Source organism: Peromyscus eremicus, chromosome 4 (genome assembly GCF_949786415.1).
Source record: "Peromyscus eremicus chromosome 4, PerEre_H2_v1, whole genome shotgun sequence".
Lineage (NCBI taxonomy): Eukaryota > Metazoa > Chordata > Mammalia > Rodentia > Cricetidae > Peromyscus > Peromyscus eremicus.
In genome coordinates, this window is record NC_081419.1 from 129,928,911 (window position 1) to 130,177,508 (window position 248,598).

Consider the following 248,598-nt stretch of genomic DNA (forward strand, 5'->3'; position numbering starts at 1 on the left):
TATTGCCTCGTAGGTTAGGAGTCAAAGCAACCAATGACCCCCCACCTGCACCGGCGGCCAGTTAGTGGCCTTAGGCTCTGCCTGGCACTAAAAAGGCTGCTGGCTGGCCAGAAGGTCTTCAGATCTGTTTGTCTTTACGTGCTGTGGTTACTGTGGGCTACTGAGGCTGTTTGCAGTATGCTGTTTGCCCTTACGTTTTCTTTTTCTTTTTCTAATTTTTTTATTTTTTATCTATCTATCTATCTATCTATCTATCTATCTATCTATTTATTTATTTATTTATTTATTTATTTATTTTGGTTTTTCAAGACAGGGTTTCTCTGTGTAGCTTTGGTGCCTGTCCTGGAACTCAGTCTGTAGCCCAGGCTGGCCTCGAACTCACAGAGATCCACCTGGCTCTGCCTCCTGAATGCTGGGATTAAAGACATGCACTGCCCAGCTCCTTACATTTTCTAAATACCATTTTGGAGTTTGATTCCTGAATCTGAGGACTATTATTTTCTAGCACTTCTGAAAGTTCTCTCAATACTCCCTCTGCCTGATTCTCTCTAGTGTCTAGAGACATTAAATACACATTGTTAGACTTTTTCTGCCTATACACCATGCCCATTCAAAACCAATCACTCCCGCCTCGGTCTCTGTCCCTCTCCTTCCTCTTTCTCTGTCTTCCCCCCTCCCACTCCTCCCCTTCCCTCCCTTCCTCGCCCCTCTTTTCCATTCCATGTAATGTTGTTTTTTTTTCTCATGTTTCAGATCACGCTTTGCCGTTCACTAGAGGTTCACCTGCTGTTTAACCTTTCAGAGTATTGCATCCTCAGTTATATTTGTTATTCTGAAGCATGGCTTGCTCTTGGTGTGGTCCCCTGCTCCTTGCTCATTGTTGTATTATTTCTCTAGATAGACCGAATGTATTTATTTTCCATGCTGGATTCTCCAGGGCCAATACTGGAGTCTTGCAGAATCTGACCCTTTGTCTTGTGTTTCTCTATCTAGCTTTAGATGGCTTTTTTGTGTATGTATGTGTGGTGCTTTGAATTTAATTTTGCTTCCCAGCTAGACCTATACCTGTGGGAACTCACTGAAAACGGTGCTGGTATTTGGGGGAGAGTTGATTTTGCTTCTCTTGGGCACCTGGGGATATCATGAGCTTCATTTTCATATTTTCCACACTTACAACAATTGAACTGTATCTTACAAAAAGTTAAACCCATGGGTCTGGAGCTAAGGAGTCAGCTCAAGTCTTAGCTGGAGAGATAGAAACCTGGCACAACGTTTGCCCTGCAGAGTGAAGATCCACGTTTGATCTCTACACTGATACACTGCTACCCCAGCACCAACGAAGCAAAGACAGCTCACTGAGCAGTCAACCTAGCCTATTTGGAGAGACTCGGGTCCCAGGGAGAGACTCTGTCTCCAAAAACCAAACAAACCAAACAAACAAACACACCAAGAGGGGCCTAGGGAGATGTCTCGGTGGATGGGATCATTTGTCACCCAAAGGTAAGAACCTGAATTCGTATCTTCAGAACCCACGTCATGAGGGTGATCGTGCATGCCTATAATGCCTTCTACTGGGATGGTGGGGTGGAGACAAGAAGTAGCTGGGGTTTGCTGCCGGCCAGCCTACTCTAGGATCCGTGAGAGCCTGTCTCAAAGACCTAACGCCGAGAAAAATAGAGCAGGGCACTCAACCTTGTCTTCTGGCTTCTACACACACGAAATGTTAGACATATAGGACTGTGTGATATTGTATGTGTGTGTACATGTGTGTATGTGTGCATGCACCCCCACACACGTGTATACACCACACATGTATAACACACACACAAGTGAACGTCTCCTAAGGAATGACACACAGGTCAATCTCTGGCCTCCATATACCTGCACACATGCAAACTCATCCATATACATGAACACATAAACACATATATAATATATAAGACTTTAAGAGCACAGTCTGATGAATAGTTAGCAAAAGATTTAAATTTAGTATTATGGGAAACATACACGTAGTACGATAAATTAATAGTTTTCCCCAAAGGATCTCACTGTACAGCCCAGGTTGATCTTGAACCCAGTACTCGCCAGTCTTCTCCTTGTGAATGCTGGGGCTCCAGGTGTGCACCACCACACCTGGAAAAATGCATTAATTTTGAATATACATTATAATAGGCATACCTGTGTGTAACTCTCACCTGAATTAAGATAGAATTCTTAGCAGGCAAAGGAAATCTCCTCCATCCAGAGAGGAAACCACTGTTCTAATGGCTACCAACTCACTGATCTGTTACACAATTGCATACAAATAGGACTGGGTAGTATTGTGTATGTGTATTTGAGTGTGTACATGTGTGGATGTGTGAGCACATGTGCATATGCGTATGCGTGTGTATATATGTGTACGTGTGTACATACATGTGAGCACATGTGTGTATGTGACCTGGACCAGCAGGTCATTCTTCAGTGAGAGAGAGGACCAGCAGGTCATTCCTGAGAGAGAGAGAGAATCAGAGAAAGAGAAGATAGGAAAGCTGGGCTCAGGAGGTCTTGCCCATGCTGTGTCTATGCCAAGCATGTTCCTGGTTTAAGACAAGGGCCTGTGTTCCTTCTCCATACATCAGGCCCTCAAGGAAAGCCTCTGACCAGCCTGGTTCCCAACATGTGTTTATGTGGGTATTTGTGTATATGTGTATGTGTGTGTGTGTGTGTGTGTGTGTGTGTGTGTGTGTGTGTTTATGTTGTATTTGGATGTGCTTGCTTATGCAGCCAGAGGTCAGGGTCAGGTGTTTTCCTCAGTAGCTTCTCTACTTGGGTTTTTGAGACAAGGTCTTCCACTGAGCTTGGAGCTCACTGATTAAGGTAGACTGGCTGGCCAGCAAGCCCAAGGGATTGTCTCTGCTCCGCAGGGCTGGGGTTACAGGCACACATACCCTAGCCCCTCACGGGTGGTGGGAATCTGGACTCAGACCATCATGCTTGCACAGAAAGCGCTTGACCTGCTGAGCTATCTCCAGCCCACCGTATAGCATTCTTTATCCTGGTGTTTGTCTGTGAGACTCACTCATGCATCTTCCATGGTGATAATTTGGCCTCCTGGTCCGAGCACCATCCACCTGCATGAACACACCACAGTTCATTCATAGTCTCCTATTGATGGACATTTGGGGAGTTTCCAGTTCGTCCCTATTACAATAAAGCTCCCATGAAATTCTGGTAAAACAATTTCTGTGAACATAGGACTTCTTTTTCTTGGATAAAGACCCAGGAAATCACCTGGAAATGGAGTCCATGGATGCTGGCTGGGATGATGCTGCCAATATTTTCTCAGGTAGCTGTGACAAATTCCTGAGAATTTCAAGGGCTCTGTCTTGGCATGGCCAGTCTTTAATTCTTGCCATTCTGATTAGGCTGTAATGGGGTTTAATTGTGGTTGAAATTTGTATTTTCTGATAATTAATGACATGGAACTGTTTTTTACATAGGTTGGTGACACTGACCAATTTGATTTGTGTTCACATCTGTTCGCTTCCCCTTTCCCTGAATTTAGGATTAATTGGAATTCTCTGGAAAAGTAAAGTAGCTCCCTTTCCCATCTATGACTCTTCCAGCTTCGCTGGGACAGTGGTGTGCTTCTCAGGCAATTAGAAGGTCTACTGTGTGGCGTTGTCTCATTTCCAGAGCAGAAACTCCAACTGCAGCCAGTGCTGAGCCACTCAGTGAAGAGTTAAGAGCATCTGCAAACACTTACCAAATGGCTCCTGTGAGCCCAGAAGGGGCAGCTCCAGGACACCATTGAGTCTGGGGCAGAGCCTCTAATGAAACTAATTGATATTTCTGCAGCAAAACACGTAAATATTCACACTAATTGGCATAAAACAGTTTCATATCCATTGAGGTCAGATTTTTGCCCACAAATGAGTCAACCACCAATTAACTGCGAAAGAACCTTCTGTCTACAGGGATCCTTTGGTTTCGTGCTGCAGGAAAAGGATTGTGGGTCTGCGTCAGCTGCTTGTCCACTCTGCAGATTTGGGGTAACTTGGAAATCCTGTCAAAATTTTTGCGTAGCAGTGGTAATGATTTTGAACTAAATGGTTTCCACAGTCCCTTTGAGTTCTAGAAATCCATAGTCAAATTATCGAAAAGTAAACGAGGCGTGGTGATGAACCTCATGATCCCTGCACTGGGGGATGGGGGCGGGGCAGAGGCATGAGGATCAGAAGTTGAAGGCCAGCCTCAGCTACTTAGTGAGTTCAAGGTCAATCCAGGCCACATAAGACCCTGTCTTTTTTTTTTTAAGGTTTATTTATTTATTATGTATACAGTGTTCTGTCTGCACGCATGCCTGTAGGCCAGAAGAGCACACTAGATCTCATTATGGATGGTTGTGAGCCACCATGTGGTTGCTGGGAATCGATCTCAGAACTTCTGGAAGAGCAGCCAGTGCTCTTAACCTCTGAGCCATCCCTCCAGCTCCAAGACCCTGTCTTAAAGACAAAAAAAATTGACAGTTGCAAGTGGCCAAGGGAAGGGGTGTTACTTTCTTTAGTATGTGGTTACTGACAAGTTGCAAACTGAGGTCACTGAAGAAGTGGGGTTTCTGGTCCCTTCCTTGCTGCCGGTGGGGGTTTCGTCATACCCGGACCCTGTGTCCATATCTCTAAGCAGCCAGTAGTGGTTGATGCAGAGGAAGTTTGTAGTGGCCACCATGTGGTCCAAACCATTGCTCATCTAATCCCATCAGGTCACTGTGCCTGACTTCTAGAACTTTCAATGTTTTAGATCTATATTCACCATGAATTAACTTTTGTGTAGTAGTCAAGACTTTATTTTATTTTTTGTATGGATATCTAGTTTTGGAAGCTCTTACTCCCCTCCCCCATTTCAGAAGAGCCTCACTAGCCAGGCTGTGGGCTGGTCTGGGGCTCTGTTCTGCACCCCGATCTTTGGCTCTGTTTTTGGACAGTTACTTCACTAATCTACTTACTGTGATTGGTTTCCTGTGTGCAAATGTATGTGTAAGACACACATGTGTTTGCAGGTACACATGCTTGTGCCAGGGTGTGTAGAGGCCACAGGTCTATGTTAAGTGTTGACTTCTACTGCTCACCATCTTATTTTTTAAGACGGGGTCTCTCACTGAACCTGGAGCTCACTGAGTGGCTAGGCTGGCTGGCCATTGAGTCCTTTTCTCTGCCTCCCAGCACTGATATCACGGTGCTGTCTTCTGATGTGGATGTTGCAGACCCAGACCCAGACCCAGGTCCTCACATTCGCATGGCAGCACTTTCCCCTCAGAGCCGTCTCCCCAGCCATGACTGTATAGTGTGTTTGAATTTTAAATTTCATCTTGCAATGAGAGTAGATTGCATGTGAGCCGGGAGGAAAATACGGTGCTTCCACGTTTTCCTTACCAACTGGCTTCCTAACATCCCGCACACTTGCAGCATGGCGTCACACCCAGGATGGGGACAGAATGGGATCTATTGGCCTTACTCAGATCTCTCCAGCTTTACATGTACTAGTTTACACCCAGTCATGAGAGTGTGCTCCCTCCCGTTATCCCTCACCCCTGGTCATTACCAATCCATCCTTTGCTACATAAGTAGGAACATAACATAGAACTTTTGGGCATTGGTCTTTTTGAGATTGGCATAAATTCCCTTGAGAGTCACATGTGTAGTGAGTGTATCTGTGTTCCTTTTTTATTGCCAAGTAATATTTCTTTTTCATTTTGTTTTGCCTTTTTTTTTTTTTTTTTGAGTCAGGGTCTGATACTATAGCTCAGGTCAACTTGAACTTGTGGCAACTCTTCTCCCTCAGCCTCTTGAAAGCTGGGATTACAGACCCGAGGCATTATCTGGCCATATATCCTAGACTAGCCTCAATTGTATACTTTTTTTGGTTTTTCAAGACAGGGTTTCTCTGTATAACAGCCTTGACTGTCCCAGAACTCACAGAGATCCACCTGCCTCTGCCTCCTGACTGGTGGGATTAAAGGTGTGTGCCACCATGCCTGGCTTGCTTACTTATTTTTAAGAGACTTTTTTATGTATGTGTGTCTGATGCTAAGGATGGAGCCCAGAGTCTCTGCATGCCAGGTATGTTCTCAGACACTGAGCTGTAGCCCCAGTATAGGACTTTTGTGGGTTTATTTATTTTTTGTTTCTTTGTTTGTTTGTTTGTTTTTTAGAGCTGTTTCGGTTCATAGAGAAGTTGAGCCAAAGATACAGTGTTTCCAATATCCTGTCCTTCCCGTATGGATGGTCCCACTTGTTACAATCGGACACTGACGTTTAGTTGATACCCGGAATCCATGGTTTACCTGGGTTTCACTGCAGGTATGGTGCAGTCTCTGAATCTGACAGATTCCTAATGACCTACATCCGCCATTGTACTATCAAATGGAGACTTTTCACTGCCCTAAAAATACTCGGTGCTTGTCCAGCTCATCCCTCCCTTTCCCCCAACCTCTGGCCGCCACCAATCTTGTTCCTGTCTCTATGATTTTGCTTTCCCCCGATTGTCAGATGGTTAGAAACATACAGCGCAAAGCCTTCTCAGATGGCATGTTTTCACTCAGTTACATACATTGCAGATTCCACGGACTCTTGTTTTTATGGCTAGATCCTTCCCTTTTTGCACTGACTACTGTCCCACTGATGGGCTGTGCTGTGGCTTTCTTACTCATTCCCTCATTGAAAAACATCTTGTTTGCTTCCCACTTTTGGCAGTCATGGGCGGATCTGTAGTAAACATTCATGTACAGCTTCCTGCGTGGACATGTTCTTGTACCCGTGGGCTCATACCAAGGGCACAGTTGCTGGGCTACACGGGAAGACTGCGTTCTGTTTTGTGAGAAACCACCCAACTCTCTTCCCAAAGTGACTTACCGCTTCGTCTTCTTATCAGCTGCGGATGTTCCTGCGGCGTCCCGGCCCGGCCAGCATCTGGCAGCAGTGTTTTTGATTTCTGTCATTCTAATAGACATGTCTGTAGAGGGAGATGGCATTGTCATGTGGATTTGTAATCACCAAACAAATACAATACTGAACAGTTCTCAGGCACCTACTGCCTGCCATCTGTGTCTTTTGGTGGGGTAACTGTTAAGATCTTTTACCTAGTTAAAAACGTCAGGGGAGGGGCCAGAGTGGTACACCAGGCTTTAGTCCCAACACTTGGGAGGAAGAGGCAGGTGGATCTCTTAGAGTTCAAAGCCAGTCGGGTCTACATAGTTCGACACTGCACTGCCCCCCACCCCCAACGCTGTCCCTGCAAAAAAAGGTAGGGGAAACAGTGAGATGACTCGGTAGATAAAGGCACTTGCCCCAAGTCTGGTGCCTGCATTTGATCCTTGGAACCCGTGTGGTGAAATGAGCGAACCAGCTCTCTCAGGCGGTCTTCTGACCGCCACATGCTCGTAGTGGTACACATTAAATAAATGAATGTAATCTTAAAAAAATCAATCTGTGCTCAGCAAGGTGGCTCGTGGGTAAAAAGTACTCGATGTGAAAGCTCAGTGCCTCGATGGATCCCCAGAACCTCTTCCTGCTGACCTCTCTCTCCATCCCCTAAATTCACTTAAACTTTCGTATGTACAGATTATGTATGTGTGCTGCATATCTCATACACATGTATATATATGTCTCCGTGTGTGAATATTAATGTGTGAGTGTGGGCACACATGTGCCGTGGGACACGTGTGGAAGTCAGAGGATAACCTTGGGTATCAGTCCTCAGTCTTCCACCTTATTTGAGACAGGGTCTCTTGCTGTTCACTGACGCTGCTCTAGGGTAGTTGACACATGGGCTTCCAGGGAGTCCCCTGTCTCTGCCACCAGTTTTTGTCATAGGCGTCCTATGGTTACAGACCCATACTACCAAACCCACATCCGGCTTTCCATGGGTTCTAGGGATTCAAACTCTGGTCCTATGCTTGCATGACAAATACTTGATCTACTATGCCGTATCCCCAATTCCCTTTTTCCCCCCCCGGGTTTTCGAGGTAAGGTTTCTCTATGTGTAGTCCTGGAACTTGCTCTGTAGACCAGGCTGGCTGAGGGAGACCAGCTCCCTCTTCCCCCACCTCCCAGGATACTCTTGAGGAGGGAGAAGTGAGAAATACGTGGATAGAAGTATAGAGGAGAGAGACAGAAGAATAGGGTAGCTTGGGAGGGCCTGGATCCTAATCCACCGGCCCCTTCTGTCTCTATTAAAGGACTTTTTAAAGGAATACCAAAGGGTGGACCATAGACTTCCCCCCAGCACAGCCAAGTGTAGACCACCCCAGGCACCTGGTGACCATGCATATGGTCAAGTCATCCCCTAATGCAGCCCTGCTGTGTAAAGCAAGCTCAGATCTCACTAGAAAACCTTTGTGGGCTCCCACAGCTGACCTCGAACTCACAGAGATCCACCTGCCACCTGCTTCCCGAGTGCTGGGATTAAAGGCATGCACCACAACTGCCAGGCTCAATTCACTTTTTAATGCTAAAATATTTTGCCAACTCTTTAAGACTTTTCCACATGTACAATGCCATCCTTGAGAATTTGTATTTTTGCTTCTGTTCTAATGTGCACATTTTCTTGCCTTATTTCGTTGTCTATCACATAACACCGAATAAATACAGTGATGGCAGACTGTTAATCTAGAGGGAAAAACATTCCCACTGGTAAGTATGATGTGAGCTGTAGGGTTTCATAGATGCTCTTTATAAAATTCCTGATATGCTAACAATTTTTAAATTATTAATAAGTGTTGAATTTTACCAAATAAAAATTCCTGCCTTTCTTGAAACCATTACTTTTAAGCCATTCTGTTAAAATGGGGAAGAGGGATGACGAGATGGCTTGGTGGGCCGAGTATCAGCCTCCGAGCCTGACAACGCGGGGCCTACGTGATGGGAGGGAACCAGCTCCAGCAAGCTGTCCTCGGACTCCACGTGTGCTCAGTGGCACACCCCCTCCCCCGTGTCACATCCATAAATATAAGTGTAACTTAAAAAATTTTTAAGTGGGGGCTGGAGAGATGGCTCAGTGGTTAAGAGCACCGACTGCTCTTCCAGAGGTCCTGAGTTCAATTCCCAGCAACCACATGGTGGCTCACAACCATCTGTAATGAGATCTGGTGCCCTCTTCTGGCCTGCAGGGACACATGCAGGCAGAATACTGTATACATAATAAATAAAAATAAATCTTAAAAAAAAAATTTTTTTTAAGTGTGCTGGGCCTGGTGGTACAAACTTTAATCCCAGCACTCTGGAGGCAGAGAAAGGTAGATCTCTGAGTTCAAAGCTAACCTGATCTACAGATCAAGTTCTAGGACAGCCAGAATTACTCTAAGAAAAGAAAAGAGGGCTGGAGAGATGGCTCAGAGGGCTGGAGAGATGGCTCAGAGGTTAAGAGCACTGACTGTACTTCCAGAGGACCTGAGTTCAATTCCCAGCAACTAAACCTGAGTTCAATTCCCAGCAACCACATGGTGGCTCACAGCCATCTGTAATGAGATCTGGCGCCCTCTTCTGTATACATAATGAATAAATAAATTAAAAAAAAGAAAAGAATTAAAAATTAAAATAAAGAAATAAGTAAAATTAAAATAAGTTATATTTCTTTTTAAATGGCAGACAAGTTTTGCATTCATGGGATATATCACATTCAGTCGTTATGTATTGCCATTTTACTTATTGCTAGAATTGCTAATTAACATTTTCTTCAGTATTTTTGCATCTTAATTCATGGAAGTGCTAGTTTGTAATGTCCAGAACTCGATGACCGACTTGGGCTGGACTCAGACACTGAGTCAGGACGTATTTGCCCCTTTTCTTCTCCAGAGGAATTTGTGGATCGATACACTTTATTCTCTGAGGTCTGGGGAGCCTGGCCAGCGAGGCTTCCTGCTCTTAGTACTTCCTTCATGAGGAGGTTTTAACTCACAAGTTTAATTCCTTTACCAGATATAGGGCTATTTGATATTTAAATTTCTTTTTAAATCCATTTTAGTATGTCATGCTTTTTTAGGAATGTCTGTATCAATTAAACTATTCAATTTCTGGCATGAAGATGCTTGTGATCTTTCCTCACTATCTTTTAAATGTCTGTAGCAGCTGTAGTGATGTCTTTTTTTACTCATTAGGTTTATAACTTATATTAGAATTTGTATTCTCCTTCTCTCCCTCTCCTCCCCTCCCCTGCCCTCCTCTCCTCTCCCCTCCCTTCTCAGAACCACCTTTTGTGTATGTGAGTCAGGATTTCATCATGCAGCCCCAGTTAGCCTGGAACCCACTATGTAGGTCAGGCTAGCCTCCCCTGGGGAGCAATCCATGCTTCCAGAACCAACTTTAAATGTTCAGGTCCATTGCATTTTATTTTGTTTATTCTGTTTTTGTTTTCACTTTAAGTGGTAATTTTCAGTTTAAATGTTGTTTGTTTTGTTTTGAGACAAGGGTCTCTCTGTGTATCCCTGGCTGGCCTGGAACTCACTCTGTAGACCAGGCTGGCCTTGAACTCACAGAGATCCACCTGCCTCTGCCTCCTGAGTGCTGGGACTAAAGGCTAAGCTTGCCACTTCTTAATGATCTACCCAGTGATTTTCCAGCTCTTTCCAGGCCCTCTCCAGTAATCTTGCCCACTCCATGCCTTTAGTCATCCTCTCTCCAGGCCCTGCCTCTCTCCTCGTGCCCATTTTCCTGGCATTGTCTTACAAGGCCTTGGAGAGTGAGAAGACTCCTTGGGAACAGGAGAAAAGCCTTGGCCTTGAGATAGAATATCAGCCTCACATGACTGTGGGCCGAACCTTCTGAGGAAACCGATACCCTCTCACCCAGCCCTTGCAGGATCGAGGGAGGTTCCCAGGATATTGTGAGTAGTCCCTCTTTGTTACTCCGAGACATGGAGCCCCCAGGAGAATCAGCTGACAGGTGATCCCGACACCTCTCACAGAAGTCCTAGGTGGATTTTGAGGACCCCTTCCTGTGCCTAGACTTCCAACCCCCAAAAAACCAGAGCCTTGCCTTTGTCCTTCTCACTCACCTCCACACAGCACCAGCAGCAGCGACTGTGGAGGTGACTTCCTGGGCATCTCCCCAGCTTTGCCTTCCTCTCCCCACACCAGCCAGGTCTAGAACCTAGCAGCTCTCCTCACGATATTCTCCAGAGCCCTCCTCCCATGGCCTCACCCCTTCTCAAGAGCTTCACCCCATCTATGTGGCCTTCCTCCCCACAGCCTCACCCCCTCTCCATGGTCCCCTCCCCACAGCCTCACCCCCTCTCCATTGTCCCCTCCTCACAGCCTCACCCCCTCTCCATGGTCCCCTCCCCACAGCCTCCCCCCCCCCCCGTGGTCCCCTCCCCATAGCCCTCCCCACCCTCCACAGTTCTCCTCCATCCTAGCCTCTGAGAGATCTGGCAAAGCAGCGTCTGTTCACACCCTGTCTGTGTTCTAAGCCTCAGGCTGGCTCTGCTTTGGTTCTGAGATGGATGCAAAGCCCTTTGCCTGCAGCTGAGGGGCTTTCCTGAGCAAAACTCCTGCAGACACACTCAGACAGCGCCCTCCTTCCCCCTCTTCTATTTTTCATGCCAGCCCTGGCCAGATACCCTTTCCTTCTCTCTCTGCCTGCTGCTGCTGCAAACCCCACAGCAAGACCTATCCTGCAGAGTGTGGCCCACAGTCCTCCCGTGTAAAAGAATGGAAGCAGGTGTGATCTGAGCCCACACAGTGCACACCCGTGTGGGCGTGACTATGAAAATCTGTGAACTGACTCTGTCTTCTAGGCTTAGCTGCCTCTAAAACCAAGATGTGAAGTAATGGGACCGACCAGAGGGAGTGGCTCAGGATCCCCTCTGAGGACACACAGGTTAGGGTTGTGAGACACTCTGAGTGGGGCTCACAGGGTGCTCAAGCAGGTGGGAGCTGGGTGTCCCTCTGCAGATGTGTGTGTGTGTGTGTGTGTGTGTGTGTGTGTGTGTGTGTACACGCATGTATATTTCCCTGGTGACATTGACTTCAGGGCTAGCTTGAGAGTTTAGGGGCTAGAGAGGGCCTGTGGCATGTCTGTCCACACCCTTTTATTCCTCCATTTTCATGCAAGAGTTAATTGGTCTCCTGCACACCCCCACCCAAAAGCGTATAACCCGAGACATCCCCTGACTCTGCCACCCCCTCCCTGTATGAGTGAATTCACTTTTTTGGGCCTCAGTTTCCTACTTGGAAAATGGGGTTTGTAAATCCAGCTGGGGCATTGGGAGGAGCAACTAAAAAGCCTCTCTGAAGCCTTTCTTGCTATTCATGGGAAATAAATAAATAGGTCTTCATTCCTCCCACTCCCCAGCATGTGAGTATCTCAAGTCAGGTGACCTTTTTCTTCCTCTTTTTTTTTTTTTTTTTTAAAAAAAAAAGATTTATTTATTTACTTTTATATGCATTGGTGTTCTGCTTGCATGCGTGTCTATGTGAGGGTGCCAGATCCCCTGGAACTGGATTTACAGACAGGTGTGAGCTGCCATGTGGGTGCTGGGAATTGAACCTGGTCCTCTGGAAAGGTACCCAGTGCTGTTCACCACTGAGCCGTCTCTCCAGACCTGAATCTTTTTGTTTGTTTATTTCGTTTTCGAGACAGGGTTTCTCTGTGTTGCTTTGGCTGCTCTGGAACTCACTCTGTAGACCAGGCAGGCCTCCTTTCTCTTCCTGTCTAAGATAGGGTCTCATGTAGCCCAGGCTGAACTCAAACTCACTGATCTTCTGCCTCTGCCTCTTTAGTGATGGGATCATGGGTGTGCTGTACTAGTCCTAGTTCGTGTGCTGCTGGGGATTGAACCTAGGGCTTTGTGAGTGCAAGGCAAGCACTCTGCCAACTGAGCTGTTAACGGGTCTGCAGCCTGAGCAGGCCTAGTCTTATTTTAAACTGAGACACTCCTCCATGTCTACCAGCTCACATATCATCAGGCCCACAGAGGTGTTTGGAATTGCCTAACGGAAGGGAAGGAACTGGGGAGGCTGGCGTGTCCCGGCCAGGACATCAGGATTTGGGACGAGAACTCTCCTCATAGTCCCAAACACGTCTTTGCCTTTGGACACTGCAGATCCTAGGCCTGATTCATGTGTCTTGAGATGGAAACAGGTTTGGCAGGGCCACAAGGCTTGCTCCACCTGCCAGCAGGTCTGGCCCCTAGCTCAGAAAGTGTACGAAGGCCGGGCCAGTTCACAGTAGGTGCTCAGAGCACAGGACTCAACCTCTCCTTCTGCTTCCTTCTCTCCTCCCGGTTCCTTTTCTTCTGTGTGAGAGATGTCTCCAAGGAAACCGTAGGAATTATTTTAAGAAAAGAGCTGAGGGCTTGGGTGGGAGCAGATGGTGGCTTGGGCATCTGGGAGACAGAGGCAGGCTTCTCTGGCCCTCGGAGGAGGCAAGGAGTCCCAGATGCCTCCCCATCCCAGAAAGCACCAGGGCAGAGCCTGGAGGCACATCTGTATTGGAGGGCAGAGGCAGAAAATGTTTCTGGCAACCAGGAGACAAGAGACAATGTGTGGCCTTGACGGTGTGCTCGCCTCCCCGGGTGGCCCTGAAGAAGTGCCAGTGGCCTCTGAGTGAGTGTGAGTCTCTATCACAAGGGACGGAGCCGTAAGCAGGGTGGACTGAGGCTGAGTGCACAGAACAGCGGGTGCTCCTGTGCTGGCCAGAGTACACTCACTCGTTCACTCACTGGCTCATTCCTTCAGCTCACACCCCTCTGCCTCCCGGCACATGCTTTCAGAGCGTCCTTCTTGTGGGGTTTTTGTCCCGCTTTTGCTGATGAGGAAACTCAAGTATCAGGAGACAAAATGAACCCTGAAGATTACACACAAAATTTCTCCCCCGGGCCTGTCCTCGTTTTCTCTAGACCTTATCACCCAGAACAGAGGCCCTCCTACTCCTTGCAAGGACATGGAGTCTGTTATGATTCCTCCCCTGCCGACCTTTGCAGCTTCTCCTTTATCTCCATGAACGGTTGGCACCAGTCTCTGAACGTGACTTGGGGATGAAGAGTCCTCCCTGCCCTCCTCATGTGCCTCAGTTTACATCCTGCATGCACCACCCCCTGTTACATCTTCCCACATTGTGGGTGATGGGCTGGGGTCCCTCTGAGACAGCTGTGTTCTCTCTGGTCTCCTCCGAAGACCAAACATGCCCGAGGCACAGTCTGGAGGGGGATCCGTGAAAATGCCGAATGGGAGAGGAATGAGCGAGAGAGGAAATACCGAGGGATTTCCATCCCGAGCTTCAGTTTGTTCTCCAAACATTTCTCAGGCACCTCCTCCCTGCCAGGCCTACTGCCAGGCCCAGGGACAGTGACAGCTCAGCCTCAAGATCCACTTTGCAGTTTACCACGTGCCTTTGTTGTACGAGTAAGTTCTAACCCCTGCCATGCAGTTGTTTGTGCTCATGTCCACTTTCCACTCCTGGAAACAGAGGCCCAGTGAGGTTGGTTAAGGTCGTAGCCAGGTGTGCCATAACCAGGATTAGAATCCAGGTCTGTTCATACAGCCCACACTCCCTCCACAATGAGAAGACAGGACAAAACCAAGCAGAGGGATATGAGAGTATTGGGAAATATGGGCGAGGAACAGGAAGAGGACAGTGCCTGACGCCCCGGTGCTAGGAGAAATTACACTCGCAGTTTCAGAATCTCCGGTTTGCAGGCAGTTGAAGGTGCTCAGCAGCTAAAGTGCCTGCCACCCAGCCTGATGACCTCACTTCTTCCATCCTCAGAACCCACATGCTAGAGAGAACTGATTCCTGAAAGCTGTCCTCTGACCTCCACACACATGCTATGGCACACACACACACACACACACACACACACACACACACACACACATACACACACACCCTCAATTTAAGAAGAAAGAATCTCCTTGCTTTGGCTCCATCTGTGCGCATGAAATTACATAGACCCAGAGGTCTGATCATGGTGGGTACCAAGTCTGATGAACTCTTCAATTTGAGAAGAACTTGTAATCCTGAGCCTCAAGGAGCTACATCCAGACTCATGGATGTATGTCAGTCTGGGTCCCCCTAAGCAGACCTCAAACCAGACACTTGAGTGTGGGTAGTTATCTGGGAGGTGACGGAGGTGGCCTGAAAGAGTGAAGAGGATGGGAGAGTGCAGGAGAGGATATTAACAAAATGACACTAGGGAGCAGGTGACCGCTGTGGGCCATTGGCCCTTTTCCTGCATCTTCTGAGGAGTAGTGAAGAACGACCCAGAGCCATCTCTCCCAAAGACTGGAGGCTGAGTCTTTAGCTGTGACTTTCCTGTGAGCTTTCAAAGCTTCTCCTGGAGGTATCGAACCCCCTGCACTCCCAGCTGTCCTGGGCTTGACCTGAGCGATTCCAACCCTAGTCAACATGGCCAGGCAGAGAAGGGCAGTGATATTCGGTCAGGAGCCGTCCACTGCCGCTGAAGCTGGAATCCAGAGTCGATGTTCGCTACAGTGGTCCAGACACGTGTGTCTTTATTGTATTTTCCAGGTGAGACAGACGACCTCTGAGTGGATGATGCTGAAGCCGGGCCTTGAAAGGTGAGCACGTGATGGAGGAGGAGGTAAAGAAGCAGGCGTCTCAGAAAGAAGCTGCAGTCTAGACCTGAGTCATGAGATGGCAACCAGGACTGAGTGAGGGGAGCTATAAAAACTGCCGGGTGGAGGCTGTCAATCCTGGGTTCCAAAGTTCAAGCTCTACTCTGGGTGCAGGGAGCTAAGACTGGGTTTTCGGCAGGGAAGTCAGAGACGTGCCCAGAACACTTTCTTGGGCTGACATGAGGGATGGAAAGGGGAGCCTGGGACAGGAAGTCTGACAGGAGATTCCCTGCAGGATCCCTGGGTGCTCCTCTCTTCTCATGTGCCCTGAAGACTAGATGTTACCTGCTGCCAAGTGGACTCTCCATTAGGACTATTTCCAATCTGGGTCAGGCATCCTCCTCCAGGGTCCCTTCTGAAACCCACGGCTCTGGCACCTGTGCAATGGGAACTGGCCAGCTTGATGGCGGAAGTGGGGGTGATCTTGGGGGGCCAGGGGGCCACAGCCTCTTCTCTACCATGTTGGTTCCCTTCTGGTCTCTGGGCTGAGTCAGACAAATGTCTCCTCGTCTTGTAATTACTGACTGTCCTGGAACTCACTCTGTAGACCAGGCTGGCTTTGAACTCACAGAGATCCGCCTGGCTCTGCCTCCCGAGTGCTGGGATTAAAGGCGCCGCCGCCGCCCGGTCACACACACTTTTTACGTGGGTTCTGAAGATCTGAATTCAGGTCCCTATGTTACACAGCAGGTACTTTACCCACTGAGCCCTCCCCCCCCAGCTCGCTTTCTTCTTTAGTACATATCTCAGACACACATGGAGCTAACAGCCCTGCCTTCATGCTGTGCGGCCGCATTTGGTGCAGGCATGGATTTCATATGGTCTAGAACACACCGTAATAAATGAGCTTCTTTCCCCCCAACCCCGCCCAGCCTGTCCACCTCGTTTCCAGTCTCATTACGTGTATGAGTATCCAAATAATATGCCTTTGTTTTTACTTGCAAACTTTATGTTAACAGCTACCACATTGTGTAGGCTTTTGTCAAGTCAGGACTGTTGATGAAAATCTGTTTATTGTGTGTGATTTTGATTCCGTCCTTCTCCAGGCTGTGCGTGTCTACACCGCTCTTTATTTACTTATTGATTTACCCTCCCATTGGCTGCTAATTGGAGCGCATTCAGGTCTTCTGCATTGCATATGGTCTCTGTGCACCTTCCTGGGCATTTCCCACTTCCACTGAGTGTGGTGCAGGGAACTGCAGCTGTGGCTTCCCTGGGAACTCTTAGTCACACAGACTCTCAGGTCCTGCTGAGCAGAAACCTGCATTTTTGAAAGACCCCTGAAGGGTCATGTTTGAGAAGTGAGGGGATGTTGTGCTCATGGCCCCAGTGAAACCATTGGGTCCCCACGGGTGTTCCAGCTTCCCCTCCTTCCAATGGTATGTTAGAGCTGCCTCTGATCTTCATCCTCGCTAACTTTAGGGATTGTCTTAGTCATCTTTGCTGGTCCATGGGCAGCAACATCTTTTACCTCAGCCCTACAGAGGTAAAAATGTTCTAATCCACTTGCCATAATTTTCAGGAAATTTTTACATTTTTAAACAGCCTGAATTATTGATTAATATATAGAGAAAATGTGGAATATACACAGTGAGGTTTCATTCAGTCATATGAGAGTGAAATTACGTCCTTTGTAGGGAAATGGGGGTTATCATGGTAAGCAAAACAAGGCAGCCTTGGAGAGACAGACAGTCTTTTTTTTCCCCAAATATGTAGAATCTACATTCAAATGTATGCATATTATATGCATGTGATATGGAAGCCGAAAGGGAGAGAGGAGACCGGTGAGGTAGGGGGAGGGACGGGGGTGAGAGTACAGTGATGTAGTGTGTAAGATGTCATCGTGAGCCCATTATTTTGTATATTAACTAAAAATGAATTAAAAAATCAATTAAAATGTCTGAATTGCTGGTTTTCTCTCTGAAAAACTGGAAGATGTGGCCTCATGGGGACTTCTTTCCTACATGGTGACAACTGGCTGGTGTAGAGTGTAACAGACGCTGTAACTCACGCTCACACCCTGTCCAGGCCCTGTGGGCATCTAGGCTTGTGACCCCTGCCCAGGCAGAACTGGTTTCTTCTTCTCAGCCTCTCTCATCCTTCCCTTCTTCCCATAACCTTGTTCCACTCTTACTCAACGTCCCACCTCTGCCCTGCACATCCTCAGCAGCCTCTCTGGCTTTTTCTGCCTCTTCCAGTCACTGTCCATGTCATAACCCTGCTCAGGAACCAGCAACAACTCCCCATCCCCTTTCTAGACATTACTTGACTTTTAACAAGAAGCGTTATCACAGTATAAAAGAAATGGTTTACAAATAGCTGGCTAACTGCTTAACACACACTCATGTACTCACTCTTCAGAAACAAGTCATTTCAAGCACACTGAGGCCTCTATCACACTCCCGTCCTGTCCCTCAGGCTACCACTGCCAAAATTTGCTATTCATCACTCCAGTGGGTATTTTTATACTTGTATGACATATACATATGTCCCCAAATAATACATAGTATTGTGTTGCATGTTTTCCAACTATGTATCTGGCTCTTCCTGTCTGGAACTTGCTTTTTAAAAATCCAATAATATCTTTTAAAAAACATTTTTTTAAACGATTGTACTGAACTCAGGCGAAGCTGGCATTGTACAGCCCATCACTGAGTCTTCACAAGGCCAGTGTGGTTTTGTGATCCATCCTCACAGATGTGTTGAGGCTCATGGCGTGGGGACAGCCTTTTGTGGTCACTATTTGCCCAGGCTCCAGACAATGGCTGTTTAGGCTGTGTCCAGCTTTCCTTTTATAGACAGTGCTGCTGTGAGCATTGGTGAACAAACCTTTGGAGCTCCATTCGGAGGCCTAAACCTGCTCATTTTAGCCAACTACTACACAGCACAAGACTGCTGTCCAGCCCCATCAGAGGATCCCAAATCCATGGAGGTCTTCCTAGTTACCCAGGGGCCTTTGTTCTCTACTGACAGCAGCCTGAATCTACAGCCACCCCTCCACCTTCCTCCTCTAGGACTCCAAACCGACCTCTCCTCTGCCCACCTTTACCAGCATGGGTCACGGTGCGGCTCCTCTGAGTCCTTATCTGCAGTCGTTGAGAGTCCAAGTACCTCAGCACTCCCCCCGTCCCCGGGAGTGGGGGGAGAAAAGGTTGTTCTTGGGAAGGGAGGCATGGGTGGACCAGTAGTGTGAGAAGCTGGTACATGAAATTGCTCTGGGTCTTGAGGGATGAGTAGGAGTTTGTCAGTGAGGGATGGTGGGAGGGCATTGCAGGCTCAGGGAAAGGGGGAACAGTGGCTTCTGGGATAGAGATGTGAGGAGGGTGGGCAGGCAGGGGAAGAGAAGAAAGAGGACTGTGTGGAGCCTCGATTGCACACCTAGTATTCTCCAGGGATGGCTGTGTGGGAGCCAGGGGAGGAGGTGCATCCATTTGAGAGCCATGATCCAACAAGGAGCGCTTGCTTATACTCATTATTTCTTGGGTTTCTCAAGGAGATAGATGCTACGTTGTCCCCATTGTGCAGGCGGAAACACGGGCTCAGGGAGAGCCTCTCTAGTTGGTGATCGCAGAAACCCCCAGGAGAGGTAAGACAGGTGCCCGGCCACGAATTCCAGAGACGCGTTTAGCCAGGTACCGCTGCCCAAAACAGGGTTCTGCAGGAAGCGGGTCACCGGGAGGGGGCACCCGATCTTAGAGGCAGGAACCCTAGCGGGGAAACGGGCGGGGGGCGGGGGGGGGGTAGAACCCTGACTCCCGCGGCGCGACTTAGACCAGCCTCATCTTTTTTGAGCCTCAGTTTCCCTACCCTACAGGGAGCGCAGCTATGGCCAACACACGTTCCTGCCGACCCACTCAACAACCCGGGTTTCCAAGTTCGCGCGCCACCGCGGGCCCGCGCTGTGTAACCTCGCTCCGGTAGCCTGCCCTCTCTGGACGACCGGCCGCAGATTCCCAAGCGCTCTTTGAGCTACACACCCAGCGCTGGCAGCCGCGGCGTCCCTCCCCTCCCTCCCCCGGGCCGGCGGCGGGGGCGGCGCGCCGGGCCCCGAGCGGCCCCCGCGGTCCCCCGCAGCCCCGGGCCCCCGGCCGGATCCGCGCCTGGTTTTGGGCGCAGCCGCGCGGCCCCCTCCCCCGCGCGCGTCTCCCCGCCCCCCGCCCCCTCCCCGGCGCTCTCGGGGAGCCGGGGCCGCGCGGCTCCTCCTCCCGCAGCCGCATCTGGGGCGCCGCGCCGGCCGGAGGAGAGGCATGGGGCGCCCGCGGGCCGGGGCCGGGGCCGGGGCCTAGGCGAGCTACGCTACGAGCGAGCGAGCGAGCGGAGCGGAGCGGAGCGGGCGCAGCGCAGAGGCCGAGCGGACCGAGGCGGCCGAGCCGCGGGCACAGGTGAGCGCGCGGGGGTGGCACGCGTCAAGACCATCCTCCGAGGCTAGACCCCGGGCAGCCCCGGGCCGCGGCTAGCCCCGGGGACAGATGCGCGCAGCGGCGGGGTCTTCCGGATCCTCCGACGGGCCAGGGCGCAAGGGCCTGGAGCGCGATGCGGGCCGGCCCCTCCAATGCTGCTGGCCCTTTCCTGGCCGGGGTGCAGGAGCCGCTCCCGGCCCTCCATCCGCAGGCGGCCGGCCGCTGCAGCCCCCACCCGGCCGCGTGTCGGGGCGGTCCGGGCTCTCTTGCCTTCAGCCTGCCGCACGCTCGTGTCCCCTTCCCGGGCTCTCCCCGGGACCCGGCATCCAGGGAGGGGGCGGGCGACCCCGCGCCGCATCGCCCCCGGCGCTGTCGCCTGTCCGGGAGGGGCCGGGCGACCCTGGCACCTGGGCTGGGGGGGGCGCTCACATGGCCACCGGAGGCCCCCACGTGCGGCGCCCCGCGGGAAAGGGGGTTCGCGTGCAGAGCGGGTGGAGGGTAGACCAGGTGGCTGCAGAGGCCAGCTGGGTCCAGATGTGCTGGGCCTGCTGGGAGGGGACATGTGCTACCTGGGCAAGTGATAGTCCCCGGGCCTCTTTGGGCAGAACCTGCCTTGTCGGATTCCCCATCCAGCCCTTCATCCATCTCCTTTCTCGCGTTCTTCCACACTGCCTGTGTCGGGCTGTCACAGACTGTTGATGTTGTGGGGGGGGGGGTACGAAATGGGGGAAGGGTGGTGGGTAGGTGGGTGGGTGAAGGCCAGTTGTGACGGAGGATGGGGAACCCCACTCTTGGAGGGCTGTACGGATGGGGAGGGTTTCCCAGCACCTCCACCTGCTTGAAAGTAGAAATGACAGAGGGGGAGGGGGCTGCAGTCCCCAGCCGTAAGGAGGTTGGACTGCCCCGCCTCTACTCCTGGCACCTCCTGTGAGGTGGGGGAGGGTCGGGTCCTTCTGCCTCTGTGGCTTCACTTGGAGGAGGGCACTGTTTTCTGCAAGGCTAGAGGTGATGGTAAGAAGCTGTACAGGACCATGGCAGAATGCCTGTTGGAGGAGTCTGTAGAATTCTGTCCCTCAGGTGGCTACCTCTCTCTCTCTCCCCCTACTCCTCTGTATCGAGAACTGTGAGCTGCGTGGGCCAAGGGTGGCCCGAGGGGCCTGAGCCAGACTATTGACAACCGGACTGGGTGGGGCCGCAGAGCTCGTTTCCGGGCTGATGGCCGAGGCTCGAGTGTTAGGAACCACTGTTGGGGGCCACCCTCCCCCTCAGCTGGGCTTCAGCGGCTGCTCGACCAGCTCCGAGTATGTTCCCAGTAGCTTCTGAAGATGCTGTCTGTGTACGTGGGCCAGGCGTGTGTGCCCGTGTCTATTGGGGTAGGGGTGGGATAGAGTTCGTGGGTCCTCTTGGGGCTGGGGAATGCCCGGTGTGCCTGTGAGTGGTGTCCATGAAGCCCTGGTCCATTTAGGCCAGGTGGAGCTGGGCTGGGCATTGGAGAGGTGGGCAGGGCCCAGACTCAAGAGAAAGTGTCGGGTAGGCAGGGCCTGATGACTGAGTTACGGAACCGGGAACCCAGGAAGCATCCTGCTGGTGTCAGCCGGAGATGAGCTGCAGGTCTGAGGGCTGTGCCCCGGGGCGCAGGGCTGCTTGGCAGCCGAGGTTGCTGTTTTGAAGGAAGCACTCGGGAGCTGAGGGTGGAACGTGTACTTGGAGCTTCCAGAGGACTCAGTGACGTATCTTGTGTGTCGGGGCACCCACTGGCATCTTGTTGGGATTTTGTGGCTCACAGGCATCTGGCTTCATAGATGCCAGTGTGTCTACACACCGAGGGATGGTGTCCAGTGCACTTGATGTGGCAGAGAGCAGGTGGTCCCTCCCCTCCCATACAGCTGTGATTGATGGAGATTTATTTGAAAAAAAAAAAAAACATTTAAAAATAGCCCTCTCGGACTCCAGTGCACTTCGGTATTTCCATTTAAACATTCTGAAATGCGAATGAATAAAATCTGAATTCAGATGTTCCTTTTTGGGAAAGCATATAGTTGGTACCCAATAAATGCCCACAGCTCCCAGGATGAAGCCCAGCCTCCTTCCCACAGCAACTACTTCTCAGCTGTATCACCTCCTCTCTCACTCTGGCTCTGCTCTCCCTGGCCTGCTTTCAGATCCTGGAACACGTTCAAGCTGCCTTTAGCCTCAGGGTCTTTGAGCGTGCTGGGTTCTCTGCCTCCACCCCACCCCCCCACTTTACCTACTTAACGATGCTTATCAGCCTAGCTTCATCCTAAATATTACTTTGAGAAGAAAGCTTCCTCACTGTGTCCCTACCAACATCTCCACCGCTCCAAGACCTCTGTAACTTTACGACTCCCGCCCGAGTTCTGTACTGCACGTCACTTGGTGTGATTGATGTGGGAGGGGCCATGTCACACCTTCGTGCTAGCATCCCTGTGCTGGGGACTGGTCTTCTGGCTGAGGGAACTTGGTCCTATTTTTTATTTTATTTTTTTGGTTTGAGTGGGTGAGTGTGAACTGGACCATTCCAAGTGGAGGGCTGGGCAATGGGCGTGGAGGAGACTTGGCCAGGTCCAGTTGCCCACATGACTGCTCCTATGGGTTCTTGCCTCCAGCTGGCTCTGTGCACCCAGAGGCATTTGGCAGGCTTGTGGGAGTTATAGGTCTGTGGCCTCTAAAATCCCAGTGTGTCCGCGGGAGTCCAGAGGTTCTGGCAGAGGCCGAGGTCATGCTTAGGTAGGTCCTGTATCTCTGGGCACCCCTGTGACCCTGTGATCTGGCCCCTGTTCCTGCATCAGCTCATGTGTTCACATCAGTTGCCTACCTAGTTACCCTGGTTGCATCTGTGGGTCTGCCGGCTTTTCACCTGGTTCCTCGTCTGCCGTTCCATCTCTGGGCTGCTAGTGTTTCCTGCTCCGCACAGCGCTCAGTGCTGTGTCAGGCTGGGGGACATAGAGTCAAACCTGGGGAGATCCAGTGTGTAAACGGGATCCTGTCCTGGGGACGCAGGCCACCCAGTGCTGGAAACATACCCTAGACGGCACGTGCTGGTCTGAGTTTGGAGGCCTCGGGGATTTGGGTGGATCGAGGGTGGAGGAGCAGCCCTGCTGGCGGAGGACCTCACTGGCATTCATAAAATCAGGAAGGCCTGTGTCCTGATAAGAGAGGTGGCCCTCCTGAGTGGTCCTCGGGGACACTGGTCATGAAGGTGGGCTGCTTCTGTGAGCACTACGGGGTGCAGGGTGGGGCTTGGTAGCCCTAGGAGGTTTGAAGGACTGGGTACGAACAGGCCCAGGGCTGTGGTCCACAGAGTGATAGGCTTGGCGGTTTCTAGGAGGTGAAGGGGGCTGGCTTAGGTAGAGACTGCACTGTGAAGTGAACTCTGACTGGGCATCTTTTGGGTAAGGCTGTTACCCAGCAGGGCTTCCCGTGGTGGAGGATGCAGAGGCAAATATATTCCCACTCCACTGCACTCGTGTGGTTGGTCTCTGAGACATGACTACCTTTCTATACTATATATGTGGTTCACGGTGGGGGGATTGTTACTGATTCTCTTTGTCCTTCTACTCAGCAGTCTCCTGGCAGCAACCTCAGGCCAAGACTGAAGCCTTTAGGGTAGGTCTAGCACTCTGCTGTGTGCAGGATACATCTACTGTATGCATTTTTCTGGTCATCCCCTTCGTAAGAGTGAAGAGCAAATACCTTCATTTGACTGATGAGGAAACTGAGGTGCAGGAGCTGCCCAAGGTCGCTCACAGGCTGGAGAGTGGGCCCACAGCCCAGGAACCCCAATCACTGGGCCCTAGGGGGTGGCCATTGTGTCAGGGCCTCTCTTGAGTAGATGGTACATCACTTCCTGAGCTGAGGAGCAGCCTGGATCCTTCTGTGCTGGGTTTCGCAATGCCGCCTCCTCCCCACCGAGCCCGGCTGACGTGGCCTTTTCAAAAACCCAAAATGAATGGAAGCACATTTTGTTTGGAGAATTTTGCTACACCCCTCACCAGGCAGGGCTGGTTGCAAAACCAGGCTTGGGGATTCCTGCTGATGTTGACAGTGATAATAATAATAACAGCCGTTATCAGCAGCTGACAGTTAAAACAACAACAGCTATCCGCTTGACAAAGCATCATTGACCATCTCCCAGAACCTAAGTGTGGTTCAAGGCCTGCTATTTAGTAAGTACTGACTCCAAGCACCCTGTGTCTGCTTCGGGCTCTACCATCCCCTAATCTTATTAGCCCCATTTTACAGGTGAGGAAACTGGACACGGAGAGCTTTAAGTAAGTGGTCCAAGGCCACATGGGTGGCAAAGCCCTTTATACCAGTGTTTGGGTCTAAGTGAGTTTAGAGGTGCACCTTAGCTCATCATCTGGGGATCCTGAAGTTCCCATTCACTCACCAGAAAGAGGTGGAGGTGGAGTATGAGGTTTGTGGGGATCAACTGTGGTAGGCTCCTTCCTGGCCTTGGGGAACCTGATCATTTACGCTGGAGGTGGATGCCCACCTGGTGTAGGCAGGCAGCCCCAAGGCATCCCTGGAATTCAAGGGCATTGGCGGCAGACAAGCCTCTCAGCCCTACCATAGGCCTAGTGTGAGCTCTGACTGCCATGGTCACCGTGACGTGGGGCTTACTAAAGGGGGCTGTGACCCATCCTTAAAACTCCCGAAGGTGTGAGGAGGTTACATGGGTAACCTCCTCACACCTTCGGGATAGGTAGCCACAACTACCAGCCCACCGGGAAAAGGAAAGAAGTTATTTGGTTCCCAGGACCGTTCGGTTAAGAAGCAGACTCCCTTCCTCCGAAACAGAGCAACAGGCCCCTAGGAACAGGGACAGGGACCCATCTCCAGGACCGGCTTCACACATGGTCAGAGGGCTATTTGGTGCTCTACGGGGGTCATCACGAGGAAGCCCAGGATGGGGTTAGAGTCTGTCTGATGATACAGGAGTGGGACAGAAACCCTAGCATATACACCAAGCAAGACCTGCTGAGGCATAAATTGAGTGCTTACTGTGTACCCAGCATTGCATGGGGCCCCAGACGTGATTAAGAAACCATCCTGACTGGGAGGCACCGGGACACCATGCACCCCAAGGTTCTGGTCTTGGGGCTTTGAGCACTTGGCCTACTGGGTTTAGACATTTGTCTTTGTGTAGGGATAGGCTCCTGGTAGGTCATAGAGCTTCTTTCTTGACATGTCAGGAGTGTGTGCTGTGTGCTTAAGGGACCGTGAGAAGGATGGCCAATTGCTTGTTGCTGTGATGCTGTGATTCCTGACTCGGGACCTGGCACCTCTCTGAGCCTCGGGGTCTCCGTCTCTTTGGGGGCCTGGGGGTGCCATCTGAGTCTTTGTCAGCTCAGCTCTCTGGATCTGCAGGGCTGAACTAAGCTGGACTTCCCTCCAGTAGGTATCAGGAGCCGTTTTCTGTTTTCACCCTGGCAGCTGCCTGGCTTCCCCAGCACCCTCTGTCCTTCAACCGCTGACAGAGGGAGGGGACTTTTACTCCCACCTCCTGCAGGCTGACTGGGCGCTGTGCAAGTGACGTGGCCGTGCTCTGTGGAGTACAGCTTGGAAACGGGGATCAGGTTTGCTAAAAATGGGGGAGAGGTTCTTCCCACCACCCCAGCACCCCAGCTGCCTGCCTCCCCCGGCTATCGCCAAGCCCAGCGTTCTTAGTTCTGCTGGATGCCCCGGGAGCCAGAGCTCATTGGAGGCTCTGAGTGCCATGGCCTTGCTGGTCCCCAGGCTCCAGTGTCCTCCTTTACTGGACAGCATGGACTGTGTGGGGCTGGGCTCTGGGCTCTGCAGCTTTGTAATGACCTCTTTGGAGGTGGCTGCCTGGCTGCATGCAACCTGCCTGGGGTAGCCATGGCTTCCAGACCCCTGCCACCAGTGTTTTCTATGTGTAGGGAGTGGGGTGCTGTGCTGATCTCTGCTTTTGCCCAAGGAGACGGGCTTGCGGGGAGGGGCACTGAGCCAGCGGTGGTCGGGTAGGATTTGAACCCAGGTATGTATACCTGACAGTCCAGGCAAGAAGGTAGGACCCCAGCCAGAGGCCATCTGGTGGCTGAGTCTTCTTTGGTCTTCGTTTTCTCTCTGTGTTTTGGGAGATGAGAGTGGTGTGGGTTGGTCTCGCCCATCTTCCAGGCCCACATGGTGCTGCTGTGGTCACAAGTAAGGAGGTGTGAGCATCTCACATCTCACATCTTGCCTTCTCAGAGACTTGGCACTTCTGGGCTGTGAGGGATTCCTAGAGGACCGGGCACTTGTGAGAACTCCCAGGGACCGTGTGGAAATGGCAGAGGCAGGCAGCTCTGGGTGACCCTGGGGTCCTGCTCAGCCCTGGGTCAGGCCTATTTCTGCCTGTATGTGGGCTTCAACTGACCTTCCAGGCACTCTGAGAGAGTGCAGTGTGATGGGGTGGCCCATGGGGAGGTCCGTGGTGATGTGATGGGCTGCCTCAGCTGTCCCGTTAGATGTCACATGTGTAGTGTGCTTATATGTATATGTATGGTATGTATATAGGGTGTGTGTGTGTGTGTGTGTGTGTGTGTGTGTATAATGTGTGGCGTGTTGGAGGTATGTGTGGGTTGTGTATGCTGTATGGTACGGGGAGGTATGTGTGACATGTATGGTAAGTATGTGTGTATCTGTGGTAAATGTGTGATGTAAGGGGAGACGTGTGTGGTGTGTGTGTGTGTGTGTGTGTGTGTGTGTGTGTGTGTGTGTGTGTGTATGGGGCATGTATGTGGTGTGAGGGGAAGTTCGTGTGGTATGTGAGGTTTCATATGGTTTGTGGAGGTGTGCGGGGAGGTGAATGTGGTATGGATGTATGTTATATATGTGTGTGGCATGTAAGTAGGTATGTGTGGTATGTATGTGTGGTGTGCATGTATATGTGTGTGGGAAGGTGTGTTTGGCATGTATGTATGGGTGTGTGTGTGTGTGTGTGTGTGTGTGTGTGTGTGTGAAGTGTGGAGAAATATACCTAGTATGTATGTATGGTGTTTGTGTGTATGGGGGAAGTGTATATGGTGTGTGTGTGAAGGCATCTGCATGGTACATGTGGGCCATGTGTGTCTGTGACATGTGGAAGGGCGTGCGCCAGCATATGGGGGGTGTATGTGTGTCCAGTGTGGATGAGAGACTGCCCCCACTCTGGCCAGGCTTTTTGTGCGTTGTTGGATCCTTTGGACACTGAGACGGGGATAATGTAGACACTGTCATCCCTTGGGGCTTCCTCCTCTGCTTCCCTTCTTACTCCGGAGTATTCCTTCAGCAAACACATGTCAAGTGCGTGCTCCGTGCCCTGAGCAGATGCTGGGCATACACAGTGAACAAGTGGCTGGTCCCTGCCCTGCAGAGCCGTGATCCTCTTGGGAGGCCTGCAGTCATTACATAACCTTCCGGATGAATGTAAACTCAAGGCAGTGACAGGCGCTGCTACCACGCAGAATACTGTAGCTAGTGCTGGGCATCAGGGTGGACTGTCCCTCCCAGGAAGTGACCTGAGGCCGGGAAGGTTGGTACAGAGCCCTGAGGTGGGGGCAGTATGGAATGCCAAGGATGTGGCCTGGAGAGCGCAAGGAGGATCTTGGTGTGAGTTAGAGTCAGCTGGGCCTCATGGTCTGATTGGCTACAGGAAGACTGTTGACATGTATAGAAAATGAGGCAGAGAGAGGGGACGCTGCCTAGGTAGGACGGGAAACTTGGTGGGATGTGGACTGGTATAGTCTACCATGGCCGCCGCTGGCGGAGCCCCTGTCCACCACCGAGTCTGCTCTAGGACATTTGAGTGGCTCTCCTAAGGTGACCTGGGGTATGGCAGGACCCTCCCTCTCCAGCCTCCCCTGTGTGGATGCTTCTCCATGAAAGAAACTAGGGAGCCACAGAGGGCTCCAGAGCAGGGCAGGCCCACGGTGCTCTCCTGACCAGCAACTGCCAGGTTTCCCGGCACTGGCATGGATTGTTGGCTGCCTGCCCACCTGCCAGGGCCAAGACCAAAGCTGGCCAACCTCTGCTGACGCCGGCCAGGGCAGGGGCACAAGCAGTGGGCAGCCTGGGAGCTGTCACTGTGACCCACTGTGGCCCAAAGTTTCCAGGAAGCGTTTGCAAGGCTGGGTTTGATGAATGGCAAGGTCATTCCCAGAGAGGTGGCCTTCTCTCTGGGTCCCTCGTGGTGGACCTGGGGTTCAACAACAACAAGGAGCTTGGGCTCCTCCTGCAGCTTACGGCAACCAATCGCTTCCCAGACTTCCCTCAGGTCTGCTCCCGCGTCTCACACTCAGGCAATTATGTCTGATTTAGGACCACACCCAGCCCCCAGCGTGACATGCTCTGTCACCCGCCTCTTGCAGTGACCCTGCTCCTCCTGCAGCACTACATGAGGACCAGGGATTTTATAATATTCTGTGTCACCTGCCTCCCAGCCTCTGCCTTTACTGTCCCTGTAGCCTGGGGGGCCCTACCCCAGAATCTTTGTTCCTGTTCATTATCCGAGGCTCAGCTCAGGCCTCCTTTTCCAGGAACCCTACGCTGTGTGTCCTCGTGGTTCCCCGCACCCCACAGCAGGGTAGACTGTGTGAGGGTCTTTGGGCATGCAGGGGCCTTTGCAGGCTGATGGAACCAGTCTACACACAAGCAGGCAGCCAGTTAGAAGTGGTACCCAGGTACTGTGGAGCCTAGCAGTGCAGGCAGGTGCAGGTGCAGAGGAGAGGTGGGAGGGTGGTACCTTAATGGGTATATCACGAGGCTGGTACCACACAGCTGTCCATGCCAGTGGGTCCCTTTGTAACTTTCTCTCTGTTCCTCTTCCAGCCTTGGGAACATAACTCTTTCTGGAGGCCAGTCCCTCATCAGGCCTGGCACCATAGTTTTTGAGGCTAGTGAGCTGGTCTCTGTTAAGCTGGCCTAGAGGTCAGAGCTGTCTTTCCAACCTGGGAAAAGCCAGAGTCTGAAGGTGTGTTTCCTTTCTCCTTCTCTTCCTTGATTCCTTGAGTTAGTGTCTTGCTATGTAGCCCAGGCTGGCCTGGAACCCGAGGTCCTCCTGCCTCACCCTCCCAGGTCTGGGATTACAGGCTTGTGCTCCCACACCTGGCTTCATTTCTTGTTCTTGTCCTTTGAGCCTGGTATGTGGCCTGGCTGTTCCTGCAGCTGGTGTATGCTCTCTGCTGCAAACACCCTCTGTGCCAAGGACTGTGCCAAGGATTATTTTAGGCCTGGCAGGCATCCATCTTCAGCCCCAAAGGGTGACAGTGAGGACCATTTGAAGCTGGGCACAGGGACCTGTAGTTTGGTCTCTGAGGGTCAGACCTGTCTGTGTGTCTGTCCACCATCACAAGAAGCAACCCAAGGCCAATGAGGTGGGCAACAGTACTCCTTTGGTGGTAGGGGTCCTGGAAGTAGAACCTGTCCCCTCTTGGACCCAGGACCCAGTTCCCCCTTGGGAAACTGATTCTCATTCATTCATTTATATTTTTTTCTCTCTCTCCCTCTCTTCTCTCTGCCTACCGCCAGACTTACCTCTTCATTAGCTTTCTATCACTGTGGAGCAGGACTCTGAAGCTGGTGGTTGAAGGCCATATTACACAGGTGTCCTACCCGGGACACCTCCAGGAGCCACCTGAGGAACTCAGTGGAGACCTAACATGGCCAGGTCAGGAAGTGGCACGGTGCCTGGGCCAGAGAGTGGCATTGTTTGTCTCTTGAATGACTAGGCAGGGAGAACAGTGTCCTCTCAGGAGGGGAAACAAGGCAAAGAAAAAAGATGGCATTCCTGAGGTCCCCTAGCTGCTGCTGGTGGAGCCGGGGTTAGAACTGAGCCCATTTAGCCTCAGAACCCAGCACTGCCCTTGCCAGGCTGATAGTGGGTCGGGACATGGAGGCTGGCTGGGGAGACTGTGGGCTTCTTTAGTGGGGTGTCCACAGCAGGCCATTTCTGCTCTTTTCATGAATAGCGTTTTTTTGTTTGTTTATTTCCTGGTTTTGTTTTAGATAGAGAAAGCAAAAAGGAGTGGAAAGTGGGTATGGGCCTCAGTCCCAAGAACCGTGGGCAACCGCAGGCCGGGCCTCCTGGAGATAACCGCCAGAGCTTGCCCACCCTGAGTGAGGTGATTAGGAAGGTTTGTGAGTTAGTAGCTAGGTTTACCAGCTCTATGACCTTGGTCAGATTACAGGAACAACTCTCAGGCAAAAAGTTTCTCCTTTTGTACCCCAAAGAGTGACCGTGGCACTGCCTGCCTTGAAGGCTTGAGGGAAGTGGGGTCCCGAATGCTGCGGTGCCTAGAACAGAGCCTGGTGCATAAGAAACGACTGCCCTGCTCCTCTGCCCCTCCCTAGCCCCTGGCTTGCAGAAGGACCTGGGCTGCCCTGAGAGATCAGCGTGAGAAAGAGGCCGGAGAAGTGAGCAGTGTGGAGTACTAGCACAGAGAGACAGATGGTGGAACGAGGGAGTGGTCAAGATGGGCCAAGAAAGCCGGTACTCGGGTGTATACAGTGTAGGGTCTCTGTAAGAGCTTCAGAAAGTAAGAAAGAATTCTTGGAACCATCAGGGTCCCTAACGGGCCTAGGAACCAGGATACCTGTACCTCCCCACCTCCAGGCCTCTCTGGGACCCTGCTGGAGCCCTTCCCTCCCTGGAATCCTCCTTTTTTGGCTGGCCTGGTTTGTGCATGACCCACATTCCAAGTAACAGCTTTGGGTGGGAGGCTAGGCAGTGGGCCTTTGCTTGGAGGGTCTCTGCCAGGCCCAGCCCTGACCTTGGGCCCCGGGGCACCTCCCTCTGTCAGGAGATACAGCTGTAAATTGTGGGCAGGTGGTCCAGCTCTCCCAGCGCCCAGGCCTACCATGAGCTCCATATTCCATCTGGGCATCCCGCATTGGGGAGCTGATATATTGAGGCCACACGCTCTGTTCTGTACTGGGTCTATGTAGACCGCGCTTGTCAGGGTGGGGGAGGCAGGGCTGTGAGCAGCCACACCTGGTACAGTATCCCAGCCTTCCTGAGCTGTTAGCCAGGCTGTTGACTGCTGGAGGAGACATTGGGGTTGGCAGGTGTAACATGGAGAGGGAGTCCTCTGCTGATGGTGTGTGGCTCTCCTTCTTTCTCCCTGTCCCCTAGGGCTTCATTTCTCTGACCCTTCATATCCAGGTCACAAACAAATCCAACTCTTTGCTCCCTGCCTGTGCTCCACCTCTGAGCTCCTCAGTCCTCTGCTCCATCTCAGAATGCAAGCGCTTTCTTTCCCCTTTATGAGGCTTCATGGCTACTGCAGACCAAATGCTAGAGACGTGAAGGCGGGGCCTCCAAGCTGACCAAATCTTAGATCAGGAGAAGGCTCTCAGACTTCTGAGATAACCCGGGGATACCTGTTGATATAGGAGAGGCCCTACAAGGAGCATCGGGATGTGGTGCTGACCAGGGTCAACATTTTGGAGGAATGGTTCTTGCTGAGACCCGGCAGTTAAGCTGGAATGAGTCAACACCTGGAGACGGCAGCCTTCCTGGCTGGAAGGACAGCAGATGCGAAGACCCGTGGAAGAGGGAGGGCCGGGCCGCTTGTGGGTGTGGACAACCAGAGGGCAGGCAGTGACTGGGTCTTCTTCTCAAATGCCAGGCTGAGGAGCTGGGTCACCTCACCTGGCCATGAGGAGCCGTGGGTGAGTTTTCAGCATGGCTGTGGCCAGGTCAGGTGCAAGCATGGCTGAGTGACTGGTCGCTGCTTCCACCCGCCGCCGCTCTCCAGGCTGCCCAGGCTCCCACAGCAGATGCACTGGGCCAGGCTGCCCAGCTGGGAATCAGAAATAGCATGCACATGCTCGGCGAAGCGCTCCCCCTCCTCAGCGCCTTTCAGCTGCGCCTGCCGCCCGCCTGCCGGAGTCAAGGACGGCTCCTGCCTGCGAGCTGGGTGACCTTCTCCCTCCCGTTTATTAATACACCACCCACTGGGGCTTAGCAGAGTGAGGGGAGTGTGAGCTGCGGGATGGGGGACATCAGGTTCCGGTTCCTGACAAGGGAAGTGCCGAGGCTCAACTTGTACCTGTCCACCAGAAAGATGCCCGGGATGGATGGAGGTAGCGTACCCACCTTGCTGGCCCCTCCTCTTGCCACCATTCATTGGTAGCAGCCTTCTAGACATCCTTACCCCAGTCTGCCTGGTGGGTGTATTCATTCTTGCGTTAGTCATCCTGTGCCAGGCCCTGTGGTAGGCAGGAACCGTGGTTACATGCTTGCTGTTGGGAAACTCAAATTACGTGAAACCATGACGAAGCCCAAGTTGGGAGGCAGTGGGAGCTGAGGATTCAGCCTGGGGTCTCAGAGACTTCCTGGAGGAGGTAACCCTTGAGCTGAGACCAAAAGGATGAAGAGTTGCCCACATGGGATCAAGATGACCGCTTCTTCAGAGGGGGGGGGGGGTCTGTCTGTGTAAATAGAAGTGAGGGAGGGCCTGTTGGGAAATAGAGGGAAGATGGCTGGACAGTGAGTTTGGGGCAGTGTCCAACAGGGGTGTGCAGCCTTGGGGACTATTGTCAGGGTTTTGGGGTTTACATGAGGGCCTGATCCCTAGATGCAAATCCAGATGTGCCACACTACCTGACTTCAAGCAAGTTACCTCAGCTCCCTGCCTCAGCCTCTCCGAGTGGAGAGGATCAGAGTGGAGAGGATCAGCAGCAGTCCCTACTCAGGAGACCATTGTGAGGAAGGAAGGATTCGATGAAGCACTTGGGGTGGCGCTGAGCATAGCATCTGCTGCATGGCCAATACCAAGCATCCAATGGTGTTGTGGATGATATTGGCATTCTTTGTGGGGAAAGTGCAGATGTGGTCCAGTTTCCCTGTAGCTGCCTTTGCCCCCATGTGAATGCTGTTCCTCAGTCAGAGACTCACTGGATTTTGTGAGTTGATGCAGAGGCTGTGTCTTGTTTGCACTGACCCTGAGTGTCCTGTCCAGTGTGATGTGACCACCACACCCAACTGGTTAAGGAGGCCCAGTCCTCTAAGCAACAAGGATTCTGTCCTAGACCTTGCAAGGAGAATGCTCCTTTTGTCCGGGTGCCCCTTCTTCGTGCTCTGTCAGGAAGCTTCCTTGATGCTGTGTGAATGGGTACCACGCTGAGTGGATGTCTCCGCCTCACATCCAATACTGTTGACAGGCCGTTGTCACTTCCAGGTGTTGACTGTGGACAGCGCTCTTTTGCATTTCCCTCTGCATGCCTTTTAGTACAGCCAGGGCTGGGTTCCCCATCGCAGACAAACATGCCAGCTTTGGTTGGTACTGTAACACAGTCTTCCCAAGTGCTTGTGCTGATAAATTCCCACCTGCAAAGTGACTTCCGGTTCCTCTGTGCCCTCACCAACACACCAACTGCAGGTCTTTCCCATCAGCTACAGACATTCTCTTGTGAGACTAGATCGACTCATGCCAGGTCTAAGTGATGGTCACAATAAGTTGTTTCCATGTTAAAAAATAAATAAAAACAAACAAAAAGAAGTTTTTTTTTTGTTTTTGTCTTTTATAGTTGTTGTTGTTTAGATAGGGTCTTTCCATATAGCCCTGGCTTTCCTGGAACTCACTATGTAGACCAGGCTAGCCTCAAGCTCACAGAGATCCACCTGCCTCTGCCTCCCAAGTGCTGGGATTAAAGGCATGTGCCACCACACTTGGCTAATAAGTAAAGTTTTAATTAATTATTTAATTTAATGCATTGACTGATAAAAGAGTAAAAAGTTTAAAAGAAACCCATAAAATAAACATTAAAAATAAAGCAATGATAGTAAAGACCCCCTCCAGTAGATGAATGGATGAATGAACTGTGGTATATCTACATAATGGAATATTATTTGGTAGTAAAAAAAGATAACTTAACAAGTTACCAAACAGAAAAAGAAGAAAAAAAATGACAGAGAGAAACGTGTAACGTAATTACTAAGTGAAAGAACCCAGTTTGAAAAGAATGTAATTTGTGACCACACTATCCATCTGTAACTTTCTGGAAAAGACAGATCTTTAGAGACAAGGAAAGATTAGTGGTTGTGGTTGTTCGGGATGGAGAGATGGGAGGGGGGTTGAGGGGATGAAGCTCAGGCATTTTGGAAATGGGGGTAATGAAACTGTTCTGAATGACACTGCAGTGGAGGGGTCCAGGCCAGTACACACTTGTCAGAACCTAGGGGCTGTGCCGCACAGAGGGCGTGGCCAATGCCCAGGACTGTGAACTTGAGCTGTCCGCTGTAACAGCTACTGTGCTGGCCGGGGAGTGAGTTCTGAATGGGGGTGACTGTCAGGGAGGGTGGGGTGTGAAACCTGTATTCTCTGACCAGCACTTCTGGAAACTTTAAAGCTCTCTAAAATACTATTTATTTATTTAGGGTTTTTGAGACAGTGTTTCTCTGTGTAGCCCTGGCTGTCTTGGGACTCCCTGTGTAGAGCAGGTTGGCCTCGAACTCACAGAGATCCCCCTCCCTCTGCTTCCCTAGTGCTGGGATTAAAGGCATGCACCACCACCGCCTGGTCTAAAATATTGTTTATTTAAGGATAGATAAAATGTCAGAAATAATAAAAAGGAAAAAGACAAAACTGAAAATCAGTACAAGTGTCTGCTGTGACTCAGGACCCAGGGTTCCTGTGGGTCCATCCCTGTGAAGATTTTTCTTTTAAATTACATTTATTTACTTAATTTTATTTCGTGTGTCTGTGCATGTGTGTGCATGCCGCAGCAAGCATGTGGAGGTCAGAGGACAGCTGATAGAAGTGGGTTCTCTCCTTCCACCATGTAGATCCCGGGAATTGAACTCATGTTATCAGGCTTGGCAGCAGGTACCTTTGCTTACTGAGCCATCTTACTGCCCAGGCTTTTTCTTGTTGGGGGTGGCTGTCTAGGAATGCTGTTCCCTCCTGCTGTGCTTGGTCTTTGGTGGAAACATATCTCTCTTACTAAGCACGGCTTTTAGAGGCTTGACTCCCTCCTGGGGGAGGCGATTTAATCCTGGTGATGGAGCAGGAGCTGTTGTGTTTGGGAACAAACCTGGAGATTGATAAAGCGACAGAGTCCTGGGCTCTGGGCTCTGGGCGTCACTTCTGAGTAGAAGTGATTTAGAATGGCATCACCCTGCCGGGTGTCAGCATCTCAGGATAGTTATCTCCAAATGGTGTCGAGAGGCTTGCTGCATCCTGGAAATAAATGATTATGGATGTGTGAACAGATGAGTCTTAAAATTTCAAGACAATTTTAGAACCTTTAAGTTAAAAGAGCCTGTGAAGGTATGCTGGTTTAATCTTTATTCCTAGTGTAACCTTGATTTATCCCTCTTTAAAAAGCTTATATCGAGGTATAATTGACATATAATAGACAATTCATATTTAAAGATACAGAACTGAAAATACCCACCACCATCCAGAGTTTCTTTGTCACCCTTGTAATCTCCTCCTTGCCCTTCCCCCACCCTTCTCCCACCTGCCCCTCCCCCCCCCAAGCAAGGATCTGTTTGTATTTTCTAGAATTCTCTATAATGGAATGACACACTATTGTACTCTGTTCCTCATCCTTCACATGGGGTGATCGATCAGAGATGCTGCCGAGTCTGCCGTGGCTCGCTCTTGTTTATAGCTGAGTAGTATTCCATTGTGTGGGTGTGTCACCGTTTATTTATTGATGGGTTTGTTTCTTACAAAGCTTCTTAAGGACAATTATATCCAACTCTTGCTATGAATCTGTGCTCCATTTTTCTTAGGTAAATACCTAGAAAAGTGGCTAGACAAGATAGCAAGTGTATGCTTAGCTTTTTAAGAAACTAGCAAACCTTTCCAAAATAACGTTCCCATTTTAGTTTCCCACCATTGGTGTGGGAAAGTTCCAGCTCCTCCTCCCCCTCCTCAACACTGGTTGAGGCTGATGTGCTCCTGTAGCGTGAACTCTCGGTTCCTTAAGGACCAGAGCTGTGGAACATCTTTTCATCCACAAAAGATATGTGAACACGGTATTTTCCCAGTTTGTGGGGAAATCATTTCTTTGTATCTGATCTTTTCTTTTTTTTTTCTTTTTTTTTTCCTGTTTTTTGAGACAGGGTTTCCCTGTGTAGCTTTGCGCCTTTCCTGGATCTCACTCTGTAGACCAGGCTGGCCTTGAACTCACAGAGATCTGCCTGCCTCTGCTTCCCGAGTGCTGGGAATAAAGGCATGCGCCACCACCGCCTGGCCGTCTGATCATTTCTTTAAGACTGTCTTAAAAGAGAAAGTTTCAATTTTGTTGTTTGTTTGTTTTTGTTGTTGCTTTGGTTTTTGTTTTGGTTTTTGGAGACAGGGTTTCTCTGTGTAACAGCTCTGGCTGTCCTGGAACTCTGTCTGTAGATCAGACTGGCCTGAACTCACAGAGATCATCCACCTGCTTCTGCATCCCGAGTGCTGGGATTAAAGACATGTGCCACCACTGCCTGGTGATGGTTTTAATTTTGATGAAGCCCATTTATCAGTTCATTCTCTGACTTGTATCCAATGTTGTTATGTCTAAGAATCCTTTGCCTAACCCAAGAGTATCATGGTTTCCTCTACAGTTTTTTTTTTTTAAGTTTTAGAGTTTTTAATAAATTTTAAATTACATTTGTTTAAGCATATGGGTGTTTTGTCTGCATGTATGTCTGTGCACTGCAAGCATGCCTGGTACCCAGAGGCCAGAAAAGGGCATCAGATCCCCTGAGAATGGAGTTACAGATGGCAAGCTGCCATGTGGGTGCTGGGAATAGAACCCAGGTCTTCTGGAAGAGCAGCCAGTGCTCTTAATTACTGAGCCATCTCTCCAGCCCAGTTAGAGTTTTAGATTTCATAACTCTTGCCCATATTTTAATTGTTCTGTGTAATGTGTAAGTCTAGTTTCAATTTCATGTGCTGCATAGAAATACACCTTCAGCTGGGCAGTGGTAGTGCACGCCTTTAATCCCAGCACAAGGGAGGCAGAGCCAGGTAGATCTCTGTGAGTTCAAGGCCAGCCTGGTCTACAGAGCGAGATCCAGGATGGGCACCAAAACTACACAGAGAAATCCTGTCTTGAAAGACCGAAAAAAGAAAGAAATATACCTTCAATCCAGTGTTTGAAAAGCTCTCCTGGGGTTGGTGAGATGGCTCAGAGGATAAAGGAACCTCCAAGCCTGACCACCAAGCAAGCTTGGCACTCACATGGTGGAAGGAGAGAACCAAGAACCGACTCCCTTAAGTTGTCCTCTGACCTCCACATGTGCACCCTGGTGCACAGCATGCATGCATAAAATAAATGTTTCTTGTTGTTGCTTAAGAAGCTCGCCTGGCTGTGCTGCATCCCTTGTGATCTTTTGTCAAAGATCAGTTACCCAGGGGCTGGCGACTTAACTCGGGTTGAGGATCACCTGCATGGACCAGGTTTTTGGTTAAGTTTCCAGAGAACAAATACAAATGAAACCAAAACAGTTGGAAGAGAGGCAGAGACAGAGGCAGAGAGACAGAGAGACAGATTTAAAAGTGAGTTACTTACAGCTGGAGATGTCCCTCAGTTGGCAGAGGGCTTGCCTAGCCTGCAGGAAGCCCTGAGTTTGAGCCCCAAGCACCACATAAACCAGGCATGACTAATCCCAACATTCCAGAGGTAGAGGCAGGAGGATCAGAAGTCAAAGGTCATGGGCTCTAGAGATGGCTCAACTGTTGAGAGAGCTTGCTGTTCTTTCAGAGGATCCAAGTTTAGGTTGGGGCACCCACATTGCCTTACAGCTACCTGTAACTTCTGCTCCAGGGGTTCTGATGCCCTCTTGTGGCCTACACAGGCAGGTGCACACATGTGCTCATATATATACATATACATGTACACATAATTTTTTTTTTTTTATTTCAAAAAAGTTCAAGATCAGCCGGGTGGTGGTGGCTCACACCTTTAATCCCAGCACTCAGGAGCAAGAGGCAGGTGGATTTCTGTGAGTTCAAGGCCAGCCTGGTCTACAGAGTGAGTTCCAGGACAGCCAGGACTACTACACAGAGCAACAAACAAACAAACAAACAAAAAGTTCAAAAATCATCCTCAACTACATAGTGAATTTGAGGCCAGGCTGGGCTACATGAAAGCCTGACCGAAAGAAAAAGATCAGCTAGTCATGTGTGTGTGAGCCTGTGTCTGGCCTCTTCTGTTCCGTTGGTCTGTTGGTCTGTCGGTCTGTCTGTCTGTCTGTCTGTCTCCAGTGGTCTTGCACTGTTCGGACATCAGGCCCTCCAACTTTGAGGTACTCTTTCAGCGTTGCTTGGGGCTCTTCTGGATCCTTTGCATTTCCATGTGAGTTTGAGAATTAATTCATCAGTTTCTACAAATACCTGCTGAGATTATGGTTGGGGTCGGTTTGACTCTTTGGATCTATTCGAGGAGAATGAGCATGTAAACAGTTCAGGAAATATTTTAAAGACTGGTTTTTATTTTACGTAGATGAATGTTACGCCGTGCACTGCTTTTGTGCCTGGTGTCCTCAGAGGCCAGAAGAGGGAGTCAAATACCCTGGAACCGGAGATGGGGACAGTTGTGGGCCGCCATGTGGGTGCTGGGAAGGGGACCCAAGTCTTGTATTGCTCTTCCCTGCTGAACCACCTGTCTGTCCCAATACAGAATTTTTTAACCCATGGACAATATTTCTCACGTCTTATTCAGATTTTATTTTACTTATTTTGTTGGTGACAAGGGGTCAGACCCAGGGCTTTGGTTTTGTTTTTAACTTAGGTAGTTTAGTTTTCCATTGTTCTGTACCTTCGCTCCTTTGCTTATACTTATTCCCATTTTTGTGTGACTCTAGGCGACATTTAGAAGTTTTAAATTTGCATAGTTCATAGCCAGGATAGAAATACAGCAAGTTTTGTGTTCTGCTCTCGTGTCTGGCTGCACTCATGAGTTCACTGGCTGCTGTAGCTTTCTGTGTGTGTGTGTGGGGGGGAGTCCCATTACCCTTCCTCTAAGGGTGAACTTGTCATCTGCAGTGTCTTTGAACTCAGTTTCTTGCTTGATTCTCTGGTTAGAACTTCCAGCGTGTTCTGAGCAGAGACGTGAGGCTGGCCATCCTTGCCTGGCTGCCCATCTTAGGGGAAGAGTCCATTCTTCATCCACTAAGACAGTGGCTGAGTGTTGGCAGATACACTTTAAAATTTTTTCTGTGCCCGTGCTGGAGAGATGGTTTAGTGGTTAAGAGCACTTATGCTCTTGCAGAGGACCTGAGTTCGGTTCCCAGCACTCACCTGGTGGTTCACGATTGTCCATAACTCCAGTTGCAGGGGATCTGATGCCCTCTTCAGGGGGCTTCTGGGACTAGGTACACACATGGTGCACAGACATACATGTAAGCAGAATGTACATGCACATAAAATTTAGGAAAGAAATATTTCCTAGGAGCCTGTTATCAGCATTCCAGCAAGTTTGAGACCAGCCTGGTCTACAAAAGGGAGGTCCAGGCCAACCAGGGCTCCACAGTGAGGCTCTATCTTTTTTTTTTTTTTTTAAAGCTAGACTCTGGTGGGGCATGTCTTTTATCCCAGCACTAAGGAGGCCGAAGCAGGTGGATCTTTCAGTTCGAAGCCATCCTGGTCTACAGAGTGAGTTCCAGGACAGCTAGGGATACACAGAGAAACCCGTCTCAAAAACAAAACAAAACAAAAACAACCCTAAACAAGTAAACAAAAACAAATCAAAACAACAACAACAATAAAAACCCAAACATCTATTTGTTGGTGGTTTTGTTTTTATGGCCTCAAACTCACATTGACCCTCGCACTTCATCCTCCAGAGTGCTGGGTTACGGACGAGAATCACAACCTCAGCTTTGTGGGTTCTTTTCTGTGTGGAGCCATTCTCTTCTGAGTTTGCTGGGATGTTTAAATCGTGGATGGTGCTGGAGTTTGTTGAAGGCATTTTCGGTCTCTTGGCGTCAGATGATACCTTTCATTGACTGGTCCTCAAGTGTGGAGCCAACCTGCCTTCTTCATGTGAATCCCATTTGATCACGGTGCTATTCTTTTGTTTTGTTTTGTTTGTTTTTCGAGACAGGGCTGCTCTGTGTAGCCCTGGCTGTTCTGCAACTCGCTCTATAGACCAGGCTGGCCTCGAACTCACAGAGATCCTCCTGCCTGTGCCTCCCAAGTGCTGGGATTAAAGGAATGCACCACCACCGCCCTGCAGGGTGCTATTCTTTTGGTAAACAGTTGAATTGGATTTACTGAAACTTTGTTTGGAACTTTGGCATCAATGTTCATGGAGGATGTTGTTCTATTTTTATTTTTTATTTTTGGAGATCCGAGGTCTGATCATTTATTTGTTACTCTTAAAGACTTATTTTCAACTGGACTTAGAAGTAGAAGCTCTCAGCGAGGACAGCCTACATCTCCTGGCAACCTGTTCCTGGCGTTTTCTTTAGTTCCCCTCATTCTCTTGGCCAAAAGTTTAGCGTATTCGGCAGCTTCCTCGCTTTTTCTTAGTGCGTTGCTTTTCCAGAGCAACGCATCCAAGTTCCTGTTGTAGGACACGGAGTAGGGAGACACTGAGCCTTGGGCACTTTGGTCCTGGGCTTCTAACCGTCTTTAAGGCTTTTGTAAGACCATATTGGCAGACATCATCTTCTTTAGAGAGAGGAGGCTTCTGGATTCTGCCAGCTCTTTTGGACCCCAACCTTGGAGGCACAGTAGTATCTGTCAGTCCAGGAATATGTTTTGTTTCTCTCCAATTTTTTTTTTTTAAACAATAACCAAGTTGAGAACACTAAGATTGGCGTCCATGATGCACATGAATGGACTTGTACTTCCTCTCTCCCCTGGTCCACAACAAGAATGCCCCAGGGCCGGAGAGATGGTTAAGAACACTGGCTGCTCTTCCAGAGGTCCTAAGTTCAATTCCCAGCAACCACATGGTGGCTCACAACCATCTGTAATGGGGTCGGATGCCCTCTTGTGGCATGTAGGCGTACATGCAGACAGAGTATTCATACCTAAAAAAGTATATAAATAAATAATTTTAAAAAATGAGTGCCCCTTACCCAGCAGCAGGCTCCCTCTGCCGAGGGCCAAAACTCCTTGCTTATGGGAAATCCGTGTTTGTTTTTCCCACCACTGACTGAACCACACAACCCTTCCATTCTTCGCCCAGCGCACTAGCAGCTACTTCTGTGGCCATGTGCTTCTCAGAGAAAGTATGAAGTTCATCCCCGACTTCAATGAGTGTGTGACAGCCAGCAGCCGGGAAGGGCATAATCAGCTTCATCTTGACACCGCCAACAGCTTAGGAGGTGCCGCAAAAATACAGGAATATGTTAATTTTCATTGATTGTGTTAACTTTTCAGGCATGAGTACTGGGGCGCCATACGATGAGGAAGAAGTGTTGCCTTCTCTTTACTCTTTTTAAAAATGATTTATTTATTTGTAGCGTATGTGTGTGGGTGTTTTTGCCTGCATGTATGTCTGTGCATCACACACATGCACTGCCCACAGAGATGAGATGAGGGCATCAGATCCCCCAGAGATGAAGTTACAGACCGTCGTGAGCTGCCATGTGGGTGCTGGGGTCTGAACCTGGGTCCTGTCCGAGAGCAGCCAGTGCTCTCGACCAAGCCCCCTTCCAGCCCCCTCTTTAATCCTTTACAAAAATCTACCATCTCTTTCAACAGTTGGGATTGAATGAGCTATGAGACCTCTTTGTGGAAAAGTTTTGTCCTGAGTTTATTCATGTGCTGTTGTTTATTTGTTTGGTTTTTTTTTTTTTTTTTTTTTTTTTGAGACAGGGTTTCACTGTGTAGCCCTGACTGTCCTGGATCTCACTCTGTAGACCAGGCTGGCCTCGAACTCACAGAGATCTGCCTGCCTCTGCCTCCCAAGTGTTGGAAGTAAAGGCATTCACTACCACAACTTGGTGGATTCTCTCATTTTAAAAATTAAAATATTTAGCCGGGCGGTGGTGGCGCACGCCTTTAATCCCAGCACTTGGGAGGCAGAGCCAGGCGGATCTCCGTGAGTTCGAGGCCAGCCTGGGCTACAGAGTGAGATCCAGGAAAGGTGCAAAGCTACACAGAGAAACCCTGTCTCAAAAAAAAAAAAAACCAAAAAAAAAAAAAAATTAAAATATTTGAATTAATTTCTAAGATTGTACATATGTGTGACGTGAAACTTCACTGTGTGTCATTACGCTGTATTCAGGTGAGGATAAACATCTCTTTCTCCTTACACACTGTCATTTTGTAGGAAAGCATATTTCACATCCTTTCTGGCCTTTTGAAATATGTATGACTGTGACTCTAGACACCAGAACACCAGTGTATCATGGAACTAACTCTGTTGGTAAAATTTTCCCCTACAAATGCAGTTTCCTTAACAAATATAGGACCATTTAGTTTATCAGCTTACAGAACCTTTGGTTGACTGTACCTTTCAAGAAATGTATCCTGTTCAGGCCAGGTGTGGTGGCCTTTAATCCCAGCACTTGGGAGGTAAAGACATCCAGATCTCTGTGAGTTTGAGGCCAGCCTGGTCTTCAGAGCTAGTTCCAGGACAGTCAGAGCTGTCCCACATAAACAAACAACAACCCCCCCCCCCCAAAAAAAAGGAGAAAAAAAGAAATTTGTCTTGTTTACTTGCTCATTGCTTTTGAAATGTATCAACATAAAGTTATTTATAATATTCCTTTGTTGTCATTATTTTTGGTGTGTGCAGGCACACTTGTGCATACGTGTGGAGGTCAGAGGGCAGTCTTAAGTGTGTCCCCTAGATTTTACTCCTGACTTAAGAGAGGATTTCTTCTCCGTGCTGTGAGCCAGGCCAGTGGCCTGTGAGCTTCTGGAGACTCTCCTGCCTCCGCCTCCCAGGGTTTGCAGGAATGCTAGGGTTACAGTCACTTGCTCTGCACAGTCTGGAGTTACCCCCTGAGCCATCTCCCCAGCCCTGGTTAAATAAAAGAATGTTACATTTGTTTGTTTGTTTAGTGTGTGTGCACACAGGTGGAGATCAGTGGACAACTTAAGAGATCAGGTTTTCCACCCCACCATGTGAGTTCTGGGGATTGAATGCAGGGTGTCCTTCTCAGTCATCAGGCAGGGGTGGGGGCGGGGTCCTGGGGTGATAGCGTGTTTAACACCTTACTGAGAGATTTTATGTTAGCTGAGAATGATGATGCACGCCTATAATCCCAGCACTGGGAAAGCAGAGGCAGGAGGATCATTGTAAGTTTGAGGTCAGCATGGTCTCTACAGAGTGAGTTTCAGGTCAGTCAGGGCTGCACAGCAAGACTCTGTCTAAACAACAAGAAACAAAGGAGAGATTGATTTGCATATCACATGTATTCCTTACTTTTCTTTTTACTTATTACTGTGACTAAACACTTGAGGAATGAAGGGTGGTTTGATTGTGTTGTTCTCTTGTCCACGGTGCAGAGCAGGGGTCCTCTCACTGCTGTGCATGTGAATGGTAAGCTGTACTGGCACCCTTTGCTGGAAAACCTCTCCTATTGAATGGCCTTGGCACCTTCTTTGAAAATGGATTGATCATAAATGTGAGGTTTGTTGTTTTCTCCTAGACTCTCAATTTTATTGCATCGATCGTCCGCCCGCCCGACAGATCACACTGACTCGGTCACTGTAGCGCTGCAGTAAGTGCTCGGCTTTATTACCCACTTAATATCTGTAGGGTTTGTAGGACGTCCCCTGCTTCGCTCCTTGTATTGGTAATTTGTGTTTAATCTCTTTCTCTTTCTCATTTTTAATTTCCCCCATCGGTCTGGCTATGTTTTAATGAATTTTATTGATCTTTTTGAAGAACCATCTTTTGGTGCTGTTGATTTGCCTCGATTGCTTTTATATTTTCTCTTTTATTGATTTCTGTTCTGATGTCGCTTTTTCCTTTCTTTTACTTAGTTCCTGTTGAATTTGTTCTTTTTCTGCTATGCTAAGGGGAAAGCTGGAGTCACTGATTTTAAACGTTTTTATTTTCCTGCACTTGGGCATTTTTGTGCTGTAAAGCTTCCCTAAGTACTGCTTGGACATTCCACACACAAAAAAAATTTAAATTATGTGTACACATGTATTTTCTGTGTGTGAGGGCGCCCTTGGTGGCTAAAGAGGAGGGTGTTGTATCCCCAGGACCTGGAGTTACAGGTGGTTGTGAGCCACCTGCTGTGAGTGCTGGGAACCGAACTCGGGCCCTTCCTAAGAGCAGTCGTCAGCCCTGTGCCACCCATTTGGGTCTGTTGTGTTTTCATCTTATTCAGGTCAAGATAGTTTGGCATTTCCCTGCTGGCTTCCTGTTTGGCCCCTGGAGTGGCTTAGGAGTGTGGCATTTAGTCCCCAGATATTTGAAGACTTCCAGGGATCTTTCTGTAGTAACTTTAATCTAGTTCCGTTGTGAACAAACGCTATATTGTGTGACTTGAATCTTTGAAAGTATATTCTTTGTTCAATAGCACAGAATATGGCCTATTTCTGCAAATGTTCCATGAAAAGAATATGTAGTCTGCTGTTAGCGAACATAATGTTCTAGAAATGTCACTTAAGCCAAGGTAGTTGAGAGTACTGTTAAAATCTTTCATACCACCCTTATTTATTTTCTGTTCACTTACTTTATTAATTATTGCAAAAAAGAGATATAGATATACAAATTTCCAACCCTAATTGGTGATTTGTCTTTCTCCTTGCATCCCAACCCCCCCTTCCCTGTGTGTGTGTGTGTGTGTGTGTGTGTGCGCGCGCGCGCGCGCGCGCGCACTGTGCATACCTGTGTATGTGCCCAGAGGCCAGAGGAGGATGCAGGGCATCCTGTATTTAGTCCCTGCATGTGGGGCTGGGCTGGCAGCCAGCAAGGCCCAGTGACCCTCCTGTCTGCACTTCCCACGATGCTGGGGCTGCAGCCTTGTGCCCGTGACCAGCTCTTTATGTGCAGTTTGGACCTCGGGTCCTCGTGCTGGCACAGCCAGTGCCCTCACCCCTGAGCTGCCTCGCCAAGCCCAAGCACTTTTGGCTTTGTGTATTTTGAAGCTTCTCTTTTAAATGCATAAACATTTGGAAATATTCCTCTTAATGAATGGACCTGTTTGTCATTATAAAATGGCTTTATATCCTTGAAATACACCTTGTCTGATATACCTGTAACCTGCTCTGTGGCTTCCCACTCTTTTAACTGGTTTTGTTGTTTTGTTTTGACATAGGATCTCATTATATAGCTGTCTGTCCTGGAACTCGATATGTAGAAGGCTGACCTTGAACTCACAGAGATCTGCCTGCCTCTGTACCTGGCTCAACTTGTATTTTTTAAATAAACTTTTTCTCTTGTGTGTGTGTGTGTGTGTGTGTGTGTGTGTGTGTGTACACTCTTGAGTGCATATGTTTGTGCATGTGTGTGCGTGTATAGTCGTGTATGTACACGTGTGTGCGTGCACACACACACACACACACACACACACACACAAGTACATATACTTAGAGGTCAGAGAACAATCCGAGGGAGTCCATCTGTTCTTCTACCATGTGGGACCCAGGAATTGAATTCTCAGGTTTGGCCAGGGTTGGAGACAGGAGCATTTACCTGCTGAGCCATCTCTTCTGGCCCATTTGTTGTTATTGTTTTTATAATTGAAGTGTGTTTCTTTTTTTTCTTTTTTCTTTTTCTTTTTCTCTTTCTTTCTTTCTTCCTTCCTTCCTTTTTTTTTGAAATGGGTATCTCGTGGTGTAGTTCAGGCTGGCCATGAACTCTCCGTCTTCCTGAGGTCTGGGGTTATAGGTATGTCTTATCACATACAGCTATAGTACATTTCTAATATGCAGTGTATACCTGGGTCTTTGGAACAAAAGCAAAACTCTAATCTGAGAATCTTTGCCTTTTATTTGGAACAGTTAGACAATTTATATTTAATGTGATTGCTGATATAGTTAAGTGTAAATCTTTGATGTATTTCCCATTTCTCTGCCTTCTTTAGAGTTAATTAAGTATTTTCATCATTCTGTTTATCTTTATGTGATTAGATGTCACTCTTTTAGTGGCTTGCTGTATGATATGTAGTATACATTTTCCATGTTGCAGTCTGCTTTCAAATCACATCATATTGCTTCGCGCATCCTTGGAGAATGTTGAATAATCTTCCTCCGTTTCTCTCCTGATTGTGTGCTATCTTTTATGTGTATTATAATCACACTACATTACTGTTGTTGGTATCATTACTATTACTATTGTTTGGGCTTTTGGAGACTGTGTCTTGCATTGTAGCCCAGGCTAGCCTGGAACTGCAGCAATGGCTGCTTCATCCCTGAGGACGGGGGCGTGTAGGCATGAGCCACAATGCCTGGCTATTGTTAATATGTTTGTCCAAATTTCACTCATCTTTGAAAGAGGGTTAAGTGATGAGAACAATAATTCTCAGTAGGAGCTCATGGGCTGCCAACGCCCAGCCCTTTCCATTCTTCTCACGGAGCTACATCTTCTCCGGCCCTACCAGTCAGCATGAAGGGTTTTAACATTTCTTATACTGTGGATCTGATGATGGGGTGTCTCCATTTTTCTGTCTAAAAAAAGCCTCTGTTTTGCTTTATGTTTCCGTGTTGTGTTCACTGGCTGTAGGAGTCTAGGTTGGCACGGGTTTCTCTTGGTGCTTTTATCCGTCATCACGGGGCCTTTTTCTTAGCGCTGGTAGACTGGCAGCTGCCACCTTGTCTTCGCTCCTCGCTGTTGTCCTGCTTCTTTCTCTGGCCACTTTCAAGGTTTTCTTGGTCGCTGGGTTTGAACAAGTGGATAATAGCTTGTCCTATATCATATTCTTCATACTTCTTACATGAATATGTAATTCCTTGAATTTAAAGGTTTATAACTTCCCAGCACTCAGGAGGCAGAGGCAGGTGGATCTCTGAGAGTTCAAGGCCAGCCTGGGCTACAGAGTGAGTTCCAGGATAGGCTCCAAAGCTACACAGAAAAACCCTGTCTCAGGGAAAAAAAAAAAAAAAGATTTATAGCTTACAATTTTATACACTAATTAGGTGTGGTTCGGGGATAGAGAGAGAGTGTCAAGATCAAAGGTTGGTGGAGGTACTTCCTGACTCGGTTTCTCCTTCTCTCAGGTAGGCTAGGGGACTCCTGCACTCCAGGGCATTCTGTGTCCAGCTCCGACTTGTTTCTAAGTCAAAGTGCACAATGGCAGAGTCACCATGATGTCAGGTGGCTAGGTGGGTCATTTAACTTGGTCACTCAGCTCCTTCTAGGTCTCCTGACCTGAGACAGAAGAGCAGGGCCTCCAGCTGGCAGGACATTGGACCCTGACAGATTGGGCCACAGATTCCTGTCGAGGTGAAAAACCAAACAGTGAAATGAAGCAAATGCCCTTGGAAGGAGCAACTGTGCTCTTACTAACTAACATGCGTAGTGGCGTAGTCCAGCACACACAAGAATGGGGTGGGGCGGGAGGGGGGGGGGTAGGCCTGCCAGACCCTGCGGCAGTGGTATAAACTGAGACTCTCCTGCTTTTGTTTGTTTTGTCCTAAAGCTCCAAACTCTGCATTGGGTTGGGCTGACACTTCTACCTCTAGGAATGCAGACGAGAACAGTTCCAACCATGGGGGGCAAATGACTGTAAGGTGGAACTTGGCGGAGTCATTAGCTTTGCCCGTGGAGTACCAGGGACTTCTCTGTGTTTGTTTGGGGACTTGAATGTGTCACCGGCTTGTAGTGGGGGTTAAAGGGGAAGCGGGGTGTTGCAGGCCAGATGCTCGGGCATGTACAAAAGCGGCGTCCACCCATGGTGATCTTGGGTGGAAAATAAAAAGACTGGAAGGATGCATACCAGGATATAACCAGTGCTCGCCCCTGGGGGAATAATCTCATTTTCCAAGTGCCTTTCTGTTTTCTTCTCTGAGTATATATTGTTTCTGTAGTAAGGAAAAAAAGATGAGAGCTAGGTGTGATGGTGTATGCTTGTAATCTCAGCACTCAGAGGCTGTGGTCTGAGGATCACTGTGAGTTCAGACTAGCCTGGGCTCCAAAATTAGTTTCAGGTTAGCCTGGGCTATCATGAGACCCTACCTCTAAAAACCTGAAAAACAAAAACCTGTGACATTTAAGGCATGTGCTTCTCCTCCAGAGCTCATCTTTAGAGAGGCCGAGGCACCTGAGAGAACAGGTGGGCCATTAGGCTGCGTGGCAAAGGGCAGGAAATCCCGCCACCCCCACCCCACCCCCAGACATCCAGAATTAAATATGAATGGAGGCAGATGGGGTGTGTGGTGTCTGGCATCAGAGCTGCTGGTCCACTGTGTGACCTCAGCCAGTCCTCTCTTCCTTACCTGTAAAATGGCCATGCAGCAGACCTACCTCACTCGTGACAGCCTCCAGACTGGACTTATTATCTTCACAGACAGCAGTATTAATTATTGTCACTGTTGTTATATGACGTTTCTGTCGTCACCCATTATTGCTGTGACACTAACCCAAGTTGGAGTGGGGGCAAGCCAGAGCTCGGCCCTGCTTCCCTCACAAGGTGAGGCATGTGGGAGACTAGCACAGCTGGATGGGCAGTACGACTCTGGCCCCAGATTCCCTCTCCTACCTGTGGGGACCATCACGTCTACCTCATGACTAATAAGCAGGTCTGGTATCCAGTGCCAACACACCAATGCATATGTGGCCAGTGTCCATTCCCTGTCCTTTGTGGTTGAGCCATGGCGTTAGGGTTCAGGAGAATAGTCAAATAAGCCATCAGCTTGGTCCCCCAGCCTCTTCAAAGCCCTCCCCCGCAGTTCCATTCTCCTTTCCTCTAGCACCCTGAAGGCCAAGGAAGGACAGAGGCCAACATGGCAACATTAATCCACCTCATTAAGTCACTTTGCTCCAGAGTTGTAGTGATTAGATATACAGTCTGGGCAGCATAGGAGCCAGGCAGGGACACTTGGGCTGCTGGACCCCTGCCTGCCTGTCCCTGGGGAGAGGGACCAGGGAAGGGGGTTTTCTTGGCAGCAGAGTTCCCCACATCAAGTGAAGATGGCTGCAGAAACAGAAACTTGGGCTCTGCTCTCCTGTTCATAGGCATCCTTAGATGTTCACTGGACACCTACTGTGTGCCCTGGAGCCAGCTGTTTCCCTGTCCCTAGAGAGCTCTAAGAAAGGAAGTAACAAAAATAATTGGGCTAGAGAAATGATTTAGTGGATCAAGTGCCTGGCAGGCATTCGGACCTGGGTTGGATCCCTGGCCTCCATCTGAAATGCTAAGCAGAGTGGTGTGTCTGTAAAAACAAAACAAAACAACAAACAACAAACAAACAAGCAAACAAAATCAAAAAGGGCTGGGGAGGGGGCGGACTAGTTAGCCTAGGCAAGTTGATGAGCTCTAGGTTCCGTGAGAGACCCTGTCTCAAAAAACTAGATGGTGAACTAGTGAGGAAGACACCCAGTGTCATCCTCTGACCTGCACATGTACCAGGGCCCCCTACACACACACACATACACACGCACACGCACATACGCACACATCACACACACACACACACACACACACACACACACACACACACACACACATACACACTGTAATTGTGGCTGGACTAAACGCTGTGGCAGAGAGCAGCAGGTTAGGAGGGATCTGCCTAGGGGAAGGGATGACATTTGAGCCAAAGCCTGAAGAGTTGACATAGGAGCCAGTCTTTAAAGACCCGGACTAGAGGAGAGTTCAGGCAGAACCGTGAGTGAATGCAAAGGCCCACCCACCTGGGGGGGGGGCGCTGGCCTGATTCTGCCTGACATTTTCAGGGGTGCTATCTTTGTTACTTTTCTATTCCGTGACAAGACACCATGAGCAAGGCGACTTACAAGAGAACACATTTAATTGGGCTTCTGCTTTCAGAGGTTGAGAGATGGTGATGGCAGAGCGAAGGGATGGAGGCAGGGGCAGCTGAGAGCACCTGCAAGTCTAAGTCAGAGAGAACTCTGGGCATGGTCTTTTGAAACCTCAAAGCCGGTGACACACCTCCTCCAGCAAGGCCACACCTCCCTGATCCTTCCCAAACAGGTCACCAACTGGGGACCAGGTATTGAAAACTACGAGCCCACGGGGGTCATTCTCATTCAGACCACCACAGGTGCTAAGAAAGATGTAGCCTAGGAGATGAGGGAACAGAGCTGTAGTGAGTACAGGAGGAGCTCGGAAACTGCAGAGCCAGAGGTGACGTACGTCATCACACTTACTTCCCTGAGACTTTGCATCTGGACAAGGTAGGTCTCCAAGGGGCTGGCCTAGCCCATTGTAAGTGTCAAGGTCAGTGGAGTTCTTCCCAGCCTTTGAACCTTACCTTTTCCCCACTGCAAGTGGGTGCGTCTCCAAGATCCTCCCCTAGACAGCTGCGGCCCCACCCCTCTGCAGCCTACCTACCCTTGTGTGCTCAGCACACACACTCAGCTCATACTTTCTTTTCCCTCTCCGGCTATGTTGAGGATAGAGCCCAGGGGCCTATGCTAGGCGGAGGTGCTCCCTCCCAGCCTGGCTCACCCACTCAGGGCTCAGCTGCAGCGAGGACCATCTTTCCATTGTCTTGACTCTGTGTCTTTCGAACTTAGGGAAACAAGTGTAGAGGACGCAAGCCAGAGTGGGCAAAGCGGACCGAGATGGGCAGCCACGCCGAGCCTGTGGGCCCTGAGCATCTGCAGATAGGCAGTGGTGTGTATTGAGTGCCTGTGTGTACCCTGTGCCCAGGGTGAGGAAGCTGAGGCTGGGAGGTCGGAGCTGAGCCATTGGGTCTCTAGCCTCTCTAGCACCTCCTCTCCACTCCTCAGGTAGGGCCCCCAAAGCTGGTGACCCCAATTTCTCCAGCTCAGGTAGCTTGTTAGCATCTCAAAAAGCCTGCCTGCCTCCATGTATATTCATGGAGCTTCAAAGAAGCGTTCTCCAGATAGGGCTCCCTTCCTCCAGGAGCGAATTCCCGTCCTCTTGGAGGCAGAAACTGTGGTCTGGCTGGACCCCCCCCCCGCCCCAACACACATACAGATGCTACTCCTGGCTGTAAGAACTACACATTTGTTCTGCCTGGTCAGTTGGGGAAGGCATGGGGGCTCTGAGTGGCCTTGTTCCATTCTGATCCCACCTTGGGACCCATGAAGGATGAAGGTGGGGCCCCAAGGCATGGACATGCTAGTGTTACCTGGCCTGCTCTCCTGGCTCACAGTGTCCTTTGTGAGGCTAGTGCCCGCCTTCTGAACGCCTGGAACTTTTCATACCAAGAAGTTCGTGAAGGTCTGAGGGAGGGGTGGAGATGGAGTGCCTGTTGGATGCTAGAGGAGCGCCCACTGCTGAGCCACATCGCTAGCCAAGGGTTTGTTTAGAACTCTAAAGAGCAACCAACCCTGCTCTCCGGACTGTTGTCTCCAGGCCTGGGGTGGTGCGTACGCCCTGCACCCACTGCTAGCCACCACACTGGGGGAGCGTCCCCTCGTCCCTTCCCCTCTGCCCAGCCACCTCCTTTGTGCCTCCTGCGTGTTTTTCCAGGCACGGTCCAGTGCTGTCTCCCTTCAGGCACCTCCTCTGGAAAGCCACGCTCTTCTCTGTCCTTCTCCTTACACCAGCAACCCCAGCTCCACCCCTGCACGTACTGTGCACTCGGTGTTAGGAAACCGAGGCTCATAGAGGTGGGGTCCGTTGCCATAGTCACACAGTACGTACCCGGTGAGGCAGGATTTGGTGCCCGTATGGTTGTGTCACTTGCCCCCACCACCCCAAACACACACCTCTACTTCCTCCTGGCCATCCCACTGCGGTGCCTCCCTGGTTCCCCTGCTGCCCTGGACGTCCTCTACGGGTCACGGTCCCCCCCCCCCCCCCCCCCCCCCCCGTGAATCTTCATCCTATGTACTTAGCGTAGGGATGCGGAGGTATGGACAGGTGCTTGCCAAATAGAGGAAAATGTGGATAGAAAATGGTAGGGACGGGCTTCTGCCATTCCCACAGTACTGAGTTAAGGCATCGCTCCTGGGGTCTACCTTTGGGGACCTGCCTTAGTGGGTATCAGCAGCAGCAAATGCAGGAGGTTGAGAAGCTACTGCCACACCCTGTACCTACAGGGAACTCGATGTCTGGGAGTGGTGACTGACGGAGGAGGGACGGCAGGGAGATCGTATTGGCTGAGTAGTTCGGCAAAGCTCTACTTGAGAGCAGTTACTGTGTACCAGGCACCGTGGTAGGCTCTGGGGCCACAGCTGTGCATAATTCAGACCGGTCCTGCCCTCACAGGCTCCTACAGGGGTCGGAGGGCAAGCAGCTAGGACTGCCAGAAATACTACAGTGTGGGTGGGGATCGTTGGGGCTTGGGGGAGGGGTGGGAGATGAGAGGCTTTGGGGATGAGTTACTGGGCCCGACTGAAACAGGCGTGGGCTGTGCAGGTGTTTTCTGTGCAAAGGCCCCGGGGTGAGAGGAGCTGGACTTCCTCAGAAGGTTTGGAGGAAAGTGACCTGCTGCGGGCCCTGAGGACTAAGGTCTCGGGGCGGCGGTTGGGTTGGGTTTGCAGTAGAGAGCTCCCTCTGGAGCACACGTTGCAAGGGCCCAGGTGGACATGGAGACTCCACTAAGGGGGAGCTATTTTTAGGGGTGGTAAAGGTGACCTAAATCAAAATCAGGGCTGGGTGGAGGCGGAAAGGAGGTCCACTGAGCTCTGGGGGAGGAGCTCTTACTGGTTTGGGAGATGGGCTGGGGGGTGGGGTGGCGCTGGAGACTCCCGCGTCCAGTGTCCACCTGCTGAAGAGACCCCAGCTCTCCTCCGAGGCCTGCAGTATCTAGGACTGACAGGTCTACTGGAGGTGAAAATCACACCTCCCTCAGAGCCAATTGCCCCCTGGGGGTGTCAGAACACCAGGTACCCATTTTAATTCTCCTGCAGTCTGCTGCTTTATCGGGTCCTATTTGGAGTTTTATTATTATTGCTGTTAATGGTTTGAAAAGGCCTTTTAATTAAAGCTGCAGGTTGGAGCTGCCGCCTGAGTCCCTGGGGTGGGTGGGAAGGAGCCTTGCCAAGCCTTGCCTCGCCCTTACCGAGCTGAGGCTTTGGAGCTGAGGGGACACTGAGGCAGGGGGCCTCTATCCTTCTCTCTGGGCAAACATCTTTCCAGAGCAGATCATGTAACATTATTTTCTGATTTGAACCCTTGGCTGGCTCCTGGGTGCTTCGTCATGTGGAAGCCATGAGCCTGGGTGTTGAGAGCTTGGACATGCTCACTGGCTGTAGGACCTGGACAGGTGGCTTTGTGGCCGCTGACTCAGTTTGCTCATGTCTCCTAGAGCCCTTAAGAGCAATAAGGAGACAGCCCAAATATCTGGCCCAGGCTGAACGTCAAGCACACGCTGCCATGCTGCTCCGCCCTGCGTGTGAGCAATGCTCTGTGAATGTCAGCTGCTTTATCGAGGATGCTGACACACTGCCTTCTTCCCTCTCCTCCTAGCCCAGAGCACTTAGGATCCCTTCTCCCCACCTTTGAGCTGCCTCCTCTGGGAAGCCTTCCCAGATTATTCCCAGACATTCCTTCCTAGAGGAAATAAATTCCTATGTTGGACCTGAGCTGCCACCTGGAGTGGGACACTAACTTTGAGGTGGGACACAAAAACTCAGGGCCTACAGCATCTGACAAGTGAGGTCGAAGAGAATGCAGGAGAAAAGGGGACGAGCACTTTGCAAGCTCTTGTGTGGGAGCGCAGCTCCCGCCCTGCGGCCAGGGCCATTCTCCTCCTGCAGGGGCACAAGCGCTTTTACAGGACTTAGGGTCCTGGGCTCTCCCTGTGTCTGTAGAACAACTCATATGCTGCCCTGAGCTTCGTGGGACTTCTGCTGCCTCATTGTCCCTCCACCCCCACCCCTTACCCTCAGACGTCTATCTTCCTATGCCCATTGATGCAGACAAGTTTCTGGCCGCCAAGGACACCCAGCTGACAGCTGTTGACTCCCCATGCTGGAACCTTCCACCTTCCAGGATGTTTGCACTGGCTTGTCCCTCTGCCCTGGTCTCACTGCCCTTCACACCCTCAGGGGTCTTCCTGCACATGCCTGGCCTGAATTCAAATGTCACTCACATGCATTTTGCTTATGTCTTTTCTCCAATGAGTAGAGTAGTGGCCACTATGCCAGTGTCTGGGGACAAGTGACCCCTAGCATGTGGCATGTGGCATGTGAATGGGACTGGAGTAGAATTTGGTCCGACGGTAGTCCCTGGGGAAGGAGAACAAGGGGTCATCTTCATGAAGGGAGGTCCCACCATCAACCTGCCCTGCTGCCCCGGCTCTCACTATTCCTAGGACATGCCGTGAGTTCATCAAAGCTTTGTGTCCTTGCTTGTGCTTCCTTGCTGCAGAGACACTCCTCTTCTCCCTGGGACCTCCGGAGCATGATCCCCCATTTGTACCCAGTGTCTGTCTCTGCCCACACTGCCTGCTCCTGGCAGCTTAGCTATTGGAAGCCTCAGAACTGGGGAGTGAAAAGAGATAAAGGGGACTGGGGAGATGGCTCAGTTGGAAAAGGCTTGCCCCAGAACCCACTTCAAAATGCTGGGTGTGGGGCACACCCGGTGCTGGAAAGATGTAGGCAGGGGGATCCCTGGAGCTCACTGGCCAACTAGTGTAGCCTAATTGGTGAGCTCTTGGCCAATGAAAGACTGCCTCAAAGGAGGTGGTGGTGTTCCTGAGGATGGCAACTGAGATCGTCTCTAGCCCCACCCCCATCAACATGCACTTTTTTTTTTTTTTTTGGTTTTTCGAGACAGGGTTTCTCTGTGTAGCTTTGCGCCTTTCCTGGAACTCGCTTTGGAGACCAGGCTGGCCTCGAACTCACAAAGATCCGCCTGCCTCTGCCTCCCGAGTGCTGGGATTAAAGGCATGCGCCACCACCGCCCGGCTCACACCTTTTTTTAAAGGGAGGAAGACTCATTCCAGGGGGTTGGAGAGTTCTGAGAGTGAGACTCCCCCCCCCACCCCCACTCCCCACCACCGGCTGATCGGGGACACCAAGTCCATTTCACAAGCTAGAAGATGATGCTTAGCAATGTGTTCCTCGGGTGAAGGACGAAGCGCAGAGTGAACCCCAGGCTGGCTCACAAGCCCCCTGCAGGTATATCTTGATCCAACCCTGAGGCAGAGCTAGAACTGACAGAGGTTCTGGTAGCACCCACCCGTCCAGAAAGTCCTTCAGATGGCATGACCACCCTGGTGCCATGCTGAAGAGAAGCTGTGGTGGGGCAGGGATCCCTGCAGGGATCAGGTGCCTGCACAGCTGGTGAGGAGGGAATGGAGGACCAGGTGAAATGGAGGTGGCAGCAGCCAAGACGGGCCCCTCCACCTGAGTCATCACCCCCTCACCCCACCACACTGGGTACTTAGGGTTCCAGGCTGTGGCAGCTTTAAGAACTACACTCAGCAGGGGAGCCCACCTCTCAAGATGCTCAGCATGGGAGCCCCTTCTCAACATGCTCTAAGCCCAGACTTAGTGTGTGTCCCTGGAAGGGGCCTCTGGGCCCTTGCCACCAGGCTGGTTGATGTCTACCACCTGGGCTAGGATTTAGGGGATGCTATGACTCCATTCAGTGGATTCCAGCCCCGTCTCCCTTTATCTTCATCATTATACCAAGAAGGAATGGGGCTTGGCTTGTCCAAAGAGGATTGCTGAGGCCCTGAGAGGGGAGGGGAGAAAGGTCTGGGGTCTCAGTGGTCTGTAGGTGTGTGGGCCAGCAGCTTCTGTCCCTGATCCTCAGGGTCCCTGGCTGTCCAGGATGCTGTGGGGTGGGGCGGGGCCTGCGAGGGAAGCTCCTCAGGCTGTATGACACACTAGAGCTGGACATGTGTGGGGAGCCTTGTCTGCCGAGAGCTGGGTGCTGGCGGGGACCCAGCCATGAGTAACAGGGGGTGGCAGGGAGGCCCATCTGGAAGCTGCTAGAACGATAGTAAAAAAATACCACCAGTCATTCATTTAGTAAACATATACTGAGTGTCAGCTGTGTGCGAGGCCCTGGGTAGCCTGACCTCTACCCTCAGAAACCAAACAGCCTAGGTGGAGCCATCAAATAATTGAATATAACTAGGCAAACAGCGGAACTCCCACTTAGGCAGAGCTTGGGAAATCATCCTTGGGAAGAGTCATTTGAGCTAAACTCTGAAAAACATGTAAGAGCTGCCCAGGTGAAGAGGAGGAAAAGCCATTCTGGGCAGGGAGATAGTATGGCAAAGACGCCAAGGCACGGGGAACATCTCGTGTGTGGTAGGAATATGCCCCTAGCAGGGGAACCTGTCTGGGAGGGAGGATTCTGCTGAAAGGGTGGGACTCAGCAGCCTCTGGAGGGTCTGCAGGTTACCCTAGAGGGGGAGCCCTACAGGGTCTGGGGTGTGTGTTTCAGTATGCTCTGTCTGACCACTGGGTTAGGGAATGTAGCCGGCAGCATGTGCTGAGCACCAGTGCCCGTTGGGGACATCGGCAAGAAGCATGTGTGGTGCTTGAGGTGAACTGCAAAGGAGCATGCCTGGAGAGAGATGGAGCCCCAATGATGGTTTCTGCCTAGGACCCACAGTCCTGGCAGAGGTGTCAGGAAGTGACTAGCAGGTGGGACAGTCTCTAGAGACCCCGAATATGTAGATTATTCGGATTCCAGGCTGAGTGGAGGAGGCAGAGGGGAAAGGGAGACAGTTGAGGACCAGAGCAGAGGAGGTGAAGAGGGGAATCTGGAGTAGCCAAGGGTGTCCCATTTGGCATATTTATGGTTGACTACCATTGTGAATTCCGCCCGCCCCATAAACACAGGGAGATCTAATTCCCAAAATCCTTCAGAGCCCCAGATTGGAGCCCTGATGTCACCTCCCCCCTCTGACTATCCACCAGTGTGTGCATACTGCCCCTGCCTCGGGAAATTCGCCTGTTCTGGAAGTGGGGACAAGACAAAAGTGGGGTGTCCCTGGAGCACCCACACACACTTGAGAGCTGGGTCGGGGCTACCCAGCTCTGTCTTGTGATTCACATCACATGACTGTTCCCAAGGTGCAGGGGCTGTGTGATTCATCATCCCTGGGACATGAGGTGGTAGGAAGAGGGTGGCTTGTGGAGGAAGCCACTGAAGGTTCCTTACAAGCCACCATACCCGTGTCCCTGGACACACAGCAGCCTAGGCCAGGACTCACTGGCTTGCACCTTGGCCATCCAAAGAAATGACCACACTAGAGGTTGGTGTGAGCGGGACTGAGTAGAGAAAAGAGGGATTGCTTCTCAGAAAGGACCTCCCTCTGACCTCCTAGTAGGGACCTGGGCTTCTGGGAGGACAGGCCCCTTGGTGGCTGTCTGGGGGCTGGTGGGAAAGGGGTTGGGCATGAGCCGAAGAGCTCCATTACTGGGACTGAGAGGCGGAGGGGGTGGCATAAGTAGCTGTCACTGAAGGGGTGAGTCAGGCACCACTGGTAGCACTGAGTCAGCTCCAGGGGAAGAGGGGAAGAGACACAGCCAAGGTCAATCCCAGCAGAGTGGGCTCTGAGCACCTCTCACCTCCCTAGGCCCAGTCTGGAGTAGACAGCCAGTGTGGGCTTCCTCTGAGGAGGGGAACTGAGACCCAGTTCACTCCTCCCTGACGGCCAGCCTCTCTTCAGATCCTCTGACGCTTAGCAAGGCAATGTCCAGTCTGTACAGGTCTGTCGCCCAGCCATCCCCTCTTTGCAGAACCTGTTGCCAGTGTGACCTGTGGGTCTCTCTGTCTCGGGCCCCTGCAACACAAATCACAACATGATCCTGTTACCAGCTTCGTCTACCCCAGGCCAGGAGCTCAGTCATGTGTTTTGATGACTGTCCTATCCCCAACCGCCAGCAAGAACTCCTGGCCTTTGTCAAGGACACGTTGTGTGCAGGCATGATGGCCCCACTTGCACAGGACTCTGACCCCCACAGTCACCCTCTGAGAGTGGAACCATTCCCTCTGTTCATAGGTTAAAGATGGGGAAACAGTGCTAGGAGGCCCCTTGACTCGAAAGCCACTGTTCCTGCAGGAGGAGGTGGGTGTCCTCTGAGGCTGTCTGTCTCAGAGCCCTGCACTCAGGTCAGTCTACTCTGGTGCATATGATTGACACTTAGTAAATACTGGGTTGGCAGAGATGGGAAAACAGGTTTTCTAGAGCAACCCAGCCTGTAGAAGAGGAACTGGCCCATCTTCCTACTCCATTCTTCCAGTGTTTCCTGAAGCTGCAGGTACATGGTCCTCAGAACTCAGCAGGCACCATGGCAGCCCAACTTGTACCAGCTGGTGATACGGGCTCAGCTCCCTGTAGACACTTCATCCCATCTAGTTTCTGTCACTGAGAGCAGGCAGAGTATCAGGATCAAGAGGATTATTTCCCTAGGAGTCTCTGGCCAGGGAAATAGACCTCTGAGGTCCAGGGAATGAGTGGGAACACCCGCATAGCAGCCAGAAGAGTGCTCCTGGGCTCATCAGCACTCCCTGCCTTCTTCCTGGAGCAGGATCTCCTCACCAAGAGGGCAAAGTCAGAAGCCTTTGGGCCAGGAGCCCCACTGTCTTGCTGTGTTTTGCTGTGTTTGGGGCAAGCCAATCCTCTCTGAACCTTGGTTTCCTCTTTGATAGAGTTGAGTGCACCGAGGGAAACTGGGGTGTATCTGCAGGGAAGACTGGGGGCATCTTTTGGATTGAACTGAGGGGATCGATGGGATGGACAGGTGAGGGTGTCAGGCTAGGAACCTGTCCAGGAAAAGGGGCTGGAGGCCTCAAACCTGGCAGCTTCCCAAGCCTCGAAGGCCAGGCCCAGCTCCCACCAAAGGCCCCGTGACATCCTCCGTCCCAATGATGTTGATTAATGGCCACAGAGTACATGAGCGCCAGCAGCCACCCCCCTCCGTGGAATCAGCGATGATCTATGGGATTGGGTCCCTCAGGGAGCAACCATCTGAGCTCAGAGAAGCTCCAGAAGTGGGTCAGCACTGGGCGGGGCCCGGATGGACGCGGCCAGCTGGAAGGGAGGGGCTCAGACTGTCTTCTGTGTCCCAGAGGTCAGATGGCATACCTAAGACTTCATGGCAGAGGGACTTGGGACCGTGTTTGTAGCCTGAGAGGCGCACACAGTTGCCCCAGCTGCTGGCAGGGGTGTTTTCTCCTCTGGCTGATGACAGACTTAAAACCAAAGCTAGTATGTGGTATTGGATGCTTTAACTCCCGGCAGCCAAGGAAGGCCTCTCAGCTGGGGTGACACGGGCGAAACCAAGGAATGAAGAACCAGTTGTGTGACTGCTGGGAAAAGGGACCCTGTGGTAGCACCAAGGACTTACGTGAGCTGGCCTATTGAGGGAAGGGGGGACAGGTGGAGGCAGGGTGTTGGGGGGCCGTGAGGGACATGGTGCTGAGTTTCGAGCAGGAATGGAGAAGGACGTTAAAGAGCCTCCCGAATCTCAATTAGAAGTTTAGGTTGCTGGAGGGAGAGCTCAATGATTGAGAGCACTGGCCGCTCTTCCAGAGGACCTGGGTTCAATTCCCAGCACCTACATGGCAGCTCACATCTGTCTGTAACTCCAGTAACACCCTTACACAGGCATACACAGATGCAGGCAAAACACTAATTCACATAAAAATAAAAGTAAATAAGTAAATAAAAAAAGAAGTTTAGATATTGGAGAGGGAGGGAGCAGCTCCCTCTCTGGTTCACACAGACCCCTCTGTCCCCCACAAGAGTGAGTTGGAGGGGCACTTGGGGAGACTGTCTACAGAGGTAAGTGTTGCAGATATCCTGACATAGGTAGCTGTGGCTTGGGTGTGGAATCAGGGTGGGATCTAGTCATGGCGTTCCTTGTTAAAACCACTCACTGGGCTTCCACTGGACAGCCACTGATTTAAATGGCTCAGGCATATGCTCCTGTGCTCCTCACACAAGGCCTAGGGGTCCTGATATAGAGGTGACACCACATGGGACAAATGTCCTTGATTCACTCATGGCCACTCAGCTGGGAAGGAGCTGATTTTGTATTCCACCCCCCTTTTAACACCTCCCTGGATCCCCATTCCTTCCGGACCCCAGGGACCTCCTCAAGGTGAAAATTGGATGTTTGAGGCTGCCAGGAGTCCCCCACCTCCCTGTCCAGTGGATTTGAACCACATCTGTGTATGCCTGTGTGTGAGCATACACCCCACTCATTAGAGGACTGGGGACAGGATCAGGCTGGGAGCATACCTGGGTTTAGAGCAGCATACCAAGGTCTGGAGGGCCCAGCTGTGTGCTTACCTGGGTCTGGAGGGGCCCAGCCAGGTGAATGCCTGGTCCTGAAGGGGCCCAGCTATGTGCTTACCTGGGTCTGGAGGGGCCCATCTGTGTGCTTACCTGGGTCTGGAGGGGCCCAGCTATGTGCTTACCTGGGTCTGGAGGGGCCCAGCTGTGTGCTTACCTGGGTCTGGAGGGGCCCAGCCAGGTGAATGCCTGGTTCTGGAGGGGCCCGGCTATGTGCTTACCTGGTTCTGGAGGGGCCCAGCCAGGTGAATGCCTGGTTCTGGAGGGGCCTGGCTATGTGCTTACCTGGTTCTGGAGGGGCCCAGCTGTGTGCTTACCCAGGTCTGGAGGGGCCCAGCCAGGTGCATGCCTGGGTCTAGAGGAGCCCAGCTGTGGTCTCCTGGCACCACCTCTGTGGTGCCCAGATGCACCTCTCAGGTGCTCCCAGCCTGATCCTGCCGGTAAGGGCGCTAACAGGCACCATGTGGCCACCAGCCCTTGGCCACACCTGACACGTGTTCTCTGTAGTCCACTCATGTCTCTGCCTTGATAGAGGACCTTCCAGCAGGGTAGAGACTGTTATGAAGGGAGCGGCCAGCCTGTGGCTCCAGCAGCATAGGTGGAGGTGGGGGAGGGGAGATTCTTGCTCACAGTGCCAGGGAGCCCGGCTTGGAGTGGACTGAAGAGGCCTATTCTGGGAGGCTTTCTGGATGAATCGTGGTAAGTCAGGCCCTTCCTGACTTGAGCTTCCCAAATGGATACTGACAATGGAGAGGGGATGGAGTTGATGGTTTTTACGGCTAACTGGTCTGAACTTTGCTCCCCACTTCACTGGCTATGTGATCTTGGGGCAGCTAATTTCACCTCTCTGTGAACATTATTTCCCAGGAGGGACAGAAGGAGGGACAGAAAAACCCTTGGGGAGCACAAGAGTCAGCATCCTTTCATGGCACGTTCTCAAAGCTCATCTGCCACCTGACAGTGGGAGCTGATACTATGGGCCTCTCCATCCGTTGTGACTACCTCTCTGCATTCCCATCGAGGGAACTGAGCCCCCAGGCGCTGAACTGGCGCAAGACCTCACAGCCAGCCACGCTTCCCCCTGTATCCCTGTCCATCAGTCTTCTCCCTGATTCCCAGCTGGCAAGCTGGTGCAGGGCAGAGCCTGCTCTTAGAAGTGTGTGGTTTCAGCACCATGGCCAGCAGCCAGATGCTGGCGGGGTTTGATGCTGACTGTCCTTACCGGTTGTGTGGAGGAAGCAGGCTCTGGGAGAGTCCCCAAAGCCAAAGGGCCACTTCGCCCTGGCACAACATCTACTGGACACAGTGAGCACCTCGTTGGAGGGGTGCAGCCAGCATGCCAGCTCCAGGTTCAGACACCGCCACTCCCTTTCTAGGCCTTAGCGTCACCATGGAAACAGTGCAGGAATGTCCTCCCAGAGACCCAGCTTCAGGAAGCTCAGGTTGATGTGGCCTTGGGAAGCCCCAGTACTGGATCTCATGGGATTGGTTCTGCCATCAACCACTCTACAAATGAGAAAATCAAGGCCACAGGGAAGGGAAGACAAGGTTCTTGGAATGTCCCAGCAGTAAGGCAAGGCTCCTAGGTGTCAGCTAACCTTACTGCCCCATTATGTAGACAGAAATGTTGAAGCAAAGTGAGAATCTTTGGGGACCTGCCCTAGCTGCCTGGAAACCCAATCCTAGAAAAATCTGGCTGTCTTCTTGCTGGATGTGTGATGAATGTGTGGGGTTTGCCCCACTGTGGGTAGAGACTGAGGTCTGGGCCAAGGCTCATGGTCAAAGTACATCGGGTGGACATGGACAGAGTTGGCTTGGGTTTAGATCCAGCTCTACACTCTCCAGCCATGAGACTTGGTTGCTTGTCTATGAAATGGGAGAAGACGGGACCCACATCACATGGTTATTAGGAGGGTAGACTCAAGACAGGACAGGCCTGCCCTTTGCTGTTGGCCTGCCCTTTACTGTTGCTGTCAACAGTAGTTAGTGTCACCTGTTGTCAGCCCCTTGGTAAATGTGTGTGAACAGCTACATCAGTGAACAGCAGACTCACCTACCAATCCAGTACAGGGACTTTCTCCAGGCCCTCAGGACAGCTTCCCAATCTGTTCCATTCTTTATTCTGCAGATGTTTGCTCCCCACCTGTGTGGCCAGAGGGCCCGCCTTGGAATTCATCGTGCATTGGAATCCTTTGGGCAGAGCTCATGGTGTGTGCAGGGCTGTGACCCCACACTGGATAATGGGGGAAACCAGGGCAGCTGTCTAGGAGGCTCAGGAAGAACTCTTGCATCCACAGGGCTGGTGGCCCCAGGCTGGTGGCCCTGAACAGGCCTCAGAGGGCAGGTACTGGTAGCTTTGGCACCAGCACCCAGGCCCAAGCAGAGCCATAGCATAGGGCAGGCCTCTGGCATGCCATGGGATCCCAGAGAGAGCATGCAGAGTGAGGAGGATGTTCACAGCTGAGATTGGCAGATGGTGCTGCGGATGGAGGAGCAGAGCCCACGACATGGTGCAGGCAGGAGAAACAGGTTGTGCCTGGAGCGTGGAGTGGGCTGAGGAGCTGCAGATCTACGCAGAGGAGGTGGCTCATCTGCGGTGCTGTGGCTTACACAAGCCCCTTTGTTTTCTTGCTCGCTCCCCTAGCATAGCTCAAGGAGTTCCAGACCTCTAGACCCCACCCTGACCCCACCTCGTGCCTGCCAGCCCCGGTCCTTACCCACCCACCTCTCTGCTCTAAAAACCGAGTCATACTCTGACCTTGAAGTCTATTCCAATGAAATGAATCCTGCAGTGGGTAAGGGCGGGTTGATTATGGAAATGAGGCTCCTCCTAACGGGGTCTTTAGTGCTGCTGCTGGAGGCTCTGAGGGAGAAATAGTCAGCAGGGAAGCTTGAGAGGACACCCCAGTCTTGGTGTCCGTGATGTGTGGGGACCTTTGCCCCCAGCCTTTCTTCTTTCCTCGAGTTCTGCCTGAGTGGGTGCCTGAGACACTCTTTCTTGTCCTCACTGGGCTCTGTGTGGGCAGCCAGATGTGTGGGCAGCACTTGTGGACATTGGGACAGGAGCTTGGGAGGACTGAGCAGCCTGTGGGCAACACTGCCTACTCCCAGCTTGTGGCCCAGGCTGTCAGGAGAGGCGGGGCCCTGACCTGCTGACCTCATGAAGCCGTGGTGCAGGCTGAGGAGTGTGGCTGCAGTGGGGAAGGGAGGGTGGACTCTGCAGTCTGCAGAGTGGTCATGATAGATGGGTCAGATAGGAAATGGGGACTGAGCATGGCCAAGGGGTCTGTACTCCCCTGTTCATTTGCATTTATTCAGCAGGTAGGTAGTGAGCACTTACCCCGGGCTGTCCCTGAGAGCTGTGGAGAACGAGTCAAATGTGGTCTTCTCTGGCATAGGCTTCATGGTCAGAGTCTGAAATGAACATTTTCATGCATAAGCTGTGAGTCTGCCTCTGAGTGACAGCCCCCCAAATAACAGCTTAAACCAGATGGAAATGTGCTCCTGTCCCACATAGGAGTTTCTTCCTTGAAGATGGAGAGAGGGGGGCATTCTGCGCTGGTTGTCCCCTTACCCTGTAACCACGAGGCCTCTACCTAGATAACTGAGGCCACCCAGCAATAGAGTGGCATCCAGAAGGGCTTCTTCAGAAGCCTGCCTTCCCCACTGACCCTTGACAACTATGGAGAGCATGGGTGAAGCCAGCAGCAGGGTGGAAAGGGCAGAGTTCTGTGCTGGCCGGCATCTGAGACCAGTCTCTCCCAGGGGACACACCAACCTCTGGATCTCTGAGTCCTGGGGCCTCCAGTCCTTTTCCTGGAGAGTTCTCATTCAGTGTCCTACCTGCTTAGGGTGTCCAGAGTGATGTCTGCCCACAGGCCTGCCTGCTTCTCTCCCTGACCTGAGTATGATGGCATCATCCTTTGGAGGGCGCCCTGGAACACCCCACACTGGCTGCTTTCTAACAATGCAGTTTACATACCGGTCCATTTAAGTACTCATCCTGGTGAGGTTCTAACAGATTTACACAGCGGGCAACCAGCACCACAACCCAGGTCTCCTCTGCCCATTGGCAGCCAGTCCCCACCCCAGGTCATTGATTTCTTCCCGTCTCTATAATTTTGTTTCTTCTAGAAAGGTCATATAAATAGAAACATGCGATGATACATAATTTTAGTGTGTAGCTTCTTGCAGTCAGTTTAAAATTTGGGCATTCATCTATATTTTTTGCACACACTGGAAAGCACACACTTTAAGTGCTCAGTACTATTCCATTTTGTAGAGGTCATACACACTATGGTTTGATGATCTTCTGATTGGATGAAGCAATTGAACAAAAGCAAATGTTTTTGGCTTCAGGCTACGATGAACAGTTCTCTTGTCCTGTGCTTCTGTGGTCACAGACACAGATGTCTGTGTCTGCCTTGGATGAGAGTTGCATGTCCTGCAAACCTGAAATATTTGCCATTGGCCCTTAAAGAACAGTTTGTTTGACCATGTCATAGCTGAAAGTCAGGGGCTCCATGACCCTTCTCCCCTACTCATCAGAACTGAGGGCTGGGAGTTATCCCCGCCACCTCTTTGCCCTGTAGGCCCCTACCACCTAAGTCTGAATGGCTTCTGTGGTTTTTAAGATGGTCTGTGTGTGCACAAATATGTGAAGGCCAAAAGTTGATGTAAGGTGTCTAGACTAGCTGGCCAGTGAGCTCCAGGGATCCGCCTGTACACTCGGCGCTCTCTCTCTCTCTCTCTCTCTCTCTCTCTCTCTCTCTCTCTCTCTCTCTCTCTCTCACACACACACACACACACACACACACACACACACAGCTCTGAGGTAACAGATACTGCAGTGCCCAGCTTTTCCATGGGGGCTCATCTTGCCTGACGAGCATTTTACTGACTAAGCCACGAGCCATGAACCATCTCCCCGGTTCTTCTTTGATTTTTTTTTTTTTTTTTTTGAAGCAGAGTCTCATGTATCCCAGGCTGCCTTGAACTTGACATGAAGCTGAGATTTACCTTGAACTTCTGATCCTCCTGCCTCCAGCATGGATTAGAACATAAACCACCATGCCTGATTTTATGCAAAGCTGGGGACCCAGGGGCCTCAGAACTTGGTGCAGTCTAGGCAAGCACTCCACCCAACCTCCTGGCTGGCTTCTAGAACCCAGTGTCTCTTGACTCAGACCCAAGTAGAGCACCTTCATTGTCCCAGGTCTCTCCACTACCTCAAGTCCACCCCCGCTGAGCTGTGGGTTGCTTATTTTTCACAGGAAACTGACCACCTACTTGGGCTCCCCACTGCTCTCAGGGAAAAGACCACAGTCTCTGAACAGGCAGGATCAGACCTTCTGGATGATTGAGTCCCTGCCTGTCTTTCCAGGCCTATCCACCTCCCCAGGTCTCCCTCCTTCTCTGGAGTCTACAGGCTTTCTCCCCACTTTGCAGAAGTTTCCCAAACACGGCATGCGTTTTCCGTTTGTTTCCCAGCTGCCTACCTGGCGGCTTCCCGTGGTTCCTCCTGGACCCAGGCAGAGCCCTCTTTACCCATATGTCCAAAACACTCCCCACCCCCAGGCTGGCTGCCGGCCCCCATAGCCCTGGGCTTCCACCCGTCACTGTGGACTGCGATGTCTGTTTACGTATCTGCCACCCCCGTGGGATTGGGTGTTCCAGGGACACTGCCTGACTCATCTTGTCCTCATTGTGGCCCAGTTTGGGGCCACTTATGGAGTAGGAGTCCAAATGTTTGTGTGCAGGGCACCGTGTTCTCTGAATTTGCGCCAGAGCCCTGAGGAATTGGATGAGACTTCAAGGGGGTGGGGTGGCTGTGAGGCACAAATGGATGAGAATGGATGTAAGTGCTAGGTGTGAAGGGCCATGTCGCCCAGCAGTGATGTGCCCTCTGCAGGCTTCCCTGGCTCCTCCAGACCACACGCTCATCTTGAACATTAGTATAAGGTGCACCCCCACCACACTGTTCTGTGAGAACAAAGACAAGCATGCCTGGCTCTTGTCCACATCTGGCCCAGGGCAGGGGGCTGCCAGCTGTTTCTTGAGTGACCTTGGGCTGTAGACAAGCAGCTAAGTGGAGGGTGTGGCGTAGCCTTCGGTTTGAAAGCCAGCCAGTGGTTCATGGTTCGGCTCCTTCTAGCGAGGCAACGGTGTGTTTAGTGTATTGTGAACACCCTGGAAATGGGGTCTGAGGTTGAGGTGCCAAAGGCCACCAGGTCCTGAGCAGGAGGGCAGCCACGAGCCATGCGCTGCTCTTAGACTTCGTAGATTCGGTTCTGCAAGCCCGGTGGGCTGGAGCCCTGTGTGGACAGCGCCTCAGAGTATTTCTCTTGCAGACAATATCCCCCACACTTGAAAAATGTGCATCCACGGGATGTGGGAATTTGATCACGGGGGACACGTCTAACTCTGGGGCGAGTCCTGGGGCTCGAATGTCACTCACCTGAGTTTGCTTCTGCTCAGGCATTCACTTACCATGCAGCCTGAGGCCACACAGTGCCCTCCCACGCACAAGAGGTGACCAGCAGCCTGCCCAGCTGAGAGGGGTAGAGGAGGAAGCAGGGGCCTCTGGAATGGTGACACGTGTCAGGATCTGCTATGACTGCTGACAGGCCTTGCTCTGCAGCTGTGAGAGATGACAGGCGGCCAGATCAGGCACTCGGAGGGGAGCCTCCCCACCTGGCACCCAGATCCAGCTCGGGGCAACTGCCTCTGCTTCTCCAAATCAAGGGTGGTGCTAGGATCTCATGGCTGCTGGGGGTGGATCTGGGCCTACAGCCAGTGGGTAAGACTGGCTCAGGGCAGGAGGCGAGGAAGGAGAAGGACAGAGTTTAGAGCTGGGGCTGGCCTCTCTGCTCAGTCCTGGGCTCTGGCCAGCCCACTGCATCCTGCGCAAACATAACCAAGCCCCACCAGCCACTGAGCATGGGGTTAGCAGCCAAGGCTCGGTGGCACCTCCTCTGGGCAAAACGTTCCACTGCCTGCCAGCTGACTGGTGGGTGTTCACAATTCTTCATAGCCATCCTAGCCACGCCAGTTGTATGCTGAGATTGTCAAGGCCTCAGTACAATGAGATATTTTGAGAGAGGGAGAGAGTGCATTTGCATACCTTTTATTATAGCATATTGTTATAATTCTACTTTATTATTAGTTATTGTTATTAATTTCTGCTCTGCCTACTTCTAAGTGAAGGTTTATCACAGATGTGTGAACAGGACAAAGCATGGTGTGTGCACAAAGCTCAGTACCCTCTGAGGTTAGGGAGTATACTGGGGGGTCTGGGGATGTCCCCCCTGGAAGGGAGAGGAGGAAAGAGCAGCCACTGTGCTGAGAGGAATGAATGAGTGTGCAGGGGCTCCTGTGGCTCTCACATCAGATCTTGGTAAGAGGCATACAGGATTCCCATTTCACAGGCAGAACACTAAGGTCACCCCTCCAAGGTCAGTAGCTACCAGGCGGGACTGGGATCTAACCACAGGATGTGTGGCTCCAGAGTTCATGCTTGAGAAAATCCCAAGTCTCCCTGGGTCCTCCAGGTCCCTTTGGAGTCAGCCACAGTGGACCCTTCCATCCTGCCCTCTGCCTGATCCGGTTCCACCTCCACCCGTACCACAGGTCCCTTCTTATGTCTGGGCCTTGTTTAGCCTTACAGGTTTCTGCCATCACAGTCCAGCTCGTGAGTGAGAGTCAGGAAGCCAAGGATGGGTTCTGTGTCTGTTTTCGTACTATCATGTCCAGTGAAGGCCTGAGTTATCATGTGGCCTTGAGGGTGGGCTGTGAGAAGCTGGGGGCAGCTGGTGTGGACCTGTAAACTAGGGGCGGGTAGCTTGGTGGTGGATGGTGGCCAAATGGCTCGTGTTCCCGTGCTCTGAGGGAGATGGTAGTGGGAATAGGAGAGGCAGTTGTCCAGGAGGCTAGGGCAGTCTGGAAGCAGGCTCTGTAGAGGGATGGGCAGGAAGGAGTTGGGATGGTGCCTGTATTTCTGCTACAGGGACTCCAGCGATTGGTGGCATCATGGGGAGACATGGACTGCAGGGAGGGGATGGGGCCTGTTTGAGTATGTGGATGTGTCCTGAGGAGCCTGAGGCAAGGCTGGGAGGCAGCTGGGAGAGAGGGGCTTTGGGGAACAGGCTGAGGAGCCTAGGGTTTGGGGTGAGGAGGAGGGAGGTCAGTGTGCATGTCACTGCATAGGCCAGCAGGTCACTGCCTTGGCATTGAGTGAGGGGGCCTGGGACAGAGGAAGCCTCTTAGGGAGGCAGGACAGGCCGGCTGAGAAGAGCCTAGGACAGGAGGGGCCGTCAGTGCTTCTTTTAGAAACCACTTTGCCAGTTGGCGGTGGTGGCACATTCCTTTAATCCCAGCACTTAGGAGGCAGAGGCAGGTGGATCTCTGAGTTTGAGGCCAGCCTGGTCTACAGAGTGAGTTCCAGGACAGTTAAAGCTACACAGAGAAACTTTGTCTTGAAAAACCAAAAAAAGAAAAAAGAAAAAAAGGAAAAGAAACCACTTTCCCATTTTACGTTTATTGAATTAAAATTGCCTGTATAAATCTGTTTTGCAAATTATATTTTTGGACAACAAACACCGCTGAACTGCATGAGGTGGCAAGGCCAGCGACTTCGGAGGTGGCCCTGCCGAGTCCTGTTGGAAGGCCCTCTCCCCATGACCGGGAGCTGCTGAGGACTCAACCTTCCAGCTGTGGCATGAGCCCCACCCCGCTCATGTCTTGGAAGGGTCCTTCTACAGAAGTGAATTTAGGGAGGCAGCAGGGCCGCAAGATGGAGCAGAAATGATGGTCCTGCAGGATGGCTCTGGGGATTGGGATCATTTGAAAGACGTGCAGGAGTCTTCAAGACAGGGACAGGATTTTTTAATGTAGAAGATGAGAGGCTATGAGAAGGGACAGAAGAGCTCCTGGTCACTTGGTGATAGCCCTGGAAGGTGACCAGGTTAGAGGATGGCAGAGGAGGGTAGAGTCTGGGAAAGTTCATCACATAGGGTGTGAGATGGGCACAGCGCAGCCCACCGCTGCTCTAGGACCTCTGAGGGGTGAGGTGGGCTGCAGAGAAGCATCAGGCCTGTGAGTGGAAGCCGGGAAAGCGGGAGCTCATCAGTGGGTCAGTAAGTATCCACTTACCATCGGAAATATTTATTAAATGTTACTTTTGTGATCAGCTTCAGATGCCAGCTGCTCTGTCTGTGACCCAGGGAACTGACAGAACTCTGACGCTGATGGGGGTGGAGTACCTTGTGGAGGGGCCAACAAGCTATGTGTCCTGTTTGGTAATGATACTGCAGAGAATGGCAAGCCACAAACTTGGGCACTAGGAACGTTCAGTGAAATGGCCAGGGAGTAACAGCATCTTGTGTTCCTCTGAGCCTCACCGCGGCTGCCTGAGGAGGGACTTCAAACCACCCCCATCTTAGATATCAGCAACTGGGCACAGAGAAGTTAAGACATTTGCCCAGAAGACTGGGCAGCCCAACACTAGGGAGGCAGAGGCAAGCATATCTTTTCGAGTTCAAGGCCAACCTGCAAGTTGCAGGCCAGTCAGAGTTCCACAGTGAGACGTCGTGTCAAAGCAAAACAAAAACAGGAAGACGCTTGCCCAGGGTCACTCAGCTTCACAACTGAGAACCTGAACTTTGACGCGGAGCCTCTGATCATTAGTTAAAAGTTATCGCTGTGGGGCTGAACTGCCTGTCACTGGCCAGTGTACATGGAGGCCCGGCCCAATCATTCAGTCAAGCAGCTAGTACCAGAAAGGTTGTGAAGGAAGTAAGAGAATAGGGCTTGAGGACATGGCGGCCACCAGTGTGCTGGGCACAGGAAGAGCAGAGGCAAAGGCCCCGAGGCAAGCACACGCCTGGTGTGTCTAATGAAGAGCATGAAGGCCAGTGGACCCGGAGGAAAGGAAGAAGCCAACGGGGAGTGAGGCTTGAACGGAGCTGATCCAGGGCTGCCTGTGGTGGTCGAAGGGTGCCAGCTTGTTCTTGAGGTGAAGTGAGGCCCCAGAGGTTTTAGAGCTGAGGAGGGGTAAGATCTGACTTGAATTCTAACCTGACAGCTCTGGCTTCTGTGCTGGAGACAAGAGTAAAAAAATGAGGAGCCCAGAGCCAACATGGATAATCCAGGCAGGAGCTGGTTACTCAGTGCATGGCCGTGGCTGATGGGCAGGTGGGTCCCCTGTAACATCTCAGTCTGGACACGAGAAGGGAGAGATGTCCAGAACGACTCCAGAGCTTGGGCATGGGTGGCTGGAAAGGCAGGGTTCTGGGGAGACAGGTAGCTGTGGGAGGAATGCTTCATGAGGAACTTCTCACCTCCATTATTCCTGCTAATCCCTGGCTCCCTCTGAGGGTAGGAATTGAGACTCACTTACATGGCCGCCTTAGGATCACGTGGTTAGAAGGGAGTGGAGCCACAACCTAGAACCAAGTGTGCACACTAGGGTTTGTAAGTCTGGCTCAACATTTTAATTAGCGAGGGCCTACTAGGTGCCAAGTGCCATGCTGAGTGCTGGCGCCAGTGAGGGAAGTGAGGGTGCCTCACTCTGGGGGCATCCCAGTCTGAAGGAGCGGCAGCATCCGTGAGGCTAGAAATGGAGCCCAGCGACAGTGTGTTGAGCAATGGGAAGGAACGTCCCAAGAGGTCCTGGGGCCAGTGGGAGCCCAACCAGTGAGACATCTGGTGGCTTCCCGGAAGCACACAGACCTCTGGGAGAGAGGACTTCTGGGAAGCACATCTGTGGGTTTTCCCTGTGGAACCCCAGGGGGGCCACAGGCTCTCAGATTATGGATGGCCACCAAGTTCTGTTGTGCTTTATTTTTTTTTCCAAAGGATTTAACAGTTACTGAGCTGTAACACACGTGCCATATGTTTCACTAATTGGAAGTTAGATGGCTTTTAGCTCATACACAGAGCTGTGTGTCCATCACCACAGTCCATTTTAGAACCTCCCCCATTGCCCCAGAAAATGCTTCCCGCTCTCAGCTCTCATCCTCACCGCAGCTCTTGGCAGCCGAAACCAGACTTGATTCTACTTTCCCTTTCTGCAAAGCCACAGCCACCTGTGACAGTCTGTGTCAGTGGCACTGAGCATATGAGGCCTGTAGTATAGAATTTCTTTTTTTTTTTTAAATCTTGACCTTATATGTAGATCGTGTGTGTTGGAAGTCCAAGACTTAAATGGACTTCACAGACAGCAGGGGCCTAGGGTCTGTTACCCATCACAGACAAGGGGGATATGGGGGGACTTTCAGCCTTCCCTCAGCAGGCGAACTTGGGAGCTCCGAGGGGGCTTAGGGACCTCCAGGTCAGGATGCCTTCCTCTGCCGTTACCTCTTCCTTCAGCTGTAATGCTGGTGAGTTTGGCTCTGAGTGACAACTTGGTGGGAATCCCCAGCGGTGGCGTTGAGCATGCTGTGGATTTTCACACCCCACAATGCACCTGGAGGTCTTCCATGCATACTTCTGAGCATGTGTCCTCTCATTGAGAATGTTCTTGAGTCCCACGTCTCCTTTCCTGCTACCTAAACCCCTGCTGGTCCTGCCTCTTTTTCTTGTTCTTCCTCGGGGAGATGGGTTTTGTTGTCCTAGAACCAACCTGAGGTCTGCATTAGAGAATGCTGCTCTGCCCTCATTGGTGATCAGTGTGTGCTCCTCATCAAAGGAGTGTCATGGCTCTAAGGAGATTTGGAGACACCCCATCAGGGCCCTTCCTTCTGCCCTGCCTTGCTGTGTGCCTCAGTTTCCTACTTCAGAAAGGAGGAAATGAAGTCTGTTGCACATGTGGCCGTGTAGGAACTGATGTGGGGGAGGTGTCATTTCTGGGCAGACCCTGGGGAGAGTTTGGAAGAGCATCCCTGGGTGTGGGGAGCAGCAGATGAAGATGATGAGCATCCCAACCTCAGCTGCCCCTTACTGTAGTGGACTGGTCCCTGTGTCTCCTCTTAGGACTTAGGTGGAGGAACTGAGTCTAGCTGCTCAGGTTCTGTCCCTCATGCTAATGTTGCCTTGGTGTCTCAGTCTCACTTTTGTGACCCGTAGAATGGGAGGAGAGAGGGACATCCCGTGAGGCCTCAGGGTCAGCTAGCTGCCTCCTGGGTAGGTGTGCAGTGGACAGCCTTCTTCCCATCAACAAACATCCAGGCACAGAGTGGTTAGGGAAACCTGCTCAGGCGGGCGGGGCAGAGATGCCTGGCATCCCGCCACCTCCCAGGGAGACACTCAGGCTGCCGGGACAGGAGAATGGCACTTCCCAGGGTCTTTCCCAAGGAAGTGCCTTGTGCCAGCATGCTGTTGGCATTACCTTCTGAGACCTCCCAGTAGCTCTCAGAAGAGTGCTCTTAATAAGAAGAGAAACTGAAGCTCAGAGAGAGGAAACCACCTGTCCATTATCCCCTCCATGAGCGAGGGGCCAAGCTGACTTTGGCCCCTCTCCTCACTTCCCTCGTGAGGTGGGGAAGTGGGGAGGGGCAAAGGGAGGAGCAAGCTGAGGAAGGACTTGGGAACCATAGCTTCCCCCACTGCCGGCTGCTGCAGAAATTCTGTGGGTGGTGGGAAAGGCATTGTAAATATGCATGACATGCAAATCTGCCTCTAAAGACGACGTGGGCCTCCCAAGAGCTGGGGTGCCAGGGTTTTCTGGAAAATACAGTGTCACACAAACACTTGGGTTTCTATGACAACAGTGTTGCCTTGCCCCTTCCCTAGGGCTGGTCTGAAGGTGTCAAGGTGCGGCACTCATTTCTGGCTAATCGGTGTTCCTCCTGTGTCCTGCAGACACCGGTGCCACCCTCTGCCTGGAGCCTGGTGGCCCCCTGTGTGACCAGGGTCCAACTCATGCCTCTGATGGAGTGCTGGAGGGATGTGTGTGGCAGTCCTCAGTCCCACACTCGCTTCTGAGGTGTCGTCTGCAGCACACTTGCCGGCTACCGTTTCTCCTGGGCACGTAGCTCCCTGGTTGGTAAGTACAGCCACCATCCTGGGCACCTCACCCACCATGGTGCTTGCCACCATTGGGAAATGCCCAGTCCTCCCACTGCCAGCACCCACGAGCTGGCAGAGGGACCTCCACAAGAGTGTTCTTGTCTGGGCACAACTTAGAATTTAACCAGCTGGGTGTATCCATCCTCCTGACAACTCTGGAGGTGGGCATGGTGAGGATACCCATTTTCCCAGGGCACTGCCTCAGTGAGGGAAAGCCTTGCTGAGGATGGACAGCAAGCTCTGCACATTTCAAATGCCACACCCAGGGCTGGGGTAGGGGCTGAGCACAGGTCCAGGAGGGGAAGGGGAGCACGGAGCCTGGCTGCAGACTGTAGCTTGACAAGAAGGCACACTCCCTCCTCCAGCCCCACCTGCCTAAACTCACAACGAGGTGTTGGGCCCAGCCCTATCGCTGACTGTCCCTCCACACCCACACTGTCTTCACGAAGCCTGGTTCCTCCGTCATCCTTCCCACAGAGCAGGGACAGCCACCTCAGGCCCACATGGCGCCAACCACAGTACTTGGCTCACTTATCTCCTTGTTCTCGAACACCTCCCCCCCTCGCCCCGCCAGAGTTCTGCTGGCGTAATAAGTCCAGTTCACAAGTGAGGAAACCTGAGGGTCCCCAGCCACCATTCAGCCTAACAGTATGGGACCCTGGATTGAAGATTTGCCTTCTTGAGTGACCTCAGCGTCCCAGGGGCTAGGGTCAAGGAAGGGAGTGGGGGACGTGGGGGATCATCCCTCATGATCTTTCACCAGACTCCAGCAGGACCCAGAAACACATCAGCCTTCTGGGGTCCCAGAGAGGAGCTGCTACAGTGGTCCTCCTGGCGGTGCCAGCCCCCTTGTTTCCAACTCTCCCATCTGCCAACAGCTGCCAGCTTCCTTGATGAGATGGTTATGAGAAGGGGAAAGACTGGTAAATATGCATAATATGCAAATTTCTAGGATTATATAGAAACCCGCGAAGTTCACTGTCGATAATGGATATGGAGTGCGTCTTTGAGAACCAGGCGCTGCACATTTTGTGCGGGGCCAGCCTTATTGTTAGTAACTGTGAAAGGGGCCCCATTAATTAGTGCCCCCACCCCAGCTCGGTCCCCCTGGCTTGGGCCCGGTCTGCTGTCGCAACCGGAGACAGCTGTTGCATTTGGCTGAGAAGCCGTCACCACAGAAGTGTTGAGGACATCGTGGTCTGAGAGCAGCGAGTGCCTGTGGTAAACATGCTGGGTTTGCCCAAGGCAGGCCGGGGTCTCCCTGAGGACCGTGTGTGTCACGGGGCCAGCCTGTGAGGCAGTGGGTGTTTCCTGAGCAGTAACTAGGTGCCTGGCATTGTGGCGAATGCCTGGTGCTCTTCAGCATCTCTGCTCAACTCCTCATGAGCTCCCAGAGGCCAATGATGAGCACGGCTCCAAGGCCTCCTCCACCCTCGGGCAGATCCTGGAGGCACAGCTGCCATTGCTCACAGCCCCCTTGTGCGTGGCCCAGTGACGGAGAAGGGATTCCTTGGCACTCGGAGGGAGCAGCCGTCAGGATCACGTGGAAAGATGGAGGCCGGGGTGGCGCGAGGGAGGTGTTACTGCTGCGATTGTGCTAACAAGCTGGTTATTTAAGGAACTGGGAAGCCATCAGGGAGCCGCTGTGCCTGGGCAGAGGCGGCTGGGAGGACAAGGTCCCCAGGGAATCGAGGTCAGGGAGCCAGCCACACACTGTGGATCAATGGATTGATTGATTCTTGTCCACTTACTGACAGTAGTAACAGTGCCATGGAAGTCTGGGAAAAGATCCACTGTCTGTGTCAAAGAGGGACCTGTGAGCTGAAGACACAAGGAGCTGACTGTGGACCCGGGTGTGGGCACAGCCTTGGCCTGTGGTCACTTACCACACTCGACCTTTTGTCTTGCCTTGTGTTCCTTGTGGTAGTGTATGTCACAGTAAAGTGACAAAAACCTGCAGCTCTAGCGATAACAGCTAACATTTAGTGACACTTAATTAAGTACCAGGCGCCTTACTAAGGATTTTCCTCTGTTTTTAAAAAATGTTATTTATGGCCGGGCGGTGGTGGCGCACGCCTTTAATCCCAGCACTCGGGAGGCAGAGCCAGGTGGATCTCTGTGAGTTCTAGGCCAGCCTGGGCTACCAAGTGAGTTCCAGGAAAGGCGCAAAGCTACACAGAGAAACCCTGTCTCAAAAAAACAAAAACAAAAAAAAAAAAAAAAATGTTATTTATATATGTATGTGTTGTTTTAATTATTTATTTTGAGACAGGGTCTTTCTATGTAGTCCTGGCTGACCTGGAACTCACTGTGTAGACCAGGCTGGTCTCGAACTCATAGAAATCCACCTGCTTCTGCCTCCCGGGTGCTGGGCTTACAGACACACACCGTCACACCTGGTTTATTTATTTAATTTTGCTGTGATGGAATCTAGGAGCTTACACCTGCTAGGCAGGTGCTCCACCACCAAGCTACATCCCAGCCTAGCGCTGAACTTTTTTATCATGTCAAATCTTCACGGATTTTCTCATTTTACCCATTGTACAGAAGGGGTGAGTGAGGCTTCCAAGGTAAAGCTACTTGTATATGCCTAAAACTGGACAGGTAACTCAGGCCTCCATAGCCAGGATGAGGGGTCAGAAGCTATCCCAGAGGGTCGGGGGCCCTCTGTTTGTCTCTGCTGTGTCTGTGCCTCTTGCATGTTTGAGACGTGGGAAGCTAGGCAGGTATCTACGGTCATGGGCAGCTGGAGGGCTAGTGACAAGGGCCAGTGCAGGGCATTTGGTCATTTAACAAATGCTCCAGATAGGAGCAAGACATCCTAAGGGACAACTGGGGGGGGTGGTGAGGAAGACTCCAGTTCATTCTGGGTAAGGAGGTCAGTCAGAGGAGGCAGGCTCAGACCAGACCTCTAAACTCATTGCCTGCAGGCCTACTGTGTGCTGAATCTATTCCTTTGTCACGCTCAGAACAACCCTATGGAAACAGCATTGTTGCCCTGCTGGGCAGATGAAGGGTCTGAGGTCTGGAGAGGAGAAGTGACAAGCTTGAGGCTCCGAGGGCTGTGATGGTGAGTGACTGTGCCACCCCACTCCTGGACTCAGTGCTGAGGACCTCTGCAGAGCTGGAGCTGTGTGGAGCTAGAGTCACACTCAGAGGCAGAGCAATAGGTCCGACCGGTGCTGGGGACGGTCCTAGAACACAGCGTGCAGCAGGCTCTCCAGGGCCTGAAGCCGGCAGGCTGCTCGACTCTCCGGGCACTCGCCCCAGAGGCACCCATACATTCCAAGGAGGTTTATTGAGAACAGTTGCACTCATCAGTACCCCTCCCGGAGCACCCAGGCTTGGGGAAGGACTGCTGTTACACAACCACCCACATAAGCAGAGTGGGAGGGCATGGGACCAGTGCGGTGAGGGAGATTAACAACAGCTCAGGGCCACACTGTGACGTGGGACTGCCTTACAGGATCAGCCTTGCTGGGGCGCCCTGGACAGTGTTGTTGGTAGTAGCAGGGCAATTGGGAACAAGCCGCTTGTCCATCATCAGGGGACTAGTTAAATCTGCTTGCTGCAGCTGTACAGGGGTGCCTGCTGCGGCTGTTAGAAACGGGGCCGGATCTAAATTTACTGTTGCAGAAAGAACTTCATAGTGTGAGGTGGAGTTAAAAAAAAAAAAAAAAAAAAAAAGGAGGTTATAAGCCAGCATGGGTAACATGAGGCCATTTTCGACAAGTTTGCGAGTTTCTGGAAGCTGTCCTCAGTGCTTCCCCTGGTCCATGCGGACTTGAGGGATTGGGGAATCAGATTGGGCTATGCCTTATTTCTATTCCTTCTTGACTGTATGACCTTGGGTAAGTCACTTGCCTTCTATGGGGCTGTTTCCTGCAAAACGAAGAGATGGGTAGCATCAGTGAGGGTTGGGATCTGGACAGGGCTAGAACAGTACCAGAGTGGTACCACAGGTGTTCACACCCTGCCAGCCCCCCACACCCCGGTTGCCTCTTTCCTGGGTCACAGAGATGAGGCCCAAGGAGGACAGCATAGCTCTGTGCACAGGGCAAGCAAAAGCCTAGATCAGCAACCCCCCCACCCCCCGCCCTGCAAACTTTGTCCACTCCCCTTGACCTACTAACTTGCCTCTCCAATGAATACCATCCCCAAAGAGGCTGCTATTGGAGACGTGTTGGCCCTGGAGCTGCCACTAAACCCATCTGGAAAGACAGGCAATGCCTTCTAGATGCTCAGAACCTTCGGTCTCAAGCAGAGAAACTCCAGCTCAGGAAGCTAAACTTTCAGAGTCCAATTTTCAGCTCTCCATCATGAATAATCCGACACATACAAGCATAGGCATTTGTTATATTATAGCATACAGCCTCAGCCTCACCACGCCTCCCTTGATGATGGTGATAAATTAGAAACTACCCAATTATCTGTCTGTGAGAGATGGTTAAATAAATTCCGTCCACAGCTGACAGCGTTCTCTGTACCGTGGAGACAGCACTGTAGCTCTGTCCTTGTTGACATGGAAACATGTCCACGGCACATTGTTGAGGGAAAAATAGGAGATAAAGGAAACAGGAGGTTAAACATGGGGGCTGTTGAGATGACTGAGTGAGTGAAGGCGCTTTCCAGCAACCCTGACCACCTGAGTTCAATCCTTAGGACCCACATGGGAGACAAAGGACAGCTGACGCCTACAAATTGTCCTCTGACCTCCACACCACACACACACACACCACACACACACACACACACACACACACCACACACACACACACACCACACACACCACACACACACCACACACACACCACACACACACACACACACACCACACACACACACACCACACACACACACACATACACACACACACCACACACACACACACCACACACACACACACACACATACACACACACACACACCACACACACACACACACACCACACACACACACACACACACACACACACATACACACACACGCACTGAACTCACCCACACAACACAAGTTAATAAAAAAAAAAAAAATGATGCATTGATCTCTGAGTTTGAGGCCAGCCTGATCTATGTAGTGAGTTCCAAGACAGCCAGAGCTACATAGTGAGGCTCTGTCCTGAGGAAAGAAATAAATAAAAATGATACATTGTTACAGGATCCCTGGATTTGGAGTCTTTTCTGAATGCTAGGACCAAGGTAGGAGGAACAGGGTACCTACTTAGATATCCACTGCTTTTTTTTTTTCATTTTTTTAATGGAAAAAATGTGTATATTCAATCTCCTGATGAGAGACATGTCTGGCTCCGGAAGGACAGCCGTTAAACCGTTTGTAGTGATGTCCTCTGATGTGGGGGTTGGCTCTAGTTTAATTTTTACTCATTTCATCCAGGATCTTTTTAGTACAAGTGACAGAAAACCCATACCTAGCTTGCAGCCGGTGTGGGGGTGGGGCTTGTAACTGTGAAATTCAGGCTCTCCTGGATCCAGGGGCTCAGACAGTGTCACCAGGACTGGATTGCTCAGTGGTGGCTCCAGATCTCACAGAGATGTCCTGTGTAAGTGACAAGATGTCTGTCTGGAGGAGTCAGTTCGATTTCTTCCCAGGCGGCTCAACCCCAATCCCTGAACCAAGTCATGATGTGAATCGGTCAGCTTCTGGGGTGTGCCCATCCCTCAACCTGTTGCTAGGGGTGCTCAGTGCTCAGACTGGCAACCTAGACCTATGCACTGCCCCCTAGGAGTAGAGTGGGCTGATGCTCATCTTAGGCTGTGACCTACAGGGGCACATTTCTCCTTTTGTAACATCTGAATTCCCCAAGATGGTCACTTTATCGCTGGTTTGTTGCTGTTTTTGTTGTTTTTTGTTTGTTTGTTTTTGAGATAGGGTCTCACTGTGTAGACCAGGCTGATTTTAAGGATTCTCCTGTTTCAGCTTCTTGTGTATTTATTATTCATTCATTCATTCATTCATTCATTTATTTACTTATTTGTTTTGAGGCAGGGTATCTTTACATAGGCCTGGCTGTCTTAGACTTCACTCTGTAGCCCAGGCTGGCCTCAGACTCACGGAGATCCTCCTGCCTCTGCCTCCCGAGTGCTGGGATTAGTGTCAGTGCCACCACCGCCTGCACCTGCCTCAGCTTCCTCGGTGTTGGGATTACAGGTGTGCACCTGCTCCTGGAGTGATACGCGATTTTTGTAATAATCGGAAGAAACAAGGCAGCTTCCCATAGGGTCCTGAGCCAGACCTCAGTGTCAGAGCCCACCGGGGCAGCCTTGCACTGTGAGTCAGAATGTGGGAACCTTTGAGGCCCCGATGTCGTTCAGGAAATGCCTCCCTCAAACGGGAGCAGTCCTGGCCCCTAGGGTCTGCAGGTTTGAGGGGCGAGAAGGGAGCCCACAGAAGACTTACCTAGAATTGGGAGGAATTAGGAGAATGTGCACAGAGCGCAGAGGAAACACAAAGGCCGGCCTGGAAGCCAGGAAGGCTTCCTAGAAGAGGTGATGCCAGGGCCCAGGCTTCAGACAGTGGTGGAAGAACGTAGCCACAAGCCAAAGGTCCAGGGGCATGTGGCGGGCGCACAGCCGCCAAACAGGAGGTTTCAGGCCCAGGCCACAGGCCTTGAACGACAGGGTAGGTGTCGGCATTTCTTGCTGGAGAGGCAGCAGTGATCCTCAGAAGGATGCTGTGGGAGAGGGGTGTGTCACTGGGCTTCCTGCCTTAAGCTGGGAGCTCAGTCTGCAGGGATTAGGTCAAGACCCCATATGGGAGGGAAGGGACCCAAAGGCCTGTCAAGGGATCCTGTATTTATCACTATCAGGACTCGTGTCCCAAGATGCCTAGCCACTGTTTCCATACCTTCAGAGATGGGTAGCTCACTCCTCGTTCCTCCACTATGGGCTAGTGTCAGAGCCCACAATCTTGACGAGACCTGGGACACTGAGGGCTGGTCCCTGAAAGTCTGGCTGGAGGGACAGGTGAAGGCCTACACTTTCAGGTCAAGGCTTCAAGCTGATGGAGCCTGGGTGTCCACAGACTCTGCTAGGAGTCTGAATGAAGGACAGAAAGAGCGTGGCAAAGCCGAGCTCTGCAGAGTCCACCAACCTCCAGCTGAGAGGTTGGCTGGAGAGCAAGAGGGAAGCAGGAACCAGAGAGGCTGGCTGAGATCTGGCCCTCAGTAATCCCTGAAGGCTGGGGATTCTCTCTTCCTTACCATGATCAAGGCGGACATAGGTGAGGGAGCTGACGGGTCCTCAGATGGGCAAGCATGTGAGGACAAGGTGGCAGGCAGGAAGGGAAAACCAGAGGCTTGCAGGGGCCTGACTGCCTGTCTGTCTCTGCTGAGAGTTGGAAGGGTCTGCTCTGGTACTGACAGGGAAGGAGATGCTAACTTGGGCCAGGAAAACCTTTGGAACATAAAGAGCTCTCTGCAGATGGAGTAAGTGGGGTGATAGGAGCTCCCTAGCCATGGAGGTATTTGAACAGCAGCTGAACGGCAACCTGGAAGCATCTGTAGAGTACTGTGACTCCACTCAGGATAGGGGAGGTCCTTGCTGAAAACCTCAGTTTCCTCATCTGCGATATGGGCATAACAGGAATCCCTCTCAGAGTCCTTGCAAAGTTCCAGTTGAGACCATCTAAGTCCCATGCCAGTGGCCGGTGCTCCATGACTAGTAACTCATTGTTGTGGCTAGTGGAAGGAGCTTTAGGGCCCCTGTCGGGCACTCCTGCTCACCACCCTTCAGCACCCACTTTCTGCCCAGTTCGTGGCTGCTGTCTCCAGCTCCCCCTCCCTGGGAGGTGGTAGGAATTCCAGACCCTTCTGGGCCCCTTTTAGCTCCACTTGAGCAAGAGTTGGCAGGTTGGGGCGTCGGGCGCCATCCGCCTCCCATATGCTTCCTGCTATTTAGGGGAAAACTCTCCTCGCATTCCTCCAACCACACGGGCTGACATTTCCAGACAGACGCTAGAACCGGCTCTTTGGGGGATTGGCAGATAAATTTGGCCCAGGCTGTTGGGAAAATCTTCAGCCTTGCCGGGGAATTGGAGCCCAAGCTTGACGACTTCTGTTCACTCAGACTTCTGGGCCTCCTATCCTCTGTGGGGCTGCAGATTAGGGTAAGTCTGCCCAGCCCAGACTTCTCCCAGGAAAGCACCTAGAGAGCCAGGAGGTGGTGGCTTCCAGCCTTTCCTCAGAGGCAGCAGGAGGGCAGTAAGAGGCTCCTCTGTCACATACCACAGGCCACCTGGGTGTGGCTCAGCTCACCTTGGCAGTTGGCAGCCTTGGGATGAAAGAGATCGGAGCTCCAGACACTTCCTGTCTGTGTCGTCTTCCAGAAAGGACACCACTTCTCTGAATCTCTTTTAATTCGTCTGTAAAATGAGGCAGGGGTAGGTCTTTCTGGTGAAAAGCCATGGGAAGGTGCTTGGCACGTGCTGCATGCCGAGTGTTCTACAAATATGGCTCTTTGTCATGACTGTCATCGCAGACAGTGACTCGGGAGGGACCAGAGGCTTCCCTTGTTCCTGCAGCTCTGGCCGTGTGGGCAGTCCTAAGGGGGTTCACACTCAGATAGGGGACCCAGTTGCGGCAATGCAAGCATAAAACCAGATGGAGGTGCCACGTGGCCACACCATGCATGTGTGCGTGCACACACACAGAGACACACAGACACACACCGCCTAGTGTCTCATTTCACCCTGTTGAGTCTGGGACACTCATCACTTGGTTCTGCAAGGAGGAATGGAAGGGAAGGCCAGGCCTACCTGGAGGCCTAGTCTGGAGAGACCAAATGGCAGCCACAGTAGGAAGCTCTGAGGAAGCGTGAGTAGTTCTGGCTGGAGTAGAAAGTGGGTGGCGAGGAGGTGTAGGCAGCTCATCTAAGCTTCATTCAGCACCTCGCAGTGAAGCTCCATGCTGGGCCTCCTGCCAGACACTGCTGGGAAGACGGGCAGGCCTCCTGCCCTCAGGAAGCTCCACAAATGATCCGTCAGTAACTAATGCCGTCCCAAGCTGCCTGAATGGAGCAGAGTCTGGTAGGAATGACAGTCTTCTGGTGGTGGGCACCCACTTCAGGCAAGGTGTCAGGGGCCTCTCTGTATCCTGGAGATTGGGTTAGAGCCAAAGGACAGAGACGGAGTCACAAAAGTAAGATAGGGAGAAACCAGACCCTGGTGGCCTTGAATACTAGACCTGTCAGAAAGTCACTCTGGTAGCAGTGGAGGGTCAGCCAAGATGCTGTCTGCAAGAGAGGTGAGAATCTGCTGAGATATTGTTGCATTGGACAGTAGCAGACTGTGGACCAGAGAGGGGAGGGAGCAGGCGCTGCGTGGGCTAATGGGTCAGGCTCAGGGTCTGAATGGAAGCCTGGCACCTGCTGGCAAGCTTTGGAAGGAGGAGCTCTCTGCATGTGGTTAGGAAGGGGTGAGGTATGCAAGGGGACAGCAGGGGAATAGAGCCAGAGTGCAAGCAGGCTCAGGAAGGCTTAGAGGAGAGGCTTCTACACTGTTAGGACCCCAGGCAGGGGCGGCAGCTGGCAGATAGCTCCTGAGCGTGGGCTTCACAGGCTGAGTGGCCAGTGACAAGTCTTTTCGGTTTGGGAAAAATCATGTGACCTCTCTGAACTTTGCCTTCCCTAATACTGAATCCCTTGAGAACTGCATTTGGTTACATGTAACAGAAGAAAACAACAGGATGTGTATAAACACCCAGAAGGTTGTAATAAGAATCCAGATGGAGCCGGGCGGTGGCGGAGCACGCCTTTAATCCCAGCACTTGGGAGGTAGAGGCAGGCGGGTCTCTGTGAGTTCGAGGCCAGCCTGGTCTACAGAGTGAGTTCCAGAACAGGCTCCAAAGCTACACAGAGAAACCCTGTCTCAAAAAACAAAACAAAAATAATAATAATCCAGATGGAGCCGGGTGTATTATAGACACACACCTATAATAGCAGCACTTTGGAGGTAAAGGCTGAACGATTGTGAATTTGAGGCCAGCCTGGGTTATGTAGCAAGTTCAAGGCCATTCTAAACTACTTAGGGAAACCCCGTGTCCAAACAAGAGCAATGACAGGATTAAATGCTAGAGATGCAGCGTAGCCACAGAGCACTTGCATGGTCTAGCTAAGGCCCTGGGTTTGACCCCTAAAACTACAGAAAGCCAGAAAAGAATGGAAAGAATGGAAGGAAGGAAGGAAGGAAGGAAGGAAGGAAGGAAGGAAGGAAGGAAGGAAGGGAAAGGAAGTGGGATGAGAGGGACTTTCCAGGCAGGCCAACCAGGGCCGGTGTGGCAGTTCAAGTCACCAAAGGTCCAGGCCTCTGCCATGCTTGACTCTGTCTTTCATTCTCATGGCTACAAAGTGGCTGCTCCACTTTTGAACTGGATGTCTGAATTCTAGGCAGAAAAAAAATGTTTTTCTGAGGCTACTGCTTTCTGGGCCTACCATTCTTAGCAGAAAAACTTCCTGGAGGCCCTCCCAGGAGGGCTTGTACCCACATCTCTTTTTCCAGATTCCCAGCAAGGGAAGCTCATGACATGGATATTTCTAACTGGGCGCTTCTGTTAGGCAGAGGAGAGAGTGGCTAGCAGGAGGCTGGCAAAGGCTGGCAAAGGCATCGAAGTGCTCCTCAGGATGCCTCCAAGATCCCCTGAGGTACCGATGATCACAGACCCCTAGGTACCAGGGACAGGTGTGTCCCTGGGGAGAGCAGCGCTTGCCTCTGAGCTGCCGTTCACCTACACTCACCCGTGCGTGCGTGCATCCACCCCCTCTGTATGGCGTTTCTGACGTAGTGCCCACAACCCGTGACAGGACAGTGAGCACGTTTGGCTCACAGCGTGTGGGGAGACAGGTGAGGAAGCCAGCAGATGAGCTCCGCTTCCACCACGCCATATGAAGGTCTGGGCATCCATTGGAGGATAACAGCAAGTCTGAGGCTATCTGGGCTACATAGTGAGTATTTGCCTTCGATGCCAGAAAGGTGTTCAGGACAAGGCTAGCTAATAGTCATGAACTGGCTGAGGAGCCAAAGATGGCCTCGGCAGTGTGATGACAGGGAGGCTGGGGGCTCAGAAGGGCTTCTTTGGTGCCTTAAGGAATAGAGCAAGAAGCTCAGTTAGGCCAGATGTGTACAAAGAGGGGATGCCGGGGACCTCTCTTGGCCTAGGGCTGTGGGTCTCCGGTCAAGTACCCGGCCGGGTAGGCCTCTTACATCTAAGAAACTTCAGGGGGCAGGTAACACAAAGGATGGCAGCCTGGGAGCCAGACATGTTAGCACATGCCTGAAATCCCCACACCCTGAATTGGAGGCAGGGGTGGGGGTGGTCAAGAGTTCAAGACCATCCTCAGATATATGGCAAGTTTAAGAGGCCTGGGCTACATGGAACTCAAAAGCCAATCAAAGGCACAACAAAAACAAAGCAAAAAACAGGCTGTGGCCACCTTTAATCCCAGCACTGGGAGGCAGGGGCAGGCAGATCTCTGTGAGTTCGAGACCAGCCTGGTCTACAGAGCGAGATCCAGGACAGCTAGGGCTGTTACACAGGGAAACCTTGTCTTGAAAAAACAAAAAGCAAAAAAACAAAAACAGGCATTTGGAAAGAGAATTGGGAAAGTATTTTGAGGACTTCCAAAGTGTGGGGTGAGTAAACAGCTAGGGAGAAATAAGGTAATTTGGAATGACAAGATTTTATCATTTTAACCTCAGCCCTGGGCTCTGTGGAGTGCTCCACGCCCCCTGCCTTGTCCTCGATACTGACGGCCCTGAGCGTTGTCCGTGGTCCTGAAGAGAAAATTTGGCCTGTCCTAGAATGGGGTGCTGTCCGTGGTTCTGTCTTGGGGAAGTTGAAAGAATCCTTTCAGAGCGGTTTTCCGAAGACCCGACTGTACGATTGGCTTTTTGACCCTGGCACTGTACAATCCTGAGAGCCGTCTGAGGTTGGGTGGTGCTCCCGTCTCCATGAGCCCTGCAGGAGCTTTTTAAGTAACATGCCTCTCACTTCTAAACAGCAGCCTGCAGGGGAGGGCCGGGGTTTAATCTCATTTCAGAAGTGAGAGGAGAAGCTTAGAAAACCAAAGAGGCCGGGCAGTGGTGGCACACGCCTTTAATCCCAGCACTCGGGAGGCAGAGCCAGGCGGATCTCTGTGAGTTCGAGGCCAGCCTGGTCTCCAAAGAGAGTTCCAGGAAAGGCGCAAAGCTACACAGAGAAACCCTGTCTTGAAAAAAAAAAAGAAAGAAAGAAAAGAAAAGAAAACCAAAGGGCCCCATGGACCACGTCTCTAGTCTCAGTTCCCCTGATTGTAGTAGGAAAGTTGCTTGTAGAGTCTCGGGGAGCAAGGGTAGAGCTTTGCACCATGACACTTGCATGGGTGACATTGGTTTTACACATAGAAGACAGATATTGCTTCACAGGGGTGACTTGGGGGTGGGTACGTCATGGGATCTCCCAAAGCTGTGAAGTTAGACCCAATCTCAAGTGCGTGTGTGTGTGGGGGGGGGGGTGTCAGGCTCCAAGACTGCATGGGAAAGGATGCCTGTGTCCTGAGCACCTCCTGTGTGCTGGGCCCTGTGCCAGGTGCTTGGCCACCCAGGGCCCTCTTCCTTACAGCCGCCCTACAGCAGAGTGCCTGGCTTCCTTTCACAGGCATAGAAGCAGAGGCCAGGGGCTTCTCCAGGTTACTTAGCTAGAAACTGTTAGGAAGACCTTGAGAGAGAAAGCCACAAACTTACACACCAAGCCAGAAAGGGTCCTGGATATAACCAGGCCAGATTGAAGGAGGGGCGTGACCTGCTAGGCTTGGCTGACTTGGGGCCCCTGTTTCATTTCTTCCCTGGCAGCTACTCTCTCCTAACAATGCCTAAGCTCTAGGAAGATAAGAAATTAATATTGTCACAAACTAGGTATCAAAAAGCCAATGGTTCAAATCCTGGATCTGCCTCAACTGGCCCCAGATAAGTCACTTGCCCTCTGTAGCATCTGTTCCCTTACCTCCAGAAGCATAGGGTCATCTCTGCCCTCCAGGGTGGTTTAGGATCATAGAGATGGTGGATGGGGTAGAGCTAACAGGAAGGAACCACTCGCTAGGTGGTCCAGTCAGAACTGGACACAGACAGAGGCCCAAAACAGCTGCCCTAAGCCACTACTTCCTCTTCCCAGACGGACTAGTAGCTGTACCCTGGGAGGCACTTGGCATCCTTAGCTAACAGGCATTGCTTTGAGCAGACTGACCTGAGCCATGGAGCCAAGTGTCCCTGTGGGGACCGGTGGCCGAGCCAGCCTTGGCTGCCCTGCCTCCTCAGTTCCCCCAATGGCTCCGAGCTTAATAAGCCTTGTGGGCTGCTGTCAAGCCTAATTAGGCTGTCCTTGGCCATCCTGTCTCCAGGGTCCTGTTGTGGCCATCTGAGGCCCTGGACATGACCGTGGCTGGTGCCCTTGGCAGCCATTGGGTGTCTTGAGTGGAAGTAGCTGCTTGCTCTTCCCCATGGCTTAGAAGATCCGACTCCCTGGCTTAGCTCCTGGACCCCAAGGTATGGCTGCCCCCTCCTTCAACACCCTGCTCTGGCCCCAAAGCCTAGTGCTATAGCAAATGGGAAGAAAAGGGAACAAGACAGTGGAATAACAGAGAAGGGGTGAGGGGTGGAGAAGGATGACAGGGACTGAGCACTCCAGGCAGCTTCAACCACTGAGACTGAGGTTGCTTATGGGACCACACTGCCTCATCCACACTCCTGTGAGGGCGGGCCTTCAGTGGCTGTGTGGTCAGCGGGACGGTCCAGGGAAAGGACATGGCTGGTGGTCCAATGGAGGGTTTAGTGTGGAGCTGGACTCGTGGTGGAGTGCTGTCCATGCCAAGGATAGAGCCTGGGGCCTTGACTGCATTCTCAGGACTGAGCAGGCCAGACCAGCAGGAGGGAGCGGGGAGGAGTGGGAAGAAGTGAGAAACCCAGGTATTCTCTGTGGAACTCTCTCGAGCCCACACGTGGCTAGCTCTTAGATGCGTCAGTCATAATCAGTTCATTGTCTTTGCTTTTCACTGTATCATCCACGCGGTTCCCATCTACCCAAGTGCAAGGGCAGCTGAAGTCATTGGCTCTTCCCGCTGAGTAGCATTCCCCGGCTGTTTACACACCCCACTCGTCCTTCTGGTGGGCAGTCTGACTCCACCATGACCACGATCCCCTCCAGCCTCCTTGGGATGCATGCTAGGCTCCGGGCGGAGGAAGTTCTGTGTTCGTAAACACTGCCAAATTGCCCCACGAGGTAATTACGCCACTTTGCACTCCTGTGAGTGATACATCCGAGTTCCCACATCCTCAGCTCCTCGCCATCAGTTGATTTAACACTCTTTAATTTTGCCAATCTGTTGGGAGAAAAGTATCTCCTTTTCATTAGCATCGCCAACTATTAGAGAAGGCGAACTCCTTGTTAGGTGTAGAGTGGTCATCGGACTGCTGTAGAATGCCTGCTCGTCCACTTTACCTGCTCGTCATTTGTTGTTGTCTTGGTGGGTTTTTGTTTGTTTGTTTATGGGTCGCTTCCCTTTTTCCTGCTAATTTGGGAAAGAAATTGGAGTGGACAGATGTGAGTCTTAGCATCTGTCACAGACATTCCTGCTCCCCACCTCCACCCCGAATGTCCCTTGTCACTGAACTTTGTGCTGTCTTCATTCAGAAATGTGACATACTGGTGCCGTGACATGGAGCCTTTCCCTTTAGCTGACTTCTCTTCATCTTGTTTAAGAGGGCTTTCCTCCCCAGGTCACTTTGTGTCCCTTTCCAAGAACTTTAAGCTTCTGCTTCCTGTTTGTTTTCATATCTTTGTCCTTGGGATCTGTGTTGTTTGGTTGTCTGTTTTATTTTGGTATTTTGAGAGAGACTCATGTAGCCCAGGCTGGCCTCAACTCGCTGTGTAGCCAAGGATGACCTTGGACTCACCCTCCTGCTTCCCCTTCCCAGGGCTGGGATAACAAGCGTGCACCGCCACGCTCAATTTATTCCATACTGGAGCTAGAGCTCGGGGCCTCATGATAGGCAGGGACTGTGCCAAACCAAGCTGCTTCTCCGGCCCCGTATTTAGATCTGTCTTCTGCCGTTGCATGTGGTGTGAAGTGGGATTTGGCTTCATTTTCCTGGGGCTGGCCTGCGGTCCCAGCAGTGTTTTTGGAATACTCGGTCCCTCATGCTCACGTGGAGTAGTGTCTCTGTTGTACACTCAAGTGCCGCGTATTTACGGATGGGTTGATTGATGGGAATGCTGCTGTCTCATGAGCTCTTCATCCAATCCAGTCCAGTGTGTCACTGCTGAATCTCACTGTGTCTTCAACAGGGACACACTGGCATTTGGGGCAGAGTAATTCTACTGCTTATTACAGGTTCCCGACCCTCCTTGAACCCGTCCATTGTGTTCCATGTGAGTAGCAGCCCTCGAAGGCATTTCCAGAGCTGTCGAAGGGGCAGCTCACCTTGAGTGAGGACCACCACAGTGCTGCCCGTTGTAGTTTGGTGTCCTCTAGGCTGACCCTCCTTTCCTGCCTGGTCCTCCTATGCTGTTCTGTCCATTTGCCCTAAGCGGGGTTGGAGTCTTCAGCATGGCACTGTCACGCACCTCTGATGCAGGCAGCCCCCCACCCACCCCGGGAGGAAGTGTTGGCCTATCCTGAGTGGAGGTCAGCCTTCCTGTGCCCCCTTCCTCCTGAACCCGGAAGCCCACAGAATACCAGTTCTTCCTCCTTGACTTGTCCTTCATTGCTGTCAGGAGCAGACACTTCCCTCACATCTCCTCTCTCCTCTCTAGATTTTCAAACTCAAGTACCCCAACTCCCTCTGAGGTCCATCAAAGCCTTGGCTGGGGTGGCAGGGGGCATGGCATGTTTGAGCACACTGGCTTCAAATTCTTATTCTCTTACTTATCAGCTGTGTGACTCTGGAGACGCCAACTAACCTCTCTGTGCGCCTTGGTTCAGTGGGTGTGCTAGACCTATGAAAGACAGGGAACATGGATGCCAGGTCATGAACTAAGCCCATTACATATTAAGTACTCTCTATAACTTTAGCAGTTAGCATTTCAGCTATGAGTGATGTGTCCCTTTTCTTCCTCTCCTTTTAAAAGTCCCCTTATTTAAATTGGAAAAATAAGTAAGCAAGAGATCAGGAAAAGAGTAAAAACTATGGCAGGAGTTTGATAGCCCAAGGTTATACTCCGCTAAAGGGAAACTGTGAATTTGACTCTGAACTTCCTATCAGAAAAGGGGGAACGTGGATGATGTAGCATAATACTCTGCCCTTGAGAGGAAAACGGGGCGACTAATGGTTTAGGTTGTGCAGATTGGCTGTGTCCTTGGAACCATCATAGAGTGAGTGCACTCACAATGGGGCCGCTACAGGCCCGGTCCCCAACAGGTCTGGGGTTCGGAGGAGCAGTGACTCTGGAGCCCTGAGGGCAGTGAGTGAGTGAGTGATGGAGCCTAAGCATTTGGTCTCAAGTCTGACGGGAGAGACCGTTGGGACCACATCTGTGTGGCCACGTGGGTTCCAGGGTGAACTGCAGCCAGGGAAGGGCCTCAGAGGTGGGTTCTTAGCCTCCACTTTGGGGGCCAGGAGGGGCTTCCACCCCTGAAGATGGCCAGCCAGGTCATGAGCTCTCCATCTGGCCCTCCGTGGGGAAGCAGCATCCGTCAGCCCACGGCCTGGAGCAGATGAAGGGAGCTTAGAGATCCTCACTCAGCGGTGCATCCTGAGATGGGACAATTGAGGTTTAGTGGCGAGGGGGGTGAGCTTGAAGTCACAGAGGGACAGGAGCCTACAGGATCAAGGCCAAGGCTCCTGTCTCCTTGCATCTGGTCCTCCCACCCCCTGCCACACTCGCGCTCTGGGCTCTGACTGGCTTCCTGCAGGGTCATTAACCACCTACGGCCTGCCACGTGGTGTCCCCCTATATTTAACTCCCACGCCGTGACTTACAGAGGCCCAGAATAGCAGCCCCGGGTGGGGGCACATCTCTCTGCTCTCCCCTCTAGTCTCCCTAAAGTCAAGCTCCCAGCTCCCACCCCAGGAAGAACAAGCCTGGATCCCAAGGGGTACTGGCCCATCCCTGAGGAAGACCAATACAGCAAGAAGAGAAGCCACTTGAGAATCCTCAACATGCCGGGCCTCGACTAACCCGAGCCAGACCCTGACTCAGCACAGACCAAACCTCAGTCCCTTTTCTAGTTGAGCCTTGACTTTGGTTCCAGCTGAGCCTTGGTCTCCTCTCTAGGTTGAACCTTGATCTGGCCCTAGCCTGAGCCCTGATCTTTTTTTTTTTTTTTTAAGTTATTTATGTGTAAGATTTGTATGTGCATGTTTTACCTATATGTATGCATGGGCACTGCTAACATGTCTGGTGTCCGCTGAGCTCAGAAGAGGGCATCAAATCCTCTGGAACTGGAGTTACAGATGGTTGTGAACCACCATGAGGGCCCTAGGACCTGAGCCTGGGCCCTCTGCAAGAGTGACAAGTGCTCTTAACCAGCGAGCCATCTCTTCAGCTTCCCCACTCCACCTCAATCCTTTTTTCTATGTTGACCCCTAATCACTGGCCCCTGCTTTCGGTTGTGCCTGAAGGTTTTTTTGGTTTTTTGTTTTTTGTTTTTTTTTTTTTTTAAGATTTATTTATTGCCGGGCGGTGGTGGCGCGCACGCCTTTAATCCCAGCACTCGGGAGGCAGAGGCAGGTGGATATTTGTGAGTTCAAGGCCAGCCTGGTCTACAGAGCGAGATCCAGGAAAGGCGCAAAGCTACACAGAGAAACCCTGTCTCGGAAAAAAAAAAAAATTATTTATTATGTATACAGTGTTCTGTCTGCATGCTAGACGAGGGCGCCAGATCTCATTACAGATGGTTGGGAGCCACCATGTGGTTGCTGGGAATTGAACTCAGGGCCTCTGCAGGAACAACCAGTGCTCTTAACCGCTGAGCCATCTCTCCAGCCCTGCCTGAAGGTTTTTATATCAAAGATCTGCCCCCATATCCTATCTTTGGCCTCCGTGGTCTGGGATCAGTAGTGACCATGGATGAGAGACAAAGCCATGGCCCCCCTGCCCTGACCGTGAACTCCTCTACAACCCCACGGGATGCCAGCACAGCCAAGCCCTGCTTCTCCTAATTGGCCCTGCTATCTAATTCCCTTAGCCATGTGATTGAGGCAAGGCTGTGATATTTATAAAATCTGTGTCCTTCTCGATAAAGCCAGCCATGGGGACCAGGTTCAGAGTCACTGTTTTCATCCTCTGAACCCAAGAACTTCAAACCACATCTGCCACAGAGGGCCCTCATCACAGTAGACCTGTCACCCATTGAAGTCACGCTCCTGCGTATGGGCACCACCCCCTCTCTGATGCCTTCGCAGACTCAGAAGGCTGTTTCAGGCAGCCAGAACCCCGCCTGAGTGACAGGGGCAGCCTGGGAGCTTAAGGGTGACTCACCATGGTCTCTGCGCACTGACGCTGACTGCTTTGTCCTGCACGTGGAGCAGAGCCCTCCCCCGCCATCTGCAGCACCGGGGGTGGGAAGCGGTGGGCGGGAGGGAGGGCTACTCTGCTGGCACATGTACCCAGCACAACCAGTGTCATTGGAGGAGGAGCCCTGGACTGACTACTGGTCCCAGTGCTTGACCTGTACTCTTTGATGATCTAGAACTCCCAATTAAAAACAGGCCTCCCTCCCCGCCCAGGGCAGAGCCCCTCCTCACATTCTGTGGGCACCCCCTCTACTGATGTTTGTGTTTTCCCTGTCAGGGGCAGCTCCTTGTCTTTGGGGGTTGTTCTTTGATCATACCAACATCTTTCCTCCTGTATTTTCTGCCCTGCCACCAAAATGCTTCCCTTAGGAATGCTTGCTGCTGAGCCCTGTGCACCACGTTCTGCCGAGGAGGAGGGAAGGGCGGCAGTCCCTGCTGTCACAGGACTTTGGTCCGTAACTTTAGAGTTCCCTTATTTCCTTCTTTGGGCAGGGGGGCTGGGGAGGGCAGGATCTCACTGTGTACACCAGGCTGGCTTCCAACTCCGAGGTCCACCTGCCTCTTCCTCTGCCTCCCAAATGCTGGGATTAAAGGCTCACACCACCATGCCTGCTGAGCTCCCTGTTTCTTATTTGCTGTGACCTTGGGCAAGTTGTTCAAGCCTTCATTCTCGTCTGTCCTATGGGTTACTCTGCAGAGGCTCTGAGGTCATGTGTGGGTCAGGAATGAGTATTCACATAATCACAACCATGTCTGTGTTTGGGTTGGAGGGTTCAGTCCATGGTTGGCCTGGGATGGAAGAGACACCTGCCTGGGGAAAGGGGCTAGCCTACCCTCAGGCGGTTGTATCTCTGGGAAAGGGGCTAGCCTGCCCTCAGGCGGTTGTATCTCTGGGAAAAGGGGCTAGCCTGCCCTCAGGCGATTGTCCCTGTGGGGAGATGATATTGCACCAATAGGTCATCAGGTGGGCAGATACCAAGAAGACCGTCAGGAAGCACGGACTGCTGTCTGGGGTCTGAGGCTGAAGATGAACAGCCTGTGACGGTGACAGAAACCAGTGCCCTTGTGCACTGGGGGCTGCTGTGTGGGGTCAGAGGCTGGATGCTGCAGAGCAGTGACACTCCAGAAGCCTTGAGTCTTGTCACAAGGGACCCTCGGTCCTGTGCCACAGCCTGTGGCCGGTTAGAGGGCTGGGTTTGGAGGTGGGGCTAGGTGAGATGGATGGGACGGCGGGCCTGGGGAGCCTCCTGGCAGATGACATCACTAGGTGAAACTCAAGGCAACAAGGATAGGAAGAAACCAGCAGACCAGATCCAACAACTCAGATTGGGAATGGCCAGCCTGGCTGGTGGAGCGGAGGAGGAAGAGCCATTGGAACAAGAGTCTAGCTCATGCCACCAGGGTGGCCATGCCATTAGAGAAAGTCCACCCTGGGAGGAGCACGCCGTTTGTTCTCTTTCCATTCAGGATTCTTCATATCACAAGACTTTCAGTCTAGTGGAGGATACAGACAGTAGGTTAGCTGAACGGGCAACTACTCTAAATAAAGTGGGATGTCGTGGGTTTGGGGGGCACCTGCAGAGACCTGGAGGGTGTCAGGGAGACTTATGAAGAGGCAGCGATGCAGTCTTGTGAGGGTCCCTGGCACAGTGTGCTTGGTAAAGGGATAACCAGTGCAAAGGCCCTGGCGGGGCGACCTCAACATGTCCAAGGAACGAAAGGGAGACCAGGTGGGCCGCAGGATGACTGGGCCTTCATGACTGGTGTGGGGTTAATTTTCATTCAGAATTGGGGGGCAGGAGTGGAATGGGAAACAGGGGCCATTGGGAAGGATGAGTGATTAAATTTGAGCGGATGAGGTGCGTCAGGACTGAGTGGAGATCTGACCTGAGAGGCTGGAGGACCCAGACCCCACTCCTTGCTGTGTGGTCTAGAGCTGGTTCCCCTCTTGGGCTGTTAAGTCAGGAAATGGACACTTAGGGACAGAATAAAGGAGATGCTCTGTTTATCTGGAGCCCAGCCCTCCTTGGGGAGGGGAGACAAGAGCCCTGGCGACCATGGGGCAGGGGGCATCTGGGACATGACCATAGCGAAAGTCTGGGTAGCCCTGTTTCGGTAGAGACTGACCTTGTTCCAGTCCAGTCTGAAGGTGGGACCATAAACCCTCCAAATAGCAGATAAGCAATGTGAGAAACTGAGGCAGGAAGCCCCGTGTACCCCGTGGTTGCCACGTGTACATTTCATACACACTGTCCTGGCATTAAACGGATTGGGGTGTCCATTGTCCAGAGGACAGAAGCTCAGGGAGGGAGATGGCCAACCCACCATCACACAATGAGAGCACATTCCAACCCTGTCTCAGAGAACCCTTGAGGCATCTGGGAGCAAGCCCAGGGACTTACCCCCTCTCAGGCCACAGCCTCTGCCCAGGGCTCTGCGGTATCTGTGGGGAAGGCTGGCTCAGGGCCTCGCTCCCTATTCCATGTGACCCTTGCTTTCTTTTTCAGTCTCTGAACCTGTGAGTCTTTTTCCAGCCACAGGGCCTTTGCATAGACTGTGCTGTCTGCCTAGAACTAACTCCCCCTTCGCCCACTCCTCATCCTGTCGATTCCTACTCACTCTTCAGACATCAGTTGAACTATAACTTTCTACAGCTAACTTTGTGTGGCTTTCCATCCTTCCTGACCCCCACATTTCCCCAGGGCTCTGGCTTCTGCCACTGCTCTCATGTGTGGCTGTGTTTATGATCTCTTTTCCTTAAGAAACTGGCTGAGGCCGGGCGGAGGTGGCGCACGCCTTTAATCCCAGTACTCGGGAGGCAGAGGCAGGTGGATCTCTGTGAGTTCAAGGCCAGCCTGATGTACAGAGCGAGATCCAGGACAGGCACCAAAACTACACAGAGAAACCTTGTCTTGAAAAACCAAAAAGAAAAAAAAAGAAAAAGAAAAAAAAAGGAAAGAAAGAAAGAAGGAAGGAAGGAAGGAAGGAAGGAAGGAAGGAAGGAAGCTGGCTGGGTACCCTTGAGATCACAGACCTCAGGTCTTACAGTCCCTACTAGGCCAAGTACAGGAGATTGGGGTGCTGTTCTATGCTTCTGCCTTGTGGGACTGTGAGGCTTTGAAGCTGGGGCCTGCTAGGGCTCCTGACGCCTGCCCCCTACTTCCTGAGATGGACTTTATGTCCTCAGCCCTGCTGAGGGATGACGTCAATCCTTAAGTGGCTTCTGAGCTGCTCCAGGCTTGCGTGGGCTCTGGGTGTGTGTGTGCACATGGCCCTGGGCACGCGCACGTGTGTGTGCGCATGGGCCTCCGTGAGTAATTCCAGTGGTACTTCCAAACACTGTCTCCATGGAGAGGCCGCCCCCACCCATCCAGCCCCAGGTGGCTGCCTTTGCCACCCTTCTGGCTCCCCCGCCCGCTCCTCCATGACCCAGATTCGACCTGACTCCCACATCCCCAGGCCTCAGGATTCTACAAGCTCAGGGCTGGGGGCCTCTCCCCAGACACACCCTCTCATTCAAAATCAGTTCTAGGTTCCAGCGACGCTTATTGAGGCCGTGTGGAAAGAGAGTGGGTGCTGGTGGGTGGCTGCCTGGGCTGGATCATGGTTCCTTCACCCTGAAGATAATGATGCTTCGCCTGAGGGAGCCGAAGCTCCACTGTGGCCCTCAGAGCCTCTAGGAGCTGGCTGTCCTCTGTGTCCTCCCTTTCTCTCACTGCTCAGCTGTACTGGCCATCACACACACACACACGCACGCACACGCACACACACACACACACACACACACGCACACACGCACACACACACGCCTGCTTCTGCCCTAGTTGCTTCACTGCCTGGAATGTTCTTCCACCGTAGGTTCGAGAGACACATCCCTCACTCCTATCCAGAGACACTTTTCCAGAAAGTCTTTCCTCACTTTCCTTCCACCTGCTCTATGCCCAGAGGACATGACCAGTGACTTGCTGGTAGATAAACAGCTGAGTGAGTGCGGCGCTCCAGCTGACGTTCGGCCCTTGGGGGGCACTAACTGGCCATCTCACTTGTCATAGCCATTCTCCACCATAAGCGCAACCTGAGTGGGTGTCGTGCTCTGGACTAGAGAGTCCCTTGTGGTCCGTCAGTGCTGTGAGTTGGGTGCAGTGGGTGGTGGTATTCCCATCTTTTGGACAAGGATGGCAGGCTTGCAGAGGCGCAGGGTCTGCGGCTGAGCAGGTCAGCCTCCAAGCCCAGTGCCCACTGCTGCCTTGGGTCACCTACAAACACAGTGATCTCAGGAGCCCACTGAGATGGCATCATGTCCTGGGAACTCGTGCCCACTGAAGAAGAGGGTGCAGGGAGGAGCCCCAAGGCCTCCCAAGTTGACCTCTTCCTAATTAAGGCTCAGGGCAGTGCCTGAAGTTGTTTGTCGCCTCAAGACCTCCTCCAGGTCTGATGTCACTGCATCTGAGAGACTCCTAGAAAGCAAGGATCCAAGGCTGCCAGTCCCCCTTGCATCACAGCCCCAGGAAGGTGAGGAGGGGATGCAATGTCCTTCTCCAGAAGTTCCTTCTCCAAAGCTGCCTCTGTCAGCCTCAGTTACCTCCCTTGACAAACAGCTTGGCCAGGCCTGCTGCCCTCCTGGGTCTGTGCACTCAGGTGGCTCTGAAGAGAGGAGGCTTGTGTGAGCTGTGCCTTCTAAGAGGGCACTACCACCCCATGCCAGGAAGCTGGCCCGTGCTCCAGGGATGAGAAACCACACCTAGGACAGAGAGACGGCCATCTTCGGTCTCACACAGCAGGGACGTACAAGAGGCCTGGATTAGGTTGTGACTTCAGAGCAGTTTGGATCAGGTTCTGAAAACATAAATGGAGAGGAAGGTCCCTAAGAAGGAGGTGGGTCCCCTTGACAGGCACGTCTGACCTCATGTTGCCCTCTGGCAGCCTGTGGCTCCAAGATCAGTACATGTGAAACCATTCAAGGGCTTGTTGGGAAATGTAGTCTGGTTTCACCCAGTTTAGATGTGTGGCCCAGGTGACTTGATGTAGGAGCTCCTGGCAATGTGAGGAGCATTGACAGAGAAAGTGGACTGGGGAGAAGGTATGTTTCCACTAGCAACCTGACATCAGCACTCCAACCACAAGTCCTAGGCTGCCCAGCCATAGGGTAGTGATGTCCCTAGTGAACTGAGGGGACATGGTGACGCAGGACCCCCTCCCTCGCCACTTTGACATTTATATTAGATTTCCTTTCTCACATTTGGAATTAGACACTTACTGTGCTTTTCAGTCTTTTCTCTTAATGTCAGCGTTGAGTTGTGAATGGCTCTCCAGGTTCAGCTTTAGCTGTATCCCACCAATGATGTTTTCATTATCATTCACCTCTAAATATTTATTTTCCTACTTGGCTTATTCCCTGACCGTGTGTGTGTGTGTGTGTGTGTGTGTGTGTGTGTGTGTGTGTGTGTGTGTGTGTGTGTGTGAAGTGCAGGCACACACAGCACGTAGGTGGAGGTCAGAAGACAACTCTAGGGCTCTAGGGAGTTAGTTTTCTCTTCCCTCGGTGGGTTCTGGGGATTGAACTCAGGTCATCAAGTTTCCTTGGCAAGATTTCTTCTAGGTCATGTTACACCAGTCCCCATTAGTTCTTGTTCTGTCTCTCTGTCTCTGTCTCTGTCTCTCTGTCTCTGTCCGTGTGTGTGTGTGTGTGTGTGTGTGTGTGTGTGTGTGTGCACGCGTGTGTGTAGCTCTGGCTGGTCTGGAGTTTGCTATGTTGCTCAGGCTGACCTTGAACTCCTGATGAAGATGACAGCACACACCACCACAAACAGCCTGTTTTCTGTGTGGTATTTATTGAGACCTTGTAGCTCAAAATGCGACCAGTTTTTGTAAATGTAACATATTGGTTTGAAAAGAACATCTCTTTGCTCCTTTTGGGATTGAGCCGTGTCTATGTTCTTAAGGTACAACAGCACTTCTGTCAGAGAGAAGATCCAGGTCTGTGGAAGCCGAGGGGGAGTCCCGCTAAGTAGTTCAGAGAAGGCCTCTGGAAAGGTGATTCTCAAAGGTCTCTGTTAGCCTGGAAAGAATAATGGGAAGGGCGTCTCACCTGGGGGAACAGCTCAGGCAATGTAGACATGGGGCAAAGAGTAAAATGGAAACATAATGGATCTTTATAGAAACCCAAGGAAGGTGAGTGTATCTGGGCTGGTCAGAGACGTTATGTTTGTTAGAAAGCATGTCCCCACCACAGAGAAAGGTGTGGCAGGAGTTGCGAGCATCATCATGCTACACCAGATAAAACTGGTACTTTTGATCTGGCTGGGCTCTGACTGCAGCCAGGCCCCTGCTGTGCATTCTGGCTTGACTCCTTAGTCCCCTCCAAAACTCTAGGCGGCAGGTGTTATGATAATCCACAGTTTACAGGTAAGGAGACAGACACCAGAGAGATTAAGTGAATTTACCACAGGCCACACAGCTCCAGATGGTGGATCCAGATGGACCAAGTGGATCCCTTCACTTCCCTGCTCCGTGCCTTCCCTTCTCCATGCTGCTGCCTGGCACTGTTATTCTGGTGGCACATGTGGGTGGCACAGGTGATACTGTGAGTCTTGTATCAGGAGTGTAAAGGGGACATTGCAGAGAGTCTCCTACAAAGACCATAGCTCTCAACTATGACCCACCTCCTCTGTTCAGATGGGGAAACTGAGGCTCACCTTTGTTCACATGAAAAGTGGGAGACAGAACTCAAAATCTGCACTGTCGGAAGACTTGTCTTGCTTTGGACTAGGGGAGGCATGGGACAGAAGGAGAACTGGAGGCATAGGACCTGTGGCGATGGAATTAAGTGGATGCAAGCATCTTTATAGGGGGTAGGAAGGGAGGGAGGGAGCTGCTTTATTGGGGCATCCGAGTCCACTACCTTGCCTGGAAACCTCAGGAAATCAGGCCATCCCACAGACAGAGGCCAGGCAGACTCTTCCTGCTGGCCCCCATCAGCAGCCAGAGAACCAGCTCCACCCGGCCAGGCAGATAGGTGATAGGCACAAGGCACAGCCAGCTCCCTCTCAGCCCTGGGTGGCAGAGGCTGCCGCTCTTGAGAAAATGATGTGTCTGTTCCGAGAAACCAAATGCCCTACAATGAATCCAATTAGATTTCATAGGCACATGAAAACTCGATCCATCTTAAGCACACTCTGCAAACCTCCGGCCACAGATGAATATTTCATTCTGTCTCAGCAGCAAGAGCAGAATAGCAAGCAGCAGCCAGGACCTCCCTATCAGGCGGGGCCCCATGTCCCCATGCGGGGGTGGGGAGTCCAGCCTGTGCCACTTCGCACTAGTGTGACTTCAGGCAGTCGCTGGTTCCCAGATATCTCAGTGGCTCCCATCCTGATCCCCCACCCCCTTCCCCAAGGCTGAGCATGGAAGTTGATGTGCGTTCATGTCCCAGAGTCACCCTGGGTGTCAGCATGGTACTATATGGGTGTTGAGGACACAGCCTTGAGCAGAACAACCCAAAGGTACTTTCAAAGCTCATAACCCAGGTGAGGAACTGGGCATGGATACAAAGGCCACATCAGACTGAGGTCAGTTGTGCTGCTACATGAGGAAGAGAAGGGAACTCCCATGCAGGTACAGGGTCAAGGAAAGTGTCCCCAAGGTGGTGATGCTTGAACCAAGCTACAAATTGGGGAAGGTATCCTAAGACACTGCTTCTGCACATGCAAAGGTCCTGAGGTAGCAAAGTGCTTATGAGTTTGAAGAATAAGAAAGCCACATGGCTAGAATCAAAGCCAAGGTGAAGGTTGGCTTCCTGCTACATGAAAGTCCCGCAGATTGAGAAGCTATTCCCAGCTGCAAATGAATGGGAAGGCCAGCCCCGCTTCTGTAAAATCCGCCCTATTGCAAATCTGTCACATAAGCTAAGGCTGCCCGGTGACTGGGGGTCCTTTGTCAGGGAGGGAAGTAGGTACTATCTCTTCTTACCAACATGACAGTAACTTGTTTATATTGTGCTGTGTTTGTGCCACGCCCCGCAGTGGCTCAGGGTAGCCTAAAGAGAAAGCACAGGGTGAGTGAGAGCCTAGGGTTCTGGGATTTCAGAGCAGTTTGGCTTGGCAGTTCTGGCCCAGGGCCTCCTGTTAGGCTGTGGTCATCTGAAGGGGGGCTGGAGGGTCTGCTTCCAAGCTTACTTGCAGGGTGGCAGCAGGGTCACAGGGCTACCTGAGTGGGCACTTTCTCCTGCGCAGAGCAAGAGACCAAGCAGCCTGGCACCTGCGCGGTCTTTATGACAAGCATGGAAACAGGTGCTGTCCTCTCACAGGCCAGCTGCTGGCACCACCAGCCTCACTGTCTGCCAGGAGGGGCTGACCGGAACAGGGCTGAGCACAGGGCATGAGACCCAGTGGGGGCAGCCACAAGATTGGACAGTGAAACCTTAACTGCACCTCCCAGTGCCAAGTAGTCCTGCCAAGCCTCAGTTTCCCCAACATACACAGGGTTGGATTTGGTGGTTTCTTAGTCCCTGCAGGCCAGTGGTGGGTTAAAGTCAGAGTCCTCTGTGGGGTCTTGTGGTGGAGAGGCAGTGGAGGCTATGATCACCCAGAGTCCCCAGGGACACTGGTAGGCTGTGGATTCCCCTGGGGGACAGACACCATGCCCAGAAATCTCTGGTGTTACATCCCTGGCAGACAGGCTACCAGGGGGCACATCCCTTTGCTCTCCAGAACACATATATGGGTGAGATCCTGTTGCCATCTCCTCTTTCAGTAGCTTTTTCTAAATGCTCTTCTAAATGTGTGAGGGGTAGGAGGCATGCTTCGGTGTCCACATGCATGTGGAGGTCAGAGGTCAACCTTGCTTTTTGACATAGTGTCTCTCACTGTTCTGGGCCTTCTGATTTAGGCCAGGCTGGCCAGTGAACCCAGAGATTGTCCTGTCTTCCCTCCCAGCATTAGGATGGAAGATGTGTGCTGCTACACCCAGCTTTTTAAAAGTGTGAGTTCTGGGGATCAAACTCAGGTCCTTGAGCTGACATGGCAAGTACTTTACTCCCAGCCCCTGGACGTTCTTCTGTGAGGCAGTGTTGAGGGTGCAGAGTGTGATGAGGAGCTGAGATCAAGGCACTCCATGATCTGATCCCAGGGATGGTCCCTTTAACCCCCGCCCCTCCCCCGACAACCTGCAGACCCTCAACATCCCCAGCACCTCGCTCGCTCCTTTGTTCGTTATTTGTTGGTGCCTTTCACTTTCATGACATAGTCTCCCCTCGCAGGCAGAGTGGTGCACACCTGTAACCCCAGCACTCAGCACCCTGAAGTAGGGGGGGTAGTGAGTTCCAGACCGGCCTGGGTTACGTAGAGAGACCCCGTCTCAAAACACACAACTAGACAGAAGAAAGCATCTTTGCTGTACCCGTTTCTACTGAACTCTGACTTGTTGGTCTGGGAAGATGGCTCCGTCAGTAGAGCGCTTGCTGTGCAAGCGTGTGGCCCTGGCTTTGGTCCTCAGAGCCCATATAAAGGGCCACACCTGCAGTCCCAGCACTGGGGAGACAGAGGTCCAGTAGAGCCCTAAGGCTGGCTGCTGAGCTAGCCCAGTGTGCTTGGTGAGGTCCAAGCCATTGAGAGACCCTGTCTCAACAAACAAACAAAACAAGATGAGCAATACCTAAGGTTGACCTCTGGCCTCCACACACGGATAACACCTACACACACACACACACACACACACACACACACGCACGCACGCACACACACACACGCACGCACGCACGCACACGCACACACACACACGGGGGTGGGGGGCATCTTACTGACCCTCAAAGATCTGGCTGCACCACATCTCCTCTGGGGAGCCCGCCCATGGCCTCCGTGAGTGTACTAATCTTTCCTCACACTAGGCTGTGTCTCTGGCTCTGACACTTCCTGGGATGTGTTTTTATGTGCCATCTAATTGTTGTGTGTATTTCTGCCTCCTGCACTTGACCACAGGCTTGAGGGCTGGGACTGTGTGAGTCAGAGCAGGCCCCATAAAGGCTGGAGGAATTGAATTAAATGTGCTGGCAGTGGCTACATTCTGACCATTCTGTTCTGCTGTTTGCCAGCTTGACCTTCCAGGATGGTCCCTCAGCGGGGCTTGGAATGAAACGAGCCTCTGGGGTCCGCCTACTCCTAGCCAGAGCTTTCGGCCAGACAGCAGGTCAGCGTGCCCCCGTACCACCTTCTCCAGACCCCACAGGCCAGCCTGGTGAAGTCTTGCTGAACAGTTAGAGAGAGTGTTCCCCTGAGCATGGCACCAACCAGAGGCTTTGGGAAATGGTGGCCAATTACTTGTCATGACCTGAAAGATGAGGGGCAGCATGAGGAGCATGGACTGTAGAACTGAAGTGCCTGGGTTCAAATCCTAGCCCTTCCCTGTGTGGCCTTGTGCAGATTATTTTTCTGTGCCTTGATTCTCTCTCTGGAGACAGAACTCAAAGACCTACTCAAAGGGCTGCTGTGAGAATCCTACTATACGTGCCTTCTGCTGTGGGCATGAGGAAGCCGGGGAGACCACACTTCAGAAGCACTGACCTGAGGGACTTTGGGCTTCCTGTAGCCACCCAGCGCCTCTCTGTTGGGCACCTGTTGACACTTTATGGGGTGCTCTGCATTTATATTCTTCCTGAGGTTCACAGATGCCCGATGCGGTAGGGAGATATATTTTTAAGCTGAGCTAGGATACCCATAAAATGTACCAATTAAGCCTTGTGTGTGTGTGTGTGTGTCTGTCTGTCTGTCTGTCTGTCTGTGTGTCTGTGTGTGTCTGTGTGTGTGTGTGCATGCATGCGTGCGCACCTGAGGTAAAGCCTTTGGAGTTGGAGTTTTATGCATTCCTGAGATGCCCGTCTTGTTACATGGGTGCTAGGATCTGAACTCTGGTCCTCCCGATTATGCAGCAACTGCTCGTAACTGATAACCGGCGAGCCATCTTCCCAGCCTCAGTCTCTCCTGCACATACAGCCCTCTTTTTAACTTTCTATTTTAAGGCAGGGTCTCACCAAGTTGCTCAGGTTGGCTTTGAACCTAACTGTAGCCCAGAAAGACATTGAACTTCCAACCAATCCCAGCCTCTCAAGCAGCTTGTGCACCAGACCCGCCATTTTAAAGTTGTGGTAGTGGCATGGAGCACATTTCCAGTGCAAACCAACCAGCAGCGCCTCCACTCCAGAGTCCTTCCTGAACCCCTACCGAGGCGTCACTCCCCAGCGCCCTTTCCCAGCCCCGAGCAACCACAAACTGCCATTTGTTCTCCAAGCTTGCCCGGCTCTGGAAATTATATGTCCCGTGCCTGACTTTTCTCAGGCTCTGTGCCCACTGTGACTGAGTGTCAGGACTTCTCTTTTGATAGCAGAATAATGCTCCGCCTGTAGCAAGAGTCCATACCTTGTAGGTGAGGAGACTTGGCCCAGAGAGGTACTTGTGTGTGGTTAGAGGGGCAAGGTGGATCCCCACCTCAGGAGGACGGCACCCAGAACCTGCTCTTGCCTGCCTTTGGTTTATCTGTATCCCATTGCTTCACACAGGCTCCTCCTGGCTGAGATCATCACCTTCACTATCAAACGGAGGAAAGCGGGATAGGGAAGGTGACCTGCATATGCGTGCGACAGGTCAACCAGCACCCGTGTCATGGTCTCCACAAGCACAGCAAATACTTCTTCACTGTGACAACTGAGGGTGACAGGTCCAGCCAGGCCCTGACACCAGAGGGAGATGATAAGCCCCTGCTCAGCCCCAGAGCTGTCTCCATGGTGACCTCTGAGCTCCCCCCTTACCCCCGCCCTTCCCAAAGGCCGAGGAGCATCCACCCCAGGGTGGGTTTTTTGACTCGTCCTCTCTCCCAGTGAGCAGCCCAGCTCTCTCCACACCCCTTCCCTCAGAGCTCTCATGCTTTTAGCAGCTTTTCACTGTATCCTGTCCTGGGCTTGCTCTGTGCTCCGCTCCAGAGACGACATGGAAAATGACGCAGGTGTGTTCCCTTCCCTTCCGTAGAATGAGGGAGGAACCCAGAAAACAAGCAGCTTTGAAGCAGAGGTACCTGGGAGTGTTTGGAAGGGAATCATTACGGGTGTGGAGAGGGACAGATGGAGAAGAGCGTCCTTCCTTCTATCCGTCAGGGAAGGTCTCTGAGGAGAACTTGAACGGGAACTTGAAGCAGTATTAGCAGCCAAATATGAGAAGGGCTGGGAGGGAAGCCTTCGGTATTGTGTGGATCAAGGTCCTGTGGCCACGAAGAACAGGGCACCAGAGAGATAACAAATGAGGAAGTGGCTGAGTCAGCATGAGGAGGCTGGAGTTACGCTGAAGTCGACTCAGAGGAACCAAGTAAAGGAATTCTATCCAGATTTTCCCAAGGATGTCTCATGTTGCCTCTCTGTGCTTGTGTTCAGTGTGTGCAGGGGCTTCTTACTGCTATTTCCTTGTCTTTCAGCCTTCTATGAAGAGATGGGGGCTGAGCACGGGCCCCTTGACCTCTAACATTTCACCTGTGGCCAGGCAAAGTTGAACGGGATGTGGTCGCACGAGGGCCCTGCTGGCACCAAGCCTCTCACCCCAGGGACCCAGTGTCCATGTCCTGGGTCATTGCACAGAGCTCACTGTCAGGAAAGCCAGGAGTCCCTCTGTGACTGTCTCAGAGAGGCCAGGGCCTGCTGTGGAGACAGTGTGAGCCACGCATCCCAGCAGCCCTTCCCTGCAATCTTGTCCACCAAACAACTGGTTGATTGAACGTCACACTTTTCAAACAGTTGCTATGGACACGAACTCAGCAGGAAACATGTGGGACCCGGCACTGGTCGAGATCACGTAGCTGTCAGAAGAGAGTTGGGGCCTGGGATCCCACTTCGGTGGGCAATAGCAAACGCAGGTCTAGAGCCACACCTGGCTGCTGCTGTCCCCCCAGCGTGGGACCTGAGGCACCAGAGCGAGCTGTGTTTCCTCCTCTAACATAAGTGTCTGTGTGACAGACCATTCCAGAGTTGGCAATACAGTAAACTTGCATGTTGGCACACGGATTCTGAGGGTCAGAAGTAGCCTCGCAACCTGGCTCTTGCCTGGGTCCTTCAGAGAGCTGCATCCTGTCTTTCACCTTGGCAGGTCTCAGCTTCTTCCAGACTGACTCAAGCCTCAGCAGTCAACCAACTTGCCACAGGGTGAAGCAGATGCCGCCTTGCCTTTCCCAACCTGGTCTGAGAAGCCAGATAGAGTCACTGCCACAATATCCTGTTGGTGACACGGGACACCCAGGAGAATGTGACAGGAGGTGGGGGTCACACCGGCATGTTTGACCAGAAAGTTGGTACCCGGGACTGAAGAACACCCACAGCACAGCCTCCACTATACAGCAGGGGCTCTCCACCAGGGTCTGCCTGGCTTCCTGACTTAGTTCATGGTATCCCGAGACTTCCTGCCACTCCTTCACCTCAGCCCTCTCACCTGCTGTCTCCAGGCTCTAGGCAGAGGGCTAGTGGCACAGAAGGGACAGTGACATCGGTGTTCCAGGATAGGAACGATGGCCCTGGTGGCACACACAGAGGGCTCCAGGTGATAGCTTCTCTGTGGAAGTGGCCTGGAGGGAGTCAAGGAAGATCTTGTAGCAGATAGGCCGAGCATTTCAGACAGGACCAGGAAGGGAAAGGGGGAGGAAATCAAATTACCCACACCCAGGGCCAGAATGAAGAGCCCTCGGGGAAGGTGGGAACGAGACCAGAAGTCAGGGAAAGGCTGGTGTTCTATCCGGGGCCCAAGGAGTCTGGGAAGGGATCTGAAGCCCGGCTGGGTGGCTCATGCCTGATTCCAGTGCTGGAGAGGATGAGGTAAAACTCCTGTGAGTTCAAGGTCAGCCTGGACTGCATAGAGGAGACCTGGGCTTAAAAAGGGGGGGCGGGGGATGGCTCAGCGGTTAAGAACACTGGCTGTCTTCCCAGGTTCAATTCCCAGCACCCATATAAAAGCCCAAAACCATCTGTGACTCCAGTGCCAGGGGATCCCATGCCCTCTTCTGCCTCCACGGGCGTGATGCACAGACATACATGCAGGCCAAACACCCAGACACAGAAAATAAAAGTAACTGTTTGAGGCCAGGATTGGCCTGTCCGAAGCAGTGGCAGCTGACCCAGGCAGGGCTGCGGAGGGGGAAAGGCAGGACTCGGGACAGTGAAGACACAACCGTTCGGGAAACATCTGTATTGAGCCCACTGGAGTGAGTGGAGAACAGCATGTCCTGGTTTCTGACTCGAGCTGGTGGAAGAAGCAGATGAGGTAGATGGGGGGGGGGGTCTGTCCAACACGCAGTTAGGGGAGTCTGGAGTTTAAGGGGCACACTGGGCTGAGAACCAAAGTGGAGGAGGGCCAGTTATAGGTGACACTGTGCGCTAGGACATCAGCAGTGACGGAGCGTGTGGAGAGGCAAAGTTCATTCAATTCCCGGACTCAGCTCAGACAGTGGGACGGGGCAGGGGGGAGCAGAGGAGGGAGGGCGTCCAGGGACACCTCCACACCAGCAGCACCAAGGCCCTGGCGGCCTTGAAGAGCCATTTTCCTTCCACACTTCAGCCCTCCAGAGAGCTAACCGGGACTGTGTGCTCCATGGCCTCCTGTGAATGCACCCAGAGTGTGTGGCGGCTCAGCCCCACTCACTTCTAGCGTCTCATCACTCAGCTCACACCCCTACTCCCTGTTGGACTCTTTTGTCTGCCTTACCCTCTCTTGTTTTGGGGGGTTGGGTTTTTTTTTGTTGTTTTGTTTTTTGTTTTTGTTTTTTTGTGGTTTTTTTGAGACAGGGTTTCTCTGTGTAGCTTTGGAGCCTGTCCTGGAACTCACTCTGTAGCCCAGGCTGGCCTCGAACTCACGGAGATCCGCCTGCCTCTGCTTCCCAAGTGCTGGGATTAAAGGCTGCGCCACCGCCGCCCGGTGCTTCTCCCTGTCTTAATGCAACCGTAGAGCCGGCCCTTCTAGGGCTGCAGATATGTGCTTTATAAGAGACCACCGGTGAGGGAAGTGAGGGCCGGAGGGGGAGAGTGGGGAGTGGCTGAAGATGGTTAGCAGTTCGGTCAGTGTGGGTGTGGTTTGTCACGAGCAGGGAAGAGGGAGCTACAGAACATTCTGGACGAGGGGAATGATGTATCCAGGTAAGTTTTGCTTCTTGGAGAGTCAGGCTGTGTTCTGTCCCTGGCCTTATCCCGACTTAGCTCTCCAATGCTCATGGGCTCCAAGATGAGGTTTGGCAGGCCCTGGCTGGTGGCGGGTGGTGGGTGGCTGGTGGCTGGTGGCTGGTGGCGGGCTGAAACTTTGGAAGCACCACAGAGCCCAGAGGGCTCCCCAAGGCAGCAGTGTCTCCTGCCTCTGAGTTTCCATGAAGGCAATGAGGCTTATATTAATGAGAGGCAATTATGGGCACCCGGATGGGCCTAAGTATAGCTCATTGAGAAAGGCGGCGCACAGCAGCCAGCTGCCTCCCCTGCAAGACCACGGATGCCTATTTTAAAACTCCCTACGGTGAGGCTCTGCCACCCCTGGGTTCTGGGCTGCTGAGGGACTGGCATGCAGCAAACCCAGAGCCGTGGCTGTGAGACTGAGCAGACACTCAGACCACCCGCACTCAAACCCCTGCTGTCTTGGAGGGAGGAAGCTAGATTGAGGTCACAGCAAGTACAAGCAGACGCAGGATTTGCATTCATCTCCAGCTGTGTGCCACCACTGTGCTGTACTGGGCAGCATCCTAGGCCACAAGGCTTGGCCTGTCCCCAAGAGCACGGTGCAGGGAGGGTGGCGGGTGGTGTGACCGATGCTTGGTATGACAGCACAGCTAGCCCTGGTCATAATCTCACAAAGTAAGCTTCATCCCGATGCTGCTGAGGAGGAGACAGGCTCAGGGGACCGATTTAATCAACGCCAGTGCCCCACTCTGAGGTGGCCCTCCTCAGAGACACACTAATGCTGAGTCCACAGGAAACTGACGGGCCCAGTGGTGTGGGTGTGCATGCTGAGGTTTCCTCGGGAATCTCTAGGAAGGCTCTGGAAGAGGCCAGCACACGGAACCAGGTTGAGGGAGGGTTTGGACCTCAGGGCAGTCCCAACAGAGGCTGTGCTGATCCCACAGGGAGTTCTGAGTAAGGACCCTGCAGAGGTGTGTCTGGAACAGGAACAAGGGCATCGTGGTGGTGACCAGTCGTTAGATGCAGGCTGCCCCTGGGGACGGAGTGGAGCCCTGCAAAGCTTTCTGTCTGACTTAGAGCGGTTTGTAGGGGAACTTGGCTGTGAACTGTCAGCAGCTGGAGCCAAAGCAGTCAGCGCAGAAGGACATGGGGCCACCACAACACACCATGGCCACAGTGAGAAGCCAGGCATGGCAGTGAGTGCTTGTGATCCCAGCACTCAAGAGCCTGGGATAGGAAGGTTTCTCATTCCTCTGCTTGGGTAGCGAGAACCTGGCTTGCCTTCCAGAAGTCAGGAGCACAAATAAGCCGCCATGCTGGGGGAGAAGACCAGAGCTAGCAAAGCATGACCAGTGCTGGAAAGGAGGAAAACTCCCACCAAAAACCCAGGAGAGAAGCCGGGCAGTGATGGCACACACCTTTAATCCCAGCACTTTGGAGGCAGAGGCAGGCAGATCTCTGAGTTAGAGGCCAGCTTGTCTCTGAAAACAAACAAACAAAAACCAGGGGACCTAGGTTTGACCCCCAGCACCCACATAGTGGCTCAAAACCATTTATGACTCCAGTTCTAGGGGATCTAATGCCCTCTCTGGCCTCCCTGTGCACTAGGCATGCACATGGTACACAGATATACATGTAGAGAAAACACTCATATACATTTAAAAAAAACAGGTCCCCCCCCCAAAAAAAAACCATATAGAGACAGAAATGGGAGATAATACTTGCAAGCCGTATATCTGGTAAGGGTTTAAGGTCTAGAATGCAACAAGAATGACAAACAGCTCAGTGATAAAGTAGTCAGAGGATTTCAGTCAACATTTCTCCAAAGAAAATATCAGAATGGCCAGGGATCATGTGGCAGGATGGTCCTCATCACTATGTATGAGGGAAATGCAACTCAAAGCCACAGTGACAAGGTGTAGTGGTGCATGCTTGTGGTCCTAGCACTCCAGAGCCTGGGATAGGAGGGTAGTGAGCCTGAGGCCAACCTGGGCTACAGTCTGGCATTCTGACCTCCAAGGGCTACCCTCCCTGGTTCACAATTCACCATCATGGCGACTCTCCCGCTTCTGCTGTCCAGATTTGCCAGGATCTCTCTTCATCTCAGATCCTTACTGCATGATGTCAGCCGAGGACTCAGGTGTGTTTAAGATCCCACCATACTTGGCTTTGGGGTAGCCTGGGGTACCCCAAGCACAGGCCAGACCAAGCACTGAGGCTCCTCTGAGCAGAACTCGTGGGGCCTAGAGCCTAGAAACTTGGCTGACCTCCATGATATGGCCAAGAAGAGGCCTAGAAATGGACAGGGCTGTGGCTAAGTCTGGGACTAGTATTTTCCAGATGGTCCTGGGAATCTGCTAGTCCAACTGCTCCATTTTACAAATGGGCAAAGTGAGTCACAGTGACTCCATCCATTGGCCATTCTCTTGTGAGGCTTTGTCCTGTCCACCTTGTTCTAAGGCTGGGCCTCTCTGGACTCTGAGGACTTTGTTCTAGGCCACCACTATATCACGGCAAATGGGTGGGCCTGTGGGCTTGCTGGCCTCTCTGATGTCAGTGGCCCCAGCACCCAGCCCAGAGGTCATAGTCATTAGACATCTGGAGAGGGACAAAGAGTTTACAAGGGCCTGAAGATCCCTCTGTAAAGTAGATATGGACAGCACTGTCTTTGGCCACAGGTAAGGTAGGCTCTGAGTAGACCTGCTCTTCGGAAGCCTCTCTGGCCCTAGAAAGGGCCTAAGACAAGAACTGCGGAGGAGACCAAGGGAGATGCCTCCCAGAGCACTGAGGGTGCTCCTCGGGACCCTGAGAGTCCCTGTCTGGATGACTCACACCTGCTTCCAAGGCATTGTGGGATACTCCCTAGAAACCCTCCTTAAGCCCTAAGGGGTGGCTGTTGGGGGCGGGGTGGACAGAGCTTTGGATGGGGGTGCATGTGTGCATGGGAGGAGACAGCTCCCTGCCCACATTCCACTGTAGAAATGGGAGGAGTCCAAGAACTCGGAGGCGGAACTTGGCTTTCCAGGTTTCTGTGAACACCTTTCCATTCAGCCCGAGGAGAGTGTGCTCTGCTGAACATTTGGCAGACTACCACTGTAGCTTTGAGCATGGGCTGAGACAGTGGAGAGCAAAGCACTCTCTGCTGTCCCCTGTGCCAGAGGACCCCTGTCCAGTGTTGACACTCTCTGCTGTCCCCTGTGCCAGAGGACCCCTGTCCAGTGTTGACACTCTCTGCTGTCCCCTGTGCCAGAGGACCCCTGTCCAGTGTTGACACGTGTGCAGCAGCAGTCACACCAAGGACAGTGAGCAGAGAGCACGGGCCTCCACATCAGCTCTTGTCCTTGGCCCCATGACGGCAAGGGCACACTCCCTGCCCTATCCAGTCCAGTCCTGTTGACCAGCTGACCATTCTTTGTCTTTTCTCCCCAGGACAGTTGCTGCCTGGGACAGGTGACCCGGGCACCCCACTAGGGCAACGGCCCCTGCCCCACGGGCTGGGATCATGAAAGGCCTCGGTGATAGCCGCCCCCGCCACCTCTCCGACAGCCTGGACCCACCTCATGAGCCCCTCTTTGCCGGGCCTGACCGCAACCCCTACCTGCTGTCGCCCACAGAGGCCTTTGCCCGGGAAGCCCGCTTCCCTGGGCAAAACACACTGCCGGGGGATGGCCTCTTCCCACTCAACAACCAACTGCCCCCTCCAAGCAGCACCTTTCCCCGAATCCACTACAACTCTCACTTTGAGGTGCCCGAGGAAAGCCCGTTCCCTAGCCATGCCCAGGCTACTAAGATCAACCGGCTGCCTGCCAACCTCCTGGACCAGTTTGAGAAGCAGCTGCCTATCCACCGGGATGGCTTCAGCACCCTCCAGTTCCCCCGGGGTGAGGCCAAGGCCAGGGGCGAGAGTCCTGGCCGCATCCGCCACCTGGTCCACTCTGTTCAACGGCTCTTCTTCACTAAGGCACCCTCGATGGAGGGCACCACGGGCAAGGTGGGTGGTAACGGCAACAAGAAAGGTGGCCTGGAGGACGGGAAAGGCCGGAGAGCCAAAAGCAAGGAACGGGCCAAGGCTGGGGAGCCCAAAAGGCGGAGCCGCTCCAACATCTCAGGCTGGTGGAGTTCTGATGACAACTTGGACGGTGAGGGTGGTCCCTTCCGCAGTGGCCCTGCCTCGGGGCTGATGACTCTAGGCCGCCAGCCAGAACGTACCCAGCCCCGCTACTTCATGCACGCCTACAACACCATCAGTGGACACATGCTCAAAGCCACCAAGAACACGACCACGGAGCTGACTGCGCCACCGCCCCCACCGGCTCCCCCTGCCACCTGTCCCAGCCTTGGAGTGGGCACTGACACCAACTATGTCAAACGTGGCTCCTGGTCCACGCTAACCCTCAGCCATGCCCACGAGGTCTGCCAGAAGACCTCAGCCACTTTGGATAAGAGCCTCCTGAAGTCCAAGTCCTGCCACCAGGGTCTGGCCTATCATTACCTGCAGGTAGGGCGAGGGTGGGGCAGGGAGGGTGAGGGTGGGGCAGGGTGGCTGTGGTTTGGAGTCTTAGCTGGAGCACAGTTCACTGGTAAGGTTGCTTCCTGCTGAGCGCGGCTTTGCTCGGCTGTGGAGTTGGAGGTTTGACGGACCTGTGAATGAGAGGATCCTCTGCACTCACATGTTCTCAGCAGGTATATTAAGTAGGCCCTTGGGAGCCCAGCCCCGAAGAGACTGAAGTATGTCCCTGCCCTTTAGATGACAGGTCTGGAAGCTAGGTCTTCCCTCCCCACCCCACAGGACCAACACATGGCATTCTAATGGTCAGCTTCCTGCTGCTCCCATGAGACTGGAGTCTCCTTGAGGACACAGACCACATCTGATGCACCCACCCATATGTCCCCCAGTGCCCAGGACCGTGTCTGGCAGGGAGGAAATGCTCAGAAAGGGTAGATGGGCAAGAGTGAAGTAATGAAGTCACACAGCTAGAAATAAGTACGCCACAGTCATGGGGACCAGGAACAGATGGGCGTCAATGTGGGTGGGGGCAGCCGAGGGCCGCCAGCCCAGAGGCCTGACCCCTGGGGTGGGGGGAACCTTCCCCTTTTCACATGAGGGTGTGTACTGAGGAGCTTGAGCAGTAAAGCCTCATAGCCTGAGAGTGGCCGAAGGCTTTGGCTTCAACATTGCTGTGGCACAGTGAGGTGGGGCGGGGTTCTACATGGCGGGGTGTGTAGACAGAGCCCAGTGATAGAAGTGACAGGAACAGATCTCACGTGGGAGGGGCTGCTCTTATAAGTAGTGAGCACTTTGTCCCCAGGGTATGCAAGCACAGACCCGGCTGGCATGAAGAAGTCACATCAAATGCATTATGAAAAGACGAACTCCAAGGTGTGACAAGGCCCAAGTTCTTGTCATTCTATATAAAACTCCAGGGACACTGAGAGTGTGGGGGAGGGGTGCAGTTTTGCAGCAGGAGGAAATTGAAATCTAGGCAGCCTTTTAAATATCGTTAGGGGTTTTGTGGCTGTCAGTCTGCTTCCTTAGTTTATACATTTAAGGGAAGTGTGTGACCTGCACCCTCTCCACACGGTGTGGTTGGGTCTGATGTGGGAAATGCTTCCAAGACACAGGAGAGGACTCTTGGCCCTGGGGGCTTGTGCTGCCTGCTGGATAACAGCGTGAGCAGGTGGGTTGGCCGCAAGTTCTGAGCCCCCATCCCCCAGGGATAGCGTGAATGGGGGATGGATCAGCTAGAGATTTAGGATGGAGAACTCACAGGTCCTGGTGACTAGCTGGCTAGATGGTCAGCTGGGGTTTGTGGGAAAGCTGAGAGAGTCCCTACGAAGTGGGTCATGCTGATCAAGGAGTTTGCATTTGAATCCTCGGTGAAGGGCTTGCTGTGACAGAAACCTGTGGACCTGGGTGTGTGGTGGCAGTTTATGACAAAATGTGTGTGTGTCCAAGTGATGGCTGGTGTGATTGTGAATAGGGGTATGTGATGTGCGTTATCTCTGTGTGCACACTGGACGGGGCTGTGATGAGGTGCTGGTGTGATGTGAGTTATCTCTGTGCACACTGGCTGTGATGAGGTTGCTGGTGTGATGTGAGTTATCTCTGTGCACACTGGAGGGGCTGTGATGAGGTTGCTGATGTGATGTGAGTTATCTCTGTGTGCACTGGAGGGGCTGTGATGAGGTTGCTGGTGTAATCTGAGTTATCTCTGTGCACACTGGCTGTGATGAGGTTGCTGATGTAATGTGAGTTATCTCTGTGCACACTGGCTGTGATGAGGTTGCTGGTGTGATCTGAGTTATCTCTGTGCACACTGGCTGTGATGAGGTTGCTGGTGTGATGTGAGTTATCTCTGTGCACACTGGCTATGATGAGGTTGCTGGTGTGATGTGAGTTATCTCTGTGCACACTGGAGGGGCTGTGATGAGGTTGCTGGTGTGATGTGAGTTATCTCTGTGCACACTGGAGGGGCTGTGATGAGGTTGCTGGTGTGTTGTGAGTTATCTCTGTGCACACTGGAGGGCTATGATGAGGTTGCTGGTGTGATGTGAGTTATCTCTGTGCACACTGGCTGTGATGAGGTTGCTGGTGTGATCTGAGTTATCTCTGTGCACACTGGCTGTGATGAGGTTGCTGGTGTGATCTGAGTTATCTCTGCACACTGGCTGTGATGAGGTTGCTGGTGTGATGTGAGTTATCTCTGTGCACACTGGCTGTGATGAGGTTGCTGATGTGATGTGAGTTATCTCTGTGCACACTGGCTGTGATGAGGTTGCTGGTGTGATGTGAGTTATCTCTGTGCACACTGGCTGTGATGAGGTTGCTGGTGTGATGTGCGTTATCTCTGTGCACACTGGAGGGGCTGTGATGAGGTGCTGGTGTGATGTGAGTTATCTCTGTGCACACTGGAGGGGCTGTGATGAGGTTGCTGGTGTGTGTCTTTGAGGAGGTGTGAAGTATGCTGGGAGCATTTGCTGAGGAACACAAGAGACCAGGCCAGGCATGTGTCTGTTCTGAGTGTGTCAAGGTGTATACATAGTACAAGACTTAAGCTTCTGAAGCTTGTAAATGCCAAGATGTGCCCAAAGTGACCGTGTACCCAGCAGTGTGAGTCAAGAACCAGAGTGTATGTAGACTGCACACCCTACCCCAGAGCAGCTGACAGTGATGGCCATGGAAAGGCAGTGGAGTCCCCTCAAAGCCACTTGGAACAGAGTGACCAGAAATGCCCTCCCAAGCTGTGAACTGCACTTACCTCTATCACAGCCCTGTTCTGTGGATGCGGGCTGGGGGCCTTACCAGAAACTGAGCCATTTTCCAGCTTACTGCTAGCAGGCAAATACCTTGCTCTCTCTGCCTCAGTTTCCCCCTCTAGAAGAAAGAATGTTGACTTCACACTTGTGTTGCTGTACTAGGGTCTCTGACCCCCCATTCAGGGATCTCCAGTGCCCTTTGTAGAGCCGGGCTCTCACTCCTGGTCTTGGGGGTCTCTCTCTGTGGGTGACTTCCCTCCCCTGGGCCTGATGGTCTCATCATGGGTTCATATTCCATCCCCTGGAGTGGCACAAGTGAAGAGATGGGACGCGGAGTGCCCGGTAAGCATGGCTGCAGTGAGGCCTTTGTGATCGTTTGGGTGGGACACACCCAGCTTGAAATCCCCGAAGAAATGAAAGCTGGAATTTCTTGCTTATGGCCAGGCACTGAAGCTGTGGCAGAGCGGCGTCTAGAACCCAGGTAGTCTTCCTGATGCTGGCTTTACAGGAAAGCCAGCATAGAAGGTTCAAGTTGCCAAAGTGGAAATGGGTCCACGAGGACCCATTTTCTGAGTGATGGGCTGGAAGCCAGCCTGACCTCCGCACTCCATCTGAGCCCTGTCCCTGGATATTCCAGGTGCCCGGTGGAGGTGGAGAGTGGAGCACTGCGCTGCTGTCCCCTCGAGAGATGGAGAGCACAGCAGAGGGGCCCATCCCGTGTCGGCGCATGCGCAGTGGCAGCTACATCAAGGCCATGGGCGATGAAGACAGTGATGAGTCTGGCGGTGGTAGCCCCAAGCCTTCACCCAAGACGGCAGCGCGGCGTCAGAGCTACCTGAGGGCCACGCAGCAGTCTCTGGGAGAGCAGAGCAACCCCCGCAGGTGAGCTGCAGCCCTTCCTGGGGTCTAGAACAAGGGCCCTGATGGAGCTCCGCCCCTTCGTGTGTGTCCACAAGCGAACGCTGAATGAGCCACCCCTTTAACTTAAGGGGAACCCTGGCCAGACAGTATTTCCCCGAGTAAGGTCTCAGAACTTGAAGGCTGATCTGAGACCAGCTGTGTCCCCTGGGTGAACCTCACACTTCTACGCTGTGTCTCATGGGAGCCTGGCCTTCCTCCCCTTGGCCACCCTAGGAGAACCCAGCCCTAAAGATGGATCCTGCTTCTCAGCCTCAGGTCCAGATGAACACCCCCTCCCCCGACAAGGGCTTCTTCGTGCTTAGGCTGGCCCTGCCTGCTAACAACTTGTCCCCAAAGAGCCCCACCTACAGTTAAGCCTTGCCCATAGTGAGAATTGGGATGGCCGGTTCAGGTAAACTCAGCCACAGGAGCCCTGTGTACAGGTAAGTTCACTCCCATAGGGGAGTTGCCCCAGGGGTAGTCTGCTGGAAGTTCATGAGCAGAGCCAGGCTTTGGTGGAAGGGATCAGTCATAGTAATGGTTGCTGTCTGTTGACACATCCACATCCTGAGGTCCTTATTCCACACCCAGCAATGTGTCACCCCCATTCCATAAATGAGGACCATGAGACAGGAACATGAGGTGGCATCTCACCAGGAGCTCTCCACAGAAAGCTGGAGTCTAGTCCAAGCCCCATGTCAGGACCCCAAACTGACCAGTGCTATGTGTTGCTTCTAGAGTAAGGCTGGGGGAGCTCCAGGGTGAGATAATGTGAGAAAGATGGACAAACGGGGTCTGCATAAGGAAAGTCCTTATCTGAACATCATAGTGGCCCCGAGGCCGTCCTTTTGGGCATTTTTAGGGAAATACCAAGGCTATGGGCCTCTACCCACCTTTGTTTAGTCTCTGGAATTGCCCCAGATTTTCAGTTTTGTAGACTCGGACTAGCCGAAAACAGTCAAATGCAAGCACGGTCTGCCACCTTGAGGCCACAGTGGGCATGACAAGTAAGGGCTGCCTGCTTACTTGCAAGGTCTTCCAAAGGTGGGGAGTTCTTTTGCTTGGAGCCTCCCACCCCCACCCCAGCCCGCACCACCACCACCACCACCTTGTCAAGGCTGGCTTCCATTTTCCCCGATGCCACTGAATGATCCCGGACAGTCTTCTCCCTCTGGCCTCAGTTCCCCAGGTAAACAGTGGGTGGGCTGAGCCCTGTCTCCCCGCTTCTCCCCAGGAGTCTGGACCGCTTGGATTCAGTGGACATGCTGCTGCCTTCCAAGTGCCCCAGCTGGGAAGAGGACTACAACCCCATCAGTGACAGCCTCAATGACTCCAGCTGTATCAGCCAGGTAAGGGTGACTAGATCGGGGGCTTAGCACAGTGCTGTCCTCTGTCCAGAGCGCTGCGCTCAGCTCCCTCCTCCAGTGTCTCAGGCTTGGCTCAAATGTCCCCTCCTCAGAGAGGCCCCTCCTGGTCACCCTGCATACAGTAGTCCTCCATGCTGTTCCTAGACCCTGCTTTCCAATGTCACTGCCTGGAATCGTATTAGTTTGCTGATTTATATGTCATTCTGCATCTTGAGACTAGGGGTCTCCTTACATACTGTCTTGTTTCCTGAAGGTCCCCATCACCTAGCCCGGCACCCAGCCAGGCAGAGGCTTACTGGGCGTTTTCTTAGTAGGCATGTCATGTCCGGCCTCACCCATCTCCCCTGCTCTTTCCTTTCTCGGTCTCCCTGTGTCTGCCCCTCCCATTTCTCTCTCTCCCTCCTTCCCTCTCTTCCCTTCTCCCCTCCCTCCCTGCCTTTTCCGCCCTCCTTCACCACATCTTCCCTAGGTCTCCTGTGTGTCTCCATCTCCATGGTTCTGTTTTTCACATCCTCTTTTCTCCAGCCCTGCCTGACCCCAGGTACCCGGAATACCTTTGCCCTTAGTTATAAAGAAAGTTATTAGGAATCTGCTGTTGGGGGTTCCCACAGACTTTACCCACTGTTCCTTGTCCAGCCCAAGCTCCTCTGACTTTTCCCTTCCCCAAAACTTCACCCCTAAAAGGTTGGATGCCATAAGCTGCATAGAGCCACAAAATTACACACAGCCCAGAAAAGAAGGGCCTGGGTATCTGATCTGTGTTTCTGGCTGGGCTACCTGGGTAGACAATGCATCCATGGTACCAGGAAGAATGAAGAATGCACATCCTCATTTATGCTAGTCCCAGAAGTGAGCTTCCCATCCCTGAGAAAGCCAAGCAAACCCTCTCTGAAACAGAATCCAGCTTGGGGTGGGGAGGAGTCCTGAGAAGCCCAGACCGGCCTGGCCTTCCTGTAACCCACACCTTCTCTCTCCTGCAGGTTTTTGGACAGGCTTCCCTCATCCCCCAGTTGTTTGGCCATGATCAACAGGTTAGTATGTTGCCACTCTCTTGTACCCCAAACCAGAGCACAGGGTTGGTCTTACGCCTTCAGCTGAGTGGTCCTAGCACCCAGCCTGGATAGGTACAAGCAGAGCTGCTGTTAGGAAGGCATCCCCAGGGAGGATAAAGTCGAGCTGCACATTTGTGTCCTGATTCTGCACTCCCCGTGGCTTAGTTTGTTCTGAAAACTGGGACCGCATGAGCTAGGCTCAGTGGATGAACAAGAAGTCACTGCAGGGCAATGGAACTTCTCCCTAATGCCTTCTGCCTCCCCCTGAAGCCTGGGTCGGGCCAGGGACACTGGTGGTTCAGACGCTCCCTAGCTAGTTTGGTATCAGCTAGGTGATGCCGCACTGACTCCTGGAGGCCCTCCCTCTGCCTCTCTTCCAAAACCTGGGTTAGACCAGGAAGACTTTTGTTTGGACAGGTTGGGGGCTGGGAGGTATTCTCTGCCAGGTCCCAGGTCCCCCAGTTTTCCCCTTTCCAGAGCCCCAGCAGGACCTTTAAGGATATGGGGGTGTTGAAGTGAATGTGGAGACTTTTCAACTTGATAAAAGTTGGCAGATGGGATGCCAGTGTGGCTGTGTCTGGCTGCCTGAATTGTACTTCCTATGGAGATATAATTTCCTGGAGGGTGCCCCTCTCCTCTCAGTCCCAAGGTCAGAAAAAGGGGACAGGAAATGCACTCAGAACTCTTTTGGCCTTTCATCTTAGCCAGGAGTGGGCTTGTCTCCCAGGGCACATACCACATAGTGGCGAAGTTTGTGCTGGCTGTCTCCTGATTCCAGCCATGGTGCGTGTGCTGTACTCCTCCCACATTGCAGGACACTAACATGCAAAGCCCTACAGCAAAACCTGTACACAGGAAGCATTCAGGGAGCCTCACACAGACTCCTTGACACCTCCGAGCAGTTTGGGAGCATCTGACTACACATTGATAAACACTTTGTTCATTCCACACAGCCACCTGAATTGTCCAGTGCAGGTGACCAGCGACTCTTTCCTGGACCCTGCTCAGATAATGAGTTAGCTCGTGTAATCTTGGTTTTGTTGTTTTGAGATAGGGTCTCATATCCCAGACTAGCCTTAACCTTCCGATGTAGCTCACCTAGCCTTGGAATCCTGATCCCCCTGCCTTCACATCCCAAGGACTGAGATGGGCAGCCGAAGCCAACTGTCTTCTAGTTTTGACCATTCGCTTTCTGAGCTCTTCTGTTAGGGAGCAGCTCTAAAGCAAGACCTTGTTGCCCTGGGCAGTCACAGAGGCTCTCAAAATACCTCAGTTTGCAGCTTTGAAAGATAACCAATGCTTTAATGTCCTCTGTAGGTGTATTTTGGGTATACCATGTGGCCTGATTTTAACTTAGCAGACTGTCCAATAGAACTTCCTGCAGTGGTGGCCAGTGTTTCACAATCCATGTTTGTCCATGTGGCTTTTGACCCAGTGAAATGTGGCTAGTATGGCTACCAAACTTTATTCAATTCTGACTGATTTAAACCTGAATGGCATAGTCACATGTGGCTCATAGCTACCATATTGGACAGCACAGGTTCAGACCTTTTCAAACATCTGCCCAATTGTGTGAGGGAAAGGATCCACAGACTGTTATCCTGGACGTTTCATCTTGTGCGGACAAGAAAAGGAGAACCTAGCAGAGGGCCGACCCAGCCCAGATCCATCTTTCCTCCACATGATCCTCAGTCCACTGTGCCTCCTGCTGTAGCTATGGCCCCTCAGGCTTCCACCTAGTATCCATCTGTGGCCAGCTGACTCTTTAGCTTATGCTGCATGGTCCCTAGCTAACAACATAGCCTGAGATTGGAGTCAGTAAGCCCAACCCAGAATCTGCAGAGTGTTATGTGTGGTGAGGCCCCTGTGTCACACCCCTAGCTTCTAATTTCCAGGATCCTGGTTGGTCATCTCTGGAGGGATGCTTAGGAACTGTGGATGAGCTAAAGTAAGTTTGGGGTGGCAAACATACCCAGAACCATTCTCCACATGCCCTAGCAGACATCAGTGATCCTCATGGCCACTACCCTCATTCCAATCTGTCTTCTTCCACAAGCTACTGCACCAGCTCACCCTAGCCTCTGCTCCTCCAGACCGTGTCCCCATAGCCCAGCATCCACTAGACTACCACGCCTTACATGCATAGCTGGAGTGCTGGCCTGCTCCCTCCTCACTAGGTACCCTCCACAAATATCTTCCTTTCACTGGCCCTTGAGGGTTGTTTGGTTTTTGTTTTGTTTGGTTTTTGCTTATAGAAGTTAGTAGACCTTACAGTGGTAGATATTAAGAGCCCTATCCCAACATTCAGGGCAGGCATTACTAATGGATCGCAGCCTTCTTTCATGCTGAATTGAGGTGTGATCTTAAACTCTTTCAGTAGATTAGTACAGACAACAAGATTCAGTCTTGTTAGCATCCTGTAATATCCCAGCACTCTTCTCATTGTAGATGGAAAAACTGAGGCCCACCGAGGTAAGAGGGGCTGTTTACTTAAGAGCCTGCCTGTGCCCTGAGTGAGGTGGAAGGAGGAGACAGGCTAAGATCAGGCAGGAAAACCCTCCAGCCCCGAAGCTGAGTAGACCAGCAAAGACTGGCAAAGCGGGCCTCTGATGCCTGCCTCTGTCTGGACAGGTCCGGGAGGCAGATCTGAGTGACCAGTACGAGGCAGCCTGTGAGTCAGCCTGCAGTGAAGCCGAGTCCACAGCGGCAGAGGCGCTTGATTTGCCGCTGCCCAGCTACTTCCGCTCACGCAGCCACAGCTACCTGCGAGCCATCCAGGCGGGCTGCTCGCAGGAGGAGGACAGTGTCTCCTTGCAGTCCCTCTCCCCACCGCCCAGCACCGGCAGCCTCAGCAACAGTCGCACGCTTCCAAGTGAGTACCGGCATGCAGGAGGGTTGGTGTTTTTGTCCCATTTTGTATTGTTCACAAGGAGAACATGGGAACTGTTCAGGTGGGCAGCCTGGGGAGATGCTGGGGAGGCACCCATAGGTCACCACAGAAAAAATGGTGGAGAACAAAAAGGTGGCCTTGACGCTGAACTTCCCACTGGCAAACTGAAACCTAAACAGGTGACAGAAACAGACTGTCCAATGGGCAGATGATGGGCAAGTCTGGAACCCTGGGATCCCTGGCTGCTTTCTGCATAGACAGCCTCCTGCTGGTAGGCGGGATTTACTAAAAGGAAAATACCACTTCAGATTAGCTGTAGATAAACCTGTAGGGAGGGCAGGAAACTTCAGGGAAGACAAGAAGAGTGTAATGAAGAGTTAAATCTGCTCCCAGCCTTCCCAGTGGGATGAGTTTATCCCTCATATTCACAGTCAGGATGGCCTGGCCTTCCTCAGATTGTTGGACTTCTCTAAAGATGAGAAAACTAGGAAGTCAGACCAAGGGAAAACATAGTACAAAGTCTGGGTTAGTTAGACAACCTTGAGTTTACTTTTCTAGTCCTTCTTCCTAGGCCCCATTTCCCCATCTCTAAGGCAGCCCCTAGAGAGTCCTGGGGTACTGAAGACTGTGCAGGAAGCTCACCTGCCATACTGTCAGCATGCACAGATCCTAACGGAACACCATCTGCTGGGATGTGACAGACAGTGTTGTCATAGCTGCGTCTCAGCCTCAACTTTGACCTTGTGTGATAACTGAGGGCAATGGGGTTGAACGGAGTAAGAAAAGATGGCTGCTTCAAGTGCTCAGCTGGGGTGTGGTGTCACAGAGATGTACACAGGTAACCAACATACTGTTCTCTCCAGGGAACAGAGCAGAAAGAGTGGTCCCACTTCACCGCCATACCCTCCCCAAACGTCCCTTCCCGCCCCTAGTGGGTATCCAAGGGCAGATCCCTAAACTCTGGCCACTTGTAGACCTGAAGCAAGAGTCTTGTTTTCATGTTAAGAGTCCAGTCTCCTGTGGTCTCAGGACTGCAGACTAGTCTGCCCCACTCTCAGGCAGCTGCGCCAGGCTCCTGCTATACCCGGAGAACGCTGGTGGGGAGCTGCTGTTCTTTCTGGTTCTACTGGTTCTGGGACTGCAAACAGCTGAAGCCACGGGGCAGTGTGGCTTTGATTTTTTTGTCCTGTCTGGAAGGGGCTTCCTGGTACCTTCTTTCTGGGCATGAGCCATGCTGCTTCCTACCCCCCTCAGCTTCTCCATCTGGTGGTCCTTCATCCCCACTCAGCCTTTTTTGCTGGGCAGTTTGCCCTAGGACAGAGCCCTCTGAAGACAAGTGCAGCCCCACCCCCACCCCATGACCTTTAACCTGTGTGAAAAGCAGCACGGTGCCTCCTAGACCGTGGAGTATGGACCGCTCCACGAGTGCCTTCCCTCTAGACCTGCTGTCGCCCAGCCGGCCAGCTCCTCCACTCTAGAAGTCTCCAGGCTGGGGTGGGGACTGCCATTCTATGGCTTTGGAATTCTTGAATTTGGAATCCAGACAGCTCTGCCAGGCTGTCCTAGAACTCTGCTGCAGTCCCATGAAGTTTCAGGTAAAGATCCCATTCTCTACATTCTCATGCCCCTGAGAAGTTCTTAAAGAATGAGATAGGCTTAGAAGGACACAAAGCATCCACAGAAGCATTCACTGCAGATACACCCTCACTCACCAATTTCCTGCAACCCCCATTACTCACGGGTGAACAGCCTGAAGATTCATGAGAAGCTGTGCATCCCAGAAGCAGGTGGGCCCCTCAGTGGCTTAGCTCTCGCCTCAATAACACTGCACAAGAAACATAATACAGCAATGGACATTCCCAAGTTTGTCGGTCTCCCATTCTTTTCCTGAGACCTGAGGTCCTCCTGGAATCAGTGGTCTAGCCAGGATGTGTTCATCTCCTAAAGAGGGCAGAAGGCAGGCAAGCAAGCCTGACTAACAGTCCCAGCACATTCAAGGTTCAACATAAGCAAACATCCATTGGCTAAAGCACATTGGCAAACTGAGCTCTCAGTCAAGGGTGAGGACCTTCTCACTAGTGTAGAGAAGACTGTCCCTATGGCAAAGGGTGTGAATACAGGCAGGGGTGAAGAACGGGTGGCAGTATTTCAGTCTGCTGTATCCCACACCTGAATCCATGCCTCTTCACCCATCGCCTGTGATCTCAACACCCCTGTTACCCTCCCTGTAGCCCAACACCCTCTTCCCCCAGTGAAAACTTGACTTTGCAAAATACGGACAAGACAACTGCCACTTATACTCTGTTCAAAAAAGAGAGACTAGGGGTTCAGGGACTTACTGACTCAGGGCGATTCTGAAATCCTTTTGGACAACCTCATGAGCACATCCTTTGAGATAGGTGAATATTCCTGAAGATTTCCTACACTGAGTTCCTATTTATCAACTCTGGGCTTCAGCCTACTTCCTCCCTAGGACAGTGGAAGGGTACATCTACTTTAGCTAAAGCTGATTGGCCTAGCTCAAACACATTTAATTTACTCAATTTAATTTCATGTAACTCTTTATGCCAAAGTCATATCCACAGCCACTTTTGAGTTAGGCCTCTCTTTACTTAGTTATTCCTACTTTGGACATGTCAGGCTTCTGTGGGACCATACCACTGAGCTTTATGATAGCTCCTCTGACCACCTGAGAAGTGTGTGTGCGTGCGCGCGCGCGTGCGTGCACGAGTGTGTGCATGTGCCTGCTTTCTATATATGCACTACATGCATGCAGGTGCCCATGGAGGCCAGAAGAGTCTGTCGGATGCCCTGGAACTGGAGTTACAGCCAGCTGTGAGGTACCAATGTGGACACTGGGAAACAAAAACAAAACCGTCCTCTGTAGGAATAGCAAGTGCATTTTTTTTTTTTTTTTTTTTTTTTTTTTTTTTTTTTTTTTTTTTTTGAGATAGGGTCTCACTTTGTAGCTCTGAATACTCTGGAACTCCCTATATAGAGCAGACTGGCCTTGAACTCACAGAAAGCAGTGCCTCTGTCCCTGAGTGCTGAGATTAAAGGCCTGCACCATTGCACCCAGCCTGTGTGGTATTTTAACAGGTTGTGACTTTTGATCTTTATCCCAGGCTTTATCTTAATTTGAGAATGATCTACTGGCTGGAGGCTGAAGTTGACAGATTTATTTTCCAACTCAGCAAGTTCTAGGCTCTTCCTATTCCCTCTAAGTGTCCCTGACAGACAGATTGACTGTTTCTTTTGTGAGTTCTTCTCTCTTTAGAGTCCTTATCCAAAGGAGCCAGCTCTTGCCCGAGTGTATGTGCTCACTTACATCACTATATGTGACTTTCACGGAGGGTAATGACCCACACAGATCCCAGACATCTTTTTCAAGCCTGCTCTAGGAGTTTCTCATTACTTCCTCACTGCTTGGTCCTGGAGCCAGTGTGATACTCTTGGTTCTTACTGAAGTCACCCTCTACCTTGTGTACCATCTCAGTGCTGCTGTGGAGCGAACAGTGAGGAACAGCAATAAGTCCTTATTCATGAGTTTGCAGGTCAGCTGGCGTGGCTCCATGTGTCCTATTCCCTGAGCCCAGAGGCTGTTCAGGAGTCAGTGTCCCAACCAGGCCATGTCCTTCCCATGGAGGTGGCAGAGGATAGGAAGACAACCTCATTTTGTAACACATTTCAAGTCTCTTGGTTTCACATCTGCAAATAACCAGTTGATCAAAGCAAGTCACTGATCCAAAGCTGATGCCACAGAGCTTCTGTGAGATATAGCAAAGGGCATGAATACGAAGAAGAATTGAGAACTGAGATCATTGATTCAATCTCAACCTCAGTATCTCCATCCACCCATCCATCCACCCACCCATCCACCCATCCATCCGTCCGTCCGTCCGTCTCTCTAGTATGAAAATGAGTTTGGAAGGATGGCTCAGTTGGTAAAGTGCCAGCTGTGCAGGCACGAGGACCTAGGTTGATCACCAGTACCATGGTGGGGAAAGCCAGGTGTGGTAATATGCATGTCTTAGTGTTCTATTGCTGTGACAAGACACAATGACCAAGGCGACTCTCTTTGTTTGGAGAGGGGCAGTGGTTCTTGACAGGGTTTCTTTGTGTAGCCCTGTCTGTCCTGGAACTCACTATGTAGATCAGGCTGGCCTCTAACTCAGAGGCCTGCCTGCCTCTCTCTGCCTCCCAAGTGCTGGGATTTAAGGTGTGAACCACCACCATCCGGCTCAAGGTGACTCTTATAAAGGAAAACATTTAATTGGGTCTTGCTTACAGTTTCAGAGGCTTAGTCCATTATCACCATGGTGGAGAACATGGTGGCAAGAAGGTAGGCATGGTGCTGCAGAAGTAGCTGAGAGCTTTTACATCCTGATCTTAGGCAGGAAGCAGAGAGTGGGGGGTGGGGCACTGGGTCTGGCATATACATTTGAAACCCAATGACACACTTCCTCCAACAAAGCCATGTCTATTCCAACAAGGCCACACCTCCGACTACTTGTAATCCTCCTCTAACCGTCCACCAACTAGGAACTAAGTATGCAAACGTATGAGCCTATGAGGACCATTCCTATTCAAACCACCACAGCCTGTAATCCTAGCTCTGGGGAGACAAAGACTGGATCCCTCACCAGTCACCCAGCCTAGCCAAATCAGTAAGTTTCTCAAAAATCAGGTAGAGACTGAAAATGACACCCACCATATACACACCCACCCACATGTGCATGTGCACACACGTGAATAAGTGTGTGTATACACACAAAGTTCTGAAGACACATATATACTGGCACTCACATATTTACTTGTGTACACCCTAATTCAACATACCCCTGCACACAAAGTACATGCCTGTGTGTCTCCATCAAAGCTCACACCCACACACCTGTGAGGAAAACATGCCTTGGTAGACTGACACTCCAAGTTTTCCCACTGGCCTTCACTGTAGATTCCAGTGACAGTCACATACCTGCTCCTGCTTGTCCTCTGCTCCTCTCTTGCTCAGCAGGTAAACTCACATGCCACCTAGGAAAACCAAAGCCACCAGATTTTCAGGTCTCTGGTGAGAGCTGCAGCTGGTCCATGTGGTAGTTTTGTGCCGGGTAAAGAAAGGGCACTGCTCCTCACAATCCTTCACCACCATCTACTGAAAAGTCACCACGATGCAGTTTCTATTAGAATTAGAATAAGTTCTTTTACTTCCACCTGCCAGAAATTACATCTATATTGTTTGTGACTGGCACCCAAATGCCCAAATGGGGCATCTTTTTTAATTTTTTTTTTTTATTTTGGTTTTTTTAGACAGGGTTTCTCTTGTGTATCCCTGGTTGTCCTGAAACTCTCTTTGTAGACCAGGCTGGCCTCGAACTCAGAGATCCACCTACCTCTGCCTCCTGAGTGCTGGGATTAAAGGCATGAGCCACCACACCTAGCTAAAATGGAGTATCCTTAATCAGTGTAAAACTTGTACAACAATACATGGCAACCCTGCCTGTCATCACCCCCTCTACACAGACACACACCAACACATAGCCACTGTCTCCCACTCAGAAGGTTCCCCTCCTTCCCACCCTGCCCACCGCCCTTTGTTCTGAGCCTGTGTTGCTGAGAGGCATATAGCTCTTTGTCCCTCTCCCGCCCCCCCCCCCCCCCCAGCACATGTGCTCACAGACCAGATGCAGGCAGGTGGGAAGATGCGGGTACAGGGTGTCTACTGAGGCAGTGGGCGCCTAGCAGAAGCTGCTGCTCCAGAGTGGCGAAGCCAGGGCATGCGGCTGCCCACCCACTACTCACTGCTGGCAGCTTCCCAGCTCCCCCGCTAGCACCGCCATCCTCCCTCCCCCTTCCTGACCCAGTTTCCACATTCCAGAAATAGCTCTGGCAGGTGACAGGCAGGCGGTCAGCAGTGGCTCAACTGCCATTTGTACATGCCCCTCCCCTGCCAGAGGACACCTGGGAGGGGACCTGAGGGCCATGATGTGACCCTGTGGTCTGCTGCCTCTCCTCTCGCCATGCCTCTGAGAGGAAGCCAGAGCAGTGACAAGGCTCCCTCCCATCTCTTCCCTCAGCCCCCCACCCCAGTCTTTGCCTTCTGTTTCTCCCTCCACCCTCTGTCTCTCTTCCTCTCCCTCCTCCGAGCTCTTGGTTCTGGGCTTCCCCCCCCTCCCTTCCACGTCTTCCCACTCCCTCTGAATCACATCGCACAGATTCAGAAGCCGAGACACCACACAGGGACCTCAGCAAGTGCCATGGGGGCGGGGGACTACTGTGGGGCACCCTGATCCTGCCAGTTACATTCTGTCTTTAAATGTGAACACAGTGCAGGAGAGAGAGGGTGTATACACACACACACACACACACAGACCTAGGCTTAGGGTCATTCTCTGCCCATACTGGAAGCTCTAGGCTGAGCTGGCTAAGCTCCAGTCTAGAAAATATTCCCGCGTCCTGCCCGGAGGCCCAGAGCTCCTGTTTCAGTGCTGCTGTGTCACTCTGAAAAGGCACCTGTCCCTCCGGGGCCTCCCGATGGTGATCTAGACCTTGGGTGTGAAGAACAGTCTTGTCTGTAACCATCCAAGAAAGAAGCCGCTTCTTTCCCTCTCTTTTTGTCCCTTCTCCCATCCCTTAGAATCTGGTTTCCAGGATTCCTTTTCCTTCCCCGCACATATACATAGGAAGGGAGGCGAACAAAAGCCCTCAGTTTTAGCTGGGTGGTGGCAGTGTATGCTTTTAATTCCAGTACTCCGGAGGCAAGGCAGATGGATCTCTGTGAGTTCGAGGCCAGCCTGGTCTACAAAGCAAATTCCAGGACAACCGGAACTGTTACATAGAGAAACCCCATCTCGAAAAACAAACAAACAAACAAAATCTCTCAGTCTTGTCTCCCAAGCCTAGTCTACCCTAATCTTTGGTTATTCCACTGCAGGTCCCTGTCAGCTCAGCCCATCCAATCCCCAGACTGTCGGGCAAACATCCTGTGATTTGTGTGTCATTTCTCGTCCCTGGAGCTAAGGATTGAGATTTAATCTCAGTTAAGCAGATTAAATGTGCCACCATGAATTAATGATGTCTGCAATGGCCAGAGTTACACAAACCTGCCATTCCTGACTTAACCCAGTTACACACACACACACACACACACACACACACACACACACACACACCTCCGATTAGGGGTGGGGTGGGTGGTTCACAAAGCTGCTGCAGCCTAGAGGAAGTGTCATAGTCAAGGTCACTCAGCAAATAGGTCAAGGAGAAAAGTTTCTCAAAGCCTTGAGTTCTTCATTGTCATGTGGGATTGGGAAGGAAGCAACCCAAGGACTTGACCAAGAGCAGGAGAATCATCTGGCAGCCAGAGCAGGATTAGAGGCTGCCACACTGGTCAGGCAGGGGACAGTGGCCCCATCAGGGCCATAGGGTCAGAGGTGATAGGATTCAGGAGGTCTTCCCCAGAAGATTATCAGCATTTCCTACTGCTGAAATAGGCGTCTCTCTCCGTGGGTTCTACCATGCCTTTGTCCCAGATATTCCTAGGTAACTGAGTACCTACTATGAGCAGCTGAGTGCACAAATTATCACTCATCAAGTTTTTGGGTTTTGGTCGTCCCCGTCCCCCCCCCCCCCCCAGACAGGGTTTTTCTGTGTAGTTTTGGTTCCTGTTCTGGAGCTTGCTCTGTATACTAGGCTGGCCTCAAACTCACAGAGATCCACCTGGCTCTGCCTCCCAAATGCTGGGATTAAAGGTGTGCACCACCACCCGGCAATCCAGAGAAATATGATCCAGACCTGAGGACTGATGAGCAGGCCTCCAACCCAGAATTGAAACTTTTAGGCCAAACAAGAGAGGGGCATCCGGTCACCCTAGAGGCAGAGCAGTGCATGAGTCTACTTTCTATCACTGGGATCAGCACCATGCCAAAAATTAATTTAGGGAAGAGCAGGTTTATTTCATCTTACCCTTCCAGGTCACAGTCCGTCATTGAGGGACGTCAGGGCAGGGACTCAAGCAGAGGCCACGCAGGAAGACTGTTTCCTGGATTAATTCTCGCTGGCTTGCTCAGCTACCTTTCATGCATAACACAAGGAGCCCATTGTGGGCTTTTAGCCCAGCACACAGTTCCTAACCACTCGGTAGCTTAGCAGTTCCTAGTCGCTCCTCTTCCCCATTCCCTGCTCCAGCACTGTTAGCTTAACCCCCATGGGAGAGGGGGAGGGCTCAGTCAGGTTCATGCTGTGGATTTTAAGTATTGATACAGTTTCAAAACTGAAGCTGGGTGTGACGGCGTACGCCTTTAGTCCCAGCACTTGGGAGGGCAGAGGCAGGAGGATCTCTGTGAGTTAGAGGCCAGCCTGGTGCGGAGAGACCCTGTCTCTAAAAAAAAAAAAAAAAAAAAAAAATTAAAGGGGGGGTGGGGAGATCCCTCACTTCTCTAGCTGCCACTTCTGCCAGGACAACAGCTGTCTGGAAAGAACCCTTTACCAGAAGCCCAGGCTCCCTCCCATAGGAGGATCTAAGGCCTGCCTGTCAGCCCTACACCTCAGGCCTGGGTCCAGCCAACTCCACTTTGCGGGGAGGCCAGCCTGACTTGGAGCCCCTGGGCAAGGACCCAGTCAGTACACAGACGGTTCCCTACACACACTGTACAGGACCCAAAAAGATCACCATCAGGAGTGTGCTGAACTTTTCCTCCAGCACCAAGGTCTCAGATTTGGTGACATCCAAATTGAAGCTGCCCATGAGTTCTTCTTTTCAATCCAGTGAGCTGGATTCAGAGGGTCAAAGACTCCATTGTGAAAGTTCTGTTTCCGCCTCATCTCTCTCCAGGGGACATATGGGACCCACAAGTCCCAAAGCGAAAAGGGGACTTGCCCAAGGTTATACAAGGAGTGTGTACTGAATTGGAAGAGTAGAAGTGAGATAAAGAGATCTCATGGTGGGTTGGCTTGGGGTGTCAGAGCCCATCAAGAATTGACTTTGCCTTTTCCTAAGTCAAGCAAATGAAACTGAATAGCCCGGTATGGCCAGCTACTGCTTTTAAAGTGCTTAGCACGGTGCCTGGCATCAAATGAGCTTGTTGCTCTCTTCATCCTTACGTCTTAATGCAAAGGGAGGACGTCTACTGGAAACAGTGTTACCTTTTCATTCCTCACAGCCTTCCATAAGATCCAGACGAAGAAAGCAGGCAACCGGCTTGCCTCAGCCACCCGGCAAGATCTGTCTGTGCCTGGCAAGATCTGTAAGCAGGGTGCCAGGTCTGCGGGAAGGGAGGGGACTCACTCAGGGAAGAAGCAGGAATGGTTTCGTACAGCATCGTGTGCTTTTGTCACATTTTACAGAGAATGACAGGCACGGAAAGGTTGATCGCCTCTCCTAAGGTCACACAGGTGTGACACTGAACTCATCCTTAGGATCCTTGGAAGCACATCCGGGGACGGGAGGAGGGGCAACTAGAAACTGCTAGGCTGCTGAGTAGCTAGGACCTGCGTGCAGGACGAAAAGCTCACAGTGGGCTCCCTCCTCGGCCTCAGTTTCCCTACCCACAGCAAGGCGTCGCCGCCAGGGTGGCCCGCACGGACACCGGGCCGCTCCGCCTGCTGTACAGACCGTGCGTTGCGTTCCAGCTGGAACCGGTTTGGCGGGGCGGTTCGAGAGGGCGGAGCCCCCCAGCTCGGGCATGCGCGAGCCGGCGTGGGCGCGCACTCCCCTTCGGGGCAGGCGGGCCAGGGCGTGGGCCGCGCGGGACGCGTGCGCGCCTGCGCAGCTTCCCCGGCTGCGCGCGCCCCCTGGTGGCCCCGGAATCCCGGGCGACGCGCGCGCGGCTGACGCGAGGGGCGGGGCCGGCGCGGGGCTTTAACCCGGAGGCCCCGCCTCTCGGGCGTACAAAACCGGAGCCTCGGGCCGGGCCGCGTGAGGGAGGAGGGTGAGTGCCCGCCGCTGGCCGCAGCTGCCGCCAGTCCGTCCGTCACTCCGTCCGTCTGTCCGACCCACGTCGTCGCCGCCGTCGCCTCCTCAGCCCGGACGCCCGGGGCCCGCCCAGTGCCGCCCGGAGCAGCCGCGGCCCCGCGAGGAGACGGGCGCCGCCCCCGCCCGGCCCTGCCCTGCCCTGTCTTCCCGTCTGTCCGTCCGTCCGTCCGTCCGTCCGCCCGCCCGCCCGCCCGCGCTTCCGTCCTTGTGTCGGGCCGCCGGCCCTCCGGCCCGTGTCCCCGCTGCGCCCGCTTTGTCTCTCCCTAGCTCGCTGTCTCTTTGTCTCTGCCCTCGCGCTCTCGGCCCCTCCCTCGCTCCGGGATCTCGGGTCCCCTTTCCCAGCGCTCCTCTCCTCTCTCACAGCCACGGGTTCTGACACCCCCATTCTTCGGGACACCCCCCCTAGATCTTTGGGGACCTCACCTTCAGAACACGCTTCACTCCCCCAGGCCTCCCCTGAGCTTACCACACATCCTTTGGGGGTCCTCCTTGATCCTTGATTCCTGGGGGTTGCCTCCACCTACTCCATATTTCCCCGGGGGTTCCCTCTTCTCTGGGGTCTCCAGAGAACCTTCTGCATCCCTTAGTGGTTTCCTTGAACCCCAATATCTCCCCAGCTCCCTAACTTCAGAGCCACTCTGCCTTTCCGAATTTGTCCGCTGTGGCTGTCACTGCCTCTCCTTGTTGTCCGAGCGCCCCACTTCTCTGGACCCGGTCCCCCGCCTCGCTCTCCCTGCCTCTCTTCCGTGCATCTGTGTCAGTGGTCTTACTGCTCTGTCTCCCTCGGAGCCTGCTCCTCTGCCGGGGGCAATCTTGCTCCCTTGCTTCTCTGCCCGACCCCCTGTCACCCCTTCTCTCTGCTCCTTGTCTCTCCCTCTCCCTTTTCTGTCTCTGCCGGGTCTCTGGGTCTCTGACCCCCATCCGGCCCTCATGGCTTTGTGTCTGGAGCTCTTGAAGCAATGTGAGTGGTGGGGTGTCCGGGTCGGGCCGGGCGGAGTCATCCCGCAGGCTGGCCGCGGCCGAGGCTCCATGGGGTTGGCGCTGGGGCAGGGGCTGGCGCTGGGGCAATGAGGCTTGGGGCCTCCAGACCAGGGAGACAAGGATGGTGGGGCCAGGCTGTCTGGCGAGGGGGGAAGAGGGGAGCCTTCCTGCTCCGAGGCTTCTGCTTTAGTTGCTTGAGTGTGTGGAGGGCGCCCTGGGCTGGGTATCCCTGCTGGCTTGGCCCTGCATGGCCTGGTACTTTGTGATTGCTTGTGGGCAGGCCTGGGCTATTTTGGAGCCTACCGCAGGATGTGATATCACTTGGGCGTTTATTTAGACCCAGCTGGGGGTGGGGGCTGCGTTCTTGCCAACTTGAGTAATGAAATTTTGCAGGGAGGGGGTGTGGCCTCTTAGGCAGCTGGGCTGTAGGGTTGTGGTCAGAACTTTTTAGGCTACCCTGAGAGGTCTGTGAAACTTGGTCTTGCTAGGACCAGGATGAATTGGAGAGGAATTGACCTTACTATGACCACCCTTGATTATTGTGTTGGATGTCTAGACTCTGAATTCTTGGTTGTACCAGCTTCAAGGGGGTTGACTTTGGATGAGACCCTTGGACTCTCTAAGCCTCAGCTGTCCCATCTGTAAAAGGGGTCATGGGGGAGGCTCCAGGCGTTGTCATGAAGATCAAGTGAAGCATCTTTAGACATGCTTTGTAAATTGTCAGCCTGCCTTGAAACAGCCACAGGGAGAGAAGCTTCCCTGAGAGGGTACATAGCTGGTGCCTGCAGAGCAGGGAGAGGCCCCAGACTCAAGTCCACTCCTACGGTTAAGAAGTGTACCCACCTTTCCAGAATCCCCAGTGCCGTTTTGCTCTTCCTCAGGCTGTAGAGACGTGGGTGTGCCCAGAAAGGTGCCTGTGCTGGAGAACACTCAGATCTTCTGTGGGCCGTCTACTGTTTAAAGTTGAACCCTGCTTAGGTCGTGACACCTGGAAGCAAAGTCAGCCAGTATGAGGTTGTGAGCCACAGCTGCTTTTCTCTGTGGTGGACAAAGGTCCTAGTTGAAGGGTTCCATTGAGAGCTGGGGTCTCCTGTCAAGGGCCCTAGAATGTTCTAGAATCCTGGAACAGGGAGTGAGACCAGATATTGTAGTCCCTGGTTCTTACAGATAAGATGAGGTCAAGAAGAGTCAGGATGCATGGAGGCTTGAACCCGTGTCCTGTCCATGGCCCTGCCTCCGTCACTGCCTTGCTGGTGTCACCAGTGGTATCTGACAGTGTAGGCAACCTTGGGGAACAACAGTCTGTATCACAGAGGGGACAGTAAGGCACAAGTATAATAACAATTTCTAACACCCATGGATCTTTTTCTATGTGCCTTGTACTAGGCACAATCCATGGGTTGCCTGCATTTGGGAGGTAAAAGGGCTTGATACCTGGCCCAGAAGTGAAGAAGATTCCAATCCGCACATCCCAGGTGGTGACCCTCCCTAATTAAATTGGAATAACAAGTCCTGTCCTAAGATTAATTCTAAAATGATAGAATCCTTAAGAAGAAGGGGGAGGGTTTGCAAGGCAGAATGCCAAGGTTCTGTTCTCAGTTCTGGTGCTAAACTGCTGTGTGGCTTCAGACAGTTGGTCTCCTGGTGGTTCTCTGCTCTTCCCTCTGAAGAATGGGGGAGTTGTTTGGATCAATCTCTTGGGTCTTTGCAGATGACATTTGAGATTCTCAGGCCACCTGTGCATCTCTGTGCCCTACCATTTAAAAGTATTCCTGATCACAGAGGAAGGAAGGAGAATGTGCTGAGTGCTGCCAGCTGTGTGCTAATGACAGCTGTGGGCTTTTATGGGAGAGGGCTGTGTGGGATGGAAAGGCTTCCGGGAAGAGGTAGTATTTGAGCTTAGTCAGCATGCCAGACAGATCAGCCTCTTACACAGGTGATGCAGAGTGGAAATAATGTGGGAAATAAAATTAAAGCCATTCATACCTGGTTCTAATCACTCTCATTCCATGCCTCCGCTGTCTTGGGCAAGTTACTTTCCTTGACCTCTAGTTTCCTCATCGAACTCTGAAAAATCACTTAGAGAATTGGGGTGAGAATTAAATGAAATTATACATATATAAGTAAAGACCTGTACACAGTAGGCACTCAATAAATGTGAACTTCTTCCCTCATAATATCTGGATCAGATTTTTCTTTATGGGAACAAGACATCTCCAACCTCTCCCCTCACCCTTGTGGTTGGGGAAAGTACCTCGAGGCGTTCAGTAGTGAGCAGTAGTAATAGGAGTGTTCTCTCATCTCCGGGGCCTTGTGAGGCATTCTGTAATGCACCAGCTCTTTCCTGACCATTGCTGCTCACAACAGTCAGAAGCCAGTGACCTTTTCCCTGTTTCAGGAGTGAAGAGTAGGGGCCCACAGAGGGGTGTGGACCCACTCTGGGTCTCACAGCATGGCAGTGTCTGAGCAGTCTTGGGTCTCCTGACTTTGTCTGACCAAAGCATTGCTTCAAAGTTGACTGCTTCTGCCCGGTAGCCTGTCACTTAGCTGCCTGTTCTGACACCTGTTGTGCTAGGGCTTGTTTGACATTTCTCCAGTCTCTGAGCTCATCTCACATTTAAAGGCTTGAGGTAGGGCGGGGACTTGAGTCATCGCCTCCCCTGACTTTTCATCTTGAGCAGCAACCAGACACTTCCCCAGGGCCACTGTCTGATGGAACTGCCACATGCCTTCAGATTTTCCTCCCAGAAGCTCAGTGGACTTGGGAAAGGATCTCCCTGTCTCTGGGCAGAGGTTGCTGGGGTGGCTCTGAATGTAGGTCTTCACTCCCCAGGGCTCCGTACTGAGAAGCTACTGCCAGGCTAAGCCTTACTTGTGCCTTACTGTCCCCTCTGTGATACAGACTGTTGTTCCCCAAGGTTGCCTACACTGTCAGATACCACGGGTCCACGAAGTCCCACCTGACCCCAGTTGTCAGCTCAGTTCTAGGTTCATATACTTGTCTAAATTGTGACGTAAGCAGGTCACTTCATCTGTGGTTCAGCCTCCTCATCTATAAAATTCTGGTTCTTCGTCTTTATAGATGTCAGTTTCCTAAGCTCTGTCCCAGAGATCCTCATTTGCCAGGTCTAAGGCAGGAGTGGATCCTGTGAAGGAGTCTGAAGCTGAGAGCCTGTTGGCTGCACAGTGGGAAAAGCTGAACTGGGAGTAGCCAGCATTTAGTGATGGGCTACTTGGGCCTGTTGTCTGCCCTGGGCCATCAGTATTCTGTGCTTGGTTTTCTTCCTGCCAGAGTAGGATGGAAATACGTGCCTTGTTAGTGATCCCTTGAGAAGTGATGGTTACTGCTATCAGCCTTGTTTTGGGCAGACCTGGTTATTTGTGGCAGCATGTCACCTTTTCCAGCTGAGCCTTCCTGGCAGCAGGCACTATCGGGGCAGGCCAGGCTAATGACTGTGGAATGGAACACCTGAGCAACAATGAAATCCAGTCATCAGCAGCAATTTAATGAGGTCGATGAGAGGTGTTCAGTGTGAAGGCCGCTCAAGTTCCCGGGTTTCCCAGTGCTGGCTGGGGCTGCGTTTCCTGACTCAGCCTGGGCTGGATTCTGCTGCTTTCCTCTTACCCATTTCTGGAAGAGCCAAGGCTTCTTTAAAGACAATAAAACTGCATTTTAGAGCTAAAAGATGGTTGTTTCTTATTACTTAGAAAGAAAGCAAGCTTGGGGAGTAAGAAGGACAAGGATATCAAAACAAGGCCGATGGAGAGCCAGGTTAGGGCGCTCTCCTAGTCTCCCCCAGGCCTCTTTGAGCCCTGCTGTGGCTGGCCTAGTCTGAGGATGGGTGAAGTGCTCCCAAGTGGTTGGACCGCGATTAGCTGGGAGCCGACTTGGTGTTGGGAAACCCTCCCTTACCAGGGGCCTGACCTCTCAGCCTGGGCTGGCTTACTGAGAGTGAAAGGAGAACAGACAGACTAGTCCTCTGCTCCTGGGAACTTAGGGTCTGATGAGAGACAAGGCCTACAATTATGAGAGACTGTGTGACAGTCTGTAATTAAGTGGCTGCTGAGGAAAGGCATTGTCTGAGAAGGAAGAAGTGAATGTGAGCCAGAGGAATAAGAGCCCTTTGAGGGGGTTGAATTGGCAGAGGCAAAGGGTGGGGCTGGCATTCTAGAGAATGACTTGCTAGAGGGTGGGGTTGGAAGTTAAGTGTGCGTTTGGAGAGCTGAATATGCTTGCTGGTTTTGCTGATGCCTCAAGGCTCTGATTGGAAAGTTTAAGGGACCAGGGAATTGTAAGCAGCATTGAACATCAGTAGAGTAGCAGGGGCTTTGGGGAGTCCTGGAAGATACAGAGCCAGAAGACTGGGAGAGCACAACTGTAGGACTCTTTCAAGATGGTGATTCAGGCTGGCTGAATAGGAATGAATAAAAATGATGACAGGGAGGAGGCTGCACCCAGAGGAGACCGGAGGGTGAGGTTAGGGTGGGGCCCATGGGAAGAGAAGATGGGATAAAGGCTGTGTTCCCCTGAGGAGGGCCCCGCAGGTATTCCAGATCCTGGGAAGGATGTGTGCTTCTGGTTTGGAGAAGGAAGTAGCTCTCTGAGCACACTCCTTGTGCACCTGCTTTGGGACAGGCTCTGCGCCAGGACCTCCATAAGCAACCTCGTGAGTCTACAGCAAGCCAGAGGCAGGTGGACTTATCAAATCCCGTTTTACAGATAAGGGAAATGTGGCTCTAACTCAAGGCTGGCAGGCTTCAGGCCTTGGCTCTTCGCACAGTTCAGCCCTGCTGCTTAGAAAGGAAATCTCTGCTGTCAGGGGCCAAGAGATCCTGAGCTTCTTGCCCCTTGGAAAAGGGGCATGTAGACACATAATTTAAATTTCACAGAGCTCTGTTTTGTGAAAGATCAGCTTGCTCTACACAGCGAGTTACAGGCCAGCCAGAGTGAAACCTTTTGTTAACAAAAGAAAAAGGGAAAGCAGTTTAAAACTGCTTTCTGAAGATCCTTAAGGACAGGGTTGGGTGCTGGCTTAGAATTTCTATAAGATTAGTAAGATCAAAGGCACTAGGGATCCTTACACCCTTTAGAAGCCTCCAGAGCTGTGCTGAATGTGTGTTCCTCTTCTGGGCCCATTGGAACTCCCAGCTAGAGGAGTCAGCCCCTCACAGGATAGGAAGAGACTTGTTACAGGGTATGCAACACAAAAGAACCAGACATTAGAGCCAGGGTCCAGAGTCCTAGGCTGCAGCACAGGGAAGGCAGGACAGGCCGGTACTTAGAAATGGCCACTGTAGCCGGGTGTCAGTGGCGCACACCTTTAATCCCAGCACTCAGGAGGCAGAGGCAGGCAGATCTCTGTGAGTTCGAGGCCAGCCTGGTCTACAGAATGAGTTCCAGGACAGGCACCAAAGCTACACAGAGAAACTCTGTCTCAAAAAAAAAAAAAAAAAAAAAAAAAAAGGAAGGAAGGAAAGAAAGAAATAGCCACTGTAGACAGCATCAATGTTGGTTTCTGGTGTGTAGCCAGAAAGTGGATGACCTGGCCAGGATCTTCCTGCTGGTCGTTCTCCTCTGATGTCAGCATTCCCACCCACCTCCCACCCAGCGTTGAACTTAGTCATGAGGCAAAACAACCACCATGCAGTGACATCCCTCTAACCCTTCCTTTGTCACCAGTAAACACTTTAGCATCCATGTGCCAGTCTAATTACACAAATAAGCCAGCTGTATGCTGGAATGACTGCAACCATACTTTTCATTCCAAAATCTTAACAGAGGTTATTTAAAGGAATTTTCATGCTTCTTTGGAACTGAGGCAGCCTGACAAATGTTACTTAGACAGTGGGCTAGAGTGACCTGTGCTGTCCCTTTCAGTTGTAAATACACTAGATTGCCACTTGTCAGGTGCAGTCAAAGACACTTTGAGTCTGTCTTGTGTGTGTCCTTCTCTTTTCTTTGCAGCACGCTGATTCCGGATCTTTAGTATTTTTCTAGCCTGCTTTGCTTTGTGAAACTTTTGTCCATTGTCACCTCAGTAGACCCTTATATGACTCTAGGAAGCCTTTGCAGTTATATCTGTTTAGTCCAGAAGAGGAAACCGAGGCTCAGTCATTGAAAGTGACTTGACCAAGGTGCTTGTGTGGGCTGCTCGTTTGTTCAACAAGTTTTTATCAAGTGTTGCTGTGTGTCTGGCAGTGAGCCAGCCTGGGGAATACACAGGCAGAGCTCCCTTGGAGACTTAAATTCTAGAGGGCAGCAGCATCAGAGTGTAGTAGGACCCACCTCAGAGCTGCTGCCCTGGACTCTTTCACTGCAGACCCCTCTGACTTGGACCCAGGAACCCAGAGTTGCAGCCTGTGAACCCTAGCCTGGAATGTTAAGGTAAAGCTCGTCACAGTGCAAGTTTCTGCACACTGATCTTCAAAAAAAACAAAAACAAAAAATGCTAGAAGGTTTTCAGTAATGCCTAAATTATTAATGAGAAGGTGAGGAAGGGTGTCTCCACAGAGGGCCATCTGCTAGGTCTCATTAGAGGGAAGTCACCCAAGGATCGACTGCTCTGCCCCAGTTCCTGGTCTGTCTTTTCTTCAGCCTCCAAATATTTGATTACAGTATGCACAGGTGTGGAGCCCTGTGGCCATGTGCGGAGCTGGGGACCCTCCCTGCCTCCTTAATATTAAATGAGATGGGATAAAGGCTGGTCCTAGGGGGCCAAGTCAGGAAACACTGTGGCCCACCCACTCAATTCCCATGAGTAGAAGCCAAACCTGGGAGGAAAGGGACTTGTTACAAACATGGTGAGTGAGCCAGCCTTCCGCTCTCCAGCTAGCCTGACTTCATCTCCCCAGTCCCTCCTGGTAGGAACCTCTTCTTCTTGCTCCACACGTGCCGAATTCGCAGCCCTCTTCAGAACCGTCTCTGCCTCAAGGCCAAGATTGTTCTTCAAGTCTGCCTTGATACACACTCTCCTAACATCACCTCATCACACCCGAGTCTGTGACAACTAGGCTGCATCAGGATGTGCATACTCAGATCACTTCAAGACCTAGAAGACCTAGCTGCCTGAGGGCTGGAAAGATGGCTAAGAGTGCGTCCTGCTTCCAGAGGACTCAAGTTCGGTTCCCAGCACCCACAGATACTCGGTTCTCATTACTGTCTCTAACTCCAGTTCCTGGGAACTGGACACTCTTCAGGCTTCTGTGGGCGCGCGTGCACGCACACACACACACACACACACACACACACACACACACACACACACACGGAAGAAGAAAATCTTTAAAAAAAAACCTAGTTTCCTGGGCCCTGCTGTCTGGAAGAGTGATGGCCAGAATCTGCAGGGAGGTGCCTCTGTAAATTTTTCTCGAATTAGTTTTGTAAAATGTGGGTCTAATTTTTAAATGTGTGTGCACATATATATACACACACATAATGCATATATGCATAATTTTACACGTATATGGCTTTAAAATTCAAGCTTTCTAAGCACATGTATTCAGTGAAAACACTGTGTCTCTAGCCTAGATGCATAATCACTATGCCTGGACTTACTGTTTCCCTCCAGAATCCTCTGCGTACATGCACAAACTCAGTCACTCCGACACCATGCTGTGTCACATGCATGCCTTTGTATTACATCATCTCTTGTTGCTCTGTACCTTGCCTTTTTCACCTGTGTATGTCTTGTGTAGCTTTCTCTGTGGGCACACACAGGTCCGTGGCCTCCTGTTTCTAGTAATTGTGTGACTATGGTAGACCACCACTTGTTCATCAGGTCATCTGCTCAGGGATGTTTAACCTGTCTGAGTTGCTGCTGGAAGCAGTGAGGTCTTTCCTAAGTAACTGCATGCAATTGTAACAGCAGAAGCTTTTCTTACAAGCCAAATAGCTGTTTCTGAGAGTCTATACACTTTAAATTTTTTTTCCAAATTGAAAAAAAATCACACATTTTTGCCTTTTTTAATTTTTTGGCAGATAAGAAGCTCAAGCTAGCCCTTGAACTCTTAATCCCTCTCAAGTAATCAGATTATAAGCATGCATCAATACACCTAGCTAGAAATGTTCACATTTGTAAAGTACCCCATCCAGATTACCCAGATTCACATTCCTTAGTTAAGAAACTAGTCTTGCCGTGGTGGTGCACACCTTTGATCCTAGCACTCAGGAAGCAGAGGCAAGTGGATCTCTGGAGGCCAGCCTGGTCTATGTATTGGGTTCCAGGCCAGTGAGAATTACATAGTGAGACCTTGTTGTAAAACAAACAAACAAACAAAAAAAAATAACAAAACTCCACTCTTCTAGCTCAGCCTCCAGTTTTTCATTAGAGCAAGGCCCAAAGCGGGAAAGAAGTTGGCCAGTGCCACTCAACTGTCCTCTGACTTTCACGGTGTCATGTGGAAGGAAGGAAACAAGGAAGGAAATTGGGGGGGGGGGGCGCATAGGTGTGAAACCGGGACTGAGTGAGTGAACTCTGTTAAGGGGACCTTGGTGCCTGTTTGTCAGGTGGGCCCAGGAAGAAGCCTTCCCCCTGCTCACTAGAAACCTTCCTGTGAGTTTCCCTGTGTGCTGTATTTGCTTGGCAGTGCCAGGGCCAATAAGCTCCTTCAGATAGCTCCCCTTGCCGGCTTGGTCACTGTACCCCTGCCCGCCTCCCCCTCTCAGAGTGTCTGGTTTCCTCATCTAAGTAGTGGGGAGGCCTGTAGTTAGCTTTTCTCATGCTCCCTGGGCCACCGGGAAGGTCTGGCGAGCCCACCAGTAGGGAGTATGGTGAGACAGCTGGAGTGCAGCAGTCCCGTGTGGCATTGGGGCCAGCCTGCAGTCCAGCAGCTCCAAGGCAGCCCTTGGTGGTGGGTGTCTTTGTTCTGTGCCCCAGGGCCAGGGTTGCACTGAGCTTCCTGAATGTGTTCTGCCCAGGTTGCTGGGATCTCCACAGTACACGTGGAACAAAAGAGCTCAGGTGACAGATTCGAGAGGTAGTCAGGGAGACCACAAGGCTGTCTTTGTGCCACCTCTGAGGTGGGCCCCCAGATAGGTCATCTCTGCGGCTCCTTTTTAACCCCCAGTGGCTACAGGACGAGGAAGGAGAGGTTCCTCCCACATTTAATTGGTAGGAAAACAGCTGGAGAAGCTTGTATGTACCCTTACCAGTCAGAAGTTGGGGTTCAGCTGTCCCAGGCCTCAGCGCTGCCTGTCTTTTTAGTTTTTTACTTTGGGTTTAAAAACCAAAGTGAAAGGAAACAGCAAAGCAGGAAGCGGCCGCTTTAAACCCTGCCCAGCTGTGAGAGCATCAGGGGACCTGTGCAGAGCAGGCCTCACTATCCCTGCTGGGTCCCACCCGTGTGGGTCCCACCCGTGTTCCGGAGGTCTGGCTCATGGGTGGGCCCAGTGGGGAGAGGCGCCAGGCTCTAGACAGCCGTGGCGCCCTGGCTAGGCAGTCTGGGAGTGTGCCAGTAGGACGGGTTCCCTGGTGAAGTCAGTTCACCCGGGTGTGGTCCCAGCGTCAGGCCCCCCAGGTGGAAAGCTACTGCTTTCTAAACACCCTGTCTTCCGGGACAGCACTGAACAGAACTGGGCTGGGATGGCCTGGGAAAGAAACCAGGGCCTCAGAAGTCAGCTCTCACAGAGCTGTTCACTCTCCCTAAAGGTAAGAACAGGCACTGGCCTCTGCCTCTGCCTTGAAGCAGTTTCTTCTCAGTATGCAGCTTGCCTGAGAGCCCCTGGGAATTCAGCCCATCCATCTCCAGATAGAAGGCTTCTCACCTCTTTAAGTCTCAGGTGGATAGGTGGCTTCAGGCTAGATCTTCCCTGCTCAGCTCCAGGGTCTCCATTTGTTTCTCTGCGGGGGTGGGAAGTGGGGGAGGTGGGGGGGGGTCCTCCCAGCTCCTTTCTTCAGTGGTATGGTTTTGAGTTCCTGTATCTTAACACTCAAGTGTCCGGGTTGAATTGGTATCCACTCCCTGAGGGTACTTGCTGAGTACAGGTGTCAGAAAGCCCTCTGCTGAAGGGTTACATTGATAATCCACATCACCATGCTACACCCCTGTAACAGAAAGGTAGCATGGTGACCAGCCCATGCCTTTAGGTTCAGGCAGACCTGTCGTTCAGAGTTGTTGGGTTCTTTGTTTACAAATACAATGGCTCCTATTGATTAGACTTGATTAGTCTTACCCTGAAGACAAGAGAGGAGTATAAGGAGGCCCAAGGCTTGGTGCAGAGGCCATACTGATACCTGGGGAAGAGATTTAAAATACCCAGACTTTGTGCCCATGCTGGAGAGGTATCAGCAGACTGGTGAGCTATTAGGAGAGTAACCATTAGCTGCCTTTTTGCTAGTAGAGGGCTGTGGTTGGGGACTGAAGGATTCAAGAACCCAAGGAGAAGGGCTTTAGTTCCCCCAAGCTGGTAGGCTCAAATAAATAGAATTTTTGAAGGAGGCAAGGGCAGGCTTTCCAGAGGTCAGGATCTCCTCAACTAGATTGATCTGCCCTGGGCAAGTATCTGTCCAGCATTGAGAGCTGGGCCTTGTCTCTGCAGAGTGCTCATCTGGGCAGTTTTCTTCTGTGAGCTGTGACGGAGAGCCTGTTGTGCATGTCTTGGAAGCAGATTGAATAGTTCCAGACTCTCCTGGAACTTTCTGCCTTCCCAGGCTTCCCACGCTTCATGACGTGGCAGTTGCTCTGTACAGGGGTGTGGTCAACAGTCAGGAGGTGTCTGCTACCTGTGCCAAGTCAGGAGGGACAAGGGGCGGGGCTTGCATGCCAGCACCCAGTAGAAGCAGGACTGAACTACAGCTCACTCACCTCAGCAGCTTCCTCAAAGAGGACAGCACATGTCAGAGGGGAAGCAGTCCAGGAGAGGGCTGGCTAGTCAGCCAGCAAGCTGCTCCCTCCTCAGCCTTACCTCCACTCTGCTTTCCAGTCATGCACTGAGTACCAGAGGTGAGCACAAAAGGCAGGAAGGACATAGAGAACCAGGCTGACTTCCCCAGCTTGGGGACTCTGTCCAAGCAGGTAACAGATAGACAAGATACCATGATTGTGTTAAGAGGTTGAAAGAGACAGGGCAGGTACTGAGAGGGACCTATTTGGGAAGCTCAGAGGCCATCACTGAGGGTAAGGAGGATGGGGAACAGCCCCCCCAAGACCCTGAGGGGAGTGCTTGCTAATTTTTAGGAACCAGAAGAAGGGCTGGGCACATGTAGACGGGTGAGTAAACCTGGTTAGCTCTGAGATGAGCAGCTTTTGTGCTCCCTGTGAGAGCCCAGGGTCCTGGTGTGTTCCTAGTGTGATAAAGACAGAGCAACAGATTGTCTTCCGATGAGTGTCAGAGCTTCCATGTATGGAGGTGCATGCCCAGGATCCCAGCACTGCAGAGGAGCCAGAACTAAGGGGCTCACTTCAAGTTCAGGGCCAACCTGGTTTACATAGCAAGTCCTAGGCCAGTCGTAGTTACACACTGAGACCCTGCCTTAAAAAAATTTCAAATCCACCTATTGTTTTTCCTAAGTCATTAACATTTCAATATTCCCAAATTATTGATAACTTTGTTTAATGCACTACACACTTACTTCATAGTGCCTATTGCTGAGGGAGGCAGGTGCTCCTTTTAATGGTGAAGGAACAGAGGTAAAGTGACTCCTCCAAAATCACACGGCTCAGTCAAGAGTTGAAGCCCTGGTTCTCGGCTCTTGCTGTCTTACTGCTTTTGATTAAGAAAGCCAAAACAGAATGATTCTGGTTCTTTTTTTGGCAAAGTTGCCATCCCCAAATGAACTTTTGTTTTGTTTTGTTTTTGTTTTCTGAGACAGGGTTTCTCTGTGTAGTAATTCTGGGGGCTGACAAGATGGCTCAGCAGATAAGGGTACTGTCAAGCCTGATGACCTGAGTTTGATCCCTGGGACCCATTTAAAAGTGGAAGAGGGCTAACTCCACAGAGTTGTTTTCTGACCTCCCCTTGCCTGCTCACACACAAATAAATGCTTTTTTAAAAAAGCAATTATGTTACAACAGTAGGATTAGAATAATACTTTGTTTCATATAAGTGGATCTGTAGTATATTCTGTTCTGTTGCTGAAGTTTCGTTTTAATCTTGTACACTCTTTGCTGTCTAGCTGCTTCCTAGGGTTCTGTGATACTAATAGATATTACTGCCCCGTCCACCTCCAAGCTTCATATTTCATTTGAATTCATTTGCTATTTCCTAAATTTCAGGAAAGAAAGGCAGATTACAAACCAGCATCTGTTTGTAAATATATCTTACTTGGGTTAGTGATGGGTGTGAGCACACTCACACATCAGCCCAGCACGGGGAGCCTGAGGCCTGAGTGCACTGTAAGACCTCAATCTCAAAAATCAACAAACAGATGAAGAAAGACAAGTAACAAGTCAAATTTGAGGATCAGGCCTAGGGTTTTCAATGTATATTTTCTGTGACTTTTGTATGTGGGGTGAGAAAAGTCAAAGCCATTTGGTAACTGCAGAGTGGGGCCCATGGTAGGAGCTCCCACCCCAGTGTACTACTCGTTCCTCAAAATTTATGAAATTTACTACTTTGTGCACACAGCCCAGTGGCATTAAGTGAGTTTTCATTGTTCCACACTTCTCCCATCTGTCTCCCGAGCACCTCATCATCTCAAAGTGAAACTACATGTGGACCATTCCCTGCTGACCTAGCCATCTGTGTCTGATTTGACCAGTCTGGGTGCCTCATCCAGGATCCCATTTTAAGATGGAGATATTTGAAAAGTAGGGGTACAAGGGGTTCATGAATAATTAGCTCCCATGGTGGTGACTACATCTCCTTGCACCCTGCAGAGCTGTTTATATGTGGCTGGGTTCCAACAGGACGGGTAAAGGACTGCTATTCCCTGAAGAGTATCCTCACCGAGTCTATGGGAAGCCTGGCATATATACACCCTCATAGAAGCAGAATCATGGGATGGGGGCCCCAGACATAATTCTATAGTTGCTTGCAGTAGGATCTGAGCCATGTCTGTCCCTCTGTCTTGATCAAGGTTTCCTTTAAGAAGGGACAATACTTCTAGAATAAGTAAGACAAGATAGTAGACTTCCCTTTTCATCCTTAAGAATCTAGTCACATGCAAAGTAATCCAGGCTCCTGGTTTCAGCCTTGTGGAAGTGGTAGAGATAAGAAGTAAGATGACTTGCCCAAAGTCTCATACCATGTAACTCCAAACTGGCTGAAACTCAGCTATGCCTGCTCTGTGAATTGTCCCTCTCCAGTATTTTTTTGTTGGCCAATCTTTTGAAAATCTGGACTGGGGAGCAAGGAGCTGTTTTTCTATCTTGCTGGCTGTGAGACATTGCCGTAGAAGCTCCTGGGTTGGTCCTACCGATGGGAGGATATGGGGCGGGGTAAAGGTTCTGGTAGGAGATCAGGGACGATGACTCTGTGTCATGGGAATAGCATCCTGTATTATGTCCACAGTGATCCTCTTCCCAGGGACAGCAGATCGTGATTCTTGGCAGTTGTTCTTCATACTGAACCCAATACAGGCAGCTCAGTGTCAGCCTTCCCACTGAGCAGGGATACAGCTTTAGAGTCCTTCTCAACACATGAAAAACCAGTCCCCCAGATGTGGCATGTGCAGTGGGACCTGTGTCACCCCCAACTTGGGCATTTTCCTATTTTTCTAGATAGGTGTTAGCCCTAGGAGGGGAAGGGACTATTCAAGAGGCAAATGATGTCACAGGTCTCTTTGTGAGAGAAGAGTCTAGCAAGACAACCCAAAGCCTAGGGACAGTGTTGGCAGAGCACCTCCTAGAAGGGGAGAAGCTGTTCAGGTACCATCTGCCTTCTTGAGGTGCCCTGGGGTGCGGCTTGGGTTGTGAAAGCACTCTGCCATCATCCCGCTGTTGTTGGAAGGGAGGACAGACTTACCTATTCTAGACCCTGTGCGACTGTGCCACTCTTGCTGACAGCAGCTGGTATTTGTACTGTTTGTGAGATGCCATGAAGCTGGGTTTTGACAAACACCATAGGGCTTGTGCTTAGCAGATAGAACATGACTTGGTGTGTAATGCTGAACAAGTTCCTCAACCTCTCTGAGCCTTGATTTTCCTTAGAAGCATAAGGGAAGATGGTATAAACATCTTGAGGGCCTCACACTGTGACCTTTGAATGCAATCTTCCCAAATGTCACCATGCTGTAATTTCAGAGGTGCTGGGAAGGTAGCTCAGGCAGGAAAGGCTATGGGAGCATGAGGGAGGGACCTAGAGATGACACTTACTCCTGTACCTCTGTCTTCTGCCCACCATGGCACCACTCTGATTCTGCTACCTGTGTTTCCAGGCCTGGGATGGAGCCATAGGAATGCAAACCACAGGTCTCCATCTACAAGAAGCTCAGGGTCTGAAGGCACAGGCAATAAATAAACAGGCCAGCAAATCCAGAATGGCATCAAAGGCCTGTGTTCACCCGGGAATGGAGCCTGGGTGGAACCTGGGGAGACTGCAAGATGACTCTGAGGGAGGAACACGAGTGTTCTCCATACTAGAAGGGTGTTGCAGGCAGGGACAGTCTAGGGACCTGGAGGTGTGATTATTATGACTTGACAAAAATAGTATGCTGGGAAAAGGTGGAGGGATGCCAGAGACAGTGCCAGCAATGTAGCGTGTGGGCACATGGGCAGGGGATTGAACCCTCAGCCTGGCCCCTTGGAGAATGTGACCCTTCACCTCTGCCCAAGGCCAAGTCTTCCTGGCCTCTGGCCAGTAGAGCTTCTGAAGGGCCTGGGATTGAGAGGCAGCTCTGTGGGCCCCTGAAACTGTTATAGTGACAGTTCCTTGGTTGTCATTTGATCCTCCAGGGGAGGGAGGTGAGACCAGGGAGCCCAGGGCCCACAGTGAATGGTGCCTGGCCAGGGATACCTGACCTCTAGGCAATTTCTGCCACTTATGACCCAGTATAGTGGGATAATATCTCACTAGGGGTGGGGGAACTGCTGTCTCTTGACAGGCTCCCATGCTGGGAAGTTTAAGGACCTCACACTGTGACCTTTTGGCACCAGAAAGAGACATGCCGGCTGAGCTCGTTCCTACACCCTGTCTCCTGCCCGCCCGCCCGCTGCAGCTCCTCTCTCAAATTCTGCTACCTGTGTCCTTGGACCTCCAGGGCCACATCAGAGATGGAGTCCTTCCTAAGTGTCGGCAGGACTCTTCATGTTGGGATTATAGGTGTGAGCACTACCCCCAGATACTATGATTTTTTTTAATGTTTGTTTGTGTGTATCTGTGTACACACACAAATAACTTTCAGGAATCAGTTCTCTTCTTCCACCATCTGGATTTCAGGGATTGAACTCAAGTTACCAGTCTTGGAAGTAAACACTTTTACCTGCTGAGCCACCTTGCTGATCTAACTGTGAACTTTTAAGAACCAGAACCTACTTCCTGCTCCCTGATGTCACCCACAAGGTGATTGTATGTGTCCCCCTCAGCAAGCACTTCCTGGAATGGGATGAATGGAAATTTCTCCCTGTGTGGATTGCCCATTGCCAGGCTCCAGTGTGACCATGTCCCTTGCTCAAGAAATGCCTGTATCACCTGAGTATTGCCCAAAGTCAGGGCGCCAGCTTTCCCTGACCTAGGCCTTCCTCTGGCAGGGAGCCCTGAGACATGTCTGTGGTCAGCCAGAGTCACTAAGGTATTTTTCACACATGCTGTTTTCTTGTATAACTGTGTCACTTGGGATTCCGAGCCCAGAATCACAGTGCAGGCTCTGAGGAGGGCCCTCTCCTCCTGTGCCTCCATCCCCAGGCCTGTCTGAGTGTTGTGTCTGCTGACCTGAGCTGAACTCCTGGTTTTCCCTATTCAGTCCTGCGTTCCTTTCATCCCTTTCTCAGCTGCCCAGGGTTCTTGGCTTCTGCTTCTGTTACCCGATACACCACCTGTCACTCCAGGCACAGTGAATGAGCCTGTTAACACCGCCTTTCTATTCTGGGATGTACTTGGTCATTCAGAATAATTCAGAGAGCCCAGCAATCGAGGTGTACAGGGTCTGTCAGTATCTGGCTTTGCACACTGGATTCAGAGCCTGTGACAGTTTATGAAAAGCCTGGATTTTTGTGACCTGTCGCTAAGGTTTGACATCCGTACTCCACACGTGAGGTAGTTTTTGAGACTCTTTCAAGTAGTTCTTGATAGGCAGGACTTTTGGGAAATTAGCAACAAGGTTGGCATGCTATAAGCCAGTATTTGAAAAGCCAGGGCTTATTTTGTTACCCCACTCCCCAAATCTACCAGGCCGGCAGACTGCACATGTAGAAGGTGGGTGCTAGGCTGGAGCGCTGGCGTCTTGAACCTGTCTTCTTACCACACCTGGAGCTCGTGGTTATACTTTGGTGCACAGTAGGAAAATGTGGTTAATTTCCACAGCTTGGAAACTGACTTCTTGTGTTAGGACAGTGATATGAGGGTTCAGCACAGGGTGAGCAAGGGGTTAATGTTGCCCCTTCACTTTGCTCATTGAACACAGTGGTGGAAATGAATTTCAGCAGACAACTTACTTGGAGGTGGGCGTCTCTGGGCAGGGGATGGGAGTTAGTGAGGATGCCTAGGCCCAGGGTAGAGTAGGAGAGGGGAAGCTCAGGTTGATGGTGGGAGAGAAGAAGAGGGTTCTGTAAGGTGAGCTTTTGTCCTGGGACCAAGTTTTGCTGGTGGGGGAAGGGTGGAAATCCCCAGGCTTCTGGAGGTGGCAGGATCACTTCTCTTGGAGAGCAAGGCTAATGTGAGGGAGGAGAAGATTCAGACTCTCGTGAACTCACTCCACTCGAGATGGCCTTGGACCTTCCTGTGGAGCTGCCAAGTGCACTGGGGCTGTAGAGACAGTAGTCTGGTGTGCTGTGAAATTCTCTGATTGCAGCCCAGCTCTGAGGGACTTCTCAAGGGATTCTGTGGACATGAAGGAGGTTCCCATTATGCAGGCAGCCCTGGGAAGTTGAGAACCTTGCTGAGAGAAGGCTACTCTTTTCTCTCTTGGCCTTTCTCCCAGCTCCTCTTCACCACCTAAAATTTTGCCAAGCTCTGCTCTGCTCAGTGTCTGTCCTGCTGTACCTTGGCCCATCCTGCCTTGCTCCTTGCCAGTGGGTCTGGCCATCCACCCAAACTTTGTGTCTTCCAGAAGGGCCCTGGTCTGTTTCCCAGGAGGTAGGCACACCCTCTTTTGTTCAGAAAGCTGGTTTCAGGAGTGGTAGTGGTTCACCCCATGAATAGGGGAAAACACCCCATGTCATTACCTTGGCTCCTCCCCAGACCCCTTCTGTGGATGGTCAGAGCTGTGGCCTCTTTATGACAGACTCCTCACAGAGTGGTGCAGGATGTAGGGAGTGGTACTCGCAGCCCTGTACTTGCTGAGTATGCCCCTCTGTGAAGTGGGGCAGTAACAAACAACCTGCCTCATGTCTTGGTTTGAGGATTCAGTCAGCTACCATATAGTTCTTATTGCTCGTGGTAATTATGTTCCCAGGATCATCGAATACCAAACCCTGGCTTCTGTAAGAAATACAGGGTCACACTAAGCCTCTGGTCACAATTTCTCTCAATCAGTACACAATCTTACTTCATGTGCCTTTCCACTAAAAGACTCGTTATTTAGTATAAAATTGGTGTGTTAATGTTGAACTCATGGCTGAGAGCAGTATGACTCTAGCCTGAATAAAGTGTATCTAACATTTTTTCCATGAAGCATTTCTTGTCAATGGACACTGAGTACCCCTTCTGCAGTATACTTGGGATCCATTAAACAGGCCTCCAGCAAACCAAGAAAAACCAAGAAAAGCACAGCAGTAAACAGCATGAAAAGGACACTTGTTGACTGGATGAGAGCCAACATGAGAAAGCAGAGGATCACCTCTATCTGTTGGGAGTGTGTGCTTCAGATACACATGTCAGAATGACCATAAAAGCCCCAGGGTTTGTGGTTACAGTTAAAGAGTTACTAGAGAAGCCATGAACATGAGGGTCAGCTGATCACTGGAGCTCTTGGTAAGGCCTGGCCTCGGTTCCCCTCATCGTCATTACCAATGGGACTGCTGTGTAACTTCTGAGCAGTGTGCTGAGGCCAGGGCCAGCTCCTTGAGCTTTGTTGCTGTTACCTGTGTGACACCTTTGTAACCTGTTGGTTTCTGTGGACACTGGAGCCCAAAGCAGGTGCAGATACTGGAGTCCCTGAGAGGGACTGGGTAGGTTGGACCTTTTTATTTTATTTTATGTGCATTGGTGTTGCTGGAGAATTTCTCTCCAGCTCCCACCACCAAGTCCCGCCAGTCTCAGAACCCACTTATAAAATAAACACACAGACTCTTACATTATTTAAACTGCTTGGCCATTAGCTCAGGCCTGTCATTGTCTAGCTCTTACTCTTATATTTAGCCCATTTCTATTAATCTTTACTTTGCCACATGGCTCATGGCTTACTGGTACCTTACATCTTCCTTGTCCTGATGGCGGCTGGCAGTCTCTCCCCCTCAGCCTTCCACTTCCCAGAATTCTTTTTCTTGTCCCGCCTATACTTCCTGCCTAGCCAATGGCCAATCAGTGATTTATTTACTGACCAATCAGCAACACACTTGATATACAGACCATCCCACAGCACTTCCCCTTTTCTTTTCTTAAAAAGGAAGGTTTTAACTTTAACATAGTAAAATTACATATAACAAAACAATTATCAAGCAAGAATTACAGTTACAATATTAAAGAAGAGATCCTATCTATCTTATATTTGTAAGTTTAAGGTTTTATATCTAACTTATCTTTTATTATAACTAAGGAAAATTGTAAGTATCTAGTCTTTAACCACATCAAAGACCTCAGAAGGATATGCTACTACCTGAGAAATGGAGAAGGATATAAGCAACTTTTAGGAGTCTTGTAGGGTAGACAGAGACAGCTGAGCCTGGACAGTCATCCAAAGTTTTCTTGTAAAGTTGGGGCATCTGTCTTCAGCCCACAGGCCTAGAGTCTCTTATTTACTTTTCTCTGTGTCTTGTAGAATGTCTGGCAGATTTCTCTGCAAAGCAGGAACCTGAAGGACCATTTTGTCAAGCAAAGTTCAGTGGTCACCTTTCTATGGGTCCTGCATGTCCAGTTGATCAAGCAGTCCAGGCAAGAACAGTTTCTTGCCCAAATGGCTATTTTTGTCAAGGTGAAGATAAACTCTATATGGAGTGTCTTCGATGCCCATCCTCCTCTCTGAAGTAAACCGGTGCCATCAGGAGCAGACATGTCTCATTGTCCAAAAAGTCTAAACTTTTAAAACATTTTAAATGCCATATTCTGTAGGTCTTTGAAGTGTTTGAAGACTACCTATCTATCTGAAATATATCTATGTATACCTAGAAGACTTAACTAACATGGCTACAAATATTATCATAGATGACTAACTATTAATCTATTTTTTAATTATCCATTACAATTTTAAATGAGTTACATAAACATAATACCTCAAACAAGAATAGAAATATATATACAGTATAACAAAATTAAGTTTAAATTTGTATCAATAAACTAAAATCTATAGCAATGTAAAACATTTTAAACAAGTTGTTATTCTTTAAAAGTAGGTTCATTAATCTACCCTTTCATCCTATCATATCTAAACTATCCCCCTTTTTGTTTTAGAAAGAGATTGTATTTATAATCAACCTGATTTAAATAAAAATATTTTTTTTTCTCTGTCCCACACCAGAGGGCTCTTCTGATTTGGGACACAAGAATCTCTTAACCATTTTTTTTTTTTTTTGAGCAATATGTCTGGGTTTAGAGGGGGAGTGAGCCAATTCCATCTCTAAAGCCAGCTTGGTATATTTGGGAATTTGGGCGTAGCTTCTCTTACTACTTCCTGCTGGAGGGGGGCGCTGTATCTTCTGGAGACAGAAAGAAAATTTTAGGATCATGGAGTAGTCCGTGAGGCTGTATATCTGAGCCAGTTGACTTGAAACCATTCTGGATGTTGAATCATCTGGGCCATGGTGTCATTGGAGACCTTTCAGGGGGTCTTGGCTGGTCAAACCTGATGTATCTTAATCTGGAACAAATCCATAGTCTCTGGCTTTCTGTGGAAACAAGAGCAGAGACTCTTTTCCAAAGCAACATATCCTTATATCCAAATTTTGAAGTCAAGGTACCTTTAAAATATACATTTTGGCATAACTCAACAGCTTTTACAATCAAATGTTTTTCTGCAGTTACGAATATCAAAGAGAACATAATCCAGATTCTTTGTGTGGTAGCCATCTTTACGTGGCTTATTTTTTTATATTAGCGTGAGCCTATTGCTTTAAACTGTAGCCTTCTAAGCCTGAAACAGTGCAGTGGCTGCTGGCTCCGCCCACTTCAGCTTCCCAACATGGCGGCGGTCCGCTTTCCGCCAGCTCTGGGAGCCATAACTCTCAGAAATAGTGGGTCTACACTTTTACCAAAGTAGCGTGTAGCCCAGAAACCTCTTTTTTTGTTTTGTACTAGCAAAGGCTAAATTCACCACACAGTTTAATGTGCTACTTGTAGAGGCCTCATTCCCACCATACTGCAGGTCGAGAGCGCACGCTAGGAACCCGCCAGTAGCTCAAACCGGCAGCTGCCGCTTATTTGAGAGAGACAATTAGGAAGCTGTTTTTAGGTCCGTTTTAGAATCTTTTTTCTAAGTTTTTAGGTGGAAACTCTTGCCCCACGTTGGGCGCCATTTGTTGCTGGAGAATTTCTCTCCAGCTCCCACCACCAAGTCCCGCCAGTCTCAGAGCCCACTTATAAAATAAACACACAGACTCTTACATTATTTAAACTGCTTGGCCATTAGCTCAGGCCTGTCATTGTCTAGCTCTTACTCTTATATTTAGCCCATTTCTATTAATCTTTACTTTGCCACATGGCTCATGGCTTACTGGTACCTTACATCTTCCTTGTCCTGATGGCGGCTGGCAGTCTCTCCCCCTCAGCCTTCCACTTCCCAGAATTCTTTTTCTTGTCCCGCCTATACTTCCTGCCTAGCCAATGGCCAATCAGTGATTTATTTACTGACCAATCAGCAACACACTTGATATACAGACCATCCCACAGCAATTGGTGTTTTGCCTGCATGTATGTCCATGTGAGGGTGTCAGGTCCCCCTGGAACTGGAGTTACAGACAGTTGTGAGCTGCCGTGTGGTTGCTGGGAATTGAACCTGTGTCCTCTGAAAGCAGTCAGTGCTCTTAACCACTGAGCCATCTCTCCAGCCCCATGAACCTTTGAGATTAAAAGGTCTCATAGTGCCACCAATTGGATTCTTCCAGGGACCAGGATGGAAGGAGGACAGGAAGTGTAGAACAGGAGGCAAAAGTCCCCAGAGCAGCAGTGTGTGGATGATGCAGGTGAGGGTAGCTGAAGATGGAGAGATGAGAAGGGTGGGAAAGCAGTTGGGAGCACTCTACTAGGGAGCAGCCCTCGGGCACCCTGTGGTTGAAGAGCATCTCATGTGGTGCCTGACCCCTCCCTAGTGTGCACCGGGTGTCACCTTGGGACTAGGGAAAGTACTGGCATGAAAGGGGTTGCCAGTCCAGTGTTGTTGTCTTAAGACACCTTCTAGGGAGGTGTTGCTGCTACACAGCAGCCGTCCGTCCACAGAACAGTGGCTCTGAGAGGGCAGCCTGTCCCTGATGCTGGCTTTGCTGCATAGATGCTTCGCTGCTTCCCCACTTCTGAGGTGGAGACAGGAAGGGGAGAGAAACCTAGGGTCAAATGGTGGCATCTTTGAGCAGTTTCTGCCATAACACACAAAGGAGTGTCCTGTTCTAGCTTAGGGTTGGCAGCTTCTTGTTGAGTGGGAGAGGGAATGAGATCTTCAGGCCTAGCAGCCCCACTAGAGGGGAATAAGGGAACTTGTGTCTGAGGCCAGCCCATCTGCTCATGTGGAGCCTGGAGCTGGGTGGACATCCTATGACTCTGTAAGGTCTGTTCCCTGTTTCCCTCCTGTCTGTGACTACTGACATCCATTCCTTGAGGTCTCTAGGGCCTTTCTCCTCTGTCCCACCGTGCCCCAAGGACCAGTAGCCTGAGGACAGCAATGGCCTTGGGATCACCCAGCCTAGCTCCCAAGCAAAGCACTTGTAGAAGCTAGCTTCTTAGGGGCTGCTGTGGCCTCCAGATCCCTTAGGAGATGGAGTCCCAGCCACCCTGACTGTCTGATGCTCTGTCTAGCTAACACAGATACTCTGGCTTTGAATAGCAGAATGTAGAAACATTCATCCGACCTGACAATGGGTCAAATCTTTTTTAATGTTTTGCTTTTTGATACAGTCTCATGTAATCCCAACTGATCTTGAACTTGCTATGTAGTGGAGGCTAGCTTTGAACTCCTGATCCTCTTGCCTCTACCTCCCATGTGATAAGTCATAGGCAGGCACCACTAAGCTGTGCCTGCCAGATGAAATCTTGAAGCAAAAGGCAGAAATGAAATACACTGGTCATCTACTTCAAAGAAATGAAGATTTGTGTGCTGAAGGGCAAGGATGTAGCATTACACATTGCTAACATTACACAAGGATGTTAGCATCACTACATTGAGACTGTTGCAAATTGGCTTCTGCCTTGGCATGAGGGGCCTGCCTGGCTGGCTAAGTGGTAGGTGGGCAAGCATGTGCTTGGGAGGTATATACGAGTCATCATGCTGCGGCTTAGCAGACTCTTCAAAGATCTTTGAAATTAAGTACAGGAACCAGCAGACAGTTATACTGAAAGCATGCTCACACCCAGACTCCTCAGGGAAAGCCAGAACTTTCCATTAATGAACCAAGAGTTAGTTGGTGGACATTTAAGCTATGTTATAAACCCTGGCACCTACAACATCTCTGAGGGCAGGGAGGCAGCAATCAGTCCTGAGAAAGCAGAGCTACGCTGTTCAGTTCTACCATCTTAGGTCTCTAGGCCATTTGCCTCCCTCTGAAGTTGATTTAGACAGATGGCGTCTTTGCAGCCTCTAGGCTAGGTACTGGACACCAACACACAAGCACCATGATTAATCACAAGCACAACCCTAACCCTGAGTGCTCCAGTGGATGGAGAGGGAAGATACAGGGTAGAGGAGCTGATAGGATAGGAAGTGCAAGGATGGAGAAAGGGTCTGTCTGGAATAGGGACATTTGTAAAGACACTCGAACATGTGGTATGTTTGGAGGAGGCACACTGACAGAGTGGGAGGAGTGGGAGCTGCAGAAAAGGTTAGTGGGGACCAGAAAAGAGCCCTGAACCTGTGGGTGCCAGAGGCTGGTATCAACTGTCTCCTTTATTGCTTTATTCCTTTATCCACATTATTGAAATAAAGAGTTTCTCACTGAAACCAGGACTTACCATTTCAGCTAGACTGACTGGCCAACAATCCCCTGAGGTCCACCTGTCTGTGCCCTCCCCGCCCCCAGTGCTGGGGTTACATGGGAATACCACCATGCTCAGCTTTTATGTGGGTTTTGGGGTTCCAAATTCAGGTCCTTGTGCTTGCAGAGCAAGCCCTTTACCTATTGAGCCACCTCCCCACCATTAAATTTTACTTTATTCTTTAGGGTTTTTTTTTTTTTTTTTTTTTTTTGCTTTGGTTTTGTTTTTTTTTCGATACAGGGTTTCTCTGTGTAACAGCCCTGGCTGTCCTGGAACTCTCTTTGTACCAGGCTGGCCTCAAACTTCCAGGCCTGCTCCTACCTCCCTAGTGATTAAAGAAATGTGCTGCCATGTCCGACTAATTTTAATATATATATTTAATATATTATATATATAAATATATAATAATATATGTATATATTTCGCTTGTGGTGTGTGTGAATGTGTGTACACACATGTGCAGGTGTGGAGACCGAAGGAGGATATCAGGTGTTCTGTTTTTCTCCTTATTTCTGTGAAGCAGGGGCATACTGGACCGAGCGCCCTTGTTTTTGTTTTGTTTTTCAATTTTTTATTACATTTATTTGGCATGTGTGCACATGCACTACAGTGTGCACGTGGAAGTCAGGACAACTATGGGAGTTAGTTCTCTCTTACATGTGGGTTCCTGGGATCGAACTCTTAGCTATTGGCTTTGGCTGTAAGCACCTTTACCCACTGAGTCACACTGTCGGTCTGGGTAAGCGGGAGGCCATGAGCCCTTGCATCCTTCTGTCTCCCCTATCCCTAGCACTGGGGGTACAGGAGTGTACAGCCACGCCCAGCTTTTATGGGGTCTTCATGCTTACACACCAAGTACTGTTACCCACAAAGAAAGAGGGTGTCACTCGGAGCCCTAACTGGCCTGGAATTCACTGTGTTGGCCAGGCCTATATAGAACTTGGAGCATCCCTGAACTCAAACAGGTTCTAGGATTACTATACAGGCACACACCTAACCTGCACCAATCATTTTTGGCAGTTGTAGGTTTGGGTAGCAGTAATGAGGTTCGTTTTCTCATCCAACAGTTGTTTATTGACAGCCTTCAATCCTTGAGTCATTGTCCTGAGCCTGTGCCAAAACGGAGTCCCACTACCGCCTCTGGCCTCTCGCACGTGACCAGTGAATCCTTAAAGGTGGGACTGTAGGTGGATGCAGGTCCCTAGGTGACAGAAGAGGAGATGACACCTGAGCACACTAAGGTGGGAGAGGTGGCCTGAATGAGGTGCTGGCAAGAGCCAAGCTCAGGCCCTAGCGTGTGTTCACACGAGGGAAATGAGAGCACTCCTGTGTGAGGTCAGGGCCCAGAAGAGGTCTGTCCAGCCCTCACTGCCTTTGGTCTAGCCTCTCACACATTCATTCTTCTGATGCCAGGATTCAGGCCTCTGTGTTCTGCAGCCAAACCCTGGCTCTTTGTAGCCTTGAGAGAGAGGCTAAAACTCCGTCTTCTGTCTAGACTCCTGGCTGTAGTAGAACCCTTGTTTCTTGGGAGACAGCACGTTTTTGCAACTACCATACACACTAACTCAGCCAGTATCTGCCCCACCACACAGATGAGGACAAGGATCCTGTCTAGTTCTGAGTTGCTCCTTCCCCTTAAGAGGTGGGTTCTTTCTTGAGTATTTTGAGCAAATTAGTGCTACCTTCAATGTACTGATCTTGGGCATAAACCCCACCACCACCACCACTGAAACCTGCTTCCTCTGGGACGTTTAGGCCAGGCATTCCCATTCCTGAAACCTTAGTAAGTCAGCCCTGACTGCTGGGCTCTGGTGGCATTGGTTTTAATAATTGCCCTGTATGTTCATCTTGTTATGGAGTCCTCCCTCTCCCCATGCTGGTCACAGACCTAGTAGCTGGGGACTTAGAGATCTGGCCTAGTTCTCTCTTTCCTAGATGTTGGTAGACCATTCCATGCTGGGCCATGCAGAGCCTGGCTTCTATGATGTAGCCTGTGTCATCATTCCTTTCTGTGAGGTGACTGTTTCACAACTAGTGAACGACAGAGTAGGATTTGAACTTGGGCTTGTCTGGTTCATGCTGCTTCCTGGCTTCAAGACCCTTACCAGAATAGGATAACTTCAGACAAGCAGGAGAAGGGCTCTTGCCCTCAGTCATAGTGGTGCATCTATCCCAGAGTGAGAGTGTGGGATGGGGATGCTTTGAGTTTGCCAAGGACCGTGTGACTATGGTGTGCTCTTGCCAGTTGGAAACACTGAATAGATGAGGACACTGGAAAGCCCAGAAAGCAAACTCCTGCCCCTAAGGCCAGGTCTCTGCCTTCAGTCTAGATCCTGTCTACCCTAGCAGTAGGATCTGGGCTTGGGTATGCCTATGCCTCTGTGCCCAGCTGAGAGGGTCCCAAGGCCTGGGAAATGGTGAGGTAGGCTGTGCAGTCTAGTAGATGTGGTTGCCAATGAGCACTGCTAACTCTGGGCATATTCTCTAGCATTCTGAGCTGTATGTACCCATCTGTAAAGTGGGTATGATAGATACCCCCACCTTACAGAGCCACAAAGTTAAGTACAGCAACATGAATGACCCAACTTTAGTCTGTCAGCCTGTGTAGTAGGGCCTGCCCCTTCTCATGCATTGGGGAGGGCAGAGGAAGGTCATATATATAATATATATATATATATTATGACCTGAGCCCTCCTCTCACCTCTCCTATGGTCTTTCTTCTAGCCCAGAGGTGTAGCTGTCCCCCACATCCTCAGTGCTCTCCCCTTAATTTAGTGACAAAGACTGTAGGTGAGTGTATGTGAGGAAGTCCTGTTTCCTCCAGAGGCCTGAGCAGAACTGGGAAGTTTGGAGTGGGAAGTGAGAACTCCTGACTGGAAACACCCAGACACATCACCTCCACTGTGCAGGCTAGTCGCCAGCCTCATGGCCATTTCTGCTGTAGCCTCTGCTACTTTACACCACTCATCTGAAGGTTTAGCTTCCTTGATTGCTAAAGAAACAATACAGAAGGTGACCTGGATTGCCCTGTAGCCTCTTTCCAGGACTCTTACAAACTGTAGAATGGCATCACACCAGGATGCCAGCAAAGACACAGACCACCCATCTCACTTGGATTTCCCTGTCTGTGTGCACACACTTGTGCATTTTCAGTGAGTGCAGTTCCTCCTCATGTGCGAGTGAGTTCCCATAATGATGCCGTGGTCACAGTTCAGTCACTGCACGTGTAGGAGTTCACTCTCCTGACTTCCCTCTGGTCTTCTCCATTGTCTTCTCCCCGAGTATTCCCTCAGCCCTGGCAGTTACTATCTGTCTTCATTCTGTGAAAAAATCTGGTCATTTCAAGAAGGTTATAAAAATAGAGTCATTCACTGTGAAACTTTGAGGAATCACTTTACCCACAAGTGATGTGAGATTCATTCAAGTCGTCATGTGGCTTAGTTAATTTCTTGTCACTCCCTAGTATAGATGTGCCACCATTCAATCACTTAGCTACTTGTTTTCAGTTCCTGGGTTTTACAAATAGAGTTGCCTGAACATGCATGTGTATGTCTATGTGCTACTTGCCTGATTATTCTTGCTGAGTTGTGTGATAATTGCATGTTTAATTTTATAAGAAAATGCCAATCCTTTTTCCAAGATGGTTGTATGTCTCATTCAGTTTCTCCACAGCCTTAGTGTTTGATTGTATCACTTTCTCATAGCCATTCTATCAGGTTGTGTAGTGATGCTCTCTACTGGCAGATAGAGGACTTTCTCCTGTGTCCCTTGTCGAGCCTCTGTGGCACTGGGCCTTATTTTGTAGACTATCATTGAGTGAGTACCATCTCTATGATGAGTAGCTCCTGCTCCCAGGTAGGGGCTTGCTTGGGTCCCTATAGGAGAGAGCATTCAAGACCTGCATAGGGGCTTGCTTTGGTGGGCCCTCAGAGTTTGAGAAGGCACTTCTAAGGGCAGGACTGAGAGAGGTCCCTGTTCAGATGAGCACTGCTGGGAGAGTTAATCTGGTTCCAGACAGTGCAGCCTGGGAAGCAGGCAGTAGCCTGTGCTGATGTGTGCCCTGCTGCATGCCAGCCCCCAGGTGACTCAGACCTTGGGCAGTGCCTGTTTTCCTGAATCTTAGCAGGAACAGAGAGAAGGATCAGGCAGGGTGGAGTCTTGGGGGCAGCAGGCTGCTGTGTGGGGTCTTTGTAGGAAGAGTAAGTGGGTGAGAGCGGCAAAGTGTATGTATTATTTTGTCCACACAGAGAGAGTGGGGAAGGAGAATTAGAAAAAAGACTAAGAAACTGCAGGACCCAAAGGGTCACAGAGTGACCTGGGGAAGGCAAGATAAGTTCCTCTTGTTACTGCCTCTTCCTGACATTGGTCATGCTTTGTCACAGTCTTGTGGAGAGCATCTTTAAATAGTATGGCTTCTCCACAAGATCTAGCCTTGCAAGAGGGTCAACAGGACCTATGCACCTGTAGTGGTCATTGCTGTGTGTGACGCTCATTCTCTTGCTTCAGAGCTCTCTGGCTGAGGTCAGAGCTTGGCCAAGTCAGACAGGGCCTTGGCCCAGAAAGGGCCTTTAAGGGTTAGAGGCTTCACCTTCACCTTGCCCTCCTCTCTCCTATCCGCAGGTTCATCATGCCTAGTGGCATATAAGAAGACCCCACCACCGGTCCCTCCACGTACTACATCAAAGCCGTTCATCTCAGTCACCGTGCAGAGCAGTACTGAGTCTGCTCAGGACACCTACCTGGACAGTCAAGACCACAAGAGCGAAGTGACAAGCCAGTCGGGCTTGAGCAACTCATCAGACAGCCTGGACAGCAGTACCCGACCGCCCAGTGTGACGCGAGGTGGAATCAGCCCAGGTCCTGAAGCTCCAGAACCACCACCTAAGCATGCAGCTCTGAAGAGTGAACAAGGGACATTGACGAGCTCTGAGTCCCATTCCGAGGCCATTCCCAAAAGGAAACTGTCATCAATAGGAATACAAGTAGGAGTCCCTTTTGCACTGTCTTCTGTCTACTCCGTGCACCGGCCTGCTTGTAATTACATCTAGTGGAGGCCCACTGGGTCTCCCGGGAAGAGGTGTTTTTGTCGGTCTATTCAGGGGCATCTGCCCCAAGTGGCTGAACCAAATTCTGCCTGTAGCCACACTCGCTTATGTACAGCCGCCCATGCTGCAGGTCCACAGCTGTGGACATGTTTCTGATCCTCCAGTGGGTTGTCCCAGTGAATGTAGTTACACTCAGCCAGCAAGCTCCTGTACACTGTTTGCTGTCCACTGTCTGTCTGTCCACTCCATCCTTTGCCCTGCCAGACAACCCATGGGAGGTGGGACTGGCTTAACAGTTCTCTAATCCAAGGTCAGCTCGATACGGAAGCTATGGCCCCGCTTGGCAGCGGGAGCATCGTGGAGCATAGACGCTGCTGGGCTAGAAGCCTGGGACCAGGGCCCTTGAGCCATGGGGGTTGTTCAAGGGGAACTTGACCCAGAGCCCACTCAGGCCTTGGGGACAGGTAGGTCGCTTGAAGCACCAGACCCATGGCTAAGTGAGAAGTATGATGGCAGTCTCTATGCCTCCCTTCATAGAAAAGGGTCCAAATAAGCAGGGCCCTGTGGCCCAAGTGCCAAGTTCCATCTAAAAGCCAACCAAATCCATTGTATACTTATATCCACAGTCTCCAGCTTACCCTCCCCTGCCTCACAGCACCCAGTGTCAGGTGTCTGTCTTCTGTTAGTTGAGTGAGGTGAACTGGAGCTCAGCTTTGCAACTTTCAAGAATTGATCTAAAGCCAGAGAGTCCTCTGCTAGCTGGCTGGACCTCCAGACTACAGCAGAAGGCAGTGAGTGAGGCTAGGCCAGCTGTAGTAGAAGGAGGTGAGGACGTTGGGGTGGGGAGATGGTGGAGTAGTTCCAAACCAGTGGGAGGGTTGAGAACAAGGTGGAGTGTGGTGAAGTGGTGTTAGGGCTACAGGAATGTCTGTCTCAGTAGCCAGAGTGAGTGATGTGATCAGGTTGATGACAAAACACTAGAGTGCAGGGGCTAGAGAGATGGCTCAGCAGTTAAGAGCACTGACGACTCTTCCAGAGGACCCAGGTTCAATTCCCAGCACCCACATGGCAGCTCACAACTGTCTGTAACTCTAAAATCTGACACCCTCACATAGACATACATGCAGCAAAACAACAGTGTACATAAAATAAGAATAGATAATCAACTGGGCAGTGGTGGCGCATGCCTTTAACCCCAGCACTGGGGAGGCAGAGCCAGGCGGATCTCTGTGAGTTTAAGGAAGGACAGCCTGGTCTACAGAGCAAGATCCAGGACAGGCACCAAAACTACACAGAGAAACCCTGTCTTGAAAAACCAAAAAAAAAAAAAAAAAAAAAAAAAAAAAAAGAAAAGAATAAAGAATTAAAAAACAAAAACCACTGGAGTGAAAAAGGAGCAAGGGATGCCTGCAGAGGGGAGACTGAACAGAACCCAAAATGCAGGCAGTTCCTTATCTTTGCCTGGGTTCCCAAGAGACAGCTCTGGCCTTCTGTTCCCCACATACAGGAAGGAAGTTGGACAGATCCTGGCTCCCAGCTGGGTTTCTTCATGCGTGTCCAGCACTTGCCCCTTACAGCCTCTCTAGGTGGGATTCTTCCGGACATAGGAAGTTGCCCAGTATTTGACCCTTGGTCCTGACCACCATGTCTCTGTTTGGGAAGACCACCTACTTGTTGCCCAAACCAGATTTTCTTCCCTTCTTCGAAGGTCAGGACCAGCCCTGATTCCTTCATTGAGAGTGAGGCACCAGGAAAAGAACTCTGGCTCTTAGTGCCTTCTGAGCACCCCTCACCCGACGTCACCCATGCTCCCATCAGTCTTTGGAGACAGCTGTGCTTCCCAAGCTGGCTCTTGCCAGTATTCCTATCCCAGAAAGCTTCTGTGACCCCTACGCCTAGAATCCCAGCTCCTGAGGCTGTCTTCCCACCCTGACATCTCACGCCCCAGGTCAAGTGTGAACTCCTCCTTCCAGTGGAGCCGTGACGGGTGGGCTTAGCTGGCAGCTCCATGGTTGGGCCCAGGGTGTGGCTGCTGCCATATTTCCTCCCCTTTACAAAGCAAGTGTGACAAGTCCAGGGACAGGATCCCGTAGCATCGCTGGCTCTGGGTTCTGGGCTTGAGAACTGCTGTCTGTGTTTGGCACTGAGTATGGGTGCCCACCAGTTCCCCTTCCAGGCCGCAGCAGGGTTAGGGGAGTGACCTTTGCCTCCAGACAGCCCTCGGCTTCAACTACACCAGATAACGGCTGTGGCTTTGTGTGTGTTCTCTCCCGTCGTCCTTTTCTCTCTGACCGTGTAAAGGAGAGGACTAGAAGGAGCGCTTCCCACCTCTCGGAGGACAACGGACCCAAAGCGATCGATGTGATGGCGCCCTCCTCAGAGTAGGGAAAGCCAGTCATCTCCACCCCCTCCCGCCTCTGCGCGAATGAGCAGTGCCCGGCTTAACCTGGCCCTACTTGGGCCCACGTGCAGTGTCTGCATGCCTGTGTCCGTCTGTCCACATGTCTGTTTGCGTCGTCCCACTAATGTGAATTTCAGCAGCAAGTGTGGTGTTTGTTTTTATTCTTGTCTTTGTCTCCGTGCCGTTGCTGTCGTTGTCCTTCAATAAGGTTGACTGCATTCAGCCAGTGCCAAAAGAGGAGCCCAGTCCCGCTACCAAATTCCAGTCCATCGGGGTTCAGGTAGAGGACGACTGGCGGTAAGTTGGACAGAGGTGTGGTGGCTGCTATTCCCCTCTCCTCTCCCTCCCTCCGCCCTCACCTCTCCTGCTCTCCTAACCCACTTCTCCTTGCTGGATTTCTAATAACCAAGCTGGGTGTGGGTGCGCTGGTGGCTCAGGTGTGGGGCTGGGCAGGGCAGGCGGGTGGACACGTGAGCGCTTGCTCTGAGACCAGTCACCCCAAGGGGAGCAAGGCTGGGCTGGGCTGTAGCCCCCAGCTCCCCTGATGTTGGTGGTCTTCCTGGCCCCACTGCAGTAAACAGACAACCTTATGACCTTGTCCTTGTGTGTGTGTGCGCGTGTGGGCATGGGCAGGGCGGGCAAGGGCTGAGCAGAGAATGAGCGGGGGCTGTGGGACCCGCTTCAGGCGCATGGTGAGCAGATGATGCATCCGTTTCTCTGTCTCCCCGTGTGTCCGGGTCAGGTGGCTGCTGGTTTCTGACCCTCTTGGTGACTCACTCCTTCTTGTCCCCACCCTGCCCCCACAGAAGCAGCGCTCCCTCTCACAGCATGTCCTCCCGTCGGGACACTGACTCTGATACCCAGGATGCCAATGACTCCAGCTGTAAGTCATCTGAGAGGAGTCTCCCAGACTGTACCCCACACCCCAATTCCATCAGCATTGATGCTGGCCCCCGACAGGCCCCCAAGATTGCCCAGATCAAGCGCAACCTCTCCTATGGAGACAACAGCGACCCTGCCCTGGAGGCATCTTCGCTGCCCCCACCTGACCCTTGGCTGGAGACCTCCTCCAGCTCCCCAGCAGAGCCAGCCCAGCCGGGGGCCTGCCGCAGGGATGGCTACTGGTTCCTGAAGCTCCTTCAGGCAGAAACAGAGCGACTGGAAGGCTGGTGCTGCCAGATGGACAAGGAGACCAAAGAGAACAACCTCTCTGAAGAAGGTGGGTCTTGCAAGGGTGATCCCCTAGGGGTCTGGTGTCACGCCAGCCTTGGAGTCTCTCGGAGGAACATAGGCTCCGTTCTTGGGCTACTTTTGTGAGCTTGCCACTCAGTGTTCATTCTTTCCACCTGCCTAACCTGACCTCTTCCCATGTGGGCATTATGATAGTAGCTGCCTGGTGTGCAGGTTGCGGGCTCAGCCTCACAGGATCCCAGTTCAGTCACCTGTTTCTGATCTTCATCTCTAGCTACGTAAGCACCTTGTGAGGACTGACTAGTAATTAGTGGAAAGGCCCTGATGAACTGCTGGACACAAAGCAGCGCCATAATTATACCTTCCCAGCTTTTTATTGAGTGCTTACTGCCCACCAGGTACAACCATCTGACCCAGCCTCAGCAGGAGAGGACTGACTATAAATGCAGAGGCAGAAGTTTCTGCTTTCCCCCTTAATTTCTGTCAGTACTGTGCATACTTAAAAAGAAATGACCTCTGGCAAGGACTGCCTGCAGTAGTGCTGGCCTGGCATGCAGGAAGCCCTGGGTTTATCCACTAGCACTACCAAAACAGAAGCAGGGTATGGGAGAAGGGACTAATGGTATGCAGGGAGCCTGAGTCAGGGCATGGCAATTGGAGACAGCCTCTGGGAACCTTCAGGCCATCACCCTGTACTGACCAAGTTCTGCCAGAGCTCAGCTTCCCAATTAGTTCCTCTACAACTAAAGGTTCAGGATGAACAAGCCTTCATGTGCTGATAGGATGTCCCAGTGGCCTGATGATGTATTCTAAGGATACCTTTGATGATTCAGAGGGCGCTGGTAGAGTCTGTTTATACTGTTTTATACTTGAGCCTGTTCCCAGCTTTGATGTCACACCCCCCTTGGGGCAGAGAACTCTTGAGGTGTGTGAGGTGTGTACCTGATATATTTAATAAGGATATATTATAAAAAATCAAACCAGTGGCAGAGATCAAAGAGCACCAAGTGTCTAACAGAAGGCAGCCAGCCGGTGCTCCGCTGCCTGGTGCTCCAGTGGCCATGTCACTGGTCTGCTCTATGGTCACCTGCACGTTTCTTCTTTGCAGTGTGATGGCCTTCTGTTTCCTCTCTAAAATGAAGTTACTAAGTATTGATTTCTTAGGGCTTCCCATTTTTCCTGGTTCCCTTGGCTTGCTTGGGCCCGGCCATGTTCTCTGGATCTGTTTCCAGCTGCAGGCCTTCTCCTGTTCTTCAATACTGCCCTTGGCCCTTCCCCGTGGGCACTTTGCTCCCACCACATGCTAGCTGCGTGGTCTTTGTCTCACTTTTCTGGACTAAACTTTATTCTGAGAGAACTTTCTGGATGCTCAGCATGTCCTTCAAGACCTCACAGTTTAGGTATAAAGGTGAAACTAATAACATTCAGCGTGAGTGAGTGAGTGAGTGAGTGAGTGTGTGTGTAGCAATGCAGAAACGGAAGTGTAATGGCTGAGGTCATTTTCTCTCAGAACCTTAAAAGCATTGTGTAGTGCTTCCATTACTTGTAGTGCTTTTCTGCCCTTGGATTTTATTTCTGAAAGCTTTTAGGATTTTTACTTTCTGGCAAAACCTTAGCAATGTGCATGAGACAGGTTCATTTATTTTGCTAATAGTTAATTGGGCATGCCTAACTTGGAGACTTGGTCTTTGGCTCCATAGAACTAGTCTTATATTAAAAAAACAAAACAGAACAATAAAACAAACAAACCAGATGTAGCCAGAAATGGTGACACATAGTAATCCCAGCACATGAGAGGGCAAGAGGGTCACCATAAATTTGAGGCCAGCCTGGACTGCTGTTGTAGTTTCTTTTTCTATTGGCTATGATGAACTACTCTGACAGGGGCTGACAAGATGGCTCTCCAGGTAATGGCACTTGCCACTGATTCTAACAACCTGAGTTTAATCTCCAGGACCTACATGGTAGAAGGAAAGAACTTACTCCTCCAAGTTGCCCTCTGATTGCCACACATGTGCCATGGCATGCATACCCACACACGTGCATATGCATACGCACACACACAGAGCAAATAAGCAAATGTAACAAGACAAATTAAAGCCGGCCAGATGGCATACACCCCAGCATTTGGGAGGCAGAGGCAAGTGAATCTCTATGAATTTGAGGTCAGACTGATCTATGTAGCAATTTCAAGCCCAGCCAGAGCTTCATAGTAAGACCATGTCTCAAAACAAACTGACAGAAGCAACTTAAAGAAGAAAGGGTTTACCCTGACTCCCAGTTCAAGTCAGGGAGCTTGAAGCAGCTGTCCTCTGCACATCAGTCAGGAACAGAGAGCTATAAATGCTTGCTGCTGCTCAGTTTTCTCTCTACTTGTTTAGTCCAGAATCCCAACCAGGGAATGGTTTACCCACAGTGAATGGATCTCTTAAACAAAAATCAAAATAAATCCCCAAAGGCATGCCCAGAGGCCCATCTCCTGGTGATTCTACATTCTGTAAAGCAAACAGTTAATTCCAACTGGCACAGATACCCAGAGATACTATCTGGCTCCATAAAACAAAACAAAAACATGGAGTGTGTTGGCCAAGGCATGATTCCAGCACTTGAGGCAGAGGCAGGGTATTACTAAACAGTCCAGGCTAGCCTGTGCTGCAGAGTGAGACTACTAAACAGTCCAGACTAGCCTGGACTGCAGAGTCAGACTGTGTCTCAAAAAAAAAAAAAAAAAAAAAAAAACAACTACTACTTTCTTTCTCATTCATTTGTATTTGTTCTGGTTTTTTTCTCCTTGAAATTCCTGTCAGGTGTCAGAGTTACTGGGTTGATATCTCGTCTTCCTCCCCCTAGGGTTTTGCTTTGTAGCCCAAGCTAGTGTAGGAGGCCAGCTCCCACTTTTTAAAAAGGTTCCTATGAGGAGGAGAGAGGAATAAGAAACTTGTAGATAGAAAGATAGCAGAGAGGAGAAAGACAGAAACACAGGCTAGCTTCAGGAGGACCTGGATCAAAATCCACTGGCCCCTTCTGTCTCTTCAAAAGGGCTTTTTATAACAGTGCCAAGGGGCAGGGTAAAAGATCAAAGCATACCCGCACAGCCCAGTGCAGACCCTTCCACACACCTGGTAACCATGCCTGTGGTCCAGTCATGCCCTATGCCCTGCTGGTTAAAGCAAGCTCAGAATCTCAGACCCTGAGTAACTTCTCACTAGGAAACCTCTGTGGGTCTCTACAGCTCCCCCTTCTTAATATATTCAAGGGCCCCTCAGGCTCTGCCTTAGGTCATTCTTCTTCCCCAGTCAACCTTACACATCCTTGAGATACACTTTCCATCAAGCATACTCTGTCTTAGGTTGGAAGCTAGCAAGAAGAACATTGCCCGTCCCTGACTAACAGCCTTTGGCAGGGGGAAGTACAGAGCTTAACTCAGCTCTGACTCTGGTCCCTACTTGAAGTACTTTAAGCAACCAGAGCAATCCCTAGGGCTGCCACACACCCCAGTAAAGGAGTAGAGGATGATAAAGATGGAATGTCTTTTTTGAATGGGTCTAAGATGTCTATAACAGCCTTAGCTGTGCCAAGCCCTTTTTTAAATCAATAAACTCTTGATGCAAATGCATCAAATAAGTCAATAAACTCCTGATGCAACTGTATCAAACTTAAAGACTCCTTTAGCTTCACCAAACCATGGTTCATTAATATCAACAGATTAACATAATTCTAGTATGAATATTACTATACACATTTACATCTAGCATGAATATCACTATATGTATTTACAATTCTTACACACTTACATTCAAAAGCAAGCTCTCTATAGGACTACTTTGCAAACTTTAGCAAACATCTAAAAGAGATCTCTTAACAGAACTATTTACATTTTCTTCCAACAAAACAAAGAGTACGTGAATCATGAGTCACCACAGTTAAAATTGTATGTGATCTCAAAACTGTTTCATTTCTGAGGTTTTTCAGAAGCTCAGAAAAGTCAGTTCTAATAACAGTCTTATAGCTCCCCTGAAAGTTTGAAATCAGAGCCTAATTCGTCAGCGGCTCTAGAGTCTTTGTATCCAGCTCCTTTGAACCCAGGATTCAGCGAGTGCTGTTGCTAGGGGGCTGTAACACTAGGGACACTGCTGCTCCTTTCTCCCCAAGCTACTTCCCCGCTGGGCCTTCCTAGCCATTCCAGAACCGGTGGAAATGTGCCCAGTGGCAGACAGTCACCGGCCAGGAGGCAGTCCCTTTACCCAAATTTATTGCAGTTCCCTTACATTCAACAGTTCAACTAAGTTCAAACAAACATTGCTGGAACTTCACTCCCAGCTACAGAGGCACTTTCAGTTAGCTTTCCCTAGAATGAAGGTGGAATTATCATACTGATCTGCCTTTCTGTCAGCTAGTAAACAGGAACTGCATGACTTTGGCTGCTGGCTCCTTTCAGCTTTTTTACTGTTCCAGCCTGTCTGCGCCTCCCATCTCTGGGCCTGCTTGCCTGGAGACCCCAGCATCCTGAGGCCCTGAGGGCTCTCTCATGCCTCATGTTGCATGGCTGAATGCTACCACCCTGCTGCTACGAGCTATGGTCTTATCAGAGCTGACATTCCTCTGTTCCACACACCATACCAAACACGCAGGCAGCCATCAACCTCTCTTTAATTTTTTGAAGCTGCATCTTAAGACTGCCATGAGCTCTCTCACCAATGCCTTGTCCTTGATAGACTTTAATTAGCCCAATGTTTTCCCTCTCTTGCATCTCAGGCACAACCCAGATTCCTTATTTGCCCTTAATTTTTTCCACACCCAAAGCAACCTCCCTGTGTTCTGACCACTCTTCCTTGCCATGAGCCCTAATTTCTAAAGGATCTTAAAGTGGCCTGACAAACAGCATTAGCATTTTAATTGCCTCCTGACAAGCAAGCATTGGTCATTTGTTTCCAGTCCCTGGGCGGTAAGGCCTCTAAGCTTTCTAACAAAGCTTGTGAAAATGCAGTGTTTTGGAGTTTGGGGCTGTACCAGCAGCGAGCCATTTTCATGGTCTCTATTTGTACTGAAAATCAAGATCAAGCAAGCTTTTGCCTTTCTGCTCCACGGAAGGTTTCTGTCCTCGCTGAGCTCGCCTTAGAACACCTGCATTACTGTATGACAGGTGTACTGCCCCAGTCCAACTCCCCACCTGTTACTATCTGATGAGATTCCTTGAAGCAAGAGCCTTTTTAGAGAGATCCCCTCTTGATAGATGTCCTTTGTCCCTGCTTGTCCCCTCCCCCAAGATGCAGTGCCGCTCAGCCCTCTGCTAGCTGTTTCCCTAATACTGGCTTGAAGGGGGATGCAGGATTATCAGCAAGGGTTTGCCATGTTCTGGGAGGTTTTTGTGCCAGGGTAATTATGGGTGGCTTTCTCATTATGATAGATGACCCCCCCCCCAGGTGAGTTTAATTCTGCCCCTGTAGAAGGAAGAGAGACCTGGGAGGAGAGACCTGAAGAGCTCCCAGTTGTTGAAAAAGAGAAATTACTAAGTTTTTCAAGCCCTTTAGTTCCTCCCTTTTCTCATCCCAAAACTTCAGTTCCTTAAACTCAGCTTCGTGGCCGAGAGGGAACAAACCCTGATTGAACAGTGTTGTAAAAGTGTTCTCATATAGTAGCACTGCTGGCAGAGTGGAGGGTTTTGTCTCACCTGTGTCCACCTCAGGGAAAATTCCCCTCTGCCACTCAGGGCTTAGATCTAAACTATCCCAAATTAAGCCCACAAGCCAAAAGCTTCCACAGGAATCTTTTCTAGCCCATGTTCCTCATAATATTTTTGCATATCAACTCCAGTTCTCCCCCAGGAGTCTGTGTCCAGAGTCCCATAGTTGGGGAACAAAGGACACAGTTCCTCTACGAACTCCAAGAACCCCTGTACTTGTTGCGGTTCTACCTTAACTCCCCCAGTTTTCAGACTTTCTACAAGTGAATATACAAACATCAGCTTACTATTTCCCTGCCCCATAGCGGCTTTTCTTTCTCAGACTGCTAAATCCAGTGGCTGCTTGTTTCTGGATGCTGTTTTTGTGCATCAGGTCTGGCACTAGGGAAATTCTACTCTTACCCTAAGTTTCTTCCTACACAATATTCCTGTACCTAAGCCCTATATTTTTTCCTAATTTAATAGATAGAAATTAAGAGAAAGAGAAAGAAACCTAGACACAGAGAGATACTTGCTGTAGCCTAATTTTTCTACATATACTTTTTGCTCCCAAAGAATAAAATATGACTGCCTAGCCTTTTCATACAAAACTGAACATGTCTAACTGCTTCCACGGGATTTTCCTACTCTGACTTCTCTATCCTCCACACCCAAGTCCCTATTTGGGCACCATCTGTGGGAGGCCAGCTCCCACCTTTTAAGATGTTCCTATGGGAGAGAGGAATAAGAAACTTGTAGATAGAAAGATATCGGAGAGGAGAAAGAGAAACACAAGCTAGCTTCAGGAGGACCTGGATCAAAATCCACTGGCCCCTTCTGTCTCTTCAAAAGGGCTTTTTATAACAGTGCCAAGGGGCAGGGCAAAAGATCAAAGCATACCCGCACAGCCCAGTGCAGACCCTTCCACACACCTGGTAACCATGCCTGGGGTCCATCATGCCCTATGCAGCCCTGCTGGTTAAAGCGAGTTCAGATTCTCAGACCCTGAGTAACTTCTCACTAGGAAACCTCTGGGTGTCTACAAGCTAGCTTTGAATTCAATGTGTAGCCAAGGCTGGCCTCAAACTTGAAGTCCTCCTCTTTTAGCCTGCCAAGTCCAGGACCACAGGACAAGCACCACCATACTCTGCCTTTCCTCTTCTCTGCATCATGTATTGACTTTTCCATGTGTTTTTAAAATCTTTTCTTCCTCTTCCATTTCTCAACTGCTTTAGTTGGTTACCTAGTATTACCTCCACCAACCCATATCCCAGCCCTGAGCCTTACTGAGATATAACTCATATGCTATAAAATAAATCCTTTTGAAGTAATACTCAGACTCGCAAGGAGTCACTCTTTGGTCCTCAGGCCACCACTAAGGTTACCCATGTTGTGGCGTATACCAGTATTTCATTCCTTTATGTTGCCAAATAATGTTCCATTTTTATGGATGTACCACATCTTATTTATGCAGTTCATCTGTTGACAGGCATTTGGATCATTCCTATTTGAAGGCTTTTATGACTAGTGCTACAGTGAACATTGATGTACATCTACATCTACAGTCTGTTGGTTACATCTACAGTCTGTACTCATTCTTTGTATATATACCCAGGAAAGGAATTGCTCAGCTTTTTTAGAATCAGCTAAACTATTCTCCAAGGCAGCTGTATATGAAGCTTCTCATTTCCTGGTACCTTTTAAAGTTAATTATTTAGGCAGATTCTCACTGTATGGTACAGGCAGGAATTCATAATCATCCTCCTTCCTTTGCCTCTCCAGGTTTTTGTTTGTTTGTTTTTTGTTTGTTTTGTTTTTTCTTTTGACTTAGATAGACAAGGTTTCTCTCTGTGGCCCTGTCTCTCCTGGAACTCGCTCTATAGACCAGGCTGGCCTTGAACTCAGAAATCCACCTGCCTCTCTGCCTCTCAGTGCTGGGATTAAAGGTGTGTGCCACTACTACCAGGCTCTTTTTTTTTTTTTTTTTTTTAACTTGTCTAGAACTTAGTATGTAGCTCTGCCTGCCTGTGCCTTCCAGATGCTATAATTAAAGGTGTACACCACCACAACTGGCTTGAGCACTCCTTTTGTTTATTTATTTTAGTGAAAGACATTTTTATTATTTTACTATATAACATTAGTGAATATACCACATTCCATTCTCTTAAGTGGCAAAAAGGTATGAAATAACATTTCTCCTGGCTTCTGAGAAGCTGAAGTGATCAGTAGAGAGGAACATTTTATAGCGCGTTCTATGGTGGGACCTTGCTCTTCTCATCTGCTTTTCAGCATGGGTCACTTGACTCTTCGTTAGGCACAGAAGTTGACCAAAGTGTAGGCTTTGTGTGCTCATGTGAAATGTCCACAGGTTGCTGTCGTAACTGTCATCCTACCAGAGTGAGCTCTGCTCTGCAGTCATGGCCGTCAGGAAGAGAAGATGCAGACATTGTGACACACAGGGCAGCTCCATTCTGGGTTGGTGATGCCTGCTTCAGGATCTCTGTGTCACCTGTTTGCAGCCATCTTGGTATATCAAGGACCTTTTCAGACTGGCCCAAAAATGATGTTTAAAAGATTGTGTTTTTAGACGGGCGGTGGTGGCACATGCATTTAATCCCAGCACTCGGGAGGCAGAGCCAGGCGGATCTCTGTGAATTCGAGGCTAGCCTGGTCTACAGAGCAAGATCCAGGAAAGGTGCAAAGCTACACAGAGAAACCCTGTCTTGAAAATTGTGGGGCGTTTACCCAACCACCCCCACAGTTCCCCAGAGTTTTCTTGAGTGCGAGCAGCAGGAAATATTAGATAGAAGGATTTAGCCGGGCGGTGGTGGCTCACGCCTTTAATCCCAGCACTCGGGAGGCAGAGCCAGGCGGATCTCTGTGAGTTCGAGGCCAGCCTGGGCTACCAAGTGAGTTCCAGGAAAGGCGCAACGCTACACAGAGAAACCCTGTCTCAAAAAACCTAAAAAAAAAAAAAAAAAAAAAAAAGAAGGATTTATTGCGGAGAATATCGCGGAGATTAAACAGATAGAAAATAAAGGATAGCCTCGAGAGGGCCTGGAACCTATTCCAACGGGCCCCTGACTGTCTCTGCCCCAGGGTTTTTATAGAGACGCCAAGGGGTGGAGCAAAAGACCTCCTCCCCCAGCACAGCCAAGTGCAGACCATCTCAGACACCTGCACTCAGGCCCATGGTCTAATCATCCTCTATGAGGACCTGCTGGGTAAAGCCATGAGGAACCCGAGAACAGGCTCCCACAGGTCCCCCTTTCTTAATATATAAAAAATAACTAATAATGGCTTACAGCAATCTCCATAGCTGTTACACCTCCCAATATGGGAGTAGAGGATGATATAGTTGGCATTTCTCTTTTGAATTAGGTCCAAGGTGACTACAGCAGTCTTAGCTGCCTCAAGCCCTTTCTAAACCAAAAACTCTTAAGGCTACTACAAACTTAAAGAATCCCTTAGCTTCATCATTACCATTAACAGGTTAACATAAACATTGCTATACATAGCCACAATTCTCTCAGTCTTACAACTCAAAGCAAACTCTTAACAGAACCATTTGAATTAGCATATATGGTGCTATATATAGTTAACAATTTTCTCCGTCTTACAACTTTAACTCAATCATTTGAATTTTCTTGCTAACAGAACATGGAAAAACTTCAGTGTATTCACATCAAACTTAAATATTTCCTTAACTCCACAAAACCAGGGTGCATTAATATCAATAGGTTTCTGCAAACATAATTCAATCTCATAACTCCTCCTTTTCTTTATAATTTTTTAAAGAAAATCTCAAACCTAGTTAGAGGAACCCAAACTTATACAATTCCTACAAACTCATATTGAAAAGCAATATTTTCAATCTAACCATGAACACTTTGAAAACTTAGCAAAACATCCAAAAGCAGTTTCTTAATAAAACTCTTTACACTTTAGTAGTCTCTTAATATACCCCATTTGCATTTCTTACTAACAAAACATGACATTAATCCACTCAAACAACTTTTGAAATTAGACTAAGGAATATTAACTCTCCCCCTTTTCTTTATAATTTAAGCAAAATCTCAAGCCTAGTTAGAAAACCCAAACTTCTGTTTAAACAGTTCCATTTTTAACCCAATTCCAACAAACAGTTCCTAGGTCATTACTATAAGTAAACTCAAAATTGCCCCATTGCAATGAAATCTCTACTGTTCATTTCATTTCTTAAGTTCCAAAATTCAAATGATAAATTCTGGTACGAGTCTTCCAAATATGAAGAAATCCATAACCAAAATCTTTTTGTAGTTTTATCTCATTTTAAGTTAAAAAAGTTCAAACAAGAAATAAATTCTGGTATCAGGCTTTCACACTTCAAAATATGAAGAGATGGTTTTCAACCAAAACTTTTTGCCGTTAACAATTTTAGTACAAACAAGCGTCTCTGCAACTTTTGTTCTCATAGACAGAGACCTTTTTAGGTACAGTAGTATTCTAAACCGCACCATTTTTTATGTTAGCTCAGATTTTTCTGTGTTGCGTTGATTTTCCACAGATCTCAGCTGCGGATGCCTTCTTGTACTGGTTCTGGCGTCCGCCATTCTTAGCTTCTTAGCGGCTTTTGGAGCTTTTGAAAACTGCTCAGACTGCCTGCTTTGCAGTCTCCTAGGACACTAACTCTGTATCTCAGGTTTTTTCATCATATACATTAAGCATAGACTCACTTAGCATTTACACTTTTTCACAAACTCACATATAACCTTTTGCCTTGCAAAGCATTTAGACTCACATTCAACATTTACACGTTTTTACAAACTCACATATAACACATTAACATCTACTTATTTATACTCCTTAAGGAAACTATAGAACTACTTTAGCAAATATATTTCTTATTACTTCTTATATACTTCTTACCTTATTTCTTATTTAAACTTACATTTACAACTAGTATCTTTACTTCTTACAAGCTTATTACTACATGTTTTAAGACTACCTTAGATATTTCTTGCAAGCTTATATTCTTAAAGGAACTCTATAGATCTATTTTACAAACTTATACAGGGCTACCATTAGCATATATCTAATTTAGCAAACACCTAAATATTTCTTAACACTTAGAAGAGATTCAACATTTTCTAACAAGACAGAATAATTTTCTACTTCTTACTCTTAATTATCACTCTCTCTAATAGAAAGATTCTTAACTAGACAAGAAGTACATACATCATTGCTAAAGTTTAGATTTTATAGTTAGCTTTGTTACAAAACACTGGGATTTAGTGAGTGTTGTTGTTATAGAATTGTGATAGTTGTTGCTAAGGGACTGTAACCTTCCCAGGATGCCACACTCCAAAGTTGCCAGTTCTCTCAGCCGTTCCGGACCGGCAGAGATGCACTGTCAGCAGTAAACGGTTTTTAACTAGAGGCTGTTCCTTCACCCAAATTAATAGTTATTTCCTCACTGTTTGCATTAACCAGTGACAAAACCTCAGAAATACTAATCAAGCCACTTTCATTCTGGTTCCTTTATAGGAACGTCATTGGAGCTGACCCTTCCTTAGTTCCAAGCTCCTTACCAAACGCTCCGGTAACCACCGAGCTTCATTCTCCTCTTGTGAAAAAACACAAACATGTCCTCGACCCCATATTAACACAGGATCGGGACCCTTCCATAATCCCGAGCAGGGATCTTTCCATTTCTCATTACCCTCAGTTAAAGGACCAGGAAGATTGGAGTGAGCTCTAATATGGCCCACAAAGCATGGCAGCTTTCTTTTGTGAACAGCATCTTGAATTTATTGAAACATTTTGACTGGATTGTTGTTAGTTTCAGTATTTTTACCAAAACTGTTACTATTCAAAGGAGTCAAGGACATAGATGTTCTTTCATGAAACATATCCTTCACTAGCTTATTCTGAGAAAAAGCTTTTTTAGGATTTAGTATTTTTATTTCATTAGCTTTAACTCCTGATGTTATTAGCAGCTGTGATATTTAGCATTGATTTCTTATAAGGAACTTTCAGGTGAAGCAACTCTTTTGTAAGACAGCTTTTCTGAAGTTTGTTTCCCATCTATAAAGCAGTCATTTTTTTAAATGCCTGTTTCTTATCCCCTTAATTAGATTTGCAAAGGAATTACTCATTGCAGGCAGTTTGTTCAAAAGGTAAATAACTTTTAATTTCACATAAGTTTCCTTCATATCTAAGACAACGTTCAGTGTATAAACTGCTCTCTCTTGCTGTCTTAAGGATTTTAAAGTGGCTTGTTTGCTCTTAAAGGTAGCCTTTTGTCATCCAACTACCGTAAAAACATAGCACAACTATTAGGGTAAATAAGTCATTTTACCATCCCCCAAACTGCGAAGCACCTAGTTCCGTATCCTTTCAATTTTTCATTGGAACTGACACTTAAACTCTTAGATGATTTTCCTCCTTATTCTTTTAAAAGCTGTATTTTAAGTTTACCATGAACGTATTTTCGAGCTGACAAAAGTGTTTCAGGGCAGTGTCGCCATCTTTAGCGGAAAAACTACCTTTCCCAGAATGCATTTCCCTTATATCAGTCCATAATAGTATCAGTCCCTTATATGAGTCCTTTATATCATTTTTTTTATATCAGTCATTTCCCATAGTTCTTTTCGGGTCTGAGAGTCAACTGGTTCTCTTTTTACCAGACTTGCTTACAAATTCTTGCCCGGGAGGTTTGAACAAAGTTTTTTGCTCTTGCAACGGGAGATTTGAACAAGCATTTTACATTTTCAGCTATGGCACGTTGGAGATTTCTATTCTCGCCTCAACTGGCTTTAACAGGTGTTTCTCCTTCATCAGACACTGGTCCCCAAATCAGAACTGCACCTGCCTCATTAGCGCGCATTGAGGTGGACAATTTCTGATAGCAACTTTCCTAGGGGTTTGTGTTTGTCTTAGCCAGTCAGTGAAAAACAAGATCACGTACAACAGCTTTTCCATAGCTCCTTCAGAGAGATTTTCTCCCACTGATTTATCTCATTTTGCTTGTTCCTCCCTTCCCCAGATGCAGAGCTTCAAGTATCTGCGGCTCTGTACCTCTGCTAGCTGCCCTTGGAAGTAGGGGCTTCCCCCCCCCCCCAATCTGCCTCAAATTCTAGCAGCTTTTTCAGGTCATATTTTTCTGGGGAGGAATCGGTCCCTTCTGTTTCTTTAGAGTCTTTCTCCCAGACAGTTCCCAGTTTGGTCTCAGTTTATCCCCTCTACCCCAGAAACAGTTTCCGACACTACAGTGGTGGCTTTCCCTGCTACTGAAGGTAGGGGCTTAGGATAGGTTTTTTGCCTCATCAAGCCTTCACCTGGCCCAGTCCCCCAGTGGGTTGAGTTTGCTTGTCTGGGTGCTCAAGGACAGAGCTTATGCCAGAGGCAATCACCCCTCAGGGCTACACTCCCTCATCTCAGGGAGTCAGTTGAAACAAAGCTTTTCTCAAAGAGGTGCTTTCTCTGACAGAAAAGAAAGCTTTACTCCTGGATAGTTCTGTTCTGCCCTGGCTGGGCTCTTTCCCCAGACAGCGTTCTGACTCAGCAGCACAACTGCTTCAGACACAGTTCAGCTTTACTGTTTTCCCCAGAAAGGTCCTTTCTCTGATAGGAAAGCTTTTCAGATTTTTTGCAGCTGTGGACCTATCAACTCAGGACTTGTAGGAAAGCAAACAACTGTGCTGTTCCCACTGGCTTTAGCTTTGTTCATTAGCAATCTTCCCCTGGGTCCTGCACCTTCCTGCCTCAGCTCTGTGCTCCAGGAAGTTTGCAACTGCAGGAACCCTAGTATCCCTGAAATGCACTCCGACTCAGACGCTGGCCAGTCGCCTTTGGGTTTTTGATCAGAAGCGAGGATACAATGCTAACAGTTTGCATTGCTTCAGGGGATCTTTGCATTAGGACCATTAGGAGCACCCTTTCATTCTGAAACGCTCGCTCAGAAACAAAACCCTTGATGCCTCATCTCCGCTGTAACTGAAAAGCTTGGCTTTTTTGCTTTTCTCAGGTAAAGTTTCCTGCCCTTTTGGGCTCTCTATAGCTCTTTACCCACACTGTCCCAAGCGTTTCCCTCAGGTACTCTGACCCACTGTCTATTACTGGCTTGAAGAGACAGAGCTTAGAAGAGAGGTTTTTAGGAACTTGTCCCTGCCTCCTGCATTGCAGAGAGGATTTTTAAAGCTTGAAAGAACTTAGGTTTTGCTGTCTTCAGAGGTTTGTTGTTTTCCCTTAGAGCTAATCACAGGTGGTCCTCATACTAATATCTTCAGGTGATTCTAATTTTTGCCCTTTTGAGATAAAGTTAAAGGCTTTAGTTTTTAAGTTTGAGAGCTTTTAGTTTGAGAAAGATTAAGACTTTTTAGAGTTTTTTTTTCCCCCCCAAATTTTTCAAGAAAAGCTTTTTAGTTTAAGAAAAAGATTTTTCCCCCAGGAGAAAGACCAACTTTTCCCAAAACTTCCCAACTTTAAACTTTGGCTTTTTACACCCCCCATTTTTGCCTCAGGGAGAAATCACTTTCTCCTGCCGCTTGGACTTAGCATTTCAGCTGTCCCTAGGTCAAAAGCTTCCATAGGAAACTTTTTCTTCCCCATAAGCTCAGAGAAGAGCTTTTTTACTACCCAAAAAGCCCAAAGAAAGATTTTTTTTCCCAGTTTGCGTTTATATCCCCCAAAGTTAGAAAATTTTAGAGTTTTTCCTGTCTAGTTGCCTTATTTTTTTCTACACAATCTTACACTTCTAAGTTTTTTCCTACACTATATTACTACCCTATGCCTTATACTTATTTTTCACAGATAGAAATTAAGGGATAGAAGATAGAAAATTTTGACAGAAGAGAATTTCGCTGCAGCATCGGACATCCTTCCAGTCCGCTTTCTTTTTCTCTCGAGGATAAAACCCCTGCCTCTCAATATATATAAAAAATATATATTTTCCATAACACCGGCATGCCTCATCCACTGGCAGGGCTGAACTCAGCACTTTCGCCAAAAACTCTGTAATAAAACTATTATTTTCCTGTATCTTTAGTCCCTATTACTTTGTCTTTAGTCCCTGTTCGTTTGTTTTTAGTCCCCCCTTTTTTTTAGTCCCCCCTTTTTTTTCTTTAGTCCCTTTTTCTTTTTTCTTTAGTCCCTGTTCGGGCGCCATTCTGTGGGGCGTTTACCCAACCACCCCCACAGTTCCCCAGAGTTTTCTTGAGTGCGAGCAGCAGGAAATATTAGATAGAAGGATTTATTGCGGAGAATATCGTGGAGATTAAACAGATAGAAAATAAAGGATAGCCTCGAGAGGGCCTGGAACCTATTCCAACGGCCCCGACTGTCTCTGCCCCAGGGTTTTTATAGAGACGCCAAGGGGTGGAGCAAAAGACCTCCTCCCCCAGCACAGCCAAGTGCAGACCATCTCAGACACCTGCACTCAGGCCCGTGGTCTAATCATCCTCTATGAGGACCTGCTGGGTAAAGCCATGAGGAACCCGAGAACGGGCTCCCACAGAAAATAAATAAATAAGTAAGTAAAACCTGTATCTAGGCATCCTAGCTTTTTTTCTGCAAGCCTGCCATCTTGCCTCTCGAAGTACTTCTATGTGATAGCCATGTTAGTGGCTGTTGTATTTCACTGTGGTTTCGGTGTATTTCCATGGTGATTAGTAATGTTGATAATATCTTCATAGGTGCTTACTGGGTTTTTTTAGACCATGCTATCTTCAGACTCACAGAGATCCACCTGCCTTTGCTACCTAAGTGCTGGGACTATAGGCATGAAGCCACCAAATCTGGCCTGCTTACTGGGTTTTTATGTTCTTTGCTGGAGAACTCCATTGACGTTAGTATCTTCAGACTGTCCATCAGATGATTATATGGCTAACCAGCATACTCATTTCTTCATACGATTTTCCCTGGATGAGTATAGCATCTCCTTTCTTTCTGAGACATTTAGGCATATTGACTTTCCTAGGTTCCTACATTGCCTTTATTTCTTTAGGTCTTTAGGATTGGAGGCTTTCTCGGAATGTCCAGTGAACTTTAGTTAGTTTATTCCTATTTAAAAATGATACCTTGAAGGTGAGAGCAAGAGAATGCTGCTGTTGTTGATCTTGTAGTAGTATTTAATTCCATCAAGAAATTTAAAGAAAGAAAGTAGACTGGGGGTATAGCTCAGTAGTAGAGCACTTGCTCAGCCTAAATGAAACCTTGATCCCCAGCACCACACACACACACACACACACACACACACACACACACACACACACACACACACCAGAAAGAAAAAAAGGGGAAAACCTATATCAGACCAATAAAAATAACAAAAGTCATGTTGATGTAACAGGTGTATTTTGGTAATATCAATGAAGAAATTACAACACCAGGGTAAGACTTCTAACAACATGATGAAATCTATTTTGAATAATGTTGTCATTAATATTCATTTGAATACTTGTTTTCAGTTCTTTTTAGTATATCCCTAGGAATAGAATTTCTGCTTATAGTTCTCTATTTAGCCCTTTTTCATAATCTTACTGTGACAAAGTACGTGTAACATAAAACTTGCCTCTGTGTGTGTATGAGGTATGCTGCAGGTGCACTTACCCTGCATGCATACATGTATAGGTCAGGTTGATGTTGGCCTGTCCGCCTCCATTTTTTCACCTGATTTTTAAAATTACATTTATATATGCATGGGGAAGGGAGCATGTGCCAAAAAACATCTTGAAGGAGTGGGTTTATCTCCCACCTCATGGGTCATGGAGATTGAACTCAGGTTAGCAGTCTAGGAAGCAAGCAAGGCACCTTAACAACTGAACCAGCTCACCAGCTCACTGATTCTGAGACAGGATCTGACAGTAGCCCAAACTGATGTTGTATTCACATCATGAGGGTTGAGATTAAAGATGTGCAACATCACACCTGGCTCCTTGACCCATTTTACAATGACTCTTAGGATTTCTATTGCTGTGATAAAACTCTGACCAAAAGCAACTTGGGGAGGAAAGGGTTTATTTTAGCTTACAATGCCATCTCTCCATTCCCAGCACCCACATGACAGCTCACAACCATCTGTAACTCCAGTTCCAGGGGATCTGATGCTCTTTTCTAATTTCTACAGGTCCCTGAATGCACACAGTACACATACAACTCAGGCACACACACACATACATTTTTAAAATTATATTACAATTACAAAGGAAATCAATTAGACTAATGTGCAGTTGTCAAGACTAAACATAGTACATGCCTGTAATCTTATCACCCAGGAAGCTGAGGCAGAAGGATCTGGAGTTAGTTCAAGGCCAGCTCGTGACATTTAATGAGCCCTGTCTTAATAGTAAACTTATAGCATCATGTGTTTGTTTAATGCAGGAACAAGATTTGTCAGTCTCATGATTACTATCAATTTCAGTTTCATTGTTTATTTACAACTGAAGCTTCTGCGAGTGGGACAGAGTCAGTCATCTGTGGCCCTGTTAGTGACAGTTACTAGTACTGCTAACAGGAGTCCTTGATCATCTGTGGCCCCGTTAGTGACAGTTACTAGTACTGCTAACAGGAGTCCTTGAAGAGCTCTTTGGTGAAAGGTGACAGTAGTGGAGGGGCAGAACAGCCTGATAGGAGTGAGAAAACAGCTCAGACAACTGTGTTGAGAAACTTCCCTGTGTAAGAACACAGAGAAGGAGAGGATCTAGGTTGGGGGCATTGTGGGCCTGTGTATGTTGTTCTGAACACCCATGTTAGAGGAGAGTCATGCAGGAGTGAATAGCCGTGCTGGGGTGTGCTTAGGTAGGTGCAGAAAGCATAGAACCTGTGCCTGGTAGAGAACACAGCTCCTCTACATGGAGGGAGGCAAGCTGCATCTGGAAGAGGTGTGGCAGGTAGGAACACAGCCATCAAGCCCTGAGTGAGGAATAGGAGCTGACATAGCCATGTAGGTGAAGGAATGAACAGAGGACCAGAATCTCCAAGCACTACCCAGAGTAGCTGAGCATGGAAACTGAGCTGGGTTGGCACCTGTGAGTCCCAAGGACTATATTCCATGATAACTTTGTTCTCAGTGTAATTGCTACAAGCTTTGGGATTTTTCTGTATCACACTACTTTCTATAAAACGTTGAGTTTGTTCCAACACATCCCCTTAAAATTCTGCTTTCCCTTTGTGTGTTGAGGGGCAGGTGCAGAGGTCAGAGGACAACTGAGTGAATTGATCTTATGCAGCTGGCACTTCACCCACTGTGCCACCTTGTCAGTTCTGCCCCACTCATTTTATTTTCTGCATTACTGAGGCTTGAATTGGGGGCCTTGTGAATGTATTTTAAAAAAGAAAAGAAAAAACAAGTGGTGGTGGCGGCGGCGGCGGCGGCGGCGGCGGCGGCGGCGGCGGCGGCGGCGGCGCACGCCTTTAATCCCAGCACTCAGGAGACAGAGGCAGGCAGAACTCTGTGAGTTTGAGGCCAGACTGATCTACAGAGCGAGTTCCAGAAAAGGCTACAAAGCTACACAGAGAAACCCTGTCTCGAAAAACAAAAACAAAATACCATGGAACTATATAACTTACTTTCTTATTTTGCTTATTTTTGAGACAGAGATGCTCAGAGATGATCCTGCCTCTGTCTCAAGTGCTGGGATTAAAGGTGTGCGCCACTGTGCTTGGCCTTTTAAGTCTGGACACCAGGTCTGAGTGTCTCAAGGCAGATCTTGACCTGTGGTCCTCCTGCCTCAACTTCCCGTCTGTAGCTTGGATTACAGGCCTGCGTTGGTCCAGCTTTGCTGTATCTTGAAGATGGGATTCTAGAGTCCTAACAGTCCCGGTGCTCCTTGTGGACTGGTTTTTCAGGCCGTGTGTTTGGTTTTGCTGGAGTATTACATTCTCTTTTCAATATTGCTGCCTTAACACACGCCATGTTCATGTCTGTGTGCCGAGTGTCTTACAGTCCTTCACTGCTGATCCAGTTGTCCCACTGTAGAACATACGGTGACCTGGTTGATTTTATTTCAGAATTACACAAGTGTAATCCTTTGCAGTGTGGTTTTATATGGACTTGAGGTTCTTCCTCCTGATCAGTTTGGAGTCCTGGCCTAGCAGTAAGCACTGTTAGGATTTGTTTGTACCATTTTCTTTATATATTTCTGCTACATATACCTCTATCCTAAGGAATATGCAGGTCCTTTCCTTTGACCTGATTGAAATTTATAGAAGAAGCATGCTGTGTGGGGTTTTTGATTTTTTTGTTTGTTTGTTTTTTGTTTTTTTGTTTTTCGAGACAGGGTTTCTCTGTGTAGCTTTGTAGCCTTTCCTGGAACTTGCTCTGTAGATCAGGCTGGCCTCGAACTCAGAGATCCGCCTGCCTCCTGAGTGCTGGGATTAAAGGCGTGTGCCACCACCGCCTGGCTTGTCTTGATTGTTTTATGACAGAAGCTCACTATATCACTAAGGCCTAGCCTCAAACTCAGCCTCCCAAGTTCTGGGATTACAAGTGTGTATCACCATACTTTTTTTTTCTTTCAAACTTGGATTTGTTTTTCATGTTTTTTTTTAAATTATTTTTTAAAGTTTATTTATTATGTATACAGTGTTCTGCCTACATGCCAGAAGAGGGGACCAGATCAAATTACAGATGGTTGTGAGCCACCATGTGGTTGCTGGGAATTGAACTCAGGTCCTCTGGAAGAGCAGCCAGTGCTCTTAACCTCTGAGCCGTTTCTTCAGCCCCTGTTTTTCATGTTTTTTAAAAAGAGAGAGAGTGTGAGAGAGAGAGAGAGAGAGAGAGAGAGAGAGTGTGTGTGTGTGTGTGTGTGTGTGTGTGTGTGTGTGTGTGTGTGTGTGTGTGTGTGTCCAGATAATTTGCCAGAGCTGGTTCTAGGGATGGGACTCAGGTTTATTGTCAGGTTTAGGGAGCGGGTCTCTTTACCCACTGAGCCATCTGAGATGCTTTGTATTGAGCCAGGCAGTGATAAACTGTAATTGGAAGTTTTCTCAGGTCCTGCCCGCAGGTGCTTATAAAAATACTCACTCGGAGACTTAATATTAATTACCAGTTGCATGGCCTATGGCAGGCTTCTTGCTAGCTAGCTCTTATATCTTAAATTAACCCATTTCTATTCATCTATGTTTTGCTATGTGGTCTGTGGCTTACCAGTCCGCTAGCATGTTGTTCCTTTGTCAGCAGCTGGCATCTCTCTGCCTCTCCTTTCTCTTCTTCCTATCTTTCTTGGATTTTCCTGCCTGGCTCCATCCTGCCCTGCCATAGACCAGTGCAGCTTTATTTATCAACCAATCAGAGAAACACATATTCACAGCATACAGAAAACATCCCCCAGCAGATACACACTTGCAATCCCAGAATTTTGGAGGGAGAGGTGCGAGGATCAGGAGTTTAAGGCCAGGCTCCACTACATAGCAAGTTCAAGGCCAGCCTGGGCTACATAAGACCTTGTCTCAAAACAAAGAACCCCAGTCATTGTTATTGACACCCAGTGGTGTTGCATTAACACCTGCACTTGTGTTTTGTTCTTCATTGATCTGAACTGCTCAGCAGTGTGCACCCTTCCTGGTCTGCGCCACTGGTAAGCAGTGGATTTTCTAGTTTTCTGCTCTGAGTGTTGTTTCTAACAACATGATTAAGACGTAACTGATAGTTGAACCCTGGGTATTGTGCTTGCTGAGCACACACCATTGAGCCATACTTGAAACCCTGAGATACAGTTGACATACGAAATTCACCCCTTTATCATACACAATTCATGGAGCCTTAGCTTATTCACAAGGCTGTCTGGATGTCATCACTATGTAATATACAATATTTTAATCAGCTCCTAAAGAAACCTCTACCTGTTTAGCCACTACTTTATGACAAGGTCTTACTGAATAGTCCATGTAAGCCTTGAACTTGTGATCCTGCCTCAGCCTCCCAAGTAAACATCACAGGTATAGACTGGACAGACATTGGAAGGTTAAGGGCACTGACTGCTCACTGACCTGGGGTCAGTCCCTATCACTTACATACTGGCTTCTTGTTTTATTGTGGGGTTTTTGTTTTGTTTTTTTTCAGACAGGGTTTCTCTGTGTAGCCCTGCTGTCTTGGAACTCAGAGATCTGCCTGCCTCTGCCTCCCATTTCATTCATTTGTTTTAAACAGTGTTGTTGAGTGCCCCCAGGCTAGCTTCTGATTCTCCATCCCAAAGTGCTGAGATAGAAAGCAAGAAAAACTCGGGAGGCAGAGCCAGGCAGATCTCTGTGAGTTCGAGGCCAGCCTGGTCTACTGAGCGAGATCCAGGAAAGGCGCAAAGCTACACAGAGAAACTCTGTCTCAGAAAAAAAAAAAAAAAAAAAAAAAAAAAGCAAGAAAAAGAGTTGGGGATTTAGCTCAGTGGTAGATGGCAAGGCCCTGGGTTCGGTCCTCAGCTCCAGGAAAAAAAAAAAAAGCAAGAAAAAATAGAGGGTGCTATAACTAAAAAGTAGTTAAAGTGTGGAGTGTTTGTGTGTGTGATGGGGAAGGTATGAAGGTCAGAGGGCACTTGGTGGCGTCTATTCTCCTTCCATCTGTAAATGGGTTGGATGGACCTCAGGTCATCAGGCATATGACAAATGTTTACCCACTGAGCCATCTCAACAGCCCCTCTCTATTTCTTCTTGAGTCCATGATAATTTACATTTCTTTGGGAAATTTTTCCCATTTAAGCTGCTGCTAATTTACTGCCGTAACATTTCCTTAGAAATGGGGATAAGGTTCTAGTTGTAGCAGATAAAGTGACTGCCTGTCTCTGCCTCCAAGTGCTGGGATTAACAGTGTGAGCCACCATACCCAGCTTTATTCTGACTATAAGGTCTCTCATAGTCCAGGATGGCCTCAAACTCTTGACCCTTGCTCTATCTCCTGAGCGCTGGAATGACCAGCACTGCCCTCATCTGTTTACATTTTCCTTAATAAGAAGAGGTTAGCTGAAGCCAGGGGGGGGGGGTGGCGGTGCATGCCTTTAATCCCAGCACTCAGGAGGCAGAGGCAGGTAGATCTCTGCAACTGTAAGGGCAGCCTTGTCTACAGAGCGAGTTCCAGGACAGACAGGTCTACATGGAGAAATCTTGTCTTAAAAAAAAAACAAAAACAAAAAACCCAACAACCAAAAGCAACGGGCTAATGTGTAAGTAAGAACCCATTAGCTTTATGTGTATGTGTAACATGTATATATACACATGTATATATGTATACGTGAATTCTACTTCCCTTTCCACCCTAGCACAGCCCATATTTTATTAATGAATACACATGCACACATGTATACACCCTAGTCCCACCTTCCGTATGTCCATGCCTGGTCCCTGTCCAGCACCACCATGTATGCTGAGCTGCTTCTTCTACCTCTCTCAGTCTTAGGAAAAGTCCTCAGTGCTGTGGGCAGTGCCCAGCTCCTGATGTCCCAGAAATTCCAGCAGTTCCGGGGCCTCTGTGAGCAGAACTTGGTGAGTGACTTTACCTCCTCTACAGGGCTTTCAGCCGGCCTTTGGCTGCCCTGCCCAGAGCCTGCCCCCTCTACACAGAGGAGGTGCTGCCCCCTCATGTCACTGTAAAGATGGTGGAGTACACACCATGCCCAATACAGGAAGGGCTGGGGCAGTCCTCCAGAAACAGAACATTGAACCTGGTGTAAAACAACCACATGAGAATTTAAGTCAGTTGGCCCTGACTGACTTCTGTTTAGTCCGTTCTATATCCAAAAGGCTGCTGAAGGTAAGACCTAAGGAAGTACTACCCCGGTACCGGGTGGGTCTCCTCCTCCCTTGCCCATCTGGGGCCTGCCCGCCCCAGGGCCAGAAGCTGAGTTCTGGACAGCATGTCCCTGGATCAGAGTCCTCTCAAACAAATCAGGAGCACAGTGGACAGTGAGTCTCTAGGGCCTGTGGTGGAAAACAACAGATTCCATGATCACAGCTGGCCTACCTCCCTGGGAAACACGCATCAAGAACGGACCACCCTATAAAATGAGAACGTGGCCTGCCTAGCACAAGAGGACACAATGCTTTCCTTACGTCAGCCCTGTGATAGTGATCCTAGCCATGGCAACGGTCACGTGTGTGTGCAGGGCCCACTCCTGATGAAACTGCTCCCAGGGATCCCTGCCATTGGCACTGGCCCTGACCACAGCCAGCTTCGTTCACTCACAGATCCTGGCCTGGCCACAGAACAGGGGAGCAAGACCCTGCCCAAAGTCCCACCTAGTGCCAGGGCTAGAGGCCCATATGTGTGGTGGGGGAGATGAGACAGGCTTCTGCCTTGCTGCCCCACTGACCCTCATCTGCCCCACAGAACCCTGATGCCAACCCCCGTCCAACAGCCCAGGACCTGGCAGGGTTCTGGGACCTGCTACAGCTGTCCATTGAGGACATCAGCATGAAGTTTGATGAGCTCTACCACCTCAAGGCCAACAGCTGGCAGCTGGTGGAGACCCCCGAGAAGAGGAAGGTGAGCATGGAGCAGTGCGGAGGGGAAGTCCAGGGACAAATTCCTGGTCGGCAATAACGCTGCCCACATCGGTCAGTGCTGCTTGGCTCCCTTCTCCATGTGTCGTCTTGAGCTGGGGCTCACGTCCATCACTTTGCGGGGTCCATGCCTGGCACCTGTCCAGCATGCTGCTCACTGTGTAGTGGAGGCTGTCCCCAAAGCATGCCATTGTGCTCTGCATGTCTAGGAAAAGGGGTCACAAGTGCTAGTGGAAAAAAGCAGAATGGCCCTCCTGGGGCAGTGGGGTCTGGCCCCACTTCTGCCTCCTTGTGGCAGCTGTGCTTCTGGGAAGCTCAGGCGGCCTCCTGTAGAGCAGGGGAGCCCAGTCCTGTTGACTGTGGCCCTGGTGAGCTCTCATCCACGGACAGCATGTGAAATGGGATGGGATAGAAGTCACTACTTCGGCTGTATCTGTGTCTCAGGTTCCTCCTAATGACCAGAGTAGGGGTGGGAACGGGGTTGTCCGTCCTCTTCTGCTAGAACACTCTGAGTCTGAGCTTGCTTTTGCTCCTGAGCCCTGTGCCACTCCCACCATCATTGCTTCTGTGGCTTTCAGATTCCAGTGTGTGTTGCTCGTGCCAGTCTGGTGTGGAGATGCAGGGTGGGCAATGCCAGCTGCCTGCAGTTAGTAAGGGGCAGTGCCACACACAACGTGGCACCTTTATTTTATTTTTGTTCCCTCCTCGCTGTCTCACTAAAGGAAGAGAAGAAACCACCACCTCCGGTTCCGAAGAAGCCAGCCAAATCCAAGGCGGCACTGAGCCGCGACAAAGCCTCAGACACGGGGGACAAGCAGCGTCAGGAGGCCAGAAAGAGACTCCTGGCGGCCAAGCGGGCAGCGTCTGTGCGGCAGAACTCAGCCACAGAGAGTGCGGACAGCATCGAGATTTATGTCCCTGAGGCCCAGACCAGGCTCTAAGGCCATGAAGGAGCAAGCACTCAGTTTTCAATCATTAAAAACTCAATGCAAATGGAACAGCGTTTTCTCACCCTTTAGTATGGTTATTATCTCTAGAGACCCTGAGCCAACTTTCCAATTGACACAAACAAGGGCTCACAATGTGGCTTTTCTGGGTCCCTCCAAGCTTTAGGTTATGAAGACTTGACTCAAAAAAACCACAGTCTAGACCCTTTTTCCTTTGGGCTGCCATGGCGGACCAGACGACGACTTGGGCAGCCCTGGCCCGGCCTCCAGATTGCAGTCTTTTTACGGCTCTGTCTGCTGAGAACTAGCTTGTTTACAAGACAACGACAGTCCAAGGCAGCCTTGGGCCCCTGCCATGTCCCTCCCTTCCCAGCATCCCACAGCTTTTCTTTTCCCTTCAGAGCTCACACAGGGGTCACCATCATGGCCAGTAGCTTCTGGTTCACACCCTTTGGGGCTGAGGGCACAGAGGACAGAGATGGGCAACATTCCTCCCTCTCCCACCCTCCCCGCTAAGTGCTCACACACTGTTGGCCCGTGCACACAGATGAGGTGCCCGCCCTCCGCTGCCATCCAACTGCCTAGACGGTGTCAGGCTGGACTGGCCTCTGAGCAGACAAGGAAAGTGCTGGTCCTTGGAGCATTGTGGGGAAGCCATGGGTACCGTGCTCCAGCCCCTTTCTTCAGCAAAAGAAAATTGAGGACTCCCAAGTGGCTTCCAGGGGGTGGTCTGTCCTTGGCCGCACCTTCGTCCAGTCCCCCCGGGGCAGGTGGCGGTGTCTGTACGTATGTGTACATATGCACATAGACCTTAGAGTGTATATTTAATAAACGCCCATCTGCTCACCCAAGCCCACCAGCGCCGCTGCCACCGGCTCTCGGGTACCTGCAGGAGGCGGGTGTGTGAATAGCATATATTTTTACATGTACTATATCTAGGTGTGTGTACAAGTGTGTGTAAAAATATACCTTGTGTGTAAGCAGCCCTTTTTTGGTTGTCCATCCAACCCATCAGCCTAGCCTCTTAAGTTTTTTATTCTGTTGTAATTTTCATCCCAATCTCTCCTGTCCCCCACTCCTATACTCCTATTCCCAAGGTGTTCTGAGCCCTGAGCTGCAAAGGCCTGGGCCCACAGAGCAGGATGGGGAGGGCAAGGCTGGGTCACGCCGCCTGGAGGGGGCTGGACCCAGCAGACAGTTCAGCGTATCAGGGGCTGTTCTATACTGTGGGTATGATTCAAGGGCACTGGGGACATCCTCTTGTCTGGCGCATGCTGCAGGGGTCCCCCAGGTGAAGCAAGGCCTGCTCTGGGGGCCTATTCCAGCTTGGCCGCCCCCTCTGTGACCTTGGGCAAGTCACTTGACCTCTGTGTGCCTCAACTTCCTCCTCTGTAAAATGGGGACAGTCCCTGCCCCTCCCTACCTCACAGGCATGTTGTGAGAATAAATGAGGTAATGTGTACCAAGGGCTCATGGCATTATTGCAGTGTGCTGGGCTGGGATGAGGAGGATGGCAGCGGATAATCCCAGGAAACCCAGCTAGACCCTCCCAAAAGGCGGCTCTCTTTTAACAAGCTGTCTGAGGGCATCCATTAACTTCAGCTGTCAGGTACCTGCTCTGTGAGCCTGGGCAGTAAACGGAAGCTCAGTGTTCTCAAGGCATCAGAACACACATCCTTCGTAGGTACCACTACAGAAGCAAAGAGACAACTCAAAGACCTGGCCTCCACACATCTTTCAGGGCAGGGGTGCCCCATGACCCCCAGCAGCTGCCCTCTCAACAACCTAGGCCACCCGGTGTATTAGGGAATGTGCCAGGGGGGAGCTGCATGGGCTGCATGGGCTGCCCCAAAGCTCACCAGGAAGCCAGTGCGGCATGGGCCAGTCTCAGTCTGATGTGGAAGAAAGGGGTTGTATGGAGAAGTCCAATCCAGGTGGAAGGAGGCCTGGGGACGGACTGACCAGACAGGAGGGAAGGTAGATGCCACCCCCAGGGGGTCAGAACATAATATAGAAAAGGTTCTTGGGCCAGGCCCTAGAACCACATACTTATTCCTCCCGTGGCCCAGCCCAGCCAGGATACCTGTGATCCCAGGGCCAGGAACACAGATTCATTCCCACTTTTTCAGGAGTTGGACCCTTTATGAAACCCCAACTTTAAAAAGACTCCTGTGCTTAAAACAGCTTGCCCTCTGCCTTGGACTCTAACCTGTCTTTGTTAGAGTGGCTGAACATCAGTGACCATGCTGGGTCTGCAGGGCTTTCCCTTCCCCTACCCCAGCCAGGGGGATTGAAGGGTAAGTGGTTTCCTGTTATGCAGGACTAAGCTTGTCTCTGCATCCAGCATTTAACCAGCCCTTCAAAGGTCTAAGTGAATGCTGGAGAAGGCCAAGCTAGCCATGAAGGATGGAGGTCAGACAACAGCCTGACTTCCCCCCATGGGCCCCAGGGACTTGGGAGTGGAGGAACTTAGCAATCTTGAGTGTTTGACTACAGCTTGGGAGTCTTGACAGATCTGGCCTGGGGAAGGCTCTTGAAATCAGAAGCAAAAATGGTGGGAGAGTCTGCAGATGTGGGGCTCTCTGCCCAGACGGCCTCAGGGCGTACTAAAGGACCCTCCCCCACCCCCTGCAAAGTCTACCTGCACCTCCTGAGAACAAGGGCAATTTCTGCCTGGCCACAAAACTGATACCACCCTCAAGCTAATGATCCAGGCAGCTCTCCCTTACCCAGGACATTTGGAGCCTAAAACACCCAACATCCTGCAGGCGGCCCACGCCTTGTTCCCCTTGACTCGCCCCCACCCCCCATCCACTGGAGTCCAGTTAGGGGCCCTTGATGCTTTCAGTTAGCAAGTTTTTCTACTCTGAAGGATCTACAGCAGCTGTCCCACCTTCCCTTTGGTTTTTGTGACAGTGATCATTTTAAAGTACCTAAGCAGCTTATAGGCTGTCCCTTGGTTTGGTTTTTTTGAAACAAGGTCTCACTCTGTAGCCCAGCCTTGACCTGTGATCTGACTCTGCCTCCCAAGTGCTAGGATAGCAAGCATCCATCACCCCGCTTCTCCTCTTTCCTGACTGGATGAGAAGCAAACAGTTTTGACAAGAATATGACTTAGGCCGGGCGGTGGTGGCGCACGCCTTTAATCCCAGCACTCGGGAGGCAGAGGCAGGCGGATCTCTGTGAGTTCGAGGCCAGCCTGGGCTACCAAGTGAGTTCCAGGACAGGCGCAAAGCTACACAGAGAAACCCTGTCTCGAAAAACCAAAAAAAAAAAAAAAAGAATATGACTTAAATGATGCCCCACCTCCTCTGAGCCTGTCCCATCAGGAAGTACTTGACACATCTCAGAAAGGCTGACAGCAGCTTCTGGAGAAGCTGGAATGTGTCTGGACTTTTGTGATTCAGAGGCAAAGTGCCCTCCCTGGAGGCTTTGAAGGTAGGGCAGGGAAGCCCAGGAAATCAGATGAAGCACCCCAGGGTCCTCAGAACTGCCCCCCCCAGCTACAGATCTGAAAGTAGGGGACCCATATTTCCCGTAAGACCTCAGAGTCTTGCCAAGTCCTCACTGAGTGACAGGAGCCAAGAACATGACCTCAGGCCAGGAGAGTAGGAGGAAACAGTTGCTGCTGGAGGCCACGCAGAGACCACATGGGTAAGTACAGTAGAAGACAGACAGACAGCCAGGACAGCTGCAGCAGTGGAATGGGGTCTTACCCAGGACCTAGGGTGTGTCTCCAGCCCCACTGAACCTGCCATGATACTGGCAGAGGGAACTTTTGTGTGACTCTCTGCTCAGGCCCCTTCACAGCCTGCCCTCTGCCTCCAGGAGAAAATACGCTCTCTTCTTGATGGGAGGCAGCTGCCCCCTTTCAGGTGCATCGCCAGCGAGAGCACCCTGGATTCTGCCCTGCACCTACCCTGCCCTTCCACAGGGTCAAGGCTCTCCTCACACTCTCCCCTGCACTTAGTTCAGGCTAGCCTGGTACCAACCTGTGCTCCGTGCTTGTACAGAGACTTGCTTTCTGCTGCCATCACTGCTGTGGTGACTTACATGGGATCAGATGTGACTGCCTGCCTCAACCCGAGAGATAAGAGCTCCTGGGTGAGGCAGGCAGGCTCTTCTCACTGACTCAGCACCCAGCATGGAGCCTCACACTCAAGGGCTCAGTGGGAAAGCACTTGCCTAGCACATGCTAGTTGCTGGGTGTCATCTTCGCCCTGCCTGGGGCTGCGGGAAGAAATGCTGGGTGCAGAGGAAGATAGCTATGGTTCCAGCTGCTCCGGGGCTGAAGAAGACCGCTGCTTGGGTTGAGGAGTTAGAGACCAGCCCGGGCAACACAGTGAGACCGTCTCAAAAATGAAAACAAGGCTGAGAATGTACTTCGGTGGTAGAGTGTTTGCCTAGTATGCACAAGGCCCTAGGTTCAAGTCCCCCCCGCCCTAAAGAGCTACCTGAATGGCTGGCCTGAAGGAGAAGGGGCAGATACTTTATGGAGATGGCAACCTTCATTCTGGGATTTGAAGCCAAGCAGGAGGCTCCAGAGGCCAGGAAGGGCTCCGCTAACAGAGCCAAAGGCCCATTCTGCTGCTCAGACAGGCTGTGCTGGGAAGGAAGGCCTTGAGTGCTAGGTCAGGAGCAGGGCTTCCAGCAGGGCCTGCTGGAGACAGAACAGGGACATTCCACACAGAACCCTAGGCCCCTGGACTGGTTCTAGCCAACACCGCAAGTCATCTCTAAAATGCATCAGCAGACCATGCCTACGGCAGTAGAGAGTTTGGCTAGCCCAGCAGCCTGTACTTCTAAAATCTACAGCCCACACCTTCCCCTGAACACCACACTTTGGGCGGGCGTTGACTTCTCTGGGTGGCCGCAGTGCACACCTAGAGGAGACAGCTATTTGGCATTTCTGACCCGATGTGCTGAGAGGCACAATGTTCTGCTGTGGCCCTGCTGGCCATCAAGACGTGTCAGTGGGGGAAAGCGATTGACACACAAATCTTTCCAACCTGAGTCTGATCCACGGAAAGAGAAAAACGACTTGAGAGTTGTGCTCTGACCTCCACCTATGTGCTGTGGCACGCACATGCACCCACAAATAATAAGAATGCTCAACAGGTAAAGGTCGTTCCACACAAGCCTGGTGACCTGAATTCAATCCCCAGAACCCAGGTTACAGGTGAAAGGAGAAAACCAGTTCCACAAAGCTGTCCTCTGACCTCTACATACACAAAATGGTACACGCACCCCCCCCACACACACACACTTCATGCACACAATGATAAATAAAAATAGGGTAGGACTAGGCATGGTGACACACATCTCAAATCCCAGCACTTTGGCAGAGGCAGGTGGATTTCTCTGAGTTCCAGGCCAACCTGGTCTATGTAGTGAGTAATAGGCCTGTCAAGGCTACACAATGAGACCCTGTCTCAAAAAAAAAAAAAAAAAAAAAAAATTTAAAGTAATAAACATATTCCCAGAAGCTACTTGGGAGAGTACACAGTAACTGTCCTGGGCTCTCCAAAAACATCAGTTGAACAAAACAAAAGCATTTCTGTATCAAGAGGCTAAAGGTGGCCCAGCAGAAACAAAGTATTTGATATCACACAACACACTTGTGCAAGCACACACTAGGAACAGAGAACTTCCCCGATCTGGAAAGAGCAGCTATACCATCACGTGTGCTGACGGAGACTGAAATCTGCCCTATGACAGACATAAAAGCGAGCATGGTGGCACATGCCAGTGACCCCAGCACTTTGGAGGCAGGAAGGTGAATCGTTCAAGGCCAGCCTCAGCTACACAGCAAGTTGGAGGCCAGCCTAGGCTACATGAGATCCTCAAAAGATGCGGCCACGGTCACAACAAAGCTCAGAAATAAGACAATGTTTCCCCTCTCCTCTTCTATAACATGGAACTGGGGGTTCCAGCCAGGGCAATTAGACAGGGCAATGGTTTTTATATTAATGTAAATAAATAGCCTCCAGATGAGAAAGAAATAAAATGAACCAAAATGACTTCTATCTCTATATGATTCTCACGGAGAAAATCCTGAGGTTAGCTATGGAAGAACTATTAAATGAGTGAGTTCGTGAGTTTACTAGTACAACATCAGTTTAACTATCTCAGCTGATGTGGTAGACATGCCTTTGACCCCAGCACTGAGGCAGCACATAGGAGACCCACCAGATCATCTCTATACACTCTGGGAACATCTTGTCTCTGACCCTGCTTCCAGACTCTCCTACATGGTAAGAGTGTCTTGTTTGCTCAAGGGACGGCTGGAAGCTGAGGACAGGAACCCGGTCGTTAGGAAGACATGTTTAGTGGGTTAGCGCCTCCAGCTCCACTCCCACAGCCTCTAGGAGTGAAACAGGCTGCAGGTTCAGTTAAGCCCCAGTGGCCAGCGGTTTGGTCAACTGTATCTATGTCACAGGCCCCCATAAAGAACCCTACAAGTGAGGGCTGGCTGAGCTTCTGGGCCAATGAACAACATACACGGTGCTAAGAGGAGAGACCTGGAGAGCCCATGGCAGCCCCCCATGCCCTCACCTCCAGCACCCTGTCATGTACATGTCTGCTGGGCTGTCCCATCTATGTCCTTTAGAATGTACCCATAAGAGTACGGGTACTTACCCTGTGTTCTGTGAGACACTCTAGCAAATTAATAATCTAGGGGAATGTTTTTAAGGAACCCATGATTTGTAACTAGGTTGGAAAGGTGTGAGGGTGACCCCGGACCTAATACTTACCACTGGCACATGGACAGTCTCACGGGTTTAAGAACCTAACCCTGTGGCATGTCGTCTGCTTGTCAAAAAAGTCAGAGAATTGATGCTGCCTGGCTTCTCTTGGTAATTTTTTGAGGACTTGTACCTATTGTTTTCTACAGCAATTGTACCATTTTTCTTTTTTTTTTTCTTTTTTTTTTTTTTTAAAGATTTATTTATTTATTATATATACAGTGTAATGTCTGCATGTATCCCTGTAGGCCAGAAGAGGGCACTAGATCTCATTACAGATGGTTGTGAGCCACCATGTGGTTGCTGGGAATTGAACTCAGGACCTCAGGAAGAACAGCCAGTGTTCTTAACCGCTGAGCCATCTCTCCAGCCCTGTACCATTTTTCATTCATTTTTTTCATTGTGCATATGTGTATGTGTGTGTGTGTGCGCGCGCGCGCGCGCGCGCGCGCCACATGTGGCCAGTTCCCTAGGAAGTCAGAAGAGGGCATTAGACTCCCTGGAGCTGGAGTTACCAGCAGAGCAGCTTCCTGCTGTGGGTGCTGGGAAGCTACCTGGATCCTCTGTAAGAGCAGCTCGTGCTCTTGCCCCGGGGCCCTCTCTCCAGCCCCCGCCATGCTCTTTGATGTGGCCATCCACAGTGACCCCTTGTCCTGCCTGCAGTCCCAGAGCCAGCAGACAGCTGTCATGTCAGCATTGCCTGGGAAGAGAGGCTGTAAGGGCTCCCGCTTTCACAGAATTATGGCAGCGTGGTGATGTCACAGGCTGTAACAGCACCACCAATAAGTTAAGGTACAAGGAGAAATATGGCTAAGAACATCTTGGAGCACACAGTGTCATGCCAAACACTGAGTCAAACACAAATGGCCTGCAGATTTTCAGTGGCACTGCCAAGTGACTGGATGGCAAATGTGGTCTTTGGGGAGGTGGAAAACGCATGCATGAGCATCAAGAAAGCCATGCTGCTTTGAGTCTAGGAACATCAGACTAGCGAGAGGCTCACTGTGGCCTACCAACTATACTACATGTGACCTATGTTATCTCAAGCAACAGAGCAGTCCTTTGGCAGCTGAGGAGTGTACCCCTCCCCCAGTCTGCTCACAACATGCTATAATCTTTGTGCTCTTGCTATAGTTTGGGGTTCTATATTTTCCTTATTCCTGGCTACGTCTCCTGGAGTACAGAGTTAAATGAGGACTGTGAATAAAGACTAAGCAGCAGAAACAGCAGTAGCAGCAGCAGCAGCAGCAGCAGCAGCAGCAGCAAGAATGACAGGGAGGACTAAAAGAGCCAGAGGATCAGGGAGTCTGCTAGGAGACTGTGTCTCCTAGGATGTCAGAAACTGCACTCAAGAAGTCTCACCAACATGGCTGCCTACACGAGTTGACCAAGGACAACAGACATGCCAAAGTGGATAGGTAAAGTCCATGAGGCCTCAACCCTACACAAAGAACTACAGCAACTAAGGAATGCTCAGATGGGAGAGATAGTCTTCCTCAAGGGAGAGCATACCAATTGGTTATCCAATACCAATGGTCAGCCCTGAATACAAACGTACAAGTAACATTATACAGACAGAGCAGGACTATATATTTACATATAACATATATGTGTATGTAATATGTATATGTATGTATAAATTAGGAAAATATATGAGTATACAACAAATGTAAAAAGAGGCCAAGGATTTGAAAAAAGCAAGGAGAGGTATATGGGAGAGTTTGGAGGGAGGAAAGGGAAGGGAGAAATGATATAATTATACTATAATCTCAAAAATAAAAGAAAAAATGCTAATGGTTTTTTAATTTAAAAAAATAAAGAATTACAAGGGGCTAGTGTTACAGAGTCTGAGAGCACTAGAAGACCACAGTGTTGCAGAATAATCTTTTTGTACACTGTGAAGATGTGTCTTTTGCAAGGCGCTTTCTGATTAGTTTAATAAAGAGCTGAATGGCCAATAACTAGACAGGAAGAGGTTAGGTAGGACTTCCAGGCAGAGAGAGAAGAAGAGATGAATCAAGGCATGGGAGAGACCCTAGAGGACGCTGAGAGGAAACAGGAGGTACAAGTTGGAAGAGAGGTAAAAAGCCATGAGATAAAATGTACATTAAATGGGTTAATTTAAGTTATATGAAGAGCGAATGGGACAAGCCTAAGCTATATATAGGCTGAGCTTTCATAATTAATAATAAGTCTCTGCGTCATCAGTTGGGAGTTGGTGGTACAGAGAAAGACTTACAACATAGGGCACCCAACGTGGGGCTTGAATATCCCAACATAAGGCACCCAACGTGGGGCCTGAATATCCCAACATAGGGCCTGAGAAAGCTAAGGAAGGTTCTGGACAAGGAGCCAGATGTAGTTTCCTAGTCCTGCAGTACAGAGATGCGGCTCCTGATCACTGCCTGAGGATAGAGCCAGTCAGTGCCATGTGTGGAGCTGTGTGGTGGATTTAAGGCTTGGCTCACATAGTCAGAGAAGGCTACAGGCATGCAGTAAAGTGGTCAGATCAAGAAAACCTTTCAGCCAGGTGGTGGTGGCAGACACCTTTAATCCCAGCACTTGGGAGGCACAGCCAGGTGGATCTCTATGAGTTTGAGGCCAGCCCTGGTCTACAGAGTGAAATCCCAGACAGGCACCAAAACTACACAGAAAAACCCTGTCTCAAAGAACAAAAAAAAAAAAAAAAAAAAAAAAAAGAAAGAAAGAAAGAAAGAAAAGAAAAGAAAAAGAAATTAAAAATTGGGCTGAAGAGATGGCTCAGAGGTTAAGAGCACTGGCTATTCTTCCAGAGGTTCTGAGTTCAATTCCCAGCAATCACATGATGGTTCACAATCATCTATAATGAAATCTGGTGCCCTCTTCTGGCCTGCAGGGATGCAGGCAGAACACTGTATACATAATAAGTAAATAAACAAAGAAATAAATAAATACATTTAAAAAAAGAAATTTAAAATTATCCTCAGCTACATACCAAATTCAAGTCCAGCTTCATTTCAAAAAAGTCAGGGGAAGGAGCAACACTAAGGACTTGCTGTTCTTTTAGAGGACCCTGGTTCAATTCCCAGCACCCACATGGCAGCTCAGAACCATCTGTAATTCTAGTCCTGGGATCTGGCAGCCTCTTCTGGCCTCCACTGGCACTAGGTACTCCACTGTATACAGACATGCATGCCGATGAGATACCATGCACATCAAATAAATCTAAACAAAATTTAAAGGCAGCATTTTCATTCACTTCCTTTTTCTTCTGCATTGCTAGGCCTCATGCAGGCTAAGCAGGTGTTTTGTCATTGAGCTATACCCCTAGATGGAGCAGTATGCCCAATAATCAAAACAGGAAGACAATATAAATATTCATCCAAAGGTAGTTCATCAGAATATGGCACATTCAGACAATGGAGCAGTATTCAGCTTTAAAAGGTAAGGAAATGGGGGCTGGACATGTAGCTCCATGGTACATCTCTTATCTTTTTTGTCAGATAGGATCTTATTCTGTAACTCTGGCTAGCCCAGAACTCACTATGTAGACCAGGCTGGTCTTGAACTCACAGAGATATGCATGCCTATGCCTCCTGAGTGCTAGGATTAGAATGTATATGCCACTATGCTCGGCTCAAAGTAAGTGTGTGTGTGTGTGTGTGTGTGTGTGTGTGTGTATCTCACTTGGTAAGAATGCTTGCCTAGCATGCAGAAGGCCATGGGTTTGATTTGCCAACACTGCCTGTAATCTTAGCACTTGGGAAGTAGAAGAGGATAAGGAATTCAAGGATACACTCAGGGGCACAGAGTTTGAAACCAGCATGTGCTACATGAGACATCTCAAAAAACTATATGTGTATATGTGTGTATAGTTATAATATGTATCACCCCACACATACACATGTACAGCTGGCAAGATGAGTCAGCAGGGAATGGGGTTTGTGGCAAAGGCCTGGTGGCATGCACTCACAAGCAGAACGTGTATGAAGATGGATGGAAAGGGCCAACTCCATGAAGTCTCCTCCAACCTCCACAGGATGCCCTTGGACATGTACCTTACGCCATCAGGCACACAATTAAACAATTTTTAAAGCAGCTGAGGTGGCTCAGTGGTTACAAGTGTAGCTCTTTTAGAGGACCCAAATTTGGGTCCCAGTGCACACAGCAGGCAGCCTACAACTCCTCTGGACTCTAGTTCCAGAGGTCCAGAGCCTCCTAGCTCCAGGGACCTGTGCTTATATGCACATACCCACGCATACAACATCTAAAATGTAATTTTAAGACCCTTTTAAAACTGGGCATGGGGGGCTGGAGAGATGGCTCAGTGGTTGAGAGCACTGGCTGCTCTTCCAGAGGACCTGGGTTCAATTCCCAGCACCTACAGGGCAGCTCACGCTGTCTGTAAATCCAGTTCCAGGGGATCAGACACGTTCACACAGACATACACACAGGCAAAACACTAATGCACTTAAAATAAAAATAAATAAATTTAAAAAAGAAAACTGGGCATGGTGGCACATGCCTTTAATGCCAGAACTCAGGAGGTAGAGGCATGTGGATCTCTATAAATTCAAGGCCAGCCTGGTCTACATAATGAGTTCCAGGATAGCCAGGGATATGTAAAGAGACTCTGTCTCAGGAAAAAAAACAAACAAACAACCATTTTAAAAACTGTTAAAATGGGCCGGGCGGTGGTGGTGCACGCCTTTAATCCCAGCACTCAGGAGGCAGAGCCAGGTGGATCTCTGTGAATTCGAGGCCAGCCTGGGCTACAGAGCGAGATCCAGGACAGGCACTAAAACTACACAGAGAAACCCTGTCTCAAAAAACAAACAAACAAAAAATTGTTAAAATGACAAGTTTCATGTTATGTGTATTTGATGTGTGCGCCCCCTCCCCCCCCCCCCACAGATTAAAGACCATGACAACACCCTGAACCAGAATAAATTTCCATACAGGATATTCTTGGGATATAAGGTACAACTGGAACACAGGTTGCAAACAAGACACCTACATCCATGTTAACCCTTAGGATGTGAGCGACCCTGCCTTTTAGGATGCACTAACATACTGTATGTAGTGAGGAAAGGCCTGGAATGTACAGTTCACTATCACGTGTTGGGGATCCGTGCACACTCACAGGGAAGAGGGAAGAGCCAAAGGCCAACTGGAGAACCTCCATGAAGTCAGTTTTCTGTACAATTCTTGTAACCTTACTGTATGCTTGAAATTATTTGAAGAGAACGTTTCCAAAAATTAACTCATCCCAGACGAAATGGATCTCTCCCGAGTCTGCTCCACCTTCACCCACTCTGCCCAGCTCTCCCCAGGTGCTCCCCTGAAATCCTCGAGCCTGAGAGGGGAGTTTCAGTGGTAAAGACCCTGGTGGTCAAGCCTGGTCTCCAGACCACATGCGGAGGAAGGAGAGAACTGATTCCTCCAAGTTGTCCACTGACCTCCACACCAACTCCCTTCACAAATAAATACAACTTTAAAAGAAAGTTTTTATCTTATTTCTCGGAGCCAACTTTCTCCCCTCTCAGTACGTTGGGATCCATTTCTAAGTCCTATTGGCAGAAGCACTGAACTGTTTCCAGGGCTCCTCCCCTTCTCACCCAACTTCCTGCTGCCCCTTGAGCCTCAACCATCACCTCTCCCCCACTGTCTGTCCGCTCTGTTGTCCTCAAGCGGGCTGCATGCTAAGTCTCCTGCACTGAAATCCATCGGCCTTTTCCTTTGTGGCTCCTGGCGTTTACACTAAACTTGCGAAGTTCTACTTCCGGAAGTGTTTCACTTGTAGCCTCTAACGTTGCCCACGACAGATAAAAGCTGTTAGCTTCTATTTATTCAGATAGCCTCACTCTGTAGCTCAGACTGACCTGGAACCTACGCTGTATCCCATCCTGGTCTTGAACTCGTGGCAATCCTGCTGCCTCAGCTTCTCAAATGCAGAGATTCCTGGCATGAAACACTACGTCTGACTCCAACTCCTCTCAATAGCATCTCGCTGGTCCCCAGTGCCACCCTTAATCCATTTCAACCCAGGTCACTGAACCCTTCTGCTCAGAACTGTGCCGTGTCCTGGCGGTTGCACGCCTCCTTCCCAGGGCCCCCTGGGCAGATGCATGAGTCGCCCCATCGCAGCGCCAGGCAGCTATTTAGAGTAACTGGATGTTGTTAAAGTTCCCTGGGGAAAGTGTGATGGCCGCTGCGAGGACTGTCCTCGGTTCCCACTGGAAAAAAAGACCATACTTGGCCGAGTGAAAGCCAGCCCTCCCAACCCGACACAGGGGGGTGGGGGTGGGGGGTACGGGACAGACAGGGAGGGGTGGGAGAGCTAGGAAACCCTCAAGGCTCCACCCTTCTTGCCAGTCCGGATACCTCCTTCTGCTTCCATGCCCCAGTCTGGGCCGACCTCGCTATAGGCAGCGATGAGGGGGGCTATTCCAGGAGCACCTCAACTTCCCAGCCTGCGAGCGGAGACCTAATAAGGCCGGGCTGGCGGCCGCGGCCCCGCCCCCCACTCCACCCCCGCGCATTCTTCTGCCTTGTAAGGCCTGACCGCCGGCGGTCCTGCCAGCCGGGTCTCCGCCCCCAGAGCTCAGAGCAGTGGTACAGCGGCGGCCAGCCAGCTCACACAGCATCGCAGCATCGCAGCATCGCAGCACCGCCCGGGACTTTTCTTCTCTGCAGCAGGTGGGAGCCGGCACAGCGCCTGGGCAGCTACAGTAGGTGGTCAGGCCGAACCTCACCCGGCCCTCAGAGTGTGTGGGCTGGGGCTGCTGCCTTGCTCGGGTCCTATAGGGACCCTGGCTCGGATTGATGGTTCTACGCCCCAGAAAACTGGTCTTTGGGCAAGGAAAAGTGTCCAGAGTGCCTTTTGCTAAGGAGCCACACCCACACCAAGCCCAGAGCTCCAGGCTACCTGCCTGTAGAGATTCCGATGAGGGGATAGGGGTGACGGAGGCCCTGACCCAAGAAACGGTGTGTGTCAGAGGAAACTGAGCCCTGCAGAGCACAGGTTTCCTTTTCCCTATTTTGCAAACCCTGGGTCAGGAGAACGGGATGGTGACCGCCCTTACACCTCCCACTGCCTGTGCCCCAGTGCTGTGTGCGCCAGACAGAGCAATGAGATGGGGAAGTCTTGGTATTTGCTCCTTCACAGCCCTCCAGCTGCCCTGGTTGCTTCCAGGGATGTGGAGTGCTTGGTCTCTGATAAGCTGGTTCAAGAGCAGGGCACCTGGCATTGCCCAGCTGTGGGGATCGGAATGAGTAAGGGGCCTAGGCTGGCTTCTGCCTGGGTGTCAGCTGTTACTGTAGGAAGAAGTGGTCTAGTCATGGCCAGGCCAAGTCCCAGCTGTCTGATCCTTGGTGTCTAGGACCCAAGAAAGAGAAAAATATGGCTTCGGGGCTAAGGGCTCAGCTTAGCCCTGACCTCAACTCACTCAGCCAAGTCTAGAAACTACCTGGCCACAGCCTTTGCCACCCACTGCCCCCCAGGATACCATGGTATCCTGGTATCCAACCCTCTCATGGGCATGCACTTTCCTTGAGGCTGAGGGGGGGGGGGACGGGACACGGGACGACCTGCCTCTCAAGAGTGCCAGGGTGAAAAGGGCAGGGATACAGGTGCCTATGGCAACGAGCAATAGGGGGGCCTGGCTGGGCCTGCCCCAGAGGTCTGCAGACAGGAGGGGCTGGCAGCGTTGATGACCATCTCAGCCTGGCCACAGGAGAGGGGAGGGCCAGCTTCCAAGGACAACATTCCTGCCCTTCGTTCCTACCAACTCCCATCCAGCACCACACAAACACCAAAACCTGGTGTGTGGTGGGGGCCCATTGGGCCTTACACAGCTTGAGTCGCAAGACTACAGGCAGATGTAGCCTGAGGACCTGCTGGAGCTGACCATGATCCCAGCTTGGGGGGACTTGATGGGGGGGGGGGGTACTACAGGCAGGGACAGAGGAAGCAGTGCACAGGCCCTGGGCCTAGGGAGACAGAACACAGGACAGAAGGGCAGACATACTGGGACCTTGGCTAGTTGAGGGGAAGCAGACACTAAGTCTTGAGATGTACTCTCCCCACAAGCTATGACGGGTTCAAGTTGAGTGCTTTCCCTAGCCTCAGTTTCCCCATCTGTAGAGAAGCTCACACAACCTTTCACTAAAGAGTCATCAACTAGCCTGTTGCTGTGGGCTGTGCTAGCGGTAAGGGATGAGGGAGTCTACAAGTATTGGTTGTCAAGATAAGGGCAAAGAACGGCACCCCGGGGACTCCAGAGCCCAGCTGGAGGGAGACAGCTATGGAAGGGGGTTCTGGAAGGAAGGTCACCAGAGTGTGATGGGCCAGGATCAGCCAGAAGCTGGGAGAACACACTGGGGCCTTGAATGCCGGGCTGAGGGACCCAGATTTACCCGGGGGTATTGGAGGAGAACAGCACAAATCTTGAAGGTTTTTTTTTTTTTTTTTAGGTTTATTTATTTATTTTATGTATATGAGTGCTCTATCTGCATGTATGCCTGCATGCCAGAAGAGGGCATCAGATCCTTCTATAGATGGTTGTGAGCCACCATGTGGTTGCTGGGAATTGAACTCAGGACCTCTGGAAGAGCAGCCAGTGCTCTTAACAGCTGGGCCATCTCTCTAGCCCCACCTTTGAAGGTTTTAAGGAGACAGGTGAAGGTCTGAATTTGAACGGGATAGAAGAGACTATTCAAGGCCAAAAAGCCACATCTAAATGGATCTATGGTTTCAACTTGTACAGGAAGTGATGGAGGGCCGAGGATGAAATTGTCACACACTAGGGACCAGTCAGGCTCCCTGAGGAAAGCAGCTGGGTTCCACAGCCCAGAGGGATGGAGAGGATGGGGGGGGTACAGAGGGATGGAGAGGGCTGGGGGAGTAGAGGGATGGAGAGGATGGGGGAGTAGAGGGATGGAGAGGATGGGGGAGGGTAATGTCAGGAGTGCAGTGCTGCTGGTCAGCCCCCTCCTAGCAGGGCCCTACCTCCCTGTCATTGAGAGACGGTGGTCACATACTATCAAGGAATAAAGTAGACAGTGTACCTTAATGGTTGGCACCAAGCCAATACTGTTTTACCAGTCCTAGCAAAATTAGTTCTTTTTATGCCCAGTACCACTCCAGGGGCTCTCTAGACACTAAATTAACTGTTGCCCTCATCCCCAGATGAGGAAAGATGGAGGAAATTATTCAGGATCACAGCCCACAGGCCGCTCTCAGAACTGGATGGCTGGAGGCCCAAGCCTGTGGGAGGCCTTGAATGCCAAGCTTAGCTCTAAAAGCCATCAGGGGGAGGTAGGAAGATTCCATGCCCATCATCATCCCACACCCCTTCCTGCAGGGAAACCCCAACACCCGAAGCCAAGATGTCCAGCAAACGGGCCAAAGCAAAGACCACCAAGAAGCGGCCCCAGAGGGCTACGTCCAATGTCTTCGCCATGTTTGACCAGTCCCAGATCCAGGAGTTTAAGGAGGCCTTCAACATGATTGATCAGAACCGCGATGGCTTCATTGACAAGGAGGACCTCCACGACATGCTGGCCTCTCTGGGTGAGTAGGACAGGTGGGTGGGGATTACATAAGGCAGGGAGAAGGGCTGCTTGTCACTTAGAGGGCACTTCCTGTAACATGAGACCTGTAGCGCCACCCTGCAGGTAATACCGCTCTAACTCTGCCCACGTAACAGAGAGAGAGAGAGAGAGAGAGAGAGAGAGAGAGAGAGAGAGAGAGAGAGAGAGAGAGACTGATGCACAGAGTACAAGGATTTGCACCTAGACAGGCTGACGCCCTGGGGAAAGGCAGACCTGTGCGTTGGGATATGTGGTAAATCTCACTTAAGGAAAAGCACCAGCAGCTACATGGAAGTTTGTACTGATGGGGAAACTGAGGCTTAGAAGGGAGGCCAGAGCACTCCACTATATCCCCAGTGACCAGTGTCTTGGGGCCAGAAAGGCTCAAGGATCAAGCCTAAGCTGCCAACGTTCAGATGGGTAGACTGAGGCCTGCGGGGTGGGGGGTGGGGGGGGCCTCCAGGGCGCGTCTTTCCCCACGTGCCGGACACCCTTAGCTCCCAATTCCTGGCACAGCCTTCAGTGGGGCAAAGGATCAGGACTAGATGACAGACAGGAGTCTAGCACCGGGACAGCCACGTGAGGGTCAAGCCACGCCACTGGGCTCGACAATCCCAGTCAGTCCCTAATGGCCTGCCTGTGTAAACGGCATTGTGTTCTCATGTGCACAGCACAGGTCTGTCTGGTGGAGACCAGCACCCCAGAATTGGAAAGAGGGTGCCACCCTCCCAGCCATAGGCCAGTTCTACTTGAGGTCTCCCTCTCCCAAGAAGAAAACCCAGCACTCTAATCTGGATCCTCTCAGCATCTCAGAAGGGAAATACCATCAGGGGAGGAAAAGCTGGTCCTCAAGGACCAAGAGCTCCTCTGGGCATCCTATAAAAACATGGCAAGAGACATGAGGTTCAGAGGGACACAGTCATAAAGACTTCCCCTATTGGTCAGGCCGCACCTTGTATTTGGGGCTTTACATCCCTGACACTGAATGGCATGTGCCTGTCTGGTGGGTCCACGGAGCAGATGTGGTCTTCCTGTTAAAGAACATTGTCCTCCCAGGAGAACACGGCCCACAGAACCGACTAAACAGGGCTCATAGAGGCTCACAGAGACTGAAGTGAAAATCACGGAGTCTGTATATATGTTACGGTTGTTAGCTTGCTGTTTTTATGGGTAAAAACAGTGGAAATGGGGGTGTCTCTGACTGCTCTCAAACCCTCTTCCTCCTACTGGGTTGCCTCATCCAGCCTTGATATGAGGGTTTGTGCCTAGTTTTGTTGTATCTTGTTATGCCATGTTCAGTTGATGTCCCTGGGAGGCCTGACTTTGTCTGAAGGGAAATGGAGGAGGAGCACGTCTGGGGAAGAGGGGAGGTGGGGAGGAGGGAACTGGGAGGAGTGGAGGGAGGGAATACTGTGGTCAAGATGTATTATATGAGAGAAGAACAAATAAAAGAAAAAAAATGGTTAGCCAGGTGGTGGTGGCACACACCTTTAATCCTAGCACTCGGGAGGCAGAGCCAGGCGGATCTCTGTGAGTTCGAGGCCAGCCTGGGCTACCAAGTGAGTCCCAGGAAAGGCGCAAAGCTATACAGAGAAACCCTGTCTCGAAAAACCAAAAAAAAAAAAAAAAAAAAAAGGTATCTCCCCCCCCAAAAAAAGGGAAAAAAAGGAAAAGAAAAAAAAAAAAAAAAGAACATTGTCCTCAAGTTAAAAAATAAAAAGGGAAGCAAGTAAGGTAATAGTAAGCTCTGAAGACATCTTCCCAATTCTCTGTGCAACCCTCTTGGGGGCATCAGGGAGAGACTCAGAAAGAACCAGCAATCTGCCCAAGGTGGCACAGCATCCCTGTGTTCGCCTGGGATCTGAACCCAGCAGATGGCAGCCTCCCAGAGCTGTGCCTCCAGCCGACCTCCGACTGCCATGAGACCGTTAGGACCGCTGGCTCACCCTCACAGTTCCAGACAGGACGCTGAGGCACAGCGCTGGTTTAAAATCCAAGCACGTGTGACACCAGCACCCACCGATTTAGCCACTTGTGACTTGTTTCTGGAATTCGGGGACAGACTGCCTGGGTTTGGTTGCTGACCCTGCTCCTCACTTCCTGTGTAACCGGATAAGCGGTCCCGCCTCTCTGCCTCAGTTCCTGGCCTGTGGAAAAACAGTAAGGATGCTGTTGGCACAGAGGTGAAAATCCAACCTCAAGGCAGGGAGGTGGTGTGCCAGGCACAGTGGCACTGGGGGTGGGGGGTGGTGATCTCACACAGGAATGGTAGGGAGCCAGGAACTTGTGGCATGCCCTCATACCTCAAAAGCAGGCGGGGACAGGAGCTGGATGCCCAGGAGAAGACAGGAAATCAATCACCTGGCACCTGTTTCCTAGTCTACAGAGTTTACTGTCGTCGGGAGGTCACTGGGAATGAGTTACTCAGGCTGGGGCCAGAGAGCTAGGGATAGCAGCCCCAATGCCCACCACTCACCACAGGGAAGAACCCCACGGATGAGTACCTGGAGGGCATGATGAGCGAGGCGCCAGGGCCCATCAACTTCACCATGTTCCTCACCATGTTTGGGGAGAAGCTGAACGGCACAGACCCCGAGGACGTGATCCGCAACGCCTTCGCCTGCTTTGACGAAGAGGCCTCAGGTCAGTCACACTGGAGCCCTGGGCTGGGTAGGGGGCACAGGGTGCTCAGTGCCTACAGGGGGAGGGACCAGGCCAGACATCACTGTCCCCAAGTGCCCAGTGCCACATGGTTACCAAGGCGTCCCACCTCCCAACTGCGCCTGTTGGCCCGTGACATGCTGCTTTGAGCCTTCCAGAAATCAAACCACTCACGTGCCTTGCCATTTTTTACCCCAGCTTCTGTCACGCAAATTTTCCCTCTCATGGTCCCATCAGACACTATGGACAGTCCCTCTGTAGAACTCTTCCAAAACTCTCATCCATGTCCTTTTCCCTCAGAGTGATTGGAGACCAGAATAGGGTCTTCTAGCCCCTCTCCCCCTAAGAGGTCTCCAAGGCCTGGGAGGGAAAGGGTGGGTGTGGTCAGAGATTGCCCTGATTGCCCTTGTCATGCCATGCCCCAGGGTTCATCCATGAGGACCATCTGCGGGAGCTGCTCACCACCATGGGTGACCGATTCACAGATGAGGAGGTGGATGAGATGTACCGTGAGGCACCCATTGATAAGAAGGGCAACTTCAACTATGTGGAGTTCACCCGCATCCTCAAGCATGGCGCCAAGGACAAAGATGACTAGGCTATTCTTAGCTGTCCCAATGCCGAGACCCTATCCCAGTCACCTTCCCAACACACACACTCTGCCTTCCATGAGGAGTTGGGGTCCCAGTTCCCCGGGCAGGAAATGAGCCCTAAGACCCACTGGGTGAGGCAGGTGTCCCACCATGGCCCCAGGCACTAGGAGGGATCTCTTTAAGGAAGGACTGTAGCAGGGGGAGTGAGCCAGGGTGGAACCCCGGCCCCTGAAGATGGCCACCCTCAACCATGCCCGCTCATTCCTGGGCTGCCCTGAGGAGGAAGGCATTCATATCCTGGTGTTGGACACTAATTCCCAGCATCCCCACAAAGGCACACACACATTCACCATGTCCCTTCGGAGGATGACACTTACGCCTGTCCAGCTGCCAGAACACACCCGGAATGCACAGAGGGAAACAGCCTGGGGATGCAGCCTCTAATACAAGGCTGAGCACTGCCTCTGGTCTCTGTGTGTGTGTGTGTGTGTGTGTGTGTGTGTGTGTGTCTGTGTGTCTGTGTGTCTGTGTGTCTGTGTGTCTGTGTGTCTGTGTGTCTGTGTGTCTGTGTGTGTCTGTGACGGGGAAATTGGGGACCATGTCCCATCACACCTTCCTTCCCTCCCATCACAATGGCTGCCCTGATGCACCATGCCACCCTGTCCAGGGGAAGGGCTCAGGGGTCTGCCAGCCATGTGGTACTGAGGCCTCTGGCCCCCAGTAAGGGGGCTGACGCCATGCTCAGCTGAGACCAGATTAGCAAGTGGAACAGAAACAGGCCTCTGAGAAGAGAGGATGACATGGTGAGACCCAGGGGTTCACCAAACCCCATACAACAGAGGGGGTTTTGACCGTTGGGGGTCAGAAGTCAAGGCCACAGCCCTCAGGACTAAAGCCTGATTTCCGGGTCACTCCGCTGTTCTGGAGAAGCTTGAAATAAAGGGGGGCTCTAAGAACAATGAGGAAGAGGGTGTCCAGTGGCTCAGGGGTGACCGGTCAGCAGCCCCACCTCCCTCATCCTGTCCAGCTCCAGGCAGCCAACAGGGTTCACTCTCCACCCCAACACTCGTACACACCCCCTATTCCAGCACACGAGGCAGGCAGGGCTGGGCCCCCACTACATTTGAATGACGGGGTCACTGACAACACCCCTACAGTGTGAAGGGTGGAGACTGCCTGGGCTAGTAGTCAATGGGTAGAGGAGGGGGCTTCACATGTCCCACCTGACCCCAGCAGAGGGCAGGGACAGGTGCTGGATCCAGAGTGGTCCATGAAAGGCAAGCACATGGCAAAGGCCTGCAACCAAGGCAGCACATTCAGCAGTGAGGGGACACCAGCCCAGCCTGGAGGCCACATTCAGCAGTGAGGGGACACCAGCCCAGCCTGGAGGCCACATTCAGCAGTGAGGGGACACCAGCCCAGCCTGGAGGCCACATACAGCAGGGAGGGGACACCAGCCCAGCCTGGAGGCCACATACAGCAGGGAGGGGTAGTGTAGCTAGAGTTTTCCTGCCTGGCCCACAGTCAGAGCAAATCTCTCTCACCTGCCAGTCCCACAGCCACTCAGACCTGACCAAGTAAACACAGAGACTTATATTACTTATAAACTGTATGGCCATGGCAGGCTTCTTGCTAACTGTTCTTACAGCTTAAATTAATCCATTTCCATTAATCTATACCTTGCCACATGGCTCATGGCTTACCGGCATCTTCACATGCTGTTTGTCATCGTGGCAGCTGGCAGTGTCTCTCTGACTCAGCCTTCCACTTCCCAGCTTTATTCTCCTCCTTGTCCCGCCTACACTTCCTGCCTAGCCAACGGCCAATCAGTGTTTTATTTATTGACTAATTAGCAACACATTTGCCATACAGAACATCCCACAGCAGGGTAGGTACCAACCCAGCCTGGAGGCCACATTCAGCAGTGAGGGACACCAGCCTGGAGGCCACATACAGCAGTGAGGGGCACCAACCAGCCTGGAGGCCACATTCAGCAGTGAGGGACACCAGCCTGGAGGCCACATACAGCAGTGAGGGGCACCAACCAGCCTGGAGGCCACATTCAGCAGTAAGGGGCACCAACCAGCCTGGAGGCCACATTCAGCAGTGAGGGACCCCAGCCTGGAAGCCACATACAGCAGTGAGGGGCACCAGCCAGCCTGGAGGCCACACTCGACTCCCATCCTCAACCGTCCTCTGTAGCAGAAGGCTGGATGCATACACTCAGTTTCCAAAAATGTGGAGCCCCACATTTTTTTTTGTCTCGATTCTGGATGGGACCAAACCCAGTAAGGTCCAAACCAAATAGTGTTCCAGACTCAGTCCCAGCCCCAGCTGCAGCCCTGAGTGGCCCTTGGCCTGGCCCTAGACACCACATCCTCTTGCTAAACCACTGAGGCACCAAAGGCCTGCTTTTAGTGCCTTCGGTGTCTAGAAGGCAGGGAGCCAGGCATGGTGGCTTACACCCATAATCCCTGCAGGCCATAGGCCATGGCAGGAGGATCGTCACAAGTTCAAGGTCAGCCTGGACTACAAAGTGAGACCCTGTGTCAGGAAGGAGGAGGAGGAGGGCAAAAAGGAGGCAGGGTCACCTCAGGAAGACATTTCTCCGGGATCCCACGTCCAGCCTAGACAGGAAGGCTCATGGTCCTACAGCTGTCACAGGGCTGAGAGGATGCCAAAAAGGGGGAAGGAGGAAGTAAATCCTCTGCAGAGGATGGAGAGCCGGGAAACCAGGCATGGAACAGAACGGCCAAGGCCTGCAGCAGCAACATGCCGGCTCCTCAGCTGTGAGAAAGATGGTCTCCAGCCCATAAACCAATGTAAGCAGCTTTTCAGGAAGAAAAAAACCTGAGCAGCTAAGGAGAGGCAGGGGTAAGAGCTCACAAAGGCCAAAAGATGGCCACAAACAAAGGAAGACCTTGTGTATAAATAAATACAAGTTAGTGAGTTTTATCTTCTCAGGTAACAATGAAGAGAAAATAGTGAAACCTTCCCAGAACTAGAACTTCCCAAGTTCTGCACAAAGCCCATAAGCCACAAAGGAGAAGTCGGGTGGATGTCAGTGCAGGAAACTAACAGGCTACACAATCAAAAGGCAGCGCCAAGGGGAGCAGCTTGCAGCTCACAGGACAGCGCTGAGGGGTGTGGTCTAGCTTCGCCCTGATGACAGCTGGCAGGATTCATAAGCTTACTCTATGAACAAGGTCACTGAAGTGGAATGATCGTGACCAAAATTGAAACACGTTTCATAGCTTTCCCCCAAACTCATTGCAGGCATTGAAACTAAGGGAAAAAAAGAAAAGAGAGAGAGAGAAAGAAAGAAAGAAAGAAAGAAAGAAAGAAAGAAAGAAAGAAAGAAAAGGTAAAAGGATTGTTATCTGCAAACCTTTTTGAACTTTCACTATGCTTTTAAATTCTGAAACAATCAGCAGAGCGGCGGTGGCACATGCCTTTAATCCCAGCACTTGGGAGGCAGAGTCAGGTGGATCTCTGTGAGTTCGAGGCCAGCCTGGTCTACAGATCGAGATCCAGGACAGCCACCAAAACTATACAGAGAAACCCTGTCTCGGGGAGAAAAAAAAAAAAAAAAACTGAAACAACTGTGGGAGCCCATTCTCGGGTTCCTCGTGGCTTTACCCAGCAGGTCCTCATAGAGGATGATTAGGACCACGGGCCTGAGTGCAGGTGTCTGAGATGGTCTGCACTTGCCTGTGCTGGGGGAGGAGGTCTTTTGCTCCACCCCTTGGCGTCTCTATAAAAACCCTGGGGCAAAGACAGTCGGGGCCCGTTGGAATAGGTTCCAGGCCCTCTCGAGGCTATCCTTTATTTTCTATCTGTTTATCTCCGTGATATTCTCCGCAATAAATCCTTCTAATATTTCCTGCTGCTCGCACTCAAGAAAACTCTGGGGAACTGTGGGGGTGGTTGGGTAAACGCCCCACAGAATGGCGCCATGAACAGGGACTAAAGAAAAAAGAAAAAAAGGGACTAAAGAAAAGGGGGGACTAAAAAAAAGGGGGGACTAAAGACAAATGAACAGGGACTAAAGACAAAGTAATAGGGACTAAAGATAAAGGAAAATAATAGTTTTATTACAGAGTTTTTGGCGAAAGTGCTGAGTTCAGCCCTGCCAGTGGATGAGGCATGCCAGTGTTATGGAAAATATATATTTTTTATATATATTGAGAGGCAGGGGTTTTATCCTCGAGAGAAAAGGAAAGCAGACTGGAAGGATGTCCGATGCTGCAGCGAAATTCTCCTGTCAAAATTTTCTATCTTCTATCCCTTTCTCAATTTCTATCTGTGAAAAATAAGTATAAGGCATAGGGTAGTAAAATAGTGTAGGAAAAACTTAGAAGTGTAAGATTGTGTAGGAAAAAATAAGTAAGGCAACTAGACAGAAAAACTCTTCAATTTTCTAACTTGGGGGCTCTGAATGCAAACTGGGGGAAAAAATCTTTCTTTGGGCTATTTGGGTAGTAAAAAAGCTCTTCTTCGAGCATATGGGGAAGAATAGGTTTCCTATGGAAGCTTTTGACCTGGGGCAGCTGAAATGCTAAGTCCAAGCGGCAGGAGAAAGTGATTTCTCCCTGAGGCAAAAATGGGGATGTAAAAAGCCAAAAAGTTTAAAGTTGGGAAGTTTTGGGAAAAGTTACTCTTTCTCTTGGGGGGAAAAAAACCTTTCTCTTAAAGCTTTTCTTGGAAAATTTGGGGGAAAAAACTCTAAAAAGCCTTCATCTTTCTCAAAAGCTCTCAAACTTAAAAACTAAAGCCTTTAACTTTCAGAAGGACAAAAATTAGAATCACCTGAAGACATTAGTATGGGGACCACCTGTGATTAGCTCTAAGGGAAAAACAACAAACCTCTTAAGACAGCAAAACCTCTAAGTTCTGTTTTTCAAGCCTTAAAAATTGTCCCTGCAATGCAGGAGGCAGGAGGCAGGGACAAGTTCCTAAAAACCTCTTCTAAGCTCGGTCTCTTCAAGCTAGTAAAAGACAGTGGGTCAGAGTACCCTGAGGGAAACGCTTGGGAGAGTGTGGGTAAAGAGCTACAGAGAGCCCAAAAGGGCCAGAAACTTTACCTGAGAAAAGCAAAAAAGCCAAGCTTTTCAGTTACAACCGAGTTGAGGCATCAAGGGTTTTGTTTCTGAGTGAGCATCTTTGAAAAGGTGCTCCTAATGGTCCTAATGCAAAGATCCCCTGAAGCAATGCAAACTGTTAGCATTGTATCCTCTCTTCTGAGCAAAAACCCAGAGGGACTGGCCAGCTTCTCTGAGTTGGAGTGCATTTCAGGGATACTAGGGTTCCTGCAGTTGCAAACTTCCTGGAGCACAGAGCTGAGGCAGGAAGGTGCAGGACCCAGGGGAAGGTTGCTAATGAACAACCAAAGCTAAAGCCAGTGGGAACAGCACAGTTGTCTGCTTTCCTACAAGTCCCGGGTTGGTAGGTCCACTGCTGCAAAAAGACATCTGAAAAAAGCTTTCCTATCAGTAAGGACCTTTCTGGGAAAACAGTAAAGCTGAACTGTGTCTGAAGCAGTTGTGCTGCTGAGTCAGAACACTGTCTGGGGAAAGAGCCCAGCTAGGGCAGAACAGAACTATCCAGGAGTAAAGCTTTCTTTTCTGTCAGAGAAAACACCTCTTTGAGAAAAGCTTTGTTTCAACTGACTCCCCTGAGATGAGGGAGTGTAGCCCTGAGGGGTGATTGCCTCTGGAATAAGCTCTGTCCTTGAGCACCCAGACAAGCAAATGCAACCCACTGGGGGACTGGGCCAGGTGAAGGTCTGATAAGGCAAAACACCTGTCCTAATGGGAGTTTAGAAATGGCAAAAACCTCCCTTGTTAGATTTTCAGTCTGTACGCAAACCACACAGACCCAGAAAACAAACGGACAAAAAGCCCCTACCTTCAGTAGCAGGGAAAGCCGCCACTGTAGTGTCGGAAACTGTTTCTGGGGTAGAGGGGATAAACTGAGACCAAACTGGGAACTGTCTGGGAGAAAGACTCTAAAGAAACAGAAGGGACCGATTCCTCCCCAGAAAAATATGACCTGAAAAAGCTGCTAGAATTTGAGGCAGATTCGGGGGGGGGGAGAAAAAAAAGCCCCTACTTCCAAGGGCAGCTAGCAGAGGTACAGAGCCGCAGATACTTGAAGCTCTGCATCTGGGGAAGGAAGGAACAAGCAAAATGAAATAGATCAGTGGGAGAAAATCTCTCTGAAAGAGCTATGAAAAATCTCTGTTGTGAATGTTTTTCACTGACTGGCTAAGACAAGCACAAGCCCCGAGGAAAGTTGCTATCAGAAATTGCCCACCTCAATGCGCGCTAACGAGGCAGGTGCAGTTCTGATTTGGGGGCCAGTGTCAATTAAAGGAGAGACACCTGTTAAAGCCAGCTGAGGAGAGACCAGAAACCTCCCAATGTCCCATAATTGAAAATGTAAAATGCCTGTTCAAATCTCCCGTTGCAAAAGCAAAAAACTTTGTTCAAACCTCCCGGGCAAGAATTTATAAGCAAGTCTGGTAAAAAAGAACTTAAAAGTTGACTCTCAGACCCAAAAAGAACTATGGGAAATGACTGATATAAGGGAAATGATATAAAGGACTGATTTAAGGGACTGATACTATTATGGACTGATATAAGGGAAATGCATTCTGGGAAAGGTAGTTTTTCTGCTAAAGATGGCGACATTGCCCTGAAACACTTTTGTCAGCTCGAAAATACGTTCATGGTAAACTTTAAAATACAGCTTTTAAAAGAATAAGGAGGAAAATCATCTAAGAGTTTTAAGTGTCAGTTCCAATGAAACATTGAAAGGATATGGAACTAGGCACTTCGCGGTTTGGGGGTTGGTAAAATGACTTATTTACCCTAATAGCTGTGCAAAGTTTTAACGGTAGTTGGATGACAGAAAGCTACCTATAAGATCAAACAAGCCACTTTAAAATCCTTAAAGCAAGAGAGAGCAGTTTATACACTGAACGTTGTCTTAGATATGAAGGAAACTTATGCTATCTACAAAAGAAAGCTGCCATGCTTTGGGGGCCATATTAGAGTTCACTCCAATCTTCCTGGTCCTTTAGCTGAGGGTAATGCGAAATGGAAAGCTCCCTGCTCGGGATTGTGGAAGGGTCCCGATCCTGTGTTAATATGGGGTCGAGGACATGTTTGTGTTTTTTCACAAGAGGAGAATGAAGCTCGGTGATTACCGGAGCGTTTCGTAAGGAGCTTGGAACTAAGAAAGGTCAGCTCCAATGATGTTCCTACAATGGAACCAGAATGAAAGTGGCTCAATTAGTGTTTCTGAGGTTTTGTCACTGGTTAATGCAAACAGTGAGGAAATAGAGTTCGGAGCTGTGCCGCTTTTGGCTTTACTAGCTCCTTTGGAAAAATACTTTATATCACCTAATAACTGTGCGATATTTGGCAAAGAGCTTACAGCAGCTAAATACGGTAATTTCACCGTCAGCGTGAAGGGAAGTTTTTCGGTAGAACAAACCAAGAGTACTGCTGTAATAGAAACATTTGTCTGAATTGAAGCACTTAGGGGAACTATTATGAATTTGGGTGAAGGGACAGCCTCTAGTTAAACACCGTCTACCGCTGACAGTGCATCTCTGCTGGGTCCGGAACGGCTGAGAGAACTGGCAACTTTGGAGTGTGGCATCATCCTGGGAAGGTTACTGTCCCCTAGCAACAACTATCACAATTCTATAACAACACTCACTAAATCCCAGTGTTTTATAACAAAGCTGACTATAAACTCTAAACGTTAGCAATGATGTATGTACTTCCTGTCTAGTTAAGAATCTTTCTAATAGGGCGGTGGTGGCGCACGCCTTTAATCCCAGCACTCGGGAGGCAGAGGCATGTGGATCTCTGTGAGTTCGAGGCCAGCCTGGGCTATCAAGTGAGTCCCAGGAGAGGCGCAAAGCTACACAGAGAAACCCTGTCTCAAAAAAAAAAAAAAAAATTAAATTCTATTGGGCTGGAGAGATGGCTCAGAGGTAAAGAACACTGGCTGTTCTTCCAGAGGTCATGAGTTCAATTCCCAGCACCCACATGGTGGCTCACAACCATCTATAATGAGATCTGGTGCCCTCTTCTGGCCTGCAGGGATACATGCAGACAGAACACTGTATACATAATAAATAAATCTTAAAAAAAATAAATAAATAATTAAAAAAAAAAATAAAAAAAAGAATCTTTCTAATAGAGATAGTGATAATAATTAAGAGTAAGAAATAGAAAAAGATGAAAATAAGATATGTAAGTTTATAAAAATTCTCTTGTTAGATCTGTGTTAAAAAATCTTTAGGTGTTTGCTAAGTTAAATATATGCTAATGGTAGCCCTATATAAGTTTGTAAAATAGATCTATAGAGTTCCTTTAAGAATATAAGCTTGCAAGAAGTATCTAAGGTAGTCTTAAGACATGTAGTGATAAGCTTGTAAGAAGTAAAGATGTTAGCTGTAAATGTAAGTTTAAATAAGAATAAGATGGAATGAATATAAGAAATATATAAGTAATAAGAAATATATTTGCTAAAGTAGTTCTATAGTTTCCTTAAGGAGTATAAATAAGTAGATGTTAATACGTTATATGTGAGTTTGTAAAATGTAGATGTTGAATGTGAGTCTAAATGCTTTGCAAGGCAAAAGGTTATATGTGAGTTTGTAAAGTGTAAATGTTAAGTGTGAGTCTATTCTTAATGTATATGGTGAAAGAACCTGAGACATACAGAAGTTAGTGTCCTAGCAGACTGCAAAGCAGGCAGTCTGAGCGGTTTTTCAAAAGCTCCAGAAGCCAGTAAGAAGCTAAGAATGGCGGACGCCAGAACTAGCACAAGGAATCCGCAGCTGAGATTCATGGAAAATCAACGCAACACAGAAAAGCCTGAGCTAACATCAAAAACGGTGCGGTTTAGAATACTACTGTACCTAAAATGGTCTGTCTGTGAGAACAAAAGTTGCAGAGATGCTTGTTTGAAGTAAAATTGTTAACGGCAAAAAGTTTTGGTTGAAAACCATCTCTTCATATTTGGAAGTGAAAGCCTGATACTAGAATTTATTTCTTGTTTGAACTTTTTGAACTTAAAATGAGATAAAACTACAAAGATTTTGGTTATGGATTTCTTCATATTTGGAAGGCTCGTACCAGAATTTATCATGTGAATTTTGGGACTTAAGAAATGAAATGAACAGTAGAGATTTCATTGCAATGGGACAATTTTGAGTTTATTCATAGTAATGACCTAGAACTGTTTGCTGGAATTGGGTTAAAAATGGAACTGTTTAAATGAAGAAATTTATTTCTACCTAGAATCAAGATGCAGTTTTGTGTATGCATATATGCTTTATTAACTGGTGATTCATGAATTGTTTTGTGGAACTGTTTATGTAAAATGGAATTACTTATGGAACTGGTTTGTGTTACAAACAGAACTGTTTAAACAGAAGTTTGGGTTTTCTAACTAGGCTTGAGATTTTGCTTAAATTATAAAGAAAAAGGGGAGAGTTAATATTCCTTAGTCTAATTTCAAAAGTTGTTTGAGTGGATTAATGTAAAAAATGCAAATGGGGTATATTAAGAGACTACTTTTAAAGTATAAAGAGTTGTATTAAGAAACTGCTTTTGGATGTTTTGCTAAGTTTTCAAAGTGTTAATGGTTAGATTGAGAAGACTGCTTTTCAATATGGGTTTGTAGGAATTGTATGAGTTTCTTCTAACTAGGTTTGAGGTTTTCTTTAAAAAATTATAAAGAAAAGGAGGAGCTATGAGATTGAATTATGTTTGCAGAACCCTATTGATATTAATGCACCCTGGTTTTGTGGAGTTAAGGAAATATTTAAGTTTGATGTGAATACATCGAAGTTTTTCCTATGTTCTGTTAACAAGAAAATTCAAATGATTGAGTTAAAGTTGTAAGACGGAGAAAATTGTTAACTATATATAGCACCATATATGCTAATTCAAATGGTTCTGTTAAGAGTTTGCTTTGAGTTGTAAGACAGAGAATTGTGGCTATGTATAGCAATATTTATGTTAACCTGTTAATGGTAATGATGAAGCTAAGGGATTCTTTAAGTTTGTAGTTGCCTTAAGAGTTTTTGGCTTAGAAAGGGCTTGAGGCAGCTAAAACTGCTGTAGTCACCTTGGACCTAATTCAAAAGAGAAATGCCATCTATATCATCCTCTACTCCCATACTGGGAGGTGTAACAGCTATGGAGATTGCTGTAAGCCATTATAGTTATTTTTTTATATATTAAGAAAGGGGGACCTGTGGGAGCCCGTTCTCGGGTTCCTCGTGGCTTTACCCAGCAGGTCCACATAGAGGATGATTAGACCACGGGCCTGAGTGCAGGTGTCTGAGATGGTCTGCACTTGCCTGTGCTGGGGGAGGAGGTCTTTTGCTCCACCCCTTGGTGTCTCTATAAAAACCCTGGGGCAGAGACAGTCGGGGCCCGTTGGAATAGGTTCCAGGCCCTCTCGAGGCTATCCTTTATTTTCTATCTGTTTATCTCCGTGATATTCTCCGCAATAAATCCTTCTATCTAATATTTCCTGCTGCTCGCACTCAAGAAAACTCTGGGGAACTGTGGGGGTGGTTGGGTAAACGCCCCACAAACAACTAGATGGTTTTACTCCAGAACAAATTACAATCTGTTGAAAAGCATACACTTTTTGTTTCAACCTTTTGTACAGGAGTAGACAGGGTCTCATGTAGCTCAGGCTAGCCTCAAACTCACTATGTAGTTAGAATGACCTTGAAAACAATTTCCAGAGTGGGTGCTCATCTTCCACCTTGTCAAGGCAGCGAAGTCTCTTGGTTCTGTGCTGCACTATATAGCCCAGGCTAGCCCCATTTCTTCCACTTCCATTTGTCTCCCTTCTCACCACAGAAATTCGAGAATTGCAGAAGCAACCCCCATTTTTGTTATTTTACTGTGGGCGATGGGCCAGCCTGACTCCATCTTTAGATTAAAAGCCATCTTGTCACACGGTCAAAATAAGTTCATTCCTGTTTTCTGTAAAGTTTGACCAGGTCCTGACCCCTTTTTCTGGAATTTGGCACGTTCCACACCCTATACCTTAACCTCCACCTGATAAGATGTTCTGCCAAAAAATTTTGAGATGTTTTGCCAAGTTCCTACATAACCAAAAACCCTTGGCAGCCCTCTAGCCTTGCAGTTTTTTGGGGCTATATAAAACCCCACTTTTTCCTATGTTCAATGCTATTTTCTCGAACCCTGCTTTAGGGAGATAGCCCTGTGTCTTAGTTAGGGTTTTTATTGCTGTGAAAAGACACCATGACCACAGCAACTCTTACAAGGAAAACATTGATTTGATGTGGCAGCTTACAGTTTCAGAGGTTCAGTCCATTATCATGGCAGGGAGCATGGCGGCATGCAGGCAGACATGGTGTTAGAGGAATAGCTGAGAGTCTTACATCTTGCAGGCAATAGGAAGTAGACTAACACACTGGGTGGTATCCTGAGCATAGAAAACCTCAAAGCCCACCCCCACAGAGACACACTTCCTCCAGCAAGGCCATACCCACTCCAACAAAACCACACCTCCTAATAGCACCACTCTCCCTGAGATTATGGGGGCCAATTACATTCAAACTACCACACCCTGTCTGACAGAAAATAAGCTTGCTTATTTTGATTAAAAGAATTTGGATAATAGTCTTTACTCTTGTTAGTGGGATTAATAATTGGAGGCCCCAGCCAGGTGGTGGTGCACGCCTTTAATCCCAGCACTTGGGAGGCAGAAGCAGGTAGATCTCTGTGAGTTCGAGGCCAGCCTGGTCTACAAAACAAGTTCCAGGACAGGCTCCAAAGCTACACAGAGAAACCCTGTTTCAAAATAATAATAATAATAATAATAATAATAATAATAATAATAATAATTGGAGGCCCCAGTGAGATCAAGACCCCAACCCTAATTCTGAAGCCAGACCTCCACTCTAGGACTCCGGGGCCAGGATGCTGCCTCAGGAGGTGGTGTGCACCTTGAAGACACCAGGATGTTCCCTCAGGAGGTGGTGTGCACCTTGAAGACACCAGGATGTTCCCTCAGGAGGTGGTGTGCACCTTGAAGACACCAGGATGTTCCCTCAGGAGGTGGTGTGCACCTTGAAGACACCAGGATGTTCCCTCAGGAGGTGGTGTGCACCTTGAAGACACCAGGATGTTCCCTCAGGAGGTGGTGTGCACCTTGAAGACACCAGGATGCTGCCTCAGGAGGTGGTGTGCACCTTGAAGACACCAGGATGCTGCCTCAGGAGGTGGTGTGCACCTTGAAGACACCAGGATGCTGCCTCAGGAGGTGGTGTGCACCTTGAAGACACCAGGATGTTCCCTCAGGAGGTGGTGTGCACCTTGAAGACGGCTCCAAGGTTTTGAGGCATGCTTTCGGTTTGGTGGATTGTTGGAGCAAAGTGCTGCGCTAAAAAGAAACCGGTAAGCACTTGTCTTGAGGCAGCTCCATTGGTATGTCATAAGGTGTCTCCCATTACATCTGGTACTGTTTCTACTGGGATCCCAAATGGGGGGCAGGGAGGTACCTGATGAGGTACACGAACTCCTGGCCAGGGCACTAGTAAGATGCTGCAGTGCCCGTCTGTTTTTTGTTTTGGTTTTGGTCCCCTGTGTTCTTGGTCCCCTGTGTTTTATTCTGTGTTTTGTCTTCTGCCCAGGGCACTAGCAAAAAGTCACTCTGCCCACCTGGTTCTTGGATGCTGGGAACTGAGACAGAAATCAGTCAAGCCCAGTTAAATATATGAATGAAGGTGGCCACCGTATGTCTTCTTTTTGACCAATCTTTTTTGACTATGTGAGTGTTCTGTGTTCTATGCTTACTGCTTTTATTTCTGCAGACTCTGTCCCTTGGACATTTTGTGTACTGTGTTTACTGGTTTCGTTTTGCTGTCCCTGTGTCTTTAAATCTGCCACCTCCGCTGCCATAGCCTGAGCAACAGTCCCGGCTGCAGCCTCAGCCTCAACCACAGCCACGGCCACAGCCACAGCCACAGCCACAGCCACAGCCACAGCCACAGGCGAGAAAACTTTCTCACTGCTTTGTTTTTCGTGGTCCAGGTCAGATCCGGGTCAGCTACTAGACACTAGCTGAGATGAAGTCATGACCCAAGGTATGGAAGGGGGTAGGTGGGGGCGTGGGGTCGGGGAGACAGGGACGGGACAGGACACACAGACAAACTAGCACTGCAGCCGTTCTGGCCACTTACTGTGGTTGCTTTAATAACCAGAGCTGTGAATCTCTGAGTGTTCTCTGTTCTCAGGTTGCTCTGGTCCCTCCCGTCACTGAATTGTTTAAAAGACATCTCAATTCCTGCTAAATATGGATAATATTGAAATATTGTTTTCCTTGTTCTGCTTTATTAAAAAGTTGACTATGGAGTTGGGTTAGGGCTCCTTCTTCTCTAGAGTCAAGTAGGCTTATTTAAAAGTTTCCGGTCTGTCCTGTGACAGGTGAGCCACCTGATTTCGTGACAGAAAAAAGAGAACAAAACAAGAATAGAATGTTGGCTTCACTTGACTTTCTAAGACTTTTACTAAAATATAACCGTTATGTCAAAATTTATAAAACTGTTATGTGGACTTTCTGTATCTCAGGACTTGTAAATTTATTGAGTATGGTTAAAGATTTATAAAGTCTATAATAATTAGAGATATAAATAAAAGCTTTTAATAATGTCTATTCCTCAGTCAAGGTAACAAAAATGAGGTTTTGTTGTTTACTATAGTCAATAACTATTTGCTCTTAAAAAATACTAAATAATAGGTCTTCTGGATGGCAACTTCATCTCAAATGTCATGGATTGAACCAAAACGTTTACCTTTAAACGTCCTCAAATTCACTGAGTCCGCATATATCAAACCAGAGATGCTGTCATTTGATAGATGCAAAAATTATCCTAATAATTTTGCCAATTCTAGTCTACACTTTAAATAGAGGACTAAGCCTATAAAAAAAAAAACCCACTAAGAAATCAAGACAAGGCCAGGCCGCGGTGGTGCACGCCTTTAGTACCAGCACTCAAGAGGCAGAGCCAGGTGGATCTCAGTGAGTTTGAGGCCAGCCGGGTCTACAGAGCAAGATCCAGGAGAGGCACCAAAACTGCATGGAGAAACCCTGTCTCAAAAAACAAAAACAAGAAAGGAAGGCAGGCAGGAAGGAAGGAAGGAAGGAAGGAAGGAAGGAAGGAACTGAGAGGGGAATGAGGATTTCAAAATGCTGGTTCACAGGGAGCTCTGGAGCAGACACGCTGACTTTGGTAGTGTGCACAAGCCTGCTGCCGGCTCTACAGACTAGGACAGGAGGAAAGCCTGGACCCTGGTGTGCAGGTGCTGGTTGGTAGCAAACTGCAAAAGCTCAACATTTCTAAAGGAGTCAATTTAGAACTAAGTTTGAACCCTAATCTTATAAAAGCTACTAAATTGTTGTAAACTATTAAAAATGATTAAAATATGCAAGTTAATATTTAGTCACCTTATAAATGACCAAATTCTTTAATATGTTCAGACCTATACTTAAAGTCATGCTAAGAACTAATGTAACTATAAGAATAAGCTTTATCTAGCCTCCTGTATATGTTTTCAAGGTTAAGTCTAAAGCAAATAACTAAAAACAAGTCAAGTTTATTTAAAATCAGGTATACTTAATAGATGGCCCTCAAACCTTTTCTGAGACCTACTGAATATGGCATTTAAAGAGTCTAATGGAGAGAGCTTCCTGTGGCGGCAATCCTAAGGTCTCCAAGGAAGACAGATGGGGCACAACCTGGAGTGCGGTGACACTAACCACTAGGGAAAACTTCCCCACGCCTTGCTTTTTGCCAGGGTCCTGCAAAAACTGTGGATGCTGTTGGGTTGACTGTCTTTCTCTGCCTAAGTCAATGTCAGTCAATTTTCCCAAGTTCCTCATCCACAGGAAAATCTCTCAGACCTTCTGGATCTGGCAGCTTACTATGCTCCATGCCGTCCTGTGCGACAGCTGAAGACTGACCTCTGACCCCAATGAAATCACCCCTGGAGCTTAGGGTAACCGTCTAGGTAATGGTAAGTCTCTGTCATTTTAATTGGTAGAGAGGCCAATTTGGATTCTACTTCCTGCCATAATCTATCCTCCTCAGATCTCTGACGTGTTGACACCTAACTGTAGCTTTATCAACTTAGCAGCAGCTGCATGGTCAGTGAGTTTCAATAAAAAGCAAGCCTACTTTTCTAGAGCTATAGAAAGGCCAACTCCCAGGCCGGCCCGCCGGACTAACAGGCTTCACATTAAAGAAGAAACAGGCTGCAGATATAACTTTTACTATTGAAAGGAACTTGCTTTACCAAGACTGTTCTTAGTAATCAACCACTTATGTCTAATGGTAAATAATTGAATAAAAATTTTTAAGTTTTCGGCCGGGCGGTGGTGGCGCACGCCTTTAATCCCAGCACTCGGGAGGCAGAGGCAGGCGGATCTCTGTGAGTTCGAGGCCAGCCTGGGCTACCAAGTGAGTTCCAGGAAAGGCGCAAAGCTACACAGAGAAACCCTGTCTCGAAAAACCAAAAAAAAAAAAAAAAAAAAAAAAATTTTAAGTTTTATATGTTGTAAAGATCTAAAAATAATTTAAGATATATAAATGCAATTTAGAAACATCTGAGAATATAAAAGCTTAAATAAATAGTAAAGGCCTAAAAATGATTTAAGATACATAAATACAGGTTATAAAGGCATAAAAATGATCTAAAATAAAAATATTTCAGATTTCTTTCTCCTTCTATGCTATTGTTATTTGGAGATTTCAAAAGTCCAGAGTTTTTACATTGATCAATGGAATTCAATTTTAAATCTCTTTTGTCTTCTAAGGAAAGACCCAAAGATGCTTCTTATCATGCTAAAAACATCTCTGTCCAATCTATATGTCCAGCCCTCTGGACAGAGAAGAGAATGTTCACGCTTTTTAACCTAAAGCCTTAGCTTTTGCTATGACTCAAAGGCCTGAGTTTACTCTAGCCATTTTATAGACACCAGTTAGCTGCCTTTTCTACAAGGTGGATTTCAATACAGATTATAAACAATGGTAAAGCTGATGTATCTAAAACTTTGATCATTTTATAAGTTTGAAGTTTCATATAAGCTTCAGGGAATCGCAACTTGAATCGACCTGCCACGGGCCAAATGGACTCCAGATAAGGAATCCTGTCATGTCAGTCAACAACCTTCGCTCCCCTGCCTATTGCCTGTTCCTGAGGAGAAAGTTCCAAGATTTGTCCTTTAATTTCCTTAACTTTTAACTTCTGTCCCTAGGCTATATCTATCTCTGTGGATTTCTACTTGGCTGGGAGACACCATTAGCACAAACTGCCCAGGTCCTGCCTCGGCTAGGGAAGGGCAGTCAGTTCAAGGAAAAGTCTGAGCACCAGATGATTGCACACAAGTGGCCCCGAACAGCTTGAGCCGTGTTTGTTTATACTTTAACAGGGCTTGTTCTACCAGGTTTACATGAAGAGTTTTATTATCGGTTTCTATTTGTGACTTGTAAGAATTCCATCATCGTCATTGTGGGCCTCTGTCCTCCTCAGGGATCAGTGGCCACTGACCAGTCCACGAGAGAGCAGGGCTCAGATGGCTGTGAGTATGACAGAGAGAATCTTCTAGGGGCCAGCTTCAGGGAGAGAGCTCAGCGTTATTCCAGGGAGTAAGGGAATATATATATATACAGGATGGGGACAGCGGCTGGGGCATCGCCCAATCGGTGCTCAGAGCATGCTTCATTTGCATTTGACAGGGCGGTCCTATCCTGCAGATGGGAGCACAACACCTAATTATCATAGGGGCAGCGAGGGGAGAGCATCTGCAGGGAAGGGTGTCAGAGGTCACACTCAAGTCAGGCATCCAGGCTCAGGAACAGATTCCAAATAAGGTCAGGCAGAGAGCAGGAAGCCCTGCTGGGAGAAGGGAGTCTTCCATTTTGCCCCGAGCTCAGAGAGCTGTGCAGATACGGTGGACTGCGACCTTCAGCAGCAAGGCCTTCCAACAGTCATCACAAAAGTCTCCCTTGTTCCCCTTTGTGCTTCCCCAAACACATTTTCCCACCCCTTACTTAACCTCACTCTAGACACACAGCTCAGCATCTTTTCAAGGTTGACTAAATTCGAACCAGGCACACCCTGAGACTGGAGCACTTCAGCCAGCTGGCAGCTCCTCACAGCTACAAAGATAAAAGTTTATAGACGTGGGTGCATCGTCCTAAGGGTAACGATTTGAACCTGAACAATTCTTGCCTGTCAGTAAGACAGGCTTTTATATAGTTCCCTGGCCTACAAGAGGATCCTACTCATCTCATTCTCTCTGTAAAGAGCACACTTTGATAAGGCACTCTTTTTCAATCCCATCATACCATTCTTCCATCTGTGTATGGTAAAGGTGGATCTATCCATCCCACATTTTGCATTGCATTTTTTTTCCACTTGGAGCATACCAGATCCTACCACTGATTCTATATGCTTGGTGTCCAGGGAACTTCACCTCAACAGTTGGTACTACATGTATCCCTGAGACTTTTTCCCTTTTCTGTGCATCACCTTAATCTCCTCCCTAGAACTGTGAGACATGGTTAATGTTTCCTCATACATACCATGATTTCCTGCCACTACTGTTCTATGAGTCCCTTTCTCCACAAGGTGGTGCAATCTACCTTTTCATTAGAACCATTATGAAAGGATGACCCATTAATTTTAATTGCCTCTATTGAGTCACAAAAGTTCCTGTGATTAGGAATAATTCCAGATAATTAATTTGAGAACCATTAGCCCCCTGCTAAATCTTAGGGGAAAACATTTGAGAAAGAATGGAATTTCCCGGAAAAAAATTACAGCTGTCACATGTGTAACTGACAAAGTGAAACTAAAAATTGCCAAAAGAATCAACAACATAATGAAAGAGAAAAAAGCCTGCAACCTGAGCAAATCCAGCAGTGTCCTGAGCTGCCCCAGGTCCACTGGTCCTTGCCAAGTAAGAGACCGTCTCCACAGGATTTGCCTCATGGAGACTTGTTGGGCAGGCATTCATTCACACACTGATCTGAGACTAGGCTGCATGGCTCCCAACAGCTCCAAACGGCTACCAGCCCTGGACTTGGTGAAAGTGGACATGAACAGTCCAGCTGGTGGGATTGTTCTGCTTCCTCAGCTGTGCAGCAAACCAGGTGCTTCTGATGAATGCCCCATTGCCCAAATCACCTCCCTGCCTTTGACTAGCATTCCAGCCCTCTGGGGCCCTGACAACAATGTCCTAATTTCAGCTGAGAAGCAGTGACAGAAGAGAATATATTTCCCCTTATCCTCAACAAAGGCTGGAATGCTAGGTCCTAAGGAAAACTCTCTGGCAAAGGAGACAAAATGGCTACATATAATGCCCATTGGCTCCCTCAAGGTCAAAAAAGTACCTGTTAAAATAAAAAAGAACATAATCTATCAACAGAGATTCATTGGCTGAAATAGTTCTGCAATATAAGGAACTTGACTGCTCTATGCAGAACAAAGAGGATAGCTTTAAGAAAACTGTATTCCTTCTATACTAATCAATCAAATATAATTAGAGAGACCCTATCCATGATACCAATTTCTCTTGACAAATAAAAAAATACTAAGATAACACCCCCCACCCAGTGCTGGCATTATCAACCCACACAACAGACTGTAATGTTAGGGTCCCAGAGTTGTCCCACAAAAGACCACCGTCCACATATGCACTCAACAAGAGCGTTTATTATTTCAAGAGTAAAGGTTCTGGCATGCTGGGGCTGCACATCCGACACAAAGGCAAAAGGGCAACCACAAGAGAAGCTCATAGGCTCCTTTTATACACAGCTAAAAAAATTCTAGAAGCAGCTAGGTCATCCTATCTATGATTGGCTAAGCAAGCAGAGGTGACATTAGTACATCTCTGATTGGCTAGGGCTAACGGGCAGGCGAGGGCTACAACTCTTCTATCTTTGGGCAGGTTTGAACAAGTCCAAGGATCTGTCCTTATTTGGTCACTGTCTTGAGATATTGCAGGGGGCTGGCTCTGGCTTAGAATGTGCAGTCCCCTTCATCCTGCTGTCAGGGGCATTGTTAATTGATTGTTTGTGGCTGCCTCAGAAATGGCTTGTCTAGTTTCAGGAAGCTGGAACTGTGACTTAGTTTCTAACCAGTGTTTGCTTGACCCTCTCATGTTCCCTATCAAGGATTTGAAAGGGACACATCAGACAAGCGGGAAATGGTGGATCAGCAAGAAATGGTGGACCAGCCCAATTCCACCTTAAGATTAAAATCCATCTTGTCACAGGGTTGAAATAAGTTCATTCTTGCTTTCTCTGACACTTGGATTTGACCAGGTCTTGATGTATTTTCTGGAATTTGACATGTTTCACAGCCTATACCCTAACCTCCACATTGGTAAGATATTCTGCCAAGTAATTTTGAAATATTCTGCCAAACTCCCTGTATAACCAAAAACCCTTGGCAACCCTCTAGCCTTGCAGTTTTTTGGGTTATATAAGCTCTACTTTTTCCTATATTTAATGCTATTTTCTCAAACCCCATCTAACAGAAAATAAAGCTTGCTTAGTTTGACTAAAAGAATTTGGGTGGTAGTCTTTGCTCTCATTCAATGGGATTAACGTGGGATCCAGGGATCAAACTTGGCCTCAGGCTTGCAGCCAACACTTTTCCCCACTGGGCCATCTTCCCTGGCTACCTAGAGAGTTGGAAGCTGTTGTTCCTCCAAGATTCAAACATTCTACCCTGCAGGAAGCTCCTTAAGCAGGAAGGTAAACAACTCAAAATAGCTTCAGGAAGTTCCTGAAACTGACAAGATTCACTAGACTCCTCCCCACTAGAGTTAGCAGTAAAAGCTGAAAGTCACTGACGGGAAGCTAAGCAATAAAGAAGGCTCTGCAAAGAGTCTGAGATCAGCTGCCTGGAACAAACAGGCCAGCTGAGCTGTCTGGAAGAAGTTAGACCACCTGAGGCACATGGAAAGGACACTAACCAACCTGTTGAGCTGCCGGCAAGCTGTGCAGTGTGCTCCAGGTTCCCAGCTTTTATCATCTGTCACCCGTGCTGGGTGGGCTTTGGTGATGCAGCTGTCTGGGAATCATTTCTGCTCTGTAAGTAACCCCAATAAAGTCACTGGGTCACCAAGTTGGACTTTGGTGGTATCTGTATGCTGTGGGATGTATGGCAAATGTGTTGCTAATTAATCAATAAAACACTGATTGGCCGTTGGCTAGGCAGGAAGTATAGGCGGGGCAAGGAGGAGAATAAAGCTGGGAAGTGGAAGGCTGAGTCAGAGAGACACTGCCAGCCGCCACCATGACAACTAGCATGTGAAGATGCCGGTAAGCCACGAGCCATGTGGCAAGGTATAGATTAATGGAAATGGATTAATTGAAGCTGTAAGAACAGTTAGCAAGAAGCCTGCCACGGCCATACAGTTTGTAACCAATATAAGTCTCTGTGTTTACTTGGTCGGGTCTGAGTGGCTGTGGGACTGGCAGGTGAGAGAGATTTGTCCTGACTGTGGGTCAGGCAGGAAAACTTTAGCTACATCTGTACTTTGGTCTGTTGTGGGTTCCCTGTCTGAGGTGAGTAGACGCATGCTGCGTGTCCCCAGGAAATGTTTTGCCGCACAACAGAAGCCAGTTTGGGCTACGTTGAGACCCTGGTCTCAAAAAATGAAAGTGAACAGGGAGAAAGAGGAAGGCACACATTTTGAACTGGGAGGAAAACAAGGGAAAAGGCCAGTTCTAAGTTGAATCTTTGTGGTTTTTTGTGGCGGGATCCCAAACTCCATATGTTCAACCTGATTGGTATTCAAGGAGGAAGAGCAAATTAGAAACAAGCCACTTTATACCACCACCAATGCCAAAACTTAAAAGCAAGAGCCAATACCAAACACTAGCAAAGATGGACAGGAAAGGGAATCATCATTCACTGGGTGATAGGAGGGAAGACTGGAATGCAGCCGGGCATTCAAGTACCATCTAACAACTTTCTCCCCAACACATGCAGGAAGAAACATGGATGAAGAAGGGGGCTGCAACCGATGTAATGTCGAAAGAGACAGAGGCAGGAAGACTGCTCGCAAGTTCCAGAACAGCTAGGGGCTATGTCATGACACCTTGTCTCAATTAAATAAAATTACAATTAAAAAGCAGCAAAGAACCATGCTTTCCCAGGTGTAAACCCATTACTTGAGAATCTCCAAAGATAAGGCTGTCTACAGTCAAAACGTGTCTTAGCTGCCTAGTACAGTAGGGATGCCTTCAACCCCTCTGACCTACGGCTTCGTCTCATCATCCTACACTCCAGTCCAGTGCACATCAAGAACCACCCTAGAATCTAACTCAATACAAGAAAAAGTTCTTTAGAAACCTTGTAAACGATCAAACTTCAGAAGCCACCCAGACGGTGTGTGTTTTTCCTGAGACATTTCAGCATGACTCCTCAGGAGTCCACGTGCACTTGCACGTCACTGTCCTTTTCCGAAGCTCCCCCCTCACTGGCTCCTTGAGTACTTCCCTCTCCCTCCACTTCCCCAAGCAACTGGGAGGTAGAGGCAGTTCAAGGTCATCCTCAGCTACATAGGGATTTGGAAGCCAACCTGAGCTACAAAAGACAATTTCCAAAATCACCACCACCACCACCATCACCATCTAGGGCTCCACAGGCTGCAACAGGCAACTGAATCTCCTGTTCCTGATGAAGAGATGGGAGTTACCTGAATTGGAAAAGAACCATGGTAATATAGAAAAAAGATTACCTGATTTAAAGAACAAAGAACAGTGTGATAGAAGAATCAGGAATTCAAGGTCATCCTGAGCTGTAGTAAGTTCAAAACTCACTTGGAACACGAAACCCCATCTTTAAAAAAGAGAACCTGAGCTCGTTTTCATGGTGCCTCCTGGGCAGTCAGCTGTGCTGAGATGAAACTGAACATCCCCTTCCCAGCCACTGGCTTTAAGAAACACTGGCGCGGACTATGAACACGAACCTCGATTTTCTCTGAGAAGCTCATGGCCATAGACGTGCTCTGGGTGAAGAGTGGAAGGGTTGTGTGCTCCCCGTCAGTGGTGGGAACAAACAAGGGTTTCCCATAAGCAAGGAGTCTTGACCCAGCAGAGTCCGTCTGCCAGTGGGTAAGGGGTGTTCAGGGGAACTGAAGAGAGGAACTGCAAGTCTGTTCATGATGCAATATGGATGCCAATCTGAGTGTTCTCAACTTGGTTATTGAAAAAAAAAAAAAAGGAGCAAAGGATATTCCTGGACTGACAAACTACTGTGTCTCCGTGGTTGGGGCCCAAAAGAGCTAGCAGAACCCACAAAAGTTTCAGTCTCCCTAAAGAAGACGGTATCTGCCAGTACTGTCCGAAGCCCTTAATCAAGGAGGGTCAAAAGCCCAGGACCAAAGCCGGCAGGATTCAGTCTTGTTGCCCCACGTGTCCTGTAGCACAACCCGGATGTACTGCTCTGAAGAAACAACACTGTCAAATGGTAAACTTTTGGCCAAGAGAATCAAGGGAGCCAAAGAAAAATGTTGCGGGGTGGGGTAGGGTGGGCTGGCGTGATGCTCAGCAGTGAAGAACACTGGCTGCTCTTTTAGAGGACCCAAGTTCAATTCCCAGCACCCACTTAGTGGTTCATTTCCATCTATCTATAACTCCAGTTCCAGGGGATCTAGTGCTCTCTTCTGACCTCCACAGGCACCGAATATGAACTTGGTACACAAAGATGCATGCAGTCAAAACATTTACACATAAAATAAAGTGAATACATCTAGTAAAAAAAAAATTAAAGATAAATGCCAGGAACAGATTACCAAAAGATATAGGTTATCCTCACTGAGAATTTTTACTTCTAAGTCAGAGTCCAGTTAAAATAGGAGTCTTTAACATGAACAAATAAATGATCAGGCCTTGAAGAAAGAGAGAGAGAACCCGAAACCAATATGGCCCTCCCTAAACCCCTCGGAACAGCTTGGTAATGCAGTGACGAAGAAATAACCAGGCTTGTCTGGAGTTCAGAAAGAGCACCAGCCCACGCAGGGACACAGCTCAGTGAGAGAGCGAGTGCTCACTTGCCCGGTCCCCTGCCCCGAAACAACAAAGAAGAAAAAGGAAAAAGGGACCTGGGTCACTTCCTTAACTGAGGTCCACCCTTACTGGCTTACACAAACATGGAGATGCCTCCTGATTTCGCACGGAGAGAGGAATGAAGGAGTCTGGCAAGAGCTCCACCATGAGCCACTCTGCTGTTCCAGGCAGGTGAGTTACCCTTTGTGAGGCTCAGGTCTCATCTGTAAACCAAAGGTATCACTATACCTCACACAGTTGTTATCAATACTAAGTAAGTCGGCTGTGGTGGTACACATTCAACCCCAGCACTCAGGAGGCAGAGGCAGGTGGAGCTTTGAGTTCAAGGCTAGTCGCTAAGACTGCACAGTGAGACCCTGTCTCAAGACACGACAAAACTGAGTTTATAAAGTGTTGAAAAGCACCTGATATATATAAAGTGCCACTCAAAATATTCATAGAGCAGGGCTATAGTTTTATAAGAGATAGTATTTTGCTTAATTCAATTCAGACAATTCTAATAGGAATCCACAAGCTCTAAAACGGGCAAAAATTCCAAGAACTTTTTTTTTTAAAAAAGGCATCAGGGTGAGTAACCAAACATACAGGATCTGATGGTAAGTGATGCTGTAGTCAACACGGAATTAAGCTGAGCATTGTGGAGCACACCAGTAACCCCAGCACAGGATGCTAGCCTGTGCTACACAATGAGTCTGTCTCAAAATACTGTGTGTGCACACCTATATGTATGTCCACACACTTATATACAAATGTGTGTATCCGTACACAGAGACAATTCAGAGTAAATGCCAGTAAACTTTGCTGAGTAAAGGAAACACCCAGATGGCCTGGTCAGCTTTCTGGAGCTGTGGTGAAACACTTAAACCAAAACTAACCTGGGAGGAGAGCAGGGTCTGACTTACAGGCTGAGGCTGAGGCAGCCCCTGGAGCAGGGGCCACGGGGAACGCTGCTTACTGGCTTGCTTCCGTGCTCACGTTCAGCTTCCTTTTCTTACACAGCCAGGACCACCTGTCCAGGAGTAGCACTGCTCACAGTGGGCTAGACCCTCCCACGTCAATCAAAAATCAAGACTATGCCACACAGGCTTGCCCACAGCCGAGCTGATAGGAGCAATTCCTCAGCTGAGATTCTTCCCAGTTTCATCAAGCTGACAGCAAGATCAGCCACCACACAAGGCCAGCCCAGTGCACACCTTTAATCCCAGCCCTCAGGAGGCAGAGGCAGACAGATCTCTTTGAGTTCCAGGTCAGCTAGGGCTATAAAGTAAGACCCCCCCATCTCAAAAAATAAACAAATAAAAGCAAGCATAAAGGAGTGTCTATCCAAGACTTGTACCAAAAGCAAACGTATCAGGGGCTGGAGAGCTGGCTCAGTGGTTAAGAGCACTTGCTGTTGCTCCAGGGGGGCTGAATTCGATTTCTAGCATTCACATGATGGCTCATAACTATCTGTAACTCCGATTCCAGGGAAATCTGATGCCCTCTTCTGGCCTCCAAGGGCAAAAGACACACATGTGGGGTATAGGCCGCACCTACACATTAGAATAAAATAAGATGTAAGTGTATAAGGATGCAGAGAGATGGCTTGGTGGTTAAGAGAACACACTGCTCTTGAAGAGGACGAGAGTTTGATTCCCATCACCCACACACATTGGGTCACTCAAAATTACCTGTAACTCTGCCTGCCCCAGGAGCAGCTGATGCCTCTGCCCTCGGGAGGCACTGCTGTCAGTACATGCACAGATCCACATGTGTATACATAATGTAAAATAAAGGAGATCCTTTAAAAAAGTAAGACGCGTCAACAGAACCTGGCACAAACAGAAGGCGTCTGTGAACAGCAGCAGTGCATCCTAAGTCGCAAACATACCGGATTTGCTGGCAAATGGAGATGCATTCAACGTCTGCAGTTAGGAAGGGCATGGAGGAGCACACCTTTAATCCTAACACTTAGGAGGCTGAGGCAGGAGGAGTTCAAAGCCAACCAGGGTTACATGAGACCCTGCCTCAAAAACACAAGGGTGCTACCAGACTTTGCCACTAGGGGTCAGCCAAGATCACTGCATAAACAGGTGACCTCAGGCACAGAATTCCCAGCTGGGTTGATGCTCCCAAACACCAGCTTCCTCTTTAGGACTTGTGATCTACCCAGTTCTAAAAGGCCAGGATGCCATCTTAAGGCCCCAGTGGCCACGGGCCCAAGGAGCCCTCAAGAGCCCTAATAACCAAAGGGGTCTGGGAAAAAGCAGTATCTGCAGAGGTGGAGGAAGTGTGGCTTCCTCCCAAGGCCCTTGTGCCTGATCCAACTTCCCCACTTGGCCAGGATGCTTGAGAATCGAGTCTGAGGCCTCTGCTTGGTCCTCTTCCTAACCAGGACCCCGCCCAACTTCATTCAGCATCCTATCAGAAATTCTCATGCCCCCACCCATTGCTCATAGAGTGTGACAGGAGGCAAGTAACCTCTGTCTGCCACATGCCCCCAAACACCAGGTCTGCCTCACCAAGGGCCCAAACTCAGAGCCCAGGCCTCTGGACTGAAATCTGTGGCATCTTGTACATAAACAAGTCTTTCCCTTCCTAAACTGTTCATGCCAACTGCTTTGGCAAAGCCACACAAAGTCTGACAACAGAAAATTGACACTAAAGACATGGGGAAGACACTACTGGATGACAACATGGTCCAGAAACCTTCAGCCCTGATTTGTGGTGAGAATCTGGAAAAGCTGGAGCTGTAAGGCAGAAAAGCCAGAGAACGCTACATTTTGTCCATGCGCTGAGACTTTGTAGGAGGCCGAGTCCAAAGGTAAGGGCCTAAATCCGATGAAGGACATTTCAAGTCGCCCCAGCACGCAGGGTGTGGCACTGCTGGCTGCTGTCATCTAGGTCTACAGTGAGGTAAGGAGCAAAAAGAAAGCAGAATCCTCGAAAACTGTCCTCTAGTCAGGAAAGCCTGTGGAAGGCTGGGGCAAGGAGTCATTGAGGTGAAAGCAGAGTGTTGAAAAGAGGCCTGGGCTGGAGAGATGGCTCCGTGGTTGAGAGCACTGGCTGCTTTTCCAGAGGACCCGGGTTCAGTTCCCAGGACCTACATGGCAGGTAACAACCAGCTCTAGAGGCGCCAACGCTCTCTCCCGGCCTCCCCTCTCCCGGCCTCCCCAGGCACCAGGCACAAATGTGGTGCACAGACAGACATCCATGCAGGCAAAACACTCATAACAAAATAATAATAGACTTTTCGTTTGTTCCATAAAACGAGGCCAAGTACTTCTCATCCCTGCAGCAGAGAAGCTGCCTCAAGGGGGCAGAATATGATAATAAGGGATTGAAGATGACCAATGAATATTACACACATGCATGAAATGTCATAATGAGACCCATCATTTTGTACAATTAATAAACGCCAATAAAAATGAAGAGAAACAGGATGCCTTGAGGGCATCTTGGGAACTGGCAAAACCCCAACCATGGCATGCTCAAAAGAGTGCAAGGAGCAGGCTCACTCGATGGCTGTCCCTTGAGAAGACAGACCTCTGCCTGGGGCACCATGCTTACACAGGTCCCTAAGTCCTCCCCAGGTTTTGTCTCGCCATGCTTAGCCACCTAGGCACCCAGAGGCTAATGAGGCTGTGGTCCAGGATGGCCGGCCTGACTAACTGCCAGCAGCCTCCAAGAGAGCAAAGTGTTAGGCTGTGAGAGTGGAACTAAAGATGCCGTGGGGGACCCCAGGGAGGTGAAGCTGGCCGGGAGTGAGAAGTGTCTGACATGAAACGCTGCATGCAGCATGCAGAACTGGACATGGAAAACCCCAGGCGGGCAGGGCTGCCCAGGCTGATTGGAGTTCACATTGCCAGACCTGGAACTGCATGCTGTAATGTTGTCCCTGGTGACTTCTTGTTGCTTTTTCAAAATCTTTGCTTTTGTTATTATTTGTGTGTGTGTGTGTGGGGTGCTTTGTCTGTCTGTATGTCTGTGCACTATATGCATACCTGGTACCTGAGGAGGCTAGACGAGAGTTTCGGATCCCTGAATCAGTTATAGATGTTTGTAGCCACCATGTGGGTGCTAGGAATATAACCTGGGTCCCCTGGAGAGCAGCCAGGCCATGCTCTTAACTCCTGAGCCATCTGTCCAGCCCCTTTGTTTTGTTTTTGGGACAGGGTCTTCCTGTGTAGTCCTGACTGACCTGGAACTTGCTATGTAGACCAGGCTGGGCCTGAACTCAGAGAGCTGCCCTCCTCTGCCTTCTGAGTGCTGGGATTAAAGGCAGCTCTCACTTTCCACCTTGGTGAGGCAGGTCTTGTTTCTCCTCACTTCACACTGTATTCCAGGCCAGCGGGCTCACAAGCTTCTGAGCAGTTCTGTCTCCAGCTCTCAGCTCACCACAGGAGTGTTAGGATTACAGATGTGTCCTGCAGCTGACTCTTCGAGTGGGCTCTGGTCTTGAGGTCTGAACTCTGTCCTGGGGCTTGTACAGCTAGCTAGTGCTGGGTTTTAGTCATTCTCTGGTCTGATCCTTCCTTGCTAGTCTCCTATTCTTTACTCTGGGCATGGAAATGTTTACTTTGCCATTGTATATTGGAAGTATGAAAATTTCTTTTTGATTTTATATGAGCTTAGAGTCCTTAAGTCTCAGAAGAGACTCTGGACTTTTGTACAAGGCTGGGAAAGATGTCAGAAGATTAAAAAGACTTTGGAGACACTTGAATACGAACTCAATGTATTTTGCATAATGAAATAGCCATGAGTTTTTGAGGTAAAAATGTAATGATTTGAATATGAAATGTCTTCCACACAGGCTCATGTGTTGAATGCTTGGTCCCCAACTAGCAGCCCTATTTTGGAAGGTTCAGGAAATCTCAGGAGGTGGCAGTCAGATGGAGGATGTAGATCATGGGGCATGCCTTCGAAGGTTCTATTTGGTTCCAAGTCCATTCTCTGTCTCCATCTGCTGTATGTGAGCAGGCCTTAGCCCCTTTACTCCCTCACCCGGGGCCCAGAATCAACAGAGCCAAGGACTACAACACTGAATGTCTGAAATCATGACTAACTTCCCTTACAACAGAGAGAGTGAGAGAGAGCGAGGGTGAGAGCGAGAGAGCGAGTGAGAGAAAAACACACCCCAGCCTTCAGTTCTCAAATCTGCCTTGATTTTTCTATCTGCTGATCCTCGACGTCTCCTAATACCTTTCCCTAGCCTCTTCAATGACTGTCAGTTTGAAAACCAGATTCCCAGCTGCCCCGATTTGCACCCCAGCTCCCACCCCAGCACCCTGGGCTTTACGTGGACCACCACGATCATTCTTTAAAACCCACATACAGAACAATTAGGGCATTTGAGTCCCGCAATATTCTGAACAAGGCCCCCTGGAAAGGCTTCCCAGTTCTCCCCAGCCAAGACTCACATCTACCCACAGGAGAGTGTTAGGAAACTTGTTCTTGTCTCTCTAGCCATGACACCACCCTGACCAAGACTTTTCCAGCAGCTTCCTGCTCTAAGCACAAATTATAGAAACAGTAAGTGTTCTTCACCTCTGGGGAAGAAACGCACTGGGGTTAGACAGGTGGTTCAGTGGTTAAGAGCACTGGCTACTCTTCAGAGGACCCAGGTTCAATTCCCAGCACCTACATGGAAGCTCACAACTGCCCTTAACTCCAATTCCAGGGATGCCAATGCCTTCTTCAGGCTTCCTTGGATACCCACACACATACATGCATGCAGACACTCATATATACACATAAAATATATATAAATCTCTGGGGGAAAACTGAACTCAGATCAAAATTGGTCTTTAAGAGAGGAATTCAGAGCTGGAGAGACGGCTCGGAGGTTAAGAGCACTTGCTACTCTTGCAGAGAACCGCAATTTATTGCCAGCATCCACATCAGGAGGCTCCGATCTGCCTGTATGTAACTGCAGCTCCAAGGAATCCAGTACTCTCTTCTGCCCTTTGGGTACCAAAATACCCTTGGCATACAAACATACAAATACACATAAATTCAAACAAACAAACAAACAAACAAACACACTTTTGATTTCAGCTCTTGAGGGGCAGACGCAGGCGATTCCTTGAGTTCAAGGCCAATGCGTTTATCTAGTGAAACCCTGCATCAAAATAAGTAAATAAATAAAATCTAGAAATATCAGAGGGGGGTGAAACAGAATTAAAGGGAAACTCTTAGGCACAAAGTACCTTAAATGACTGTTTACTGAGATGCAAATCTGTATGATGTCTCCACCAGGGATGCTGAGAAGGCAAAGTCATTGGCCGGCAAGTCAAGAGTGTATCATACCTGATCATATTCACTCACCGCTGGCATGTGGTTTCACTTAATCGTCTGTTGAATTTGCTTCTCTTTATTATCACTTTGTCTTTGTCCCATGCAGGCTGAGTGTTTTCCTTTTGTTTGGAAATGGGCTCTCCTGTAATGCAGGCTGACCTCAAACTATATAGATGGAAGATGACCCTGACTGGATCCTCCTGCCTCCACCAGCTGAGAGCTGGGGTTACGGGCTTTATGCTGGGAAGAGAACCTAGTTCTTCAACACTACCAAGTGAGCTACAGCCCTTCCTAGCTCCTGCTTGTTCTCTTTTTGAGATATGGTCTCATTATGTGACCAACACGGTCTTTGAATTCATGATCCTCCTGCCTCAGTCTCCTGAGCTAGGAGTGCCTGTCTTTAAACAATGTGCTTTTCCCACCTTAAGCTCATAATGACAACAGCTTTTTATGTCCCTTTTAGTAAGTTCTTCAACCCAGACGACCACTGAGGTTCATTTTCAGATTTCTTTGCTTTCTCTAGTTTTATCTGGGAGGGTCCCATTGTTTTATAACCAGCTCCTTTGGTCATCCATGACAGTGCACACGATTGCAGGCTACTTCCTCTCCTATATGCACAGAACACCTCATCCGCCCCGCCCTTCACCATTCAGGGTGTTTATAGCGGGATCTCTTATGACTAAGGCGACTATGAACACTCACACACAGGTGCTTGTGTAGGCATATGCTTTGCCCTCTACCCAAACACGACAGGGCTGTCTGTGGTGCCTCCTGCCATTCCATACAGAAAATGCTCTCAGCGGTCAAAGTGACTTACTACTGGGGACCTTGTTTCCCGTCTCTCTCTCTCTCTCTCTCTCTCTCTCTCTCTCTCACACACACACATACACACACACACACACACACACACACACACACACACAGTGCTCTGTAAACACGAATGCAGTCACTGCAGGAAGCCATAAAATGTGACCAGTGAAAGTTTTTCCCTGTCTGCCAACGTTCAATAGGGTATGACCTAGCATTCTTTTTCATTTTATTTATTTTTATTATTTTGTTTATTTTGGGTTTATTGAGACAGGGTTTCTCTGTATAGCCTTGGAGCCTGTTCTGGAACTTGCTCTGTAGACCAGGCTGGCCCCAAACTCACAGAGATCTGCCTATCTTTGCCTCCCAAGTGTTGGGATTAAAGGCATGCGCCACCACCGACCAGCCATTTATTTATTTATTTTTATTCTACTGATTTTTTTCAAACAAGGTCAAGCTGGCCTCGAACTTATGCTGCTGGGAATGACATTGAATTAATCTTCTATACCTTGTTTATTTGGTTCTCGAGTATGCCAGGCAAGCACCCTACCAACCGCACTTCACCCCTAGCCCTGGATGGATGGAACCATGGGCCAGCCTCTCACTCACACACGAGGCAAATGATCTGTCAGGACAGCCTTGGGAGGAAACAGCATTGTTATTTCCATTTCCTGGATGGGAACTGGGCTGGGGGGAGGGGAAGGACCTAGGGTATAGCTCTTCAGGGTCCACCAGAGTCCAGGTGCAGCCTGGGGCAGGGACTTGAGGAACTGGCTCTACCACTAACTACCTGAAGCCTTCCCTGCACATGCTGGAAGACTCTTCAGCATTCAGAGGGTTTTTACCTTCTTCCTGGACACCCTGACTTCAAATATTCTGCTTCCACATTATCCAGATGGCCAAGAAATGCCATTACTTCACCCAACCACAGCAGACAGGCAAAGAACCCCCTGCATGGGGACTGTGGAGAGAAACTGATATACAAGTTCCAAAGGGGCCTTTTGGAAATTAACAAAAACACAAACAAAACCCAAAAAGCCCCACGTGGCCAGCCAGAGGGATCTTTCTTGCTCTGCTGCCACCAGCCCCTGGCTCAAGTCACTCCCTGAGCCCGCCTGAAATTACTAAGGGCTTGGCCAAGGAGGACACGATAGCCTGGACCTCAAGGGCCCAGAGGACCATGATGACAAGAACAGTAACAGGCTCTGTGGGGGGCAGAGTGCAACTCAGGTCTGCTCCAGGGAGGCAGGACAGGGGAGGCGGGAGGCTGGACCAGAGAGGAGATGGGCCTCCCAGAGGTGGGGCACCAGGAGGCCAGCCCAGGGTAGAGAAGGCAGAGTGCTCCTGCAGAACACAAATTTCCCTCACTCTCCTGAGGCCGGTCTTAGCAAAGTGTGGGAAGGCTGGGACTTGAGGGGATGTACCGGCAGCAAGCAGCCCCAATGCTCCAAATGACAAGAGACTAGGCCTCCTGAACAGGAGGGGTTATTCCACAGTACAGAACTGAATGTTAAGATCCAGGTACCTGTAAGGAAGGGGGGGGGGGGTCTATTAGGGCCAAGAGTGAAGGGATTGGGGGAGCCCTGAGGACATACCCCAGAGCCTGGGCTGGCAGAGTGGGCAGAGTGAACGGGAGCTTGGACCTGAAAGCCAGGCTCTATTTATTCCATTTATTTTTATTTTGTGTGTGCATGTGTCTTAGGGTCATGAAGCACCTGTGGAGGTCAGAGAACAATTTAAGAAAGTCATTTCTTTCCTTCCACCACGTGGGTCCCAGGATCAAGCTATCAGGCTTGGTGGGAGGTGTTTTTGCCCACTCAATAGTCTCACCAACTGACTCCCAGTCTCTATTTAGACACCATCTTCTCCCACTATTTAGAGACATTCATGATAAAAGGATCAATACATCAAGAAGAAAGAAACAGGAATTTAAAAACTAAATGCACCTGCCAGGTGTGGAGGCACATGCATTTACTACCAATCCTTAGGAGGTAGAAGTAGGTGGATGTCTGAGTTCCAGGCCAGACAGGCTACATAGTGAGACCTTGTTTCACAAAACAAACCCTTTAGACAACAGAACAATCGGAAAGAACAACAGATCAGCAAGAAGACTGCCTGGGCTACAGAGGGAGTTCCAGGCCAGCCTGAGCAACTTAGTATGGCCATGTCTCCAAATTCAAAAAGCTGGAGTTGGAGCTGAGTTTTCTGTCAAGAATGCAAGAAGCCCTGCATTCAGTCTCCAGTACCTCATAAATAAAGCGAGGCATGGTGGAAACATTTATAATCCCAGCTCCTGGGAGGTGGACACAAGGAGGAGCAGAACTTCAAGGTCAACCCCAACTACAGAGTGAGTTCTAGGCTAGCACAGGCTACATGGGAATAGCTATGATGGCTCACATCTATATATCAAGACTTGGAGGCGGAGGCAAGAGGAATGCCTCAAGTTCGAGACCAGCCTGGCCTACATAGCAAGTTCCAGGTCAGCCAGGTCCATACAGTGAGATCCTGATTGGGAAAAAAAAAAAAAAAAAAAAAAAAAAAAAGCAAATACTACTACTAAATAAAACAATCTTAAAAGTGAATAAATAAATATAGGAAGGGGACTTGTCAGTGTTGCACAGGTGCAATCCCAGCACTCAAAGGTGACACAACTTTAGGCTAGCCTGGTCTACATAGTGAGTTTCAGCCTTGGCTACACAGTGAAATCCTGTTGGAAGAAAAATTAAATTTGAGTGTTTTTCTGTTGTTCTTTTGAAACAGGGCTCCCTGTAGCCAGGCTGCCCTTGCTCTATCTTGCTGTGTGGGTGAGGATACCCTTGAACCTCTGATCCTCCTGCTTCTGAAGGCTTGAGCCACCATGCCTGGGTTTCTGGGTTTTATTGTTGTTTGTTGCGGATTTGTGTGCATGTACGTGTGTTTGGTGATGGCAACTGAGCACATGGTCTTGTGCATGCTAGGTATCCTCCATCCCCAGAATTTAAAGATAGGGAGTCTAGTACAAATGTGACTACTCAAAGGAAGAAAATTATATGTGTGTGTGTGTGTGTGTGTATGTATGTATGTGTATGTATATACATACACACACACCCCCATACACACATTATGCCTTTAATCCAGGCACTCAGGAGGCTGAAGCAGGAGAAATCCTGAGTTGGATGTCAACCAGGGTTACAGGCAAGGCACTGTCTTAAAAAACAAAAACAAAAACAAAAAACAAAAACAAAAAAACAAACAAAAAAAAAAACAAAGGAAATAGGCTGACAGACATCTACTACAAAATCTAGGAAAAAAGTATTATCATCATTATTCCTGAGACAGTCTCTCTCTTTTCTCTCTCTCTTTTTTCCTGAGACAGGGTTTTTCTGTGTAGCTTTGCACCTTTCCTGGAACTCGCTTTGTAGACCAGGCTGGCCTCGAACTCACAGAGATCCGCCTGGCTCTGCCTCCCGAGTGCTGGGATTAAAGGCGTGCGCCACCACCGCCCAGCTTTCTTTCTTTCTTTCTTTCTTTTTTTTTTTTTTCTTTTTTTTGAGACAGTCTTTCATAGCTCTGCTGGCCTCCAAAGCTCCACCCTCCTGAGTCCGCCTCTGGAGCTGGCTTTATAGGCACAGCATACCCAGCTCACAGTACTATCAAAACACCTCTATACACCTTTTCACTTCTTTGGGGGGCATCTATTTTCATATTCTCATTCTCTCTCTGCCCTCCCTTTCCCGGCAATGTTAGAGACCAAACCGAAGGCCTCATGCAGCTAGGCACACATTTATTCCAGAGATGAAGCCTCACCACATTGCCCAGCTGGCCTGGAAGGCCTGGGTTCAAGCACTTCTACCTCAACCTCCCGAGTAGCTTGGATCACAGACACACACATATATATATCATGAGTGGACATAATCCAACCCCCCACCCCCAGACAAGGTTTCTGTGTGTTCACAGATAGCCCTGGCTCTCCTGAAACTCACTTTTGTAGACCAGGCTGGCCTCCAACTCACAGAGATCTGCCTGTCTCTGCCTCCTGAGTGCTGGAGGCACTCAGGCATGCGCCACTAGGCTGACATACTTTTATTGATGTCTTATGATGATGGGTTTATAAGATTGTGTTATATTGAGACAAAGAAGACAATTCCATCTTTCTGCTACCATTTGTAATTGCATGTGTTGTATAACTGTGTTCCTAGGAGACTTTTGATTCCCAGAACCCACGCGAAGGCTCACACAGGTCTGCAACGCTAGTTCCGGGGAGTCTGAAGTCCTCCTTTGGTCTCCACGGGCACTGCACGCACACGATGCACAGGCATGCATACAGGCAAAACAAAAATAACAGTGCATCTTAAAACAAAAAAAGAAAGGAACCAAGTCCTGGAGCGGTGTGCTGACACATGCCTGGACTCTGAGCACTCGGGAGGTGACGGCAGCCAATCAGGGTCAGGACCAGCTGCACCTACACAGCAAGTTCAAGGCCAGCCTAAATCGAGTGATATTTGATCACGGAACTTTCGTTTGTTTTTTTTTTGGTTGGGGGTCCCCCCTCCCCCCCCCCACACCCCAACACAATTTTTTTTCTGTGTAGCCCTGGCTGTCCTGGAACTTGCTCTGTAGACAAGGCTGGTCTTGAACTCAGAGATCTGCCTGCCTCTGCCTCCTGGGATTAAAGGTATGTGCCTCCACATCAGGCAAGAACTTTTTTAAAAAATTAGATTGAATTTAAAAAAAAAAATCATGCCTCTTCCATTTTTATTTGAATAATTTCATGTTTAGAAGAATTTTCCACAGATTAGTTTCTTTTTGTTTTTTTGGGGGGGTTGTTTTGGGGGTTTTGTTTTTTTTTTTTGGTTTTTCAAGACAGGGTTTCTCTGTGTAGCTTTGTGCCTTTCCTGGAACTTACTCTGTAACCCATGCTGGCCTCGAACTCACAGAGATCCGCCTGCCTCTGCCTCCTAAGTGCTGGGATTAAAGGTGTGCACCACCACTGGCCAGCTCAGATTAGTTTCTAAGTCAAGTACTTTCAAACTCTTTATTTTTTTTAATAATTTATTTATTTTTATTTTATGTACATTGGTGTTTTGCCTGCATGTATGTCTGTGTGAAGGTGTCAGATCCTGGAGTAACAAGCAGTTGTGAGTTGCTATGTGGGTGCTGGGAATTGAACCCAGGTCCTCTGGAAGATTAGTCAGCACTCTTAACTGCTGGGTCATCTCTCCAGCCCCTCAAACTCTTAAAAAAAAAAACAACAAACTTCTTTTACTTTATATTCCCTAGGTATGGGCTTACAGGATACTTCTATGTAACGACTCCACCTCTGTGTTCCTGAAACTCCACCAGAACAGCTTGCCACATACGAGGACAGTTATTCATATTTGAACTGTCTATGAAAATAGCTTCAGACTCCATAAATAAGCCAAAACTACGTGTGTTCCTAACTCAACCTTTGGCTAGTTCAGCAAAACGGGCCAGGGCCAGGGCTGAAGGCCGCCAAGCAGGAAAGAGTGGGGGGGGGGGGGGGCGGGGACGGGACAGCAGAACAAGGCAAGGGTCTGAAACTGTTACAATGAAAATGTCTAAACTTTGTGGTATGTGTTTATAAAAACACACCACCCACTTCTCTCTGGTCTCTTTGGCCTGGGCAGCAGAAACGAGATGAGGAAAGGAACGTCGTCCTTGGGAAGGCGTCGCAGTAAGCCACACACACTGTACCAGCACTGTGGCTCTAAAGCCTGCCTCCCACCTTCAGAAATCGACCGATGGTGAATGTGGCTCCGCTACCAAGTGCGAGAGAAAGAATGACCGGGTGCAGGGCTAAGAGGTGACATGCTACCTCACTGGGCAGGTGAAGCATCTAAAAACTGTCTCACCTAAACCCAAGAGGGCAGCTGGTGCAGCATCCAGTTCATCCTGAGGACTTCAAAACTCAGTCATAAAATGAGTGCTCTGATCTTAAAAACAAAACAAACAAACAACATTACCACCCCTTCCCAAGCCTTTAAAGACACTTGGGCCAGCAGTGTCCTTACAATACAAAGGTCACTGGGCTCATGGGGTCAATCTGTCCCCACTATTGACATTCGATGGCTTCCCACCCCTCTCCCATCTATGTACACACCCTTTCGATCAGGACGCTCCTTGGGTTATACCATGAAATGTGGTTTAAGATATAGAGGGCGGGCGGTGGTGGCGCACTCCTTTAATCCCAGCACTTGGGAGGCACAGCCAGGCGGATCTCTGTGAGTTCGAGGCCAGCCTGGGCTACCAAGAGAGTTCCAGGAAAGGCGCAAAGCTACACAGAGAAACCCTGTCTTGAAACACCCCCCCCCCAAAAAAAAAAGATACAGGAGGAGAGGATAATTAAAGACAAACTACCAGCCAGGTTTGGTGGTGCACGACTTTAAACCCAGCACTTGGGAGGCAGAAACAGGCAGAGTCTGGGAGTTTTGAGGGCAGCCTGGTGATTTCCAGGACAGCCAGAGATGTGTAGAGAAATTCTATCTAAAAACAGACAACAACAAACCCTCGTAAACAAACAAAGAAAAAAAAACTGCCAAGATTCTTACTGCACACTGTAACCCAGATTAAATGCCAAAGGCAATAACGGATTAGTTGCTATAATAACCCACTAAAAACACAAAGAAGGTGTCTGGGGGCAGGGGTTAGTGGTCCAGCAAATGCTTTACAGTGTACAAGGCCCTCGCTTCTATCACCCGCACCACCCAAAAAGAGAATAGAGTAAAGAAATAAGAAATAACAACAAAATCAGGAGTTGTGGCAGTCTGCAGTATCAGCGCTTGGGAGGTATATAGGCAAGAGCATCAGGAGTTGAAGGTCATCCTCCGATACACAGCAAGTTCAAGGCCACACTGGACTATATTAGACATTGTCTTAAAAACAATACCCACTTACCCCCAAAAAGAAAAATTCGATATTAATTCTCCCTGACTCAAGAGCCTATTCCTATTTGTTGTATTGGTCCCCAGGTGTCGACGACAGATACAAAAGTAGAATGCCACAGGGCTGGAGCCATAGCTCAGCCATTAAAGAGGAGCACACGCTACTCTCTCAAAGGACCTAAGTTCCATTTCCAGCACCCACATCTGGTTGGTTGCCTATAACTCCAGCTCTATCGAGAATGCCTTTTCTGGCCTCCATGGTCACTGTACTCACATGCACAAACCCACACTCCAACACACACATACACACATATAACAATAACAAACAAATAAAGGTAGGCATGACATCTTTAATCCCAGCACTTGGAAGGCAGAGGTAGGTGGACATCTTTAAGTTGGAGGCCAGCCTGGTCTACACAGTGTGTTCCAGACAGCCAGAGCTACATAGTGAGACCCTGTCTCAAAATTAATAAAATTGTTTTCTCTAAGTCCTCTTTTAAGGTTTATTTATTTACTTTGTCTGCATATATATCTGTGTACCATGTGTATGCAGTGCCCTCAGAGGCCAGAACAATGTCAGATACCCTGGAACTGCCCTGTGGTTGCTAGGAGTTGAACCCCGATCTTCTGGAAGAGCAGCCATTGCTCTTACCTGCTGAGCCATCTCTCCAGCCCTCTCTAAATCCTCTGAATGATTTTTTAACAGTTATTTATTATTTACTGGGGAGGTGTGCACTCCCCACTGTAGGGGGGGGTGGGGGGGCGGGTATGGAGGACAGAGGACAACTTGCTAGGGTCAGTTCTTTGCTTCCATCATGTGGGTGCCAGGGACCAAACACACACAGGTCATCCGGCCAGGCAGCAGCAGGTACCTTTACCCTCTAAGCCACCTCAACTGCCCCTAAGTCCCCTTTAATGTTCATTTAACACAGAGTTACGCCTTGACCAGGACAACTGTTTTACCCCTAAATTAAATGCACACTACTCCACTACAGCCCTTAATCTGCTTCTGGAAGCCAAAGGGTATCAAGTGAGGAGGCTGCAGCACTCCGCCCCCAGGTCTGACCACACCCAGGTCTGACCACACCCAGGTCTGACCACACCCCTGCACACTTCCAAGTTAACATGGAGTAATACAAGCTCCCTGAAACATGCCTTTGAGGCAAACTGTCTGCACAAAAAGAAATCTTTTTTTTTTTTTTTTTTTTTTCCCAGACAGCGATTCTCTGTGTAGCTTTGTGCCTTTTCTGGAACTTGCTTTGGAGACCAGGCTAGCCTCGAACTCATAGAGATCCTGCCTCTGCCTGCCGGGTGCTGGGATTAAAGGCGTGCACCACCACTGGCCGGCAAAAGAAATCTTTTTACAAAGCTTAAAGGCGTAGTTGACTCTAAGAAGTTATTCCAGACACATTTTTAGTAATATCCCCTGCCTGCTAAACCAGATTAAATAAACCCAAATGTTGCCTAAGTTGCAGGTTAATGGGCATATGTACACACACACACACACACACACACACACACACACACACACTTTCAAAAATACATAAGCCTTAGATGGCAGAATGCCAAAGAATGCCAAAGAAGGAATTGACCTCTAGGTTTACCATGCATAGATCTTTTTGTTTTTTAATTACAGAGTGTGTGTGTGTGTGTGTGTGTGTGTGTGTGTGTGTAAACATATGGAGGTAAGAGGACAATGTGCAGGAATTGGTCCTTTCCTTGTACCCTTGGAAGCAAGAGCCTTTACTCACTGAGACCTCTCAACAGCATTAACTCTCTCCTTCTTTTTGGAGACAGAGTCTTACTATGAAGTCCTGGCTGGCCTTGAGTTCACAGAGATTGGCCTGCCTCTGCATCCTAAGTGCTGGGAGCTTTATTTTAACACATGAACAACCTGGAGGTTACAGAATGACACCCCCAGAGGTAAATCTGCGACATCACCGTAATCACACTTGCTCTCCGGTGAGCACAGGCCATTCATAAGAGGCTTTAATAGCTGTGATATCTTTGACTCACCACAGTTCTTGGGGTAGCCCAAGCAATGCTTCAGCCTGAAAAAGCAGTTACACAAAAATTTAATGGGGGCCACGCATAGTGGCTCATAACTTTAATCCCAGCACTTGGGAAGGTCAGAGGCAGGTGGATCTCTGTTAGTTAGAAGCCAGCTTAGTCTAAATAGCAAGTTCCAGGCAAGAAAGAAAAAGAAGGAAGGAAGGAAGGAAGGAAGGAAGGAAGGAAGGAAGGAAGAAAAGATAAAGTGGGCCCAACGAGATGGCTCATGGGTAAGGGCTGCTGCTGCTGAGCCTGACAACCAGAGTTCCATCTCCAGAGCCCTGCAGATTATCTTCTGACCCCAACATGCATACATACATACTAAACACAGGCAAAAAAAGTTTTTTAGTTAAATAGGGGCTTGCATGTGGCTTGATGGGAGAAGACTTGCTTGCATGCAGGACCTGCATTCCATCCCCAGCACCAAGGGTACAAGGCAATTAAGTAAATAAGTAAAGATCCACAACTAAGTGCAAGCTAAACCACATGTGGCTGACCAACAGGACAGCCAACTTTTAAGATGCAGTTAAGTGGAAATCCAGGAGATGAAGAGAGAACCTCGGAGCATGAGCCACAGATCTCAATCTTGAAGGCAGGCCTGCTGTGGCTCCCCCTCCATCCACACCACCTCACCACCAGCCTCCAAGCTCTTCCAAAAGCTCCAGGTGGCCCCATCCTGCATCCTTGTCCTTCACGGGAGGTGAGGTCTGACACCTGCCCTTGTCCTCGGCCTGGGCTGGTCCCTGTTCCTCTCCCATAACAAGGGCAGCGCCAGTTCTCTTCTTTCCAATCAAAGTGGATCCTGTGACATTTGCGTACACCTCTGTGACCACCAAGTGCCCTGGAAAGGGGCAGGATGAAAGCAGTCTCCTCCCCAGGAGCTTCTCTGACCTGCATGCACTTCTCTGGTATGGAGCAGAGAACAGGGTAGGATGAACCAGCCAGCACCCACCTTCCCTCTCCGGCCTCACTCCAGATCCCTCCCCAGAGGGAGGACCCCAAGATTTTCATTATCAGGAAAATCTCTCCTTCCAGGCATGCAGCTTTTTTTTAGATTTACTTATTTATTTAATGTATACGAGTGCTCTATCTCCATGCACGCCTTTACACCAGAAGAGGGCCACCATGTGGTTGCTGGGAATTGAGCTCAGGACCTCTGGAAGAGCAGTCAGTGCTCTAACCACTGAGCCATCTCTCCAGCCTGGGATGCAGCTTCTTTATTTTGTTTTTGTTTCGTTTTAAGACAGGGTCTCATGCTCTATAGCAGTGATTCTCAGCCTGTGGGTCTCGATCCCTTTGGGGTTGTATATAAGATATTTACATTACGATTCATAACACCAGCAAAATTATGAAGTTAAGTTACAGTTATGAAGTAGCAAAAAAAAAAAAAAATTATTGTTGGGGGTCACCACAACATGAGGAACTGCATTAAAGGGTCGCAGCATTAGGAAGGTTGAGAACCACTGACCTATAGCTAAGGCTGACCCTGAACTCATGATTCTCCTGCCTTTACCTTTGGAGTGCTAGGATTACTGACATGTTTCACCACACTGGCCTCGGAGAACTGTCAAGGAAAGCTCCAAGTTGATGGTTTCCCTTTTTGGTTGTTGGTTTTTGTTTCATGGGAGTACTGGGTATTGAACCTAGGGCTTTATGTACGCTAGGCAAGAGCTCTACCACTGAGCTTCAGCCCAAGCCCTAGAGGCAGTCTTTTTATTTGTCTTTTTGTTTTTGTTTTTTCCTGACCTCCTTTGAGACAAGGTTTCACTATATAGCTTTGGCTGGCCTGGAACTCACTATGTAGACCTGGCTGGCCTGGAACTCACAGAGATCCAGTTGCCTCTAAGTGCTGGGATTAAAGGCGTGCACCACCACCACCACCACCACCACCACCACCACCACCACCAGCACAGTTTCTTAATATGTAGGGAAAAGAAGGGGGGTTCCTTGCCACAGTAATATATGTATCCGCACACTGTTTCCGTGGTGCTGGGTTTCAAATTCACATTTGTTAGAGAAGAGAGCATGTGGTAAAACTAGATAACAAAAGCAGGTGTGGCAGGACACACTTATGTCCCGGCAGTCAAGAAGCTGAAGTGGAAGAATCTAAGCCCAGGGATTCCAGACTAGACAGGACAACATAACAAGACTACCCTTCTTACTAAAAAAGAAAAAGAAAATGGAGAGGAAATAACAACTTACCATCAGGCACGGTGGTTCATGTACACAGTGCTGTTTGGGAGTCGGAAGGAGAGAATCACTGAGCTTGGGAGTGTGAGGCCAGCCTGGGCAACAGTGAGGTTTTGTCACAAACCAAAACAAACACCAGTTGGAAAAAGTTTTCCCGTCAGAATTATCAACGAGTCTGGCCAAAGCCCCTTCTAGGCACAACACTACAGCTGAAAATAAATCCATACCAGCCCT

At 49.9% G+C, this 248,598-nt stretch overlaps 2 protein-coding genes and 1 long non-coding RNA gene across 7 annotated transcripts; 2 read left to right on the forward strand and 1 right to left on the reverse strand.

Moving 5' to 3' along the window:
* The first annotated feature begins 19,875 nt into the window (after positions 1 to 19,875).
* On the forward strand, positions 19,876 to 188,886 carry Dlgap4 (DLG associated protein 4). Of its 2 annotated transcripts, XM_059261773.1 has the most exons (13): positions 19,876 to 19,995; positions 73,041 to 73,224; positions 110,351 to 111,419; positions 114,816 to 115,060; positions 116,313 to 116,427; positions 117,426 to 117,476; positions 120,129 to 120,369; positions 159,330 to 159,691; positions 162,364 to 162,452; positions 162,962 to 163,374; positions 185,369 to 185,460; positions 186,305 to 186,460; positions 187,200 to 188,886. In XM_059261773.1, exons 3-13 carry the CDS (start codon positions 110,424 to 110,426, stop codon positions 187,416 to 187,418), a joined length of 2,979 nt encoding a protein of 992 aa, XP_059117756.1. In that variant the 5' UTR covers positions 19,876 to 19,995; positions 73,041 to 73,224; positions 110,351 to 110,423; the 3' UTR covers positions 187,419 to 188,886. The 2 variants fall into 2 exon arrangements, with proteins under 2 accessions (XP_059117756.1, XP_059117757.1); XM_059261774.1 differs by lacking the exons at positions 19,876 to 19,995; positions 73,041 to 73,224; positions 110,351 to 111,419; ... (2 more) ...; positions 117,426 to 117,476; positions 120,129 to 120,369 and adding an exon at positions 131,151 to 131,321.
* Positions 120,393 to 130,060, reverse strand: LOC131909874 (uncharacterized). Of its 4 annotated transcripts, none has more exons than XR_009378944.1 (4): positions 129,532 to 130,060; positions 125,366 to 125,421; positions 122,127 to 122,212; positions 120,393 to 120,672 (listed from the first exon to the last, which is right to left on the reverse strand). It is a non-coding gene; the product is annotated as an uncharacterized LOC131909874 (long non-coding RNA). The 4 variants fall into 4 exon arrangements; XR_009378942.1 differs by having other exon boundaries at positions 120,393 to 121,139; XR_009378943.1 differs by having other exon boundaries at positions 121,030 to 122,212.
* An 11,904-nt stretch (positions 188,887 to 200,790) lies between the features above and the next one.
* Positions 200,791 to 207,460, forward strand: Myl9 (myosin light chain 9). The gene is made up of 4 exons (XM_059261775.1): positions 200,791 to 200,848; positions 203,515 to 203,723; positions 206,225 to 206,386; positions 206,830 to 207,460. Exons 2-4 carry the CDS (start codon positions 203,540 to 203,542, stop codon positions 207,000 to 207,002), a joined length of 519 nt encoding a protein of 172 aa, XP_059117758.1. The 5' UTR covers positions 200,791 to 200,848; positions 203,515 to 203,539; the 3' UTR covers positions 207,003 to 207,460.
* Positions 207,461 to 248,598: the final 41,138 nt, after the last annotated feature.

Excerpts from the sequence above, each read along its gene's own strand:
- Dlgap4 (XM_059261773.1), top strand. The coding sequence starts at position 110,424 with ATGAAAGGCCTCGGTGATAGCCGCCCCCGCCACCTCTCCGACAGCCTG. Across the intron at positions 159,692-162,363 it reads TGTCATCAATAGGAATACAA|GTTGACTGCATTCAGCCAGT; the intron begins GTAGGAGTCCCT and ends TCCTTCAATAAG. Across the intron at positions 186,461-187,199 it reads AGACCCCCGAGAAGAGGAAG|GAAGAGAAGAAACCACCACC; the intron begins GTGAGCATGGAG and ends GTCTCACTAAAG.
- Myl9 (XM_059261775.1), top strand. The coding sequence starts at position 203,540 with ATGTCCAGCAAACGGGCCAAAGCAAAGACCACCAAGAAGCGGCCCCAG. Across the intron at positions 203,724-206,224 it reads CGACATGCTGGCCTCTCTGG|GGAAGAACCCCACGGATGAG; the intron begins GTGAGTAGGACA and ends CACTCACCACAG. Across the intron at positions 206,387-206,829 it reads CTTTGACGAAGAGGCCTCAG|GGTTCATCCATGAGGACCAT; the intron begins GTCAGTCACACT and ends GCCATGCCCCAG.